General features: G+C 42.3%; 9 protein-coding genes and 1 long non-coding RNA gene across 22 annotated transcripts; 5 read left to right on the forward strand and 5 right to left on the reverse strand.

Moving 5' to 3' along the window:
* The first annotated feature begins 732 nt into the window (after positions 1-732).
* Positions 733-40973, forward strand: LOC310703566 (uncharacterized protein). Of its 3 annotated transcripts, none has more exons than XM_083495935.1 (37): positions 733-1314; positions 3114-3276; positions 4190-4758; positions 6649-6669; positions 8098-8157; positions 8837-8890; positions 9443-9487; positions 10490-10516; positions 10721-10765; positions 11758-11802; positions 12877-12930; positions 14897-14965; positions 15359-15427; positions 17289-17357; positions 20538-20606; positions 21160-21228; positions 21326-21394; positions 22070-22138; positions 22561-22632; positions 23407-23475; positions 23585-23656; positions 25350-25418; positions 25880-25948; positions 26070-26138; positions 26266-26334; positions 26706-26774; positions 27669-27737; positions 28762-28830; positions 29943-30023; positions 30926-30961; positions 32247-32283; positions 33001-33558; positions 34991-35232; positions 36224-36302; positions 36575-36706; positions 37904-38095; positions 39168-40973. In XM_083495935.1, exons 2-36 carry the CDS (start codon positions 3120-3122, stop codon positions 38092-38094), a joined length of 3612 nt encoding a protein of 1203 aa, XP_083352061.1. In that variant the 5' UTR covers positions 733-1314; positions 3114-3119; the 3' UTR covers position 38095; positions 39168-40973. The 3 variants fall into 3 exon arrangements, with proteins under 3 accessions (XP_083352061.1, XP_083352062.1, XP_083352063.1); XM_083495936.1 differs by having other exon boundaries at positions 36578-36706; XM_083495937.1 differs by lacking the exon at positions 36575-36706.
* Positions 40974-42190: 1217 nt separating this feature from the next.
* BBS5 (Bardet-Biedl syndrome 5) lies at positions 42191-58467 on the forward strand. Of its 4 annotated transcripts, none has more exons than XM_083496882.1 (12): positions 42191-42332; positions 46240-46322; positions 47541-47606; positions 50194-50243; positions 51082-51209; positions 51665-51800; positions 53555-53650; positions 54692-54754; positions 55561-55695; positions 55806-55889; positions 57902-57925; positions 58051-58467. In XM_083496882.1, the coding sequence occupies exons 1-12, from the start codon at positions 42271-42273 to the stop codon at positions 58150-58152; spliced, it is 1029 nt and encodes a 342-aa protein (XP_083353008.1). In that variant the 5' UTR covers positions 42191-42270; the 3' UTR covers positions 58153-58467. The 4 variants fall into 4 exon arrangements, with proteins under 4 accessions (XP_083353008.1, XP_083353009.1, XP_083353010.1 ...); XM_083496884.1 differs by lacking the exon at positions 42191-42332 and adding an exon at positions 42455-42849; XM_083496885.1 differs by lacking the exon at positions 42191-42332 and adding an exon at positions 42867-43365.
* Positions 58468-60095: 1628 nt separating this feature from the next.
* Positions 60096-68556, forward strand: KLHL41 (kelch like family member 41). Its single transcript, XM_083496574.1, has 6 exons — positions 60096-61425; positions 64212-64369; positions 64451-64558; positions 65810-65995; positions 66948-67094; positions 68208-68556. Exons 1-6 carry the CDS (start codon positions 60316-60318, stop codon positions 68317-68319), a joined length of 1821 nt encoding a protein of 606 aa, XP_083352700.1. The 5' UTR covers positions 60096-60315; the 3' UTR covers positions 68320-68556.
* A 964-nt stretch (positions 68557-69520) lies between these two features.
* Positions 69521-92220, reverse strand: FASTKD1 (FAST kinase domains 1). 2 transcript variants are annotated; one of them, XM_083496264.1, is made up of 15 exons: positions 91020-92220; positions 89275-89782; positions 88014-88082; positions 85209-85334; positions 84219-84617; positions 82478-82588; positions 80825-80956; positions 79267-79753; positions 78342-78456; positions 77192-77320; positions 74779-74910; positions 74092-74205; positions 72436-72577; positions 71227-71341; positions 69521-70089 (listed from the first exon to the last, which is right to left on the reverse strand). In XM_083496264.1, exons 2-15 carry the CDS (start codon positions 89607-89609, stop codon positions 70000-70002), a joined length of 2496 nt encoding a protein of 831 aa, XP_083352390.1. In that variant the 5' UTR covers positions 89610-89782; positions 91020-92220; the 3' UTR covers positions 69521-69999. The 2 variants fall into 2 exon arrangements, with proteins under 2 accessions (XP_083352390.1, XP_083352391.1); XM_083496265.1 differs by lacking the exon at positions 91020-92220 and adding an exon at positions 90717-90999.
* A 196-nt stretch (positions 92221-92416) lies between these two features.
* Positions 92417-124514, forward strand: PPIG (peptidylprolyl isomerase G). Of its 3 annotated transcripts, none has more exons than XM_083496329.1 (13): positions 92417-92667; positions 105018-105096; positions 105228-105302; positions 106437-106544; positions 107630-107674; positions 108899-108986; positions 111785-111814; positions 111929-112068; positions 113811-114015; positions 115559-115726; positions 116873-116957; positions 117679-117815; positions 118261-124514. In XM_083496329.1, the coding sequence occupies exons 2-13, from the start codon at positions 105036-105038 to the stop codon at positions 119384-119386; spliced, it is 2268 nt and encodes a 755-aa protein (XP_083352455.1). In that variant the 5' UTR covers positions 92417-92667; positions 105018-105035; the 3' UTR covers positions 119387-124514. The 3 variants fall into 3 exon arrangements, with proteins under 3 accessions (XP_083352455.1, XP_083352456.1, XP_083352457.1); XM_083496330.1 differs by lacking the exon at positions 92417-92667 and adding an exon at positions 96389-96578; XM_083496331.1 differs by lacking the exon at positions 92417-92667 and adding an exon at positions 103018-103194.
* On the reverse strand, positions 122289-127682 carry LOC310704268. Of its 3 annotated transcripts, none has more exons than XR_014524687.1 (3): positions 127627-127682; positions 124879-126989; positions 122289-123188 (listed from the first exon to the last, which is right to left on the reverse strand). It is a non-coding gene; the product is annotated as an uncharacterized lncRNA (long non-coding RNA). The 3 variants fall into 3 exon arrangements; XR_014524688.1 differs by lacking the exon at positions 127627-127682 and having other exon boundaries at positions 124879-124959; positions 126907-127388; XR_014524689.1 differs by lacking the exon at positions 127627-127682 and having other exon boundaries at positions 124879-127388.
* Positions 127683-127937: 255 nt separating this feature from the next.
* Positions 127938-140871, forward strand: ZSWIM2 (zinc finger SWIM-type containing 2; the record flags this gene model as incomplete). Of its 2 annotated transcripts, none has more annotated exons than XM_083496857.1 (9): positions 127938-128064; positions 129976-130052; positions 131423-131463; positions 131838-132051; positions 133023-133274; positions 136147-136231; positions 137095-137204; positions 137869-138016; positions 139894-140871. In XM_083496857.1, the coding sequence occupies 9 exons, from the start codon at positions 127987-127989 to the stop codon at positions 140383-140385; spliced, it is 1497 nt and encodes a 498-aa protein (XP_083352983.1). In that variant the 3' UTR covers positions 140386-140871. The 2 variants fall into 2 exon arrangements, with proteins under 2 accessions (XP_083352983.1, XP_083352982.1); XM_083496856.1 differs by having other exon boundaries at positions 127987-128130.
* A 451-nt stretch (positions 140872-141322) lies between these two features.
* On the reverse strand, positions 141323-170832 carry FAM171B (family with sequence similarity 171 member B). 2 transcript variants are annotated; one of them, XM_083496286.1, is made up of 8 exons: positions 170456-170832; positions 154443-154676; positions 153457-153549; positions 152381-152539; positions 148722-148892; positions 147961-148077; positions 146596-146719; positions 141323-146101 (listed from the first exon to the last, which is right to left on the reverse strand). In XM_083496286.1, exons 1-8 carry the CDS (start codon positions 170661-170663, stop codon positions 144775-144777), a joined length of 2433 nt encoding a protein of 810 aa, XP_083352412.1. In that variant the 5' UTR covers positions 170664-170832; the 3' UTR covers positions 141323-144774. The 2 variants fall into 2 exon arrangements, with proteins under 2 accessions (XP_083352412.1, XP_083352413.1); XM_083496287.1 differs by lacking the exon at positions 170456-170832 and adding an exon at positions 170136-170166.
* Positions 170833-174707: 3875 nt separating this feature from the next.
* ITGAV (integrin subunit alpha V) lies at positions 174708-241426 on the reverse strand. The gene is made up of 30 exons (XM_083495997.1): positions 240950-241426; positions 230732-230862; positions 216259-216350; positions 214959-215073; positions 211476-211537; positions 210303-210348; positions 209059-209184; positions 208180-208224; positions 207803-207846; positions 207646-207702; positions 206994-207046; positions 205186-205394; positions 203774-203965; positions 202560-202605; positions 201470-201577; positions 200320-200378; positions 198612-198766; positions 198109-198246; positions 197608-197675; positions 194364-194511; positions 191798-191890; positions 191540-191619; positions 190109-190189; positions 189881-189986; positions 188962-189120; positions 188293-188406; positions 185025-185138; positions 184821-184931; positions 183459-183581; positions 174708-181779 (listed from the first exon to the last, which is right to left on the reverse strand). Exons 1-30 carry the CDS (start codon positions 241099-241101, stop codon positions 181684-181686), a joined length of 3123 nt encoding a protein of 1040 aa, XP_083352123.1. The 5' UTR covers positions 241102-241426; the 3' UTR covers positions 174708-181683.
* Positions 241427-254836: 13410 nt separating this feature from the next.
* On the reverse strand, positions 254837-266189 carry ZC3H15 (zinc finger CCCH-type containing 15). Its single transcript, XM_083496921.1, has 10 exons — positions 265739-266189; positions 263135-263236; positions 262321-262432; positions 262066-262218; positions 260871-260962; positions 258808-258990; positions 257977-258123; positions 257738-257839; positions 257375-257501; positions 254837-255582 (listed from the first exon to the last, which is right to left on the reverse strand). Exons 1-10 carry the CDS (start codon positions 265820-265822, stop codon positions 255389-255391), a joined length of 1296 nt encoding a protein of 431 aa, XP_083353047.1. The 5' UTR covers positions 265823-266189; the 3' UTR covers positions 254837-255388.
* Between the last annotated feature and the right edge of the window lie 22169 nt (positions 266190-288358).

The following is a 288358-nucleotide window of genomic DNA, read 5'->3' on the forward strand; positions in this document are numbered from 1 at the left end:
AAGAAAGCAGGTGGGCAAAATAAAATTTTGTCCCGAAGCAAAACAGAACTGCTTCATCATAAGAACACCATGCAACTAAGAAGTTGCTGCTAAATAAATATGCACACACACACATACAAAGGCATGAGTAACAAATGATAATTTGGGTAGGGGGATTTCTTGCTTCTTACAGATCCGTATCCGAGTTTAACATGTTTCTTTTTGGGGAAAGCGTCGCTGCTTTGTTCTGTCTGGTCCCTCTTCAGCCAGCAACAGAACTTATTTCTCTATCTCTCATTTTTTAAGAAGCGCACTTCTTTTGAAAACTTTAAGGATTCAGTCGTGCCATTTTTCTTTTCTTTTTTGTAAGGCTGTCCTAGGCTTGAACCCAGATCCAGATAGACTACTGAACTGTGATTTCTGCAGTAATTTTGCTATCTGGGGGAAGTGCAAGCAGGAAACTCCTCTCACAACATTTCAAGGGAAATGGGGTGATACACTGGCTAATTATTGGGGGATAATAAACATGGACTAAAGATGTGAATAACATCACATTTATTTTAGCCCTGATACAGGTGCATGTTAAGATTTTTAAAATATTTGCTGTAAAATATTTACCCATCAGGGCCCATAAGTGAGTGTTTGTATGTGTGTGTATTTTAAGCAAGTAAGCTGCTTTGACAAAACAATTAAGGAAAATATGAGTTCTGTAGATGACACATGAGACCACATTAATTGGTGTTGCCCCCGAGACTCAAGTCCAGTTTCCAGATCTCATGAAAATTGACCTATGATGCCTCTCATATTAACCTGAACTATGGAACAAATATTTATCAGAATAATGAGACCTAGGTGCAGGCATGTTTGACAATTCCATTTGTATAAATGAGGTTTCCACTGCACCACACACAGAGAAACAGTTTCTTCTCCGCAGCTGAAAGAAAAAATGAAAATCATTTGCCCCCAATGAGTTAAACATCTTTGTTGAGTCCAGGTGCATGAGTACGTAGGTGGGATATAAATTTCGCCATACTACCACACGTGGATTTACTTAGCCTGGGGATGAGTAAAACAAGTGTGAATAAATGTGTCCTGGGTGGAATTTGAGTCAGTGTGGCTGTAGCTTTCGGTGGAACTAGATGATTGGAGGAGTGGTCCCTTTCCTTTGTCAAACTTTCTTCTCCTCCTGCTCCCCCCTCCTACTCCCTCTGCAATTCACTTCAAGGGTGAAGGCTCTGAGCCGGTAATAGCCTAGGCAGCAACCTCAGGCAGAAGTCTCTTCTCCCAGATACAACACTCGTCACCACAGAACTTGGTGCATCCAACAAGACAGAGGTAAGAATCCTCTCTTGCCTGTCCGCCCCCAGACGACTGCAGTGTTGTGCAAGAGCAAACTGTGCAGGAATTAAGATATCTTTTATAGGCACCAGCCTTTTAGCAGGGAGTTGGATTGCTGTAGGCTTTTTATTGCTCATTCCTCAGACGGTTTGAAACCAATACACAAAAGATATATGAAGCAGATTTATGTGTCGGGAGATCTTTATCGCCGCCAAAAAAAAAATCCATGTGACTGGCACTTTGTCTGTGTTTATGCTGGGACTATGTGTGTAGAATATAGGGCAGTGAAATCTCTGCAAGCAGGGCTGAAACTCCCCAACAAACTCTTATCAAGGCAGTTTTTGCCACCAGCAAGCCATAAAAGTGACAGCAGAGGAAACTGTAAAACTAACTGAAGGACAGAGGCACGGGGCTTGTTTATATCTCTGGTGTGAATATTATTCCTTTTTAAATCCCAATTTCATGTTTGGAAACAGCTCCCAGGGGTGAAATTGAAATTGTTGCAGCATGCGAGTTATTATAGAATCAGGTACTTGACATTGATTTTGGCATCAAACACCAGGCCTTGGGGCAGCTGTTTATATGCAACAGATTCCTCTTGAATGAGACATACTGATCTATATGCAATGCATCCCTCTTAAATAGAAACATACGGGTAAAAATTAATTTGCGGGTGTAGATGCACAATCTGCCACATTCTTTGTTGTCGTTGTTCAAGTTTCAAGCTGTGCCACCACCTCAACCTATGGAAGGCAAGCAAAGATTGCTGTGCAGCTCTGCCTACCTGTCCTTCAGCTCCACTATGGACCTTTTGACTGCTTGCCGTCTTTTGGCAGCAGAGTGGGATAAAACCTATGGAAATAACCCAGTATGGCATAGTGGCTAAAAAATTGTACTCATTGGGGTAGGAATTCAAATCCTTGATCTGCCAGAAAGCATTCCTGGTGGTCTAGTGCAAGTCATTCTCAATCAGCCTGCCTTGAAGAGCTACTGTAAAGTACTTTCTAGATTATTGTTGTTGTTACTTATGACTATTCGGTGCCTCTAACCTAGATGCTGTAGTATTATAGCATTTAAAATGAACAATCTGTCCACATGTTTGCAGTCTACAGACTGTTCGTGTGTGTGGAAAAATGAAATATAACTTAAATACTATAAGTTGCTTGAACTCCTTGGAGGAAGGAGACAATATAAATTTGCCAAATAATATTTTTTTAGACATAGTAAATATGGCAAAACCTGTTGCTGCATGCAGTGGTATCATTGCAAGTGACATTTCCTAGGAAATGCTAAATGAATGGATCATGTGCTTTTATTTGTTTATTTGAGGTATTTATATACAGTGGTACCTCTGGTTACGAACTTAATTCATTCCGGAGGTCCGTTCTTAACCTGAAAGCGTTCTTAACCTGAGGTACCACTTTACCTATGGGGCCTCCTGCTGCCACCATGCAGCCAGCACACGATTTCTGTTCTCATCCTGAGGTAAAGTTCTTAACCCGAGGTACTACTTCCGGGTTAGCGGAGTCTGTAACCCGAAGTGTTTGTAACCCGAGTTATCACTGTACTGTTTAATCATTGACATTTGTAAGCAGTGTACATTAAATTACAGTACATTTTAAAAAGCCATCGAAGAACAATTAAAAATCATCATAAAACCTTTTCACTAAGGTGGTAACAAGGCAATCTCCATTTTGCAAGTAGAAAACTAGCTTTTGTTTGCTTTGCATTTTTGTATTGTGTGCTTTGTTTTGCTTTCGCAATCACAATTTCTTGTGTCTTTTTGGCCAACAAAGCAAACCATGCCCTCTAGGTTATGGTGGCTTTTGTTCCTGCTGGACCACCAAGTCTTTTTGGCACAAAACACCAACGAAGAAAAAAGAAATGGAATCAGAAAACAGAAGCCCAAACCATTCCTCTCAAATGCAGTAGAAAAGTATCCCAGTCCAAGTGACCAAGGTGACTACTTTGAATTTTAACAGATTCTTTGAAATGGTCGGTTCTGATCCCAAAGTTTATCTGGATGGGATTGCTTTGAAATGTATTAAAGTCTGAACACACCTGCGAGGAAGGGCTGTGGTGAAGTGGTAGGCAAGAGTGGCCAGTGTGATGGGGTTGGTGCCACTTCCCAACAGTGGTGTTGCTGCTACTTACTGGGATGGGGCAGGGGTAAAAAACACACAAAATGGCAGCTGCTCCCATTCCCTTTCCCCCAAATTGTATTTCACCTCACCCCTGAAATATTGGCAAAATGTCGATTTCAAGGTGGGTGGGACTGCTGAGAAATTGTTCTTGTCACTTCAGCCCAATTCTAATGGGAGTAACATTCTCTACAGTTATCAAATGATTAACCTAGGCCACGTTCACACCATATATATAAAGAAGAGTTTGGATTTGATATCCCGCTTTATCCCTACATTAAGGAGTCTCAAAGCAGCTAACATTCTCCTTTCCCTTTCTCCCCCACAACAAACACTCTGTGAGGCGAGTGGGGCTGAGGGACTTCAGAGAAGTGTGACTAGCCCAAGGTCACCCAGCAGCTGCATGTGGAGGAGCGGAGACGCGAACCCGGTTCACCAGATTACGAGTCTAACGCTCTTAACCACTACACCAAACTGGCTCTCAGTGCGGTCTACTACAGTACCATTTTAAACAGCCATGCCTCCCCCCACCAAGAATTCTGGGAGCTGTGGTTTGTGAAGGATGCTGACAGAGTTGTTAGGAGGTCCTTCTCCCCCACCCCACCCTCCTGCTGCCCCAGAGCCCCAGTTCTCTATGGAGAGGGTAGATGCTTTGGAGAACTGTAACAAACCATAGCTCCCGTAATGTGGCTGTAATTTAAATTATTTACCTGGTGACGCGTTATTTCTAGATGAAGACTGCATTCTGGAAATGGCTTTCCTTCTGGACAGTTCGGAGAGTGCAAAGAACTTCAATCACGAACAACAGAAGAAGTTTATCTTGGAGATAGTGGACAGAATGAAAGGGCTGCAGCTCAGCTCTGGACGTTCCCTCAGCTGGAGGACGGCCTTGCTGCAGTACAGCAGCACTGTCCTCATTGAGCAAACTTTCAGAGATTGGAAGGGCCCAGATGCCTTTAAATCCCGCATCGCCCCCATCACCTACATCGGCCACGGCACCTACACCACTTACGCCATCACCAACCTCACGCAGCTCTACATGACCGAGGGGACTCACGGTAGCGTGAAAGTAGCTGTGCTCTTGACGGACGGAGTGGACCACCCGAGAAACCCAGATATTTTCTCAGCCACTGCCGATGCTAAACACCAAGGCATCGTGTTCTTCACAGTGGGGATGACCAGAGTGGCCGAGGAGGTGGCCAATGCCGCCAAGCTTCGGCTCCTGGCCAGTGTCCCGGCATCCAGGTTTGTCTTCAATCTGCAAGAGAAAGGAGTTGTGGAGAGAATTCTCAAAGAAATGGTAGGGACAAAGATTTCAGTGGGGCCTATATAAAGCGTATGTTATACTTAACAGAATATAAGTGTACTCTGCACTTCTAGTATTATAATAATGGTGTCGTCTCTATCCCTACTCTTCGCCCCAGGAGTCCTTATTCTCAAAGAGGCCCCTGGTGGGGAACGTACTCAAAGAGTTCTGTTACCCGCCTTTCATCACAGGACTCTGCTGTGTTTTGCTTTATATGCAGTGTTTTCTTGCCTGCCTTCCCTTACATAATTCTTCTCCTGACACCTCCTGTACAGTGTCCACTTCTGCCTGTTATTCTTCCTCTATTCCCTCCTCATTGCCCTCAACGAGACAACATACATTTCTTTTGCAGTTTGTCTCTTTTCCTTCTACCTACTCGTAAATCTCTCTTCTGTGTTTCTCCTCTGTTTCTCCCATACCCCTCCTCCCTGCTGTGACCCCTAGATGCTGCCCTTTTATCTCTTGAAGGATGCCAACCACCACTTCCAGCTCCCATTCCTCAACTGTGTGTGTCACCTCAACTGCAGCATTTCTCAAGCTCAAGCAGGGAGTGACAGCATCTGTCTCAGTCCTTTCACAAATGAGTTGTACCCAAAAACTGACATGAGCAGAAGGCCACACCCTTCACACAACATGGCTTTCCTCTCACCTCCTTCCCATGTGGACGAGAATGACTGAAGAAGGCCATAGCTTCAACATTATCTCAGCTGTGGTAGTTTATTAAACAAACACACACACTACTAGATTTTTTGTTGTTGCTGCACAACTTGGTTTCACTTTTATTCACAAGGCCACATAATCAATTCTGAACTTTTAAGGTTTGTCAATTCAATATTAATGGGTGCTGACTAGGACTGGGCCCTAGACATTTTGCTGCCTGAAGAAAGTGACAAAAGGGAGTATGTACCCCTTTGCATTTCATATGCGGAAGGTGACTGGATTGGACACTGACCATAAGAAAACATCCTCCTGGGGGCAGCAGGCTAGTTTAGGGGGTAGAAGCAATATTTCTATCATGACATTCATTCAGTCATTCATTTTATATATTTAATATCATTGCTTCTAAGTATGGTAAGCCCACAACGTACATAAGGGTAACGTTTCAAGGATCGTGCATGTCACTTTCGATCCTTCATTTGCATACAAACTATCCAATCACTGAACGTCACTTTCGATCCTTCATTTGCATAACTATCTACAGTATCCCCCTGCTGGCCCAGGGTGAGAACTTCAGTACATAACAGTGCCTAAAGCCAATATTGTGTCTAGTCAAAACTTAATGGGTTCAATGGCGGGTGGGATTGCCAAAGCCATTTCCCCCAGATCTCTCTCTCTATCTCTCTATCTATCTATCTATCTATCTATCTATCTATCTATCATCTGCCATGCCTGTAAAACTCAATGTGCACAAGCTAACTGCACATAAGTTACGGGCTTCCTGTAGTTTACAAAGTGCAAAACCAGTTACTCAAACATTTACATGTAAACATTCATAATCAATATTCACAATAAAAGAATTCCATCAAAATTAATTGGTTTGCAGCATAGAATTCTCCAATTTGGATTAAATATCCCCAGTGCTTGAACTCTGGGGACACATTCCTTACATGATGATAGGCTTTTATACAGTGATATTTAACGCTGCATTCCTAATTTGTGGGTTTTAATTGAATCCCTAGGGAGCACATATCTATGCCTTGAACAACCAGAAATACTACTCTGCTTCTTCCTATGATTTGTTGTGTTTGTGTACAAGAAATAGGCATATGCTGGCCCTATGTCAGCACCTTCCCAGCCAGCAAAGTCTCTTTTTTCATTTTTCTCACAGTGTGCCTTGTTACTTATAAAATAATTAATTTTGTTTGTACTTATTTGTCTCCCCAGAAAGAACTGGCAGAAGAAGGGGTAAGTCTTAACTGTGAACTGGGGACGATGGATTACATCTACAGCATTTTAAATTAAGAGTGGTGGTGAAACAACAAACTATCTTTCCAAAACTATGTTCATTATTACCATTTCAGTAAATTAAAACAAATAGAAAAAGAAGAATAAGTCTTGCTAAATGATGAGCACTAAAAAGTGAAATAAGAAAATGTAAATTTGTTTGGTCTTTGATGCATCTTGTAGTTTCCGGTTCCAGCAATAGTTTGAATATATCTATAACGCTAACTCCCAAGGGTATCACATAAGAAAATAAGAAGAGCCTTCCTCCAACATGCCAGAGGCCATTTTAGTTTTTTTGGTCCAGTATTGTCTTCTCAGGACGCGGGTGGCGCTATGGGTTAAACCACAGAGCTTAGGACTTGCCGATCAGAAGGTCTGCGGTTCAAATCCCCGTGATGGGGTGAGCTCCCGTTGCTCGGTCCCTGCTCCTGCCAACCTAGCAGTTTGAAAGCACGTCAAAGTGCAAGTAGATAAATAGGTACCGCTCCAATGGGAAGGTAAATGGCGTTTCCGTGCGCTGCTCTGCTTCACCAGAAGCAGCTTAGTCATGCTGGCCACATGACCTGGAAGCTGTACGCCGGCTCCCTCGGCCAATAAAGCAAGATGAGTGCTGCAACCCCAGAGTCAGCCACGATTGGACCTAATGGTCAGGGGTCCCTTTACCTTTATTTATTACCTTTATTGTCTTCTCACAGTGGATAACAAGATGCCTATGAAAATCACACAAGCTGGACACAATCACAACTATAATGTCCTGATTGTGGTGCTAATAAATTGGTTTTCCAAACCATACTGCCTCTGATCCTGGACATAATACAGTCCTTATGACTAGTAGACATGGATATTCTTGGAAGAAGGGTTTGTCTCATCCCTTTTTTAAAAAGCCATCCAGGTTGGTGGCAGTCACAACATCTTGTGGTAGCAAAGACCAAAGTTTAACTCTGCTGTATATGAAAAAGAACCGAATCACTGTTGTTAGAGTACTTCTACACCACACAGACATTTGAGATTCCGTCCAGCTATAGTTCACCCAGGACTACTAGAAAAATCTGAAATGGAGATATTTGTAAATTTATCACTTCAATAGGGAACACAAAATTCAGCACCAGCCAGAAAGCTGAAACATGAACAAGAAGTATGGGTTCAATAATGAAATGAGAAATGTAAGTTTTGACTGTGTTGTGGGGAAACTGTGAAAATATTGATTAGAAAACTGTACCGTAAAACAGCATCCATTTTCAGTACTGTAAAGCAATAGGATGCTCTTTCAAGATTAGATCTTTCCTACTTATGGTTAAATAAATAAATTATAGGAAAATAAAAGAGCTGTAGAGCTTTCTGCCTAGGTGGGAACTGATGATTAATTTGTATGGTTATTTCTATTTGAAGTGTCCCCAGCCTCCTATATGTAACTGTGAAAAAGGAGAAAGGGGTCTTCCTGGCCCTGCTGTAAGTATCCCCCCCCCCATTTACTTTCTTCTTATTTTATTTATCTTATTAAAAAATTATACACTACTTGATTGTAAACAATCCCAGAGTAGTTTACAAAAACCGCTTATTTTTTCATTGCAAAATTAAAAAATAAATCTTTTTGGTGGCATTATTTTATTAATTACCAGTATTATCTATTTCATTAAATACATATTCAGAGACAACAGCTGAGTGATCCAGAGAGAATAAGATGTTCATTCATAAATGATAGGGTCCTTGATTGTGTGGAGAGCCTTCACATTCAGCTGTACAGATGAGGGCTACCTACATAACAGCTATAATGTAATGCTAAGCCAAATCATGGTTTAGTGTGAATGTGAAAATGTAAGGGTTTTTCATGAAGAGATTATCTACCAATGAGCTGTTTAAAAGCTGAGAATGACCCGGGAAAATGCATTCTGACCAATGTAGCTCTTGCACTGATTGGAGCATGACTTGCTTTTAAGCTTCAGGTGTGAGAGGGAAATCTTTAGAACTTTACTTATTTCCTGCACTCAGAGAATCATTTTCTTAATAGTAAGAATATAAACCAAGGGGTCTCTCCCCTTTCTTTGCATGTTTAAAAATGCAATTAACAGATGAAGTTTAAACACAAGGCTTTTCATTTAACTCCCCTCTGTTGCTTTTCTGCTTCCAGGGTAAAAAGGGTCGTCCTGGTGATGATGGAGCCCCTGGTCCAAAGGGCGTGAAGGTAACGTGACATTTGATTTAATTGAAATGCTCATTGATTAACATTAGTAATTTAAGACAAGAGGATTTTGAAATAAAAGCGTGATCAGTCACCACATGGCAGTTTACAACTGAGGAGGTATAAATCATTCTAAATCAGTGGTTCCCAACATTTTATTTTGGCCCCACCTAAGCATCTCTAAAACCCTGATGCACCCCGCCCCCCGTGACATATAATTCTTATTATTCAAAAAGCGAACTCCTATTCTTGTGGAGGAAGCCTAAAAGGCCATTAACTGTTAATAACTCATTCTCGAATTGCCACCTTTAAAAATCAAATTGCCCCCCGTGGGGGGGGGGGTTGCCCCATGTTGGGAACCACGGTTCTAAAACATTCACATTTCTGAATATGAATTATGTTTTGCATTGAAGATGGAGCTGGTTTGAACAGCAGGGTACATTTTTCCTATCTGTTTTCAGCAATATGTAATGTAATCTTAACTTAAATTGACAACATTTTCACTGACTACAGAACGTTAAGCAAAGTAATAACCCAACACCCTGATGCTTCTAGGGGGAGCCAGGCTTAAATGGAATTCCAGGAAGAGATGGAACAGAGGTAAAAAAAAATGTGTGTGTGTGTGTATTCTATTATGTATTTATTTACTTTGAGGGAAACTCTGTTATTTAAAAACACATCTGCCCCATATATATCACTGCTCTTTTTTGATCTCATTTTTACTTTTTGGGTATGCCTTCTTAAAATGCAAGAGAATATAAAGAAGGGTGTGACGAAAATAACTTGTAAGCAGCAATTTCAAAGGGCAATAAAATGCATTAAAAAGGCTGCTCATTCTACTCATGGTTATGTAAGAGCCACTTTGAACAATAACTTAGCAACATGTGAGCCATTGCTACTCCCAAGTCCTAAGGTCTCACATAAAACCTCTGTCATGTGATTCAGGTTGCTCGTGTGCTTCCAAATCATGTCAGCAATATTTCTGCCGTATTTCCAGAACTGGAATGACACAGGAAATGGCTGGCTTTTGGCACTTGCAATGATACCCAATGGCATTTGCAGAACCAGCTTTTAACATATTTTCATACTCACTCTACACACAAGAGCTCATTGGTCTGTTTTTGGAGTGTTTTTCATCACACAGATCTAGTGATGGAAAGCAGCACCCATTCTGAAATTGGCAGAGCAACTCCTGAAACTTTTCTAGGGTTTGGTTTCTAACGAAACAGAGGGAGAGGGCAGTGCTTCCCCACCCCAAAGGCAAAGAGACCCTAATCACCAAATGCAAGCAAAGCAGGCTGGATGGAACCAGCCAATAAATTTGTCATTTCTGTTACTCATTCTAAAACTCTGGATTAATAAGTAAGATTTATTTTCCTAGTACTTGCCGTAAATTTTGCTGCTGCTGCTGCTGCTGCTGATATATGTATATATACCCCACCTTTTCCCTTGACAGGGATTCAACGCGGCTTACAGATAAAATAGGAGCAGCTAAAAACATAGCCGGGGCGGGGGGAGCAGGAACCAGAATTAGTGATTACTGTTTAGTGTCAGTAGCAATTTAATCAATATGCATTCTGCTCTTCTTCTTTTTCCCATCAGGGAAAGTCTGGATACAAAGGAGAAAAGGTACAGATTTTTCGCCTTCTTGAATCAACTAGGTGCTTCATGCTAAAGACCAATACAGCCATATTGATTTGAGGACAAAGAATTTAGCATCTGAAATAGAATGGGAATGGGTGGGGGATAAAGCACTGGCAAGGAAGGACATTACACATTTTTCAAAAGTTCTGAGATAACATTAATGATTGATTGCGCTTTTCTCAATCTAAGGGTGAAAGAGGCGAATGTGGAACACCAGGAATAAAAGGCGACAGAGTAAGTAACTATCTGATGGTCAACTACATCAGATTGTAATGTAAGGACTTGTATAATCAGAAGCGGTAACGCTCATAGAACTTCTAGGCCCAGTGCTACAATAGTAGTGTGAGCAATGTGTAAAGGGAAAGGGAAAGGGGACCCCTGACCATTAGGTCCAGTCGTGGCCGACTCTGAAGTTGCGGCGCTCATCTCGCTTTACTGGCCAAGGGAGCTGGCGTACAGCTTCCGGGTCATGTGGCCAGCAAGACTAAGCCGCTTCTGGCGAACCAGAGCAGCGCACGGAAACGCCGTTTACCTTCCTGCCAGAGTGGTACCTATTTATCTACTTGCACTTTGACGTGCTTTCAAACTGCTAGGTGGGCAGGAGCAGGGACTGAGCAACGGGAGCTCACCCCATCGCGGGGATTCGAACTGCCAACCTTCTGATTGGCAAGTCCTAGGCTCTGTGGTTTAACCCACAGCACCACCCGCATCCCTTTGTGTAAACAATACCATTATAATAATTATTATTAGCCCTTATAGCCCACCTTTCCTCCATGGAACTCAAGGTAGCGTACTTGGTTATCCCTCTCCTCATTTAATCCCCACAACAACCCTTTGAGGTAGGTTAAGCTGAGAGGCAGGGACTGGCCCAAGGTCACCCAGTGAGCTTCATGTCTTAGTGGGGATTTGAACCCTGGTCTTCCAGGTCCATGTCTGACATTCTAGCCACTATACCACACTGGGTGTCATGGGTAGGAGCAGGGAGAAAGAGAGACTTACTGGAGAGAAAATAGTCCTGAAATGCTAGGTACATATTTGCAGAGAGCGTGATAATACAAACTGGATTTTTAAATATCTAGTTTGACGTTAGCCTTTCTGCCCACGTTTCAATTATCCTTCCCACATTTGAATCATTTTGTTTTTCCCTTGCTGGCGATTCACTGTACGACTTCTAATATTTTGCACTGTATATGGGCTCACATATAATTTCTCCTCTTATCACTCAGGGTCCAGAAGGCCCAGGTGGACCAAGAGGCCTCCGAGGTCTTCAGGTAAATGAACAAAGAGTGGAAGTGCTTTGCTTCAAGACTGTGCTAGCTGCCATCTTTCTGAAGCTAAATTGTCCCTCCTCTGAATTATATGTTGGCTGTCAGTCACTGATGCCAACTCCCCATCCCAATCACTCTTCATGTCCCTGGAACTGTGGGCTATCTATATCCAACTGATCACTGCACTCTGCAGGTGAGGACTTCCTGTAGATACTTCTCATCCAGAAGTCTGTTCTGTACAGTGTAGGAATCAGACCTTTAGTGTGGAGGCACCTCCCCTTTGAAACTTTCTCCTGTTACGTATCAGACCGTTACCATCTCTAGTATTATGTTTTTAAGGTGCCTATTGAAAACCTTCCTTTTCCAACAAGGCTTTTAAGTGGAGATTTTTCTGTCTCTCTGTGTTTGTATTGGGCTTGAAATATGTTTTTATTGTTGGTGTTCTCATAGTTAAATCACTTCAGGATGTTTTATGGGATGTGCTTAATAAATGAAATAAATCAGTAACCCATGGTTAACAGCAGATGAATGACTGACCTTCTTCTGTTTCTTCCTGTATTTAGAGAACTAGTCTCTGTAGTCCTCACATACCTTTAATAAAGGGGGTGGGGAACCCACATGGGGGGGGTGGTCACAGAGAAGGGAAAGCCTTTTCACAGCCATTTTCTTTAACCATTAGCCTAATACGGTTAAGGTAGCAATGCCCAAGTCAGGATTCTACAGCAGGCTGAAAGACCTTTCTTGTGGGTTGCCAGTCTGCTAGTAATGGGTTTTATGAGCTAAAAGCACAACAGACTGAAAGAAACTCACAGATCAGAGCTTCAAATGGAAAAACAAATGCATATGATACAGGTTTTTGAAGGCCATGAAACGAAAGGCAGTGTAATCATCTCCAATGCAAAACAAACCAGGATAAACAGATGGTAAGTGAATGTAATAGGCAAATATCACAATTATTTGAACACTGAATAAACTGTTTTGTGTGGATTGAAGTAAAACAGTCATATTCCTATTTAACGATGCACTCGGCCAAGGTCTTTTAAAAAAATAAATAAAAAATGCCTTCCTGTTTAACAGGGTTCCCAAGGACTGCCTGGAGACCAAGGACCTGAAGGAATGCAAGGATCAAAGGCAAGACTCTTAACATTAATATAATTCTAAACGCTGTGAGAGACTGCTGCTACCTTTGCAATTTTGGGGCCCACTTTTGCTTTCACTCACGTTGGCCCGGTTCATGCGCCATATGAAACTGGAAAACCAAAAACTGTTAAAAAGAAACATGGTGCCCTGCAGATGTTGTTGGACTCCAACTCCTCTCAGCCTCAGCCATCATGACAAATGGTATGGGATGATGGGAACCGTTGGCCAACAACCTATGGAGGTTTCCACACTGGCTGCCCCTGTAAACCATGGCTTGGAAACCCATTGCCTTCCAGGTGTGGTTGGACTCCCAGTTCCCATCAACCTCAGCCACCATGGCCAATGATCAAGGATGATGGGAATTGTAATCTGGTAACATCTGGAAAGGCCCACAGGCTCTTCATCCCTGAGGAAAATGTTGCTACTATTCAGATATTTCCTCTGCTATGAATTCTATCCATCTTAGCTGTGCTGAAACTGACTTTTCCGGCTGTGTCTGCAAAACCACCAAATGGAACATCTAAGAAGCAAGAATCAACTCCGTTGTCATTCAACAGCGAGATGTCATATGACATTCCACATCACAAAAAAATCCCCTTCAAGGCACTTCAGCCCATTCAGAGCTTTGTATGGCTTTAAGCCGCAGGGAACCATTAAAGTACAGCTCGTAAATAACACCTTGTTGAGGCTTTTTATGACACTTGAATTTCTTCTCAAAAGCAAGAGAAAGCTATTTTTTCTCCAGGCCATCTCTCCAACAGTGGGACAGAACATGAGTATTAATTAGTAAGAAATAGATCCACACACAACTGCTTTCTTCCACTTTGAGATTATTTTTTGTTACCATGCTGTTCTGTATTCCGTGAGGAAAACAGTCTTCATAGCAATTCAGCTTGCGTTTGGCTTTCATGCTGGTTACCATGCATGTAGCAACCCAGAAGGTCACATTAGACTCTTTCAAAAGTGCTTTTCTTGAGAAGAGCATGGAGAGGGGGGTTGATTGTAAAATCCGCTTCAAGTTGGGCACATGTGGTTGGGTCAGTTTCCATGTGGGCAATTTCCAATTTTGCATCTATTACTTTCATCCCCAATTAAATGTTAGTGTCATATTTTGACGTGGCCAGGGTTGGCATGAGGGGGGCATCAATCCCCTGCCCCTGAGCTGGATCACCACAAGGGCCCGGATGCCCAGCTGTAACACCTCCCACCACGGAATATTAGCGGTTCTACCCCAAAAAGCACTGCTGTGCATTGATGAAATAGCACACTAAAAATATATATTGGTGCAATCATATGCTCAGTCACATCAAGACTGCTTTTCTTTTTCCTTTTCTGGCAGTGTATCAGCGGGGCCATGACATTGTTCAAGGGGCAAAAGATGCAAAGGAACTGAAAGCTGCAACATAGTGGGCACACTCTGATTCCAGAATTGATTTTAGAAATTATCCTTGTTAAACTGGAATTCACAAGCAGGGCAAGACAGGGCGGTGCAAACCAATGTTCAATGCAGGAGCACAACAAGGAAAACCCACTCATCTTTTCTACTTCTGCTAATTCCTTCTATGTTTGGATGTGTTTCCCAGTCTTGTTTCATTTATTACTCCCACTCCAAGTAATCTGCTAGTTTTATCATGGCAGAAGCATTATGATACATATTGCGAAAGCAATTCCCCCACAACTTACAAGCATTTAACTTGCACACATTCAGCTTTACACGTGTGGCAAAAAATTAAAAGGGGGTTGAGGTTCCAGGAAAAATGGCTTTGGCAATCCCATTTAAGATTGAACCCCAATTGACCATACAGAATTTGGCTTTGGAACTTAACCCCAATATAAATTGTGGGCTTGTTGTACCTTAGTTTAAGGGCAGGAGGGAGGGAGGGAGGAGCAGGTTTTCTTCTCTCTGAAACCTATCAAAAAGTTGAAATCAGTTCTTTTGTTTTGCAATTTTCTAAAGGGTGAAAGAGGCCTGCCTGGCCCTGCTGGACTGACTGGAGAAACGGGAGTAGGGTTGCCTGGCCCCAAGGTAAAAATGTCAATCATATAGCCTACTGTGCAGAAGGACAGGTGCTGAAATAATATATGGCTGGATTAAAAAAAAACCTAAAACAACTTAAAACAAGGATAAATGATGTCTTTGTAATACCTGAAAGGTATTCTGGATGTAGTTCAAATACATTCATACCATTAAAAGGGGGGGGGGACGCACAGAATGGTGTAACTCTCAGTAGTTTATTGGTAATAAAATTTGACATATCTAGAGAGACAGAGGGGCAAATGAAGTTATTATTACTGGTATCAGATTTGTTTTACTTCCCTCTAGTCTTCTTAATATCACTGTATTAAATCAAAGAATGCTGCTTCATTTCAGTGTCCATAATTTTGTTCAAATCCAAACATAACATATTTTTTTCTGAAGGGTGACATTGGTTTAACAGGAAGACCAGGCCCTGTTGGGCCACCTGGAGTTGGAGAACCAGGTTTACCGGTATGTACTGTACGTGGGGAGATCACACAGGGGGAAAATCCCTTAGTAATAAATAATTGAACCTTTATATGCAAAAATCAGTGCACATAAAAAGAAAGAGTGGCTCTGATCCACTCAAGATTTGGTTCCTGGTTCTTTACTTTTTTCAGCCTTTCTTATTCAGCTTCTCTTACAAGTTCTTTCCAAAGTAGTTATCTCTTTAATGGGGATGATCTGCAACTCTGTGTTCCAGATCTTTCACCTCGTTCTCTTTCCGATTGCTTTCTTGTTTCTTCTGTGCTGTGTAATCTCACCCCATTTGTGTATCTGGTTTGTGGACATCCTTCTATTATCCCTCCATGTCTTTCTTTGGCTCAGATGGTACGGGAGTGTGATTGTAGAAGAATAAGAGATACCTCTTGGTCTTTTCATTCTTTTATCTGAGCGACTGCCAATTCTTGTTCTTGATGTCTCTAAGCTGTATTCTTTCCTTCTATTTTCCATTTGTGTTTTTGTCTTCCATCTATGGAAACTATGACCACTGTGTTAATTCTATCATGTCTCTTGACCATGGTGATGCCCTCTATTGTGGCTTCCTGTCTCCCACCTTCTTCTTCTTGACTTGTTTGTTCTCCTTTTCTATAGCATGTTCACTCTCAGTTCCCTTTTTGGGGGGATGGGGTGTCTACAAATGTTTACACTCTACTCATCCAGTTTCAGGAGTAGCCAATATGTGGACCTCCAAATACTGCTGGTCTCCAAGTCCTATCACCCTTGATTATTGGCCACACTGACTGAGGCTGATGGAAGTTGGACTCCCAACAATATCCAGAGGTCACCACATTGGCAACCTCCAAATTTCTTGTTCATATTTATACATCCAATTACCTGCTTCATTCTGAGATAGTTTCTAACTTTTCGTAGTAAATACAAACATAACTTTAGAAGTGAGAATGAAACATACTAATTAGCAAAAGGATCCTGGTAGTTCTTCAGTTATACTGGCAGTGCCAGCCGCCCATTTTGTATACCACTTGTGGGGTGGGGGTTTGTTGTTTACAATCAACACAGTATATACATTTTATGAAATAAATTTTAAACATTCATCTGCAGGGAAATACTGAGTTTGTTTTAGGAAGGGGGTTCGTCTCAACTTATGCAAAGCTATAATATTTCCTACTAGATCTGGCCTACACTCTGTGTGAGTTTCCAGCACCATAGAACATGTGTATGTCATCGGCATCCTCTGCAATGCATCTAGAACAGGGTTTCCCGAACTTGGGTGTCCATCTGTTTTGAGGCTATAACTCCCATCATCCCTAGCTAGCAGGACCAGTGGTCAGGGATGATGGGAATTGTAGTCCCAGGACAGCTGGAGACACAAGTTTGGGAAACCCTGCTCTAGGGGTTCTGTCAAACACACACACACACACAATATCCTCAGCAAACAAGACAATATGGAAATAATTCCTTAGAATGTGTGCAATCGACTGCATCTGTTTTAAAAGACTTGCTTAACTTTAAGCTTGAGTGAGCCCATAAAGAATCTATTATTAAAGTTGATCTTATACTTGACTGCATTTTCAGGCTTTTACAGGGTAAACCTTGCAGGCTCACATGTTTAAGCCTTTTCTTTAATGGTGCCGGGAGCGGAGGGACTCCTACCATAATCCAGTATAACTTGTTATACCTGGAGTTCATAGCTGTCTGCTGTTTGATGTATCATGAAAAAAGCTACTTTTGCTTTTCATAAATATAGCATTACTTTAGCAATTTAGGGCAGGTTGAGACTAGGCTCTAAACCACAAAGATGTATGAAGATCCTACTTTGATTGATTTGCTATTGATTTCCAGAATTTTGCTTTCAAAAACATTTTTACAGGGGCCTCAAGGACCGCAAGGTATTCAGGGAGAAAGGGGATCTCCAGGAGAAGGGCTTCCAGGACCAAAGGTACAAAATAGTTTTGCTTTAAAAATGCCATGGGATATAAACGACCTTTAAAGTGTTTGTGCAAGCCCATTTCCAAACTTGGAATTATCAAAACGTACATAGATATGTGTTGCTTTTCATTGTAACCCAGTCCTCAGAACCTGCACGCTGTAGCTGGAGACCTGTTCAGCATCAGTATCAACTTTAGTACTTAGGCTGTGGACACACTCCCATTTATTCTGCATTCGGTGCTCTCCCACCACAGTTTTGGGAAGCCATGTGCACATGACATAAGCCACAGTAAGAATCTAAGATTGTACAGTGACATAAGCCATAAAAAGATCTGTCCCACTCCATTCAGTCAAGCTGCATCAGCTCTGGGCTTATATTTTTCTTTTCTTTTTTCAACTGTTTTTATTTATTCTCATGGTACAGAAGATAAATTTTGAGAAAACAATTGTTACAACAATCTGGACTTATATTTCTTAACCAAGTGGAGGGAGGAAGCTGGATTAAAAGATAGAGTCAAGCTCCCCACTCCCCAGAACGACCTAGGGCATGCTCCAAGAAGAGGAGGGTAAGAGGTAAACAAAGCTGTTAAGCATTATGGCAAGGCTGGGCAGTCTTCAGACTTGAAGGATCTACTTTGTTTTTTACTACAACCTCAAGGTCCACCAGTCAGACCTGGGTGCAAAGTAGTGGTTTGGAGTGGAGGCTTTGAGGACATAGAGTTAAGGAACAAGTTGCCTCAGAACACATGTTCAACCCTGGAATTTGTTTTCAGAGCTGAGTCTGGGCTCACAATCCTGCCCCACCTAAATCTAGTCCTGGTTTCCCCTTCAAGCTTTCTTCATCTCCACAGCCTAATTTAGGCAGTGGGGGGAAGCTCGCCCCCCCCCCCGTTGCTATTGTTCAGACCATAATTCCTATTGATCTGTTACAAATCACCCTGTGATTGCCCAGTAGATTAGGATCTATCTACCTTTTGCCCACCTGTGGGAAGCTTCCTTTGCATGAGTGCTGTGGTTCCACAGAAATGCTCACATCCCTAATGGTTTTACAGTGGTACCTTGGGTTACAGACGCTTCAGGTTACAGACTCTGCTAACCCAGAAATAGTACCTCGGGTTAAGAACTTTGCTTCAGGATGAGAACAGAAATTGCATGACTACAGCGCGGCAGCAGCAGTGGGAGGCCCCATTAGCTAAAGTGGTACCTCAGGTTAAGAACAGTTTCAGGTTAAGAACGGACCTCCGGAATGAATTAAGTACTTAACCCTAGGTACCACTGTATTATCATATCTTATAGCATCTTTGGTATGTTTTTATTTTTGTCAACTATTTATGACCCATTCTTCACCCCTAAGTTACCAGACAGGGTGCACTTGCACATTAAAACCACAAGTAAAGCATATAAAGCCAGAACCAAGAATTACTATTTCAAATCAATATGATTAGGAATGCAGCCAGTAGCAGGAAAAAAGAAAAATTCAGCTCATCTCTCTTTTTATATATAAAGCTGAACACGCCTGTAGAAATCAAACCATTCCTGGGATGACATGAAGCAATTGCTTCCCTGCGAACACACAGCAACACTTCACAACAGCTTAGTGAAGTGAAGAATGCATTAACAAACTGAAACTACAAAGGAGATTTAAACAGGCAGAACAAATGTAATTAACCAATCTGGCATTTAGCCAGAACTCCACTGTTAATAGAACTTAGTTCTTCAGAAAGGCAAGGATGAAATGTCAACAGATATATGTAAGGCTTCTCATACATCTTTGTACATTCAAGTGTTTTCTTATCTAGGCAAATTATAATGTTACATTTCCCGCTTTTAAACAAAATCAAACCTGTCAAAAGGAAGAACCAAACATTTGGCCTGTTTTCAAGATTGACGGGTACTATTTTAAAACAAGAAGTTTCAAAATATATAAAAGAAGTATTAGAAGCAAAAGATTGTTCCTTGTTGATACTAATCAACAGCCTGATCCAGCTGGGGTAATGTGGTTGAGGAAAAGGGGGGTTTCTCCACCCACATCTCTGGCTACATCAAGAACACAATGTGCAAAGGAATAAGAAGATAGTGGTGGATCTCTGTATCCAGTGGCTTGTGTGGTAGATAAGGCATTGGGTTGAATCCTTAGTCTGTTTCCAGGGGTGGGGTGAGTTGGTGCATCACCCCTGTCCTCGAGCAGGTGCAAAATCTCAGGGTACCCTGGTAAATGGATCTGCATGGAAGTTTATGTCCTGAAGCCATATGGAGAGTGGACGGGCCTTAGAACTTCCAATGGCAGCCTGGGGGCAGGGCAGCTTAGTTGACCTGCATCTTGAAGTGACATGACCCTGTCCAAAACTCCAGCCATCTTGTAGGAGGCTGATACAGAATACACACCCAGCACCTTAAGCCAAAGCCTATCTGCATTTGTAATCTATAAAGTTGTGACTAATGCTCAAGTTTAAGATGTTTTCCCAATTTGTTCCACCTGTTCACCGCCTCAGCCTTCTGTCCGCAGGAGCACATTGCACATGGGTCTGCAACACACAATGCTTAACAGAGAGTTGGTACTTTCAGTTTTAGCAGGACTAATCACCTGTCTGAGACCTTTTAACTCTTTTCCCTTATGGAGGGTGTCGAAGCGGAAGAAAATTCAGGCTTCTCCCCTCCCTAGGCAGGTGATTGTGCTGTTGGCCATCTGCAGTTTTAAATTACTGGAAACCACTCTGGTTTCACAAAAAAATGGTGAGTCTAAGCACCTTAAATAAATAACAATATTTTCCACTATAAGAGAGCATAACATTGCCAAAAAGCATGCAATAGGTGAATCAAGATCTTTATGTAAATGAATCATATACATTAAGAAAGCCATGTTTGTTATATGGCAAGCGCTGAATTCTTCACATCAATATGGAGAATTCAGGACCGGAACATAAACATTTGAAATGGAAAGAAGATAAATCATTTTATTCATCTCTTTGTAATGACTTTCAAATTCAACAGTGATCTCATCAGGTGGGCGGGGAACTCTCTTTGATGCACAAGAGAAAATCAACTCCAAGCACTGCCTTTTGCTTTCTCAGTATTTTTGAATTATATCCTTACATTGCCAGCAATCAGTCCATTTGTACTAAACGGAACTTTAAGGATAAAGCACAGATCACATTTTCTAACCTCTATACAATTTTGTCTTTCCATACAGGGAGATCGTGGCTTTGATGGTCCAAAGGGACCCCGAGGCCAACCAGGCATTGGCATAAAGGGTGAAAAGGTGAGCAGTAAATATGCCAGGGGATTTGCAAAGTCTAAATGACCTGTGACTGATACTAGTCACAAAGAGTGTAATGAAGCAAAATAAAGAATTTGCTTTTTCAATGGCGATTGAACAATACTGTAGTTTCTCAGATAGATTTATGCCCAATAAACTACTCAAAGCCCATTTTAACATCTCTTCATAGTAAAGTGTGAGATGAAATAAGAAGGGTTTCATTCTGTGGGAAAGTTAAGTTCTGGGGTACAAAAAGAAAAGAAGACTGTACATGTTCCTTACTGTGCCGGAGACAGCATCTATAAAAGGCTGGCATTTAATGCGTCCTAAAAAAATATAGCATACATTTGTCAACGTCTCTGTACTGAGACTATGCCAATGGCTTCTAAGGAGCTGGTCCAAATTGTACCCAGTGAATATTTACAGCACAATCCTATATGTGTCTATTATAACTAAGTTTCAATTAGTTCAGTGGGGCTTACTCCTGGGTATGGGATTGCAGCCTAAGTAACTTGCATTTATATTTTGTATTAAGTGACAATGCTTTGTTTATAAGGGTGAAATTGGCCCGCCTGGTTTGCCTGGGCCTATTGGATTACCTGGTGTTGGACTTCAAGGAGAGAAGGTGAGTTTTGGTGCTTGCAGGTATTTAAAAATTGCTTAAGCCTTGCTTAGGGAACTCTTTCTCCAGGATTCATTTTCTGACATCTTCTCTTCTCTAGGGAGTAGAAGGCCCCAAAGGACCACCAGGGCCAAGAGGGCCACCTGGACAGGGATTGCCCGGACCAAAGGTGAGCCAAGTCAGTGTTGGGTTTAATTCTGTGATTGGTCTGCAGGACAGCAGACTCTGATTGGCTGGAGACTTTAGTCAGCTGGGAGCTGGCTGTGATGAGCAAGATAGTTGAAATTTGACAACTGGAGAAGTTGAAGGAAAAAGTAGCTCGGAAGGAGTCTCCCCCTGTGTTTTATTTATCCTTCTATCATGTATTATTGAGTGTTACCAGTTTCTTTTCGCACCAGGTTCCATATGCTTTCTTTCAGTCACTCTGCTGACAACCAGAACTGCAACTGCTTGATTTTTAAATAACTATGTGGGATTTTGGCAGAAATCCCCACCAAGCAAACTTCTTGCATGTGGGCAGTGTAATCAACAACAAATGTGGTTGGGAGTGGAGTTTGGGTATAACAAGAAACCACAGTAACTTGAAAACTGAAGTGAAAGCCTCTGTTTCCCCTCTTTCTCAGCCATGCTGGGCTCATGCACATAAAACTAAACCATAGCTTAGTGTGATATGGAAGGTGTTCAGGATTTTATTTTTACCATTTCAATTTCCCAAGTATATAGTGGTTGAAATGGTGCTGCTCTCTACTGATGTACTCCCATCGTCTCTCTCTGAAGACGGAATAAGCCGAGCAGATGTTTTTTATGTTGCTCAAGCATTTCAAATCATTTTGTTTTGTTTAAGGGTGATCAAGGTTTACCAGGAGAAACTGGAGCTCCAGGAGAAAGAGGTCTTGGAGAACCTGGAGCAAAGGTAAAGTAGCATTCTAAAAGCTGTATATTAAAACTGTATAAAACTGCATGATAATAAGGCATTTAATTATTTTTGCATTGCATAAGTAGCCCCGTGTATTTAAAGTTCAAGGACTTAATTCTATTGTATATTTAGGAGAACTGAGTACCAGGGATTACAGAAACAGGAGAGAGAGGGAAAGGCTTTCAACAGCTACTGGTTCACAGTGGCTATATATTGCCTCAAATATCAAAGGCAATGTAGATCATTTGCTGGGAATCGCAAGTGAGGAGAATGCTGCTGTGCTTGTGTCTTCCTTGTCAGCTTCCAAGAGGCATCTGGTTGGCCACTGAGAAAGCAAAATGCTGGAGTAGATGGGCCTTTGGTCTGATCCAGTTGGGCTCTATTTGGGTCCTTAACTTTCCATTTCTCGTTGACATTAGGGGGAACCAGGTTCTTCAGGACTAGCAGGTCTACCTGGCCTGCCAGGAGAAGATGGAGCACCAGGCCAAAAGGTTTGCTTATTTTATTTGAGCATGTCTGTTTCTAAAATTAAAAGAATTACTGTAAGTGCCATTTGGCAAATCTAGGCTGGTTTCATCTATAGCCAAGGGATTAGTTCTGTGTGATGTGATGCGTTGGACACACATGATAACACCTAGAGAAAAGGGATGGAAGGATCTGCCAATTTCAGTTCTCTCGGTTCCTCATTTTCTTTCAATTTTAAATTCCCTTGTCCAGATTCCTGCAGCAATTTGAAATTATTATTTTCAAAAATCCTCAGCATTTAATGTGAATTTCTCCTAGTAGACACAGTTTTATGCAGTTTTGCAAAACACTCAAATTTTTGCAAGCAATTTTCTTCATATAAATAATTTTGGTATGCTAGTTTCACTAACATATATATTCTCCTAATAATATGCAGAGTTGTTGTTGTTGTTCTGCTTTTGTTGCGCTGTGGTGCAAAAGTGCCCCTCCTGACAGCAAAAATGCGGTAACACTTGGGGAAGCATCGAAGAACAATAGATAAAATGGAATGATATGTGAATGGCCCAGTATAAATTCACTGCTAATTCTCTATTATTGCATGAATGACACATTGCAGAATACACCTGCAAAAACACACACACAAAAAACCCCACCAGTCTGGAGGGGCCTTTAATGAGTCCTTGGTGAAGGGGAGAATTCCAAACAGGGACTTCTTGATTCACAGAGCAATATTTTAGCTGCTGAATTGCACCAATATATACAATGATATGCTACCACATTATCATATTTTTTTTTTGCAGGGAGAACCAGGATTACCTGGCCCCCGTGGTCCAGAAGGTGCTCCTGGAATTGGCATACAGGGTGAAAAGGCAAGAATTTATTTATAACTGGTCATGAAATTATGTGTGCTTTTTATTACCTTCTCTGAGAAAGTTAAAGTAGCTTTTGTATAAAGCAGCTTTTTCAACTTTTTCCTAGGGTGATCAAGGTCAAAGAGGTATACGTGGATTATCAGGACCAACTGGAGTGCCAGGACCTGCAGGGGCTAAAGTATTATTATTATTATTATTATTATTATTATTATTATTATTATTATTATTATTTTATTAAATTAATTTTATTACCACGTCTGGTGTCAGAAGTTGGTGCGGTGGAGCAGTTGCCAAGGGAGGAAAGGCAACAGCCCCTCCAGAAGTCCCTTTTATTATGCATTTGTAATTATTTGTGCTCATGAAATTACCTGGATGGCAATAGACAATGCCACTTTCAGTACTGTTTGCTACTGCAAATGTTTTGTGGTGCTTCCTTTTTTTATCAGTACTTGTTCCATATTTTTCTTTTTTTAAAAAAATAAAAATACTTTTTATAGGGGGTTTCGTGTTACAAAGCAACAGTGGCGTAGCGTGGGGGGTGCAGGGGGGGCCGGCCGCACTGGGCGCAATATCTGGGGGTTAGGGTTAGGGGGCGCAAATCCACGGGTTAGGGGGCGCAAATCTACGGGTTAGGGGGCGCAAATTACTTGCCTTGCCCCGGGTGCTGACAACCCACGCTACGCCACCGCAAAGCAAACAGGTAAACAGGGAATGGTACATCTATTGTCTCAACTTTCAATTCATGGTCTTTCTCACAGTTCATTTACGTTTGGTGAGAGACATTTTTTTCATAGACATCTTGCAGTTAGGGGAGAGGGGAGAAAGATGGGGATATTGGTCTTTCACTCTTTTGCCTATTCTTAGTGTAGCGGGGGGGGGGGTGTCAGCATCACATGGGCAGGTTCTTTGTTTATGTATTCATTTATTTTTATTGATATTGCGAGAGGTTAGGGGTTCCCGAGCTTGGTTGGTTCTGTTTAGTTGATTGCGGTGTGGCTGATTTGTGTGAGGGAGGCGGGCTAGGTTGTTGGCTCAGGTGAGCCATATTGATTTTTATGCTGTTGGAGGGGATGGGTCATTGTTCTGTTGTGCTGTGTATGTAGTAAAGGTGAACCACACTGGGGTGAACGCAAAAATGCCCCACAAGAGAGCAACAGTGGTGTGACTTGGGGAAGCGTTGGTGAACAGCGGATTAAGTGGATGTGTGGTGTGTGGATGGGTCAGTATAAATCCGCCATTAATGCAGGATTATTGTGCCAATAAGAGAAGTTTCAGAATAGACTCACAAAAACAACCCACCTATCTAGAAAGGCCCACAGTGAAAACAGAGCCCTCACTAAACCAAGGGCTCATCCTGAATTCATTTTATGTAGCATTTCAAGGCATAGGTCTGCTCTTTCAAGCTCTGTGCTTGACTGATTCCACCCCCCACCCCCACCAGCCCTGGCGCTTCCCCTGGGAAAACTTGCTCTTTACTGCTGAATTGAACTAATGGCAATCTGCAAAAAACCTGATTTGTTGTTTGTTCTGATTGGCGTTAAAGAGTGGGTTTTTCTGGAGAAAGTAACAGGAGGGAGGTGAGAGCTCTTGGGTACAGAACTTTAAAGCTCAGACCTGCGTCAAGAACATGCAGGGCAAAAGAAGTAAGGGTGGATGAGCCCTTAAGAGCATAGCTGTCAACTTTTCCCTTTTCTTGCGAGGAATCCTATTCGGAATAAGGGAATTCCCCTTTTAAAAAGGGAAAAGTTGACAGCTATGCTTAGGAGTGGGGCTTTGAAAAAAGCTTCACATCTCAATGATCTTTTATTAATTTTGTTTTGTTCCTTTACAAAGTCATTGCTGTTGTTGTTGTTGTTGTTTTATAATGGTAGGGTGAACCCGGTACACCTGGGCGTCTTGGAATGCCAGGTCTCCCTGGACGAGCCATTATGGGACCAAAGGTAATGGCCTCATTTCTGTTGCTTCGTAATGTTCAGTCTGGACATAGTAATGGGCCTAGCGACGGTTGCAATTATGACGGTCCTTGAATCCGAGATATTACTGAGCACCAAGGATGGCAAGATTTCTACCTGAAAAGCACTGTCAGGTCAAAACCATTGCAAAATCTGAATGTGGGTCATCATGCGTGAACATGCACATGTCTGTGTATGCACTGAAAAAAAGCCAATCAGAGCTGGCCAAAAGAAAGACCATCTCCACATCATAGAATTAATGTGTGTTCACAAGCATCACCTGCGCATGAGTTGTAATCCATTTCATATGGGAATTTTGTGACATTTGTAGCAGCCCTTAAATAAAGGCAGATTCATTTTTTAAAAGGATAGTACATAATATTCAAAATTCACTTCTCTAGTTGCATATGTATATTTTTGGTTATATATGTGGGTTTTTTTAATTGAAGGGTGATCTTGGATTACCAGGACCTCCTGGCCCAGTTGGAGAACAGGGAATAGGGATTCCTGGGGCTAAGGTAATAACCAAATCGGTATACTCATTTAAATTCAAAAAACAAATTAAAAAATAGAAAATGAACACCTAGCAACTAATAACTGTTGAAAAATGTGAACATGTTCTTCTTTTTTTGCAAACAGGGCGATCGTGGACATCCAGGACCACCAGGACCATTTGGACCAAAGGGAGATGGGTACCCTGGCCCACCTGTAAGCAAATGCAATTTTGACAAACTTGTGGACATTTTTCAATAATGTGTGCCGCCATATTGGGGAATATGGAACATTTGTCATTGCAAAGCAGTTAATAGTTAACCAATTTACTTTCTGATTTCAGGGTCTTCCGGGTCTTCCAGGAGCTCCAGGAGATCAAGGCCCTGAAGGGATTGGGTTACCTGGACCAAAGGTAAAATCTGGTAATTTTAAGTAAAATTATAAAATTATTGTTTCCCAATTAGGAGTTTGGTTTATTCTATTAAAAATGATTGTAGTGTTTTTATCTAATACTGTTGGGAAATGTATATTACAGTTCTTAGCTAAATATTACTGCCCTGATATATAAACTTCACATTTCCGTATATCTCTATCTCTATCTATCATCTATCTATCTACCTTTCCCTCTGTGGTGCCTCTTAAACCTTGAATTTTTTATTCTGCTTAATTTGTTCTCCTTAATGATTCCTTCCCACATTGATTGCTTAGCATGATAGAAGTAATAATAAGGATGAAAAAGTAAAACTGGACATTGGGAAGATTTATAAAAAATATATTTTTTAGGGTGATCCTGGTATCAGAGGACCAGCTGGTCTCCCAGGCCCAGCAGGAGAAGGCCTACCAGGGCCTAAAGTAAGTTATAATTACTTCTCAAATTGAAATGTATCTTTTCAGGAATAATTATTACTGTCTCCTTTCCCTATCTCTCTGCAGCTGTGATAATCTTTGCATTAATTTAGTAATAAATAATAATAAATAACAGGCATTGACAGAGACAAAAAGTTAATCCAAAGTCCTAATTAAATTAATTTGCTGATTTAAATCATCATCATCATAACCACAGGTCAAAGTCAATAGTTCACAAACCACATCATCCATTGACCATTTAGAGCAACTTGGGATATGTGATGTATGGATTGTTGTTTAAGGCAACGATAAAACATATTTATTTAGAAGTAAGTACCACTAAAATCGGGACGCGGGTGGCGCTGTGGGTAAAACCTCAGTGCCTAGGACTTGCTGATCATATGTTCGGCGGTTCGAATCCCCGCGGTGGGGTGAGCTCCCGTCGTTCGGTCCCAGCTCTTGCCCACCTAGCAGTTCGAAAGCACTCTTAAGTGCAAGTAGATAAATAGGGACCGCTTTATAGCGGGAAGGTAAACGGCGTTTCCGTGTGCTGCGCTGGTGTTGGCTCGCCAGCTGCAGCTTCGTGACGCTGGCCACGTGACCCGGAAGTGTCTTCGGACGGCGCCGGCTCACGGCCTCTAGAGCGAGATGAGCACGCAACCCTAGAGTCGGACACGACTGGCCCGTACGGGCAGGGGTACCTTTACCACTAAAATCAAGTGATGCTTCTTAGCAGATTTATAGTTAGGATTGAGCTGTAACATACATTGGCTGCCAGCCATGGACTCTCAAGAACCCACTTGTATCTCATAAGCATTTTAAGTAGAAGTGACGTGAAATGTGGCAATGATTATCACATTTTGCAGGCATATAAGGATGCTATGCTGTTTCTCTATTCAGGGCAATGTTGGACGACAAGGACCACCTGGAGCCTTGGGACCTCCAGGTGAAGGTATCCAAGGACCAAAGGTATTAACATTTCTTGCATTCAGTTTTACATGCAATTTGGGTTGGGCTCAGTTTTTGGCAATTTAGAGATGTTAAAAACTTTGTTATGGGTTGATATAGATTGGAAAGACAAATAAGACCAAAAGCATTTGCCAAGAAGGTTGTCATTAATCAAGTCTGAAAATCAGAGGTTTGAAGACAATCAGATACCATCATACTGTAGTTCCAACCACAAATGATGGTGGCATCATTCCCATGACCCACTGGGCAGCCTTTGGGTTTCAGGGGGAGTATGATTGCAAAGCTGAAACTAAAAGGAATTTATGGAAGGGGACCACCAGGAGTGGAGCTTGTGGCTTAATTTGACCCAATTTGGTGCAGCTCAGATACAGAAAAGGTTTGACAGATTGATACCTCTTTCTCTGTTCTGTGGGACTGGGGTGCATGGTGGTAGAGCGATTTGTCTGGTTAATTCTGATAATGAATGAGAAGACTCTGTCATGCCAACTAGTTATGCAAACCCCTGAGCAGTCAGCATCCAGAATCTTACACAGACAAGTGACATTCAGCTACCTGAGATTTACGGGTGAGGAACCTGTAGCTTAATGATGAGGAACCTGTGGACCTTCATCATCTCTGATCTTTGGTCATAGAAGATGGAGCTGATGGGTCCTGGGTATCCGACAACATATTGAAGGCCACAAGGTGCTGTAGCACTTTGCCACTACCTACTCCATTGGTTTTCGGCTGGTGGGTTGCTGCTCACTACTGAGTCATGATCCATGGTGGGTCACAACATCTGTACTACAAACATACATCGTGATGAAAATATTAATATGTGGCACCAAGGAGAACATATGCAGAATTCAGTCATGCTAAATTTGCTGGAATGTCTTTCAGTGTAAGCTTATTTATGAACAGGCAACTCAAATAAAAAACCTTTCCCTTAATTTTTTTTTTATTTTACTTTTAATCAAATTTGTGTAAGCAATGAAGGTTGATTTAGGGTAGACAATAAATGTCAACGATTCTGCCTTGCCTTCAGGGTGAGCAAGGAATTCAAGGAATGCCAGGACCCCGTGGGGCTCCTGGAGAAGGGCTTCTTGGACCCAAGGTATGGTATCAAAATCTAAAGACAGGTTTCTACCTGTTACCCAGTTTAGCTGTTTGAAGTTACTCATAATCTATTTAAAACAAAAAAAAAGCAGTGGAATTAATGTTATGGGCATTTTGAAATATATAGTATGGGAAGAATAGACAATTTTAAATTAAGGGGATTAAATATAGTCATTAATGGCTATGGGTCATGATGACTATTTACTATCTCTAAGGCAAAAGGGTAAAGGACCCCTGGATGGGGGTCAAAGGCAACTATGGGGTTGCGGCGCTCCTCTTGCTTCAGGCTGAGGGAGCTGGCGTTTGTCCACAGACAGCTTTCTAGGTCATATGGCCAGCATGACTAAACCGCTTCTGGTGCAACGGAACACCGTGATGGAAGCCAGAGTGCACGGAAACACTGTTTACCTTCCTGCTGCAGTGGTATCTGATTATCTACTTGCACTGGTGTGCTTTCGAACTGCTAGGTTGGCAGAAGCTGGGACAGAGCAACAGGAGCTCACCCCGACCTTCTGATCAACAAGCCCAAGAGGCTCAGTGGTTTAGGCCACAGCGCCACCCGCTCTAATATCAGGGGCAGTATGTCTCTGAACCCCTGTTGCTAGTGATCACAAGCAAAAGAGATCTATGCTCCCTACCATCTGCTGCCTCTTAGCCTGATTGACAGGTTCCACCAATCAATTCACTCAAAAGGAGTTTCTTCATACCTTGAGCACTTAGAATGGTTGTGATTATTCCAGAAAATCACATCAGTTACATGGCTACTGACTACAATATCATGCTCTAAGTGCCAGAGTTCTCTCCCTTCTACACCCCAGTCTGCTGAGGGTGGAGTGGGGAGTTGGTTCGGTGGATTGGCCAGTTTGGGGGCTTTAATTATGTCTTGATGTGCTAAGCGGTCAAGAAATTAGGATGGATCAGGCCTGTCAAGTCATGCATTGTTGTTTTTTTTAATGTATGCAATGGGAATTCATATGGTAGAGTCCATTTCTGCTGCAAAATGTAGGGAACTTCCACATAATACTATCTAGTCTTTCCCACCAGTGCATGTTGTTTCAAACAGAGGTGATTAATGTGATGACTTACGAATGTTGTGTAATTAATTCCAAGGGTGATCGTGGAGCTGCTGGAGAAAGAGGAAGAAAAGGAGAGAAGGGAAACATGGGTGACCCTGGTTCAGCTGGAGAACCTGTATGTAATAATATGCATAAGAAATCATTAATACTTTTTCACTTTAAAAATCATCTAACTACAAATGACACACATTTGAACCCCATGGGAGTGGGAGGAGTGGCACAAAGGGGAACAATTTAGAGCAGAGAAAGCATTAAATACTCCTTTCTCCCAGGAGACTTCTCCTCTCCAAATTCCTTTCCCCACACAAGTATTTGTTGTTGATTGTTTTCTTTTTTTAAACAAACAACTACAACCCTCCTTATGCTGTTTGTTAGTTATAAATTAAAATCATTTAAATACTGCTCTTAATTTAAAAAATCTCAGAATGGTTCATAATCATGCTGTAACTTACTTAACACAGCAAAATAAAATACATAAAACAATTTCAACCTTAAAACAGTAGCAAGGAAATCATCCCACAGATTGTTCTAAGAGACTGGTGACTGGGAGTGGCCGCTGGGACCATATAACACCAGTCCTAAAGGACCTTCACTGGCTCCTAGTACGTTTCCGAGTGCAATTCAAAGTGTTGGTGCTGACCTTTAAAGCCCTAAATAGCCTTGGCCCTGTGTACCTGAAGGAGCGTCTCCACTCCCATCGTCCAGCCTAGGGTTCTCCTCCAAGGGTCTTCTGCTGGTTCCCTCACTGTGAGAAGCAAAGTTACAGGGAACCAGTCAGAGGGCCTTCTTGGTAGTGGCACCCTTCCTGGGGAATGCCCTCCCTTCAGATGTCAAGGAATTACACAACTTTCAGAAGACATCTGAAGGCAGCCCTGTATCGGGAGGTTTTTAACGCTTTATGTTTTATGTTTTTAGATATTATGTCAGCAGCCCAGAGTGGCTGGGGAAAGCTAGCCAGATGAGTGGGGCATAAATAATAAAATGTTATTGTTATTTAATGAATGTTTGTCTTTTTAGGGCAGAACCGGAGCAAAGGGCGAGCAAGGTCTAACAGTAAGCAATTAATATTTTTTTGAAAGAAACTTCATTTATGCAATATTATCTCAATCTCTGTATGTGTCACTGAGCAGCTGTGAAAGATTTTTTTTTAATGCTTTATTTGAAGAAGGCATATATAGAGAAAGCTCACTGAATATCCAAGTATGTTGTTCAGAGTATTTCTTTATAATACTCCTGGCTATTGGGAAAAGAGGGATAAAGGAGGCCAAATGAAATAAAAATGACATTGTAGACATCACACATTATTTTAAAAAATAAGTCAGAAACCATGGTAGCCATACAACACTAGAAGAAGTCACAAAAATAAAGGAGTGCTTTTGTAGGAAACCGACCAACTATTACTGGTAAATGTGTATTTGTCAAAGTGGTGCTGTAGAGGGAACTGACCTGGGCTGAAGGAGGTACAGATCTCTGGAGCTCTGTCCAGATAGTACATAGAGCTTCACTTTCAGATTTAAGATCAGGATACTTCTTGCTTGGGCTGCTCTGTCTTCAACACCCACAGCTGGATGTCTGGTCCTCCTGCTGAAAGACTGCACTGGTGGACTTTAACCTGCGCACCCACCTTGACTCACCTTTGTGCTAAGTCAGTGGAGGTGCTGTGCTTACTGAGATGGGGATGAGGTGAGGTAAAGTGATAGCAAGCGCAGTGGCAACCCCACAAATGCACACACACCTGAAGCTCCCTTGAACTCACCATCTCTGTCCTAGAAAGCAGCAGCACTGCCACCAGGGGTGCTCCACTGCACTCCGCGCACACAAACAGCACAGTGGGACACCAGCACAGTGGGACACCAAAGACATCCTATCTTACATCCTTGGGCAACTCAGGCAAAATGATTTGATGCATACAAAAGCCAATACAGAATTGGCTACGGTAAAATAATCTTTGGTGAAATGCAGGTGGTGGAAAAGTTGCCTTACTAAAATGTCTCCATTAGGAGAAATAAATTCTATATTTTAAGAAAGGTGCTGCAGCATCTGATTGGGATTATAATATTCCCCTGCACACACAAAAGGCAGCCTATGAACTTCCAAGGGTATTCACATCTACTCTTAAAGCTCCTTAAGCCATGATGCATTGCAGCATTTAAGCATTGACTGAATGGTCCAGTAGTTAAGTGCTTAAGCTTCATTGCATGAACAATATTGGCAACAACTCTGATGATGAAAAATGCCTGAAATCTGAGGCATGCTAGCAGAGGCCGTGCTATAAATTGCTGGGAATAAAGCAGACGTCAGATAATGTATATGTGCACTCTTGTCTTTTCTAACCTAGAGAGAAGATATAATTAAATTGATTAAAGAGATATGTGGTAAGTTTTCAACAAGCCTTCTCATTTCAATCTTATGCCTGTTTGTTCTGATCATTTCCTCCTCCCAGAAAATGATTATCGAAACATCTGCAACTCCAAGGGGAAATGAAAAGGTCGCCCAATCATTTGGGATGTCAATTTAATATTGAAAAATTCACATTTAAATAGTTTATCACCCAAAAAAGAGCCGTGAGAATTAGAACACTAACAGATGTCTGCCTTTGGCAGGCACTTTTAAATTTAGCCTACATAGCTAAGTCAAAAGGAGAAAGTGTTCTGTCAGTCCCCAAATATTAGCAGTCCTTGGTCTACAGCCCGATTGTGGCTAATCTTAGATTGTGACCTAATGGGGAGTGGCCAGATTCTGACCTATCGGGGAGTTTGTCACAGTGGGAGGGTTCTTGTGATTCCATCTATCACTGTGAGCAGTGTGAATCTCACATTAGCAATAGATAATTTGAAAGTCTCGGTCATACTAAGGTCTCCATTAAAGCCATCAAGTAATTTAAATTGGTTCTGTTTCATCTGCAATCTTACTTCTATCCTAAGAAGAGTGTAGCTGTTAAGTCGATTCATAGCAGGCTGCAATTGATTGCCCCTTTTAAATTAAAAAATGCACTTATCCTCATATACATCACACATCGGGAATATAGTATATAATTAAAGCAAGCCATATGGTCTATCTGAATGGATTTGGCTTGTTTTTCTTTTTTGCAGGCTGCGGTATCAAATGCAAGGAGATACCTATGGAGCTTGTGTTTGTGATTGACAGCTCCGAAAGTGTGGGCCCAGAGAATTTTGAAATAATCAAAGATTTTGTCACTGCTTTGGTAGACAGAGTAACTGTAGGGAGAAATGCCACCAGAATTGGCCTTGTCCTCTACAGCCTGGAGGTTCGGCTTGAATTTGGACTTAATAGGTACACAACTCAACAGGATGTGAAACAAGCAATCAGGAAGATGTTATATATGGGAGAAGGCACTTACACAGGCACAGCCATCCGTAAAGCAACACAGGAAGGATTCTTTGGGGCTCGAACTGGCGTGAGGAAAGTTGCCATAGTCCTCACAGATGGCCAAGCGGATAAGAGAGAAGCCGTCAAGTTGGATATTGCTGTCCGAGAGGCTCATGCAGCTAACATCGAAATGTACGCCATTGGAATCGTGAACACTTCAGACCCAACACAAGTTGAATTCTTGCGGGAGCTGAATCTCATTGCATCAGACCCTGACAGAGAACATATGTACCTCATTGACGACTTTAATACTCTTCCAGGTAATCATGCCTCTTAAAAGAATTACTGGTCCCCACAGATCTTCTTCAAGCTTTTGGGTGCCTCCAGTCAAAGATTACCCTCTACATCCCTCACTAAAGATCTTGGAACAACATAGTGGATGTAGAGCATGCCATGTAGGAATGTTATGTTCATCCATATATCCCAAAGCTATAGAGATAGCTAACTTTTCTCAGGCCAAGGGCTGCATTGACCCACATTCAATGCTCTGGGGTCTGCATGTCAGAGTGGTCATAGCTGAAGTGTAAAAGCATGCATAGTTGAAGGATAATATATGTTTTTTTAAAAAAACAAAAACAAAAAAACCCCACACTATTAAGGAAACAGGACAGAAAAGACTTAAGAATGAATATAGACAACACTGACATGGACCAGAAATAGAATGGATCACCCAGTCCTTCTCTTGTCCCTTTGTGACCCAGGACACAAGCAAACAGGAATGAGAAGCTGAGGTTCTCAAAGGGAGAACTCTGCTAAGACCTCTGTTGTTCTCCACTCAGGGCAAGGGGGTAGGAATTAAAGCAAGACTTTCTTACGCATTTTCCTAAAATTACACAAATAAGAATTTCATATTGTGGACCTATCTTAATAGTTTGCTGCACCAGTTAATAAATGCTTAGGGCAAAATATACCAACTTTTGTGCAAGCACAAAAACATAAAATATGATGTGCAAATTCTTGCTTTGCAGAGGGGTGGCTGCCATGCTGTGATTATTCGTATGCAGTGGCGAAGCTCCATGCTCCGGCACTGGGGGCAGAGAGCAGGTGGGGGCGTGGCTGGCGCGTGCCCTGGGGGTGTAGCACATCATGTATGTGACATGCGTCCCGGGGGTATAGTGTGCCGCCGCGGCGGTGTGACGTGCATCCTGGAGGGTGTGGCGCCCAGCACAGTGGTGGATTGTGCGGCACATATCGGGGGGGCGGCCGCGATGGTACCACCCCCTCCTCAATGGTGCTGGGGGCAGTGCATTCTCCCCGTCCCCCGGCCCGTTCCTCCCCCAGTGTTTGTATGGTTTTTATGGGGGGTGTTTTGTTTTTTCTGTTTTTAATGGCTATTATTATCTGTAACTGCCTTGAGTCCCATCAGAGGAAAAGGCTTACACTCAGAGAACACTCATTGAAATTTATGGGCTTTATTAACCGAAGTCCCCAAATTTCAAGGGGTTTGCTGAGTAAAACTTAGCTGGACACAACCCATTTACTTTGACATAAACGGCTATGCTTTGGGGCTTGCCATCTGTGAAGAAAAAAATGTTCTAACAGCTATCCCAAGACTTAAGAAACAATTACTTTTTTTAAAAAAAAAGTTTCAACATAGTGAAAATTGCATGAGTAATATTATTTCTTGAACAAAATGTATTTTTTTCAACATTTGGGATTTTTAAATGGGTTTTTATTTTCTTTTGTTTCAAGCTTTGGAGTCCAAACTTGTTAACCAGTTTTGTGAAGATGAACATGGAGCCTTAATATATAATCGGATTGGAGCTGGAGGAAGCATAAATGGACCATCTATCCACTCAGTATCTTCTCGTTCTTCACAATACATATTGCACACAAACAGTAATAATGGACAGTCAGTTTTATCAAATGAATTTGAAACCACAGTGAAAGAGGATTCTATAAATCTTGGCCAGACTTCTCAACCATTAATCCCGGTACTCATTGGCTACTGGATATTTTCTGGATTCTCTCTTTTTACTTGTAGTGATTATTATTACTTATTAAATTTGTATATCACCCTTCATCCAAATCGCAGGACAGTTCACAGCTGAAAAATACAAAATGATAAGGTTTTCTTTAAAAATTAGTCGTAAAGAACTGCCTTTGCAGCTCAGTATTTTGAAACGGTATACTTATTTTCAATAAGTAGCTTAGTTAGCCATTAAGTTATTTCAATGAAGGATCTAATTCCAATGCTTTTAATTTAAAGGTAATTTTATCTAAAGCCTGCTGCAATCACCTGATTGATGCTTCATGCTTCCATAAATCAGGAAAAGACTATTTGAAAGCTGTGGAACCTACATTTTAGTCTTGAACTTGAAGCATATATGACTTTCATGTGCAAAGAACCAACACAAGTGGTTCTTTGTGGACAGAAGTAAAATGAAACAGGTCTCTATTAGGCTTCCCTGTATCACAGAACAAATATTTGTTTGTTTATCTATCTATCTATCTATCTATCTATCTATCATCTATCTAATCTATCTAAGCTGCTGTTCCCTATAAGGTGACATGGTGGGTTACAACAATGTAAAAATAGAATATTAAAATCAGTTAAAACAATTTATGATCAGAAGAATAGGTGGAGTTCTAAAAATATATATCTCAGATATCAAAAGACGAGAGGTGCATCTTCAGTATATGACAAAACTGAACAATGAAAGTGACATGCAGCTTTGTGGGGAGGGAATTCTTCAGCTTAGGGCACAGAGAATGTCCTCTCTGGGGCCACCACACCCTGAATTTTTGAGGGCGGTGAAACTACCAAGAGGTTTCTCTGCTAATCATAAGACCCAAGAGGGTCTGTAGGGAAGGAGTTGGCCTTTCAGATATTTGGGGCCTAAGTTATTGAGGGCAGTAAATGTAAGTTCACTGGTGATAAGTCCCTGCTAAATTTTAAAATTAACAAAACTGAATTTGTTTCAGACCAAAGAATTGCACAGGTCATCTCATGAGAACTACGATGTGGAACCTGATGATCTCTCATCTTTGTCTCCTGTTAAAGGTAATCCTTTTTGCAATCTAGTTCTTAACAGGATATGTCTCATAGGCAAAACAAAAAGAAACAAACAAACCTCACCACCCTTTCCTTAAATTCCTAGAGGGGTAGCCATTTTAGTCTGCTGCAGCAAAAATAACAAACAGTATAGTGACGCTGCAGGTATTATTATGGCATAAACCTTCAGGGATTAAAATCTCCTTCATCAGCTACATGACATGTCATCCCGTCTCTTGAATGGTTTTTTCTCTCTGTGTGTATAACATTATATTCTGCAGCAGTTACTTCAGCACTGCCATCATTGCCATCATCACCATCGTCATCACCGCCGTTGGCATCGCTAACAGCAGAGAAAACGCTCCCACCTTCTCATTCATCAGCTTCCTCCATGCCACCTACACCCAAACCAGGTCATTACATGTATCAAAGTTTTAATGCTCTTCCATTTCACCCTATATATAATAAAAATGTAATGATGTCGCTGTGCAACCCTCATTGGAGGATTTTGCAGTGCCTCCTCGCAATCCGGGATTTGCATGAAGAGGCAGTGGGTATGGAAAATGAAGGCAGATGTTTGAGTAAAGCAAGGGGAGAGGAAACTGCAAGGAAAATTGGGTTATTAAACAATAGCTGAAGTTGGAGTAAAGTATAAAGAAGGTACAGGTGTCTCCCCGCTTATGCGCATTCGACTTATGCGCAACTGTGCATATGCACGATGCCTGAAAGTAAATAAACCTGTTTATACTGCAAAAAGGCGTGAAGGGGGCAAAAAGAGTGGGAAAACAGCAAAAATTGTGTGGAAAGGGGGGAAATGGCCATCCCATGAGCCTTTGTAATTGCAATCCCATGAGTCTTTGCACCGATCTTTGAGGCCTGTGGAGAGTTGGGGTTTGGAGGGAGCAATTGTAGTGGAGTTCAGTGGATTTTTGTGGGTTTCCAGAGGTTTAGAGGGTGATGACAGGACTTTTATATGTGATTTCACATATACACGTGGTACCCAGGAACGCCACTTTCACATAAGTGGGGGCAGTGGCGTAGCGTGGGGGTGCAGGGGGGGCCGGCCGCACCGGGCGCAACATCTGGGGGTCAGGGTTAGGGGGCGCAAATCCACGGGTTAGGGGGCGCAAATCCATGGGTTAGGGGGTGCAAATTACTTGCCTTGCCCCGGGTGCTGACAACCCACGCTACGCCACTGAGTGGGGGAGACGCCTGTCCTGTGGGATATTTGAGGGCTCCACATCTTTTATCTCTCTCACATGAGGCAGCTGAGAAAATGAGCAGGTTTGAATATAGGAAGGGATTGACACAGAAAAGGGGTGGGTGGGTGTGTTTTAATAAGGGTAGAGAAAAATTGAGAGGAAAAGTTTTAAACAATAGTAGAGATGTGAGTAAAGCAAGACTGGAGAAATACTGAAGAGAAGAAGAAACTCTATCCATTTATCCATCCATCATGTTGGAGGGTGGTAGCGCATATCGGCACTACCTTCATAAATTTAACTTCTAACATGGTAAATGTTTGATTAAATTTGAACTTTATTGCCACAATTACTTTTGTAAAGCACTATAATGAGAATAATTATATTTTGTTTTTTGTTTTTGTTTTAAAGAAAATCTCTTGAGCCCTCCACAATGTAAATTAAGATTAGATCAAGGACCATGCCGTGTGTATATTATAAAATGGTATTATGATAAGCAGGCCAATTCTTGTGCTCAGTTTTGGTACGGTGGCTGTGATGGAAATGCTAACCGCTTTGATATCGAGGAAGACTGTAAAAAGACCTGCGTATTTTCCTCTTGAGGTAGGAACCAACAAGGCTTTTCTACAGACTCTTGTACTTCTGGAAAGAGCCTGTGCTGACACTGCCCCAATATTTTCAAAGAATGCTGCTTTCCTTTGCATGCTTATGAGCGAGTAAGCCTCAGTGAACAAACTGGAATTTACTTATGAATAGACTTGTCTAGGATCACACTTTCAAGGGCTTCATGATCGTGGAGAGGTTCATGCTACACTTGTGTGTCCTTTCACTCTCACCCAAGATCAGAGCTTCAGAATAAAATAAGAAAAATCAAGGTTGCGCATGAAAAAGTAATTCTCGACATAATACAGGTTGTGTGACCTGTGCCACACACTGTCAATACCATACTGTTAGTAGTCCCACTGGTTTGTGGGCTTAAACTGCATGGGGGGGGACCCCCCCCAAAAAAAATCAGCAGCAAAATATTTGTAAGAGGGTGGAGGAAGGTTGTGACTTAGACCTAGCCAGAAGACAAGCAGCAGCTGGGGATCACTGTGTCTCAGGGGGGTCTTCTCTTTTTCCCCTCCCTCTATGAGTTCCAATAATCTGCTAGAGGAAGAAGCTATTCTGCCATGTCCTCTTAGAATAGATCAATGCCTTGAGCATCCTGAAGCTGCGTTGTTTACTTCTTCCAATCTTGTCCCACACATCTGCCTGGATAAATAGCTCTTTCACTTTCCTATTTACCAGATTCTCCAAGCAAGGGAGAAATCCTAACTCCTTGCCCTCTAGCAAAGAAGAGAACCACAGTCTGCTGTGTACCCACCATACATTTAAAGCACAGCCCCACCAAAGAATCCTGGGAACAAATCCTGGCTACAGTTCCTAGCACTGTTAACAAACTACAGATCCCAGGATTCTTGGAGAGGATGTGCTTTAGATGTATGATGTGTACACAGAATATTTTCAAATCTAATGTAAATGATGCTCTGATAGGCAACTTGGTTACACTGGGAAAACAGTATAACAGGAAATTGTGAGACAAGTTCTGGACGCAATACTCGGATTTAATTTTGCTTTAATAGAGAAATTCCTATTTATCAGTACAAATTATATAACTTGTCCTATTTTACAGATGGCTGAAGGATATTAACAGAGACGCTCACCGAGCAGAATTCAACAGAAAAGATCGTTAGCCAAGAGAGGGGAGATTTTGTGCAAATGTATTAAGATCTTTTTGTATTTTGTACTTGATTAACAAGAGGAAAGATGACCGGTATCCTCAAACCACTTACTCCACTGTAGTCCTACTGAAGTCAATGGAGCAGTCTATCTTCTATTTCCGAAACAGAGCTTACATGCAGGTGCAATGTTAAGACACATACTGAGGCCACACATACGTTCGGATTGTATCATCACACTGCTCATCTGACAGCAAGGCCTTGTGTCATGGGAATGGGAAGGAAAACAGCCTTTAAATCTGCTTCAAATGGTTGGATTTAGAGCTGATTTAGGTGGTTTGGCCAACAAAGGGAGGGGAGAGATTTCTGAAAGCTGCTTTCTTTTCTGTTCTACTCACAGAAACCATATCACTGGATAACACCCTTCACATCTGAAACAATCGTGCATGCTTTGTAGATTGTAAAACATTAACAAAACAAAAATAAACGTTGTATCTTATACTGTATTGTGAATAGAAACTTCCCCATACTGAGGCTAATTTTACCCTGCCCCCTGCCACGTTCGCTTTTAATTTAGGAGCTCAGCCGGGGCAATAAATAACCAGGAAACAATGGGGAGGAGTGATTTGCCAATTCAAAAGGGTCTCATTTAACTCATGGTAGAAAGATGATGTTAAGAACCCTGTTGTTTCCTGGTAATATGTAGTTTCACCCCTGGGAATCTAGAAAGCTATATGGTACTATGTTTGCCAGGAAATGTTATGAATTCCTGTATGAGGGCTCTTTATAGGACTTTCCCAAGAGCTAGCGGCCTCCAAGAACCTAATAGGGCCAGCAAAACTATAACCCGTAGTTACCCCTTTCCTTATACACACGTCAAATTCTCGCTCCACAATTTTCAGTTTGCCTGTGGACTATATTCCGGAATAAATGAGGATTTCTATCTGTTGGAATCTGCAGGTAAATATTACTCAGGGGTAGAAATTTGATACTTCTTTAAGGCTGCAACCCTATGCACAATTATTTGCAATTAACCCCAAAATGGAAGCGTACTTCTGAGAAAGGAGTATTGCACAGGTTAGGGTTGCACAAGTTAATCCTAAAAACATTATTTTACACTAACATACTCCTTGGTCATTTACATCACTTGATAAACTAGTTGGTTCCAGCTCATGCATATAGCAGCTGCTGCTGAAAGTGAATACTGACAAGCAGGCAGCATGGCAAAATTACCTGTAAAGCTACATTAAATGTATCCAAATAAATTGTATATTAATATGGCTCAGTCCTAAAACTTGCTGAGCCAAAATATAAGAGATTAGAATGTGGGCATCAAACACTATGCCATGCTAGTTTTACAAAACTACTGCTTGCTCAGTAGAATACTGGCATTGCAGGTAGATACATCAGTGCTGTATACATGTTTCAAAGTGGGTTGTTAATTTGTTACATCTGTCAGCATATGCCCATAAATATCTGCATTCCAGATTTTTTGTTTTTGTTTACTAGCATACATTTATCAGCATTAAACATGCAAGAGGTACTTTATGCATAAAATATACTAAAATACTTTTTGCACTAAGTGTATTTCTGTGCCACTAGAAAAATCTGAGAAATCTGCAAAACTAACATCTCATCTCACTGTGTTTATTAAAAGTCACTGTGTCTTTTAATCACTTCATATGAGGAAGATATTTAGAACTGAATGTTTGCTTTTGTGAAAAATGTAACCAAGAATAAATAATAATCTTCTTTCAAAATAGATTTATATACAGGCTGTAGTCTCTGTCCAATTCATAAGTTTATTTGGATCTTTCAAGTGCCTTGTGGATTTAATGTTAATTTTGCAATCTATGCATGCTTACTTAAGAGAAAGTCCTTTTGAAGTCTGTGGGATTTCTGAGCAACCACACACACGTGGTTAACAAAACACTTAACTTTAGACACATTGTACATTATTTAAAAATATTGCAGTTGCTGGCTTCTCAAACTTGTATTTAATATGCATGCACACCTTTCCACCAACTAACAGAATACCTGTTGTCACAATAATAGTATTTAGTGATATTTCATGGCAATAATAATTTCTGAAAGCCTAGACATTTTAATTTTATTTAACACATTTAATACCCTGCCTTTCCTCAAGTAGCCCAAGGGTGCTGAAAACATGTTTAAATAATTATTTTAAAAAACAACTTGACATTTATTTAAAAAAACAAAACAAAACCTCCAAACATTAAAACAAAAAGAAGAAAAATGCAATTACCCTATAAAAACATAAGGAAAACATTTTAAATCATTTCAATAAAGGAATGTTCATTTAGGGACCACCAGAATCCTTCCTATAAGTAAGGTTTTGACCATCTTTCGGCTGGCTGTTGGGAGATAACCCTCCCTCCGAAAGGGGCGTCATCCCTAGTCCCAGCCAGGCAAATTTTCTGAGGAGGTTTTAAAATCCTGTTACAGTGGCGTAGCGTGGGGGGTGCAGGGGGGGCCGGCCGCACCGGGCGCAACATCTGGGGGTTAGGGTTAGGGGGCGCAAATCCACGGGTTAGGGGGCGCAAATCCACGGGTTAGGGGGCGCAAATTACTTGCCTTGCCCCGGGTGCTGACAACCCACGCTACGCCACTGTCCTGTTAGAAAACAACGCGCACAAATCCCACCGACTGGGCTCGATGGAACGTTTATTATTGATACCCCGCCTTTCCTCCAGGGAACTCCAGGCGGCATACCACTATTGCTCTCCCCACTTTTCTCCTTGCAAGAGCCCTGGGAGGTTGGCTCGGCCGCCTGGCATTCTTAGGGGCCCAGGAAACCAGTTTGCTATATGCACCCTGCAGGCGCGCCTTGGCATCCCTAATTTGATCCGCCAAGCGTCGTTAACGAGAGCGCGGATCGCCTGCAGCAGAAAAGCACGCACAGCCCTAGAAGCCCGGAGCATGCGCACAACAGGCTTCTTCGCGCGCCGCTCCGAGGAAGTTTGTCCCCAGCCGGCGCCCGTCCGGGGGTTGCCAAGGAACGGCGCACGGACGCCGAGACGGGGCCTGGCGGTCACCATGGCGGCCACGGCGGACTCGCTGTGGGAGGACAGGGACGTCCGCTTCGACATCACCTCTCAGTGAGTGTTCTCGCGCGAACGGGGGCTCCCTTTCTCGCTGTGTCCCCCGCGCGGGCGGCTCCGTCGCGACAGGGAGTTCGCGACCCGGGCCTCGCTAAGTAGCCGTTGGCAAAGCGGCCGCTTCTTCCGGGCCTCGCGAGCCCGAGAGCGGAGAGCGCCGTTTCCTTCAAGCCTGTCAGCGCCATCTTGCGGGCGCCGAGGGTTCCGCCCTCGCCGTTAAAAATAAAACTCGGGATTCGCACACGCGTCTTTGGTTCCCTACGTTCTCTAGGGCGCGGCTCTTCTCGGGGCTCTTTTATTTCTTAAGCGGGCTTCCTCAGGTCCCTGGACGCCAACGGCCTCTCCGCTCCTGAACACAAAAAAGTCGCGCTTGATATATTATTATGTCAATATCAATATTATTTATTGAATTTATATACTTTCCCTACACCTTTAAAGCCCGTCCGAAGCATATTTGTTCCTCCCTAAAAGAATTATGGCGTCGTACTTTTCAGGAATTGCTGGGAATTGTAACTCGGTGAGTCTTAAAATTTACAGCGCCCAGGATTCTTTTGAAGGGGGGAGATGTGCTTAAAATGCGGTTTGTACGCAGCCTCCGGATTAGATCTGCGGGTTAGCTCTTCTCTCGTTCACACAACCACTGTCTCTCAGGCCCAGCCTAGCTCACAGGGTTATTGTGAGGATGAGTGGGGCTGGGGGAGGGACTCGTTGGAAGAAGAAGGGGATAAAGAAGTGAAATCAAACTGGATAAACGGTCAAGGACAGTTATTAACTCTTTTCTTTGTATGGTCGTAATTTTTCGGAACGTATTTTGTATAGCCAACCATCTAACTATAGATGGTTTTATTTATTCCTTCGCTGTGGCTTGTGGCTGACGCAAATGAAGATTTTTTAAAAAAACTGGATAAAGTGTAGCCTGTCGTTTTTTAAATTGAGAATTGGTCAAATTGACAATCTAAACTGCAGCAATATCTCTTTCCATGGCTGATACTTAAGGAGAAAAAGGTGCCTCAGGCCTGGACAGAACAGACAAGTACGTGATTTTAGACTTGTTTATACAGGTTATACTTTATACAAACTGTTTCACCAGGTCTGTAAATATGTACCATGTGCCTGTTGATGCAAGATGGCGTGAATTCGCTGCCGTGAGATGTAGTGATGACTAAGTGTTGGGACAAATTCATAGAGGATAAAAGAGTGGCTATGCTGGTCATGCTGGCTAGGAACTGACCATTGCTACTTGCCCAATGTGACCAATTGCAACTTCGTAAATAAGTCCAGAAAAAATTGCTAGCTTTCTGGGGGCAAGGAGATTGACTGAGGAAGGATAGAGAGCCCTACCCTCCTCCAGCAGCCCCTCTGTATATCTGTGATGGGCATGAAAGAGGGGTTTTTCCATCCTCTGCCAGCTTGCTTGGTTTCTGGCCTGTGCCTAGAGAAGGGACTGAGCACTTGGGCTGCTCATTCACCTTCATGGTATTCTGTGCACACACCTGTGTGTGATTCCTTGTCACTGGTGGCTACCAATGGATTATTTAAATAACAAGCTGGATTAATAGCACTTTAAAAAAATAAAAAGATAAACTTGTTTCTTTCAGAATGGAAACAAGCTTACCAAGACATCACACATTCCTCCATGCAGGGAACTACAGTGGTGCCTCGCAAGACGAAATTAATTCGTTCCGCAAATCTCTTCGTCTTGCGGTTTTTTCGTCTTGCGATGCACGGTTTCCCATAGGAATGCATTGAAAATCAATTAATGCGTTCCTAGGGAAACCGCCTTCAGACCAGGTCCGGGGACAGTCTGTCCCCAGACCTCTTCTGAAGGCTGGGGGGGGGGTGACAAGGGCTTTTCTTCTCACCCCCAGCATTTTAAAAAACCCTGGGACAGCGGAGGACTTCTCCGCTGTCCGGGCGATCTTAAAATGCTGGCGGGCGGCATTTTAAAATCGCCCCGGACAGCGGAGGACTTCTCCGCTGTCCGGGGCGATTTTAAAATGCCGCCCGCCAGCATTTTAAGATCGCCCGGACAGCGGAGAAGTCCTCCGCTGTCCGGGGCGATTTTAAAGCCCCTGGGAAGGCAGGCAGGGGGGACAAAGACTTTCGCCCCCCGCCCGCCTTCAGAAGGTGTTCCCACCCCCCCGCCCGGCTTCGCAGCAGCGCTACGAAGCCCGGCGGCTGGGGCAGGTGCTCCCGCCCCCCCCCCACCCCGCTTCGGAGCAGCGTTCCGAAGCGGGGTGGCTGGGGCAGGTGTTCCCACCCCCCGCCCGGCTTCGCAGCAGCGCTACGAAGCCCGGCGGCTGGGGCAGGTGCTCCCGCCCCCCCCACCCCGCTTCGGAGCAGCGTTCCGAAGCGGGGTGGCTGGGGCAGGTGTTCCCACCCCCCGCCCGGCTTCGCAGCAGCGCTACGAAGCCCGGCGGCTGGGGCAGGTGCTCCCGCCCCCCCACCCCGCTTCGGAGCAGCGTTCCGAAGCGGGGTGGCTGGGGCAGGTGTTCCCACCCCCCGCCCGGCTTCGCAGCAGCGCTACGAAGCCCGGCGGCTGGGGCAGGTGCTCCCGCCCCCCCCACCCCGCTTCGGAGCAGCGTTCCGAAGCGGGGTGGCTGGGGCAGGTGTTGCCACCCCCCGCCCGGCTTCGCAGCAGCGCTACGAAGCCCGGCGGCTGGGGCAGGTGCTCCCCCCCCCACCCCGCTTCGGAGCAGCGTTCCGAAGCGGGGTGGCTGGGGCAGGTGTTCCCACCCCCCGCCCGGCTTCGCAGCAGCGCTACGAAGCCCGGCGGCTGGGGCAGGTGCTCCCGCCCCCCCCACCCCGCTTTGGAGCAGCGTTACGAAGCGGGGTGGCTGGGGCAGGTGTTCCCACCCCCCGCCCGGCTTCGCAGCAGCGCTACGAAGCCCGGCGGCTGGGGCAGGTGCTCCCGCCCCCCCCACCCCGCTTCGGAGCAGCCTTCCGAAGCGGGGTGGCTGGGGCAGGTGTTCCCACCCCCCCGCCCGGCTTCGGAGCACGGGGAGATCGCTTCTCCCCACCGCCCCTTGCTTCAAAAGAGGTCCGGGGGCAGCGGGAAGCGCTCCCGCTGCCCCCGGACCTCTTTTGAAGCAAGCGGCTGCGGAGAGAAGGGATCTCCCCGCAGCCGCTTGCTTCAAAAGAGGTCGGGGACCTCTTTTGAAGCAAGCGGCTGCGGGGAGATCCCTTCTCTCCGCAGCCGCTTGCTTCAAAAGAGGTCGGGGACCTCTTTTGAAGCAAGCGGCTGCGGGGAGATCCCTTCTCTCCGCAGCCGCTTGCTTCAAAAGAGGTCCGGGACCTCTTTTGAAGCAAGCGGCTGCGGGGAGAAGCGCAGCCGCTTGCTTCAAAAGAGGTCCGGGGGCAGCGGGAGCGCTTCCCGCTGCCCCCGGACCTCTTTTGAAGCAAGGGGCGGTGGGGAGAAGCGATCTCCCCGCAGCCGCTTGCTTCAAAAGAGAAGACCCGCTGTCCCCGGGGCAAGCTTCGTTTTGCGAAGCAAGCCCATAGGGAAATTCGTCTTGCGAGGCAACTCGAAAACGAAAAAACCTTTCGTTTTGCGAGTTTTTCGTCTCGCGAGGCGTTCGTCTTGCGGGGTACCACTGTACTTTGATTGGAATCTACAGTTAAAACATTTGATTAACATTTTCAGTACTCATGAGAAGTAATGCAAAAAGCAGATAGGTGAATGTCATTGCACAACTCTGCCATTTCAATTAGTGTTTCATTTGGAAAGATGACTCTCTTTGGTTAGGGAGAAGACAAGTTTATTCCAAAGTCATTATAGATCTTGGATTTGTGTATGTGCATGGTGAGCATTATGGTCCCAAAATGTTTCATTGGGATATTACTGGTTTACCTAAATAGAAGAAAACCAAGGGCTGAAGCAGCAACTTAACATGCAATATTGTTATAGGCAAATGAAAATGAGACCAGGAGAAGTTCTCATTGACTGTTTGGATCCTATTGAAGACACCAAAGGAAACAATGGAGAGAAAGGTACAACTTCTGGTTTCTATTGACCCTTTCTCCCTCTTTCTCAAGTGCTACCAGCACTCTGTTCCAAGCTAAAAGTTTGCAGGTTCTTGTCAGGCAGTTTTTGGAGGGTTATTTCCCACCTTCCGCCCAGCGTTATTTTATTGTTTCACAAATGTGTGTTCTTCTGCATGCCTGGGGGATTCCCAACATATGTAGAAGCCATGACCTTATTTTTGGATTGCAGCATTTTGCTTCCCAAGTGATTGGCACTGGGCCACCTGAGTTTGCTATTATTAGAGATTACGATGATGTGTCAGTGCAGATGTCCAAGATCGCCATGTGTATTTATTTATTAATTATAAATATTTATAACTTGCCTTTATATCCCTTCCTTGTGATTTATGTAGTATCAGCTCCCTTTTGTCCCCTCCTGCAGATCTTAGATAGTATGTAGGTCCTGAAAGATTTTGACTTGGTTGCGGTAGTTTGCTTGCCCAATCTCTTTTTCTAATATAGTTGCAGTTCACTCATTTCTGCTTATTTTCTTGTACAGCAGATTTTAATGGGTTATTATTCTTGGAATTCTGCATAGGAAAATAGGAATCTGCCTTATACTGACTCAGACCATTAGCCTATTGAGCATTGGCCTATTGCTGTTTACGGTAACTGGCTCTCTAACGTTTCAGTCCGGGTTCTCTCCCAGTGCTACTTGGAGTTGCTGGGAGTTGAACTTGGGACCTTCCAGATGCAAAGGAGATGTTCTACCACTGAGCAATGACCCTACCCCAAATAGTAAACTCATTCTCTGAGTGGGAATCTTTATGTAGTCAAAATATCACCATCCATGCACAAGAGGTATCAGTAGGCTTGTGGAGATTGTTAGATTTGCAGTAGTACAAAAGCGTCACAAACTGAGCAAGCCAAGTGACCACAGAATCAAAAGCTGGCTCCTTGGGAGAAAAAACCAAAAATGTGGTGGGGCTGGAATGGAGTATATTAAAGAAGGTCATGGCTAGCTGAAACCCAGGACAGGAGTGCTCCACGTTTTGTTGCACATCCCACTTGTTTGTTATATATATATGACATTAATAAATGGATGGGGGATACTGGGTGTAGAAGATCCTGACCCGAGTACATAGTATTGAGTAGGGTAGCCTTTGAGTTTTCTGGCTGTCTACTATTAGAATAATTTTGCAATAAATTATCCTGTGATCCCCCCCCCTTTTTTTAAATTTCCAGGCAGACTTTTGGTAACAAACTTGAGAATTATTTGGCACTCCATTGTATTGCCTAGAGTCAACCTCTGTAAGTATCCCTTCCTTTGTTTCTATACCATTTTAAAAAATAACTGGTCAATCAAAAGCTTTTCTCCCTTACCTGGTACTGCTGCTGTTTCAAAGAGAGACATTTACACCCCAGTGTTAAGTGCATATGCTTGAAAGTAAGTCCCAATAGTTTCAGAGCTGTGAAACACCATTAGGATCAGAGTGGAAGGCTCTGGTTTTACTGTAACCTTCACCACTCTATTAACGTTATGTATACTATCTTTGTATTAGTAGTTAGAATTGACATAATTATTCCTGTGTAAACAATGCATTGGTAAATGTTCTCAAAACATTCTGGAAAATACTGAAAATTCTAACTCTCCTTAGGTATACCTGGCATTCTTGAAAATAAGAAAGCCTTGCAGACTTTGCATTGTCCCTTACCAACTCACACTGCAATTGTCTATTTTCTTTGTGGGGAGCACACAGTGTTTCATACTTCCTAAGGTCACTTCATCTAAAAAGCGTTCTGATTCAGCATATGACTCATCACACTACTAACTTTAAATGTTGGACAACTTTCAGACTGATACAATATTAAAAAATTATAAATAAGGATGACGTACTGTGGCCAGCCTCCTTTCAGGTCCAGTGTGCTGGCAACCAGAAACTTGGTTTGCCCTTTACTGGGTTATAAAACTAGGTGGGCAGAAATTTTTCAGGCTGTTCTTATTTGCTCATGCTCTTTATCAAGGGCATGTTAGCTTAGCTCTTAAGCTGTTTTTCTACAGTATATCTAGTCTAGTAAGATACAGTTACCTGCTAACAAATAGTATTCTTCAAAGTGATGTTAATTCTGTTCATATAAATAGAATTTGTGGTAGCTTAGCTTTTTGTAAACATGTAGTTAATTGTGGACAAATGTGGGTTGGGACCTGAGACCATGGATAGACTTAGCTTGGGTGGGGAGGTAGGTCTGCACCATACATCTCTTATATAAGAAAACTCTGACACCAGGATTAACTATCCTCTGGCAGCAGCCACTACATCAAGCTTCAAGAAGTCCACTCTTAACAGTGTGCTCAGATACATTGGCACTTCTTCTTCTTGAACTTTTCCACTGCCGACTGGTCATTGAAAGGACTTGAAACTAAGCTCTTGCACCTGAGATTGCTTATTTTTTCCTCCTTCCCGATCCATTTTCCTTTTGTGTCATGTCTTTTTGGATTGTTACCCTGAGGGAAGGAACTGTCTTTGTATGTGTGTTTGTGTGTGTGTTGTAAGGTTTTTCAATTGAAAAGTAAAATAAAAGTTTTGGAGATAAACAACTATGCACGTGTCTTCTCAAAAGCAAGCAATGCTGTGGGGTTCCTGGAAAATTTCTTATGCCCTACAGCAGGGTGACCCAACTTTTCTTTCCAAGTGGGTCTCAAGAGTACTTTGACATAGAATCTGCAGGCTCCACACTGCCTTGTTGCACCCAGAGGAATAGGAGCGAGGCCAAAATTTTATTTCCCCTGGCTTTGGGAAGGCAGCACAAGGACTGTGGGGGGCCCATCAAATGTTGCTGAGGGCCACCAAAAAGGCATTGAGGGCCACATGTGCCCCTTGGGCCACGTGTTGGACCACCCTGCCCTAGACAGTGATTAGCCTGCTTTTTTTACTTGTATTTAGTAAACAAAAACAAAAATACTGAAGGTGCCAAACTTGGCTAAAACTGTTTTGGCATCTGTTCATTGTTACTATGAAACAGAAAATGTTCCATGGAAAAATAAGCACTGGAAAAATTGCAGCCTCTGGTTATTGGAAGCAAGTCTCATTAGACTGCAGTGGTATAAACAATTACCTGGGAGTAGGTTTAGTTTAATTTAGTTGGGTTTACCTGTGAATCAATTTACTATTATAGTAGCAGCACGTATTCCTGCAACTACAGTTAGTACATAGCTGTCACACAGTGATTTCATTAGGAGGAATTCAATTTAATGGTGGGCTCTTCTGATCATTCCTTCAGAGCAAGCATCTCTGCTTGCCAGATGGAAATACCTCCCTCTCCTTCCCCTTTGGGCTGTTCTGAGATTTATCCTGATCCTCCAGAGCAGATTTGGTGGAGGTGGGGTGGAGAGGGGGGAAGACCTGTTGTGCTAGCGGGAACCCTTGTATTGGAATCAACTAGCACACCGGGTTAAGTTTAATTTGGGCAATTTTCTATTCCAGACAACAATATATAGCAGGCAGATACAGTGGTGCCCCGCAAGACGAATGCCTCGCAAGACGGAAAACCCGCTAGACGAAAGGGTTTTCCGTTTTTGAGCTGCTTCGCAAGACGAATTTCCCTATGGGCTTGCTTCGCAAGATGAAAACGTCTTGCGAGTGTTCCGATTTTTTTCCGCTCCCCCCCTTTTTCTAAGCCGCTAAGCCGCTAATAGCCTTTTAGCTGCTAAGCCTTTAATAGCCGCTAAGCCGCTAATAGCGCTAATCCGCTAATAGGGTTGCTTCGCAAGACGAAAAAACCGCTATACGAAGAGACTCGCGGAACGGATTATTTTCGTCTTGCGAAGCACCACTGTATCTCGAGATATTCAATGACATCTTTAACAATACTGTTTTTGTTTTCCCTGATTCCTTAGCTGTTGGCTACAATTGTTTTGTAAGCACAACAACAAGAACTGCTAACTCGGTGAGTTTACAAAACAAATTTTGAATTAGAGCATATTTTGAAATATATAACGTGCTCTCGTCAAATGACATGATTTCCCACTTCTTCTAAAAAACATTTAATTGTCAGCAAGTCTTATGAATTTCAAAAGCAACAAAAAGCCTTGTGACACCTTAAGGGCTAATGACTTTATTATGGTATAAACCTTTGGACAAAAGTCTACTTCATTAGCTCCTTCATTGCCAGCTAAGTTGGCAGAATGTGTGTAGAGAGAAAAAATGTGTAAGCAGTAAAGTAGGAGAGAAATGAAATGCAGAAAAATACAGCCTACAACATTTAAAGCTTAGGGGTTGTATTCAGCTAAGTCATATTCAGAGTGACCAGTTGATTTCAGTGGGTGTCCTCTGAATTTGACTTAGATAGATACAACTATGTCTACAAAATAAGTATATGCAGAATAAGTAAAGTGAACATTCACGAAGTAGTGTTGAGTGTAACACAGATATCCTGGCACTGGTAAGTTAATTAATACTTGTGGTAAAAGGCAAACAGTTCCAAACAAACCTCAATTAATTACTTAATTAATACTAGTAGTGGTATAAAAACCCTTTTATCTTGATTAGGGTAATAAATTCCTGAATCTAATAAAGTGGGCTCTGCTATGCAAAAGCTTGTAGCAATTGATTAGTTTTTAAAGTGTGAGAAGACACTTTTGCTGCAACAGACTAACATGGCTGCCACCCTGGAAATTGTTACTGGTTTCCGATTATACTGAGAATACATAAATATTAAGATTGTTAATTTCTTTTGGAAACTGCAGTATTAATATACTAAATCTTATAAATCTTTTCTCTTACAGAAATTAAGAGGCCAGACAGAAGCACTTTATATATTAACCAAATGTAACAATACACGTTTTGAATTCATATTTACAAATGTGGTTCCTGGAAGCCCCAGACTTTTTGCCTCTGTTATTGCTGTACACAGGTACTTGAGCTTTTTTTATTTTAAAAAGTGTTAGTCTTGCACAGAAGCAGGAAATGCTTGCTGAAGCACAATCCTAATGAAGTTAGTTGGTTTAGTTGCATATGCCATATAATCAATGAATGTTAGAATGAAAGGTTTGCATATATTTTGTTCAGTGAGGAAGTGGTAATAATTTGGGATTGGCGTGCATATGTATGCAAATACACAGAGCAACCCTTATATTTCAAGATAAGAATATTCTCAGGATGGGCAGATAAATGGCTTTTTAGGATAAAGGATCTTATTGAGGAAGGGCATCCCATTGTGGAGGTTTCCCTTCAAGCTAAACTCAAGAATCTCTGGCATAATTACTTCCATGTTGCTCAAGTTAGAGGAGGCAAATTGGTTAGGTGAGGAGTATAAATATTTCTCCCCCATTTTTATCATTGTTTGAAACCGTGTTTTATTATTCCTAGAGCTTATGAAACTTCAAAAATGTACCGTGAGCTTAAGCTGAGATGTGCATTAATTCAAAACAAGCAGTTGAGATTGTTACCCAAAGAACAAGTATATGACAAAATAAATGGTGTCTGGAATTTATCTAGTGATCAGGTACAGTGTGATATATTCATAAACTGAAATTAAGAATGTGATTTTTTTAAAACCTTTCCTGCAAAATCTGACAAAGATGTTCTGTTACCACCTTGTGAAACTGACTACTTGAAAAATACATGGCACTGAGGTTCAGCGGAATATTCTTAGCTCTTTAATATTTATGTGCAAGTTCTGTCATATTACTTGAATTTCATAAGGCTGTTTCCTGAGAACCGTGAGTGGAAGGAAGCTCACAGTAGGGGACTTCCCTGCCCACTCTAATGTCCTGTCCTCCAATCCCCAAAAGACACTCCTGAGGTTCAGGGGACCCTCCATTGTGGTGTTCATTGTGGTTCAGGGGACCCTCCATTGTGGTGTTGACTGAGTCACAAGGAGCTGCTGGAGGAGAGGGAAATTAACCAAAATTGGTCAGAACCATCTTAGGAAAGTAGAGCTATCCTGGTACAAGTTGATTCTGCCCAGTTTCAATCAGTCCACCCATCTTCCAGAGTTCTCTGTATCTCACCCCACCCCATTTCAGAGGGTCCCTGTTCCTGAGGAGAAACATTTACAAGGCTACTGCATAAGGTGGGAAGTTTACTTCCACAAGTTTCCTTCGTCTTGCATTTCTCAAGATGCAACCCATATTCATTTGGCATGTGAAACAGAGTGTGGGGATGTCAGAGCTGCTTGAAGATCCTAGCTCACAGAGGATCACGCTAGCCAGCGATCATTAAGTAAAAGTCTTTATTGAGTTACAGTTTCCATTCTCAAGCTGCTGCGTGCAACTCTACGTCTAGTAGCTAGATCGGCGAAGCTCCGTCTGAATCTCCGCCCCTTGTACACCAACTTAATATCCTCGCCCTGCTCCACCTTTTCCGCCTGACTGTTCTCCTCTGGGTCCCTCTGCCCCCCGGGGTCTCCTCCCTCCGGGATTCTTCTGACGCTGACCCCCCGGACCCTCCTGTCTCCTTGCGCCGGGCTTTAGGACCTGGCTCCCTTTCCGGGCTGCCTACTGCGCCGCCTTCCTGTGCATTTGAACTTGGCGCGCGCGCCCAACCTTCCACCTTCCGTCTAACCGTCTCTTCGCTCCCCGATGGAGGTGTGGCCACTCCTGACTCGTGCCCTCCCTCCTGTTGTGAGCTGCCGGCGCTTGCCCCCTGGCTCCCTTCCTCTTCCCTGCTCTCTGGCGGTGACGCTGGTCCCGATTTCCAACTGCTCTCCTCTGAGTCCCCTCTGGCTCTATCTTCCTGGGGTGCCCCCCTAGACTCCCCCCTTGCCCTGGCTACTGGTGCTCCTTTCTGTGAATCCTCTGATTCACTGGAAAGACTCGGAGATCTCGGGTCGTCGTCATCACTCATCTTTTCTTCTGCCTCCTCCCCTTCGCTCTCTGTTTCCTCCCTTGCCCTTGCCTCTGCTCCTAAACCCCTGACAGGTGACTATTTTAGTGTGTGAAAATAGACACAAATGCAATATTGCAGAGCAAAAAGTTATTTTTGTATACTGCTATTTTAACTTTGGCATATGTGTCTTGCATACCATTGAACTTGAATGGTATATTATTTTGAGTCCTGTAGATGCAATGGAAAGCTTATTGTACTATGGTTCAACCCTGGTTTGCTGCAGTAAGATTTTCACCAATGGATTTTGTATTTAAATGTGAATTTTAGTAAATAAAAAATGCTATTCTCTTTACATTTTAAATGCAGTGGGACCTAATATAGTGTTATAGAAGACTAGTACCAACTAATTATAATTTCTCTCTTTCCTAGGGAAATCTGGGTACCTTTTTTGTTACAAATGTAAGAGTAGTTTGGCATGCTAATATGAATGACAGCTTTAATGTCAGTATCCCATATCTACAAATTGTAAGTACAATAACAGCACAACATTTTTGCCTAAATATTAATATGGGTTACCTTATTTTAATTGTTGTATATATAATTTCCAAAGAAATACTATGGAATTTTTGGCAAGTGTCAATGGATATTAATATATACTTGACAAAGCTGATAAATCTTAGAAGTACATAGAGTCAGCCTGCAACTTGCATGGGGGGTTACATTTCAGGGATTGTGCCTAAAGCCAAAATTGTGTATGGTCAAAACACATAGGGTTCAATGGCGGGTGGGACTGCCAAAGTCTCTTTTTCCCAGATGCCCACCCCCTTTTTAGTTTTAATTTTTAAATTTGCAAAGCACATAGAGCTGAATGTGCACAAGTTAAATGTGCATAAGTTGTGGGTTTACAGTATGTATTTCCTCTGGTGGTTGAAGTGAATGGTCTTTTAGCTGGATGATGGTGGAAGGGGTACAGTGTCTTTGGTGTTAGAGACTTGTCCTGGATAAGTTTGCCATGACATGCATTATCTAATATTTCCTTATTAGGCAGTGCTTATGCAGAAATACATGGATGGACAAAACTTTGTGTTTGGTCAGCTTTTAGGCTCATAGAGAGAAAATGGAGGATATTCCACCTCCAAAATCTATAGTCAGATTCACATACGTCTTTGCATCAGGCCAATAGCATTTTCTCTGTACTGAGGAATTCAGCTCATAGCTCACACTCTTTACCACTATGGTACACTAGTTTTTTTAAACATTGGTCAGTTTATATTGTTTCCATGGTATTTCGCCAGTGCTGCTAGCGGAGCATTATAGTTGTTTTTTGTCAGAGGCATATGAAAAGAATTCTTATCAAAGTTTCCAGATAAGATATTTTCCAACTTTTCAATGTTCTCAGTGTTCTTCTCCACTAAAAATTCATGTGCGTTTATAATTACAAGTGACTGGAAAGAGAGTAATTCATGGAGTCAGTGTCAGTAATTTCAGTTAATTCTATTAAGGAGTCATATTTCAGTCATTCTTTTTAACAGGCAATTTTTTTGTTTGTTTTTTCTTTTCAACCAGCGTTCAGTAAAGATCAGAGACTCAAAATTTGGCTTGGCACTTGTCATTGAGAGTTCTCAGGCGGTAAGAACTCAGTGTATTGTACTTCCTTCAGTTTTTTTAATCATTCCATACAAAACTCCATTAAGACATTTCTAAAACATCTTCAATCAAGCACCTATACTTGGTGGTATTTATTCCTGAGGAAGTTGCTGCTTTGATTAGGATGTCATGGTAGTATGATCTTTTCAATCTGAAGAGCTTAGTTATGAGTTCACAGAATAATGACTATGATAAATGAGCACCAGGTGACTAATCAAATCTCTGAATGAGACACCAGCATATCAGCTTGGTCACTTGCTATTTTTGAGTTCTGTGCCCCTGTAAAAGTTTAGAGTCTTGAAATGATTTGCTCCTTAGTAGTTCTTGGGAGTAGAACTGTTTGTGAATAAATAGCTTTAGAAACGCAATTTTGAATGTGTCATTGCTGATTACTTTCCACATGGCACAGTTGAGATTAGTACTTAAAAATAGCTGTCAACCTGGAATTGTTCCGTTGTTTTTGTAACACTATATTTACAATTATAGCCATTCATAAAAATATGATGACTAATAATGAACATGTAACACACTGCAAAGCCCCGCTAATTGCTATATTTATTTAATATACATGTTGTATTGCTTCAATGTATCTGAATGGTTTAAATACTTGAGCATGATTCACATTGATAATGCTTTGCCTCATCTTCCTAATAAAACTGTGGCTTATCGTTGATACAGTGTAACATTTTGTGGCACAATTTCAGCCAAAATGGTTTTACTGAATTTGGGTCATCATACTGTGGGATAACAATCGGATATGTTTTCTTTCAACATATACTCTCTTATAGACTGGTGGTTATGTGCTTGGATTTAAGATTGACCCAGTGGAAAAACTAGAGGGAACAGCAAAAGAAATAAAATCATTGCATCAAGTCTTTTCAGTTAATCCTATATTTGGCGTAGATTACGAAATGGAAGAAAAGGTATTCCTATTTTTAAAATACGATTTATAGAAATTAAACTAGCTACTATTTACTTAACAAGATTTAAAGATTAGATTTTAAAGTGTTTTCTTTCATTTATTAATTTTCAGCCTCAGCAGCTAGAAGATCTGACTGTGGAACAAATACAGGATGATGTAGAGATTGAGGCAGATGAGCAGACAGATGCTTTTGTGGTAAGGTTCTACAGAAAAATAATAATCCTCTGTTGATTTACCTTAAATTATCTAGTCCTGTGCATACTTTGACCCCCCCCCCTGAACTCTGTGACGCAATTCACACATCACCGCAAATCACAGTTAATGGCTTACTGTAAATGCTGCCTGATCACTTCCACTTCACTCCTGCTCTAGTGTGTGTGGGATGATCAAGCGGCAAAGCTTGGCTTCTCTCCCTGACAAACCATAATTGACAAGCCAAGAAAAAACCATGATCCCCATTTCAGATATCACGGTAAACCTTGTGGCTTGATCCTCCCACTTGCATTATGGGAGAGAGACGTGGAAGTGATTGGACAGCATTTATGATAAGCCGTGACTTATGGCTTACTGTGACTGGCCCAGCATAGCTTCCTTCTGACCTACAGGGTCAGGGTGCGCATCGCTTAATGTTTCTGATCCTATGGGAAGATTACAAAACTTTGTGGAATGCATCCAAATATGCCTAGTGCAAGCACAGAGGGACTTCTGCTTGTGAAAGGCAGCCCCACCAAATTGGTTCCTGTGCTTCCAAAGCCCCTGTACTCAATCCCACATTGGAGGAAGGGAAAGGAGAATGTTATCCGCTTTGAGACTCCTTCGGGTAGTGATAAAGCAGGATATCAAATCCAAATTCCTCCTCTTCTTCTTTCAGAGGGTCCCTTGACACTTGGGAGCAGGTGGTTTTTTGGTAATGGAGGACTAGAGCGGGGTGGGTGGGTGGGTAATGGCCAGGAAAACCCCACTGCATGGAGTTCCATTCATCTCTGGGTCCAACCCTATATTTCGCAGAGAAATTCTTGGTCGTGAAGAATGGGAGACTACCTGCAGTAGGTTATATCTTGCTCACCTGCATGTTTCATACTCATTTGAGTTTGTGATTAAACCGAGTGGCTCCATTTCAGCTGGCAATCCCTTTGAAACTATACTGTTCTTGTGGTCCAGCTGCATGAAGTGATAAGAATACACATGATTATTTTTTGCCCTGTAAAAGACAAACAAAATAAAACTTCTGAGGTCCATTAAAAGTCACCTTAATTCCAGAGACCCTTGGGAGCAGGAAGGGGAAATCCTGTAGCACAGGCAGAAGTCCCTTGCACAGTATAGTGAGCACCTGTGACAATACATCTATTACAATCACACTGGATTTTTCAAAGATCAAAATGCTATCACATATCTTCTACCTCTTCAGTATGCCTTCAAATATCTGGTGAGTTGCTAAGCACCTTTGGGTTCCTTACTTCATTAAGGAAAGAAATGTGAATAACTTTCTCATATGAATATTTCACTCTTTGTTTGACAGTCACCAAAGATGACACTAGAACACATTTCTTAAGAGTGTTAATGCTGTTGAAATAATCAACAGTCCTGACTTCTGTTTCAGTGTGGTGTATCAAAATGAAAAAAGCTGTTTTAATTACTGCTCACAATTCCTGTAGGTTATGTATGATCAAAGCATTTCCTTTGTGTTTAAACAAGCTGGCAGAAAACTGGCAGTTGAAAACTGGCAGAAAAAAATACTTTGTTTAATACTATATTTTATAAATCTGTCAGAGTGAAGAGATTTTTCTTTTATTTGATAGAGTGTAAGATGGAGTTACTCATACTGAATAAGGGGGAAATGAAACAAAATGGCAGTACATGGTTTTAATAACCACTGCAGATATAACAGATAATTAGGTAATTAGATCCAAAAGTATTTAATTGAACTGAGTTACTTGATGTCTGTGTTTGAATTAACAAATGTTCAATTCTTAGGCTCCAGTACTATCCAGTTACCTGGGAATAAGCCCCATAGAACTCAGTGGGGCTTCTCAGTAGGCATACACAAGGTTGTGCTGTTTATAATTAAAATATTTAAGATGATATATAATGTTAATTGTAGGCCCACTGATTTCAGTGGGTCTGCTTTGAGTATGACTAACATTACATAGCACCCTTAGACAACTACTTTTTAAGGTTTTGAATTTTTTTTTACTTTTCTGTTGTAGGCTTATTTTGCTGATGGAAATAAGGTAAGGTTTCATATATATTTTTGTGAAAACTTAATAGTGTGTTAGTTCCTAATGGCCTAATTGATTATACAGTATTAACCTTCGTTTTCTTTCATTTCCTCTCTTCCTCATTTCCTGAAAAAAAGCAACAGGACCGTGAGCCTGTTTTTTCTGAAGAGTTGGGGCTCGCCATAGAAAAACTAAAAGATGGCTTCACACTGCAAGGACTCTGGGAAGTAATGGGTTGACATTATTTTAAAGCAACATTTAATTAATCTGTTTAGTCTCTAAAAGTCATGTATTGAAAAAGCTACAGCTCCCTGTTTTATAGAGATGATTATATTTACAAGAAAACTATTACAAGAAGGAAGAGGTAATAATGTACAGTATAGTTGTCATGTTATAATAAAATATATTTGATTATATATTCATGGAATGTACAGTTTTGTAAAAGTATACAGTGCTTTCAGTGGTTACATTTAAAATTATTTAAAAATATTTGATTATTTAGAATATGTGTTGGTCTCATATGAGTGTAAATAAAAATATTTTTAAGGAAATAACATGAGATAATATGTGGTATTTCTGAATTTCCAACTATGACCCAGTCATTAAATCTTACTCTTACTTCATTCCACCAATATACTGCACATTCCATTACCCTGGATGTATGCTAAGAAATGAAGTTTACTTTCATGAATTCTACTGGTTGCTGTGACAAATGTTGAATTTGTCTTGTCATTGTACCTTTTTATCTGTTCAATATTTATTTCCATTTTACATACTAGCTATTACCGACTACTGATTTGGTGCACACTGACCACACCATTTGTGATTCTGCCTTGCCAGTAACATCACACCTGGGGATTCCACTGAATTCCACCTGGGAATTCCACTAAATAAAGCTTCACAGTGATAAATTCCACCCATTGTCTTCAAGCGAGTCCCAAACAGAATGACGTGTGTGTGTGTGTGTGTGCGCACATGTAAAATTGCATAATACTATAATTCATCAAAAATTTCATTCCAGCTTTGTTTTTGTCAAATTTGTTTACCTGTAGGAGTATCACAACATAATTTTTCCATGCAGTAAACTAACAGTATGCTGCATGGAAAAATAAATGTCAGTTATTGTTTGAGAGAGGCAGCTGCTAAGTTTTCATGAGACCATACCATGCACACAATTTCTGTAAATGGAAAAATGTCAAATGACTTGTTCATCCAGCTGTTATTTTAGCAGCTGATCTGTTGAGTATACATTGAGAAAAAACCCAGTTAATCTTTCCTAAATAAGTATGTAGGGCTAGCTCCAGATTTAAGAGTGTAATCCTATGTCTACTCAGAAGTAAGTTCTGTCAAATTCTGAGGTTTACTGTCAGGTAGGTGGAGTCAGGAAGGCAGCCTAAGTTATACTTTAGGTCCCATTGGAATCACTGAAATTTCAGTTACTCATGACTAAATTTTTCACTTCCTTTTCAATGGAGCATAAGTGTGACTAACTTAGTCCTACATCCAACCCATTTCTTCTGATGAAAGTTATTATGAAAGTATAAAGGTGAATTTCAGTAAATTGTATAAAATTGCAGGGGTGGTACATTCAAAATTAGAATTTATATGTCAGTAGTAGAAGAATTGTACCTGTTGATTCATTTAATAAGTAGCCACTGTGTTCCCAGAAATCTTACGTTCTTGCTTTGACTCCAGCAGCAGCTCCATTATCATTCTTGAATGATATGAAAAGTACACCCAGTCTGGCTAAGCACACATACTAGATCACTGACATTTTGGGACGCAATCCTGCTTTTATTTTAAATCAGTGGACATTTTCCCATTGCTTAAAGGGTGAATATGTTATTAAATGAAAGTAACTTTATATTTGTATCTAGCAGATATTTCATAGGAATTTGTTTTCATAGGCATGGGCACTGGCCTGATTTTTCTGAAACAATCTTTTAAATGAATGCAATGACTCAGTTATGAATGGCTGTCATAGTTCCACCTGCTGGCTTCCACTTCTTCCCATCTTGCTTGAGTCATATTAGCATTTTAAATACCTACTTCATAGTAACTGCCTTGGTTCTAATTCTGCACCTTTGCTGACTGCAGGTGCTAAGTATATTCTGCAAGTAATCTTGGTGATTCAGTGTGTGTAACCAAGTAAAAGTGGTTCCCTAGTGACTAAAAGCAACAGTTGCTTCTTTCAACCCATGACAGCTGCAAGCTCCACTCTTCTTTCCACACCATCCACCCTAAATTCCAGCTTGTGAAAGTCTGTACCTATATTTAGCTGGCCAGATTAAATTACAGAAGCTTCAGGCCGGGCAGAGCACATTGATCTGCCTTTTTCAGGCAGACCTAGGTACCAGCAAGAGGGCTCTCACTCCTACCTCCTTGCCTAGTCGTTCCACAAAATGGATTCCCGAAGAGAACTTGCGGAAGAGCTTCGGCTTTATCAATCCACTCTTCTTCAAGATGGCCTTAGGGAACTTTTGGAAGAGAAAAAGTTTGTTGATTGTTCCCTAAAAGCCGGGGATAAAAGTCTCCCTTGCCACAGACTGATTCTGTCAGCCTGTAGTCCTTATTTCCGTGAGTACTTCTTATCTGAGCAAAGCGAGGAGAAAAAGAAAGAGGTGGTGCTGGACAATGTCGATCCTGTCATCCTAGATATGATTCTTAAGTACCTTTATTCTGCAAGCATTGACCTCAACGATTCTAACGTGCAAGATATTTTTGCTTTGGCAAGCCGCTTTCAAATCCCTTCCGTTTTCACTGTCTGTGTTTCTTACCTCCAGAAGAGACTTGCTGTTGGCAATTGCCTGGCCATCCTGAGATTAGGTCTCCTCCTCGACTGCCCGAGACTTGCCCTGTCTGCCCGTGATTTTGTATCAGACCACTTTGTGAAGATTTGCAAGGAAGAGGACTTCAGGCAGCTTGCCCCTCACGAATTGATCTCCGTGATTTCGCCAGACAGCTTGAACATCGAAAAGGAGGAAGTGGTTTTTGAGGCTGTGATGAGATGGGTGCAAGCGGATAAAGAGAATCGAGTGAAGAACCTCGGAGAAGTGTTTGACTGCATCCGCTTTCGCCTGATGGACGAGAAATATTTCAAGGAGCATGTTGAGAAGGATGAAATTATCAAAAGCAACCCAGATCTTTCAAAAAAGGTTAAGGTTATTAAAGATGCCTTTGCTGGGAAACTGCCTGAGCCAACCAAAGGTGCAGGGAAATCGGGCAAAGGAGAGGTTAATGGTGACGTGGGGGACGAAGATTTGCTTCCTGGTTACCTAAATGATATTCCGAGGCATGGAATGTTTACTAAAGACCTTATTCTTCTCATAAACGATACAGCTTCTGTGGCTTATGACCCCACAGAGAATGAATGTTACCTGGCAGCGCTGTCGGAACAGATTCCCAGAAATCATTCCAGCATAGTCACTAAACAGAAGCAGGTTTATGTAGTTGGAGGACTGTATGTGGATGAAGAGAACAAGGAGCAGCCTTTCCAGTCATACTTTTTCCAGGTATAAATCTCTGGTTTGTTTGGTAAGGGAAGAAATAATTGAACTCCACATGCTAAAAACATAGCTTTTGTGAGGCTCCTTTGGTGTGCAACTTTTCTGTAGGAGCTGTACATCCTGTATTGTCTTTCTAGTTCACGGTCATAAGAGTTTAGAAATCCAAAGGTGCATAATAATTTTATCCTGTAATTTTACCATTGATCCAATAATTTCACCACTCCTCCCAGATTACCCTTGATCCTCTTTCGCTTTCTAAACTGTCTGATTTTCTCTATAATATTAGAAGATTCTCCTCTAAAAGCTTTTTTTAAAAACATTTGTCAACAGCACCAACTGTATTGGTCTACAAAATGTTATTGACGTGAAACTGAAATTGTACTGTATAACAGAAGCTGTGGCATCATGTGTGCTCTGACTTAAAATCACAGCTCTATCCTGGTGAAATGTCTGAAAGAACCTACTCACATGCAGTTAATACTTGCATAAATGTGAGCAGAGAGCGGGGGCAGAGCCAGCAGGAACAAGTGAAATCCCACTCCCCTTGAATGTCTGTTCAGATGAACATCTGAACACGTGTAAAGTGGGGTTTTAATGTGGGCCTGTCCATATTTATATGTTTTCTAGTTTGCTTTTGTTTCTTCCCTGTTTTACATCATATACATGCCAGAGCCACACCATACATTTAAATTCTATTTAAAGCACATGGCTTCTCCCAAAGAATCCTGGGAACTGTATTTTCTCCCTCACAAAGCTACAATTCCCAGAACCACAGCCCCCAAGATTGTTTGGGGGATCTGTCCATAGTTAAACATTCTAATACAGTGAGTCCTGATGGGCATAACACCTGCTACACACACACACACAGAGAGAGAGAGAGAGAGAGAGAGAGAGAACAATTCCAAGGGTCTCCCCATTCATTTCAGCAGCAGCAGTTCATATTTATGGACATTGCTTTTGCAGGCTGTGTGCATTCTGGGTACAGGTAGACTTCTAGGTCAAAATGTGCTACATTGCTCACTTTGTTGCTGTTCTTTTTTAAGTTCATCACAATGTAAACTTTCCCCTGTCAATAACTGAGCCCAAATATCTTAAGCCATTGATGGAGTGAGCAAGATGGCTCATTTTGTCTGCAGTACTATAGTTTTGCGTTACCTGCACAAGCAGCAGGTAGACCCCCCATCCTTTCCCTTCCCATCTCTTCTGGCACAGCTGCAAGGAAGAGATTAGAGGCATCTGTGTTCACTTTTAAACCAATTGGAGTTCCTTGTTGCATCGGAACAGTTTGATTAGTTTAAGCAATTGTTAACCTGTATTTTCTAACAAGCCAAAATTGTAAACCTGTTGGAACAGGCCATAGTTTAAAATAACCAGTGTTTCCACAAGTTCAGGCATAACAAACAACTGATAAATGGAGGATCCTATTTGCCCTACAACATATTATAAGGTAGTTTCGAGCCACTGTCCTACAGTAATCCACAGGACTTGGTGCCATCAAAAGGGTTTCCTGATGACCCGGGTTGTTGGACAGGCTTCTACACAAGGTGGTGGTCATTTAGGTAACTGCCATGTTTGGTCTTTATTAGTCCAGCTACCTGCTTTTCTTCTATTTCTCTATTTACTCTTTATTCCTTCTACTTTTTATTTTTCAATCCCCCACCCTACCCTCAGTATAGCCTCCAAGTGACTGGGGCATATTGTAGCTGCTCACTCAGCCAAGGCTCTGTCTTGGCCCATCTTTACACAAGCTGTATTTAAATTTAAATATTCATCCACTCACTTCACCTGTCTTGTTCAGATTTCTTTCTCTCCTGCTCTCACCCAACACCCAAATAATTCAATTCTGGCCGCTTTAAAGGGAGTGTACATTTTCATCCTAGTTCATGTTCACTACAAACGATTGACATAATAATGGACCTCCATTTTGCAATTGGCAAAACATTTTGCAAAAAAAAGAGAGCCCCCTGTTCAGCTCAGACCAGGGTCAGGTACTACAATCCAGAGATAAATTCCCCACCTCTGAAAAAACATGTCCAGATAAGTAGAAGAATTGGTGGGTAGACAGGGGAGATAAAATAGCTCTTGGAAAGTTTGAATGTGAAACAGTCATAAAAAAGGAAGAAAAATGTATAGCCAGGAAAACATATCAAGCATTATTAGGGCAGGGCATAGTTTAGTAATTTTCAAAAAGTGCTTTGGGACTCGCAAGTTTGGTACAGAGGTCTGGTGGGGTGGAGGACTGTATAATCAAGATACAAGTTGGGGAAGCTTTTGGGATGGGGCTAAAGAAGACACACAATGCATAAAGGTTTTTAAAACGGGGAGGAGGGGAATGTTGTCATGGAGCAGATCTACTTATTTGTAATCTCTATACAAGCCTACAGATGATATCTCTGCTAGCAGAGTCCCATATGGGAAACATTTAAAGGTAGGCTAGAGTTTTGGTAGGTTAGTCCTCTCCCAAATCATGTGCACACATCCAAAGGGTGTAGCTCTTACCTTCTGAGTTCTCTTTCCAGAAGCACATTCAGTCTTCACTGTGTGGTTAAAAGTCAGGATGGAAGGAATGGATTCTGTACTGTTTCTTTTCCTCCCCTTCTTATTCTACTTTTTATCTTACAATGTTCCCACCCCCTTTTCAGTTTTCCTTCCTTCCTTTTACAGTTTACTATTACCTCTTTGAGCGCCCTTGTTTTACCATCTTTCAGGCCTATGTACTCTTTTGTATGTCTTCTTTTTGTATGTCTTCGCTAATACTTCTTATTTTGAATTTTGGGAAAAAATATATATAGTTGGATACCATCACTTCTGAATGGGTTGGCCTTCCTCCGCTGCCATCAGCCAGGTGCCTGTTTGGACTAGGTGAACTGGAGAACAAAATCTATGTAATTGCTGGCAAAGACCTCCAAACTGAGGAGTCTCTGGATTCTGTACTATGCTATGATCCCACGTAGGTGCCTTCATATTGTTGTGTTTACTGGAGCTTCTCGTTGAATTTTCTGTTGCCTTACTGGGTCCTCTTCCATTCCAGATCCCTCAAATGGAATGAGGTCAAAAAGCTTCCCCTCAAAGTCTATGGCCATGCTACTACTTCACACAATGGAGTTGTATATTGTCTCGGAGGAAAGACTGATGATAAGTGAGTACTTCAAAAGTGTCCCAATGGTGGGGGGGGGGGGCATGGTAAAATGTTTCTACTTGTGCCCTGTTTCAGCCCCTGATTAACCTTGATTAAAGTTGGTGCCCATGTAACCATATCTGAAGTTAAAGGCAGTGGGGAAACTGCTGCACACAGGGAAAGGGCTGGCACCCATGATCGTATGAATTAGTATTGATTGATTGATTGATTGAAAATATATACCACCCTATACCCACAGGTCTCAATTGCATGTCCCATTGCATGTGTCTAGTGTCACCATACTGGAGGGCTGAAACCTCAGCCTATAGTTTTAGAAATATCCAGCATTGGTTTTTGGCTGTGTGTATATTATGCAACATTCTGGGAGAATATGTTGATCTGCTCTTGAACTATACTGTTGCAACAAATTGGCTGAGGATGGCAGAATTAATGGAAAACTTGTAACATACACAGAAGAGACCATGGCAAGTTAATGAAATGAGCCACTGCTGAAAAGAAGAATGGGTATTCCATTAGTTAAATATCATGGGAGCGGAACATCATCCTCTTTGTATGCCGCCTTTCCATACTTAAAACCATGCTCAAGGCAGCTTACAGCATAAAAAGATTTGCATAAATGTAGTCAAAAAGAGTAAATAAAAAGGATTCCAAAATATACATGATCAAACTGAACGATTTTCACATAAATCATAAGTTCTAAATGTAAAGATACAAAAAATTAGTATCAACAACAGCAACGAAAACCCCTAAATAGTACCCAACCCAAGAGACTGTTCAGCAGCCTCAACGTTTGTAGCTGGAGTCAGTCCGGGCCCTGCCCTCCCATGCCAGGTGGGAAAAGGACTGCAAGGCTGGGAGCAGGTCTTCCATCTCAAGATGCTGTGAGATGTTTTCTCTGAGGACTTTTGATCCAGACCACAGAAGCCAAGGCAGCCATTCTAAGAAAGGATAGAGAAAAATATTAGGAAGTTGACATCTGCAATATAAATAACAGAAAGAACTCAGGACACAATGCATTATCTTCCCATTTAAAGTCATGGGATGTTAAGGTGTTTGGCATACTGTATCTATCCAGAAGTTCTTTCTTGGTCCCAACGTGTTATGCTTGGATTGGATTTGAAACTATTTCCCAAATCCGAATGCCTGTTATCCTCGAAGTGGAAATGTCTTGCAAGATGTTCACATCTTTTTGTTGTGATCGCCAAGTTGTGATTTCTGAGAACAATTCGTGTTGTTTCTTTCTCTCCACAGAAAATGCACTAACAGAGTGTTTGCATACAATTCCAAGAGGGGAGACTGGCGTGATCTTCCCCCTATGAAAGTGGCTCGCTCTATGTTTGGCATCGCTGTCCATAAAGGCAAAATTGTGATTGCAGGGGGCGTTACCGAAGAGGGCCTCTCAGCTTCCGTTGAAGCATTTGATCTCACCACTAACAAGTGAGTGTGATATCCAGTCTCATTCTCATTGGCCACACCTAGGCCAGAGGTTTCCCCACTACAGATATGCAGAAACCCACTACCAAATTCACACAATCTGTCTTGGAAAGGAGTGATTGTGTTTAGAATGACAGTACCATATTGCCTCCCTTCTTCCATAAGCAGAGGCAGCCAATGCAGCAGTGATTTGGGGGTAGGCAGTTGAAGGAGTGGTGGTGTCTTAGCGGTGGCATTGCGCTCATTGAGATGGGATGAGGTGACAGGGCAAGGCTGGTGGAGCTCTGGGTTAGCAGCAGTGGTCCTATAGATGTGTGTACACCTGCAAGGTAACCACCACCCAGTGTTAGAAACGGGATAGAAAAGCTAGGAGCCAAATGGCTTCTGGGAACTGGGTTGTGGGTGCCAGAATAGAATGTCTTGTCGCCACCAGGGTGGGTGGGTTGGCAACACTTTTTATTATTTAAATAAAATATTGGTACCGTACTTCAGTTTTCAAAACATTCTACTCTTCATTGTTAAACTCCTCATTGTCTGTTGTTAGCGTATACTTCAAGGCTTCAAAGCACATGCATTTCAGAAATCCTCAAGTGTCAGCCAGGCGTAAAAAAATGGCACCCAGACTTTTTGAGGTGCTCACAAGTGGAGAATCTTTAGGTGCAAAATGCGCCTGGCGCCCTGATAATTTCGAACCCTGCTGCCACCCCAGAACTCCCCCAGTTTTGGCACCATCACCTCACCATATGTTGGAACTTGGCCAGAGGTTTTCCAGCATATCTGAGAAAGTGTGAGTTGTATCCAACATTTTCACTTCATTCCTTGAAGGAGTTCTGCTCACAGAAGGAGTCCTTGTATGAATGAAGTGGAAACAATATATATATATTTTCCCCGCTCTGCTGTTATACCAAAGTTATGTTTTAAAACTGAGCATTATCTAATATTTGTTAAATTACAGATGGGAGGTTATGCCAGAGTTTCCACAAGAGAGAAGCTCCATTTCTTTAGTTGATCTGTCTGGCTCCTTGTATGCTATTGGAGGCTTTGCTATGATTCAGCTTGAAACGAAGGAATTTGCACCTAATGAGGTGAACGACATCTGGAAGTAAGTTGTGTTTGACTATTACTCTTTTTGCTAAACAAAGACCGTAACTGCATACATGTTGGCCGGCACTCCTGCTGAACTTAATGGGATCTGCTTCTGAGTAGACATGTATAGGATACTGTATGAGAGACTAAAATATTTCATATTCACACTGCACGAGGTCATCTCCAGAATCCAGTGAAGAACTGCTGCTTTTGTAAATGTTCTAATGTCAGCTTATTTTTTATTGATAATCTTTTGTCATAGTATATTATCATCTCATCTGAAGCCCGTTAATTCCATCTTTTTTTTGCTACGAAATATTACTCACTTGAGAGGACTAAATAATCTTAACTTCAGGTTAATAAAAAAATTGTCAAAATGCTTTACAGATCTGAGGAGTAACCTCTTTACCCACAAACAGGCCAGGCTCTTTGCTTGAGTACTGTGTAGGTGTTTGCGGAGACAGGTGTGTACCAAGGAGTGGTGGATGGATTTGTCTATGTTTTATGCAAGGGTTTATGCTAGATTGCCTTTCGAAGGCAGTGTTTGGCTACAGTTTTGTGCTGGCCCCACACTGTCCCTGAAACTGCTCTGTGGGGAAAGAACAGATTTAGGGACCGCATGGGCAGAGAAGGGGAGATCATTCCAAAATTATCTGCATAGTGCGGTGTTGAAAGCACCCCTAAGTTTTTTGGTCTTACATGTTCAAAACAGAAATATACGATATAAACTGATGCAGATAACTCAGATAATTCAGTTAAGAGTTGACAGTATTACTTGAGTCGTCAAATTTTAAAGCAGGGATCAGGAACCACCGGCCACCCTGGGTCATTGGATTCCTACTCCCTCCCATCGCCCCCTTTCAGCGTGGCCAATGGTCATGGATAATGGGAGTTGCCCAATAACAGCTGGAGGACCACAAGGAAAAAGAACGTCGGGAAATAACAAACAGTTCCAGAGCTGTGAAATGAGTCACTAAATCAATGATGTACTATGGAGAACAAAGCCTTATCGTCATAGCTAGACTTTTATGTTGGGATCCTAATGCATGGTTGGTATTTGTAAACATAGAAAGGGATTCATTGCTCTGTGGTCTCAGGTGCCTACTTATAGTAACTTTTGTCCATGCAGGTATGACGACGAGAAGAAGGAGTGGTGTGGGATGCTGAAAGAAATTCGCTATGCTTCTGGTGCCTCTTGTCTTTCTGTTGGCCTGAATCTCTTTAAGCTTTCAAAGCTGTAAAGTGAAAGGAAGATTGACGAATGATGATTTTTTATTGGCCCCCTCTGGTTTTGTTGTGCAAGCTTACCCTGTACAGAGATTGAGAATTACCTTGATTCATTAAACTGTTAATGTATCCGTCTTATACGTATTAACTTCTGTAGGTGCCCAATGCCCCACGCCCTCAGTTTTTACTAACAGTTTGAATTTGAAGTAAATTCTGCTGTAACACTGAATAAAATTGAATTTGACTAAAAATGAGTCTGGGAGGTTTCACCTAGAAATGGTTCCTACCCGTGCAATTTTTGCTGTAGCCTCATATACAAAATATGCTTATCGCTCCAATCTTCCAGGCTGTCTTGGATTGTTATACATTTCAAAACTATTTTCACATAAAATGGGCTTGGAGCGTCTGCACCAATCACAGCAGAGGACTTTACCATACCTCGCCTTCCTCCACTGCCTGAGGATTGGAATATCCTCTGGCGCACTACAGCATATGGATCAGGGAGTTGCAATAGGGACAATTTCTAAAAAAAATATATCAGGGAACTCTCCTCTCCTGCATAAGCAGAAATTTCCTCTGCCTGGTATTCATTTAACTGTATAGCCAATTCCTGTGCTTGCATTCTGAGAATCAGGTTATGGAAGCCACCTCCATTTTTTAAAGATCAGCTTGGCTTCCCCTTAAAATATGGGGGTGATACTTGCTGAGTTGTGGAGTTCTGCAGGTTTAAAGCATGGGCCAGCCCTGAAATAGGAGGGGGACACCATGAAATAAATGCCAACTATTTGGAGGAGCGGTTTGCCTCTCTGCAACAGACAAGCAACCTGTGGTTGTCACTCACAATGCCTGGCAGACTCAAGCGCTTGTGCTATTGTTGTATGTCTCCTGTTCTTTCAACGGCTGCGGCAGCAGCAGACCCGAGGGGAGATTCATACTGGGAAGGAAACATTACTGCAATTCACCAGCTCTTAGCAGAGGAAGATAGTTTTTAAATAGCAACATGACACATTTACTAGCTGGAACCAATTCAAAAATCAGAGTGTGGTAGCTTTCTAGTTCACCAGGCTAGAAGTAGCTCTGTAGGAGGAAGAAGCAGGTATAAAGGTCTCATAAACTGAGGGGAACTAGTAAGTGTGGTTTACTTTCACTTACTTTGACCTAAAGCGAAATTTCAAGGTGCAGAGATACATTCCATTCTAATGACTTCCATTAGGCTTTTTGTTCCATCCTCTTTTATTGCCCATTTGTATGCATATGAGAAACACAAATGTGTCTGAGCTAAGATTCTGAGAGGTCAGTGTATGTATGATTGATATTTTCCTATGGGTGGAAGGGGAGCAGCTCTGGAAGTTTTCCAACCCTCCGGGGGGTGGGGTTCAGAAAGGAGGGTTACAGATGGGGAAACGCATTCTCATCTGCATTGGAAGAATTATCCAGCCATTTCAAAGAGATCTAGTGGAGCATCAAAATCCAGGTCCAAATGTAAATCCAGAGGCACATCTGCATAGGCAGCAGGTGTGTGAACCTGCTTCCGCATGTGGGTCACCCTTGTGGAACTAGAGCCTAGTGTGCGTTGTGATGATTTCAGTTTTAAAAAGGGATTTCAGTAAAGCCACATCAGGCTAAAAATATTTAATGTTTCATAGTCCATATAAAATAACTTCATGATTGTGTGTCTTTTTCACGTGATCGTATCAAACCTTTTCATATATTTTATTCTTTAGATACTCCATCCATGCCTCCTTTGATGACAGCTCCATGGAATTCCATTCAAAATGAGGGATCTGAAATAAAATAAAGTTTACGGTAGAAATATAGCAAGGGAAACCTATCAAGATACTTGTTTTTAACAAGAATCTCTGTTGTATTGGCATAGTTACACGGCTGCTTCTAGATCTGGTTGTAAACTGATTTGGAGGGGAACATGATAAGTGAAAACATGTTCAGACATAACAATAGTCAGTTTCCTGTTACAGAGCACTTGGTCCCCTAAGTTTAGGAAACTGGACAGTATTCCATCTGCACTGAGGCTAAAGAACAAGATCATGGGTAGGCAAACTAAGGCAGGGGGCTGGATCCAGTCCAATCACCTTCAAAATTCAGTCCGCGGGAATCGGCGTGTTTTTACATGAGTAGAATGTGTCTTTTTATTTAAAATGCATCTCTGGGTTATTTGTGGGGCATAGGAATTTGTTCATCCCCCCCCCCCAAAAAAAATATAGTCTGGCCCCCCACAAGGTCTGAGGGACAGTGGACCCTGCTGAAAAAGTTTGCTCACCCCTCCCCTAGGCAGCGTAGCCAAAGAGCAAGGATAATATGAATTGTTGTAGAACAACATATGGCAGTCCACAGGTTGTGAAATGAACTTGATAACACATCTTCCAACTGTGTAATTCTTTTCAATGTTTTTTTAAAATTCAATGTACGTTCTCTACCTTCTATTCAATTGTGTAAGTTTAAATAACCTCTCTTACTTTCCTCAAACCAAAGCCCATCTTTTTGCTGAAGCCTCTGGAATGACTGTCAAGCTCTAAGTCCCACTCTAAATCCAAACATGAGCAACTGGGGGGGGGGGGGAATGGCATCTTCTTCCTCTTTTTATTCCTGCCTCTGTTTCCATCTTTTCCGCTTTGCTGTCTCCCCACCCCCGGTCTGTTTTTAGATTGTAAGACCATTTGGGAAGTGGTGGTAATAATAATATTCAGCTGAGAACAACTTGAGAAGAAGAGAAAGCAACCTTTGGAAGAAGGGTGGAGGACTGAATCCAACTAATTTTCAATGGGTCTACCCTGAGTAAAAGTTAGCAGAACACATCCCTGAATATTTATGATAAAAAAAACTTTCAAATAAAGAATATTGACATATTGTCAGATAAACTCTGCAATTATGTGCAATATTGATACAAAATATAGAGAACATACCTGAACAACGTGGTATCCTAGAATCTCCAAATGTCGTTTTTTCATAGCAGCTTCTCCTTTCAGGTGATTCAAGTTCTTACAAAAGGCTTTTGAATCCAGAAAATCCACTGCAATTCTGAATACAATACAATCATATGTGCATGATTATAAATTCAACAATCTGAAAACAGAATCTACTCAGAATCTAAAGTGAGCCATTTAGCTAATAGGGGCAGAAAACTCCTGAAACTGTATGTATGTTTCACCTCAGAAGTGAAAAGAGGCAAGGGAAAGTGCAGAGTTTTATCATATTAAAACATGTATTGCAATGTTAAACTGCAAATGCATCAGTCTCTTCTGAGCAAGGGGCCTCTGAAGGCTGATGCCTCCAGTTTCCCTGCCAAGGAGAACTTTCCCAGTTCCTTTTAGTAGAGGGAGACAACCTATGTTTATTCCTTAGCACACTTATAATACCTCACTCCACTGAAATGGAAAGGTTAACCCTGAACAAGAGAGATCTGTCACATCTCAATGTGCATCAGTCTCTGCAATTATGTGGCACATGTCCAGAACAACAATAAAATCTAACAAGGTTTCTTCAGAGCAAATAAAGTTCAAGGAATACTGAAACAGACGCTCTTTAACAACACAGCCAGCTAGAAATTAACTTTCCATTGAGCAAGCAACTAAAGAAAATATAGGTTGCCCTATCAATAAGGAAGGGAGTTTCTACATTAGGAATGGTGTAGACTTAATGAAGGTGTCTGTCCGGAATAAATTGCAGTAAATTAATGGAGGAAATGAAATATCCATCTGAACGCCCTTTTTTATTTCAACTCAGCTTGCCTTGGTCCAAGAACCCTAAGGGCCTTGTAATAAAGCTTAGTGCATTTCACAATGTAGCATTTTATTCCAAGTCAAAAATATTAACGGCTGAAGAGCATACACAGATGCAAAGATATGCTTCCCAGTTTAAATAGCAGCAGAAGTTGGCACTCAGGTTCAGGCCAAAGTAAGGAGCAACTGACTTTAAATGCTGTTATTTTAAATGTTGTTGTTAGCGACTAAAGTTGTAAGTGCAACTTGCCTCTCACTTACTCTTTAGGAGCAAGTGGAGTCAGATACGTACAATGGGACAGATCAGTCTTTCCTGAATTTGTACTTGGCATGAAACGGTATGAAAGAAGAAGGACTATTGACCATAGAAGCACACAGAAAATATGTAACCACCTCTGAGCTCCTGGCGGCAGCCCTTTCCTTCCCAACAACAGGCCATCTTGCTCCCAGTGCATTCCCTTCAAGTCAGCCATGACAACAATCTGTTCGGTATGCGGAAGAGGCTTCTTGTTTTTATCAAGAATACACTCAAAGTCTGAAATAAAAATTATCATCTCAGGACTTGTCACAATAGGAAGTTACATGTTTACAGTGGGGCATGACTCCTCCACCAGTGCAATATTGCAAACCACAATGTTACTCAAGCACTACTACTGTATATTCAGACACATGTATATACTTAAGAGCTGTATACTTAAGAGCAGACTCTTAAGTAAAGCATGAAACAGCTTACATGGGGCTCCAGTGATCTACAACCTAGGTACTCACCAGGCTCATACTTTGCTTCAACAATACTTTAGCTCCCAGAGCACTCACTCACTATTTAAGGTTAGGATAATAGTTACACAGGCCGCCACTTACAAGAAAAAAAAGAAAACCCGTAAGCAAAACTTCTCTGTTACACACAGGCTGACTATTTACTGCTTATGTCACTCCAGTCGCACTGATTTCAGTAGTACAACTTTTCACACCAAGATCCTGAGCACAATTACTTGGAAGGACGTGCTACTGATTTCAATTAAATATGCTCCTCACTGGGGCTTATTATCCAAAAGATGCAAAGCATCACCAAACCACATTTTTATCCATGGCCCAACAGTTTCCACAAGTTTCATGCAAATGCAGTAGCTATTTTAAAGCGAAAGTTAGGGAGTAGCCTAGTTGTGAGGAATTCTGCTTTTGGGGGGGGGGATCAGGGGAGGAATTTTCACGGCTGCACTCAAAAGGCTGAGGTAAAATACAATTTAAACTTTAAAACAACATGAAATGCTACGGAAGTGGGTGGGGAGCACAGTTGTCAAGACTCTCATACTACCTCATTGCATCCAGCAACTGCAAGAGCCTGGCCACTGTATCCCGTACATTGGTAACCCAGAGGCTGGATTAATGCAATGCGCTTTATATAGCCGTATAGTGTGGTTTTAAGTAGAATTGTGTAAACTGCTGGTTTTTTTTGAATATCAAATAAATAAAAGTATTTAAGTACTACTACTAGTACTACTATTACTACTACTACAGTGGTACCTCTGGTTACGTACTTAATTTATTACAGAGGTCCGTTCTTAACCTGAAACTGTTCTTAACCTGAAGCACCAATTTAGCTAATGGGGCCTCCCGCTGCCGCCACCACGCGATTTCTGTTTTCATTCTGAAGCAAAGTTCTTAACCCAAGGGACTATTTCTGGGTTAGCGGACTCTGTAACCTGAAGCGTATGTGACCTGAGGTACTACTGTAATAATAATTTTATCATTTATACCCCGCTCATCTGGCTGGGCTGCCCCAGCACAAGAACTGGCCCTGATGGTGTTTGAAGCATCCTTCTTTGGTATCCCTCCTTTGGGCCTGTGAATCAGGACAGGCCTTCAATAAGGAAAAATAAACAACACTGCATTCAGATAACTATAAATAGATTGTCTGGAAAGCCTCTGGGATAGCCAGGACTTGCTTTGGATAGCCAGGACTTGCTTCTGTACATTTGAGAAATGTTTTGAGAGAGTTTCCCATGAAACGCTGAACCACAGAGGATTTCCCATGAATTAAACACCCACCGATTCCGTAGTAGTATGGGGTGAGAACAGACACCTTGGCAAAGTGGCTTCCTCCCAAAATTTCTCCCAGCAGTCCGTGAATCTGCTGTTGCAACGCGCTAAGACTACCACTGCCTGTGGGTGAAAACAAAAACAAAGCGTAAAAACCAGATCAGAAGCAAAGGGAAGACAGAACAAAATATCGCGAATCACTTTACAAGAACGACGCATGTTACGTTATCAGAAGGTGGGATCCAGGTGATGCTCCTTGAGTTTTTGCTTCAGTCGAGGCATCTGCTAAAGGAAGAAGGGGGGCGATCTTTGCCAATTTGTCCCCCCGCTCCATGCCATCTCCCAACCCATCCTGGAGATTCCCCAACCCTCCAGAGCAGATTTTCTGAGGGTGCTATGGGCTTTAGTGGGGAGAGGAAATGGGGGGAAATCACCTCCTGCATTCTTCCATTAGCAGATACGTTATGCAAGGGTACCAAATGGATATTACCCTGAGCTTGTCAGCATCTTTTCTGTTATTTTTTTTTTTAAAGAACTTCATATAGCACTTCAAAGCAGGCTGACAAGGACATAACTGAAGTTTAAGCCATTTCTGAAATGTTATGAGTTTTAATAAATATGACTCTGTAAAGGTGTGTTTTTTAATGGACTGAGGCACCCATAATGCAACTGTCATTTAATAGATTAAATATTCACCTTTTCGCTGTAGTTGCTGACAGTAGCGCTCATGAAACCATGGAATTTGGAGCTCTGGGCACTCCAGACAGACCGCTCGGTTCAGTTCCATCAGCCGTAAGCGGACCCTCCGGTTTAAGGAACCCGGTAGCGCTGGTTTTTTTAAAAAAATGGAGGGGGAAAACGAACGCTATTTACACCACTGTACGCCTGACAGCACTTCTGTAAGTACAAAAGCAAGCAGCCCTTCAGACAAAGGACACGACCGCAGAAGCAAATCAGAAGTCTCTTCAGCTGCAATCCAGCCCCCACCACTGTACACTGGGCTGCGGGGGAACTGGATCGAACAGAGGCACCCCTCTGCTTGCTTCTGCTGGCTCAGCCAGCCTCCTGTCAGGATGCTGTCAGCGGCTCCCGGCTGGTTGCCCAGGAGATTATAAAGACAAGGAAAAATTTCTTACAGTTCTTTTTTATTTCAACCTTTACAGAGAGAGGCTATAGGACCCAGCCGCTTGGATAATGGCATTGTCCCAAGTGAATCTCCACCCCCCCCCCCGTCTCTCCCACTTCCTTATTTGTCACTTCTACGGGTGCCACTAAGTGCCCTCTGTCTTTGAGCTCTTTGCTCTCCTACTTTTAAGGCTCACCGAGTTCTGGCAGATAGATAGAGGGTCTGAAATGCTTTCTAATGACAACATGTCAGCCAGCTGCTCTGGCTCTCCCATGATTTCCCAAATCTGCCTCTGAGCTGCTTCCTCCCTCAAACCCCTGTTGTAAATCTATACTGTCTTCCTCTTCCTCCTCCCTGGGTCAGGATGGGGAGGCGGTCTCCACCATTCCTCCTCTGCCCAGTCCCTGACACCTCCACTGGTACAGACCTCCGGCCTTCCACTCACCCTACCCCCGTTGGCAGAGCCCAACAGATAGCCAACAAAACGGGGCCTTCTGAGGGCTAAGATGGCCTGGGATCCACAGACTCCCAAGCTCCCCTCACAGCCAGCTGGCAGCAGGTCTAATACAAAGTTGGTACAGGTATGGGGTCTGATCTGCCTCCCCAACTCCAACGCCTTCCAACACTACAGGCTGTGGAGGTAGCCTTGTAAATCTGCAGAAGCAGCTAGTTCTGAGAACTAGTAGCGCTTTCTAAAAAATGAATACATGCAGAAGGGAAAAGATATTGATCAACACAACCTTACATAGAGCCCTGTTGAATTCAGACTCAATTGGTATAGGGCTTCAGCAAAAAACAACAACCAGAAGTCAAAATTCATTCTGGGTTTCTTTATGAAGCCGATAAACATTGTTACCCCTTTTGGCTTTTAAAATATTCTGGCTGTTTGGAATTTTGAGGGCTCCTATCTACAAGCATTTCAAAGAGACAATAGAGAAGGTGAGGAGAGCTTCATTCCTCTTTTCCCCCCTGGGAGGGAAAAGGAAAATCACTGTTCTGTTTTGGTGCTGCTGATGCAGAGGACAACTTCCTCACAAACATAGCCACAACTCGGGGGGTCCACCATGCCTTCTCCTCCTTCCCCCATTTAGAGAGGGCACAGGGGGGATGAAAGTAAGTAAGTAATAAAGGTATTATTCTATGCACAGTGAACAAAGCTTCACTGAGAAAAGTGGGACTTACATCTGAGTAAAAATGGAAACTGCCAGATGACATGTAGTGGATTGGTTAGTACAGAAATGCCCAAACAAATAAATGAAGTCTCAATCGGATGAAAATTTATAGCTGAACAGACTAAATTAAAATGCTAGTTTTAACTGTACCTTCATTTTAAAAACAAAATGAAAGTAATGTTTTACTCCTGACCTAGCTTAGGGGAGCATTTATGGGAAGAACTAGCTGACTCAAGATTGATGTATGATTCTCTAAACAAGTAACCTCATTTATAATCACAACTGAAAATCCTTATTCCTTCACGCTGGGTGGAAAGAGAAGACATTTAAAACACAGTTTAGCCTGAATCAGATTTTACTTCCTTCCCATGATGGTGTTGGGGAGTAGCATGCAAGAAGAAGAAATACGTAGTAGATTGATATTTCTCCTAGATAAGTAATGTCTGAATTGCATGTTGCCCACTCGCTATGCAAGAAGGCAGAGTATGTATCTGAAGAAAAGAATCATTGTGCTTTGCCCATTTTTACATGTGGAGGATATGGTCACGCCCGCATATCCCATTAAACAATATACTAGGCAAGCCTCAGGCTCAACCATGGTTTGTTGTTTCTCAACTAGCAAACCGTGGTTTGTTGAAAACAACCTAACTCAAACATAGGAATATTATTCCAAGGTAGATTATTGGAAACCAAGAAGACAGTAGTATCAAAAAATGCAGTTGGCTATTCCTGTTCTGAGCAAAAGAAAACACATACACACAATCTCTTACAAAATGCAAGAGTCTTGTTAAAATTTGTAATTATTTCTTACTTTCAAGCTGGGCATCTAGTTTGGCCAGAAATTCGATGTTAAATATAGCCTTTATCACATTCTCTGGAAAATACTCAGCAACAGCCAAAGCAAAACCAAGCAGCACAAGGAGATGTGGTTCAAAACTACCTGTATAAAACAAATATATTAGTGTATCCTTTAACTGACAGTATCTCTGAAGAAGTGGAGAAACAGATGGGAAACTAGAACTCTCCACACCCATACAATCACACAGAGCCCCTTCCTTGCCACAGGAATTTATAATGGGGGGGGGGGGAGAATAAAAGTGCATTCCTGTTCCTTGCTCAACAGCTACACCCGACACACAAGTGACACATGAACAAGGCTAAAATGTTGAGTGTTTTTACATACATTTGCTTATTTATTCTGCTTCTGGAAACTGAGGTTCAGATTTTATAATGGTCCAGAGGAACAGAAGGAGCAGGGATATAGAGGCTGGGAACAGGGCGGGTGGAAAACAGTGGGGAACCATCACAGAAGGAAGAATGTGATGGCAAATGTCACAGTCCTAAAAACAACCCGATTAACTGTACACTGATAGAGCTTATTTTCATGCTGTTGGCCTTGACGTTAATTTGGACACAATAATAGATCCCTCGCCCACATCCTCTCCAGCATGGTTTATGTAAGAAAATCACTGCTAGTACTCCCACACTCGTATTCACCCAGTCCTTGCCTTCCAGCCCCTTCTCCATACATTGCCATGCCTAAGGCTGTGCAACTGGGTCTTCCCACATTGCGAGCGGCACATTTGCAGCAGCAGCTTCATAAGCGCCCTTTACAGGAAATAACCAAATGAATCTTTGTCTTAAAATCTGTGGCGGTATTTTTGTATCAGCAAGCACAAATTGTTTAAAATGTGCTCCTGCTTAGCGCTGTGCTCATTTTGAAAGATGGGGGAAGGAAGAGCTGCCACTTCACTGCTCATCAGTTTAAATTCATGTTTAGAATAGTTAGCACAACGTTGTCGTCCTGCGGCCTCCCGAAAAACAACAACAAATGGTTCTGAATTATATCAGTTTTCTTTGATTCAAAAAGAGATTTATTTGGCCTTGTGCACTCATCACACTGCCAATTGGCACCTTGGGGAAAATGTCACCCAGCTACCATTCCTCTCTGATGAACTTACCCAAGCAAGAGCTCAAGTGCTGAAGGAAAGCCTCAAAAAACTCTTCACTCTGGGGAGGGTCGTAATTTAGAGTAGCAAAGGGACGGAGAAGAGAGTGAATCTCAGAACTGTAAACCTAGAGAAGAAGCAAGGGGGTGGGGGAGAAAAGGACAGTCAGCATTCACCATGTATGGCTGCCAGATTTTAATAATTCCTCCAGTATATCTGAAGGAGCGTCTCTACCTCCATCATTCTGCCCAGACACTGAGGTCCAGCTCCAAGGGCCTTCTGGTGGTTCCCTCACTGCGAGAAGCCAAGTTACAGGGAACCAGGCAGAGGGTCTTCTCGGTAGTGGCACCCTCCCTGTGGAACGCCCTCCCATCATATGTCAAGGAAATATACAACTACCTGACTTTGAGAAGACATCTGAAGGCAGCCCTCTTTAGGGAAGTTTTTAATGTTTGATGTTGCATAATGTTTTTAATATTCTGTTGGGAGCCGCCCAGAGAAACCCAGCCAGATGGGCGGGGTATTATTATTCTTCAAAAAGCAACAAAAGTTAAGAAGGTGGTCTGTAAACATCATCAAGTTCCTTCCCCACACATCAGTGGGGCTTTGTTGAGCCGACAGCCGATTCCCCCATTGTATGCAACTTCACAGATGCACACGGGGATTTGGAATATAAGACCCATGTAAATGGGGATATGCTTTCTATAAAATGGGTCCTCGTCTTCAGTCTCTCCCTAATGTGAGCAAGTTATACATGTTCCTGGGGTAGCAATCAAATCATTCAGCGTAGTGTGCAATGCAGACCCAATACACCGGGGGGGACGGGACAAATCTCTGATAAACTATGTCCAAATAAGAATACACACGAAACGTAACACTGCATGCTGTTTGTACTATCACTTTCAAGGGAAATGAAATGATCATGTGTCGTGAGTACCTTATCTATATGCTGAACGGTAACGGCAGCTATTCTATCAAGTAATGGAACGCAGAGATAGGAAGTTCTGGCAAAAAAAGATGACAACTCTGGCACATTTGTCCATGTAATCTGGTCCGCCAAGCGCTGAAGAGCAACCATGGTTTCCTCAAGGAGCATTTCTTCAAACCAGTCTCCAGAGATGTATTTCAACTCGTCTAACAGAAGATCCAGATCGTTGGCTTTCTGAAGTCTCTCAAGTGCACAATGATTGACTTTTTGCAAAAGTTTTCCGTACTGCACCGTGGGGCTTTGCTGATAGGGCTGATCACGTCGAATCCATTTCATAACAGCTGTGGCGAAGGAACTCAAATCACTCAGGCTGCACTGAGGCATTACAGCCTCCATTCGCGTGACTATGGCTTCATCCATGTAGGAGTTAGGAAGCAAGGAAAGAACACGGATGAGCATGGAAATATCCGTCGGCACGACATTAGTGTGTAAACAGCTGGAATGCAAAACAGAGAGATATACATCTGTCAGTGATGAAGAGTGAAAATCGGCGGGCCACAAATATTTTTTAGTGCATTTTACACCCAGGTCAATTGCATGTTTGCTTGAAAAGAAATCCGACCAATCAGGAGCGAGCAGCGGGTATGGGAGGCAGTGGCATCATTGTGGCTTACCAGAAGGAAGATGTGGAGCAGTGTGGCCAGATCCTGCTGGTGTGGCCAGCACCACCTCATCCCCAACCCTGGTAAGCTACAGTGACACCAGTGCTGGGAGGCGAACAACCCACCCACCCACACCAGCTGCTCTTGCCACAGATATCATTGCAAGCTACTTAAATCCCTAGTTGTATACTCTGAAAATGTCGAAATAGGAACAAATACAGCAAACTGGGTCAGACTGAGCTTATTCCCCAGTGTAATTCACTTATAATTCCTTAGCAAGAAATTGTATCCACTGTATCAAATTTTAAAAGGGTATGGAAATTAGGGAAGAACCCTGATCAAAGACATTTTCAATTGATTAATATATCCATTAAATGGACATTTGCACAAAAATGTTATTTCTAAAGCCAGTAGTGTGCTTCATTTAGAAGCGAGATATTCTTCCCATGTGCAAGAGGAAGAATGCCTTCTTAAGATGATCACTGCAAACCGCAATTTTGATAAGTACAGTGGTACCTCGGGTTACATACGCTTCAGGTTACAGACTCACTAACCCAGAAATAGTACCTCGGGTTAAGAACTTTGCTTCAGGATGAGAACAGAAATCGTGCTCCGGCGGCGCAGCAGCAGCAGCGGGAGGCCCCATTAGCTAATGTGGTGCTTCAGGTTAAGAACAGTTTCAGGTTAAGAACAGACCTCCGGAACAAATTAAGTTCTTAACCCGAGGTACCACCGTACTTCCTGGTCCATGGGGTCACGAAGAGTCGGACACGACTAAACGACTAAACAACAACAACAACACTTCCTTGAATTCTGCTAAGGAAGAAGGGAAGGATTCAAACGTAACAAATTAATAAAGAAAGCAACCATCAGAATATATTTGCTGATAAAATGTGCTTTCTTACCTGGTGAGCAATCTCTGTAATTTGGAATAAATCTCAGGGTTGGAGCAATGAAATAGGAGGAGGGCGTAGGCCAATTTGGCCAATTCTACTGGTTTGTAGAGATCCATATGTTTGTAAAGCAGAGACACAATCCTGAAAACCAAAAGCGGATGAGGCTAAATATCAGGGTGAAATTAAAATCCTTTCAAATAACAGTGAAGGTGTATTTTACAAACTGCCCTGGCCCTGAGATGAACACACATTAAATTACAAGACGGATCACAAATCTATTTTGAATGGAGTATCTGTAACATCGGCACAACAGCAAAAGCAGGCTGCTTGGGATCTGTCAATGCTTTCTGATAATGATGTCCTGCATTTCATGTGCTGTTATGCCAGGAGTCACCACCATAATGTTGGTAGGTGCCATTGTGCCTGTCAATACCTCTTTGCAGTGCCCACAAAAAGACATGGTAAATGTCCCTTCAAAAATCCACAATGCATGTTAGAATGTTTACTCTTCCTGCTCTGCTTCTGTCTGCAGTGGCTCAGCTTCTTTTACAATGAGCTCACGCCCTTAAACACGCCCACATTTCACTAGATCCCAGAATTGTACATTTTGTATTATGCCATATCCTCCATGGCAGCTATTTTGCAGCTGATACCCTGTGGCACTCCCTCAGATTCCAGAAGTGACCATCCCTTTGCCCTGAAAGGCTGGCGATCACTGGGTTATATCCAGAAACTTGAACAAAGTTGGGATACCCATACACTGCTGCAAATAGATATATTGTCTTATTCCAGCGATAAAAATGGTGTAATCCGAAAATCATGTCCATATTGGCCTTGCCTTCACTGGCAGAAATCTGGACTCCTGTCCTTAATTAAAGAACATAGTTAATAAAAGGATGATTGGATCCAATGGTGCCCTTCCATTTGTGGATGTTTCTTTGATATGGTAAAGGTAAAGTAAAGGTACCCCTGCCCGTATGGGCCAGTCGTGTCCAGTCTGGGGTTGCGTGCCCATCTCGCTTAAGAGGCCGGGGGCCAGCGCTGTCCGAAGACACTTCTGGGTCACATGGCCAGCATGACAAGCTGCATCTAGCGAGCCAGCGCAGCACATGGAAACGCCGTTTACCTTCCCACTATAAAGCGGTCCCTATTTATCTACTTGCACCCGGGGGTGCTTTCGAACTGCTAGGTTGGCAGGCGCTGGGACCAAGCAATGGGAGCGCACCCCGCCACAGGGATTCGAACCGCCGACCTGACGATCGGCAAATCCTAGGCGCTGAGGTTTTACCCACAGCACCACCCGCGTCCCACCTTTGATATGGTAGAGGCTAATATTAATATTTCCACAAAAAAAATTAAGTCAAATGAGCTTAATGTCAACCAAACAGTGATGAGTTACACCATAATCCTAGGCACGCTTACCTGGATGCAAGTTCTGCTAAAATGAATGGGACTTGCTTCCAATAGATGTGTTTAGGACTGTGGTGTAAGGTAAGTCAACGGCATATCATATAGTGCAAGCATATTCAGCGTTCTGTATCAGTCATTCTTAAACTAAACAGAAGTTACAGATTTTTCACTTGCTGCATTCTGAACAGTCAGAAAAGGGAAGTTACAGAAATTGAGAACATTTTGAGTTGCCATTTTGTACTGAAGGTTTACTTTTGAATCAGTTGTGGATGTCTGATTTCTGTTTCTTGCATAGTGTCCGCCACTGCCAATGTTTGCTGATGGTCAAATTCATCTGCCACTAGTAGAGCAGTTTCAGTTAACCTAAAAATAAACATACAAAATATTACATATTTCCAGCAGTTTAAGAGGTCACAGAGTTGTGTATATCACTCTTATTTCAAAAAGGGAAAGAAGCGTGCTTGGGGAAATGGAAACAGACTCCACAAAGTGAAGCTTTTAATGTATCTTGAAAGAAAGAAAGATAACCTTAAAACACACACAGCTCCAGTAAACATTTAGGATTAGTGGTTCCCCATCAGAGAGCATTTTAACTTAGGGTCACATTGAATGAGTAATATCTTCAGGAGCAGGAGAATGGTGTGGTTCCTTTACTGATAACTATACAGCTACGATAGTGATGCATGGAAGTGAGAGCTGGACCATAAAGAAGGCCGAAGAATTGATGCTTTTGAATTATGGTGCTGGAGGAGACTCTTGAGAGTCCCATGGGCTGCAAGAAGATCAAACCTCTCCATTCTTAAGGAAATCAGCCCTGAGTGCTCACTGGAAGGACAGATCCTGAAGCTGAGGCTCCAATACTTTGGCCACCTCATGAGAAGAGAAGACTCCCTGGAAAAGACCCTGGTGTTGGGAAAGATGGAAGGCACAAGGAGAAGGGGACGACAGAGGACAAGATGCTTGGATAGTGTTCTCGAAGCTACCAGCATGAGTTTGACTAAACTGCAGGAGGCAGTGGAAGACAGGGGTGCCTGGCGTGCTCTGGTCCATGGGGTCACGAAGAGCGAGACACGACTAAACGACAACAACATACAGCTACAAATACAGCATGTTTCCTAAGCCCCAGATTCAGTAATGTGCTCTTCCACCATCACAAGGGCAGCATATGAGACAATGCAGGAAAAGCATGCGGCTGATCCAAGGCAAATAAATAATAACACTTTTGGTTCTGGATTGGTGAAGGGTGAAATTTGGAACCCTAGCTTCTCTTCTTTCTGTAGGGAAAAGAGTGACCTCAGCCCCCTCATCTCTTGTGCCATTGTGAGCAAAGAAAAAAGGCAACACAAACCACATGATTCTGTACAGAAATACTCTTGGAACAAGCAATTATTGTTGGCTGTTGGTATCAACAAATGCATATTGAGATGAAAGAGCAGTCCAAATATTGAACATGCAACAAGATGCCAAAACTGTTCAAATGGACCAAGAGAATAGAGAGTGCTCTGTTCTAGTTCTATGCTATTGGCGGTACCCATGGAACTTAAAATTTCTGAAGGAATTTTCAGGGTAACAGAAACTCTGTGCACATCTCTTTGGATTTGAGCCTGTGACTAATTCTGCAATCTCCATTACTTCTGAGGAAGGAGTTAAGTGTGCTCAACAAGGCCGTTGTTGTGTTGCCTTTCCTCAGCACAACAAGAACATTTGTCACAGATGGAGTGAAAAAGAAGACAATGGCAAGGTGTGTGTGTGTGTGTGTGTGTGTGCATATATGCAACCTGAAATCTATTTTGGCAATTTGGGTCAGCAATAGTAACAAAGCAAGTCCACAGGAGGATGTTTCACCATTAACAGCGTAAGCCGAGCACAACTCCATTGCATTTGTAGTTTCCCTTTGTTGAACTGCAGCCTATTCTGCCTCAGATAGCAATGGTCTTCAGATAAGGAAAAATGTGTTCACATGCACAACAAGTAAGCCAGAAGGGAAACTTACCGTTCTCTGACCTCTGGTCCTGCCATGGGTGCAAGGGTAACAAACAGTCGAGGGAAGCTTGAAGAATTATTGTAGTCATCCATTGCTTCCATCAGTTTCTGTTTAGCAACTAATTTTAACTCAACGCTGCTGAATTGTAAAGCCTGGTAAAGTCCAAGGATGATAACCACACGGTCAACACCTAGCTGGTTCGCATTCTGAAGAAAAACTTTGTTACACTTGTCCAGCAGTGGTTGATGAGGTAGTTTGACATTCCGGAGAAACTGTACAAATCGTCTGGCATTATTCAAGGGGGCAGATTCCGAGGTTTCCAGAAGAAACTCTGCCTTCTGTATTAACCGATCTCTAAAATGCTGCGAGATAACACCAGATATGCTGACCATCAAAATTGACAAGACCCTAAAAACATTCCAAAAAAAGTATGCAGTGATTGAACGAACCCAACAATATTTAAGGACATTACATTAAAAATGGAAAGGACTAGAGGAGGGGAGGTAAGGTTTTGAGGCAGAATGAGATTGGGTGTCTTTTTTTTGAAACTCTATTTGAAAGAGGCAAAAATTAAAGGAAAAAGCATTTTGCCTTCAAGGCAAAGCTGTTCTTGAGTCTTTTCTTAATGCTATGCAGACTGGAGTGTTTTCAAGCAAAATAACGGAAATATTTCCATATCAGAAGGGCAGATCTTTCTCTGCCAATGAAGAGAGATCTGCAATATCCTAGGGTCCCTGCAATGCCCTCCTAGGGACTGTAGGATTGCAGCGGAAGAGGATTTAAATCCACAGGCACAATAAAACAGTAAAAATGATAACCACAAGGGACCTACCCACATATGGGGTGTCCTATCAGTTGCACCTTCATTAGAATTGTGTTCAGCTAACTTAAACAACAAAAGAGGCCTAAACAGGTATGCTACAGTAGTGCTGTATATGCATGAGAACGATAACAAGAATACTCTCAATTCTTCTGAGACATTTATAAAATTAAGATTACCTTCCATCTTGTATGGAATCCAAGTTCCTATTCACAATATCAGCTATATCACCAGTGAGAGGACTAAGGTACATTTGTTGGTCATGTAGGCACATTGCAAATTTAGATAGTAGAGGCATGCTGAGTCTGTGAGGATATAAAAGGAAAAGCCTGCTTTACAAAAGCTTTAAAACATTTACCTATATACAAAATTTAAGAGATTCTTGAAGAGCAGTTCACTGCTTACTTACATTATTGATTTAAAAATTACAAACAAACCTGCAACTGTCCCTTGGTAACAAATTATAACAGCTTTACATCCTGCAGTTATCGGTCACCCTAGATTACTACTTTCAAGTACCTTGTAAAACAGATTTTAACATTTCTGGACTGGTTTTCTTTTTACTGTTTACTGCTGGTTTTATTAAGTGTGGTTTGTTGTATGTTATTTTACCTTGTAAGCTGCCTTGAGAGGGCTGATGCCCTTTGTGAAGGGAAGGGGGGGTATTTACTTGCTTACTCTATAATAACAAAACCCAACTTCCACTCCAATGGTTCTGCTAAAACCAGGCCACCAGCGCTAGATTTAGAGCAGTTCCCCTGCCAAGCCAAGTATGTGCATCACTATCATCATCTTCCCTATATTTATATAGGTACCTACTGAAAAGATGCATATAAAAGCAATTATACCAAAAGTAATTATTGTGGAAATAAGAATGGGGTGGAGGCAATTCCCCCCCCCCCCTCGTTGAGGACACCATATTACCAAAGTCCACTCATGATACTAGGAGGGAGAGGGGGGCAAGGTTTTAAAGCTATTTTTAAAGGAAATTTGCAATGGGCTGACATACTCCTGGGTTTTCCTGGAGAATTATAAACAATTTTCAAAAATTCAGCCGGGACGCCATTTTCGATGGACGTATGGCAGCTCTACCTTACACTGCAATCAGTTACCCTATTAAAATGCTATATCCAAATTGACCTTTTATATTCTCCACCCCCATTAAGCCTCATCAGTACGTTAGCTGAGGACTCTGCTGGAAGTGTTTGTTTTTCCCAAACCTTCACTGATCTATTGAAGCAAAGGTTTGTCTCACTGTACTACCATAGAAATAATATTTCTGGTACTCCTACCAGTCATCCCAAAACAACTCTCCCCTGCCAAAACTCTGGCCTAAGCCACATGATTCAGCTATCCCCCAGCAAGGCTTTGGACATTCTCAGATCTAACTTCTTCCTTGATCCTGGCATTGTCTTCTGGTGGAACTGGCAACCAACCACAACTCTGACCAAGGGCTTGTTTACAGTTCCACTTGTCCCATTGCTTTCCCCTGGGAAAACCTGAACTGGAACAAATGCCAATTGGTTTCTCTGTGGATTGATGTTTGTTCCTCTTTAGTGGTAAACAGCAGGTTTCCCAGCAGCAGGCCAAGCAAAAAAAAACCCCTCTTGGACCCATGCTTTCTAGACAAGCAGAAGTGTGGATGTGTCCTACCTAACCCAACTAAGTACTGCTGACCAGCACCCAGCAGTATTATATACACTTCTTCTGGCCCCTCCAGTCTAGCCCCAGCCAACCACACCATCTAACTGAAAATTCTGAATCTGCACCCACCAATCAAATTTGGCATACTGAGAATTCTAACTCAAGAGCTGTCCATTAAGGCTCCACACGACAGTTAGACTGACTTTCATTGGACCATACAGAAACATGTAAATAACCAGCCTCAGCCCCCTTTGGCAAGTGGCAAATACCATTTCTAAACTGGTAGCCTTCAACCATTTCAGAATGAGGGTCATCTTTAACCCAACATGCATTTGGGGATCAGCTTCTTATTTTTATTTAGCGTATATTTGAAGTACAGTGGTAGTACTGCTATTGTGACCACCTTAGGTCAGGTACAACTTAGCAGAGGGTCCTTGCCTTGTCCTTCTTTCCCTTTAAAGTTTTGCTTAAATGTGCATCAGAACTGGAGGCGGGGGAGAGGACAGGGAGGGCTCCAGGGCGCAGACCAGACACAAGAGGAAAAAAGCAACATGTATCCCAAAGTGAGCTTGTGGCTGACCTTGGCACTGAACATCAAAGTTTTCCAAATCCCTTGAACTTCCTGCCTATCTACATAAGGCACCCTCACTGTACTACTTTAAATCCCTGCTGAAATCTTCATGTCACCAAGCCCACTGAGTCACATAATTTAACATACAGTATATACCTGCTTTTAAAATTTTGCTGGTTTTGTGATTTATTGTTTTAAAAAAGATAGTTTTATGTATATTGCTCAGATGTTTTCAGTTAGGCAGTTTATTTTTTAAAATAATTTTATACACACACACAGCTTAGATATTAGCCCAGATTCTTGAGTTTATTGTTCTGGTACACTTTAACTTCCTCAGGGAAGGGCGGACTGGAGCAGAGGTTATTTTCTCCCATAAATCTTTATAGATTCTTCTATAAAGTGGTTTAAAACCAAGTCTTCCACTGCTTTCATTTAGGAATCTTAACAGTGCAATCTTATACTGAAATAAATCTCACTGAGGTTAGTTAGCCTTACTGCCAGTTACATAGCTATCAAATTTAAGCCTAAAGTCACCTTTCAAAATCTGTCCAGGAGTGTTACATTCTTAAATCTGTAGCTGCCTTTATTGGTACAATGGTCCTCAGTGCAAATTTATCTTAACCCACAACTACTTCAGCTTTGAAGAGAGAAAGGGGCCTGCCATACTTTTAATAAATTAAGCTTGTCAGTACTAATCTTGTGATAGTTTTTATAAGCATGAGCTCTCAAGCTTTCAATTTATAGGATTTTAATTTTAATGTGTACTTGCCCATTTAATCTTCTCCAGCATTCCATGACGAGCTCTTCAACCAGCGAATCATGGGCCTCAATTCCAAACCTTCACAAGGACCAAAAGACAAGTCAAATGCTCTGCATAGATATTTTAACAGAGATGGGGGGTGGGTGGGAGAACCTGTGCGGTTTTAAATGTATTACAGATAGCTGGTTGCTAGAGTTTTGTACTTACCGAACACTTTCCCTGCGTGTTCTAGAAAGCCTCTTACAACTATGAACAGATCAGTGCTTGGAACTGTGCAGCTAGGATGCCAACTCTCTTTCCCCTTTAAACCCCACATTTTCTTCAAGGCCTTTTACTTAACCACTTAAATCCCTGGGCCAGGTTCAGCTTCCTAGTTCCACTAGTAAGAGCCAGTTCAAGAACTCCCGCTGGTGCAATGGGGTCCCCCCCACACCTCCCATTGCACCCCCAAATCGGCACTGTGGGGATTGGGAGAACTCACAAACAGCATGCAAGTGGTAGAAGAGGAGAGGTTGTTACGCCAGGCAGGCAAAAAGGCTTGCGCCGATGGAATATTTTACCGAGAGGCTGAATTTCCTCCCATCTCCGCTGTAACCAACCGTAAATATGCATAACTGCATTTGCTCACATTCAGTCCTTAACACTTGGCTCTCCTTCTTCTCCATTGCTCTACCTGCTTGGGACAGAAAGTCAGCCACAGCTGGAACTTTGTATTTTGCTTTTCAAACTTTTTGGACTCTAACTCCTATCAGCCCCAGCCTGCATTGGCCAATGACCACGGGTGATGAAAGCTGTGGTCCAACAACAACTGGAAGGCCACAGATTCCCCATCCCTGCAGTAACCAATAGTGAGAACCCTCTGGAAGTTGTTGTCATCTCCGCAATGATTGTCTAGTTTCCCTCTGAACTGCCTAACATCAGGACATTAATGGGAGAAAATACTGGCAGCCAAGCTACCTTTGCTTTGGCTTGATTGTGCCTGTAACTGTCAGTCCCTACACCGCCTTGTACACCTAACATCTGCTACGTGAGAGTAATCTCATACATTTTTATGGAGGTCAGACACAGGGAAGGATGACTCATTAGATCATACACTGTTTAGAGAAATATGAGCAAATTTTAAACAGGCATTGTACGAGTGAGCTGTGCTTTTGCAGCAACCAGGATGCTTCAGTTTAAGCATATATTTTTTTAAAAACACAATTACTTTTTTAAACCCAGGTTAATAAACTTACCCCATTACATTTCAGCATCATACTATATGGCTTACCTGAGTAAATTATACAGAATATCCACTAATGCTTCATTATCCATTTGTTCAATCTTGTTTTCTGCTAAAATGCGAAGTATAAGAAACTGGGAGTGATTTTTTACATAATCAGTAAGCCTCAGAGGCTCAGGCTTCTTCTTTTGAAACTCCCAAAGTATATTAATTGCCCTTCCCACGTGTTTTTCAGAAAGTTTGGTTTTGTTCTTTCCAACAACGTCAAACACTTGATCTTCATTTATGCAGTTATTTAGCTGGCTTAACAAGGGATCACTACTCCAAGTCTGACACTGGCGACATCTCAGTGCAAATAAATAAAAACGTCTTACAGACAGCATATTTGTGATTTTTATGTTTTTTGAAACATGTCCAGAATGAGGCTACTCTTCTTCACTTCCAATCAGATGCAAACCACAAGCTAGTAGCAAGGTGAAGCATTTAGATATATAATATTGCTTCCCCCTTATTCTTTGTAGTTACTGTTGAAGAAGCAGAAATAATTCTGAAGAACCTGCAAAAGCAGCAGTTTAAAATAATTAGTCTTGCAAATAAGTTATTAAACCACAAAATTTGATTGTTCTGACTGCCTGTGCATGCCTGTATTAATATTGTAGCCTATCAATAGTCCAAACTAACAATATTTGGCAATCAAACTTCACTCAAAATCATGGTTTAGTGTTACATGATGAGTTGCAGTGAGCTTCAGGTTCAATATTCCTCCCCTCCTCTGGTGTGGCTGTAGAGGAATTTGGAAGCTCTCACTTCCATTTTCGATTCAGCTTCCATTTTTTATTTTGTTGCTCACCGGGAAAAGTGAACTCAAATAAAGTGTAGATCATCTTAACAATGGTTTGTTGAAACTTGCCAACTTCAAAGCACAGGTTTTATGAAGTTAGCTTGTTTCAACAAACCATACTTGAGAAATCTGTCCATATAGCACTAAGCTGTAATATAGCAATATGTGTGAATCAAGCCACTGCAGTTGCCCCCCCATCAAGTAAATAAATAGAAATACTTAACTAACTGACCAATTACCTCGCAGATAACTTGGTTCTGCCTCCCCCCGGGATAAGTGGATTTCCTGAATCAGCAGAGGGCTGAACTAGATCACATTTAAGGTTCCACCCAACTCTAGGATTATATGAATATGTATTCCCACTGGTGTTCTGAGGTGATAATGATATTGTACTTTCTTCCTGATTTCAAGATGGATCTGACCCAAAACCTTTCCAACAAATCCAAACTCACTAGATTGTCTATTTTTTATTTTTAAAAACACTGTGTCTTGACATCCACTCATTTTCATACAGAATAGTGAAGCTCCTTCTCAATTATTATTTTTTTAAAAACTCAACACAAAACCCCCTCTGTAGAAGCCACGTGAGAGTAAGTCCACCCCTGTACACATAAACCTAGTATAACCGCTAACGTATCGACATTATCACCTTTCTCCAGCTGTGAAGGTAACAGTTTGAACCCCCGTGAACCGCCTGGATCCTTGCGCTGCTTAGGAAGTATAAGTCCATCTGTTTCAACAGAAGCATGTCGCACGCAGGAAAAGGGAGACTTCCTACAGATCACACGACCATGCTGCCTATTGCAAAGCAGGCTCCTCCTAGAATCCACATGGCGGGAGATCACCACCTCTGCTCCAGCAGCAAATATCCCCGCATAGAGAGACAACTGGCTAACAATGAAATAAATGTCTATAACTCCGTCCACACCGGCCGCAAAAAATACACACTTACCAGCCGCTCCGCAGCTTCTGTCCTATATACAACAATCGGGTCTGAGTCTTGGTTGAAGAATCTGCTACTACATTTCCCAGCATGCTCCACCGACAGCCTCCTTGCCTGTCGGGAGTTGTAGTCTTTCCATTGTGCAACATTGCTTGTGGCGAATCTAGGCTACAACTATTTCGTGGGGTGAAGAAGTGTGATGGCAAGCTGCTTTAAAAAGCGCACTCCCAGGACGACTCCTGCCAGCCTTAAGCTGATTTATTAGACTTTGCCTCTCCCTAGGGATCTGCGAATTTATTTTTGGCCAAGGGTTATTGATAATACATGCAAGATCGCAACCAGCCTTTCTCAACCTTGGGTCCCCAGATGTTTTTCGCCTACAACTCCCATCATCCCTGACCACTGGTCCCTTGAGCTAGGGATCATGGGAGTTGTAGGCCAAAAAAACATCTGGGGACCCAAGCTTGAGAAATCCCAACTTTGGGGCCCCCAGATGTTGACTACAACCCCCATCATCCCCAGCCACCATGGTCAGTGAGCTGTAGCCCGACATCTGGAGACCCAGGGTCGGGAAGGGATGCAACCAGACCCCTTTGTTTCATTTTCTAACACAGTACAAATTAAAGTCTGCCTGCGCTATGTTGGAGAAAATTAAGACACTTCCAGGCAATAGCTATTCCTGGGAAAATATATGCCACTAGTGATTTTTTCTCTCTCTGTTTTTGGACAGTAGGAAACCCTAAGAAAGGCTAAACGCAGCAAATTGCACGTTTAACACAAAAGTAGACTCCCTCCTAGAAAGTGTAGCCTTGCAGCCTGAACCCCTCGACAACATTTAGAACCATTTCCCCTCCGTTTGCGGTGTTGGGAAGATGATGCTCCCCTCTCCCGACGTGGGTCGGCCTGACCTTCCTGCAAGTTTACTTTTTATAAAAAAGAACATTTAATAAATAATAATAAATACCAACATGTATGTATGTCAAATACAACGTGCCCCTAACAATGTGTGCGGCGTGCGTTTGTCTACCACCCCTAAGCGCTCCCTGGATCGCAAAGCAGTGCGGCCGAAGTACAATGACGCGGCGCGCCAGCGCTAGAGGCGTCAAGAGGACTGGAAACTTGAATCCTAGGGCGTTTTGAGGAAAGCCTACGGCCGAGAGTGCAAGCAAACCGAAAAACTGAGGGCATCGTTTGGGTTGAGGTGCGGCGGCTGGACACTCCCCCCCCCCCCCCGTTTGGTTGTCTCTTCCCTTCCTTCTCTATATCCCCAGAGAAGAGGGGCAGGCGCTGGAGCTCCGGCCTGGAGGGTGGAAGGGATTTGGGCGTGCGCGCCAAAAGGGGCGGCGAGTCGGACAGATCTGATCTTCCTCCCATCTTCGTGTCCCCCCCCCCCCATTTCTGGAGAGGTCGAGAGAGGGCCCTGGCGCCCGAAGGCTCCCCTCCAGCCCGCTCTCCTCGGCAGACATCCTCGCTCGCTCGCGCCCCGTCCCGCCCTCGCCGCTCCAAGGCTTCCCCGCTTCCCTCCCCTCCTCCACTGACGCAGTCCGTGCTGCACCAGATCCTAACATGGCGGCGGCGAGGTGGTGAAGAGCGCGGCGGCGACGGCGGCGAAAGGAGACTCCGGGCCGAGCGGGCAAGCGCGGCGGCGGGCGGGCGGGTGAGTGGCTTGAGCCAGGCTCTCCTCCGCCTGAGGGGCCGCGGCGTCGCCGCCGGCGAATATTTAAGGGCCTCGTGGTGAGGGGGGAAAGGGGAGCAATGGCGCGGGAGGCGAGAGGGCTCGGTCCTCTATCTCCATTTGAATCTGCCTCGCGAGGGGCGGGCGGGCGGGCTCCCTCACGGCCGACTCCACAGAGGGCTCGGCCGGCCCGAGTGTCGCCCCCTCAACAAGTCCCCGGGTGGGCCGTTGGGGAAGGCGGGGGGGAAGACGAGAGGTAGTTTCTCGGCGGGGAATGACTTGAGGGAGAAGCGCGAGGCCTTGAGTGTGGAGGGTCTTCCCGCGATTCAATCTCCGGGAGACGCGGAACGGGTTCGGGTGGGCAAACTTGGGAGGCCGCGCGGGAGGCGGTTTCGAGAACCGTTGCAAATAGTTATGAATGAAAGCGGGCGCTCACGTCCCTGTAATTAAAGGGGGCGGCGGAAAGGAAGGTGGCCTGGCAGTTGGCTTTAAAAATAATACCTTAGCTAGGGGCAAGAAGTCGCGGGATAAACGTGGACAGGAGCGGGGAGGGATAGGCGAGTAAGCTCATGGCCCAAAGGAAACATTTTGCACACTCCGAAGTGTGATAAAAAGCTACGTGATATTGTTGTACCTGTACTGATTCCTCCCCGCCCCCGCCCCCAAATGCTGTATGCAGGTTGATAGTAGACAGGCTCCAGTAGAAAGCACAAAGTTTTAAAAAACAAAAACAAAACACCACAGGCTATTTGACAATGTAGGGGTCTTTATTCGAGAACTGGATCACTTTGCTTGTCTCTGTTTGGAAGTTATGTGCAGTGTGACATGTATGCAATGGTAAAATAAAGGAGCAGATTAATGTGCTTTGCTTTCTGAAACTGCATTCTGAAATGTAAGGGGAACAGGCCTTTCCAGAAACATCTGTAAGGCTTGCTTTCCCACCAAGTTCCTTTATCAATGGAAGGAAGAAGTGTGTTGGGACTGATGCATTTCAAGTCATTCAAAATGATCACAGCCAAGTTTGCAGGTGACTCCCAAATTATTCAGGATGGTGAAGGCCACAGTAGACTCTCCATATGTGGTGAAGGGGCAGCAAAATGGCAAATGAGTTTCAATGTAAGTGTAAAATCATGCACACCAAGGCGAAAGAAAGAAGAGATAAAAGTTGATGGATGGGATCTTAATTGGTTGTGACTGACTGCTATAAGAGGTTTGCGGTAGTGGTGGACGGCTCACTGTAACAGAGAAAGCAGTGAAAACAGGTAGGCTGTTGGACATTATTAGGAAAGGGACTAAAAAAAAAATTATGTTGCCATAGTGCAGGGGTTGGAAACCTAAGGCCCACGGGGGTCATTTAACCTGCCATGAGCTGTCCCTGAACCGAGCTGCCCACTCGACGAGTCCTGGCATGCTGCACTAAACCAGCGTGGCATGGGGACTTGCTTCCACAGTGCCGAAAATCACATCTGCACAGATGCCGGAAGATGCAGGTGTGCGGGCGATCCGGCCCACGAAGGGATCTCCGCTGGAGTGAACCAGCCCAGGCAAGGTAAACCTTGTCAACCCCTGCCATAGTGCATATTCCAGCCATAACTGGCATACCATATGAAGTTCTGATTGCCCTGTCTCAAAAAGGATGCAATAGCACTGGAACAGATAAAAAAAGAGCCATTAAAACCATCAAGGGTCAGAGCATATTCCAATGAGAAAAGGTGTATTTGGACTTTGTTTTTAAGGAACTAAGGGACTGCGATTATGTGTCAGTGTCATGCCTTAAAATATTTGGAAGTATTTTACGGTAATTGAAATAATTTTCAAGTGAAGCTATGCTTTTGTTTGAATAGAAAATATAAGCCTCACTAAATGCATGTTATTTATCCTCCCAGTAAATATTTCAGTTCAACTATTTTTAGCTATTAGAAAAACCTTTCAGATATTTATATCACATGCAAAGTTATCATGACACACTTTTACAATTTTGTTTAATTGTCAGCTAACCATGTTAAATTAAGTTTCTCTCAATTTATGGCAATGGAAAACTTTTCAGGAAATTTCTAGGAACATTGTCCAATTCAAAATTTTCTAGGAAAACCACATGTCTGCTTGTATAGCTTTGAATATTATGTGCTAAAGATACTCTTCTCCCTTTTTATGCCATGTTTCTTGGCTTTCCAGAGGCATCTAGCTGACCACTGTTAAAATCTAGATGGGCTCTCAGTCTGATCCAACAGAGCACTTCTTAAATATTGAAAAATGATGGCTAGCTGCTGAGATCGCCATAGCTCAACAGTAGAAGACTAAAAAATCTCCAGTTAACCTAATGATAAAAGAACTTACGAAACTTGGCCATAGCGGTGTAAATAACACAAAATTTGAGTCTTTAAAAATGCAGAAAATCGAGAAAAAAATGCAGCATGTTGGGAGTTTATATCCTATACCTCCAACTCGGAGGTACAAAAAGAGATTTGGTTATCATGATATTTTTGTTTTTAAACAATTTTACTGTAACTTGTCAGTGATTTCCTGCTCTTGTGTTTGAGGAGCTATTTGTTTATTGTATTACATTGATTATTTACACACACACACACACACACACACACACACAAACACACAATCACACAATGGTGACTGACCTGTGGGGAATCCATTGCTTACAAACTTACCTATCCAAGCCATGTTTGCTAGGGAAAGAATCCTACTGATTGCACTGAATACACATTTAGCAACCTAACAACCTAACCAGTCCTATGCATATTTACTTGGAAGGAAGTCCTACTGAGTTCAGTAGGATTTACTCCAATGCATATGTGCGTAGGTTTGCTGCCTAAACTCACAGCAAGGATATCTATTTTTCTCTGTTTAATATTGGTGGCTACAGTAAATCTTGATGCTGAAGCATACAGTTCTGATGTGCAGGGAACTTAAAAGTTAACCCTTGGAAAAGAAAACTTCCTCATAGAGTGCAGGCCACACTTCTGTAAACACAGTAGTCTATTTGACTGCTAAACAGATCAGACCCTTCTGTGATGTAGATTTTGAATGAATCCTTTCCTCTCCCCATACTCTTTTCTATAAGCTTATTGGCAGGTGTGGCGCAACTGAAATCCATGCTGTGAGATGGTGCGACTTATAATCCAAACTCCTCTCCCCAGCCCAACAGGATTTATGGAGTGGTGAGGCTACTGCTAAATCAGAGCTATCCATGTTGGTGACACACTTTTTAGACATGCATCATTTTGTGACAGCAATTCAATTTTACTGGCAAACCAGAGGTTAAACAACCCCCTTTCCAGCCCCAGGAGGAGCACAGGGTTCGTTCACGTGACACACTGCAGCCAACACGCTAACATGTTGTGACACACACTTTGGAAAGCTCTGTGCTAAATGTACAGCCCAACAACTACAATGACCAGGGCACAAGGTGGGTTGGACAAGCAGATTAGAGCTGGTGCAGTGATTGGTCTCAGTGTGGGACTTTCCTCTAGTTGCTGTTTCCTGGCTTTCCACCTGCTGTCAGTGGCACTGCACACTTGGTGGACAAAGGGGGAGCTCTATACCTCTGGTGACCAACAGGAGGCTGACAGAGGGGTACCTCTGCCCAGTCCAAACCTCCCCACCACCACCACTCAGCACAGAGGGGCTTGGATTGTTCTACCTACACAGCTCTGCCTTGATACAGTTTTGCATTTCACCTCTAGGGAAAGGTAGGAGTGCCACATGCTGCAACTCCTTGCTGCTGATCACCCTACAGGCCTCTCAGAGATGGAGTGTTAGTTCGAAAGACAAAACAGTTTGTTGAAGGAACATCTGCCTTGTGCTTTCAAATGGTTCTTAGCCTTTCGTCTAAGTTCCTTCCATCTGTCACTCTTTGCAAAGTTGCTAGCAATGCTTAGGTTAGTATTTCTGTATGGGGAACTCATAGTCATGACTGCTTTTCTTTATTGTGAAGAACATTGAGAACATCTGGAATCCCTTACAGAATTTGACTTCTCAGCATGTTGAATCCATTTATTCAAACATGAATATGTAAACATGAATAATAAATTACAGCTATTATGAGATTGGTGCATTTGGTTTCCCACAGTGAACAATCAACTACCAAGGGGCATTAGTTCGTATTTGTTTCCTTATCTATCATGAAACATTGAGACAACAATCCCTAATAGCAAAGTCATAACATCTTCCATATAATAGTCTCATAAAACAATAACTCACTGTATGAAAATCAGTCCATGGCTTTCAGTTTCAAAGGAGCAAACTTCCTAGCACTCCAGGCTAAGGGATAAATTTTGAAAATGTATCTAATCATTTGACTCTAATCAATCCTTTGGTAATCAGAGAGCAAGAAAGATGAGTGTTCTACACACTTCTCTGTCCTCCCCTCATTACCTTATACTGTCCCTTGTCTGCTCAGTACCACAATTTACAAAATAGAAATTTCAATATGGCAGTTGGATTCTGTTGGGTATATCAAGTAAATTGTCTGAAAATTTCAGTTGCAAAATTTATTCTAGACCTTGGATTTCCTTAATACAATATTTATGTATTTCATGGAGAGAGCTCCTAGGTTCAAGGGTTTTAGAGAAATCTAAATTTGAACATGAATCCTTTAAAAAGCAACAACACTTGAGTAGTGTTTTCAGAGAATGCTTGTATCGTAAGGGTTTGCTGTTTATTATCTGCAAGAGATCATGTAGTTAACTGTAATTGTCTAGAAATTATTGTTAAAGAATGGTCACAGTTTTCCCTATGTCTTGGAGGAACTTGAAGGGTACTGTGCTACTAGGGCTTAGTAAGGCAGTGTAAGTGGTGATTTTTCTAATGCTAGTTGTATACACACCAAAGCAGAAAAAGTGGTTTGTAATTCTGAAATAAAGTGGAGAGCCTGCAAAGTTGGCATTGTGTAACTGCCATGTGATCAGGCCTAGGAAGTGAGAGAAAGAGGAACAAGGCATGTAGATGGCATGAACCACTGCACTCTGGCAGTAATATACAGTGGTACCTCGGATTAAGAACTTAATTCGTTCTGGAGGTCTGTTCTTAATCTGAAACTGTTCTTAACCTGAAGCACCATTTTAGCTAATGGGGCCTCCCACCGCTGCTGCACGATTTCTGTACTTAACCTGAAGCAAAGTTCTTAACCCAAAGCACTATTTCTGGGTTAGCAGAGTCTATAACCTGAAGCGTCTGTAACCCGAGGTACCACTGTAATTCTTAAGAGACTGCCACATTCCTTATTTTGGCAACCCTTGTACTATTTGTCCTGTGTATTAAATTTGTATAAGCATAGTTCTCGGCAGTTCACAACATAAAATTACAATATAAGAAACACAAAATACATAATAAAAATAAGAACAGAAACAAAATAATAATCCTCCCTTCGACAACACATTTAAAAGGGCATTGGAGATCAATCAGCCAAAGGCCTGGTTAAAGAGGAATGTTTTTGCCTGGTGCCTATAGGTGTACAGTGGTGCCCCGCAAGACGAAATTAATTCGTTCCGCAATTTTTGTCGTCTAGCGAATTTTTCGTCTTGCGAAGCACGAAATCCCATAGGAATGCATTGAAAATCAATTAATGCGTTCCTATGGTCAAAAAAAGTCCAAACAAAGCCAAATTTGGTACAACAACAGTTTATTAACTGCTCTTTAAAGTCACACATACTGTAAAGAGCAGTTCAAAAATTGAAGGGAAAATAAATAAACTTTATAAACATGACAGAAATACATTTAAAAATCAACAAAGTACAGTATACAGACATTTTCTAAGACTCTGGGGGAGCACTTGAAGAAGGCTCCTCTTCCACTCTTTGCTTCTTGGTCAAGAACCTGTCCATTGTCTGCTGCTTCATCCGCCTTTTCAGCAGCTCCCTGAAATACGACATGACCCTCGTATCATAAAAGTTCCCAGCGTCATGTGCCACGTGCTTCTCATGGTGGTGTAGATCTGCAAAAGTCTGCACCTCCTTCCACCTCTGGCAAATGTCCCTCAGTCTTTCGGAGGACAGCCGTTCCCCAGTTGCTTCCTCCTCTTCCAGTGAGGCCTGCTCCAGCGCAGCCTCTGCCTGCAGTTCGACCAGCTCCTGGGTGGTCAGCTCGTCGTCGTGCCCCTCTACCAGCTCGCAGACGTCCTCCTCCGTGACCTCCAGGCCCATGGTCCTCCCCAAGGCAACAATGTCCTGCACCACTGTTGACTCTGGTGCATCAGAGTCACTTGGTGCCACACAGTCCGGCCACAGGTTGCGCCAAGCGCAATTCAAATTTCTCTGGCTGATCCCTTTCCAGGCCGTGTTGACCATCTTCAAGCAGGTGGCAATGTCGAAGTGGTCCTTCCAGAATTCCCGCAGGGTGATGGTGGTGCAGTCAGTCACCTCGAAGCATCGCCTGAAAAGCTCCTTGGTGTAGAGTTTTTTGAAATTGGCGATGACCTGCTGATCCATCGGCTGGAGCAGTGGCGTGGTGTTAGGCGGCAGGAACATGATGTTGATGAAGCTGAACTCCTCCAACAAGTCCACCTCAAGGCCTTTGGGATGGGCAGGAGCATTGTCCATCAGAAGCAAAGCCTTCAGCGGCAGGTCGTTGTCCAGCAGGTACTGCTTGACAGCAGGGCCAAAAGCAAGATTGACCCAGTCCACAAACAGCACACGTGTGACCCAAGCCTTGCTGTTGGATCGCCACATGACACTCAGCCGCTCCTTGTCGATCTTGTGTCTCTTGAAGGCCCGTGGGTTCTCCGAGTGGTACACCAGCAGGGGCTTGATCTTCAGGTCGCCGCTGGCGTTGGCACAGAAGAGCAGGGTCAGACGGTCCTTCATGGGCTTGTGGCCAGGCAGCCTGGACTCCTCCTGAGTGATGAAAGTCCTTTTGGGCATCCTCTTCCAAAACAGCCCGGTCTCGTCGCAGTTGAAGACCTGCTGCGGAACGTAGCCCTCCGTCTTCACAAGCTCCAGGAACTCCGCTGCAAAGTCTTCAGCCGCAGGAACATCAGAACTGGCAGCCTCTCCATGCCTGACCACGCTGTGGATGCCAGATCTCGTCTTGAACCGGTCAAACCAACCTCTGCTAGCCTTGAAGACTTCTGGCTCGGCTGAGGTTCCTGCCTGATCCCGGATGAGGTCAGCATGCAAGGCCTTGGCCTTCTCACAAATGACGGCCTCAGACACTGTGTCCCCTGCACGCTGCTTCTCTTCTATCCAGATGAGCAGCAACTTCTCGACCTCCTCCAGGACAGCTGGGCGGTTCCTCACGATCCTGGTGACTCCCTTGGCTGCATCAGTCGCCATGATCTTCTCCCTCATCTTCAGGATGGTCCCGATGGTCGATGGGTTCCTGCCGTACTCCCTGGCGATGTCCGTCACACGCATTCCGCCGTCGTGCTTCCGAATGATGTCCTTCTTCATCTCCAGCGTCACCTTCTCCTTCTTCCTCTCGCCGGCCACCGCAGGAGCAGTCTTCTTGGGTCCCATGGCAGCACAGGTCCTACCTTCGTAAACTAAGAAACAGGAAAAAAAATCAGTGATGTGCTTCAAACCCAAAAAATACAAAAGCACCCAGCCACCCACCACACAGAAATTAAAACCCAGAACCAAGGCCTTGAATCCCAAGCACCCCAACCCCAAATCCAAAATCCCAAAAACCCCCAAAAAAGTTTTAAAAGTTGAGCTTACCAAATGGATGAAAGAGAAGTTCTGGAAAAGCTTCAGCAATCAACCACCGAAGTCCTCAGGAACCTCAAATGGCTGTAAAAAAAGTTTAGGAAAAGCTTCAAAAATCACCAATGTCTTCAAAAACCTCAACTGCTCCCACAGACACGCACCAACCCACCCATAACACAGAAATTGCAAACCCCTCCTCAACTGCTCCCCCAGCCCCTCCCCTACTGCTGCAAACCCCTCCTCAACTGCTCCCCCAGCCCCTCCCCTACTGCTGCAAACCCCTCCCCAACTGCTTCCCCACCCAGACAAAAAAAAATTCAAAAAATAACAACAAAATTTCAAAAAAAAACAGCCATGCCTAGTGGTCACAGAAAATCATAAAAATTCCCAAAAAACCCCCACATGGTCCCAGATTTCTGCAGAAACCTCCCCCACTGTTCCCCCAGCCAGCCAGCACTCAGAAATTCAAACTCAGAAAAAAAAATTTCAAAAAAAAACAGCCATGCCTAGTGGTCACAGAAAATCATAAAAATTCCCAAAAAACCCCCACATGGTCCCAGATTTCTGCAGAAACCTCCCCCACTGTTCCCCCAGCCAGCCAGCACTCAGAAATTCAAACTCAGAAAAAAAAATTTCAAAAAAAAACAGCCATGCCTAGTGGTCACAGAAAATCATAAAAATTCCCAAAAAACCCCCACATGGTCCCAGATTTCTGCAGAAACCTCCCCCACTGTTCCCCCAGCCAGCCAGCACTCAGAAATTCAAACTCAGAAAAAAAAATTTCAAAAAAAAACAGCCATGCCTAGTGGTCACAGAAAATCATAAAAATTCCCAAAAAACCCCCACATGGTCCCAGATTTCTGCAGAAACCTCCCCCACTGTTCCCCTAGCCAGCCAGCACTCAGAAATTCAAACTCAGAAAAATTTTCAAAAAAAAACAGCCATGCCCAATGGTCACAGAAAATCATAAAAATTCCCAAAAAACCCCCACATGGTCACAGATTTCTGCAGAAACCTCCCCCACTGTTCCCCCAGCCAGCCAGCACTCAGAAATTCAAACTCAGAAAAAAAAATTTGAAAAAAAACAGCCATGCCCAATGGTCACAGAAAATCATAAAAATTCCCAAAAAACCCCCACATGGTCACAGATTTCTGCAGAAACCTCCCCCACTGTTCCCCCAGCCAGCCAGCACTCAGAAATTCAAACTCAGAAAAAAAAATTTCAAAAAAAAACAGCCATGCCTAGTGGTCACAGAAAATCATAAAAATTCCCAAAAAACCCCCACATGGTCCCAGATTTCTGCAGAAACCTCCCCCACTGTTCCCCTAGCCAGCCAGCACTCAGAAATTCAAACTCAGAAAAATTTTCAAAAAAAAACAGCCATGCCCAATGGTCACAGAAAATCATAAAAATTCCCAAAAAACCCCCACATGGTCACAGATTTCTGCAGAAACCTCCCCCACTGTTCCCCCAGCCAGCCAGCACTCAGAAATTCAAACTCAGAAAAAAAATTTTGAAAAAAAACAGCCATGCCCAATGGTCACAGAAAATCATAAAAATTCCCAAAAAACCCCCACATGGTCACAGATTTCTGCAGAAACCTCCCCCACTGTTCCCCTAGCCAGCCAGCACTCAGAAATTCAAACTCAGAAAAATTTTCAAAAAAAAACAGCCATGCCCAATGGTCACAGAAAATCATAAAAAATCCCAAAAAAACCCCACAAGCCCCCAGATTTCTGCAGAAACCTCCCCCACTGTTCCCCCAGCCAGCCAGCACTCAGAAATTCAAACTCAGAAAAATTTTCAAAAATAAGCAACCTGGCACAATGGTCACAGAAAATCATAAAAATTCCCCAAAAAGGCCCACAAGCCCCCAGATTATCGCAAACCCCTTCCCAACACCAAGTCCTTGAATCCCAAACACCCCAACCCAAAATCCAAAACCCCCCCAAAAAGTTTTAAAAGTTTAACTTACCAAATGGATGAAAGAGAAGTTCTGGAAAAGTTCTGGAAAAGTTTTGGAAAATCTTCAAAAGTGAGCAAAGTCTGATAAAAGGCTACCAAACCACGTGCTAACAGTTGCTCCTCGAAGCCAAGTCGCAACTGCAGCTGCTCAAGCTAAGCACCCTTGGTTTTAACGGTTTTTACACAAAGGAAACAATGTCGCGAGACGTTTTCGTTTTGCGAAGCAAGCCCATAGGGGAATTCGTCTTGCGAGGCAAATCGCGGACAAAAAAACCTTTCGTCTAGCGAGTTTTTTGTCTTGCGAGGCATTCGTCTTGCGGGGCACTACTGTATAATGAAGGTGTCAGCTGAATGTTCCTGGGGAGAGCATTCCAGAAATGGGGAGCCACTGCAGAAAAGGCCCATGCTTGTGTTGCCACCCTCTGGGCCATCTCTGTCGTGCATTTTAGTAGTGGAAAGTGGCTGGTATACTCTTAGATGCTTCTAACAAGGTGTCAAGACCAAATTTTCTCCTAATTTCTGGTTTCCTTGCATTATAACTTTAAAGAGTAAAAATCTCAGGAAGTGTGAATTGATGAACGGACTAATGAAAAAATAAAATGTAAGAAGGGTAAATTTGTGTTTGTGGTCTGTAGCTAGTTTGTATTTCGAATTCCTGTAATCTGCTTTTTAAAACCTAAATTTTCCTGCTTTGCATTTTCCAAAGGACATATAAGCATCAATGTTCAGCCAATATCAAGTTACCTGTCCACGCTGGAAATTCCTTAGCTTCTGTGTTCTGCTGCCCTCAGATATTTTGGCAAATAATACCATGCCAAATAGAGCTTGTCATGCCATATTGTGACATAAAAACAGTTAAAGGAGGGGAATGACACCTATATTGGGCAGGTAATCTTTGGTCTTTTCATATTTAAGTGTCCTGAGAAACTGGGTTTGCAAATCAGGATGTTCTCTCTAACACCAGTTAAATGAGGGAAAAGGAGCACTCAAGCCTGTTGCTTGTTCCTGTTCCAGAAAAACGTATAATTTGTAGGACTAGAACCATTGACATCTGAACCAGCCCATAGTTTTATAGCCCTTAATTTAAGTAAGGTCTTCATGCTTAATACTTTTTAATAAGATGGCTGACATCATCATAATATGTTATATTGTTTTATGTTCCATTATCAGTTTCCCTTTTGCATTATACTTAAGTAGTAAATAGCTTTCTGAACATTACTGTGAGTGCAGTATGAAGCCTATGCTGGACCCACCTCTGCAGGGATGGACCCTTCCAAATAGCATAGGCAAGCTAGGAAGTTTGGTAGGGTCTCAGTCTTTGTGGCTGGATTCTGAATCATAGATCCTAATGCCTTCTTCCTCCTGCACCTCCTTTGCTTTGCATAATTGTATCAACTCTTGAGAGCTATGAATGCAGGCAAGAGAAAGGAGGGAAGACCAAATTAGGGGAGATCACGGGCTATGAGGCTGGCCTGGCCAATGCATTTATTAGCATCTATCACTAGTTTAATAATTATAGTTAAAATTTCGTAGTTGCTCCGGTGCTTTGAAGGTGCAGCTGTTCACATTGGGTGTAGACTTGGGTTGTACTGATAATGATGTGGGGTAGAAGTGTCAGATGTTATATTCATTTAAAAACTATTCCCTATTTATGAAAGTGCATTGTTTCATAACAGTAATTACGGTATTTTTTGCTCTATAAGGCTCACTTTTTCCCTCCTAAAAAGTAAGGGGAAATGTGTGTGCGTCTTATGGAGCGAATGCAGGCTGCGCAGCTATCCCAGAAGCCAGAACAGCAAGAGGGATTGCTGCTTTCACTGTGCAGCGATCCCTCTTGCTGTTCTGGCTTCTGAGATTCAGAATATTTTTTTTCTCCTCCAAAAACTAGGTGCATCTTGTGGTCTGGTGCGTCTTATAGAGCGAAACATACGGTAGTATGATAAAGGACAGCCTTTATTGAAAATTGGGCATTTTCAATATTGCAATTTTTCAGATGTTGATACATATAATAAAGCACTTTAACATGCTTTATTGAATCCCCCCCCAACAAAATATTTCCCATAAAACGGAAAACATTGGGATAGTTATACAGCATGTAAAACTTAAGATGGTTTACTAATATTTTCTGTTTACTAAATAAACATACAAACATAGTAACTCAGATCCCAGTCAGTTCAGGTTATTGAAAAGTTTTAACGGAAAATCAAATTGCTAGAAACGTATGGCTACTCTCTCTCATCTTGTCTCCATCTATTAGAATATCTGCCATGCAATGTTTCTGATCGCATTGGTGCTGGCTGGGTGGTGAGGGATACATTTCTGGAATAAGTAGCTAAGAATGACTTGGAGGAGACAAGGAGGCACCAAGTGTTTATTTGCTGCCCCATCCCTACTCTTTTCCATCATCCTTCTACTTGTAATTTATCCCCAACATGGTATGAACTTTGGAGTTGAGAGCCACTTGGTTTCAGCTTGCCCTATGTTGTCATGTCTTCCATACTCAGTAGCCTACCATTCCAAAGTCCTTGAGAGCAATCACAGTCCATATACTTGTGTTCATCACTGTCATTGTTTGCATAGCTTTATCTCTACATGGAAAGGGGGGGGGGACTACTTTCTTCCCTATTTTTTATTGTTCGTTAGGGTTTCATATTTGAACTTTTCATTTTAAAAGTCTTCAAATTTAATAGAACTCGCTTCTTTGTTAACAGTCTTCAAAATTTGAAGCCATGGGAGTGAAAAGCCAGAGACCTCGTTGCTTTTTTGACATAGCCATCAACAACACACCTGGTAAGAGAGATGCTTCTTGCCTAAACCCTATAACACACAGCTATGTCCAGTTCAAACAAGTGCGTCTTAAGCATGATGACATTACTTTATTGATGACTTATTCATTCATTCATTCATTCTTTTTCTTTTAGCTGGCAGAGTTGTCTTTGAGCTGTTTTCAGATGTTTGCCCAAAGACATGTGAGAACTTTCGCTGCCTTTGTACAGGTTTGTATATTTCCTCACTTGAATAATTAGAATTGTTCCTGGTTCCTCCAAATCAGTGTTCCCCAACCTTGGGTCTCCAGCTGTTTTCGGACTGCAATTCCCATCATCCCTGACCACTGGTCTTGTTAGCAAGGGATGATGGGAGTTGTAGTCCAAAAACAGCTGGAGACCCAAGGTTGGGGAACACTGCTCCAAATGGTATACCAAGAAAATCCTGGTAATAAAATATGAAATGAATGACTTTGATGTTCGTTTCTTTGTGTACTGAAAATGAAGATACATTTTCATACAAGATTTTCTATATTTTGGTATAAATTCATATATGCAGAATTAATTAATCCATCATAGTTCTACAAATTTTGGCTGGCTTTCATAGCCAGCCCAAATTTTTGAGCGCTACTGACTTGGCTCTTCCTTAATCATGCACTGAACTGCTTCTCAAGCTTAGTGCCAGGATAGGGAAAATTGCTGCCTTCGTCCAAGCCTAAAGAAGGGCAGGGGTTATATGTGTCACTCTTCACTTGATGATTTATTGACTCTTGCCATCCATGAACTTGAGTGTAAAGTAACACAGCTTGACACATTGATGAGGATGGTGAAGTCGGAATTGAAGACTGTTTTCTGCCTTTGGGGGTTTGAACTGCTGCATTGGACACACAAGTGGATCATACTCAACGTACCACTGGTACCACCAGATATAGAAATGGACAGGGCTCCTATAGCTTCAGCAATTATGTAGAAGAGGGGATTTTGCCAGGTGTGGTTTATGCAAGGATGCAAAAAAGTACCTACCACAATTCCCCACATTGCACAGTCATTAAAGCTTGTGAAAAGCAGGTGGAAGTCCTGTTGCAAAAGCAGACATCCTTGTGCTGACAGGACCATGACATAGTGCTACTTTGGATGCAACCCACAGTATTTATTTTCAGTGTCCTTATGATTTGAGTTAAATGTAGTAAATAAGGGGGTTCCTTTCTGTTGGTACTGTATTGCAACTTTTTTTTTCTTTTATAGGCTTCAACAAGTAGAATGTCCAAGTCAGATAGATCAAGAGCTGATTTCCAGCTGATTTCTGTTGTACCTGAGGGGTTCTCCATTAAAAGCTAATGGGTTAACTTTCCTCCCCCCCTGCAGGTGAAAAAGGTACAGGAAAATCAACTCAGAAGCCATTACATTACAAGAGTTGTTTGTTTCACAGAGTTGTAAAAGATTTTATGATCCAAGGAGGTGACTTCAGTGAAGGTATCACATTGGCTAAATGATATCAAATAGTATTTGCCGAGTATACAAATGTGTATGAAGTTATTATTTGAATGGTCATGCTCTCTTCCTCCTGAATAAAGCACTTGATATTGCAGCTTCTCTGTCAGGATAGAATGCTCTGGTTTACATGTCACTTAGCTTGTCTTCAGCCATGATTTAATGGTAAATGTGTCCCATCTCCCCTTGCTGGCACATGGCCTCTTACATGCCCCCCCCCAATGTTTCGTCAGGCTGTGGTTTGTGTCTTTTAGACAAACCGCAGTCTGTATTCGGATGACACAGCAATACTTACCATGACTTGTTTGATTTATGTGGATGTCCTACAGAGGTTGGGTGTGGGGAGGAAGAAGCCACAAGAGGGCCACATTCACGAATAAATATGGTTTTAAGATAAGCTGTGGCTCTCAGTGAGATGCACATGAGGCACCGGACAGGACTATTAAATGGAAATGTGTTTCAAGAATGCATTTTCGTAATTTCTTGAAGCCAAGTGCTTTTATAATGGACATGCCAAATAATAATGCCCATTCATTTTCTTAAAAACAACTAGATTTACTAACAGAAATTTAAAGAAAATGTGGAATAGCCTCATTCTGCTTCATGAAAGTCTATCTTAAGATTTGTGTAGCTCCATCAAAATTTAGGTTCCCTTTAGTAAGATTTTTTTCTGTGATAGCTTTAGCCTTGAATTTATATGATACACATTTGTTATTTTTCTGATGGGCTCTGGAGCCAGTCACAGACCTACCCTATACCCTGCGATGAATCTGTTTCAACTGTTCTTAATTCTGAATTTTACATGGTTATAACCCACCCTGGAACCTGGTGGTTCTTGTAGGTCAGGTAGTTGATGTTGTTGTTATTAAATTTAAAGGAAACTCAAGGCACTCTTGAAATGGGAGGAGATAGCATGCATATATGCAATAGAGTTTTCCTGTCTCAGCTAATAGGATATGATGTAACCCTCTTTGACTGGCTCCAATCACTCATCAGTAAAGAATCCCTAATGGTAAGATCCCATTGTCCCATTCTCATTTGTAATAACATTTTTCTTTTAATACAAGGAAATGGGAGAGGAGGAGAATCAATTTATGGTGGCTTTTTTGAAGGTAAGCATAGTCTTTTATCAGGTTAGCCTGCAACTCCCAGTCACAGTCATTGGTTTAAGAATATGTATATTAGGCAAACTGCATTTTTTGGCCCCAAAACTGCTGGCAAATTTATTTATTACAGGTCATAGAGTGCCCTATCCTAGGGATTCAGAGTGCTGTTGTAAAATTTTCAGGAATTATAATTATTATTACAATTCCCTGTCTTACATCTCCTCTTCTACCCAAATGGATCTCCGCTTTTTTCTATTGAGGTGGTAGTTCTCTTATTAAGAAGCTTGATACCTCTGTATCTCATATTCATCTAACTTCTCTTCCCCTTTACCCACCCTTCACCATCTCATTGATGGTGACTAACCAAAACAACCCTCCATTCAATCTTACTTACACTTCATTATCCTAAGAGAGAAAATAGAACTTCATCCCAGTCATCAGACTGATCTTTAAGATGACTGGACAGTCTGGCTGAGAGATTAATGCTAAGTAGCAGTTGGCCCAAGCAGGCTAGTGAATGGGGTCTTACACTTTGCCTTTGCAAGGTAGCTGTTTGTTGATGCTTACTGGCCAACCAGTTCAGTTTATGATTTAGAAAACTTGAATTGTGTGATGACAATTAAAATACTTTTATTTCAAGTTTTCATGACGATCAAGCTATTATGGTTCAGAGCTGTTATAAGCAAGTCTATTGCACAAGACTGCATTTGCACAAATAAACAGAATTTCTGTTACATTTAGTTTTAAATTTCAAAATTGCCCACCTTGTACATAGGTGTTTTTAAGTTTGTTTTTGTCTGTTTATTACAAGCTTTCTTTCCCCACATTATTTCTGTCACTTTTTACACTTTTATAAATTACATGCAGTGAGCTCCTTTGCACAAAAACACACTGGTTTGCTTGTGCTAATTGGAATGAATTTAAAATGCACTGGTCTTACTAAGCAGCTGTACTGAATATCAAGAGACAGTTTCACTTATACATTTATATCTTATATAATGGTCTTGACTTGACATATATTTGAGTCTATATGTAAATAGTATTTACATTTTTGTGCATTAGACTGAGAATTATACTGTATACCTCTGTCTTTATTTTTATCTATTTGAATGCTGTTTGGCACTACAATGATACATTTGTGCAGTTTGACAATCCTAATTTGAAATTCTAAAGAAATGCCAATGCAAGGTCATACTTGGAATTTTGAAGTAATTGGAACGCTTTCTCTAGATGAAAGCTTTGCTGTAAAGCACAACAAAGAATTTCTCCTTTCAATGGCCAACAGAGGGAAAGATACAAATGGTTCACAGTTTTTTATGTAAGTATCATGCAGCTCCACTGTGTTTCTTCAGCATTGGGATGGTAGTCCTTACAGTTTACATTTTAGAGCTTGGAACAGGTGAAACAGCTAACTCCTTTTCCATTTAGAAAGCATGACTACTTTTAAAAGATATCAAACTTAACTTGCTCTTAAATGTTTATTGGAGGTAGCAAATAAAAGATTATATGGGATAAGTTTGACTATTTAGCCCTGCTGTGTTTAGAATCAGGATTAACTTGGGAGTAGTTATCACTATCTCCTAACATATGGAAACACCTGGTTCTTTACCAATATTGAAGCTAAGAGGTATGGGCCTAATCATTGCCTGGATGGTAGACTATTGGCAGTCGGAATGTACTCTCCCGTGTGTTTTCTTGATGAAAAGCTGAACATGAGTTTATAGTCAAGACTTCTGTATGTAGCCAGTGGCCATTGCAGAATATAAGTAGGCTGTAAGTGGTAGTGTTTGTTTAGTATGATATTTTTAAATCTGTCAGAGCAAGCTATGTTTTAGTTACACCAAGCCTTACTGAAGAGTAATAAAGGGCCATTTCAGATGCTACTCTTAACACCAAGGTGCTGTATGTGGTTAAATAAGAAACAGGCTTGTGATTTGTATGTTCTATTCTCAGCCTCTGTGTGTGGATAGTAGGTAGCATATCCCTGGTTTACTCATCAGTGTATGCCCTTAGTGTGGAGGAAGGAAGGGTGCAGACTTGAGCCCTACACTCTCCTCATTTCAGGAGTGAAATAGTTTCTGCACAGAATTGCTCAGACAGCAGAAAGAGACAAGACTTTGCAATGAAAATATTAAATATTTTTTTTCTTCAATAAACTTCAATACAGAGTCAACCTTGGGTTTACCAGATTCAGTTAAATGGAGTTGTAGGTAGGGTAACATATTGGGCACTGTACCTTCAGAAATGTTATCTTTCTCTGCCCTCCTCTGCCTGCCTGCGGTTCCCTGTTTTTCCTTTTTGCCTTGTCAACCCTTTTTCTGTGCCACCTTAGTTGGTCAGTTACTTGATTTTAGAGGAATAGTTATAAACGTTGACTTATTAGTATAGTTCTTATAAACTAAGTTACCTTTTCTGAAATAAATGTATACTCAAAATATTCATTTGCTTGATCATAAATAAAATTTATGTATTAGGGGTATAATTTCAACAACACACCAGGAGGATCATACTTCTGAAGGTTGGCAGCATGTCCTCTCGGGTTTTTTTGTTTTTGTTTTGGTGGGAGGAGGCTAAATTTTCAGCAAGGTGATGAACTTGTGTGTAAACTATCACTTCTGACTACAAGTGAGGGCTCACATCACTGGATGTTTCTTCTTGCAAAATATTCCCTTCAAAAAGAAAACTAGATGATAGACAAAAGGGTTCTAGTTAGATATTTTCCTGACATATTTTTTTTTTTGTGGGGGCACACTTTTATGCAGGAACATCTGGACATATTTTTGTTTTGTTTTTTATTTCACAACATTTATATACTCCTTGTTTGTAATAAAACCTCAGTGTTCCCATCTCTGGTACAGTGGTACCTTGGTTTACAACCTTAATCCATTCTGGAAGTCTGGTCTTAAACCAAAGCGGACTTAAACCAAGGCGTGCTTTCCCATAGAAAGTAATGGAAAATGGATTGATCCGTTCCAGACGATGAAAAGCAACCCCTAAAACAGAAATTTCGCAGGAATTTTACTATCTCTCGAGACTATTGATCCATAAAATGAAATCAATAATCAATGTACTGTACTAGGAAATAAATAAAACAGTATTGTAGATGATAAAAATGAAAATTATTTTTTTTCCTTACCTGCACTGATGATAGTCATTGTTTGGATGGGGGGCTTTCCGTACTCACTCACTCAATCATAAACAAAAAACAATCCACAGACACACAAATGAAAAAGCCACACAAACAAAAACAAAAAATAGCAAAAACAAAAGCACCAAATATCACCTCAGAACACTGCAATCAGAAACGGAAGGCTTTAATTACAGTGGGGGGGGGGCTCAGATGAGCGGCGCAAGGGCAGAAGGGGGTGGGGAAAAGGCTTAATTATGATGGGGGAACTCAGATAAACGGCGAAAGGACAGACGCGGGAAGAAAAAGGACTTAATTACGATTGCGGGGGACTCAGATGAGAGGCGCAAGGACAGAAGCAGGAGGGAAAAGGCTTAAATTACGATCGGGGGGGGGGGGGCTCAGATGAACGGCGAAAGGGAAGATATGGAAGGAAAAAAGGCGGAGGCCCAATCCAGGCAGCGGTGGCGAGGCCTAGCCCCGCAGCGTGGCACCACTTGGGGAGGCCCGATCTCAGCAGTGCTGGTGATGAGGCCTAGCCCCACAGCGTGGTGCCACTTAGGGAGGCAGGAGGCCCGATCCGGGCAGTGCAGGTGGCACATACAAAGGCCTCCTGCAGCCAGGGCCCGTTGTATACCCAAAAAAAACCAACAACGCAACCCGGAGCACTCATTTCCAGGTTGTAATTGGTCGTAATCCAAAATGGTTGTATACTAGGCTGTTTGTAAACCAAGGTACCACTGTAGTGAGAATTGGCTGAAACATGAGGTGAGGGGGATTGAATACTGTAACCAGCATACATTTGTAACAATTCTTCAAATTTAAGATACTATTAAAGTTTGCAACTTCGTAATGCATTGATATTTGAACTACAGTTTAATGCCTCCTGAATCTGCTTATATCTTCTCATTTATGGCTTAATACAACAAGTTTATCTCCGTAATACTAATACTATATTTTGTCATTCTTTCCCTTGATGTAATCAAAAGAACAACCAAACCTACCCCTCATCTTGATGGGTAAGTGCCCTTGTATCTTACTTGCATTTGGAAAAGTTAATTGGATAGCTACTTAAAAATTTCAGTGTGACATAGATACTAGTCAGCTTTTAAAATTAAGCTTTAATCATTTAGGCTTCATGTTGTGTTTGGACAAGTAATCTCGGGTCAAGATGTTGTAAGAGAAATAGAAAACCAGAAAACAGATGCATCTAGTAAACCTTATGCTGAAGTACGAATACTAAGTTGTGGCGAACTAATCCAAAAATCCAAAGGTAAGAGTGAAATGTTTTTAAAGGTTGTCTCTTTTATTAAAATGTTTTTAAAGGTTGTATCTTTTCTAGTTTTGTAAGAGGTGTTTCAGATCTAACTCAGAAGATTGGTAACTGGGAATCTCGGTTCTGTAAATTGTTGTCATTGAAGTAGGAGTAACAAAGAGTATATTAAATAAATAACAAGTGGAGCTTGAAGCAAAATGTTGTAGTTGGCCTCCATGCCCAAAGATGTGTGTTCTTCATCAGAGCTGCATATAACAAGTTATGCCCTCTTTCACAATGCTTAGGTTGTTAAAAACTAAAGGAAGCAAAACACACACACCCTCCGTTTCCAAGCATTTTGAATTCTGCGGCTCCTGGAGATCACTGAACATGTTGGGAGCTTTTTTCTTTGCTTTTTATTTCAATTTGCTAACTATCTATTTCTGAACACCTACAGAGCCCCTTCTGTATGTAGAAGCCACTAACATCTGTGTGCGGCTCTGGTTTGCTTCAAAACTGATAGGCACCTATTTTGCTGTTGGAGGGAGCAAATGGGGCCTTCAACAAAATTTGTCTCCCCATGAAGGAAAAAATGCCTCCCCAGGGGATTATAGCTCTGATTTCCTCTTGAGAGTTAGAGGGTTTTCTTAGGAGATCTTCCTTGTTGTCTTCTTCCTTCCTCCATGCCTCTCACTTGGCTCTCACTTCTCCATCATTGGCTTTTCACCACTTGTTCTCTTGCCCAGCTCCATTACAGATTAGAATTTTGGTTTTCTATGGCCAACTCTCTTCCATCCCTGCCTGCAGAGATTTATGTGTATCAGGAAATATGAGCCTTGAAATCACCTATCCAAACAACGGGATGGTTATTTGTGCCTTCCTTATATATGTGTTCGTCCTCAGTCGTCTCTTGCTCCAGTTCCTCTATCTTCCTCCTTCCCCTACTGTTCTCCTTTCCCACTCTTAGCAAGTCACTTCTGACGCTTTCAGGCTGATAGACGACATTTTGAAGCTTTCAGCCTGTTTCTTTCAATATATCCAGCCACTTCTATTCTCTTTCCCCTGCTTTTCCAACCATGGCTCCTGACAAAATTTCTTCCAGTAGCACCTTAAAGACCAACTAAGTTAGTTCTTGGTATGAGCTTTTGTGTGCATGCACACTTCTTCAGTGTGTATCTGAAGAAGTGTGCATGCACACGAAAGCTCATACCAAGAACTAACTTAGTTGGTCTTTAAGGTGCTACTGGAAGGATTTTTTTTATTTTGACTATGGCAGACCAACACGGCTACCTATCTGTAACATGGCTCCTGAGTATGCTTAGCCCTCATTTGGCTGGTTTGTTTACTCAGCAGAATTAGAGGAGTTCCTCCAAGCATTCAGATACCTCCCTCTTTTTCTGCTGTGATAATTGTTTCATTGTGAGCTGAGTGAGTTCCTGCTCCTAACCCAGCTTCCATGCTTTAGTGGGCCTCTTGCTTGGTGACCCCAGGGAAGACCAAGAACAAAGACCAAAAAACGTTGCCTGAATAAAGTTGGGGAGAGTCTTCTCACTGTGCCACCTGCGAGTGTGGCTCATTCTGTAACAACATGGGATAGTCCCTTCTTTATAATGGTACCCCAGCTGCGGCATTCCCTCCTGCTGGATGTGCGGGTGGCCACAACATAAATGGAATTCTAACCCACAGTGAAAACATACCTGTTCTCCTAAGCTTTTGAAGGTTTTGTTTGGTAACTGCTTGTCTATTGCTTTAATTTAAAGCCAAGAAAGAAGAGAAGAAAAGACGCAAATCATCATCCTCATCCAGCAATTCTGAAAGTTCAAGTGATTCAAAATCTTCTTCTGATTCATCATCTGATTCTGAAAGTGCTTCTGGGGAAAAAACAAAGAAAAAGAAAAAGAAGCACAAAAAAATTTCCAAGAAACATAAGAAAGAGAAGAAGAAGAAAAAGAAGAGCAAGAAGAGGTACATACAGGCAGGCTGCGGGGAGAGATTTATTTTTGAAACTTGAAAAAACAACACCTACCTTCCTGTGCTACAGTTAGATGAAAATGGCTCAGAAGAATCAGTAGTGCATTCTTCCATGTCATTTTCATGTCTTACAAAAATAATATAGTTTTTCGTTAATCTCCAACATGCTCTCCATCAAAATAAAAATTCTTGCATATCTGTACAGGTGGAGTTTAGAATGAAATCTGAAATACTTAGTTTTAATGGGTTTTTGATTTTTTTTTACAGTGGAACAAATCTGCCCAACATTAGCTCACCCCATACTATGTTTGTTGACACAACATTGGATCACAAACAACAGGCAACCAGGATGTTTTATTTTGTTCGTTTACTCATGTGAAGGACTTAACTTTTTATTGTTTATATAGTCCTGTCAGAAATACTTATACTTTTATCCAGCACTTCCTTTAGAAAGCTCAGAGCCTATCTTGCCTACAGTTCATGTGCTCTCTAATCCAGGCACTAATATCCATGTTCCCTTAGTTCTATCATTGCTACAGAATTAAGTATTTCCAGGCAACAATAATCTTTTCCCTCTGTAAGCAGTTTTTTTCCTTTGGTGGTGGGGTATTTTTTCTATCTGGCATGCCAGATTCTTATCTCTACACCACATTTTTAATAATAATAATTTATTATTTATACCCCGCCCATCTGGCTGGGTTTCCCCAGCCACTCTGGGTGGCTTCCAATTAAATATTAAAAATACAATAAAACAAGCCTGTAGTCTGCTTCTTTCAGTATAGATGGTGTTGTGCTATGAAGCCCTGATTCAAAGAGCAGCATGAGGCTGTTTGAAAGCCCTTTTGCAAACAACCCCACACTGCTATTTATACCTCCAATTTTTGGAGATTTAAAGCAGGGCAGGACTGTTTACAAAAGGGCTTGTAGGGAACGACTGGTGAACAGAGAGTACAGTCTTGCTGGCTGCAGGGGTATGCTCTGGGAGCACAGAGAACATGTTTGCAAAGCAGATCCCTGCATGATTGAATCCCACCCATCACCTGACAGAATCTATTCATGTCAGCTGATGGATAGGTGGACATAGTTTGGGGAAGCTAGCTTTATGGGCCAACCTCCTAGGGGGCCAGGCTTGGCCTGCAGGTCAGAGGTTCCCTACCCCTACTGTAGTTACTAGCTTAGGTTCAACCATGCAGGCATGGCTAGATGGGTGAGGTGCTGCCACAGAGTCAGCCTCATGACAGTGACATTTCCTTTTCTTTGTTTTACTACAGGTATTTGGGGAAAGGATTTAGCTTAAAGAAGGGATATATTTTGAATATAAACCCAGTGCAAATAGATTTTTGCCTTTGAAGTCTCAACTTTATTTTATTTTGGCAGAACACATATTAAAATATTAAATACCTTTGTTTCATCTTCAACAATAGTTTCTTTAAAATAGTGCATTTGAAGTTCCTGTTTTGGCATATGCGAATTGCAAAAGAAACATATGTAACATTTAAAACAGATGCATATAACTTTTGTTCTCTTATCAATGAAGCTCAGCCAGTGAAAGTGAAACAGAAAATCCTGAATCACAGCCACTTTCCACAGTCCGTCCTGAAGAGATTCCTCCTGTACCAGAAAACAGATTCCTTATGAGAAAAAGTCCTCCTAAAGTGGATGAAAAGGAAAAAGAGACCAAGAGCAGAGAGAAGGAAAGGGAGAGGTAAAGTTGTACTTGATCATAACTGCAGACTTATGAGTAAGCCCCAAGCTGTGGTCCATGTGAATTATCTTGATGTTGACTTTGGTTATTTACTGTGTGCTGGCACTTTTACACATGCTTAACTGCAATGGGATCTATTAAATGAATTTTGCAAGAAAAAAAGACAGTAATCTTATCAGGCCTACGGCCAATGATTTCAGTGAGATTTCCTTAGGATGGAGGTGTTTTGAAATCAATTTTTGGTAAGGTTGTCCTATATCATGCAAGCAGATTTCCTGTTCCTCTCCCCACCCCCAACCCTCTAAAGAAAATTTGGGTGTTGCACGAAGAGTAATCTGTTACATTGTGTCTCTTCAATTGGTAGATGATCACAGTTGGCTTTTACCCGCTGTCTTTTTAATCCTCACAGTTGTGCTTTTGAATCTTTTGCCATGAAGTGAATATTTAGCAGACTGTTTGTGGAAACGTACAGTTTGATAGAGCTTCAGAAATACATAATAATAGAAGAAATGAGTTGTTTATTTATTATACCCCGCCCATCTGGCTGGGTTTCCCCAGCCACTTTGGGTGGCTTCCAATCGAATATTAAAAACAATACAGCATCAGACATTAAAAACTTCCCTAAACAGGGCTGCCTTTAGTTGTCTTTTAAAAGTAAAATAGTTTTTTATTGCCTTGACATCTGCTGGGAGGGCGTTCCACAGGGCAGGCGCCACTACCGAGAAGGCCCTCTGCCTGGTTCCCTGTAACCTCACTTCTCGCAGTGAGGGAACCGCCAGAAGGCCCTTGGCGCTGGACCTCAGTGTCCGGGCTAGATGATGGGGGTGGAGATGCTCCTTCAGGTATATAGGACCAAGGCCGTTTAGGGCTTTAAAGGTTAACACCAACACTTTGAATTGGGCTCAGAAACATACTGGGAGCCAATGAAGATATTTCAGGACTGGTGTTAAATGGTCTCGGCAGCCACTCCCAGTCACCAGTCTAGCTGCCACATTCTGGATTAATTGCAGTTTCCGAGTCACCTTCAAAGGTAACCTCACGTAGAGCGCATTGCAGTAGTCCAAGCAGGAGATAACTAGAGCATGCACTAGAGTCATCTTTAGAACCATCCCAGAACTACAGTGATGTCTTTTTCCTCCTTTCTAGTAACCCATCAAACTGTCAATCAACATATCAGAGAAGGTTGTTAGTGACTAGATCTGGACGAAAAATTAAAGGAAGAGGACCACGGGTATGTCCTTTCTTGTGATTTATTGTGTGCATTTTGACAGTTTTTACCCTGTAATACAGTGATCTTGTTCCATAACAACATTTAAGAGTAATTGTTCCTTTTTTATGGATACACTGAAGAGGTTTTGGAGAGAAGCATTTTGGGGATGAATGGCAGAGCTGTGTAGTGTATCTATCACTATGTCTCCCACAGACACAAGAGTCCACCAACCCTGAATGCTGCTACTAGTTATTTAATGAAAGAGCGGGTTTTTGCAAGCTTTTGTTTTGAATTCCAGTAAGCTGCCCACCAACTCAACAGCATTTTAAGACGAGCGGGTCTTAGACACATAGAGCACAGTGTCTTTTGTCAGTTTACGGGTTTCTCTGCTTTCTTTTATCTGAAAGAATTACTCTTGCATTCCTTTGCTCCTCTCTATGCAGTATTCATTTTCTGAGGTTATTTGCACCTATGTGGGTAACAGGAGATCTGTTCCACTGAATAGCATAAGCTATTCTTGTAAGCACAGGCCTAAATTTGCTCCTGGCCTGGCTTAAGAACATTTAAAACCTCATAACTCTTGTTGGGATTGAATGATAGGAGCCTGATGTAGCCAAAATTATGCAATTCTCAGAGTGACTGTTTTGCTTTTAAACTTAAACTTTTCTTTTCCTTTTGGTAAAGTAATGTGTTTTTAGCATACTGGTACACATTTTTTATCTAACCTTTTCTGTTTTCAAAGCGCTACCGAACACCTTCAAGATCCAGGTCACGAGATCGTTTTAGGCGCAGTGAGACTCCACCACACTGGAGACAAGAAATGCAAAGAGCTCAAAGAATGAGAATATCAAGTGGAGAAAGATGGATAAAGGGAGATAAGTAAGATGTAGTCATAGAATTTGCATTACTTTTTGACTCTTACATACATCTTTTCCAGTTTCAGTGTGTATACAATAGAGCATATACTAAGTACAAGCAACTCCTTATATATAAAGGGGTTGTGTTCCAAGGCATGTGAGTGGGACATGTATAAGCCCGCCCATTCCGCCCCACCCTCTTTTGTTGCTGAAAATGGTAAGCATGTCAGCAGACGTGCATGACTTGAACATGCACAAATTACAATAAGTTACTTTTTCACCTTGAATTTCCTTCAGTTTGTAGCCAGCAGAGATATGTGAAACAACTATAAAGAATAATTGTGATTGTAATGCAGATTCAGCTTCAGTCACTGATATGGCATTTCCTCTTTTGACCTTTTTAGTTCTCAACTTTCCATAACAAAATGCAGAAATATATATATATATATATGGTATGTTTTCCCCAGGGGTGAAGTTAATGAGAACAAGAAGGATGCTGCAAATCAAAAAAGCCCAGGAAGAGGAAAAGAAAGGAAAGCATCTGACCACAGGCAAATTTCTGAGAGCCCAAATAGGAGGGAAGGAAAAGAAAGGAAATCAAAAGACCACAAATCTAGTAGTAAAGACAGAGAGACAAGGAGGAATTCTGAGAAGGAGGACAAAGACAAGCATAACAAAAGCAAAGCCAAAAAAAGGGCTCGATCCAAAAGTCAGAGCAAAAGCAAAGAGGTGTCAAAAAGTAAGGAGAGGGACTCAAAACTCAGCAAACATGAAGAAAAGAAAGTGAGATCAGGAAGCAAAGAGAGGGACTATGAGAAAGAGAAAGACAAAGAGAAATCCAATGATTTTCGAGGAAGAGAAAGGAGCAGAAGTAAAGAGAAAAATAAAAGAGGAGGGTCTAAAACTAATGGTCAGAATCATACTAAAAGTAAAGATACGGAAAAGCATACAAAGTCAAAGAGCAGAGAACGTGAACCATCTAAAAGCAAACACAGTTCAAATAGTAAGACCAGAGAGCGAAGCAAAAGTGGAGACAGAGGGAAAAGAGCCAGGTCCCGAAGTAAAGAACGAGACCGCAGCAGAAGTAAAGATTATTCAAAACACAAAGATAGAGAAGTAAAAAGAAGGGGAAGATCAAGAAGTAGAGACAGAAAAGGCACACCAGAAAGATCTAAAGGCAAAGAAAACAAAAGGAGGAAGGAGTCACAGAGCTCTGAGAGGGAGAAAAGTCGAAGTAAGGACCGGCATAGGAATCAAGAGCACAGAAGTTCTCACAAAAAAGATGATGCTGAAAAAAGAAGGCGTTCTAAAAGCCGCGACAGTAGTAGCTCAGAGACCAATAAGAGCAAAAAGTCCAGTAGAGATCAGGATAGAAGTCCTGATTCAAAGAAAAGACGAAGCAGCAAGGACAGGGAATCGAAAAGATCATCTTCACGCAGGAGTAAGGAAAAGGAAAAAGACAGGTCCCGGTCCTCAAAAGAAAAAGAGGTCAACCAAAAATCTAAGAATCAGGAGCGAGATCGTGCCCGTGGTAAAGATAAAAAATCTGATCATGAATCGAGTGCTGGGACTGATGAAGACAGACATGGATAATTTGATGAACTTGATGTTTCCATTCTGCCTCCAGGTTCTAGAGACATGTTGGGGAACATTTTTTTTTTTATGTGGACTTCTGTTTGGTCTTTTGATAATCCACAGCCTGGATCATTTGTACTGCTAAAGTTTTAATAAACTTGAAATGGAAAAACAAGTTTTATGTGTAATATGGTGTGCTGTGTTTTAATATTTCAGAGTTTATGTATCCTGCTTCTGTGTTATCAGAAGGAAACATTGTATTGCATTTACATTTTAATTTAGATGACTCACTACAAAGAAACTGGTTGGGCTGAAAATAAATTTAATTTATTTCTGCCTACTCATGTCTCAGAGAATTGCTGTTACGTTCATGTTAATAAATAATAATATGTTAACATTACAGGACTACAATAAGGAGACAGCTAGTGTATAATAGAGATGTGGATGTAGGAACGATATTCTGCAATTTGAAATGAAGATATCAGTTTGCCCAAAATGCTATACTGCTGTTGCCATTAAGGAAAAACAAACAAACCATAAATCCCTTTGGTCTTTGGAACAACCATTTATTATGGATGAAATATTTTCAGCAGAAGCAGTTCTTTCAGAAATGGTAATCTTTATATGCTTCTGGGTAACCTCCATTTTATTTTTGATTCAGGCTTCCCTGTAGCAGTGCATTTTGTATCCTGTGTTACTGTATTATGTCTCTTGTAGAAAATTGATTTCTGCATGCTTTGTCTAAAGGGGAAAAGATTCTTCTAGATAGGAAGTCAGAGTGCAACTGTATTTATAAGTAGGATTCCCAGTTTTCTAACTCTCCAGTAGCCGTTTTGTCCTGTTAATGATAGTTTGTTGGGACCCAGCATTTGTTCTGGACGTTGTGTAGAGTGCATCCTCAGTAGCTTGGATGTGTAAGTTTAAAACGTGCACCGTATGTCTTAACTTTTCTTCTGCCTGAAGAAATGAAAATGACGAAGGGGAAGCTGTCCTTTTTCTATAGCTTGTGCTGCAACTGCTGTTTCTGCTTCCATTTTTCTAGCAGATGTTGAAAAGTGCAGCAAAGAGTAGAAAAGAAGGGGCTGAAGGTAGCAAGGGATTCAGATTCAGTCATCTGTCAGAGAAACCTAGGTCTACAATGATTCGTAAAAGATTTAAGACTGGGTCTCCACTCAGATTTGGGGTAGGAACATCAGCTTGTCATCTACTTGAGAAATGAAGGGCTCATGGGAATACATACACAGCACACATGCATAACACCACCATTAAAAACAAGCAAAGAACAAATGCACATCCAATGTAATGAAGTTGTGAGTGTAAGGGATTAAATTTTGTTTGTCATTTATTCGCAGTACATCTATACTGGGCAATCACTTCAGTTATTTTAAGTTTAAACACCATGCAAGCTATTAGACTATGTAAGTTTCAAAAGTTCCCCCTGGATACATGGGAAAACTTGTCTTTAGGGTAAAATACTTTCAATTGTTGCTTAAGTAAAATGGAAGAGGAATGTATTATAGTTTACTGTGTTCTTCCTTTAAGAAATTAAAAACTTCAGGCTATAAAGCATGGATGCATACAGAATTGCTTTTTGTCTGCTATGTCAACAAACTGCAGTTAATTTTGATGACAGAATTTTTTTTTCACTTGCTAAATTTGTTTCCCCTAATACCAGGATTGATGTGAATCATTTAAACCTGAGCTTGGTGGCATTTTGAAAAGCTTTTGGGATCGGGCATATTTGGTGACCTCAATGGCAGTGTGAAAACCTGACTTTTAGTCACAGAAATAGAAAGCTGACACACATTAAAAGGTAATTAGCATCCAAAGTACATGATGTATGCCAGGAATACTTCTGCCATGTGTCTTGGTCCGTATTATTCCACATTATGATGAAATTATGATAAATCAAAAGCACCTTAAAGATTAACGTATTTGTTAATTGGTTAAGAAATTGCTACTATGTCACAGACCATAGGGTGTGTAAAATTTAATCTTCAATATGTGTGCCAATTAAGGGTTACACTTTTACACATAATGAATTGACTATGGACTGTGGTCCACAAAAACATACACAATAATTAGTGAGTTGTTAAGGTATCACAACACTCTTCATTGTTTCTTACTGCAACAGACCAACGTAGCTGCCCTTCTGAAAATTATGATAACTCAAGTAGTAATACTTCACATTTACCATTTTGCCCATGTTATTAAACCCAATTTCACATCTAGAAAAAAAGTTTTTTGGCGATTCCAAACATTCATACTTACAGAACTGTATGCCTCTTTTCTGTAATTGCCCAAGATTGATCTTGATGCTCATCTGCAGCTCCTATTTTGCTAAGTGTGCGATACGCTGTTGTGGGTTAAAGAACATGGCAGATGGTAACAGCCACATAGTTGTGTCCCACTTAGGAAAGTCCTGACATTCCCTTTAGTCTATTGTAGCCTCATTAACTGTTTTAGTTGTTCCACACTGGGCCTGAAAAAAGTGTGTTGGTGCACTGATAGCAAATGGTTATCTTGAGTTCCTGTCTCCACTGTTGTGAAACCCTAATTCTGTGAACTGCTTCATTAAAGTACAAACCCACAACTTTGATCTTTTAGGGATCTGATACTATGTCATTTTGTAAAGAGCCCTGAACCTGCAATATACCCTTCTTTAGTGTTCTTTAGTTTTTGAAATTAAAGTATGTTTGAATCACTCTTCCTTAAAGTATTTAATACAGGAAGAGAAATAGTATGTGTTACTACAGCTCCATTATAAGTTGTAATGAAAAACTATACCTGTTAATAATACAGTAAAAACTTTAGGATGTACAACAAAACTCTTATACCATACTATTACCTTTCTAGATTGTCCTATGCTTTGTATATTTTTTGAAGAGTATGATGTTTCAAGAGGGAGATTCGTTCTGTGTTTTTGTTTTGCATGCATCAAATTTGATTGATCTGTTTTTCAGGAAACTAAACTAGTAAAAGAAGCAAACTTCTTTTTTTCATAATTCCCAAAGTCATTTTAGATGTGGATATTTAAATGTATTCACTAGTCCTGTGCAAATATTAAATCTGGATCCATGAGGAGGAACTGGGATTACACTGGTGGGACCTAGCCCCTTTGGGATACCTGCCCTATCTCTTCCTGACAATTGCATGTTGAATGTTTTGCATAGCAACTCACATTCCTAGACTCAGTGCATATAAGACAATCCATATGATCTGCACACCTCAAAATAAAGGTGCCAGGGTCACAAAGATCAGCTCTGCACATTGGCCTCTGTGTGCAATGTGCAAAGATCAGGTGGGAGCATGGGTGGGACATTGTAATCCTGATCCTCCTCTTGTATATATGGACTTGATATCTATCCAGGGATACTGTAATATTTTGAGTATGATGTGATAATTTAGTCTTTAATTTGTGAATTGCCATGGCCTCAATCCAAAGAAAGCTGATCAATGTGAAATGTTGGTGATGAAAGCCCACTGATTTCCACTGAACCTAACTGACTAAGGCTGTAATTCTGGGAGTAAATCCCACTAAAGTTCGAGGCTTACATCCATGTAGGATTTTACTATAACCTGTCCTGAACTGAGTCCTATGTGTGCTTGTGTCAGTATTGGAAAGCATACTACCCAGGTAAGTCAGTTTGGTATTCTCTTGTACGTGGGACTACACAGAAACCACAGAGATTGCTTACCTGTACTGTTTTTCTTTGAGTTGTCCTCTGCAGTCTTCTTCCTTGCTGCAGGTGCTCTTGTTGGCCTGCTCTTGCTCTGGTGCTTCCCTATACAGTATAGCCACTTTGGTTATTCTGTGGAACTGAGCAGAAAAGTGGGAACCGTATCCCTTTTTGCATACTGAGGGTTGGGAATAGGCTTCCCAGCAAAACCTAACTCTAAAATGTTCTGAATGTTGCTCTGTGGGAGTTGGCAGAACCCATATGTGTAACTGCACAGATGACCATTCAAAGAACCACAGTTCCAGGCAAGCAACCTGTCTTTCACCCCATCAGAGAATGGGAAGCACATGGTTAATTAACAGGGAATTTTTGGTCACAGCACACATAGAATGGAGGAAAGGGTAGCACGCAGATGGAATGTGTTGGCACAACGCTCATAGGTATCTTGGATTAATAAACTGATACATGTATCCAAACCAATGAGAACCTGATTTGGAGGTGGATTTTTTTTTTGCATATAATTAATTAAGCCAGTGAAGAAAGGTAAGCCTCTCGGCTGTATCTCATAAAATAATTCCTACCTCCAGCTCAAGCAAATAGTGTCAAATTGTATGTTAAGATTATTCCATTGGAAGGCAAGCAGCCTGATGACACGAATCAGGTTGCTCTATCTTCTCCAGTCTGTTTATTTACACTCAAAAAACTGAGAGATGGCCACTAGAACCAGTGGTTGGTGGCAGCATTGGCTCTTCAGATATGCCATGTCTATGTGTGTCTGTATCTCACAGTATAAAATGTTTGTGTTCATCAGCATTCTAAAGATACATAAAACATGCTGTCCTAAACCTTTGCACTAATATATTGCAATAGTTGAGAAAAGAATTGCTCGGTTTAAAATTTTGCAACATTCAGAGCATGTTTGTAGCAGAACTTGGAATGGTTTTCAGTTAGTATATATAGCCCCTTTTGCATATACCTCTGTAAAGTTGTATAGAAAAGGAAATATATGTTCATTTTGGTATGTTCTCGTAAATGTATTTTTTAAAATATGATTAACTTACAGCAGCCTTTACCGGCTCTTGTGTCTTCCACATGTTTTGGACTACAACTCCCATCAGCTCCACCAGTGTGACGGTGCTGCTTGGGGTTGGTGGGAGTTGCAAGTCCAAAATAACTGGAGGGCTCCAGGTTGGCATAGACTAATGAACAGTATCCTGAACTGGAGTACCTGGTCAACATTGTGAGGACTGTTAACCTTCATAGGGTTACATAGTCACTGATGTGTTGAAACAGATGGATTTGGGGGGTACCAAAATAGCTCTGTGTTGCCTGAACTGAGCGTTGGAAACTCATTGTTTTGGAAATTTTTGTAGTTTGTAATTCTCACCTAGGAAGGACACATGGAAATGTGAGTGCTTGGTATGGAACATGCAACTTGTATATTAAAAGTATTTTGAGAAGCTAAATGCTGTTTTCATATTTTATTAAGTGACTGTTTCACTGTTGTCATATTACATTACTTATTGTCTTTAATATTCTTGAAGACAAAGCTAGAATCACGTACTTGGCCAGGCAGTGAGCTTTTATATGTAATGTGGCACATAATATGTGGATCAGGCCTTGCCTTCAAGAATGTTAACCACAATAAGTACAGGACTCGAGAGCATGTACAGTTCAACTGTCCTCTCCAGCTTTGATGTGCATTACTGTCCACCCACTCTATAAAAGAGTTGGCATTTCTGTGCTTCTGATTCCTTGTTCTCAAGTGTGGTTTTCTCAGACAACATCTGATGCCTTGCAAAATGCAGCTGTAATACAATAACCATTTACCTGGGAACAGGTCCAAGTGAACTAATTGGAACTTATTGTAGGCATGCATAAGATTGATATTCTGGGTGCCTCCTGACTGTGCTATATTGGGTTAGTTGGCAGAAACATAAACGCGTTAAGAATCATATAGCTATCAGAGCTCAAAAAATACAAAAAGAGATCGTAGAAGGTTTTACTTCCTTCCTGAGAAGTAGTTATAAACTCTTTAATCAAAGAATCTTTAAGCAGTGCACATAGAACAATTTAAAACAACTATCAAATTCAGGTTGTACAATTAAAGCGGATTTGGAGCTCTTGCACAACACACTTCTCTGAAAGATCACACTTTTGCCATAAGGAAAGTGACAATAAAATGCAGTAGAGCATATGGGATGACACTTGGTGGTTAGTGTGCAAAGTAGCTGCTCTAAGGGAGAGGGAAGGAGGTATAGACATGGGAACACAGGTGGAGAGTGGGGCTGCAGAATAGAAGCAAGAAGTGGCTTCAGAATTGGGTCAGGAAAGTTGCATGAGGTAGTTGCATGAGGTGGCAAGGGGAAGCTCTAGGGGGTAATGTGAGGGAGAATGGCGGGCAGGTTAGCGAGCAGAGGAAGCTGGGGGATACCCCAAGTAAGTCATATACAGTGGTACCTCGGGTTACAAAAACCTTGGGTTACAAACTCCGCTAGTTAAGAACTTTGCCCCAGGATGAGAACAGAAATTGTGTGGTGGCAGCGGGAGGCCCCATTAGCTAAAGTACCTCAGGTTAAGAACGGTTTCAGGTTAAGAAAGGACCTCCGGAATGAATTACGGTAAGTTCATAACCCGAGGTACCACTGTATTAGCAATCAAATGTTACAAGCGCCATTCTTATGAAAATGGCAACACCTGAACACAAGGGGGTGGTATCAGCAGATAGGAACCATGTTTTCAGAAGTACAAAGAACTTTAAAAAAATTATATGGATATAAAGGGAGGAACCTCTGAAACGCCCAAAGAGGACCAAGCATGCTCACTGAGTACAAAATGTCTGACTCTTGGGGAGGGCAAAAGGGGAATGGAATGAAGTACAGTGGTACCTCAGGTTAAGAACTTAATTGTTCTGGAGGTCCGTTCTTAACCTGAAACTGTTCTTAACCCGAGTTACCACTTTAGCTTATTGGGCCTCCTGCTGCTGCCGCACGATTTCTGTTCTCAACTTGAAGCAAAGTTCTTAGCCCGAGGTACTATTTCTGGGTTAGCAGAGTCTGTAACCTGAAGCGTCTGTAACCTGAGGTACCACTGTATCCTGAACAGGAGCACTCCCCTCAGCAACTGTTTTGCTGCAGATCCTGCTTGTCATGCCTAATAGCCATTCATTGATAGACCTATTGTCCATTAATTTGTCTAAACCTATTTTAAAGCTGCCTAATCCAGTGGTCATCGCCAGATCTTTGGGGAGTGATTTGCCTAAATCAGTTATTCTTTGTGTGCTGAAGTACTTTCCTCAATTTACAGCTACTCTATTTTATGAATGATTTCTAGTTGGAATAATATGAGAGTGGCAGAAAATCGTTTTTTTTCTACATCATACACACTTTCAAAAATCTGTCATGTCCCCGTCCCTCCACTTTAGGCTGTAATCTTAGACAGTTACCTGGGAGTTTCATTGAGCTCAATGCTACTCATTTCTGAGCATATCTCAAACATAACCCAAGGAGAACCAAGAATGTAAGGGGTAACAGACAGTAGAGTTCAGAAATTAGTGCTACAACAGCGGGTGTACTTGTGTAAGTCAATGTACTCTTCATTTATAATTCTACACAAAGCTCAATACAGTGTGTTGTTGAGATGGTTATTTGCATCTGTAGCTGAACAAGATTTTAAAAACAAAGGTTTATGTATTGGAAGCCTTTTGAGACGCATGTTTATTTGTGAAGTGACAAATTATTTTGAAATAAAACTAGTGTTACATAGTAACAAGCTTCCAGTTACATTTTGTAAAAGTAATTATTAATTTTAAGGCAAGAACAGCGTGAACGTTTGTGTTGGGTAAAAATGGAAACTCACCCCAAGTCCCTTTAATTAGCGCATGATGATGTCATTAGGAAAACACACCTTCACAGTCTTAGAACATATTTGATACCAGGACACTGATACAAAACTGGTAATATAATTAAATAACAAGACCACATATCTGAAATATGAAACTACATGAGGGATTTGTTTGATTGGGGGTGCTCCGTTTTTAGCTTCGTCAGGCGTAAAAATACTAATACAGTTTTAGCAAACCATTTCCCAAATAACCCTTTGATTTCACTTTAGCCCCCTTGGCTTTATTTGATGCGTTTATATTTCTGAAGTTCTGAATCTCCTTAAACACGAGGATTAGAATGCAATACATGCACTGAACTAAAGGAGCAGCTAGGCTGTTTCTGTTTGCACTGGCCGGGCTTCTGGACAGCAGCATGATGGAAATCTGTAATGTGCTTTCTTAAAGGAAAACCACACATATCCAAAATCTACTATGTATTATATATATGTGTGTGTGTGTGTGTTTATTTGTGTGTGTGTGTGTGTGTGTGTGTGTGTGTGTGTGTATTGTATATGTTGTGTATTATATATTATACACACACACACACACACACACACGTTATATATGTATTATATAAAATACTTCTAGGGAGAAGGGAGTGGGTGAGGAACTACATCGAAAACAAGGGAGGAATAAAACGGTACTATTGGGGTCTGTTACCCTACGGATTCCACCGCCTCGGGCACTCGCCTCACCTTGCCTCGTGGGTGGGCCGGCCCTGGCACAGCAGCATCCCTTGGGAGGACAGGGCGGGGCCGCCAAAGCTTTCTTTCCCAGCCTCCTCCGAGGGAACCATCCGCGTGCCTCCTTGCTCCCAAAGGAGGACTCCTTTTCCTCTCTCGGTTCGCGGGAGCAACGCGGCCGGCCAAAGAAAGGGAGGAGGCGGAGGAACACCTGGTTTCCTATCACTTCACACACCGCCTCGCCAGCAGACGCGTTGACGGCGCAGGCGCGAGGCGCGCGCTGCTCCTTCCCGTCTCCATGGGAACCAGCCTGAGGCGGCCGGCAGTTGACGGTTTCTTTTTAAAGAGAGGCGGTTGGGCTCGACGCCTCTCATGTCGCGGAGGCGTCTCTCGGTCCCCCCGGGGCTGAGCCGGCGGCAGGACCAAGCGCTGAGCGGCACCATGCGCCTGGTGAGGGAGCTGGGGCCCACCGCTTTCGTCCTGCAGGAGGAAGAGCAGCGGGCGGCGGAGCACAGGGTAGGGCGGCTGAGAGGCTGAGGGAGAGGGAAGCCGTTTCTCCCCCATCTAAGGACTCGGGAGTAGCGAGGGAAATGGGAGAGCAGAAGCCTCTCTTGTGAAGATCTCTGGCTAGACCAGGTCGCCTGTGTTACTCCCCGCCCCTTCTCCATCCCATAATCTCGCCCACCCACAGCATCTATGTAAAGCACATTTTTACTGCTCCTAACAGTCCCGACTTATTTCCCCCCCCGCCCCAACTAGAATCATGGGAATTCTAGAGGGGGTGCTATTAGGTTGTTGTTTTTATCTTTATTATGTATTTTGTGGTTTTATATCTTCATTTTATTCTGTGAACCGCCCTGAGACCCCCGGGGTATAGGGCAGTATATAAATTAAATAAGCAAACTGCTTGCCCCTCACGCAGCTATAATGCCAAACAACATAGCTCATATCTTCCAACATTTCTCCAGTGAAAATAAGGGATGCCCTGTTAGTCCATAGTAATAATTTTATTATTTATACCCCACCTGTCTTACTAAGTTGCCCCAGCCACTCTGGGCGGCTTCCAACATAGACAAAAACATGACATTTAAAAAACTTCCCTATACAGGGCTGCCTAGACAGGGCTCCCTTCTAAAGGTTGTAGAGTTACTTATTTCCTTGGCTCAGGGGTCACGTAACTCCATAACCTCCATTATTTTTCTGATGAAAATAGCAACGTCCTAAGGAAAAGCGGGACATTCTAGGATGAAATCAGAAACCAGTACGGCTTCTGTAAATCTGGGACTGTCCCTGGAAAATGGGGGCACTTAGAGGGTCTGATAGCTCAGCTGGTTAGAGCATGGTTTTGATAATGCTAAGGTTGCAATTTTGGTCTCCATATGAGCCAAATGCATATTCCTGTATTACAGGGAGTTGGACTAGATGATCCTCAGTTTCCCTTCCAACTCTGCAATTCTATGATTCTATGAAACTGCTACCATCTACAGCACCCAGGGTTCTGAACATAACTCTTAAAAGATCACGTTATAATCTTGTCTCAAGGCTATTTCTGCTCTGCAAGCCCATTTTCCACTTCAGGAGCTAGACACACTGTTCAGGCACAATATCAGTCTCTCCATACCCACAGTAGGGCAAAGGCACAAATCTTGTATTGTGAATAGTCTTGAATCAGATTTCTCAAGTGCAGACATATGAGTGACTTAAAGAGCTCATAAAATAAAAATAGCATTTGCATTTTCCCAATTAATCATATTCTGGTTTCCTAGCACTTAAGCTCAAGCCCCCCTTTTTGAAGCTTTTCAAGAATTAGATAAAAGCTTAGCTACAAAGCACCAAATAAATCCCATAATTATAGAATTACAAGATGTAATGCTAGCAAGAAATGAGACGTGATTTCACAGCTACCTCTTCAGTGCTGACAAAGCAAAGACCAGCATAAACTTGCCCCAATCTAAAAATGGAAATCTGCACGTGAGAAACCACATACAGAAAACATTTCTGGATATGCTTCACTTGTACAAAAGCAGTATGTGTCCAGCATCAAAAATGTTTTAAGTTGTGCTTTTTAAAGCATCCCCAATATAATTTTAGCATCCATTCCAATGCTTTAATTGCCTAAAGAATCCAATTCCAATTTTCTTACTCCTGTTTCAGCAGGTGATTGGTGCCGACAATACAGACTACATATCCTGAAGGTTCACATTCAGAGAGCCATCAACACAACTAGTTAGTTTGTAAACTAAGGGCTATTTTTAAAGATGTGTAAATAAAGTACAGGAAGAATAGCAAGATTTTAGTATTTTCATTGTATCATTTTTGTATTACAATTTCTAAATGTGTTCTTTGTTGCTTTGCTGTAAGGTTTTTCTGGGGAATCCTCACTCGTGCAGCTGCTCAATATTTGTGAAAGAAAAGGATCTTTGTAAACATATCTGCTGGTAAATTGGTTTATAAAATGAAGTTATACAAATGATGTTATGATATATATTTTTTTACACAATTGCACAAGGACAATTATTTGGTTTTTAAAAAATCAGGTAGCTATTTTGACAGAACGAGACTGGGTGAAAGCAGAAAGGCCTCAAAAAAGGAGGGAAAGAGGGTTATGAAATGTAGCAAGGACCAAAATGTTAATGAAGAGGAAGTAATGCAGAGGGATGAGAAGTTGGAGAGGGAAAGGGAGTGTGAAAAATCATAAGTCTACTATTCCAAGTTCACCTAAATAGATTTATTGCATTGAAATCAGAGAATTAACATTGAGTAAAAGACCTGTTGTATAAGTCTTCAAAATGTTCAGATATTTAGCCAAGATATGCTTATGGGAACCCAAAACATACATATAAATGGCAGTGTTGCTGTTAGGTCAGGTTGTGACCTACCATGGGTTGCAATCCATCAGTCAAAGACCAATGCTGCAGTGACTATAAGATACAGTAGCTAAGTCAAGAGTTTGAATTTTTTCTTTATCATAAACTCATGAAAGCCTTAGGCAAGACACTCACATTCAGCCTCACCTCCACCATCCCTGCATCTGCAATACAGGGATAATTCTCCATTGTCTTACATATTTTTTGAGGTATTAAATGATATATATAAGATCTTATGTATTTCTGTGAGGATTACAAGACAATGTGAAGTACTTTAAATATGTGAAAGCTCTATACCAGGAATGGGGAAGCTTTGGCCCTCTAGATTCCAGCTCCCATCAGTCCCAGCTAGTATGGTCAATGGTCAGGGATGATGGGAGTGAGTAGAACAGTATCTGGATAGCCAAAAGTTCCATGTCCTTGCCTATGTTGATGTAATTATTTAGTAAACATATTAATATTTGAGAATTATTAATTAAGAGGTAGAAAAAGAAGAGTAAATGATAGCAAACCATAATTGTACAGAGGCCTGGTTTGCACATCATGGTAAGCCAAATTATGGCTTACTGGGGACTGCTAACCGTGAGCCTAGGTTCAGATGATACACTCATGCGTTGCAGGAGTAAAGAACTCCCTGGGGCCCTGGGTGTTCAAGGACCCACAAAATTTTCCATGAAGGGACCAGGCACCCACAAATTTAAGTGTCAGAGCCATGCATGCTGCATAGCACCCACGGCCCTGGGCACCCACGGTTGTGGAGCCAAGCTGGCATTCCTGCCTGACTGCGATGTGTAAACCAGGCTACTGTCAGAGTCAAATTTGGTAAAGATGGGCTGCATCTTAAGGATTATACACTTTTAAATTAAAATTTGATTAGGCAGCTTTTGTTACAGTGTCAAGTTACTGAATAGCTGTGTCCTTTTTTGCTTTTTTATTTTTAGGTTATTGTTGAAAAAATTCAAACTTCCCAGAGACCATGAATGTAAGTACTAACTAACCTCATATTTTTATTCCCCTGTTGTAGATCAGCACATAAAGTGCTAATATTTCATTTTTCATTATATTAGTTCACTTTTTGGTGGTCAGTTTATGGCAGAAATCACAGCATGAAGCCTGATCTTCTGATTGACTCACCATATGCATCACAAGCAATATTTCCAAAATAACTTCATTCCTTCATTCAACCCCACACCAATTTTTTCATGTTCTTAGTGTGTCGGAATCTGACTTTTAATGAGAGACCATTCATTTTATATAAAAGAGTGAGTTACTACATCGTTGACTACTTCTGATTCACTTGGAAAACAACCAGAATTATATTTTATCAGACATTTTCATTGTTGAACTTTTCTACAGATGCTCTACAGTTGGGTCTTGTGGAAAGAGAAATTAACCAAGTGCTTCAGGGTCTACAAGTTGCTCCCCAACCAAAGGTATCTGCTAATTCCACCAAGGAGCTGCAAACAGCTGATGATGGGTACATTAAACAAAAACAAATTGATGATGAGGATGTGTGCCCTATTTGCCAGGACAAGCTGCTGAAGAGAATGCTTCCTGTCACTTACTGCAGGTGAGTCACCCCTGCTATTTAAGAAGGCTAAATAATTATGTCACACTATCTCCAAAAATGTTTTGCTTGGACTACATTATCTGAAGGCTATATAGTCTAGAATAATATTTGTTTGGTAGTGTTTTCTTTAATACTTTGGAGTCACATCTTGAGCTTTTTATTATTTATTTATTTATTTATTTATTTATTTATTATTATTTACGTTGGTTTTCATGTAATGCTAATGTATAGTTTAGCATTAGGTGCAAAAGCTAGAAAGAGCCCAAGCAAAGCTTTGGGGTCACGTCATCTCCTTTCTTCTCATCTCCTCCTGTTATGTGACTTCAAGAAAAAATTCACTAGCATTTAGCTTTGCTTTCAAGAATCTTGGCTTATTGCTTCATATACACTAGAGTTTGTGGTTTTAAAGAAGCTCTGTTTAGTTAAACATATCAGCTTCAAAACACAGCCAGGCAGGTGGAGAGGAAGGGAAGGGAAACAAGGGTTGTGACAACCAACAAGATCACCCCCTGCAGGAAGCAGACATAATTATTTAACATTAAAACAAACAGTAGAAGTGACTCATTTTTTTATCAGCAATCTATTTGTAAATTTCCATCTTTGTACTTGGATTTCAAACATTTAGCTCTTTTTTAATTTAGCCGCACTAAGAACATTTTTAATATTGTAAACTCATCTGTCAATAAATGAACCAGATTCTTCTCAATCTTTGTGATTGTCCTATGTCATTTCTTCCCTTCCATGTAAGATAAACTGGGTTTAAAATAAACCACTTTAAAGCTTTTATGATGATCATAGATAAGTTAGAACATGTTACACAATTTTGTCAGAGACAGCAGGGTAACATTTTCTTGTTAATATGCTTATGAATCTAGACTACTGTATATTTGCAACAGCTTTCATAGTTTCATAGAACTTTTTGTATGTGAGTTTTCTTGAGAAAAATACATAATATAGTTAATTTTCTATAGGTTTGGTTGTGGCAACAACATACACATAGTATGTATGAAGATCTGGGCTGATCATCAGATAGAGTTAGAAAAAGATTCTTTGGTGAAGTGTCCCCTGTGTAGGGAAGATTTTGCACCGTTGAAACTTATATTGGAAGAATTCAGAAACAGCAAAAGACTCATCACTGTAGCAGAGAAGCAGCATCTTGACAGACATCTTGGAATCCCGTGCAATAATTGCAGGGTATGTCCCATTGAAGGCAATTGTTACAAGTAAGCATTTTCTAGTACAGTATTCTAGTACAGTCCTACATCCTTATTTGTGAGCTTGTGGTACTTGTAACTTTTCCTCAGTCAGAAATGAAAGAAAATTTATACAAACAGGCACACCTTTTGAGATTAATATTTTGTAGGGATATAGCTGTTATTTTTATGATTACTAACCCTTTGATTTTCTACTAAATTATGTCAGTAGGTGTTTCTGCTCTACTAAATTTATTTGTTATTTACTGAATTTATATACTACCATTTTTGCCAAGGCATCCAAGGCAGTTTACAATGTTAAAATACTAAAATAAATACAGAATATAAAATCTAAATAGAGGCCACTCAGGCCAGCGGGGAGCTGATGGTAAAGCTCCCTGGCTTGGGCTCCCTCGCTTTTTCCTTCCTTCAGATCACATAGAAAATATATTTTGTTAGTAGTCTAAACACACTAAGGTATATATTCCATTGAACAAAGCAGACACATTCATACATAATGCTAAGTCATGGTTTGTTTATCCTAATTGTCGCTTGTTTGAATATTTGAGCCCACCTTGGTGGGGGTGGGGCAACAAACCATGATTTGAAACCATGTTTTGCTTTTGAATCTTGGCTTGTTTTAAGCATGGTGTATTGTTACATATGAACTCAGGATCCTGGTTTATTCTTGTTTGTAATGGTGCCCTACCCACTAAGAAGTGTGAAGCAAAAGCGACTGTAAAAAAGGCCCACGCACTAGGCTAAGCAACTTCTGGCACCTTTCCAGAATAACCCTCTCCTCATTCTGCTGGGCAACATATTCCTTTCCCTGCCCTAGCATCTAGCTATCAATTTCAAGCAAGTAAACCTAGCTTTGCAGAAGATGTAAATTTAAAGAATGCATTGCTACTTTACTAACGGCTATGCAGGACTCTGGAGGGGGGGGGAAACAACTTAAATTTTAGCTGGCTAGAATGATTTTCTACCTACTTAAAGTAGCAAAACAATAATGTCCTTTTCTACTTGACAGTTCAGAATTTTCCATGGCAAAACAAGCCATGGTCTCTTTGCTTGTCTGTAAGACTGATCATGGCTTATTCAACAAACCATGGTTAAAACAAGCCATAGTTTAGTGTTATGTGCATACATGGCAAGTAAGACTTGTTTTCCAGTAAACATGCATAGGATAGTGCTGTTAACAGAGGGAAAAAAGCTGTTTGTATCATAGTTCATAGTTACTTGTATGTATCTTGGGTTATATTTCAATACAATAAAACCTTACTCACATTGGTAACTATTCTTACATGAGAGATTTCTGTTTGATTGCAGCTGCTTTCCCTCCAGTCTCTTATATAGTGGAAACTGACTAGAATACATAATTAAAAACATTTATATACAGTGGTGCCTCGCAAGACGAAATTAATTCGTTCCGCGAGTTTTTTCGTCTAGCGAATTTTTCGTCTTGCGAAGCACGAAATCCCATAGGAATGCATTGAAATTCAATTAATGCGTTCCTATGGTCAAAAAAAGTCCAAACAAAGCCAAATTTGGTACAACAAGAGTTTATTAAGTGCTCTTTAAAGTCACACATACTTTAAAGAGCATTTCAAAAATTGAAGGAACAATAAATTAAGTTTCTAAACATGACAGAAAAACATTTAAAAATCAACAAAGTGTACAGTACATTTTCTAAGACTCTGGGGGACAACTCGAAGAAGGTTCCTCTTCCACTCTTTGCTTCTTGCTGAAGAACCCCCTCCTCAACTGTTCCCCCAGCCACCCACCACACAGAAATTCAAATCCAGAATTTTTTTTAAAAAACAGCAGAGTGGCCCAATGGTCACAGAAAATCATAAAAATGCAGGAAAAAACCCACAAACTTCCAGATTCTTGCAAACCCCTCCTCAACACCAAGTCCTTGAATTCCAAACACCCCAACCCAAAATCCAAACCCCCCCAAAAAAAGTTTTAAAAGTTTAAAAGAAGTTTTGGAAAAGCTTCAAAAATCACCAAAGTCTTCAAAAACCTCAAAAAAGGCTACCACACCGCGTTCTATGAGTTGCTCCTCGAAGTCAAGTCGCAACTGTATTAACGGTGTTAAGAAAAAGGAAACAAACTTGCAAGACATTTTCGTTTTTCGCCTTGCGAAGCAAGCCCATAGGGAAATTCGTCTTGCGAAGCAACTCAAAAACGGAAAACTCTTTCGTCTAGCGAGTTTTTCGTTTTGCGAGGCATTTGTCTTGCAGGGCACCACTGTACAAGTATTAAAATAAAAAAAGATAATAGCCATATTCAAGAAAGGTTTTCTCCAATAAATCAAGAGTAGCAAACATGGCATTTAAAAAATATTATGAGGGAAAAAAGACTGTTGTCCCCCTAGAGTCCATTGAGGAGAATGATACCCTGATTTGCTCTGCGTATGTAAATAAAGACAAGCTTCACTTTCTTCCAAATGTTTCTGTTGCTAAGGTGGCCTAATGTGCTACCTTAGATAGCGCTATATTTTGAAATAGGAGTCTTTTTATAGGTTTTAATTCTGACATTTCCAGGCATTGTGGTACAGTATAGGCCAGTATTTTTTCACCTGACCTGCTCAACTCTTTAGGGATAGACACTAAAATAAAATGCAAGGGTTCTTCAGTTTTCAAAAAGACATGTGTTCTCACATTTTATAGATGATTCAGAACCATCAAAATACTTCCAGCTAGCTTAAATTATTTTACTTTTTCACCTACAAAAGCAAACGTAATACAGGCTTGTCTGTAGCATACAGCTTGGGTGTCAGTAGAGTGTTCCATACAAAAGCGCTGATAAATTCAACATCAGTCGATTTTATTTTAAGATATGCTTATTTGTGAAATAAGGAAGTTGCTGACAATTTTGTTTGCCTCATTGCTTCAAGGTGCACCGAGTGTAGTGAATATCACCTATGCCATGGATGTTTTAGAAGATTTTGTCATCCTTCACATAGCTTTGCTTTTCGTGAGGTACAGTACAACCCCTTTCAAATTTATCTTAATTCAGGAATTGAATCAGCAAACATTTTACAGGGAACTGGGAACTGTATATAAATCATCTCTGTGGAACAAAAATGAGCATTTCTGAACGTGTTTTGACACAAGAATCAAAATAAAGAGTAAGGATACAATCCTAAAACATTTAGTAAGGTTAAGGGAATAAGGATATGTTTACTCTGCACCCAGTGTGCTCCCACTGCTAATTTTTGAAGCCACATTCACATTATGCTCACTACAGTCCATACTGAGCACGTAGTTTCTTGACAAATACTGCTGTTTGAAGCTGGTTTGATAAAAAGGGTTCAGTCTGATTAGAAAACTGGATGTAGAATAAGCAGTAATCCGAACATACCCTAACAAAGGACCTTGCTGCATTTCAAGCCGCTAATGTGTCCATCTACTTCACCTCATTGAGCATAGCAGGATTTACTTGCATGCATATGGAATTGTGCAAGTGTGATTTGACTCTCAGTTGCTTTTCTATCCTATCCAATATTGCTGGGGGAATCTAACCCTTCAACTATTGTTGGACTACAGCGCCGATCATCTCTGATCATTGACCATGCTAGGTGTGAGTTACAGTCCAACAACATCTGGAGGGCCACAGGTTTACCAAGCCTACTATATTTTTCCTTTGAATAAAGTCTTTGACTATGTGCTGCTGTGATGCACAATCTAATTTCAATGAATTTCTTGTAGGATATCTGTTGGAAAAAACTGTGCTTCCATAGTCCTTAAGACTGAAGATGTGTGTGTGACATTTTTCTTCTGTCAGTGACTTTGAAGTAATGAATTACTGCTTAGCTTTCATTAGCTCTTTACCCATTCTCTAGAAAAGGAATCAGAGATGGAGGTCAGTTGAACCAGTAACACAACTATCAACTTCAGAAAATCTGCAGAGTTTTAATCCAGAGAACTCTAAAGAGGAAAAACACAGGGATAAGTAAGATGTAACTCATTTTAATCATTTTAAATTAAAATAAATGAAACTTAAGCAGCTGGCAAGGACCATGGCCAATCTAAGCTGCTACTGCTGAGAAGGTGTCTGTCTGGTGGGAGAGGGCTCAGCCAGTACTGGCAGGATGCAGGAGTGGTGGCAGTGGCGGTAGTTACTCTACAGGCAAAAGACTGTGCCCACCTGCAGTAAAGAACATGAGCTGCCAAAGTAGAAAAGCTTGGTCAGCTTTTTAGGGCCCTGGCTAGACTGGAAAGCGGTGATCCTGGCGAGTCTTGGCTATATGCAGTTTTGTGTATGTGCACTGAGAGCCAGTGTGGTGTAGTGGTTCAGAGCGGTGGACTTGTAATCTGGTGAACCAGGTTCGCTTCCCCGCTCCTCCACATGCAGCTGCTGAGTGATCTTGGGCTAGTCAGACTTCTCTGAAGTCTCTCAGCCCCATTCACCTCACAGAGTGTTTGTTGTGGGGGAGGAAGGGAAAGGAGAATGTGAGCCGCTTTGAGACTCCTTCGGGTAGTGATAAAGCGGGATATCAAATCCAAACTCCTCTTCTTCTTCTTCAAGTTACAACATTGATTTTGTTTTATTTAATTTCTAAGACTTAGTGCAATTAAATATAAATGTTTGGGTGTTTGTTTGTTTTTTGGTACAGCTGCATACCAGAGGGTATAATAAACTCATTACCTACTGTGCTGGTTGGAAAATGCAGCAGTTTACTTGATCCAGGCTTGCAATGTAGACTCTGCTTGAAGATCTTTCACCTTGGCCAAATGACAAGATTCTTGCCGTGTAATCACAAGGTAAATAAAATATACAGCTGCCCAGCTTTCCCCCCCAAACACTTATTGTCATATGCCACCCAATGTTACTTCAGATACAATGCTTTTAAGCAGAGACCAGTCACACATTCAGGCATTCACACACACATACCTGTATTGCAGGTTGACCCTCAGGGTCCCTTCCAACTCTACAATTCTAGGTGTGAGTCAAGAAGCGTTTACTAAGGTTGTGAAACAAACTAAAGACTTGGTGGAGACTTCATGTTTGGGTGCCAAATTCAGCCCCTCTGTCCAGTCCTTGACACATTCCTTAGTCAATGTTCCTCACTATTCCTGCGTTCCACCTCCTGTCCTTGAACTGTGATGTCTCCTGCTTGTTGGAATGGAGTATACAGTGGTACCTTGGGTTAAGTACTTAATTCGTTCTGGAGGTCTATTCTTAACCTGAAATTGTTCTTAACCTGAAGACCACTTTAGCTAATGGGGCCTCCTGCTGCTGCCGTGCCGCCGGAGCACGATTTCTGTTCTCATCCTGAAGCAAAGTTCTTAAACCGAGGTACTATTTCTGGGTTAGTGGAGTCTGTAACCTGAAGCGTATGTAACCTGACGCATATGTAACCCGAGGTACCACTGTATTTGTGTATGTGCAGATACGTCTGACGTTTGCATCACTGGAATATAGCCTGCTGTACAAAGGGAAGAATCATATGACTTGCTACACCCACTTTTTCTGCTGGCCCTGCCCACACTGGCATGTAGTTCCTGGAAAGTTGCTTATGGCTGTGGCTCTCAGACTAAAAAAGCTTTCTTGAATAGAACTAAAGACCAGCAGCTGTCACACCATAGCCATTTCTCCTGTTTTTAGGAACCAAACTTTCCCCATCAGTATATAATTTGCTAACTGGAGTTTTATAACAAGCTACATTATTGTTCTACTACTTGTTGTGTTTTTTAAGATTAGAAATATGATGCAGTAATTAAAACTTGTTTCAGCACATAATATGGTTCTAGTTCTGTCACACACAACTCAGCACTACAGCACATGCATGACATGCAAATATGTTTATGACATGCAAATATGCTATGCTGAGTAAATAAGTCTTCAGACTCAGTATAAGTCAGCTTGAGATGTCCAATTTTTAAACTAGTGTAACTTATTGCTGTCCAATTTTTAACCAAGTCTCTTATTTCTATTATATTTTATACCAATTTATATGACCCTCTTCAATAAACAGTTGCACTGGGCAGCATTCAACTCAACAGTTCTGCTAGTGCAGTGACTTCGCTGCACAGTGTAACTTGCCTACTCTGTCCTCTACCTGTACACCTTCTGAATTTGCTCTAGGGGATCAGAGAAACCACCGTAGCAGATTTAGTAGGGTACATGGGGGTATGTGGGGATAGGAGAGGGTGGGGAAGCTGTATTATGCAGCTGAAAATCATTGTGCATAACTTAGTTCAAAACCTTCCATTGCTATGTTTATAATAAATACGCTCTATACATTTCTTGAAAGAATGGAAAATAGAGTAACTGGAGAGCACTAGCCTGTAATCGAAGAGATGTTAGCAATGGATTTCAGAGAGCATTGGTTCAGTCATGGAATTTGTCTCAGTTAAGAGCACCATGGCTATTTTATTGATTTACAACAGTTTATACCATTTGAGCAAATGCATTTCCCACAGTATATTAGTGTGCTTGGCCTAATGCTCCCAAGATAAGTAGGTTTGGATCAGTATTATTCTAATGAAACCTTTTAAGTTGCTTCCGACTTTCTCTAAAATAGGAGAATCTGACCTCTTTGCAAATAATTTGCTGATGCTAAATACCCTTTTGTCAATGAAGAGTATTTTGGTGGATAATTACTGATATATAATATATTATGTGTTTGTTTTTTTAGTTCCATAGGAAATGCATTGACCATTGGTTGCACAAAGAAAACGCCTGCCCTATTGACGGACACATTGTGTATAATCCATTAACCTGGGAGAATGTACGAAGCAAAGGCGAAGTAACCCCAATTATGTCTCATGCAAAGAATAAGTTTACAAAGCAGGATGAGCAGGAGCTTTTTATACCAGGGACAGGATTGCTTGTCAAGCAAATGAAACCTGGCCATGTTCTTGAGAAGTCCCAAAGTCAAATTCAAGTGCGTTGTAAGAAGAAAAATAATTCAGAATGTGAAGAGAGTCTAACACGGAATGGCTTCAACTGTAATTGTACAAGAAGCTCTGCTTCTAGCCAGCACAGTACTCAGACAATCAGAAATTTGAAGTTTTCTAGATATGCTAAGGGTTTGTCTCTTATTCCAAAGCCTCATGCTGATGTGTTTACACAGGAGGCAATTGGCACTGCCTTGAGAGGTTTATCTGTAACTCGAAATGCCTTTTAAATTTCCATTCTGTGCACATTTACTTGGGAGTAAGCCCCATTGAACTGAGTAGGACTTACTTCTGAGTAAATGTTTATAGGATCAGGGTGCAAGTTTAATATATTTCAAAAGAACTATTTGAATTTATTATATTCTTTTTCGCTCCTATCTCATATTAGGAGGAATCTCTGCGAAATAGCCAGCTTGGCTTAACTCAGTACTTAATCTTACAGCAAATTATGTCTGGCAACATTATGCCTGCACAAGTCATATAGATCCATATTGTTTCCGTTAAACATGAGAAAAAAATCTGTTAATGTATAAAGCATTAAGACATAAATTTGCCATTTAAATTTTGACATTAATAAGAAAAAAATTCATTTGATCCTGCATATCAAAAATTAGAGAGGAAGTCATGTGCACAAATGACTGCTGTGCATGTTTTCCCTCCTGATGTAGCAGCTGGAACTGCAGATATGTGCCATTTTAAAAAGTTTTGAAGCATCATATAGTCTGTTTTTATTAATACAGCTAATTTATTGAGCAATGCTTATTTCAAGTATACACAGACCCTAATGTGCATCCTTAAAATCAGTTGATAAAAACATGAATCTTCTTTGTTCATAGAAGTGGAAAAATGAATTAAAATATTATCTTCCACAGTGAAAGAACACCTAGCTTTATTTTGTAACATCAAGGAAAAAATTATTAACTAACATGTCTCTATGCATCTTTTGGTTTTCATTAAAAAAAAAATACCATAAGGTTCCAGTTCTGTGTACGGCTACTTCAGAGCAAGCGCCACTGACTTCTGCATAAGCATGTTTGGGGACGGGGATAGCTTTACATGAGCAATTAGCTTTTTCATGAGAAGAGTGCATTGCTAGTGAAATAATGATGCATTATCATGCGAGTCCAGGAATTGTTTTTAAAAGGACCAAGAATCACGAAGGCTATATTTGCAAGTTTTTAAAATATTTTTATTATATTGCATGAACTCTTTTAACATCTTATAAATTTTAAGATACACTGTAGCAATAGATCATTAGTAGCATAGCAGTTACACAAACATGATATGCCACCCCTGACAGAATAGAAAAATGGAGATTTTTTTTAAAAAAAAGATTGAGCTACAGAAGGTCATGAAATTGAAACGAGAATTAAATAGAATTCTAACATGTGTCTCAAAGAATTAACAAGTGGCAGTGGTCTGCTTGTTCTCAGTATTTACAGCTTATAAGTGATGACCAGTATTGGCTTGGGAACACTCAGGCTGGAACTAGTCTTCTGAGATGCTGTGTGGCTCAGTGCTGAAAACAGCTCTGCACGTTGAGTGCTTCTTTCCTCCCACATTACATCCACTAAACGGTAGTTCGTGCAGTTGCTGAGAGTGGAGAAAACAATACAGTGCAGTTACTTTTGAAGAGCATCAGCTGGAAAAGGGCACTTGCTCTTACTGGTGAGGCAGAAAAAGCAAGGACAGCTGGGGCTACAGTAGGCAGGATCAGTACTCCTGTATCAAGGACTCCTTTCAGTGGCAGCCACACAACTCTCATGTCTGGTTTCAGACTCTGTTCCCAGTAATTGTAGCTCACAGAACTGGGTTCCTGATTCAATTCATGCTCTTAGGCAACCATCTTATGTACACTTACCCAAGTGTAAGTTTTCTTGAACTAAATAGGACTTACTACTGTGGAACCATGTGTTGGACTGCAGTCTTGGCATACAAAGAACAGAAAAACTTCCCAACAGAACAGCTTATATGTAAAAATACTCATTTTTTACAAAGACACCGCATTTGTTGAAGTACAATAAACTGTTGTGCTTTAAAGTAGAGGAACAGTGTATTAGCAAGTGGAAAATGTACAAATATTTGACAAGTCTTTTATTATCTGCAAAGTTACTTTAAATTTCAGTTGGTAAAATGAATTGATATAAAATTTCAAAAATGCTAAGAATTATCAGAATTGCTTCAGAAATCTTATTATGAAATGCTTTATTTGAAAGGGGTGGGATGGCTTCAGATGCTTACCAGCAATAATGCTTTTAATGTTTTTCAAAAGATAAAAAAGAAAAAGTTAAAATAAGTTTTAAAATATTTTAATATTCCAAATGTTTAGAAAGTTCAGTACAACCAAACCCAACAAGTGTAAATGTCATAGAATTTGAGGAAAAACATTAATATTTTATAAGGCTGTAATCCTAACATTACTTGGATATAAATTCCATTTAAGTTACTTAGAATAATTTTTCTAAGAAAATGTGCTTAGGATAAGGTTGACATTATCTTGCTCTTAATTTTTTTGTGCATACTCCAAAATCAGTGACAGAGTTAATTGATATATAAGTGGTAGCTTTTTCTGAGCAGTGCCAACAGAGTGCAGGTTGTGTGGTGGTCACATGTTTGGGTATTCCATGTGCGTAGAAAACTTAAGAAATGTTCAGCCTATCCTCTCTGACATGCATTTTTTCTATGTACTTCTTTCCTGTATATATTTTCTTAGTTACATTTCATGCAATCATTTCTTTTGGTAACTCCCCCCCCCCCAACTCTACAATAAATTCTACTCCAAGGATGGCTGTTGTCCTATAGGCCAGAGCCACAGCTTACCTTCTTCATATTCAGAAACACCAACAGGTAGTGCTGAAATGTGTTCCTAGTACACAGATTAGGTTAGGATACACTTAGGGTGCATACAGACAAATATACTGTGAATGGTGAGCTAGGAGTGAGCTCAGGAGAATGCTGATCAGTTAGTTCCTGTGGTATCACCCGCTCTGGCTTCCCAGAACCATTTTTTAAAATAACAAAACACAATGATTTTAAAATACACCAAGAGAAGAAACTTTCATGCTATGTTTTAAGAAACACAGCCCATCTGAAATATGGGAGAATAAAGTCATACTAGCTTCTACGTAAGTACACTGGCATATTGTTTGTACTGCAAAAGTGGAAGGAAGCCAGCCTCACTATACAGGGAGAATGCTTGCTTTCACTCCTGATCTCAGATGAGTCTTAAGACCTTTGGGCCTTGAACCTGGACATTTCTACTTGGAAGTACGTTCCGCAGAAATTAACTGGATTTACTAGATAAATGTGTTTAGGGCTGCAGTGTTTGTTATTTTCCACAGAAACAGAGCAGAACCAAACAAGTTCAATATAGGTTCTCTTCTGATCTGTTTTCTGGAATAAGAGAACTCTCAATCATAGGAGGCTGCCTAACAGAGACAGATCATTGGGCCATTGAACTCACTGCAGACTATGCTGGTTGGCCCTGGCCCTCCAGGACTTTAGAAAGGAGTATTACCCAATTTTAAGAACTCACTGCACCATATGGTCCTTTCCCCTTCACTTGGTCATTTTGACAGGCTTGCTTTCAGACTGGAGAATTTGCTTAATACAAAGACTGTTCTGGACTGGCCCTACAAGGCCAGTTTTCCCATGCAAGAAAGACATTGGCTAAATATATGGATAAGTTTATTCAGATAGGAAGTCCAAGAGATTTCAAATGGCTCTTTTCAAGCGGCACAATGGACTTGCAAGACTGGGACCACAGCAAAAAAAAGGAGGCACATCATCAAATTGCTTAAGTACTACTCTGTCTCTATCTCTTTTAAGGCTAATCAGTAGCATGGGGTTGTTTCTGGAAGAAATGTCTTCTACAAAGCCAACATTTTGGCTAAGTTCGAAATAATATTTATCTTGGACGCTGAGGGGCACATTCTGCCCTAATGTACAAACCTAGTTATTCTAAAAATGGAGCACAATTTGGCTCAATACATACTGGAGCAGCACATGAAAAGCAGAAGTCCGCATACTTGAAATACCATATGGATAACAAGTCCCTGAATTATTATTTTTGCCCCAAGTATATACAGAGAACAATGCGGTGGAATGTTATACAAGGTATCAAAAAAGGTTCTGATCTTGCATTTTAGATGAAAAATGGCAGCTTTTATCTCGCTGCCTTGCAGGACATCTACATCAAACATTGTATGGTAAAATATCCATATCAGACACTGAATGTTAAAAATAAAATCTTGTTGTTCACTCACTGTGTGCCTCTTCTCCATGACGATGCAACCCAACAGTGCTTCTTCCTTGTCAAATGTCCGATTCCAGAGCACACAATGAAGGTTGCATTTGGGCTTCTTCTGCAGCATGTGTGAGCACCCCAACAGATGTATCCCAGCACATTTTAAAAACCAGAAGCTTTGTTCACGTAATTGCTGAAAAGCAAGAAGAGCTGGTTTGCACTCTTAGGAAGGTGTAACCTTCTCTACGAATTGAGAAATGGAATGTTACCAGATTCTGGTTGTCTCTTATAAACTGAACATTTAAGTTTACAAATAAGACGCAAAGAGCCAAGGGGACACCAGACAGACCAAAATGCAGACATAACTGTAATTTTAATTTATTGGAATAAGTGGCCTCTCTTCTCTCTTCTTCCAGATATTGGTCTTGCTGTCTCTTTTAGTTAGAGGCGGCCTTCCCCGTTTCTTAGCTGGAGGAGGGCTAGCCTCATGGTCTTCCGTTTCTTTCTTCTTAGGCACCTCTTGTGTGTGCTGCTCTATGACTGGATCAGTCCCCCCATCTGGCATGTGCTTCACAGTCTGATCTTCGGGGGTACAAACTGTGGTTCCACTTTCACTACTACTGAGATCCAAGTCTTCCAGGTAAAGGACCTTAGAATGTTGCATGCTCTTGATGAAGGTTTTCTCCCTCTCCAGTTTCCGACTGGGATTATGCTCATTCATGTCCACCCCAGAGTCCAAGCTAGTATCGTTACTCTCAGTCTTCCTGCCCTTCTTGAGGTCTATGAATGAATGCCTCACCTGAGCTATTGGCTTGCCATCCAATGAAACAAACCATGCCCGTGGATGCGGAGATTGTTTTCCTTTTGAAAGCTCCAGCAAGGTTTGCTCTGAAATGCCTTGAAGTTCGGATGAAAATGGTGTCATGACCACGGCTTCGTTTAGCGTCCCTGGAACAGAAACTGACTCCAGCAAGCTATTGGTGTAGCGCCCCCAATTTGCAGCTTGAGGGGATAAGCCTTGTTGGCTATCTAATGCAGCTGATTCATCTCTGGAGGTTGGTACCTGGAGGTGAGAGTGCATGGGCATCTTGGGTAATGTCTGGGTATAACTTTCCCGACTCATTGGCTCCATCATTGGGCTATAGACTAATTGCCCTTTCCTTGGCAAAGTGGCAGACTTGGCAGCATGCAGCTGCTCTGGAGAATGGAAAAGGTCAGACGTTTGAAGGATGGCAATAGGTTGGCTATAAAGATGCACCAGTTGCTCTGGGAGGGGAGTGAGACCATATATTTCCTCATTCATCGAGAGGTAGTGGTTCTGTTCTTGCAAGTCTCTAGCAGGAGAAATGCTGCCACCAATATGTTTTGCTGGCTGTAAATGCCTCACTCCTATGCTAGGTTCCAAGGACTGGGGTGAGCTACAGTGAGAATTTTTGCTGGAGAACTGGTATGAAATACCTTCTGTGTAGATTTTGAAACTGTCGCAGCCTTTCCTCTCCTCCCCTTCAGCTGAAGCCCCTCTCTGGGGACTATAGGAGGATAATGTGGCTGAATACAACTGAGACTTGTCATCTGGCTTCAGTGATCCCTTGGAAATGCCAAGGTGATTTATGTGAGTTGTTGATGTTGTCTGGTCCTTTTTGGAGATGTCCCGTTTTGTCATATTTCTCCTCCTCTTTTTTGACTGACCACATGTATCCCTAAGAAAAGAAGTGGGGAACCAATAATGTTAAAGCTCTACCTTGCCCACCAGCTGAAATCCTGACTGCAGTTAGGCTGACATCAATGGGATTTAAGCTACCTGTTCAGGAGAGCAGCCTAGATATGTAACACATCCATTTTGTGTCTAATGACACAAGAATTACACACCCTTATAGGTTATCTGCATACCTTTATTCTATTTATAAATGTTGCTTAGAAAACATGGAAGAGTAGTACAGAGTCCTAGAGCTAGAATCTTCTACACATATGACTGCATGAACATAAGAACATAAAAATAGCTGGATCAGGCCAATGTCCTATCTAGTCCAGCAGGCTGTTCTCAGAGTGGCTGAACAGAGGACTGCAGAGGCCATACCTCAAATATCTTTTCAAAACAAGACTGAACCATCATTCCAAGACTCCAATCGACAAAGGATGAAACACATGGATACATTGTGTCATAACTGCACATCACTATAATCTTGTTACTTACCTGCAGTAGCAAAGGAGAACTGCAAAGAACCCAATGATAATGACGATGGTGCCTCCCAATATGGCTGTAAGGAACACTGTGTGGTATGCAGTTATATCCTTAGTGACCGAGGCAATGATGGAGTCTAAATTTATAACCATTAAAAAGGGAGAGAAAAAGAAGGTGATTTCTTGTGCAAAACTGGATCCAACAATATATGGTGTCTTCCCATCATTTGTTTACACTGTTTTTCCTTAACACTGTGTCACTGGATGTGCTGCTGATTTTTCCAGTCCTCGTGAACACAGGGGTGGCTCACATGGGCAGAGATGATGTCCACAGTTTAGATCCATGTTTTGGCATTAAGCAGTGCCTATATATACATATATACACACACATTCAAACAATATTGATGGGAATCCTGCCTCAGTCAAGACACTGGAAATGCTGGGCTGGGATGCCTTTTTTCTTATGAGTATTTTTCATGCCTTAAATAATATAGCCCTGTTTGCATATTGTTTGTGTTGGTTTCTGTGTGTTGCCACTGTGCAGTGCTTGGAGTCACAAGACTCTGTTTTGCATTCCAGAGATTCCAGGCTGTTGGAACTCTCACAGAAGACAGGAGACGGATGTGATGTTACTGCTTCCTGTTCCTTTGTTTTTCAGTTGTCTCTCTGCTCTCACAGAGAGAGCATGTTTATTTCTTTTCTGTCTGCGTAGTTAGAAATAAAACTCTTTGCAATGTAGCTCATATTTCTCAGCTCCTTCCCTGCTGCTGGATACTCTGCGTAATGAGGGAATGTGCCTGGAGCCTCATCAAAGGCTCAGGTCGTTAATCATCGTTGGAGGGAATTCCGAAGGACTCGACCGGAGGAGTAGCTCAGTCATAGCGGAGGCTCTGACAGTTTGTGTGTATGGCTTCAATATGAGGCCTTGTTTTAGCCTTGCCTCTAAATCTATTTCAGTAATCACGTTATACATGGTTGTGTGAGAAGAAAACCCCAGTGGGCAAGCTCATGCTCCCAAGTAGGGGATGCAGTGTGGTTACGGCACTATATTGCATGAGGCCCATTTGCAGGGAGGAGCTTGCATGCTGGCCTTTCTTCTCACACAACCACACAGTTACTGGATGACAAAGGTGCAAGGTTTGAGGGCAGGGCTAAAAAGTCGATCATTACTACATAGAGATGCCCTACAACCAAGTAACCTGTGAATCGTACTTTTATTTCCACTAGACCAGGGAACAAAGCCTATGATTCCTATTAAAGTTGGGAGGGGGGCATTCTTCACTATCCCGTGTTCTGACCGCCAACTTGCACATAATTATTCTCCTGCAAACTACAACAGCTAAGTTCCATTCAATGATTTCACATTTCCATGGGATACCTCTGGTTCCAGGCAGTGGAGCTGCTATCCAGTAACCAAGACTCGGAGCACTGTATGTCCATACAAGATGATCCTGTGCAGCCTTCACCATGCCCAACCCGCGATTCACCCAGGCACCTGGGAGAAAGAAAGGCTTTCTTTTAGAAGGGTAAGATGCCTTTAAATCAAAGCGCAATAAGCCCTGTCCAAAACTCTAGAGGTCAGATGTGCCCGTGATGTTTCCAGCTGCATGAATGGGGAATCTGTGGCCCTCTTGTATTGCCGGACTCCAAGCTCCTATCATTCATGTGGAGCTGACTTCAAACACTAAAACAGCTAAGACCTTTCCTGTTCCAAAGTTCCAAGTACACATCAAAGATCTCCATGTAAACGAACAAGATGTCAGAGAGGAGAAACAGCATGTACTATGAGTTATGCCAATTTGCATTTTTCAGGTACTCTTAAAGACATGCTTAATTAAAAAAACAAAACAAAATACGGTCAGGGTTAATCCAAGCTCTCCCGTGCCTAGTCATTAGGTTCCTGCTATGTTTGAGTGGGACCTGACGTTAGCTAATTGTTAACTCTGCTTCCTACTTTTAAGTATTTGGATCCCTGGAAGGGACACCCACCTGAGGTTGAAGGGGGTGTGATGGCAGCCTACTTGTTAGCTTCTGGCAAGGCCCAATGACCATGTGGTGCTCTTTGTCTTTGACTAAGTGAAAATCCTAAAGCTACACAGCTTCAGCCCTGTGTTAATGCAGAACAGAGAACACACTCACCAGTTTTCATGTCAAAGGTCCATGCTGGGATAGGATCTCCTGCTTTGACAGCACTAGTAGGTAGGAGAGGCAATGTTATCTGAATGGGACCATCTACGTTCAGTTCTTTCCCAGCCGAAAACAGGTTTACACATATTGCAGCAAGGGGAGTTAATTCAATACTTTTGAAACCTAAACATATAAACAAGGAGATGATTTTATTTTATTTTCAGTGTGGGTGGGTGGGTGTTCCAAATTAGTCATCTGGAACCACAAAAGGTATGTAGTCATAGCATTTATGGAATTTCCTATATGCAAACCAAAGGCTTATTCTACATATATGTACAGCTGTTTAAACTGTCTGCTTTTTAATATTAAAATGGAGAAAGATGGATATTAATGCATTTCCAAATTAACATATATTGGTCCTCTAAAAACTACCATTTCACAATAATTTATTGGGAATAATATTTCAGTGAACATTCTAGCCATCTCCAAAATCTCAAAATCTTTTCAAAAGGAGCAAATCAGTATTCCACCCAGCAACCAGACAAGTTTGCAGAAGCAAACATTTCCCTCGTCTCCATTATACTTTTTGATTATCTGACTACTGATACAGAATGGACCTAGACCCATCACCACCACAGTAATAAAAAAATAATTAGGAAAATATGTCTCTACACACACTCAATTTCAATAGCCATTAGTAGTGGAGGCAGTACAGAAATAAACCACTAGATGGTGATAAAAGGCATCAAAATAAGCTGCTATATTTAATCTTAATTATTTAATAGTATGACAGCACTTAAGTAGTATGGAGCAGCACTTATTAAACTTCCAGATTATTGGTTCATCTGCTCAGGCTTCCTCAAACTCGGCCCTCCAGATGTTTGTGGCCTACAACTCCCATGATCCCTAGCTAGCAGGACCAGCGGTCACGGATGATGGGAATTGTAGTCTCAAAACATCTGGAGAGCCGAGTTTGAGGAAGCCTGATCTAGCTCATGTTGCTGAACTACAACTCCCATCAGTCCAGTAAATATAGCCAGTGGCCAGGCATAATAGGAGTTGAAGTTCCGCAACATCTGAGGGCCAAATGTTTCCTACACTTTTGATGGGCAACTGCGCTTCAGGATTGCAAACAAAGATCTAAGACGAAAAATCTATTTTGCAGGTGGCAGAATTGTCACCATCCCTGTACAAAATGCAGTATGGTATCTGTACTATGGTTTTTGTATTTGAGCACATAGAGTAGGGTAAGTGTACAATCGGTAGCAGGTCAAACAAAATTCATAAGTAAATCCACTAAGCCTGATAAGCCTACAAAAGATCAGTTCAAAATGAATTTCGAAGATGTGTGGATAGTAAAGTGCTTTTCCACTTTGGCAAACAACAGCAACCGTGGAATGGATGAATCAATGTAACTCGGTTAGCTCAGAACAAACACACACTAATCTGAGAGGCTGAGCATTAACCAACCCTTTTCCTAATCTAAGCTTTCTGACATTCAGTTTATAAACATGGGATCTACTTATAAATATGCAGGGGAAAACTGAATCAGAACACTATCATGTAAAAGAAAGAAAGAAAAACAGCAATTAATTAATATGCACGTTTCCCTGCAGCATTTGAATACTTAAGACATCTTAAAATATTAACTGTATCAACTAAAATATTCATTAGCTTAATATATATCTCCAAGTCTTCTGCATTTAACCATAAGAATTCTAATTTCTATGCCCAGTCAAAATGTTGTGAAAACCATCCAGATGCCTGGTGTAACATTACACATTGTCACATTTGTCACTCTCCATTTCTACAAACTTAACAGACCTGTGCACAAATGACTCATCTTGGCACAGCTTGCAGAGAGAGAGAGAGAGAGAGAGAGAGAGAGAGAGAGAGAGAGAGAGAGAAAGGCTCAAGAACAGAATTAAGTATCCGAATCCTTCTCAAAATGTGCACACTGTTAGATGTGGGTCGCAAGAAAACTGTCAAATATCATGTATCAATTAACTTCCACCTGCCCCTAGGATAAAAGCTGGGTGTTTTTTTTTTTGCAGGACCCCATAAATAATTTAAAAAGAAACACATCAGAGAGATTTCAGGAGGATCAAGGGGGGGAAATGAAAGCTGCTTTATTTGCTGATTCGTCAGCTGCAAAAGGTGTAGGCATACATTATTAATCCCTGTGTGTCTCGGTGTGTTCAAATACCCTTTGAAAGAGTAGTGATCAGTGGCAGAAATGAAAAAAACCAAGCAGCCATTTATTGTGTGTTTATTTTAAACATCATTGATTGTCATTCATTATACAGCTCAATAACGATATCATATTTTTTTGGGGGGGGGGTACATTGGGCTAGGAGAAGGATTCCCACTAGTGCAAGGGGAATTCCATCCCCCCTGGGGGGGGCATGCCCCCAGAGGTATCTCCATATCTGCTCTGAAGGGTTGGAAGCAACATCCAGAACAGATTTAGGAGAGGCCTTGTAGGTTCTGTTGTGCAAGGAGAGAGCTTGGGCTGACGGAACTTTACTCTTAGCACTGGGCTGGAATACAAGCCACACACTGTGGCACAGAGACTTAATTCAAAACAAAACAGGGGAGAATACACTGAAACTTTGGTGAGAGCGCTCCAGTGTACAAGGAACAAAACTAGGACTCTCATACCTACGGGACCGCCTTTCCTGTTACACCCCACAGAGGACCTTACGGTCTACAAATAATAACACCTTGGAGATCCCAGGCTGGCCTCGGCCAGGGCCTTTTCGGCTTTGGCCCCGGCCTGGTGGAACGCTCTGCCACAAGAGATCAGGGCCCTGTGGGATTTGACATCTTTCCGCAGGGCCTGCATGATGGAGTTCCGCCAGGCCTTTGGTCAGGGCTCAGCCTGACTCTTCTTTTTGGATAAGAACTAATAGGAAAGAGGCCTCCCAACATTCTCACAGGCCCATATAAGATCAGCGTAAACAGTTGGGCCGATGAGCATTTAGTGTTCCCAACCCTAACCCTGCGGAAAGCCATCTAATTAGACTTCAATTTGATTTTGACCTGTTTTTAGGAGGTAATTTAATTATTGTTTGATTTTATACTAATGTTATGTATTTGATGTTAGCCGCCCTGAGCCCAACTTCGGCCGGGGAGGGCGGGATATAAATAAAAGTTTTTTATTGTTGCTGTTGTTGTTATTTAGAATACAGTATTCTACATTGACATTTTCCATTCTGTAAATGATGTGGGGATCTTGAGTTGGTAAGAATTTGTACAATGGCACTGTTGCCAATATAAATGGAGATTTTAAAATTTCTATAGTTATTGGCCAATCAAAGAAGGTGGAGACAAATAACTTCCCTCCTCTCTTGCAACAAGCTGGGGATGACAAATCTCTGCCAGCAACAAATGTAGGGGTGCGGGCTGGCTCTGAGCATACCCCAAATTGCAAGATGAATCAGGGTGATTCAGGGAACGTTCTTGCGAGTTGGATCACACAATTAACAAGGTGCCTTGAGAAAAATCAGAGACTCTTTACACTTCCAAGGTGGATAAATTGTTATTCAGCTACAATATTACATTTCAAGTCCTAACCTGTGGTTCTAAAACCTATGCCGCTAATGTTTTAAAGGGATAGTCTTCAGATCCTTGCTGTATATCTCCAAAAGCTAGTGGAAAATCTGACATACCTGACTTATTTAAAAGAATTCCAGTTGTATAAAGAAAATGGTCCACTTTCAAAAACTGCTGTGGCACTGTAAGGTAGGCTGTAACATTTGTGATATGGTGGTTCATAGGAAGTTTTATTAAATATTTTGGAAACTGAACACTTGGTTGAGATTTGGCATCTGAAAAAGAGGAAGAATTCAAAGACAGCAATTTCACAGTGCTTCTTTCAAACAGTTAACACTTTTGATTGGCAAAACTTTTAACTGGCATTCAAAAACTAATGTTCAAGCATGAACCACTTGCACCTCTTATCAATGTGCATCTTATATGAGCATTCAGGTAATGTGCTACATTTCGGTGTTGAGAGCCATAACAGTATCTTTGTATAGAACCTAGGCTTCTATCTATTCCAGACTCTCAATACATTATGTCTAACAAAATGATTTTTAAACTCCCTAACTATAACCTTGTCATACCACAGATACCCATACCATCCAAACCTTAAATTGTGACATTCTAATTCCAAATTTTTTTTATTTCTCAAGGTCACCCACCTCTTCATCCTAACTAGGCAACTGGCTGCAAAGTACAGTTTCAAGTCAGACAGTCCCAATCCTCCCCTTTCCTTTGCATCTTGCTGTAAGGGTAAAGGTAAAGGGACTCCTGACCGTTAGGTCCAGTCATGGACGACTCTGGGGTTGCGGCGCTCATCTCGCTTTATTGGCCGAGGGAGGCGGCATACAGCTTCCGGGTCATGTGGCCAGCATGACTAGGCCGCTTCTGGCGAACCAGAGCAGCGCATGGAAACGCCGTTTATCTTCCCGCCGGAGCGGTACCTATTTATCTACTTGCACTTTGACGTGCTTTCAAACTGCTAGGTTGGCAGGAGCAGGGACCGAGCAACGGGAGCTCACCCCGTCGCGGGGATTCAAACTGCCAACCTTCTGATTGGCAAGTCCTAGGCTCTGTGGTTTAACCCACAGCGCCACCCGCGTCCCTGCAACTTGCTGTACTTTCAGTTTAACGTGTTTTTTTTTACCTTGCCATAAAAACTTAGATAAATTTTTAGTAAATTTTTAGTACTGCTGTTACTTACCAGATAGTTTCCCAGTAATTAAAATTGTATCATCAAACAACCATATATTTGCCTGGCTTTGGGGGAACAGTGAGAGTGTGACTGATGAATATACTGTGGGAAGACAAAATAATAGGAATACATTACTACAAAGGTTTATGTACTGGAAAAGAAAGCTAGAAAAAAGACTTACACTTCTGCAGAGTGGTAAAATTTAGGACACCACAGTGATGGATACAAAAGAGGACTGGTATTTCACATGGAAACCAGGAAATCAAAAGCCTTTGTTTCCTGCTGTAAATTTGCAAGAGTTTCTTACTATGTGCAAACTGGGTTTATGACCCTTACTTTAAACAAAACTAGAGTTTAAACTAAGCAGAGTTTCTCCACTAAGAATATAATGAGGCAATCTGATTAGTTTAAAGTCATCAGCTTCAAAACTATATGCCTACGCACAAGCTGTTATTTTTATGCATTAGTTTATGTTGGGAGTTTGTTTTAGCCTTTCTGCTTTGGTATTTTTTTTGGGAAATAATATAACAAAACAGAAGAGACATTAAAAAAGGATGCTTTAGTTGAGATTTTTGCATTGCATGGGGTTGGACTAGATGACCCTTAGGGTCCTTTCCAACTCTATAATTCTATGACCTGAAGCACAGCGTAAGAATTGTGCCATTCCCAACTCATCAGGAAAACACATGATTATCGTTTGAGACAATATGCTCCAGTTTCACAAACTGTTCAGCTTCCTTCAAGATAATCTGTATTCAATATTTGGGGCAGACCTGCATTAATTACAATATTTTCATGGAAGCATTTGATATATATTTTATAACTCTTTCAAGACGGCGGCATTTACCTTTGCAGTTGCATTCAGCACAACATACTTTTGTGTGACTTCATTAAGTCACATTAATTTGATGAAAATGAGATGGATTACCAAAAAGAAGGAAGAAAATTCAAGTGCATTCAGTTTAATAATAGGATTTTAAAAGGGGCTTACTCACTTGGCATTCTTCCAGTCTTCCAAGGCAAAGGTGTTAACATATAACCATCTTTATAAGATGCAATAGTTAAACTTAGACCTAGTTGATAGGGAACTTGTATCAATACTGCTCCATTATTTCCAGTCAGCGTCGAATTTGTTTTTGTGTAGTTGACAAACACTTCCACAATCGCTTGGCTTAAATATTGATGGCTGATGATGTCATTGACTTGCACTTTCAGTGTAAACATAGATCCTAAATAAGACAAAAGGAGAAAGACAATCATCAACGTTATATATCCTTTGAAAGCTTGGTAGGGATGGGCTTTCCTAGTTCAAAAGAATATGTTTTTTCACTCCAGAAGAAAATGGTCCAACTAAGATAAAAGAGCTGGAGACTTTAAATCTGAATTCTTGAGGAAATACACTAATGTAGCTCATGCAATGGTAACTTGATTTGGAATAAGTGCACACATCTGCTTAAAACAGGTCAGGAGCAGACCGAGAAGAAAGCACAGTTCATACATTACTGGGTTGTGGACTCTATTGCTACAAATAAACTTGCATTTCACCACATACCTCCAGTAAGTCATGCACTGGTTTTGAACATATCACCATATGCACAGGACCAGCTCATACAACTTTCAAAAAAGGAAGAAAACATACGTTTCAGGTTACGACTCCGCTAACCCAGAAATAGTGCTTCAGGTTAAGAACTTTGCTTCAGGATGAGAACAGAAATCGTGCTCCGGCGGCACGGCAGCAGCAGCAGGAGGCCCCATTAGCTAAAGTGGTGCTTCAGGTTGAGAACAGTTTCAGGTTAAGAACGGACCTCCGGAACTAATTAAGCACTTAACTAAAGCAACTACCATGCTTTAGTAACAAGAGGGCAAAAAAGAGGAGTGTAATATCATTCTGTGGGTTATCCTGTGAGATACAGAATGGCATCTCCTAGATACTAGAATCTGTGATTGTTTGATAGTCTCTGGACTGAATAGTTTTTACTGCTATATAAGGTGGCTTATATTAGGGACGTGGGTGGCGCTGTGGTCTAAACCACTGAGCCTAGCGCTTGCTGATCAGAAGGTCGGCGGTTTGAATCCCCGTGACGGGCTGAGCTCCCGTGCTCGGTCCCAGCTCCTGCCAACCTAACAGTTTGAAAGCACACCAGTGAAAATAGATAAATAGGTACCGCTCTGGCGGGAAGGTAAAAGGCTTTTTTGTGTGCTGCTCTGGTTTCGGTGCATTTTAAACTGTATTCTAACTTATATTTTAATCAACTGTTTTTGTTTTGTTTTTGTTTTTACTGTATTTATATTCAGTGTTAGCAGCCCTGAGCCCGGTCTTTATTTGTTTATTTATTTATTTAAAGCTGTTTCCCTGTCCTGGACCCATTTTTCACTTGTGTCTTTGGAAATTTATGGTTTGTTTGTTCAAGATCTAAAACACTATCTTAGTGAGAAGTGAAAACAGTTATTGTACCAATATATTCCAAGAGGGGATGGTATTAGTGAGTTTTCTTTTTATTCATGACTGGTTGAATAAACCAGTTGTGTAGGGGTGAAAACATTTGTTGTGAGTGTGCCGTCTCTGCTTCCAAGACTGCTTTAAGTGCACGTTTACGAAAGCAGAAAAGGGAAGGGAGTGGGGGGAAGAACAATGGAGTAAAGCAATTTTAAAAGCAGTTTAAAAGTTGTTTTGTTTGCTTGTTTGTTTGTTTACAGCCTGCCAATAATCCTTCGACAGAGTGACTCAATTAGAAACAGTAAAACGGCTCACTCTGTACCTTTTCCTTGGATGTTAACTCATCAAGTAAACCGTATATGCAATACTGTCTAACAAGCATTCATTATAATCACTGCTAGCAAAGTGATGAACACTGAAGCAGCAACACCACCAATGGATGATTTCCCTGTTAATTTTTACTGGATATATTTTGTGCCACGTGATACATTACACATAAGTGCATTTATTAACCCAACAGCTACTTCTTCTACAGAAAAATGGCTTCAGGAAGGGCAATTTGGGGAGGATAAATAGAGGGCAGAGAGGTGAAGAGGGGTGCATCAGTCTTTCCCCATTTGCTGCTTTCCATCTCCTCTCACCCCTTCTCCACTCCAAACCTCAATACCTGAAACTGCTTGTCCCTAGGATGGGTGTAATGTTTGATTTGGCTTTTTATCTTACCTCCCCCTTCTCTGCATGAAAGATTTGACATAAAATCAGTGTGGTGATCTTTTCTTCCTTTTAAAAATCTCCCCTATTTTGAAAATGCCAGGCATACGCTTACGATTTATTTCCCGAAGGCTGCTTCCAACATGCATTTCCATCTCACAAGCGAAGCAGCTGTGAGCCCCCACACTGGGTGATTTGTTTGGTCTTAGCTGACTGAACAACCATCATTTTCCACGTCTCACTCTTGCTTTTGCAGAACATGCTATTTCCTGATCAGCCTTATTAGGGATACGAAAGGTGCACTGACCTATAAAGAAGAAATCAGTTATTCCGAAGATAATCAGGCCCTGTAAACCCAGCATGGATAGTGTTATTGTAAGGCCAACAAGAAGGGAATTTATACTCTATACGGAGCGAACACACAACATGTGTGGGGTTGGTTTTTTTTTGGGGGGTGTGTGCTTCCACTCCAGTGGTTTTCCTGAAACCACATTCCCACCATTTAATATCACTTATATCCTTTCTACCTTTAACTTACCAATAACCCTGGTAAGTAACTGTGGGATAGAGGAGTGGTAGAAGGCCCAGCAGATATAGTTACTATATTTAACAAATATACTGATGTTTATTAATTATGAGATTTTGTAGTGTACAAGCTGATGTGGTTACTTTATGATGTGGATTCTCCTCCCTTGGAGGTTTTTAAGCAGTGGCTAGATGCTTAAATCTGTCATGGATGCTTTAACTGAGATTCCTGCTTTGGAGGAGGTTGAACTAGATGACCCCCCCCCGGGCCCCTTCCAACTCTATGATCCTCTGTCTCTCAATAGAACAAATGAGTTTACTTGACAAGTCACAGGACTAAGGTAAAATTATCTATTAATTGGTAGAAGGGCAACGTGTTAAGGCTGCTTTTGTTTGTCAAATTGCCAATTACATCTAAGTGTGCTTTACTTTGATACACAGCCTTTTTGTATGACATCGTTACAATATACATTTCAGGAGAAGGAAGTTCTGAACTGATCCTACATTCATTTGAATGTCATTTGCAAATCTTGGATTTGAACTTTATAATGCACACAAGCTATTTTAAATCAAGAGAAGGCAGGTTTGTCAAAACTTGTTCCTCCTCATGAAAAATGCAGGTCACAAGCCACCACACATCGGAATAATCTTGATATCTTTCTTCAGTCAAATACACCCTAAAGGCTATATTTAGCATACCCTTGCATCAAATTATTTAATTCAGCATTTAGAGCAGGCATTCTCATATTCTTATTCTACGGGGGGGGGGGGGGAGTCAAGCCTCATCACAATTAGTGAAAACACAAACGATGGGAGACAGCTGGTACATATTCACTTAATTACTGCTACTGTTCAGTGCTTATTGAGCAGAATGTTAGCTAGGTGTTATACAAATGTGTCACAAAGTCCCTACCGAGACGGCTTACCGGTGAAGCTATCACCAGTTTGGTGGCAGTTTGGTCCCACTCGAAAAATGCTTTCGTTATGTCGTTAGAAACGTAAGTTCAAATGTTACATCTGCAGACCAGTACCATATTGTCCAGTGTAGCTATCTCTGTTTGGGTCTGTTTTGCTTCTCCTGCTAATTATGCTAATTAGGACCAGAAGTCTGCCATATGGAATGCTAGGAATCAGCACAGTCCCTGTGTGGCTTGCAGGGCAGAGGTGGCTAACCTGAGGCCCTCCAGATGTTGCTGGACTTACAACTCTCATCATCCCTGACCAGGGCCAAAGCTGGCTGGGGCTGAGGGGAATCCATCCTCATTTGCAGGGCCACAGGTTCCCTCTCTCTCTGAAGTAGTACTGGACACCTGAATCTCCATGCATCAGAGACTCAACCAATCCTTTGTCTGAAGCAGCTGGAGTAAACTTCTATTGCAAAGCAAACAGAAAATGATTTCCCCTCCTCTCCCCAGCAGAAGGCATATGCAAAGTATACAATACTAGCAGTATGGTGTAAATAAAAAAAGAGTAAATGGTGTCCTTTTAAAAGTAATTTCTTTTTTGTCAAAGAGGGTAGAAGAATATATATTTTTAAATGAATGCTTTACATAAACCACGTAAGAGGTTTAGCTGATTGTTATTAAAATTCTGTTTAATAATAATAATAATAATAAAAACCTGTGTGTCTCATAAACTGTTTTAATACTATATACAGGAGAGAATAATTTTCAATTGTCCTTTATCTCCAAAGCAAATGCTTTATTTATTTATGGAAAGATCTTTTATTCAGCCTTTCCATTTTAGCAAAAGCACACAAGGCAGCTAACATTCATTAATTATAGAGGCCAATCAATAACGAATTAAGAATGAATGTTAATTAAAATATTAACAAATGAATGGGGGGGGGGGAGGTAAAAAAACATTTCTGATCAAAAGTTTAAAATAATGCCTGCCAGCATAAACATGTTTTTCAAAGGACATTAAGTGAAGTCACCAAACAAATCATAGAACTGTAGAGCTGGAAGGGACCACGAGGATCATCTAGTCCAACCCCCTGCAATGCAAGAATCTTTCACCTAAAGCAGGGCTTGAATCCACAACCCTGAGATTAAGAGTCTCATGCTCTACTGCAATCGCCCAAGGGGGAACTGTTCTACAACCCAGGAACTGCCATGGAGACTCCTCCCTTTTGACTCATCATGGTCAACTGCATCTCAGGACAAAAAGGCCTTCTGGGTGATCTTATTGGTTGCGGAGGATCGCACAGAAGGAGCTAATCCTTTGAGTACCTTGGTCCCAAACCATTTGGGTTTTTTAAAGATAAGGAATGGCAGTTTGTTATGAATGGTAAAATTTTGTAGCACCACCACTTCCAAATTTGCATGGGAAACCAGTGGCCCTCCACATACTGTTGGATGACAGCTCCAATCATACTCCCATTGGCCATGTTGGCTGGGGTTGATGGGAACTGGAGTCCACCAACATCTGCAAGGCCAGAGGTTCCCTATTCCTGCTTTGCCTAACTATCTGTGCTTTGTCCAACTATATAGCAAGGGTAGAGGGAGAACACAACCAAGGAAGAAACCCAACTCTAGTTGTTAAGTATTGTTTTGCCAGGACTGTGATAAGACAAGGGTTAAACTGACCCACCGGCAATTCTGAAGGGTTTTTGTCTCAACCATTAAAACAGCTAATGAGTTTTCATAATATACGTTGCAGTAATTTATTCAGGAGAAATAAAACAGTTTGGAAGCCTTCCAAAGTTTAAGAATTACCCTGAATATATATGTGTGCGCACCATGAATGCTGCACTAACACAAAAATGGTATTGAATATCTTGATATATACCCAGGACACATTCAACACTCAATCATGGCCACATAAAGGAGCTTTTTATCTCCTGACTTCATTTTAATGACCTAAAAAGCCACTGAGTTTCTCTATTTTCTAAAACAGCATTATCACAAGCTTTAATGGTTAGCACAGAAGAAAAAGCCTACAGTAGAAATAAAACAAACATTCCTTCACAACCCAGAAGCAACAACCCTTAACAATAAGTAAAAGGTGCTACACAAGCACAGGTTTCTGGAACTGTATGGTCCCCTACTGTGTAGTAAGTTACAAAGAAAATGTGCATACTCAAGAACTCATTTGGTAATAGGGAAGGCATAAATAACCTGTGCTAAGTGATCCTGCATTGGCATTCTTGGGTGAGAACAAAAGAATTACTTTGCTGCATCAGCTCACAGTTCAACCTACTCCAGCACCCTTTGCAAAATTCTCAGCAACTAGCAAGTTGGAGATGGTACATTAAAAACTAGACAGCAGTCCCCCAAAGGACCACAGCTGACCTTTTGCAGGGGTGAAGAACCTGCATCAGGCATGCAAGATGAATATCACTGTCATAGCTGAAAAATGCAGCAGTGCTTAATGACTTTATTATCAACAAAATAAAAGGAACCCATCACAAAAACTACCTTTGCATTCCTATTACGTTTTGGGGCAGAAATCAGCCTTGCAAATAAAACCACAAAATCCCATCCCCTGAAAATTAACAACCTGCTGGGGTTTCCATCATTTTTCTAGTCGCCTATTCCATTCCTCTGATGGGGGGTGGGGGCAGGTACTTCCTCTGGCAGCCCACTAGGTTTCTCTGATGTGCACAGAAGGCAGGCAGAGCACGCCATCCCCCCTCCACCATGCACTTGGCTGCATGCAAATACTTATCACCTGTGCCCACCAGGCGAGTGCTTAAATGCAAGGCTGGCCGAACTAAGCATCACATGCATCACAGTGTAAGGAAAGCCCAGTGTCTCAGTCTTCTTGGGAACAGAAAATGCACTGTATGTTGTGCATGTGTGTGCATGTATATGCTTAATGCTTTTCTAGCAGAAGCAGCTGACGGGGCTTTCTTGCACACATCTGTGAGCAATATGGTGGAAGGAATATGCTCTTAGAAGGGGGAAGGCATAGCTCAGTGGCAGAGCACATGCTCTGCAGCGCACAAGAGTCTCAGCTTTAATCCTGGCACTTCCAGTTTAAAGATTTCAGCGACGGAGGCCTGATCTGTGCTGCCAGTCAAAGTTGGAAGTACTGAGTTACAGGGGACCAATGGTCAGACTCAGTTTAAGACACCTTCATATATGAATGTAGGAGGGATGGAGTAGGGAGAGAAACATAATTTTTGTCAATAAAACTTTCCAGTGAAGGCTATGGGCTATTTACAAGCAAGTAAATAGAGGAGACTGCTTCCTCCCACCACCACCAGAAAAAGAAAACCCATCAAGGCTAATGCCTTAAATTCTAGGTTTTGGCTGAAAAATCATTCCAATACTAATCAAAACATACCAGAAAGTAAAGGGCAGCACCCCTTACCACATTTTTCATGGCAAACTGGCTATCTGTCAATGTTGGAGGAGTGCAGTAATACTAAAACCAATGTATGGCCAGGACCTACTAACAGCTGCCATAAGGCAAGAAGCACCATATGGGGCACAGTGTCCACAAGTATCCCTGGAGGTTAACTGAAGCTGAAGCTCTGATCAGCAACAATTAGGTATGAAATATATAATGGAGTACAAGCTCTTCCAGTTTCCCCCCTTCCCTTTCAGTGACAAAGCATGGAAACAAGATGCAGCAGACAAATAAGGGTACAGACCAGCTTCCAGATCCAGCTTACTATCAGAACTGCTTGTGTGATTTTGCCAATGCATTTGGACATTTATTGATTGGGAATATTATGCAGCAAACATCACCTTACATTGTGCTATTCAAATCAGGCGACGGCATGCACAAAGCTGGACATCTCTAAAAAGATATGCTATTTCCCAACATCCCCTTTTCCGTTTCACAAATGTTATGTATGAGACACCCACTGTCAAATTAATTCAGGCTCTGCCCATGGAACTTAAAAGCTACATCCACTATAATAAATAATATATGTCCAATAAAATATTTAAAGGCCAAAGTTGATATTTACATGAAAGCAGGCTGATTTGTGGAAACAGTGTTTTCTCTCAACATTGTTCACTAAATTTTTCATAGGAGAATAATCAATGGAGACAAATATAGAGAGGCGCGAATAAAGAAGAGGGTAGGCAACCAATGAGCTTCTCAAAAGAACTATAATAATGTGTTGGCTCGACTCCTTACATACAATCGTCGTGAAACAGACTCTATAATTCAAGAGGAATTATAAACCCAACATTTCAAGGCTGCTTTAAATGCCAAGAAGGTCTGCATACTGTCGTGACAAAAACAAAGCGATTAAGAAAAACATCTTAACAGAAAATAAAGACTTCAGATAAATAATCAAGAAGCCAAGGGCTCTCCCCCAACAATCATTTATTTTCCACACAATGAAGACATAATGGCTGCTCACTTGTTCTGGCAGATTCAGTCATGGTCCATCAACGTAGCACAGCACCTCAGTTGTGGATGGCTGGAGGAACAGGGGTGTGGGGTGGGGTACAGGGGTGAGGAACCTGTGATCCTCCAGCTGTGATTGAACTCCTACTCCAACCAGCAGCAGCCAGCATGGCCAATGATCAAGGGTGATAGGGCATTCAAGTCCCAACAACATCTGGAGGGCCACAGGTTAACCACCCCTGGTGTAGTAGACAATGTCAGACTTTTGATCAGAGATCTGGGTTGTGCGGCACTGGACCTTCTCTCTCAGGATTAAGAGACTAAAATGGGCATATGTTCTAAACTCCTTGCAAGAACAGCTGCCCACAAATGCAAGATTAATATTATTCACAGATATAGCACTGCCATTGCCCCTGCAGCACTTTTTTCCTGATCCTACGTGCTGCATTGCCACATGGGTTAAAAGAACCCTGAGGACCTTCTTGGCAGGAATTCACAAATGCCATTGCTATTGGCAACCAGGATTCTCTTCCTGGTAACAGCTTTGTGGACAAGCGTAAGACAAGAAGCTCCTGAATTAGTCACATAACACAGAACTCACAAGGGGGGGGGCTCTCACTTTGCAGGAGACAGACTCCCTGCCCCAAGTCCAGGCTGCAAGACACATTTTAAATGCAAAGAGAGATCTGTTGCAAATTCATGTTGCTTCTCCCTGTACATCAATTCAGAATTTTCCCATTCCTCTGCCCTTGGCTAAAGTCTCAGTCCATACTCTAGTAATCTCCTACCTCGACTACTGCAACCTTCTACCTTTGTCTTCCCATCACAGCCTTCTCACATCTATCGAAAACTCCCCTGACAACGTTTTCCTACACTGACTCCACAAGACACCCCTTCCTCAATTTCTGTTGCTTGGCTTCCAGCATGGACTCCATGCCCTTACCTTTAAAGGTTATCATGAACTTACCCACTCTAGTTTTGGTTTTTATTCCTGTTACATACCTATTCAATAATAATAATAATAATAATAATAATAATAATAATAATAATAATAATTGCTTCCACTCCCCCATTTCCATCCTCAGCTGCCTAAAGGTATCTTGCTTGCTAATAGGGCTTCAACCATCCTCCCTCATTGCCTTCTATGCTAAAAGTATCTGCCTGAATATTCATGCAGTGCTACCTTTCACTCTTCACTTCTCAAAACACACCTTGTTTTGAAACCTTGGGTTTCAAATCAGCTGTAACTAAAGTTAGGTATGTATAACACCATTTGCTCACGTTCAGCTCTTCCTGCCTTTGTCTCTCCCTTCCCACCCACCTGTCTTATTTTAGAATGTGAGCTCCTTGCTGGCAGAAATAGGTCTGGTGTTTCGTTTATAAAATCATGCAATGCATAATGCATAACCCAAAATAATAAAATTAGGGTGGAGACACAAGAGTGCGCAATCTTGTTAAATTCTAGGTGGGAATTCTAGGAAAGGGGGAATTATTCCCCAGGTAACCTAATTGGCATAACTACTTTTGATACAATTCTAAAGTGCAACCATTCCATGGGCAGATGAATGATGTTTTGGTTATGACAGAAGATTAATCGTTAGAACAAAGGACAAAAATGAAAGGACAAGACAGGGACATCAATTCAGAAACATAAAGCTCTGCCGTAGGAATGATTTCTTTAGCCCAGAAGAGCATTTTCTGTTACCTTAAATGACTTCACATTTCTGATGCAAGCAATTTATAGTATTTCATTAATACTAGTGGTAACAGAACTGTACTGTGCAAGGTTTGGTATTAGAATATGTAAAATATCTAGAAAGAAAATTTAGCGGAACATGAAATGCACGTTTTAAAGAGATATAGGCAATGCAACTTTATTTTGTCTAATCAGAAGGAAATTCCACTGACTGCAGTGGGACGTAAGTGTGCACAAGATTGCAGCTTTAACTTATTGACTCTCTTATATGCTGGCGGTATAAGTGTATTCCTAGTTAAATAAATGGATGCCAACTTCAATACAGTATTAGTCAAGCTTGGCGATTTCAAAGTTTTAGCACTGTTCACTTAATATGAGTATAAACACGTTAAAGCAGATCACTCTCTAGGCTAGGGCATCTTTTTTTTTTTTTTAAAAAAAAAGCAGACTAAATATTTCACAGTGCAAATTACCCTAGGAAAATTACCCTAATTTGAATCAATTTTTTTTCAAAGGCAAAATTTCCCAGAAAACGCACATTCATGCCTAGAGGAGGGCTGCCTTGCTGCTTCGCGACTAAAGTATCTGAAATATCTTTGAAGACAGTTCCCATGAACACTTTCCAGCACACATAAAATGTCCCAGCCAGGCCAAGCTTATGAAGAAGCATTGTTTGTATATATTGACTTTTTTATTATCATGATTGTGCATGCTGCCGCCATTGTTTGTATCACCACAACCCCATTTCCCCCCCAGTCTGCCACAATCATGCCAATCCCAGGGGTCACAAACACTGTGCAGCACCCACAAGAAGCCTATTGTTTACACAAATGGTGAATCCTGCTTGGCCAATAATGTAGAAGAAGTCCTGTAGATGCCCAAGGTACTTGAATGGGGGTCTCTGGGGAGTGAGGATAATAAATAATAACAATAACAATAACATTATACCCCACCCATCTGGCTGGGTTTCCCCAGTCCTTAGTATAGTGTCAAGGTTTCAACAATGTGAATAGAGGGTGCCAGCTCAGAATCCAAAATAATGTGTCAACAGGTAGACGCAGAACCTTAGGACGAATTAAAGCATTAATAGTAACCAGAATCCCCAGAGAGAAGATGTGTTCAGTTGGGTTATGTGCCGACTCTGTGTGTACCCCAACTTATGAGGCGAACTGGGGTGATTGTGGGAAGGTTCTCATGTCTCAAGGGTAAAATCTTGTTGTTAACAAGGCATCTAGAGACAGACTGCAGACTCTCCAATCTTCTGTATAATGCCCCCAAACAGGGTTCAAAATTACCAGTAGCATTTTCCTTGGAAAACACTTTCCCACATAAAAGCAGATGGGCGGCAGCAACCCCTGTTTGGAAATATGTGGACACAACACTGCACCAGGTAGTTTTCCGGGTCACAGCAGTTCATCTTGGCAGTGATAACACAGCTGATGACACTGCTGCTATATCTGTCAAAGGCAGCTGAACTTGTGAAAATACTGTCATTTAATAATGTCCCGTTGCAATACGTAGAAGGAAAGGGAGGGCTCATGCTCAGCACTCGAAATGTGCGGTATCAGCCGTCCCCAGTCTGGTCCCTCTCCAGATGTTTTGGACTAAGATGCTCATAATCCCCGACTGTGAGCCATGCTGGGTGGGGCTGATGGGAGTTGGAGTCCAAAACATCCAGAGGGCACCTCCTTGCCACACCCTCCCCTCTCAAGGTCTACATGCTTCTGCAATTAATTTGGTTTGTTTTGAAGAAGAAGAAGAAGATCAATTGTATATTTTGGGGGCAGTGTTAGAAACTGGGATGGAAAAGCTAGGAGCCAAATGGCTCCTGGAACCTGGGTTGTGGGCGCCAAAACAGAATGTCTAGTCACCACTGGGGGACACACCACTTTTTATTTATTATTTTCATAAGCATAAACTAATATGCGATTCACATAAGTGACACATTGTTAATATCATATTTTTAACAGAAATTGTTAAAACATGTTTAATATAGTGTTTACAATAAAATATACTTCAGTTTTCAAAACACTCTACTCTTTATTGTTAAACTCCTTAACATATTGTCTATGCTGAACAAGGTTTCAAAGGCTTCAAAGCACAAACATTTCAGTAATCCTTGAGTGTCAGCCAGGCGCAAAAAATGGCATCCAGACCTTACCATCCATTTCTGATACTGTTTAAATTGAGTAGAGAATGTAAATCCTGCTGCCTTCCAGTAGATCAGATCCACCTGACATTATATCCATCCCACAGAACAAAAAGTGGTTCCTGGCCCCTGCTCTATATCATTTATGAATAAATTAAATAATACCAGTACCAATACAGATCCTTAGTGGATCCAACTTCTTATCTTCCTCTGTTTTGCAAACTGCCCATCAACTATTTCCTGTTATTCAACCAGTTACCAATCTGTAAGAGTTGCCCTCTTTTGCAATGCTAAGTATATTCATGAGAAGCTTTAACAGAAGCTTTCTGGTAACTCCAAAAGGCTGCCAGAGCAGAACTTCCCTTTGTTAGAAGCCATGTTCATTCATTCTCTGCAAGGCTTATTCTTCAATGTTTTTAATCACTGTAGCTTCAAACATCTTTCCACCATTTTACTTGGGGCAGATGTGAGGCTACTAGACCTGTAATTTCTTGGATTCACCCAAGATCCCTCATTAAAAGCTGGTAATAATATTGGTGATCTTTCCTCTGATAAGGAAGCTGGTTTCAAGAACAAGTTGTCTAATTTTTTGCTAGAAGAGCCAACAGTTTCACATTTGAATCCTTTCAAAAAGCTCAGGGGTTTGCCATCTACACTTGATATTTTACTAATTTTAATGTACTGATGAACAGAATTTCATCTAGTCATTTCTATTTCACTTTTGTTTTATTGTGCCTTTCTTCAGAAAATTGGGTTGAGAACTATTTAACATCTTCCACAGTGAAGACAGATGCAAATAATTAATTTAGTTTCCTTGCAATTTTCCTAATTCATTCACCCATCTGCTGCATAATGGTCTAACTGCCTGTCTGATTTTCAATACATTGAAATAAATTATCAACCTTAATGTTTTCAGCAATATGTTCCTCATATTGCATATGTCTTAGTGTCGGTTGACTCCCCCTGTCCAGTTTTGTGCTCCTTTCTATTCTCTTCATTTGGCTAACATTCAGTCTTGCATTTAGGCATTCTAGCTGAAATTCCTGCACTGCAGGGGTTGGACTACATGACCCTCAGGGTCTCTTCCAACTTTACAATTCTGTGATTCCATGATATGATTCTGTTACTGTAATTTTAAATAATCTCAAGAGCATCCTTTTGTCCATCCTGAGCCTGGAACCAACATGTTTAAATTGAAAAAAACACAAGTCATAATATACCGTAATTTAGGAGGTGTGTAACCAAAGCACAACTGCTACAAAGACCTTTTAAAAACCACTGGTCATGTATTTGGCATCCAAATGTGACTCTAATGAGTAAACATGTTTGCTCCCCTCCTCTTATTTTAGCCACATTTTCAAGAGGTTTACAACACCACAGCATTAAAAGCAACAATTTTGCTCAAGCTCAATGTAACTTAAACTGCTCTGTTTATTCTCCATAGAATAAAATGGGAAACATTTTGGAGCTGAAGCATCTTAACTGTAATATTTTAGTCATATGATTATATGTTTCACAGGAATACCAGCTTCCTTAAGCACTTAAAAGAAAGTGCCATGGCTTCATTATGTAACAAGCATCTTGTTGAACCTGCAGCTATGGCCCTCCTATTGTCCTTGGACTACAACTCCCACCATCCCTGCCCACTGGAAATGCTGGCTAAGGCTGATGGGAGCTGGAGTCCAACACAATATGGTAGGCCCTCAGTTGGCCATCCCTGCTCTGCGGAGTTATGGCTCTACTTAAGGCTTAAATAACAAGCATCTGAAGGAAGTACAAATCTACAGGCATCTTAGTTACAAACAAGGTTTCTCAAACAAAGCTTTAATCACCAATTGCTATGGTACAGGAGCATTTGCAATGCAAGGCTGATTCGAGAAACAAGCCAGAAACATCACATTTCTGCGTACGCTACTGCCAGGAGGGGAGGGGAATGACACATTTTCTTGCTCAGCAGAGTATTCTGAAAAACAAGTGAGCTCATAGATTTTGCCAGTCATTGAAGACGTTTTAACATACACTAGCCATTTCGCGCCAGCACAAATTGACTGAGCTAAGCTTAACAAACAGTATTACCTTGCAAGCTAAAGACTAAGCTAGCACATCCTTTTGGATCTTGACCTATTTCCCTTAAAAACAACAACAACACTGCTGTATCCAAAGAGTAAAAAACAAGGGAGAGAAAGCCAACAAGGGGAAAGGGAGAAAAGAAGAATTCTGATTAGAAAAAATAAAAAATACCATTATTTGGCATTAGAAAATGCAGACAGAAACATCAGCAGCCAGTGTTTCATTTTTGCAAATTAGATCACCAATGATGTATCACAAATCACCAGATGTGCAACTTCCTTGTTGGATGTGTCATACTCTGCACATATATTTGAACTCATGCCAAGTAAGAGCACAAGATCCATTAAAACAAAAAACAAAAAAATTAAATAAAATGGTGAATTCAAACTCCAACTGATTTTCCTCAATATACAATGTTCAGGTAAGAAAGGTCATTTTGAGCTGCAAGAAATCCCAAGACACTTTCATCTCCCTTCTAGTTAAACAGCATCTCTCCATCTCTCTCTCTTTTTTTTTAAAGGAGTCTTCCATGAGTAATACAAAATATTTCCCTTTCTGCGGATAGAAGGGAATGGTTGAAGGAATATCACATCACAACACACCAATGGAGCTGCTTTCAATATCAGCTTTAAAGTACAGCATAGCAGCAGCTGCTCCAGGTCAGCTATTAAATCCCCATAGAGGGAAAGGAACAGCAACTGGAGGGCTAATTCACATCCCCAAGAGGCAAGGAAGCTGCTTCATTAAACACACAGTGCCAAGACCCCCTTCCTCAGCAACACTATCCATAAATAACAAGCAGCACATGCATGGTCTAGGCTAGGGCCAGTCTTCTGGGAAGAGGAAGGGAGACTGTGGGATTTAAAGGGGAAGCAGAGGCAAAAGGACCAGAGAGAAATAAGGGAGTCCACCCAAGTGAGGAAAGCAGAGGGGAGCTTTGGTGTCAGTGTATAGGTGCAGCTTTAGAGAGGAAAGGGGAGGAGATGATGCAACCCATGGACGGGGCACATACAAACAAGGCAATATGATGAAATTAATGGTGTGAATAAAGAAATAGATTGCATTATGGGGCTGGGGGAGAGAGGCATGAGGCAATATTGGGAGGGGAGAGGGCTTGTGCATTAGATGCATCCCACTCAGTGCAGTAATTGGAGGGGGTGGGAGCCGTGGGTTTTGCCCCAGGTGAAGCCTCCAAAGGGGAGCTATTGACGCTCCCATCCTGGGGGAGGGGTGTGTGCCAAACTGGGTCTTTGACTCGGGGGAAATAAAGCCTAGTTTCATCCCTGATCTCACTGAAACTGCATCCTCCTGTTCCTGGGGAGAACACGATGTCCTGTTCTTTCTATGTAGCCTTTTAAAAAATGAACGTCGCATTTGCAGTTGATGTAAATACATTTTACCATCCTGATCGCACTCATCCATCTGCATGGAAGAAAAGAGACGGGTATAGTGGCAAAAGTGAAAAACGTCGGGTGGGGGGCGGGGAGAGGGAGAGAGATGGCTGGATGGGGATGAGACGAAGCCGGTCTGGGCTTACCATGTAAACTCTGCGAGAAAGCGAGGAGGCCGTCTATAAAATTGGGCAACCTCTCCAAGCAACTCGCCAGCCTCTCCACTGAAACCGCGCTGTTCAGGCAAACCCCATACAAAACAAAACAACCCGATGCGACATTCCCTCCCCAGATCTTAAAACAGGGGTGATGCTGTGGCAAGCTAGCGAGGGCAGATCTACTACCGCAAGCCCTCCACGCTAACGAGGCAAATGCACGTTCCCCAGGCGGGCTACTTACTACGGATGAACGGCATAAGGCGAGAGCAGAGCAGCACGCTGCTAAATATCATCATCATAACAACAATCCAGATCAGAAGGTTAAAAGGAATGAATGGGTCTTTCCGTCCACTCATAAGGGCGAAGAGAAGGGATAGTGTGTGCATGCATTGCAACCCGGGGACGGGGACGAAAAGGTGCAACGCGAGGGAAAGAAATGGGGTGCGACGCAATACGGGAAAAAATGTGGGTGTTACGGGGGGGGAGGTTGTTTTTTTTCAAGCGGGAGCCTCTGGGTGCAAATACTCGCATGTTGCGCGGTCAGAGTGCGGGGAGACGTACCTGGAGCAGCGGCGGAGGAAGATGCCTCCACCAGGGCGGCTCGCTGCGGCTGCTGCTTCGGAGGGCGCCTGGCGAGGTCGGCGGCGCCGGTGGAGGCTGCGGAGCCCGGGCGCCCCTTCAGAAACAGCAGCAGCAGAAGCAGAAACCCCGACGCGGCAGCCAGCCCCCGGAGCGAGAAGCACGGCGAGCTCCCGCGAATGCCCGGCATGGCGACCACCAGCCAGCGGGCAGCGGAGGCATATTGCGGGCCGAGGGAGGGCGGCCAGAAAGGGAAGGAGCGCGGACGCCCGGGCCGGCAGCTGAGCCGCGCGCGGCCACAGGGTCTCCCGCTCTACGCCAGTCCCCCTCACGCGCGCACACTCCCGCCCGCCCCTCACGCCCACGTGACGGCGAGGAGGAGGAAGGCGAGGCGGCCGTCGACGAGGCGCCTCAGCTCGCCTCCCCGCTCGCTCTCCTGGGCTTCACTTTGGAGAGCAGGCGCCCAGTCCGCACAAGCACGGATCCCCTTCTCTCCCTGCCCCACCCCACAGGGGCACCGCCGAGCCCGCCTTCTTCATAACCAGGGGCTTTGCTGCCGTGTTCCTGCCTCCCTCCCAAGCAGCAAGGGGCTTTGGAGCTCTCCCTAGAGCAGGCACCCCCAAACTCGGCCCTCCAGATGTTTTGGGAGTACAATCCCCACCATCCCTGACCACTGGTCCTGTTAGCTAGGGATGATGGGAGTTGTAGTCCCAAAACGTCTGGAGGGCCGAGTTTGGAGGTGCCTGCCCTAGAGGCAGCCCGCTCTCGCTGAGGTGTGGTTTCTCGGTGACTGGACGGAGGTGGAGGGTGTTGGCGTCTTCTTTCCCCTAGCAGCAGGGCTTGCGCCTCAAAGGTGCTCCTGGTGTTTCCCAAACTTGGGTCTCCAGAGTGGTTGTGGTTTTTTTTGGGGGGGGACGACTACAACAACGCCCATTGTCCATGACTGCTGGCTTTGCCAGTTTGGGATGATGGGAGTTGTAGTTCCAAAACAGCAGGAGACCCAAGTTTGGGAAATGCTGTTTGGTGTATCTCTTGAACATCCCCCTTCCTTTCTCACGCACATAACACACACGTCTCATGGCGCCTTCAAGGTGAATGTGTTTGCTGAGGACCTCCATGGGCTACAGGGGTAGGGAACCCTTTCCAAGCCAAGGTGCACATCCTGCTGGACAACATTCGACCGAATGCAGGCAATGGTCAATTAACAAAACTGGGCAGAGCATCAAGCGTAAAGGCTTCTTTACATGCCCCCCTCTGTCCTTCATCCAGGTAAGCCTAAGGCAGCAGAGATCAAAAACATACCCAGGGAAAACTCTCAAGGAAGCTGTGGAATAGGGTCAATGATGGCTGGGGCTGGGGAACCATGTAGGGTCAAAATGCTGGACTTGGAGAGGAGGGCTGCCTTTCAACCCCAGACCTGAGATGTACATTAAGCCTTATCCTTGATTCCTGCATCTGACAAAAGTTGGCTCTTGTTCACAATAACAGTTGTGTGGCAGACGGAAAATTGACAGGTGAAGCCGTTCCTATTATAGAGATGGCATCATTAGTATGGAGTGATAGGGAAAGTTATATTTCCTTGACCATCAAACAAATGCTTACTTGTGAGTGAATGCTCTGGTTTGCTTGTTTGTTGCAGTCAACCCAAAGGTGAAATATCAACCAGAACGCAGGTATTGTTGTAGGTAGTTCAATAAGTGATGATTTAGCAGTTGCATTTTGTGGTCAAATGGCTGGAGATTCACCTGATGAAAATTTCTAGGGCACCTGGTTCCTCTTGACGACTATTGTTTTACAATAGAAAAGTTTCCAGGGGAAATTGAGAAGAGCCATGCAGACGGGCCTGACTATGGGATGTGCTATTCACACACGTACTCCCCACCAGCATTGGGATTACACTGTCAAGGAAACTTGAGAAAGATAATCTTACCCTGTTAAGTAATTCTTAAACTGATCCATGGACTACTGGTGAATGACAGAAGCAATAGAGAGGAATGCTACAGAGACGGAGGCTTCTTTGAAGTGTCAGTTGCAGCCATGAACGGTAGTGAAAGCTGAATTTAAATGGCTTCTTTTGCTCTCAAATATAGCACTGGGGTGAGGGGAAAGGGGATGGCTACACACGGTCCAGTTTACAGATGCTCAAATTCAGGCATGATTCCTGTGTCATGGTCAGTCATCCAGCGGAAGGAGTGAGAAGTGCTCCTCCATATGGCAACATCAACGTGCTGGAGTTATTTACCATGCAAGTTGCCTGAGATAGCTGTGCCTTGACTGAAAAATGCCTTCGGCAATGGGGACACGTGCAAACCTAGCACCGGATTCCTAGCCCCACAGTTCCTTCCCCTTCGCCCTTGTGTTTGTTTTTCCAAGTGGAATACAATATACAGTTTTACTGTAGGGGAGGAGGAGGCGAGTTTTAATTCAGATGTTTTTCAAACAACCTCTGCACATAGCAGCTGTAATAAAATTCACAAATAACAAGCAAATATGGGCCTGCCATACAACAGACTGGAAGCACCGCTGAGGGAGTGCAATTGTCTGCTAAAAAGCATGATCATCCCAAACAATTCTGAGGGAATGTTAGTTCAGTATCACTAGTATTGTAGGGAGCTGTGACAAAGGACAGCAACACACCTAACGCCAATCGAGCAAGACAGTGGTCAATATCAGAGTGTTTAGTAGGTCTGTACCAGAATCTACTTGACAACTATGGACTGATGGCATAAGCACTTAGGTTGTTCAATCCTTTTTGTTTAGCACTTAGAGGTTTAGGATGCTCTGGGCATAAGACTTTAAACCATCTGGCTGTTAACCACTAATGGCCCTATCACCCAGGCATTTGCTGAAGTATTTTGAGTACAGTAATGTGTCCCCACCCAATCTAATTCTCAGAGCTTCTCAAAATGCAGCTTTAAGGAGGCAGCAAAATTCTCCCTCAAAGCAAGCAGTGTTATTTTAAGCCCTGAAGCAGACAGAAAAGGAAGATATAACAAAACAGTTTTAGGACAATAGGATTTGGAGTTGGGAAATGAAAATGTGTGCACACAGCCTAGAGATTCGCACATTGGCGTTATCCTCACAATCCGTGAGCTAAGCTGACCCTATTTCCCAACCTAATAAAGTTCGCTACTGCATTTGTAATAGTAAATATAGCCAGTGCAGGAGAGAAATCCTGTCACCACGATCCCTTCTGCACTGCTCCATAAACTAATCAGAAGATAGGTGAAATTATGTGATGCTCAGTAAGTACTACTGTATTTGGTAGCATTCAGTCTTAAGCAAGGGTGTACACTGTATAGGATTGGAAGATGGCTCAGTCAGCAGAGCATGAGGCTTAATCTCAGGGTCGTGGTTGGGCAAAAGATTCCTGCACTGCAGGGGTTGGACTAGATTACTCTTGTGGTCCCTTCCAACTCTACAATTCTGATTTTAAGTCTTCTTTGGCCAAGGAAGTTTTCACTGAGGAAGAATAGCAGATATTTGGCTAAACAACTGAGTTACCTTCCAGCAGAAAAAGCTGAAGGATTTCATGGTGAAACAACACCTATGAAATTGTGAATATTGTCTCCTTTCCTCTTACTTAAATCAAATGGCTGCTGACTCCTAATGTCGTGAGCAAACTGGGGCAATTGGGCATGTGCAGGAAAAAAAGGGGCACCAGGACAGCCGATAGCCAAGGAACTAGTGTAAAACTGATGCAGATAGGCTTGGTTTACAGTGGGGGGGGGGGACCTGTGCTTTTGAAGGAAGGGACTTACTTGCCTGCAATGCTGCTGAGTTAATAACAAAGCAGATGGAGACTGGCTATAAAGAGGTCAGCCATGATTTTGTACAAGATCTTGGTACCCCTAAAGTGTGGGGCCTGGTTTGCCACTGCCCCCCGCATATGGATCCTACCAACCAAAGTGTTGGTAAGCTTACTTCATCCAATTCCCTGGAACTTCATATTCTTAAATAATGTTCTCTTTGCATGCCTTATTAGAGCTGGTCTGTTGTAATGTTCAGTGTCTATAGGCCTGCATCATAATAGCACAATGAACATTATTTTCCCCAACCACTTAACTAACACCCATGCACCAGTTTGACTAGCTTTTGCTACATTAATGTAATGCATTAGTCCTGGGCAGTCCCACCAGCTAGTTTTATATCAGGAGAAAATGCAAAGCAATTTTGCGAATGTGAAGTCGTACATATCCTGATATTTGTGTTTTGCAAATAAATCCAAAGGACAGAGTGAAATAAGTATTTTATTCATCAACGAACAAAGAAACATTAGTTATCCTACTATTTACATTAAATATTTCTTCAATTGATTTATGCGAACAATTTAAAAATATATCTGACTTTCTTTTCCAAGTGTTTTAACTTCAGTGGATTTGTGGATTAAGGGATGGGCAATGTAGTAAGTCAAGTAATACAGCTAATGTATCTCCTATAGGGTCTCTTTACAGCTGCTGTGAGTGACAACAATGATTTGTTTTATTTGTCTTCAACATTTAAAATACTATTAATTCACAGAACTTTTATAAGGCTTAAAGTTAAGTGCTGGTGGATTTTATTTATTGCTTTTCCAAATGCTTTTTTTAAAATTCCTGAGCATTAACAGTGTGACCATCCTGTTCATGCACAGTCAAACCCAGTTACACATCTGATGTTTCAATGTATTGTTATTTTTTTTAAGGAAACATATACTCTTATTTCTAAGAGAAAGTCTAAAGTGCATTGAAGACTTCCGCCAAATAAATACACAGAAAATATTTTAGGATGCATCTACAACAGCACCTACAATTCCCAGGATTCTTTGGGGGAAGGAATGACAGTGAAATTGGAGTAACAGATGCAGGTTTATGGCATAACATATATTATTTCAGCCTATATCCTATGGAATCACAAATAGTAAATTAAAGTGGGTTGTGAGACATCTGAAAAGAAATGTTTGTGTGAGATGTTTAGATAAACAGACTGATGGGCTGAATAGCACTGCAGCGTCCTGAGACAAGAGGGCACATCGTAACCAGAAATTCATATTAGCAAAGTGCATTTATGATATAATTAAGAAAAGGTCTCAGTTGTGTGGTAGCTACACTGCCAATCATTGGTTTGTTTAGAAAATGACCCACGTGTTTCACAAACAATAAATCACTACATATATATATATAAATTAGGAAATGGTGAAATAAAATACACATTCTAAACATCAAGACCACAAACTTAGGCTGGAATCCAAAGATTTATCTTAGTCTTGTGCTTACCCCATTGGGATGTTTTACTTTTATTTTTGCCTAACAACCCTCCACCCCATGAGAGATCATAAATTGCTTTTGCCTCTCCTTTGTCATATTAGCCAGATGTTACAGACAACTCCCTGTCTCCTACCCCAGTTCACTGTAATGTCTAGGCCAAAGATGGAGAATCCAGGGCCCTCCAGATGTTGTGGGTCTTCAAGCAACATAATGGTCATGGACGATGGGAGTTGTAGTCCAACAACATCTGGAGCACTATAGGTGCCCCACCTGTGGTATAAATAGAAACACAGTACAGTGATGTGACATAATTGCACTGTGTTGTGCCTCACCTAATTCATTGTTGGCCAGCTGGGGCAAAGCAGAGCACAGTACAATAATATAATACCATGTGTGTCTTCAGACATTGCAAGGAAGCTCTGGCAATGCTGTTCTTATAATGTCTAGTTAATCCCCGAGTTTGAAAACTCAGCTGTGCAGCATGAAGGACTGTCTAAAGAAACAAACAAATTAAGCACCCTTAGATGAATGGATATTTGGGTTCAGGCCATAGTCTCTCACTGGTTACTATTAGTGTTAAGTAAAATGTGTGTTACTTATGTGTGGTGGGTTAATTTATGTTGAATTGACATGGAACATTATTGTAAGGTCAGTATATTTAGAGGAATAAATGTTTGACACAATAGTTGCACTGTACTATCAGCTCAGTAACAGTACAGTCATTATTTTACTTGCAAAAGTTATAAAAAACTAAATAAGTTTGCAACTAGCAAACTTTGCTAACGTACGCGGTGTGTCGCCCAATGTGGGCAATCACATTTCTAGAGCAATTATACAGACAAGGAGGCTGCAAACCTAAGTATTCTTACTAGTGAATACGTTCTGCTGAAAGCAATGGAGCTTACTTCTGATTAATCCTGTGGGTGATCATAATACTATCTAGAGCAGTTACATAGTCACTGAGGTTGCACACCTAAGCAGTATTATTAGTGCACAGGTTCTACTAAAAGCAGTGGGGGTTAGCTATGAGTAAACCTACTTAAACCTGCAAGGTCAGTTTAGTATATTTGCTCTCTGCCCTGCTGACCTCTGGGAGACAATATATGCTACATTCATCTCAGGCCAACATGTGTGTGAGGTGCCACATTTTATGCTTGTCCTGGGCTTGGCTGTATTCTGTAGCAACGAGACATAGGGAAAAGACAAATGGAAGAGGCTGACTTTCAGAGAGCCCATAAGATGCACTAAAGTACTTCCTCTCTAGGACCCTGGAATTCTTTATGCAAGTAAAAGAAAAACCCTAAGTGGAATGAGTATATAAATGCATGTTCAACATCAGTGATGACTTGCATAACTATAAGAGATATTGTGTATGAAACGGAAAGTGGAGTTTTCTGCCCAGAAAGTGTTTTGGCTCCCCCCACCCCACCTCTGCAAATATTTTCAACTGAAGCAGTTCATACATACTGGGTTAAGTTCACGCATGCTCGTTGAGTGTATTATATTTGCACATGGATATTCCACTTCAACTTCACACACACAACATTCATAACATAAAATCACTTGATACTGCCTTTGAAATAGCCATCACAGGTCATGCAGGACAGATAGAGGTTTCCGTATGACCTTAAACTCATTTAAAATAAATAAATAAAATTGGATGTCCTGTGACATTATGTAACAAACCTGCGAATGTGAATGAATTTTAAGTGACTGGAGATATGCGCAACAGGGACAGAATGCCCCGACAGAATTACAGCATCTGGTTTTTCCTTAGTGAGGCCTGTATATGTTGATAATTTGGCAAGGAATTAATTAAAACTGGTTATAAAAGATGAATTGCATTTGATTATTATTATTTTTTAAAAAAAGAGCAGCGAACTCAGAAAAAAATCATGCCCCATTCCCAGCCCGTTGATTCAGTTATAATAACATTACATTCCGTTAAATAATTCAATCAACTCAGTACCTCTCAGAATATGCTATGAAAATGAAGCAGTGGTACACCAATATTAAAGCATAAATGCATTATGGACAGATAGATACCAGGTCTATCGGCAATAGAATGACAGTGTCTTATGAAGAATGGGTGGTTGGTTTCTGGAAGGGATTTTTACGAAGAGATCACACAGCTCTGTTGATAAGAGCATGAGACTCATAATCTCTGGGTCAGGGTTCCAGCCCCATGTTGGGCAAAAGATTCCTGCATTGCAGGGGGCTGGACTAGACAGCGCTTGTGGTCCCTTCCAGCTCTACAATTCTATGATTCTATGGTTTGTTCTAATGCTGTGTATAATAACTTTGAAGGAAATATCACACTATATAATTCCACTTTGTATTTTTAAAAAAGCGGTTGCCTATACATAGTTCATTTGATTATTAGGGAGTCCTATATTAGTGATGGGACGCAGGTGGCGTTGTGGTCTAAACCACTGAACCTAGGGCTTGCCGATCGGAAGGCTGGTGGTTCGAATCCCCGCAACAGGGTGAGCTCCCATTGCTCGGTCCCAGCTCCTGCCAACCTAGCAGTTCGAAAGCACGTCAAAGTGCAAGAAGATAAATAGGTACCGCTCTGGCGGGAAGGTAAACGGCATTTCCGTGCGCTGCTCTGGTTTCGCCAGAAGCGGCTTAGTCATGCTGGCCACATGACCCGGAAAAATAGTCTGTGAACAAATGTCAGCTCCCTTGGCCAGTAAAGCGAGATGAGCACCGCAACCCCAGAGACATTCGCAACTGGACTTAACTGTCAGGGGTCCTTTACCTTTACTATATTAGTAAAGGTACCTTTACTATAATTAGTGACAGATATGCTTGGGCAAAAAAGCACTGATGTTGCAACATAATGCCTCTCAAATTACGAAACCTCTATCACACACCCCTAACACTACACAGAACTGAAAAACCCAGTGCTACCTTTACATCTTTAATTAATGCATTTTTGTCAGTTTTCTAAATCTTGTTGTTTTCAGATATTTAAATTTAAAGATGTCAAAACTCCCAACACCACTGGGTTGCAGCTGTTAGCTGTGGGAGCACAGGACTACATCTGCTTGTTCACCGAGTTACGTTAAGCTGCAGATAAAAGAAATTCAAATTTCTAGTTAATAATATAAATTGGCAGATTGCTAAACGATATACCACTCGGAAATTTATGCTTTTGTAATACAGCACACCAGGATGTGTCTATTCAGCAATGAACTTGATTGATAACTCACTCTGGGTTGCAATTCTGTGCACACTTACCTGACAGTAAGCCCCATAGAACAGAACGGGACTTACTTCTGAATAAACATGCATAGGATTGTACTGTTAAGAAGGATACTTTCAGTAACAGCTATGTCTAGATACAGGCCAAAAGAACCACAAGGCCAGGAAAAAACATTTATCTCTTATCATAACCATATTTGCTTCCAATTAAGCTGACTGAAGTGACAGGACATAACCATTTGGTTTTGGTTTGGGGAGGGGTAGTGTTCTTTGTACATTTTGATACATAGGCTTTTGCTGTGTACAAAATATATATTCTTCATGAAAAAATTATTAAGTATAAAATGCTTAATATATTTCATTTTGCCTACTTCTGTGACATTCTTTCCTTTAAAAATATTTACATACAGTACAAATTCATTCATTTGAATGGTCTAGGAGGGGATATCCAAGAAAAAAGAGATTTGGATAAACTAGAGTACTATTTACAAAGTGTTGCAGTGTCATTGGCCCTTATGGAAGAACACACTGTGTATGTGGCAAAGCAAAACTATCCAATAACTCAGGGTGGAAAGTGGAAACTGATACAATCTGTTGTGTTTTGCAGTTGCAGTTCGTGCTTATCAAACAATAGCCTCTTTCAGTATGGCATTTGTATGGAAAGTGCTACTTTGAGCCCCATAGAAGCAATTGTCTTCTCTTTATTTTCTTAAGCTTAGTTCACACCTGCATGCTCATCACTTGATAACTTGCCTGTATGAAAGGGCCATCAGATCTGGCACCATGGCATAGATACAGCTCTATTTTTCCAGTTGCTCCTAAGTTCACAAATTCAGCTAACCGTCATCGAGTACAGTAATCAATATCCCCCCAAAATCAAATGATGTGCATACATGTGGTGCACTAGGCCCGAGATAAACACTAAAACTTAAGTCCCTTTGTATTTTTCCTCTCACAGAAAATAGAGATGATTTTAAACATAAATCAGCAATTCAGAACCACATCGCTTTGATAAATCGACCTCATTTCCCAATTTTGGTAGTTCATCTACGTGGCACACAGTTGCTCTCATAGTCCGCATTTTTTTATTTCTGCAACTAGGCATATCCTTCCCATTAAATGTACTTACAATACCCCATTTTAGAAAAAGGTAGAAGCACCTAAGACCAAACCTTCCAATTCAGCTTCATATTTGCCTTCTTGTGTATTATCGCCTCAGTGGTCACTCTTCTCCAGGAAAGCTCTCCATGAGAGCTCTTTTAATACCTGGCCAACCATCTACACTGAGGTTTCAGCTTCCTTCCATAGATCAAATCCTGGCAATGATCCCAGAAAGAGTGAAGGTACAGTCGACATCCTCTGAAATCCCATTCATTAAAACTGCCCTTTAAGGCTCTTTCCTGCTTAACAACATGCATCCTGCGAGCTGTTCAGAATAAAATGCTTTCCCTCCATTACTCCACTGCTTTCCTCTATGACAATTTTTTTTTAACTTCCTGGCAAATGCAACCGTGAGGGGATCCCACTTGAGACAGCATGACACTGCCACTTAGTATCTTCACTGGGACATGCTCAGCACAGCATGTCTGCTACCACCGTCTGTCAACTTACTTGTACAAACAGGATTCCTTCTTTACATGTCTAAGGGTCTGATCTGTACAGACCCAGAGCAAAGCCAAGATCTAGAGCGGGGTGTGGCCTTCTGAACTCTTCGGTTTTCAACTTTAGGCTGCAGGTAAGAGCTGGAAATTGTGAGACACATCTGATGAAGGCTTCTGGTGGGCTTGTAAGAGGTTACAATTCCAATTCATCTAAGCACCATTTTCTTCACTCCCTCTATTTCCTCTTCTTGCTCATCCTCCAACAGCCTAGTTTTGCTAGAAATAATTCCGTTTTGTTTCAAAACTTGCATTTTGAAAGCAGAAGTAAAATTATGCATAGTAAGGTCAAGCAGATATTCTTAATTATTTTTATAATATATTGTGAATGAAGAATTTCCATTTCCTTGTATAGGCTTTGAATTTTCTGAAGTGCGGAAAAGTTATGAAAGGCTAGAAAAGTTATCAGAAGTCTGGTGCACAAACCAATCATTTCCCAGAGTATGGGTATATTAGTGTCTAGGAAAAGGCTGATGATCTCTCATAAATATTAGGAAACCGAAATAAATCTTTTGCATCTACGAAGTGGACAGTGATTCCTGAAACGGGTACCGTACAGTTGTCTTCTATGGCGAACTCACTGAAAATCATATAACTGGAGCAGAACATTGTACGTTTTGTCGATTTAAATGTTTCTGGTTTGAAAATGTAGTGGCAAGTTAAGTACTTCTAAGGATTGGTGAGTACCGTGGAATGGTCCAGGCCAGACAGTCTTCAATTAGTGTACACACAGTTCATTAAACGGATGTAGTAGTTGCAGGTCTTCAAACTCTTGCTAGCAGTTCAAGTTGTACCAATCAACACATTTTATGCCTTTAGCCTTCCGGAGCCGGATAAGCAAGGCTGTGGCACTAAAAATATGCTCATCAGTGCACATGTATTAGTCACGTATGTGAACAGGATTAAATAGGAGGGAGGCTAACATATTGCTCTCATTTTGCAATTAACCTCTGACTACTGTAAATGCCAGAAGACACCTGCAGTGCAATTCTAGACAGTCTGTCCCTCAAGGCAGAAAAAATACACATTTTTTTTTTTTAAAAAAGGAAGTTGTTGACCATTCTGAACCTTTTGGTAAATGACACAGCTAAAACACTGCTTAGGCCTCTGATGTCCCTTCTCCATTTTCATGCGGCTGCAGCTGTTCCCTTTCTTGTTCTTCCTGAGGTGGCCGCACACGCTTGAAGAAACCCACCTGTGTTGTAGGGAGAAAGGAAGGAAATACAATGCACATTGGGAGCGACATGGGCATTATCTCTGCCCATAAACACCCCTGGGCCTCACTCATGGGGGTATCAAAATAGTTAAGGCATCCCCACAACAGCTAGACAAATGCAGCCCCCAATTTCAAAAACATTTTACCATGCGCACAGACTCCGCATACGTGCATGGGACTTCCACATGCCACGCTACTGTTGTTACACACACAACATCCACATACATAGCCTAGTTGACCCAGCACATCAACAGCACTTTAAAGATCTATTTACTGCTGAACCTCTTGCCACCAGCAGAACTCAGCCAGGCCTTCTGCAATAACAGATCTTTAAACATCTGGATGCAGATCTTAAGCAGCCAAGTCACTGTTACTATTTTAAAACATTTAAGTATTTCCCATGCAAGCTCCTGTTCTGTGAGGTTGGACTGAAAACTGGTATAACTAATACTCTGAGTAAGCAAACCTGTAAAAGGGCTGGGGAAGGTCCATTTTAATCAACTAGAACCAGAGCTCTCACAGCCGACTGCTACAGAAATCTCAAAGGCTGCATAACATGTTTCCTTCTTTTCCTTGTGTTTATCTGAAGCTGCAGCTAAATCGACAAACTCCCTGTTCTTCTACCTGTTTTCTGCTTTCATGTGATTGTGCACGTGTACCTCTACAACCATGTTGAATGCCCCAAAAGATTACTCATCCGATTTCTGTCTTTGGCTACTGGATTTCTGGCTTTGATTTCCAAATATTTATACGGAACACAAAAGGTAAGTCAATTTAGAGGAACAGGGGAACCTTCGGCTATCTTTAGGCTTGGTAGAGGTCCCAGTTAGACAGTTTCCCCAATCCACAGCCTTTTGCCCCGCACCTAACATCAAGTGTAGGGCATATACTGATGTTGCTGGGATGTGCACTACAAAGTGCCCTACTGAGAACTTTCTAATGCAGCCAATCAACAGGCTGGCAGAGAAAATAGGTCCATTTTAACTGAAACCAGACCTGTCTGCAAACAAAAAGGGCACATTCTTTGTGCCCATCAGCTGATCTCCTTTGCGGGTATACTGCCAGTACCCATCAGTGGATTTGTGCTCAGTGATTCCGCTCTGGAGAGGTCATCTTGGGGGATTGACAGGTGGTCAGCCCCACCCATCTTTCAAAGTTTCTTTGTGGCAGAGGTAAGGATCTGGCCCACTGACTGGATCCAGTTCCCAACCCATGATTTAGAGCAGCCAGCCTTTCTCAACCTTGGGTCCCCAGATGTTTTTGGCCTACAACACCCATCATCCCTGACCATTGGTCCTGTGAGCTAGGGATTATGGGAGTTGTAGGCCAAAAACATCTGGGGACCCAAGGTTGAGAACCACTGATTTAGAGGCTTGTTCCCCCTAGGTTGAACCTACTCAGCAATAAGCTCCACCAAGTTCAATGGGAGCTAATCACAGACGAGTATAGGAATATGCACTCTGAAAAGTACCATAGAACAATAAAATGAGCCAGGATAGCTCAGTAGGTTAGAGCATGGTGCTGATAAGGCCAAGGTTGCAGGTTTGATCCCCATATGGGACAAATGCATATTCCTGCATTGCAGGGGGTTGGACTAGATGATCCACAGGGTCCCTTCCAACTCTACAGTTCTATGATTCATTAAAGACACCACTTACCCTGTACATTATAAAGACTAGAAGTGCCAGAAGTAATAATCCTGCTAAGACGGCTAGTATGATTACCCAGACTTGCACAGTCATGGGTGCTGGCTGAATACCCCACAGGATATTCGTGGTAACCTAAAGAGGAGGAGATGACAACATAATTTATAGAGAAACAATGTACAGCATTGGAGGGATATGCTTTGGAAATTCTTCATGATTCACTTGCATGTGGCACACTAGTGGGCAGAAACAAACACTGTTCAACGAAAGGGAAGGAGCAAGGTTTCCCTGGCCTATGTTTGTGTGTATGCTGTGATTTGGCAGGAGCAGAATCTGACACTGCTTGCCGAATTGCTCGTAAGATAAAGGTAGCTTCTGGTCGGAAGATGATCGCATAGCTTCACTGGCTTGGATTTTGAGTTTGCTCCCACTGATGGGAATATGCTTGCGTGGTATTCACTCACAGGATACTTGATGGCAGAAGTGGGAGAGGCAAGCTTAATCAGTACCCTCCTTTGCCCTGCAGCCCCTTGCACCCTCTGAAAATCTGCTGTGGAGGTTTGGAGGAATCTCCGAATCGCCTCCCCGCTACTTGAGCAAAAGCCTTCCATGAACAGAAGTACAGTCATACCTTAGGAGTCAAACAGAATCCGTTCTGGAAGTCCGTTCGACTTCTAAAACATTTGGAAACCAAAGCGCGGCTTCTGATTGGCTGCAGAAAGCTCCTGCAGCCAATCAGAAGCCACAAAGCCCTGTTGGACGTTTGGCTTCCAAAAATAGTTCGCAAACCAGAACAGTCACTTCTGGGATCAAAACAATTGAGAACTAAGCTGTTTGAAACCCAAGGTACGACTGTAGTCCTTCCATTTGGGGAAGCTTGTTAGGGCCAATTAAACACCACCGAAGCCTCCATGCTGTCTAGCTTAATATTGCTGGCTTTGATGGTGATAAATCTGCTGAAGTTCAGGGCTGCAATCTTGTGCACATTTACATGGAAATAAGCCTCAATAGAATACATATGTCCTAGGTAAACATGCACAGGATTGGGTCTGCAATTGTGTGATTAGTCAATTGCAATGCAATGGGCTGGCTCCGAGTTCTGCGCCAATGCTATTCTGTATGCCAGGGCCAGACATGAGCCCATTCTGGAGCAGCAGTGTGAAGGCCACATCTAAAGCTTTTAATTGAAGGCTAAAATTTAATTAAAAGCTTCAGCAGCATGCGATAAAACTGAATGAGCCCAACAATCCACGATTTAATATAGGACAGTAAAAACATTGGAAGCAGATCAGATGCGTGTTTCATTTTGACAACTCTTTTCAGCTTAATTGTGTTGCCCTGGGTCGCGCTAATTTTGAATATCAAATAGCTTACTATTGTAGAATTGTGGACATCTTCGGGAAAGGAAAGATTCTTGTAAGGGAACTCGATAACGCTGAAGGAAGCGGATGATTTGAGAGAATAGGAGTGGTTCTGGTTTTCTTTCTGTGATGGGAATGATAAGAAAGAAAATGTCAAATTAGAACCCATATTATTCAGGGGCAGGCAGATGTCGTAGAAACAGCAATGGATGCTTACGTTCATGAAAGTCTGAGTCCAAAGGCGAGATTTTAAATACAGAATTGCCGTCTTCTCCCTCTCTAGGCGACCCACTTGGCAGAATATCTTTAAACATTCTGCAGTTCCGCAGCCCTAAGGTTAAAACAATAGGAGAGGAAGAGCTGTGCATGAGTTTTCAGATGTTATGTTCAAAGCAAACTGGTACCACAGAGCTATCCATGCTTCCATTTACTTATTGATTTACCGTATTTTTCGCCCTATAGGACGCACTTTTTCACCTCCAAAAATGAAGGGGAAATCTGGGTGCGTCCTATGGGGCGAATGCAGGCTTTCGCTGAAGCTTGGAGAGCGAGAGGGGTCGGTGCGCACCGACCCCTCTCACTCTCCAGGCTTCAGCAAGCTATCAGCAAGCCTGGGGAGCCTGCGGGAGTTCCCGCAGGGCTCCCTAGGCTGTGGATAGTAGCCTGCTGCCCGGAGCACGGGGCGCCCTGAAGCAGAGCGCCTCGCCGCCGGGCAGATATCTGCAGTCGAGGGAGCCCCGCGGGAGGTCCCGCAGGGCTCCCTCAGCTGCGGATAGCAGCCTGCTTCCCGGAGCGCGGGGCGCGCTGAAAGCAGAGCGCCTGGCGCTTTGGGCAGACATCGGGCAGCCCCACAAGCTCGGGGGACAGCAGGGAGGCGCAGCGCCGCCATCCTGCTGTTCCCCGACCTGGTTTGGATTCCCCGACCTGGTTTTGGGGGGGAAATAAAGGGGAAAAAATTTCCTTTATTTCTCCCCAAAGAAACTAGGTGCATCCTATGGGCCAGTGCATCCTATGGGACGAAAAATACGGTATTTCTTATGCTTTGGATCCACCTCCTGAGAGCTGCTTGTAATGCTGTTATTACTACAATGGTGACCTAACATGTTTGGTGGTGTAACAACTACTACACCTTGCTTGGGCACCACTGCAGCGAGACTTTGAATTACGCTGCTGGTGACTTGTGTGATATTCATACCAAATGTTGAAGTTTGGGTAAAGGGAGTAAAGTGTGAATAAAAAGCATATGCTCCTGAACCATTTTTAGCTAGATCTCCCTGGCTAAATTTACCTACATACATTTCCACTACAGCATTCACCAAAATGTCTGGGAACTAACAGCAACTTGTTTTCCCCTGAAGATGTTTATTTCATGTAAGCAGACTGGCATGAAACGACATTTCTGCCTGTTATCTCATTCCCTTTTCTGCTCCAGTTTCTTCAGCTAGAGAACAGACTGTCAAAGCTACCCTGGATGCTTCAAAGAAACAGCAAGAAGAAATCTCATGTGTTCTTGTTCTTATTCTTATTCTATTCAATGAGATTTCTTCCAGCAAAAATATTATTAGCTCAACAATGGAAGCAAGAGGAAATGCCAACAAAAGAAGAATGGCAAACAAAATTGATGGACTATGCTGAAGGAAGTCTTAGGCTGTGATAGCCAAATATTTGTTATGTTGTTTTGGAGTTGTTATGTTGGAAAATTTGTGCAAAATCCAATAAAAATTATATATAAAAAAAGAAAAAGGAAATCTCATGTGTTGCTTGCGCCTCCTCTATCCATGTTTCCAGGTCTTATCTATTGCTGTGGGTGGGGAAAGATGAATGTTCCATGAATGAGGGCACTTAAGATGAGATGTGGACAGATGTGGAAAGAGAGAAGAAACAGAAATAGTTCCATCAGTATAGGATGGAATTATTTTTTGTCGTGACACCATGGAAATTCAGAAAGCAATTTTTTTAAATGGCGATTTTTTTCATGAACACACCTGTGCTCTGTGATTTCATGCGCATACAGTTCCAAGCAAAATTAAGGTGGAGAAGAACAAGGGTGCCTTTTTTGGGTGTGCTTTCCTTTTCATCATACCTACAATAATAAAGCACCTTTTGGACACAGGAGGCAGCACCCTTGAACTGTGAAACCACAAGGTACAAAGGTAAGTCATCAGCACATGATTTTGAGAATCCCATTGTCCTTGACTTTTCCATTCCTGGAAAGGCTTGGAACAATGAGTTATTTGTCAAGCTGGCAAATCAGTTGTAGAGGTTTGCACCTCGTATATCACAGGCATCTGAAGTGCAATAAACATGCAGCATTAATCATCTCTCGCTAGGGCCATTAAAATCCAATATTTGCTACCCTGCAGTGGCTGATGTAATGCTGTAACCTCTTCCTCCTGATCATGGGGAAAACATTGCAGCAGCAGCTGCAGGCATGCATGTTGCATTTCAAATTGCCATTGCTGTCACCCAAATGCAGAGAGGATGGGGGAATATGCCAGTGGCAAAGGATGTAGATGTGCACCATTTGTGTGTCCCCCATGTTAGGATTTTGTGGCTCTGGGTTATCTAAGTCATGTGTTCGATTATTCATACCATGCAAAGTATTTACACACATTTAAATGAGTTACACCCATTTATTCTGAGAACTCCAAATGAGCTTAGCATGCTCAGTCTTAATCAGTTGTTCTAGTGGTTATAAATCATTCCGTATAAGGATTTTTCTCAGAGGCATTGCTAGTGGAACACCCCAGGGAACTAGAATTGCAATACTCAGGCTCTAAGAGGTTTTGAATTTGAGAAACGTAACCTAGCAAGCAATATATGCTAAGGTCACTGTAAAACGGCCCTCAGGAATCTTTCATAGAGTCGGTTCCCTTCCAACCTTACAGTGCTTTGAATCCTAGAGCTGGTACAGTCTTGGCTGACCACTTATTGCAACCCCTGGTGGCAACTTCAGCTGGTGTGCAATTTACAACCAAACCAAAAACAGTGCCTGCAAAAGAAGAGGTGCAAAGTTGCAGAGTGGTGTCTGCAACGATTTGGATTCTGCAACCCTGCTTAATTCACTGGGCTCCTTCAGAAAGGGAATTTAGATAAAAACCCCATGTAATTTGCAGATTTAAATAGTGCTGAGCCAACACACCTGGCACTATACACCTAGAAACATCACTACATTACATAGGTACCATATAGCAGGTCTCTACTCATCAAAAAGCATCCAATCAGTTTCGATCTCCAGTGAGTAAGGCAGTAGAGCCTCGGCACCTTTACCTAAAGACAGAGGCAGGCTGCCAAAGGTTTGGGCAACCATCCCACCAGCTTGCTCACCTCTTTTCTCAGAGTTTCCCTAACCAATCTGTCCATCATGGTCAATCACGGCTATGCATCTATATCAGAATTTGCTTTACAGAGCAATCCCTTGGGACACATGAAGCATACCTAAGATTCTCAAACTTTTCTCAAACAAACCAATAAACAGACATTACCAAAGTTTGTACATCTCCCTCAGCTGCGCTTAGGTCCCTTCGGTTGACATTGTGACTGCGGCTATCTCCTCCATTCGTTGTTTCATTCTTTTCATCTTGGTGAGGCGTTGACATCTACAGCATCAAGAAGGGTTCGATTATCAGTACGGATTGGTGACACATTCCTAAACACTTTGTGGATGGGTGAACAGCATACATTGGAAACTGAGAGCGATAAACGAGATACCAAAAAGCCCATGGCCATTTTGAAATGGTCACTTGCCCTGTCCACATTCAGGGAACTGCTGTTGTCAAGTGAGCCCACAAGGGGATGGGCTGGTTAGGGAGTGAAGTGACTTCAACCAGATCATTAGTGGGGAAGGTCTATGCTGCTGAGAAAATGAGATGAGAGTATGTTTGCATCATCACCCTCCCAAGGTCACTTCATTTCTCACTGTACCTCTCTTCTCTAACGAATTCGCTCAACATTTGCACAGAAGAACCTCTTTGCCCAAGCATTTGGGCAGATACAAGCTAACAACTGCTGGATTCCCCCCTGCCCCTTTTGATGACAATGAAGTTGAATATTCTTTAGCATTATAACCATTAACAATGATTTGTATTGCTTTAAACATTCAAGACAGATGGATTGCTCAGTACACGGAATATCTGAAGATGCTTTCGACTTACTTTAATTTTTAGCGGGTTAATCTCCATATCGGAAGTGCAGTTCATGGGGCCTTCAATTTCATATTCCATAATATACAACAGGGTGTTGTTGTTATACTTGTAAGGCCACTGAAGATTGAGCATCACTTTGCTGACAGCACTCGGGCCATTGTTTCTGAGCTAGTGAGAGGCAGGAGAAACAAATGACCACGAAGAACGATGCTATTTTCACTCTTGCAGTACAATCCTATCCCCTCCTATGGCTATTGTGGCATATGCCCCAACAGCTTGTCTGTGGGCATAGCCAGGCAGTCCTATGCTATTTTAAAGGCCATCCAGATGTTGATGGACTACAACTCCCCTCATTCCTGACCACCGCTCATGTTGGCTGGGGATGATAGAAGCTGCAGTCCAATAGCATCTGAAGGGCCAACATCAGGTGGACCACAGCAAATCCCTCTGCTCTTACCTATCTCAAAGCTGTGTGACATTGGTTCAGAACTGAGCCACTTGCCACTACAGATGTTAGAACGGAAAATCCCGCCCCACTCCTCAGGTCTCCAAAAGCCCTTGTGTAACGCTTTTGTAATACATATTTGTTATGTTAAATACCGCCCAAAGGTTGTAAAGCACCTGGCAGGCTACAGTACAGTGACTCATGGGTTGTGTTTGGCTTGGCAGGTAACACATTTTTCAGGCATGCTCTTACGTCTTTCTGTTCTGTTTCTGGGGGAGAGAGGAGGGTAGAAGGGTGGTCTGGGTACCATAAATGCATGAACACACCATGACATGTGACATCCCTGCATACAGTACTAAGCTGCCTGGTGGACCTCACTCTGCAGCCCACAAGGCCATCTGATTAGTTTGCCATTCTGGCCAGAGGTAAGGCATGATTCTAGCAGGCATGGCCTTCTGGTTACAGCCTTGAGCACAGATTTACCTCATAGATGTGTTGAACCAGAGGACCGATGTCATCCTCTGTTTCTGGATTCTCCTTGGGTTGCCAATTAGGAATTGGGAGAAAAAGATGATCCGGAGAAGAAATCCTAAAATTACACAAGGAGCGCACAATAACCACCAGGCACCGTGAGCATGCAGCAGAAGCCGAGTAATTGTGAAATGAAGGAAATAAGGCACTAGCTAAAATGGCACCAAGGCCATCACTCACCCTCTGATTTCGACAACTGCTAAGATGGCCAGGTCCACCTGATAAGATGTCACAGGGCTTAGGTTGTTGTACATGTTAGAGCTGTGAAACAATGCAATGGCACAGTGAGTCAAGTCATGTGCTGCTGTCGAAGGTAAAAGGAAGGAGGTTCTACCCTACAGGTGGCATGCGCTGAAAGCACATGGTTCAGTTCAGTAGCCCATTTCAAGTGAGTTGCTTTTCCTGCAATGCCTGAAGAGTGGCTGCTTTCTGAGAACTTTCTCCTTTAAATCAGAGGTGGGAAGCTAGTGGCCTTCCAGACATTGTTGGGCTACGACAGGGGCAGCAACCTTTTTCAGCCATGGGCCGGTCCACTGTCCCTCAGACCATGTGGTGGGCCAGACTACATTTTGAAAAAAATAATGAACCAATTCCTATGCCCCACAAATAACTCAGAGATGCATTTTAAATAAAAGGACACATTCTACTCATGTAAAAACATGCTGATTCCCGGACTGTCCGCTGGCCGGATTGAGAAGGCGATTGGGCCGGATCTGGCCCCCAGGCCTTAGTTTGCCTACCCATGGGCTACGACTTTGATCTTCTCCAATCACTGGTGATGCTGTTTGGGGCTGATGGGAGTACAACACTATCAGGAGGGCCAAAGGTTTCCTATTCCTGCATTTAAAGGGCAGCAAACTGTCAATTTAGGGGCCAACCTCTGGAATTCTTTGCCTCAGGTAACAAAATGTGTAAGGCTCTCTCTGGCCAGAAGTTTCATTGGTCTTAAGACAGCCATTTAAAAGAGGAATGCAATCCAATATAAACACACTTTCTCTCTCTCTCTCTCTCTCTCTCTCTCTCTCTCTCTCTCTCCAACTCACTCTGTACATCCCATTTTGGAGATGCGCAAATCAATACATTCCTTTTACAGCGTATGTTGACTAATATGCTGAGTATCTCAGTCTTTGCGGTTAAATGTAATATATTGGCAATGCAGTCCTGACTGATGTTAGATTGCAGGTTTTTAAAACAATAGATTCTGGAAGAGAGGCAGCGGCCTTTTAAATGCAAAAGGCCACAAGTACACGAAGATCCTCAAACAAGATTTCATTTATGACATTAACGGGCAAAATGTTTTAATGATATATTGTTTCTTTTTAGACTGCATGGTGCTTGGAGATTTCTGAAACGTGTGAGATACGCATACATGCTTTTAAATAAATTAAGAATATGGCTAAAAAGGGAAGTCGGTGGTATTAAATAGGAAATGTGTGTGAGAGTGTGTGTGTGTATATGACCATATAATTACATTGTTGCAATTTAATATTCTTACAGACAATAATATTACTATTATTTATAATTTAATTCTGTTTCTGCCTGTGTCCCCCCCCCCCGTTTCAATAGCAGCCCCAGTTATTAGGTGAATACACAGTGCTAAGTGCCCCATACCTACGAATCTGTAGATCAAACTTCACAAAGGTGTCCATCTCAGATTCCTGATGAACACTAAAATGAAGGCCGGCTGAAAGCTTGAACACAAAAGAAGATGTACAGGATTTAACATGTGACAGTTGGAAAGAGGTTGGTTTAACCCGTCGTGTGGCTCATCCAATTAACCAAAAGGCAGTCAGTATGAGGCTGCCTCCCAAACCAGCAAGCCCTGCTGCTGTAGGCATAGGGTTCCCCTTTGTTTTTGTTAATTCTTACTTTTGTTCCTGCTTTCATTGGATTCCCAAGGTCGCAGACAACGAGCCGGGTTTTATTCTCAGTTTTAAATGCGCATGAAAGCCTTGCCAAATCCTGCAGTGAAACAAAGGTGACTGTTTTCAGAGAAGAGCACAATACCTATCATTCTCTAAGCACATTCTCCTTCTGACATATAATGATATTTATTGTCTGCACTGAATTCTTTAGCACTTCCAATGGTTATGAGCGGTCTATCAAACATGACATTTTAGGGTTCAGAACCTGTCTCTCCGCTGGCAAGTGTGGTGCAAAGATCACTAGTTTTTTCAAGTCCAGAGAAAATAATCCATTATCAGGCTGTAATCCCTAAGCACACACTTATCTAGATGTAAGAGAGGGAAAGAGTGATTTGTTCCATTGTGCATATGACTAAAGAGGAAATTGAACTCAGGTCCAAGTTCGGAACTGTATTGACAACACCAAAATGGCTTCCAAATGGGCAATGCTGCTTTGTTTAAGGCAGAGACATTTCATCAGTACTCTAGCAGGCCAGCTCCATTAATTAGGCAATAGTACAGTCGTACCTTGGATCCCGAATAACTTGCAAGTCAAACATTTTGGTTCCTGAACGCCGCAAACCTGGAAGTGAGTGTTCCGGTTTGCGAACGTTCTTTGGAACCCGAACATCCAACGGGGCTTCCACAGCTTCTGATTGGCTGCAGGAGCTTCCTGCAGCCAATGAGAAGCCACACTTTGGTTTTCAAATATTTTAGAAGTCGAACGGACTTCCGGAATGGATTCCGTTTGACTTCCAAGGTATGACTGTATTACCAAAACATTTATTTTTTAAAACTTCACCTAGAACTTGGGCTCCTAAATCTTCTTTAAGATACCAATACAGACAACTCTGAAGTAAATCCTGAATGCATCATGGCGGGGGAATCGTGACATGGCAGAATTTTTCTGGTGCATTTATTGCGTTGTACAGTCTTAATTATTACCATGTTAGGGACAAAATAGCAACAGCTAAGCACTTATCCCAGTCCTTTGGGATCGCCCCGTTCATTTCCCAAGGTGTAAGAGCATGAGCCTGAATTAATTTAATTAACAAATGTGTGGCTCTAAGCGCCTCAACAAAAAGAGCTTTGTCTTAGTAGCCTGGCTTGCTTTGCACAGACTGCTCACTGTTGCTAGACAAGACATCTCTCTCCCAGTTTAGGAGAGGATCATCCAGCTTTATCTTCCAGCTGGCAGGTCCACACTGTTCATCAGCACCATATGATCAACTAAAAGGGATGAAGCAAAATAGCCACAAAAGGTGGCACTTTTAAGTTTTGCCTAACAGTTTCCTTACTTTAAATGCTAAGTAGACATTTTGAAGGAAGGAAAATGATTATATTTATAATGTGAAATTACTGAGGCCTATCATGAAGGAACCCGGATGCAGAGGCAAGAAAGCACCCCCCCCCCACCAAGTGAAAGTTTGGGCTACACTGAACTAGCGCTTGATGAGAGTGTGTGACATGGTAGACAGAACTATGGTTTGGGATGTGGGAGACCCAGGTTCAAATCCATGCTTAGGAGCCTGAAGCTCAATGAATGGCCTTGTCTAAAGCTCACTGTAGTTGCTCAGAGCTGTTTCCCTAGCAGTCTTATTTCATGTCCCATTTGTAATGTACAGATCTTCTGATCACGTGAGTAGCCCACTCATATTGCTGCTTCCCACATCAATTGTTTGAAATGCAACCACATGAGATAAGCATCATGTAGAAAGGATTTTCAGCAGCCAATGCAGCTGATGTTATTTTCTTGCATACCTCTCCCTCCCCAAACAGAAAGCAGCATACACATTTGTGCTAAGAGCACAACTGAACTGAGATCTCATTTGTACTGCCGTTTTTCATTTTGAGATGAGCAATTGATACCAAGAGATAGTGAGCCACACAGTGGGTCTACTATTGAGTAGGGACCTGTGTACGCAGATTATTTCAAAATAATCTGTCTCCTGCACCAGACTTGCCACCACAGGATTGGTAGGTCGGACTGCAGACCATAAGGCAAACCCATAGCAGTAAACTTCCATAGCAAACTCCCCCAAACTGGTACCTTCCAGGTTTTGCTGGGCTCCCATTAGCTCTCTCAATGGTGATGAGACTTGTGGTCCAAAACACACTGAGGGGGATGGCAGGCTGCAGAACGTTGGTTCCACAGCATCCTTTTGTCAGCAACCAGATATGTGATATCAAAAACCCAAGTAGACTCCAACAAACAAAGGAAGACTGTGTATGTGGTTGGACACTTAGCACAGGTCTAATTTTACGCCACTGCATTGCCAGTTTGGTGTAGTGGTTAGAGTGTTGGATTAGGACCTGGGAGACCAGGGTTCAAATCCCCGCTCAGTCTTGAAGCTGTCCGGGTGACCCTGGGCCAGGCTAACCCACCTCACAGGGTTGTTGTGAGAATAACATGAGGAGAGGGAGAATCATGTATGCCACCTGGAGCCAAAGGAAAGGGATATAAAGGCAGCAATAAATAAACACAAACTTGTTGCAATAAACTCTGCCCAAAGCGTACTCACTAGACTTACCTCCTTGTTGCGAACTATGCCAATGAAGTCTGCTTGAGGTGGGACAGTAACAAAGAGTTCAGCTTCATAGGCTCCCTCTCCTAGGTTCTCGGCATTGACGACCAGGGTTAAAGGATTCTCATCCCCAATATAGATCTGCTTCTGATCACTGCACAAGACCAATATGGAACAAAAGTGAGGCCTCTGGATCAGTGTTTCTCAACCTGTGGGTCGTGACCTGCAAGTGGCTTGTGGGCTTTATAATAAACCCCAAATAATGTTTGCTTTTAATCCTTAGCTGACCTGATGAATACCTCTTACAACGTTTTGGCTGAAAGGCTCGACATTTTAACACTTGGGAGCCACTCTCTGCAGGTTGGCAGCAGATCCAGTGACAGCTCACTGTCAGGTGCTTATACAGGGAATAATAATAATAATAATTTATTATTTATACCCCAACCATCTGGCTGGGTTTCCCCAGCCACTCTGGGCGGCTTCCAACTGAATATTAAAAACAATACAGCATCAAACATTAAAAACTTCCCTAAACAGGGCCACCTTCAGTTGTCTTTTGAAAGTAAAATAGTTGCTTATTTCCTTGACATCTGCTGAGAGGACGTTGCACAGGGCAGGCGCCACTACCAAGAAGGCCCTCTGCCTGGCTCCCTGTAACCTAACTTCTTGCCGTGAGAAAACCATCAGAAGGCCTTCAGTGCTGGACCTCAGTGTCTGGGCTGGACGATGGGGGTGGAGACGCTCCTTCAGGTATACAGGACCGAGGCCGTTTAGGGCTTTAAAGGTCAGCACCAGCACTCTCAATTGTGCTCGGAAGCCAATGGGAGCCAATGAAGATCTTTCAGGACCGGTGTTATATGGTCTCGGGAATTGTTTGGTATGACTGTTACAGCTTGCATCTTATGCACAAGCACATTAAAAAAAGTCAAACCCTTCCTGTATGAGCACCTTGTGGTGAACAGTGATTGAATCTGCTGCTAAGGTTTGTTAAAGGGTAAGTTTGCTTAGAAACAGAATTCTAAACATGTGCAAAACCATTTTGCAACTGATGCCATGAAGTTGCCTTTGTTCCAAAATAACAACCCATCAAACTGTTGTGTATGGGGACCCTCAAAGATAATTTTTGGAAATTGAGGTGAGCTAAATTTTGGCTTCATGTTGCTAAGTACCCTGAGCTTGCTGATGAAGCGATCTCCATGCTGTTGCCATTTGATAGTACATATCTTTGCGAGACAGCCTTTTCAAGCAATGACTGCTGTGAAGACGAAATACAGAAGCAAGCTATGTATCAATAATGATCTGAGACTATGTCTGACAACCATCAAACCCCAAATTGATCTACTCTTCAGCAAAATGCAAGCTCAGCCACCCCACTGACACTTGCCAAGATGGACTTCGTTGTGAATAAAACTGTCAAAACTACTCATACTTTTTTTTTTTACATCTGACATGGCTTGTGTATCTGTATGTTTCTGCAATACATTTTTATAGATTATGATTGAATATCCTGCAATCAGATGATTGGTGTCCTTACATTCCCACAAACAAAACTATGAATAACTTTGAACGTACTATAAAAATTTCAACAAATCCCACATAAATGCTATTAAGTAATTTTTTGCTTGGATGTCTCAAGTAATGGTTATATAAAAAACAAACAAAGACTTGCAGTTAAAATGAACAAAACCAACAGCTGCCAAATGTCTAAGGTCCAAAATCCATGTGATAATCAGTGGGTCACCATGCCAAATACATTTAGACTTGTGGGTTGACCTCTCAAAAAGGTTGGGAACCACTGCTCTAGATCAATGTGTTTCCATAGCTGTGTTAAAATCATAGCCTAGCACAGGCCCTCACCACAAAAAACCTTCTTGAGTCTGGGGGCATATCTGGGAAACTGATAAACCTATAGGCACCACAAAATGCCCATTCCGCAGAAGAAAACTGGTGATGTACAAACCCTGCCCCCACAGCAAAACGTCTAAATGGCTCAAAACAAGAACACAGCAAAAGAAAGCAGGCTGACACCTGTGACCAAAGAATTTCAAAAAACAAAACAAAAACCCAACTAATTAAAAAATGGGGGGGGGGGAGTAGAGGGCCTGGGGGGGTGCTAAGTAGTATGTCTGAGAGTGCCACGTTGGAGACTTCAGGCCCAGTGAGGTACTAGCATCACTCTGACATTGCACTCATTAGATCAGCAGAGTGCTTTTCAAAAACAGGGGTTCCCCAAGCACAAAAATCGCCAGCTAAATGGTCCATCCTTCAGAAAATGGTTCTTCCACTCAAGCACATTTCTTCAACACCAGAGTATTACAGAAACTTGCCCACCCACCGCTGTAGCTCCCCACCCACTACAGCACATTAAACGTTTGAAAGAGCCTGTGGCAACACTTCTCCTAGGTGCTCCCAGGAACAACTTCATCTGTAAACTGCCAAGGTCATGCAACACATTAGCAGAATTGTACAAAAACAATTGAACGGCCAGCTATAGCAGAGGGTTTGGTATAGTGCTGTTTCCAGCTAAACAGCAGTCAGAGAATCACAGAATTGTAGATTCTTGAGGACCATCTAGTCTTCTCAGAACTCAAAAGCAGGGCAAAAAGAGGGTATTTTGCTGCGCAGAAGACAGACTGCGGCTACGTGCAGCTTGGCAAAGGTACAAAAATCTATTGTATCTGGCCTGGCTAGATGTAAACTAATTATAAAGAGCTAGGCCTCACGAAACATACAGTATAGAAACAGCACTGCCATCTGCTGGATAAAATGACACAGAACTACCCCATTATTTAGCAGTAACTAATGAAGATGTGAGATAAGGGAAACAAATTTTACACCATCTTTATGTACATGGAAGAGCCCATCCATGTGCACAGCCCCTTTGCTCTGCCCTTCACAGCACAAGAGATCAAACCAAGGAACCTCTAACTAATCAAAGTTTCTCATTTTGCCGAAACCATTAAACAATGGCTACCGACTTTAGAACAAGTCATGATACTGAACCACAGTTTGAAGTTGGTTCAGTGTCTTAGCTTCTTCCTGAAGCTAGCAGCCACAGTTTCTTGATTCAGGTGGAACACGAAACCATGGTTAATCAGAAGATTCCTGAATGCTCGTACCAGAAAAGAAAGAGTAATGGGGCTGCACGTGTGGGAGAAAGGCTTGCACATATCTTAGTGAGATTGTCTGAACTGGGTCAAATGGCTTTACTATACTAATTGCCCATTTTGCAGAAGAGTTAGACTCGTACCTGTCCACGGCCACTTGCAAGTCCGGACGACAGACATTGTCCTCGCCACAGTCCAGAAGAATATGAGCCTAAATATGTAAATGATAATAGTAATAATTAGGTATATGATATTTGAATTGTTCAGACTACCAGAATATGTATGCATTATATACTCCATGCTTTTACCTTTTGTGCGAAAGTTAGCACTATTAATGTGAAACCCTTTCCCTATGTAGTAAGAGGGAATAGCAAAGGGCAAATTTTGCTTTTTGAACAGCGTACACCTGCACTGAAAAGGGCAAATGACAGAGGGGAACTGTTACAGAACACATTCTTCTGTGTTGTGGAGATGGAATTTCAAACTTCAGTGCAATGCCACATCCGAGGAATAAAGCAATGTGTGCTTGTGCTTGTGGTGCGTGTGTGTTTTCAAACATTTAAAAGAACAACCATGAGAATTAACTTGAGGAGAACTTGCCGATTCAAAAGTACATTTTGCCATTAAATCTCTAAGTGCTGTACCTGTCTGCTAACATTTGCAGGGGTGAACTGGTTAAGGATGGGCTGCAAGCCAGTAGAGTCCATAGCCGTTTTGTAATCTAGCTGATATTCCATGAATATGGTGATTGGAGTGAGCTTGTCTCTAAATTCGGAGTCGTCCTAAGGGAGAACAAAAATGGAGTTGCTTTTAGAAAATGAAAACTGCATGATTATACTGGAATGGAACTCAATCAAACATCTACTACAAAGGCTTGTGGCTACCTACCACTTTAATGGAAACAATAGTGGATGGAATTAAAAACAACAACCAAGCAAATAAGAGGCAGCCATTTGCAAATTATTTTGGAGAAAAGAGAAGGGCTGTAGCCATGAGGCACAGCATCTGCTTTGCACGCAGAGGGTTCCAAGTTCGAGTCCTGGCACTCCAGACAGGGCTCTCCCCGATTCCGGACATCAATAACGTTAACCCTATATATAGCAAGAAGGCAGGAGGTGGGTGGGTTGCGGCTTTGTATGACGCTTACCCTTAAAAATGCCTGAAGTTCTTCACAGCTCATTCGACCCCCTTTGGGGACAGTCATGTTCTTGGAGTGGACCGGTTGCCTGTTGTGGAGAAACAGCGCCCTCCTGATGGCACCTTTTTGCTTCAGCTTGTCCAACAGCAGCTCCACATGGAAAGCTGCCGCCAAAGGAAAAGGCATTTTAGTCAAGCAATGCTCACGTCTTGCCTTGCCTTACTTTAGAAGCCGCTGGTAAGGCAGGATGCTGAGCTGGAAGAGATGCTGTGGCTGAGAGAATCAGGACCATACAGGAAAGGGGTTGCTGACTAAGACTGCCAGGACAGGCTGATAACATCAGCCTCTACCCAGTTCTGCCAGCTAGTCAGGAACTATTTGCTGCATGGCACTGACTCTCGTTGCTCTCTGTTTCCACTGCTGCCTCAGGTCTCCTAGATTAACTGTTGCTCAGTGGGGATGTTCCTCCATTCCTGTCTCTTAACTTCCCAGCATGTCTCCTATTAGTGTCACAATTCCTTAGTGGCTGCTGCTAGGCCTTGTTCTCACAGACCAGATACGAGGTGGTACATTCTAGCCTAGCCTTATCCCAAGATGCTAGCTTTTTCTAAATGAAATAGTTTTTCCTCTGCAGAGGAACACACACACACTATATATAATTTTTATTAAATTTTCTGTTTTACAATTTAAAATCCTCATCTTACATCCTTAAGAGATCAATGACTTCCCTTCTTCTCTTTCCATGGTTCATTTTACATATAAACCCCTGCATATTTTACAAAAACTATACTATTCAGTATTCCATTATTGCATCCATCAAAAGTTCCACAGAGAAAGTGGAAGTCTCTGTGAAAACAGGACAGCTCTAGTGGATGCAATCAACTGTCACTTGGCCTTCTTCAACTCTCATCTCATTGTGTGCCACACAATGTTCACAACTTTGCCAGCCACTAACTTACGGCTGTGCTCCCTGATACGTCCATCCTTCTTTAAACCACTCAGGGAACCCCATATTTGAGTCCAGATAGGTCCATTTTCCAGGGTTCTCTGACCGATTCCTCAGAGAAGGAGATCTTTCCAGCTAGCAGACCACCACAAAGTTGCCCCCCATACATTGAGAAGAACAATGGTGTGAAGTCTGAGCCAGAAGATTTAAAAGGGGCATGGGTTTTGCCTGTGTCTGATACCAATGGGGCTTTGAACAGCCGAAGAAGTTTGACAATTTAAATTACTGCCACTGAACATCTGATGACAATATGAGGAGAACCGAAGTGTATGTGTGATGGGATGATGAGCTGCTTGTGCGTAAAATCGTACTCCCTCAGAGTTTGTTCAAGTCCACAAACCTCTGTCTGTGACGGAGCCCCTCAGACATGGCTCCTCTAGTCACTCACAGATTCCGACAGTGGCTGCTTTCGGAATCGCTTCCAACATAAAAGCTCCTTAACGGAAACACGTCTTCTGGACTCACGGCGTGACAGTTTCCGGCGAGGAGTGGGTCTCCCTATGGGAGGTCCAGAAACCTCCCCACTGTTCTCGCTGGACGTGTCCCGGAGCCCTCCCTCTTGCTCGCTTTCCCTCAGAGACCCACCTCTCCCCCTGCTGGTGCCTGCTTCCGCTGCTGGGTCTCTCCCAACCTCCGTGAGCCCTTCCACCACCTGTCCCTCCGATGGCAGTTCCCTGACAGTATGGTAAGTAAATCTACTGAGGAACTTACTGAGGTCCCTGGGAAGACTTCCTTTGCCATCCGCTTTTAAACAGAACTTTACTTTAAAACTGTTGGGGAAAATTAGAGAATATTTAAAAACAAAACACATTTTGTACTTGAAGGTCAAGCTACATCTATTGATCAGCAAAAGTGCAGTAGTGGCTTCCAGACCTACCCTTTCATGACCGTTAATAAGATCTAGTTGCACGTGCAGATTCCTTGGTCGGTGTTGTTGGGTTTAAAGAAACTTTAAAAAGTACCCTCCACTGGTTCCTTCAGCTCCCGGTTATTAAATATACTTTCTTAAGAGCTTGGTTTATCTATTTTGGTAAGATTTTACTGCTATAACTGAGCTCTTATTAGGGCTGGTCCACGACTTTTTGCTGCCTGAGGCAGAAACTCCCCAAATTCCATGTACTTAGGCCAACTGAATTGCCAGTTTAATATTTCAGCACCACATCTGAAGGCACCAGGCTAGCCTGTGTGTGTGTGTGTGTGTGTGTGTGTGTGTGTGTGCAGGGCAGGCTGTGTAGCACACACAGCTATGTTCCTCAACACCTCATTGCTGCTGCCCATTATTGGTATGCTTCCCCCACCTAATGGTAAGGTCGGTCCTCACTCTTATAAAGGCAAAATGGAGTTTCCCATAAAATTGCACTTGGAGGAGTGCAAGAACTATGTTGGCCATTCAAAAGAGTTGGCAAGACACGAAGCACAAGCAACTCACTTCCTTTCCACATCCTTACAGGACTTGTCCATGGAGGCGGGGACGGCTAGAGCACATTCTCCCAGTGGGGTGAACAGATTTCCACCTTTCCATTTAGCTAGTTCTGTTGATAGGCTCTTCCTGCTTCTGGAAAGGGCTTAGAATAGGACACGTTTGCAAAGCTGTTCATGCTTCAGATGGGACCATATAACATTCCCACCGGGAAGAGCCTTTGACCATTTTTTAAACAGCAAGGAAGGATTTGTATATATGCTTGCTTCTTTGGAGCATCCACAGGCTATGGACCTCGCAGAGGAGAAAATTGTGTCCTTTGCTCCCTTGCATAAGGCCAGGAAGTGTGGGGAAACACATTCCCTTTGCTCCTTTGATTGACTGAAGAGGCTCCCAATCCATTTCGAGATTCCATTTCAAAATACAAACGAGTCATCTTACCAAGAAACTTTCTGGCCATTTTCATTCAGTTCACAGGATTTGTCTTCCGGATTTAGAATGGTTGGGGCGACTTCTAGTCCAGCATTTACTGTAATGACTGGCCGTGCCCTTTGAAAAGAACCAAGTGGTAAGCAAAACAGGGTTACTGCATGAAAGAACCACCTTGTCCTCTTCTTTAGGCTCAGTGGGGCCTACCTCTGAGGAGACCTGTCCTAACTGGGGCTGGTGGATTATCTGCTACTTTGCATCAGACTGAGGTCCTAACTGGGCCCTTTTGCAGGGAACAGACTGGCCAGACTGCACTGCCCCACGACTGTAGTAGTGACCTTATAGTAGCTACTCCCAGTTTGAACACCCCTAGCGGTGGTGTTTCCTCTGCTGCTGTGCTTTCCAATGCTGCAGTGGGGCCTTCATGGTGGAAGAGCTCCCCCACTGGTGGAGGTCACTGGAGACCTACAGGCAGAATGTCCACTCAGTCCTATGGATCAGGGATCATGATTGCAAACCACTCATGCTGCTGCTGCTTAACGCCAGATTTGTGATTGCAGCCTAGTTCCTATGACTAAAGCTCAGGATGGTAGCTGCTGCTAAGCTCAGCTGCTGGCCAGAGGTTAACATGCATGGAGGTAGCTGTGTGCAACATGGAGGAAATAACAAAACACCCAGAGAACAGAACATTGTGCTCCTTGCTTGCAGGCCACTGAGCAAGGAGGGAACTGTTATATCAGACGACACAGTGATTCTTCAAACAGCTCTTGTTTATTCAGAGGCCAGAACTGAACTGAAGGGCTGTCAGCCTGCTTATATAGAGCTCCATTACACATAACTGTAACAACTTTCTAAAACTATCCAATCACTGAATGTCATTTTCGATCCCTTATTTGCATAACTATCTACAGTATCCCCCTGCTGGCCCAGGGTGAGAATTTCAGTACATAACAGGAACCATTCCTCACCCTGATATTCCTGTGGTGATATTCCATGATGCTAGAAAAAGGCAACGCCTCTAACAGTGAAGCAAACTGTTGCTCCTCAGTAAAATGCAAATATCATTGGGTTTTTCGGCTCTGACTTAATTTTGAGCACTTACCTATATAAGGCAACTTTGTCAGCACCAAAAGCACCTACAATCAAGTCTGGAAATAGAATAAAATAATATTGTTTTTAGAGCTGAGACTTTTTTGAATGTTACACAAGGTATCTAATTAACAACAGGTCTTCAGTACATGAATTAGGAGCAAGTGCTTTTGCTGAAAGAGCAAGTAGGTAAACATTTAAACATGGATGCAAAAGAGTAAAGATTGGGGATGCTTATGGAACCTAAATCTGCTGAATTCTGTCTTAGATTTTAAGGAGCTGCTTTGCCAGACATGTTTACACAAACTCAAAAGGTTGATATCCATTATTCTTCTAAGATATGTTTTTGCAATTTTGCAAGCTGATTGATCAGAGAATTTTTGCTCTTTTTCCTGCCTATATCCAGTCACAAATATATCAAAAGCAAATAGAAAAATGAAAAGAAACTCTTCCTCTTTCCGCCAAATATTCCTGAAATTATTATTTCTCTTTGTTCAATTGTTAAGTGCTAAGGTTTGTGGGGTGTTTATATATATATATATACACACACACACACACACACACACACACACTGGTACCTCAGGTTACATACGCTTCAGGTTACATACGCTTCAGGTTACATACGCTTCAGGTTACATACACTTCAGGTTACATACGCTTCAGGTTACAGACTCTGCTAACCCAGAAATAGTAGCAGCGCAGCGGCAGCAGGAGGCCCCGTTAGCTAAAGTGGTGCTTCAGGTTAAGAACAGTTTCAGGTTAAGAACGGACCTCCGGAACGAATTAAGTGGTACCCGAGGTACCAGTGTGTGTGTGTGTGTGTGTGTGTGTGTGTATATATATATATATATATACACTATATACACTATATATATATATATATATATATATATATATATATATATATATATAGAGTGATTTTTTTATTTTATTTTTTAATTCCACTATATTTCCACAGGTGGGGGATTTTGTAAATATTCTGAAATAGCAGATATTCTGAAATCTGAAATTCATTCCAGAATACAAATGGTGTAGAATCCAAGAGATATCACAATGTCAGGATGCTAACAGAGTAGAACTGAGAGAATCTATTCATCCCCAGTAAAGATCGAAACCCCATGAAGTCTCTTTTTCTTACGCAGTTCTGAACTGGGCTCCTCCCTGTGAAATAAATGTTGGATTAGTTTACAAGATACAGGAACCGGCATTGCTATTATGAAAGATCACCTGGGTAGCCATTTTTGTCCACGTCGGTAGCTCCTTTCAGTGAGTAGCCAAAGCTTGGTGGCATTGTCTCAGAGGCCCATTGTCCTTCAAGGACCTGAGATGGCATCCCATTCAAACCTGTAGCTCTCCCATTGTAGATGTAAACCAGCCCTTTCTTGTCTTCTCCACCATAAGGGGCAGCAACTGCAATGTCTACAAGAACAACAAGGAATCTTTAGCATATCCAGATAGAAAGGAATCAAAATAAATACTCCTGATGATTCTGCAGTAACACATATGAGACAGTGGGAGTATTGCTGGCTGATGCCCATTGGCAAAAGGCAGGGCCACCAATGATAGGCGGAGCCTGAGCCAACAACACACAGAGCCCACTAATTCCAGTTTCGACCCCATCCCTCTCCCTGTTGAGTTCTACAAAAGCAGCACGGAGACTAAGGACGAGGAAGGTGACTGTTCCACCCCTGAGTTGGTTGTAAGGAGGAAGGCTGGAACGTGGTGAATGGCTGAATGAGGTCAGACTCAGGTTAGTGCAACAGTGCTCCTTTTGTGCTAATGGACTAAAAGGTTCCCTAGGTAAAGGACCCCTGGATGGTTAAGTCCAGCCAAAGGTTGCAGCACTCATCTCGCTTTCAAGCCAAGGGAGCTGGCGTTTGTCCACAGACAGCTTTCTGGGTCATGTGGCCAGCATGACTAAACCGCTTCTGGTGCAACAGGACACCATGACGGAAACCAGAGTGTACGGAAACGCCATTTACCTTCCCCGCCACAACAGTACCTATTTATCTACTTGCACTGGTGTGCTTTCAAACTGCTAGGTTGGCAGGAGCTAGGACAGAGCAACAGGAGCTCACTCCATCATGTGGATTTGAATCGCTGACCTTCCTATCAGCAAGCCCAAGAGGCTCAGTGGTTTAGACCACAGTGCCACCAGTGTCCCTAATGGACTAGCCTCCACTGAGTTGGAGGCTTTGTATTCTGTTCAGATCCATGGACTTTTCCCTGCCTATTCAGTTTCGCACCATGCGGTTGACTGGGATGGACTCAGCAATATGAGGCAAATACCTCTGAGTCAATGAGTGTCTGAACCTCCTCAAAAAGGCTCAGATTGCGCAGGGATCTCTGCCCAGAAACGCAATTATGCTCCAAAATAAATTTTATTTGACGTGTAAAGGCTTTCTGCTGTAGGTCTGAAAATTAAAGGTTAGAGGGCTTGGGGTGGGGAGGAAGTTTCTGTATAGGCTTTCCCACTCCTTCCCCAAATCCATTCTGTAGAGTCAGGAGAACCCACTAGAAAACATATGTAGGGGGGAGGAGAGGGGGGATTGTTCCATCTGACAAGTAGATACACTTGTGCTGACAGAATGATCAAAACAGTGTAATATTGAATTCCTCCCAATGACCCAACGCTTTACCATTGTAGCCGTCCTGATCAAGATCTCCCAAAGGTGCAATTGAACTGCTGAACCTTGCAAAAACCTCGAAGCCATTCAGCTTCATGGCCTGACTCTGAAAGCCTCCAGAGGCTTGTTGGAGATAAACAGAAACTTGTCCCACTTCAAGAAGTTTGCCGTCAGAACCACGATCCATAAAGAGTGGGGCTCCTATGAGTAGATCTGTGTAACTGAAGAAAAAGAGAGAGGGGAAGAGATCAAGTATTTCAGTCACGGCAAAAATCCCTACGTTTAAGGTGCTTCCATATGAGTGCAACCTGGTCAGAGAGATATCACAAATGGGACACTGGCAAAAAGGTTTCTTCAACTTATTATATTTTCTCCCACGAGTGCCATTGTGCTCATGTTCTGCCCATGTTCTGTTCAAGCACCTGGTTGGCCACTGTGAGAACCAGATGTTGGACTAGATGGGCCATTGGCCTGATCCAGAAGACTATTTCTATGTTCTTAAATCCAGATTAAAAGGGAAAGAAATATGGGCTGGCATTTTGATACCAACAATGTAATGTGGATCCTGAAAGATATGTGCCTGCATGAGGAACCCCAGTCCTACAATAAACACCTGTCTAGAAACAGTCTTAGAACTATAGGTTCACATCACCGACAGCTGCAGTCTAGCCAAGTGAAGTACTTTTAAGGTTCAAAGGTTTGGTGGTTTGAAAACGATGAAAATTGCAGGTGCCTAACACTGAGCAGGTCATACCCACTGTATGTTTTTAGTTTTGTTCCTTTGGCTTAAGAATTTATAAAAGTGAAGATTCCAACAGTCCTGTGTGCATGCATAGAATCCATTCACCCACACAGTTAAGGGGTGTGTGGGCTTTGCCAGTGACAGCCTGTAGCGTTTTTCTGGAATGGCGTTCTGGAGGGGTCACTTTTCTGCAGGATGGGGAGGCAGAAAAGCTTCCCCATGTATGCAGTGTAGCCAATGGGTTGTAGCCAACTAAATTCTACTTAGGACTCAGCTATACAGCTGCAAACAAAACATTCTGTGTGTGTTGTAAAGTGCATTATACAAATGTGACACTAGGTGGTGATGGTGAGCTATGTCAAATTCAATATATTTTTCAAAACATTTTTTAAAAAAATAAATCAAAGTGTTTTTTATATGTGTGTAGCTTTCACCTCAGAGTAGACTTGTTTAAATTACTGGGCCTAAGTTAACCATATCCATTAATTTCAGGGGATCTGCTCCGAGTATGAGTAACCATGGATATAACCCAAAAATTTCTGCCCAAAGATACTGAGAGCAATTAGAATGCCCGAAGACATTTAAATGTGTCATCACACAGTATGAATTAAAAGAAAATCAGCTAATCTATCCCACAAAACGAGCGGTGTCATTCATTCTCAAAAGGGCATCTGTCAGATGTACCTAACACAAGGAATGAGAGGGGAGAAAAGGGAAAATAAAGGAAGTGAGATAAAGAATTGAGGCAGTTGCATGGGAGAAAGGAATGATGAGACAAGATCTGTACTTAGGAACCTCTAGAATTACAAGCACACCACTCTCGAGGGATTCATAGCTGTACTATGTATAATGTCTTCACAGGACAATTAAGCCATGCATGAAATGTTTAGAGACATTCTAAACAAGCACTCCAGATAAGATGCATGCAGGGACCCCAGCAGAACAAGCCAGCAGAAGAAACTCTGTGTGCGTCACTGGCTTTCGATTACTCTTTTCAAATCTTCTATTTTTATCCTAAACAATTTTTTTTTTAAGGCAAGCAATTCTTTCCAGGAAGAATGAAAAAAGCATCACTTACTCATCTCCATTGATATCTGTGGCAGCTACAGAATATCCAAAATATGCAGCCATCTGGGAGATAAGATTAAACAGAAAAATGTTGCATTTTATGTAAATACTTCAGTAAAGATATTTCGGAATTAGTGACTGCCCCCTCAATAAAAACTCCCTTGCTTCTCCTGACTTGCATCTGGGATGTGTTTAGCTGTACTGTATATGTTATTTTGGAATATTATTTCTTTCTTATAATAAAGTTTTTTTAAAAAATTGTTTAAAAAAGGTCCCTTGCCATGCATTCTTTAAAGGCTTTGGATTACTCCTCCCACTTTTGCCTCTGGCTCCATCCACAACTGTCATATGGTTCCTTTAAGCTAAAAGATGCCCCCCCCCCATTAATCAAGAAAGATGATTTCTCTAACCACAGAGCAGCTCTTTATTTCAAAATAATCTCGTTGATTTCAGGTACACTTGGTCAACAACCATATATGCTGCCAGTTTGAACTGATGTGATCAGGGGTAGATTGCTTATGGTTATGTTTCCTTGTTCTTAAAACAACTCCCAAATCGACATTCTCTGATTTGCTGTAGGTTACTTTGTGAATTTATAACACCTAGATTCTACTAACCAATGATAGATAATATAAATCAAAACATTGCAGAGAAAACTATACCTGCTCTCCAGTAAAGTTATACATGGACGCCATGGTGTCTCCATTATAAATGGACACCTGCATGAAAAAGATATAACTTAACATCTGCACTGCACAATATTTTAGAAGTTGCTGGGATAATACCAGCTGTTAAAAGTATATTATGTAAGTTCCTTACCATGCCCAAAGTTCTTGCTGCTCTTGGGACCCCAGAGACAAAATCTGAAAATAAGAAAGACGACATGACCTATACGGATAGTAGTCAAAGACCTTCAGAAACATTTTCCATTTAGGCCGCCATTCTGCCAATAGTTGCACATAGGTAAGGACTCTTGACTTTATCCTCTAGCAATGAGCTACAAGACTGTAGCCTTAACTAGGTCCAGTGGTAAGCTAGGAGCTATGCAGAAGCCCCACAGTCCCTAATAAAGAGTGCTTAAAATTTACCAAAGACTCACAAAACAGGGATGAGAGGTGAGATATTGGCAAACAATAATGGAGCCGGGCGGCAAGCCAAATCATATCAAAGAGGGAGCAAAAGTTAATAAGCCATACCTTCTATGCCATCATGGCTGAAATCTCCCACAGCTACTGAATAACCTGTCAAACATGAAAGGGGTAATCATGACTTATCAATGCACATGACCTATTACAACCTTAAATAAATATCAAGAGGCAGTTTTCCCTGCATCTATTCAGGTTTGTCAATCTGGCTGCTTATGTTTTAGCCATCCTAATTAGCTAATCTGATTCTCCTGATGGGGAGGCGGAAGGAGGTGTTGGTGGCTCAGAGACCAGGGACAGAGAGGCTGCCAGCTTTGCAGGCAAGGGGTGACATAATTGAGGGGCGAGCCCTTTGGGGGTGCTGCAGAAAGAATGTAGTTGGTATAGGGAGCCATGGACTCAAAAAGGTTGGAAACAAAGAACAAAGCTTTCCAAACTGTGTGTCACGACACATCAATGTGTTGGCTGCAGTGTGTAGGTGTGTTGTGTGAACACTCCCCGCACACCTTCCGGGGCTGGAAAGGGGTGAGTTTAACTTCTGGTTTGCTAGTAAAACTGTGTTGCGAAATGATGCATGTCTAAAAAGTGTGTCACCAATATGAAAAGTTTGGAAAGCTCTGCCTTAGAAACTCACCAAACCACCAACGTGTGAGGCAAGAGCAGCTAGAAAGCAAAACAAACTTTGGAGAAACAAGCCATGGTTTACCTGATCATCTGTGGCACAGTTCATCGTTAACGCGTGGTTTGCTTGACAAACCGTGGCTTAAACAATTGCTTAGCATTATGGGTCATTCCCAAGGGCGTTTGGGCACCTGCTTGGCACTAGCTTTCACTAATATCACTGGATGGGGAAGGAGGAATGAAGAACCTCAGACTCAAGTCTTACTAGGAACACAATTTTTACCAGTGTTTTACTCTCAAGGAACCTACCCAAGTAGCTGTCATCGAAAGCAGCATTGGCCGACCGCGTTGCTAACTGGCTGTCATACTTGGTAGTGTAGACTTTAGGGTTGTATTTTGACACAATCTCAGCCACTTTATCAGAAATGAGCTGGCCTGTTGGGTACCAAGTAGAAGAGGGGACATAAAAACACAGGCAGAGCTATTAGACGATACTTGCAGTCTCCTAGTTCACATTAGAAAAAGACAAATGGAAGCAAATGGAGCTGGGAGTCAAAATAAGCAACTTGAAACAACTTCTTTATTAAATTGAGAGTTACTGAGGAGAAGGATTCTATAATGATAGGCACGTTAATCTGTTGCGTTAAAAAAATACAAAGAATCTCGTGGCGCTTTGAAGAGGGAGGGTGGAATTCAACATAGCACAAAGGGGAATGAGGTGCACTGACATGACGGGAGTTTGCCTCTTCTGCTCCCCCTAAACCTGTTCTGGGGGTTCCTCCCAATCCCCTGAAGCAGATTCCAGGGTTGTGGGGTAAGGAGGAGGGGAGACCCACTGAGTGAGCAGAACTCATTCCTAACAAGTAACAACTTAGTCCAATCAAAGCCCAATGTATTTATTGCAGCATAAGCTTTCATAGGCAAGCATTTAATTCATCAACTACATAAAGAACCAAGAGCTAACCACACATTACATGCAAAAAATGTATAACTAAACCCCAATGGAATCCACCCTGCTCCATCCCAGAAAAAGCCACTTTAGGATTTGAGCAGAAACACAGCCAGGGGAGATGCCTGGCCCTTTTCCCTTCTATTACTCCAAATGCCCCACAGCTGCTTTTCATCCTCTCAGGATTCCAAATACATGCTTGCAAAGGCAGTGCCGTAGCTATGGGGGGCAAGCTGTTTTTTTTGCCCTAGGTGAAGGCTCCAGAGGGGCATCACTGAGGCTGCTGACATGCGCAAATGCTTGTGTGTGGGGTGCCATATTGGGTCTTTGACCTGGGTAAAATAAAGCCTAGTTTTGCCCCTGGCAAAGGTAAAGTCTTGCGAGGGTCAGGAAACCTGCAATGGGAAACGCAGCTGGGAGGGACAGTTTGAAGCAGAGAAACAGCAGACAGCGAAAGTCACCACTTCTCCACTCAAAATCGCCCCCTCTTCAATTAACCTTGCCAGAAAGGAAACTTGTTGCATATGGTTTATTTTGCTAGTGCCCTTAAGAGGACAGCAGAAGATTAAATAGAATGGCTAGCTTTTTACCAGCTGTGTCTCACCTTGCCAGTAAAAACTTCCAGGTCCTCCAAGAAGTACTCTATCTCCCTAGGGTAAGAGTGGAAGGAAAAAAATATGTAAGTTTCTTTTCTTGTAACGTCTAAGGCAGGGGACAGGGACCTTTTCGGCCTGGTGGAAGATAGACGGCTCAAATTCCCACCAACTGCTATTCTACACTCCCTCACAATTACCTTAACATTCCATACTTCAAGCAATCTTCTCCCCATCCCCCTCTGAATGCAAACCATAAACACGATTTAATACAAAAAAAATTAACCTAACCGCAGTTCCTAGTTTGGACATATTGAGAAACTGTGGCTAGTTTAAACCAGGTAACGGATGCTTCCTTTTGAACCTTAAGGTTCCAGCAGGCTCGTTCCTGTAACACTAAACTATGGTTTAGCGCTATATCTAAACCAGGTAATTGTATTCAGTGCCCTTCAAAACTCTTTAAATCGCTACCCAACCCAATGCCTTCCGGATGTTGAGAACTACAACTTCCCATCATCCCTGACCATTGGGCTGGCTGGGGCTGAGGGCATAAACCATTCCTGTTTGTTTCTTTTCCCCCTCCATTATCTGGTAATCAGATATACTGCTTCTGCGTGTGGAGCTTCTGTTCTTTAAGTCAGAGATGGAGAAGCTGTGGCTTTTCAATTGTCGGTGGACTCCCAACTCCCATCAGCATGGCCAATGGTTGGGAATGATGGGAGTTGTAGTTTAGCAACACCTGAAATACCACAGTTCCCCTATCCCTGCTTTAAGAATCTGCACCTGTTGTTGCACAGTGAAATAATGACAGAGACCAGTATATATATTCTGATTTTCATACTAATTAGTGTTGTTAAAAGACAAAGGCAAATGGAAATTCTTAAATATATTGTTATATTCTGTAGCAGAATTAATCCAGTAGGAGAGATAGCATCTCCTTCTTATTAATTCCTATTCTTCCCTGATTTGCTCACACGCCCTTTGAAATCGTGAGCTGAATAAATGATTTCTGTCTAGCAGGCTACATCCAGATGTATAAATCTAAGCCAACAGGAGCGAAGTGTAAGAAGCCCCTTGAAAAGCTGATCTGACAGATATGCCTTTATAGAATTGATTTCTACAGACTCTTTCTCCTTTGCTGTCAGGTACTGAAAAAGGAAGACATACAGTTATAGCTTCCCTACCTGAGTAAAGTCAATGCTGAATCCACCTTGACAAAAGCCCTGTCCTTCGGCGTCAATGCTTGCTGTGAGAACAAGAGAAATGGGAAACAATAGATGGTGAAGATGTTTAACACAAATCCCTGTGCATAAGAGTGTCAAGAAAGACCCTGATCTGGACCAACACTGCTCTAAGCCAAGCTGCCACATAACTTCCTCTTGTTCTCTTCAAATGGGGGGGGGGGAAGGTACTTAAGATGCTTACCTGGGAGATGCCCTACCTGGTGAACTGGTGCTGGCTCCCCATTGGCCAGAAAGAGTCAGAGGTCATTTCCTCAAAAGAGAGAGCCTTTAAAAAGCTGAGCAGGTGGGCTCCACCAGCACCAGGAAGCTGAACATCCTCATTGCCTACTCATATGTAGACTAGAAGTATTATCTTTAATGGCTAGGCTAGGATTAGTCCAGTTTTTAGAGCCACAGTGCTCTGGCTTATTTTTGGTGGCAGCAAGTAACGTATCTTGAGACCCAGCTGGAAGTACTGCAGGGCTGTTGTGCAGTAGCCGAGCAAGCTAGCAGGTCTGAGAGGTTCTCCTGAGTGTCCTCCCTTTGCCATAAATAGCGAGCGACAATAGAGAGAAGGGGAAGGAGGGACCTCTTCACCCTCCCTTGCCCCTCCTTCCTCCTCAGCCACTGCCCACCGGTCTCACATGGTGTGGGTCTGTTGCCGCTTGGCCCCCTCCACCACCCTGACCTCTCCTCTCCCCCTCCCCACTCATGGGTGAGAGGCTCAAGCTGTGGCTCAAGGCGCCCTGAGAGCTGGCCGTCTACCCCCAATGGCCCTGCCTGTCTATGTGAGTCAAGGGGAAGAATGGAGCCTGGGTGGTGATGGAGTCAGGAGGTGGAATGCAGGGTACCCCCACTCCACAAAGGGGGGGGGGGATTTGGTGTCATGAAAGTGTGTGTGCCCCCCAATCCCCACCCCAATGCGTACTTTATTTTGCCTGACCTGTCCTGTACTTTGCCCAACCCAAAGTGGCAACTCCATCCCAGACCCATAGAATTGTAGAGTTGGAAGGGACCCTGAGGACCACCTAATCCCCTGCAGTGAGCACCAGTATCAGAAGGGGAGCTCTGCCCAGTCACCCCAGATGCAACTGAGCTATGTGTCTTGTGGCCTGCCATTGTGGCTTAGCCATTCCCCACCCCACCCCCTTTTATGACTCAGTCCAGCCAGGCAGCACAAAGAGGTTTAGTGGGCCTCTGGTCTGCTGATATGGTTCATTTGGCTTTGGGTCTCATAATCTGCGCAGGCCTGACCTACGCTGGTCAGAACAGAATACCCCCCTCCCTATTGTTAAGGCCAACACAATCGATCCAAAGGGCTCTGCCTTTTTCTAAACACGTTAAGTACGAAATCTAGCATGGCGAGTATATGCTGCTTTTCTTCTCTATTTACAGATCAGCAACCTACAAACAGCTTTGAGATGTCGCCTGCCTTTAAAACAGGAAAAGAAAGGGAATTCCAGAGCTAATCCCTCGCATGCCACGAGACAGCCCAAGGAGGCTTTCTTATGATGTGGTTAATCCCTCTGAATACAGAGCTTTATAACAGAAATGCTAACAGTCTCTTATCGGTATTGCGGTGTATAACAGAGTGCACATTTCACTCAGGGCATTCCGTGCCCCTTTGATCCTGGGAATGATTCTGGAATGCACTCTCCCTCTCTGGGCTCTTGCTGTTTAAATAGATTGTGCACACAGGGGTGGAGGGTTAATTTTGATCCCCACTGGAGATGCACTAAATGCATCTGTTCTAGTTCGGAAGTAATTTGGACCTACTGGGTTCCCCCTTTGTTTTAACAAAAACGGCTGGATATCCAAGTTTGGTGTTCCAGCTTAGCTGGAATAATAACCTTTTGTGACCTGGAAAGTCACAGGGGCTGTAGTGGATGGTTCTGCCCAAACAGGATGCAGCTTACATCCCAGCTGTTGGAGCCAAGCTACATGATCAGCAGCTCTGCATGATGTATCTGTTACTGGAACATATTGCAGGGTGCTTCCTCGTGTAAAAAACCACAACGCATATTGTACCAGTAACCTAGGCAAGGGGCTTGCTATTATTATTTTGCAAGAAAGCATCTAAACATTTATTCTCCTGATTGTAAAAACTTTCCTACCTTGCCCCAAAAACGTGGTGTTTTTTTTTGGAGGGTGGAGGAGTGGTCCTAGTACCCCTGTGGTTTGTCCTTTTCCGTACACACCAAGGTCATGACTAACCTTCAACAGAGGCTGCCATTTACAGGTTTTTGTTTTAAAAAAGATACAGTGCTGAACCACACATATAATGTCACACGTCATTTGGCCCTTAGCCTTCCCAGTCATTTGGCACAGTCCCATCGCAGTGACTCCGCATTGAAAATGAACGAGAGAATCAAGCCCAACAGATCATTGCTATCATCATATTTCCACTTCTATCTTCAGATCCCTACGAAATTTCTGCGTGCTGTGAAATTTGGAACCAGACTGAGCATTCAATTGATCTGCAGAGGATCCTATCGTCTCACAGGTTTTGTGTTTGTATGACCACGCACCCTAGTTCTAGAACCACTAATGTGACACCTTAGCATTCTCAAATACCCCCTTCCCAAGTGCCTGCCAAGGTTTCCTGCCCGTCTGATTCCCCCCCCCCCGGCTTTATTTTTTTTATAAAAAAAACCTTTTTGGTTGGTTGGTTGTGTACTTGGGGAGGGGGTAACCTGCTTTCTTTGCTTTTGTGTTGTATTTGTTTTGGAATGTGTCAGGGAACTGCCATCAGAGGCACGGGAGAAGGAGAGGGTCTCAGATTCTGCAGGGGAAGGTCCAAGCGCTAGAGGGAGACTCAGCCGGGAAGAAGGGGAAGAGAATGAGTGTAACACCAGGGATCCAGGAGAGCAACGGGACAGGGAGGTGCAGGGGCTCCAGGACTCTTCGTTTGAAGTTAGCGAGGAGAGCCCAAGCACCCTGCTGCCCACGCCCACCCTGCGCAGGAGACTCCCGCGCAGTGAGAGGCGGAGACGATTGGGCGTCAAACAACTCTTATGTTGGCAACGCTTTAAGAAATGCCCACAGACAGATTCTACGAGTGACTAAGGGCAGCCACGCAAATATGGGCTGCGTAGTCCGGAGGGTTTAACCAGGCAATCCGATGCTCAAACGGAGCAGGATTATGCACGAGTAACTCCCAACCCATTATAGAATGTGTCTAGATGTTTTTCCTGTTATTTTGTGGGAGAAGGGTTCTGATCATCGCCAGTTTTTCATTTTGTGGTGACCACAAGCGTTTCTTAGATTTCTATATATTCCCCTTGGGCCCCAAAAGGCTGGGGACTGCTGCCTTAAACCACTGTTGCAAAGATGAGGGTGTGGGTGTGTTTCTTCCACACACCTTAAAGTTGTGCTTGTAATACGACAGCACACAGAAAATAGATTCAGGGCTGTAATTGCAATAGCAAGACATTCTCCACATACTTGACCTGCAGGGAGCGTATTCAAAAGCTTTGGACCCGTCATGAAGATAACATGTTCCCACAGGTTCCCTCTCTGCTTTCTGTTCTGTTCTCCAGTGGTACAATGGGGCACAAGCCTGCAGGGGAAGCAAAATGGCAGCATTTAGAAAGCTCTTTTTAAAAGTCCACCATTATACACGGTGCAGTGAGAGGCTGAGAATCAACGGGGGGAAATGCTTTTGAAAAGGGAACAAATGATGCTTGCCTCAGCCAACCATAGAGAGGGGAACGTCTGCCTTGTCTGCAGCTTAAGCAAAGTCACTCAGTCTGGTGAAGGCAAATGAGGTGCTTCGCAAAGTGATTTGGCTGAAGTTTCGCAAAAAAATAACAAGAAGGGAAGGAAAAGAAACGACGCAAGCAAAAACTTCCTCAAGTCAGCTAACTTTCAGGGTGCCCTAGCCGTTAATTTCCTGGCACCACCCAAGCACCAAGGCTGTGTCAGCATCTGCCTCAGCCTGTAGCTCAGTTAAACAACTGCTGCATGGATGTGCTCAAATGATCCAAGCAAACACCTGAAGAAATGGGTGCTCATTGACTGTGCAGTAAGGTGCTGGACAGCTGGAGGAACTCTGTCTATCTAAAGGCCAAGGAGTGCACAAAGGTCTGTCAAACTATGGTACCCTACATATATTGTTGGACTCCAACTCCCATCAGCCCAAGACACCACCGTCAATGGTTAGGGATACTGGGATCTGGAGTCTAGCAACACCTGGAGAGCACGTCGACTGTCTCTGTACTATAACATAGCCAAAAAATGTTGGGGCCTTTGAATTCCTCCAAACCTGTTGATGTTGCCCTCTTTATGTGCGAATGGTGCTGTTTTGGCTGTGTAAAAACGGGCACTCACAGAGTTCACCGTTAGTATATACAGATGCAGCACAGCAACAAAATGCTGCAGTGTGGAGTGCTTCTGTTGAGGGCTCCAGCTACTCCATGCCATCTCTCTGAGAACACCCTGCTTTCCACCACCACAAACAAATAGCGAGTCTGCCTTTTTTAGGCCCACTGAGCATCCCAAGTCTCTGTTGGGCTGTCTGGGTCCCCTACTCCCCCAGTTCTTTAATTTCTCTATTGATGTCTACGGACATCTTCTCCATTTGAATCAGGAAGTGACCTATCAGACACAATCTTCTCCCACCTACTTAATTAAAAGGTTGCCTCCCCTCAGTCTCTCAACATCCCATGGGACAGTTTGAGTGGATTGACTCATAAATAGATATGATGATAACGGCATGCAATAAACACTGAAAACGAAGGCTTACCAAAATTTTGTCATCTTTCGATCTCACCGATGCGCCAAACCATTGATGGGACTTGAATTCCAGAGGATCGTTTTTTGCAAAATCTCTGTTGCCTAGAAGACAAACAACCCCGTCATGGAGCTATGAAAATGACATTTCAGTGTTGCAACATCTGAACACTTCTCCTGGTATGCCCCACAGAGGACCTTAAGGTACATGAATAACCATAGTTTAGAGGTCCCGGGCCCTAAGGAAGTCATACTATCCTCCACCAAGGCCAGGGCCTTCTCAGTGATGGCTCTGACCTGGTGGAATGCTCTGTCCCATGAGACTAGGGCCCTTCAGGATTTAAGCTCCTTCTGCCAGGCCTATAAGACAGAGCTATTCTGCCTGGCCTTTAATTTGAATTCAGCCTGATCTTTTATTTCCCTTCTCTTCCCTCCCCCTCCCCTTTATGAAGATTACCCACTCTGAGACCCCACAGCTAATTCTCCCCTGGCCTCCTCGCTGGCCCAGGTAGGACTAATTCAGCCAGCTAGCCCTGGTGACTATCTAATGCCTATTGGATGGATTTCCCCCAAATTGATTTTTGAACTATGAATTTTATTGTTATTCATGCTTTTATACTGTATTTTATGCTGCTTCTATGCTGTATTACAAATAAGTGTTTTAAATTTGTTGTTAGCCGCCCTGAGCCTGGTTTTCTGAACCGGGAAGGGTGGGGTATAAAAAAACACCATTATTATTATTTGTTACCGAGTGCTATAATGTCTGAAGCGGGCTTGTCCCTTGCACTGAGTTACACATCATGTATCCATGCATTACTTTTTTTATTGTTTACAAGATTAGTTTTCACACTCCGTTAACAGCCGTCCCAGTAGATCTAAAATCATAATTAACAAAAAGGATCCACAGCAATAACACCCAGCAAAGCCCTGACCCAATAAGTGCATCTTCAGCTGTCACGGAAAGTTCGTTAATGTTGGTGCCGTCCATATCAAAGAGAGCTTTCCCCTTACTTATTACACTGCCCTTGATGTCTTACAATGCACTGAATAGGTTCCACTGAAAAACAGGAGCCCAAGCCATATCCACACCGCACATTTAAAGCACATGGCTTCCCCCAAAGAATCCTGGGAACTGTAGTTTGTCAAAGGTGCTGGGAATTTTAGCATTGCAAGAGCTAAACTACAGTTCCCAAGATTCTCTGGGGGAAGCCACGACTGTTAAAGTGGTACCCATGTTTTTTAAATGTATGGTGCGCATGTGACCCTATGCAAGCATTCTGCTTATGTGTTGATTAAACACATGAGAGGGAACAGCAAGAGTGCTGGGTCTCCACCCCGTCTTCCACAAGTTGCAGAGCAAATCTATGCAGTTCAGAATTTCCTGCACTTACAGAGGCTCTCTGTGTGCTTTAGAATCTAGAGGTCTAAACTGTGCAGTTCACCCTCCAGCTTGTGAAAGGCAATGGGAATGGCTGCCAGGTGTGGTGGAGGTGGCAGAGCTTAGTGTGCTTATTCACATGTGTGAAGAAGGGCTACTCCACCTGAAGCATTTGCAAAACTGTTTGAAGTTCTCCTATCTGTGGTGTTTGAGTTGGCTCATTCGCACACCAAGGAAGCATGCATTCATCAAAAGTGATAATGTTGCCCATTGTTAGCCTACTAGATTACAAAGACCTGAATCACCTATTGAAAAAACACGGTATCTGTTAAAAGACTTGCATCTTCTTAAAGACAGAGTGGCACCTTAGAAGCTGTGCCTAGCTGTCTGGGACCAGTGATAATGGACAAGGTCTCCATGAGATGAGGATATGGCTCCAGTCTAAAGGTCCTCATTATCTTGGTGGAAGTGACCCTCATAACTTGATCATCATGCTGGGAACTTAGGAAGATGCCTTATAATAGATCAGACTATTTGGTCATCTACACCAGTGTTCCCAAACTTGGGTCTCCAGCTGTTTTTGGACTACAACTCCCATAATCCCTAGCAAGCAAGACCAGTGGTCAAGAATGATGGAAATTATAGTCTGAAAACAGCTGGAGGCCCAAGTTTAGGACACACTTATCTACACCAATACTGTTTACTCTCATGCAAATGTCTCTTGAAGGAAGGGATGGGGAACTTTCAGGTGGTACTAGACTCCAGCTTCCACCAGGACGAAACAGCATGGCCAATGGTCAAGGATGATGGGAGTTACAATCCCATCTGGAGGGTACCAGGTTCCCCATCCCTTAGGGAACCCTCTAGGGTCTCTGGCAGAGGTATTTCACATCACATACTACCTCATTCTTTTAACAGGAGATGCCAGGGGTTGAATTTGGCAAACAAAGCATGTGCTGTGCTACCACTGAACCATGGTTTCACCCCCAAAGGGAGTGCGTTCTCATAACAGCCCAACCAGAATCTACCCAGTTCAGGAGACAGATTGTGAAACCTTTCTTCCAACTTTCCCTAGTCGCTGCTGAAGGATGATAAATGGCTCAGGCAGGGGTTAACGATCACCACTTTTCCCAATGAAAAGGAATAAATATAGGACCTTGTTAGGCCTGTTGAACTCTGCATTCACAGTATCTTTTGAATACATCAAGAGGGCCAATAAATATTTCCAGAACCTGCACCCTACCCCCAGGCTTGGCCAACAAGGCAGATGTCTGTGTGACTCACCAGCTACATCAGCTTAAATTTTTGTAATCTATCTCAAAAGATTAGCTTTTGACTAACAACACTGCACTTCCCACCCTGCTCTATGTCACCCACCAGGGTGACCAAGTCAATTTTTGTCCCCAAACCATTCTGAAGCCAAGACTGCCTGGAGTTGAGAAGATCTCACCTGCTCCAAAGCCTTGTTGACAAATTCTGGCACTGTTTCATTAGCTAAGCTGTGTTCACATTTCTCTGGACCCAAACCACATAATATTCTGTGGGATATTCTCAAAGAATAGGGCTGCAGTATTGCATCTGTCCATGAAGATGGCCTTGCCAGAATACAACCCAAAGCAAGGCCATCTTCAAAGGTTATGCAAGCACCGCTTATCATGGTTCTCACGAAAACAAGAGAGCCATGATTAAGAATGATCCTCTCTTCTACGAGTCAGCAGCTCCACAGTAATTCAGCTCAACTGCTGGCGACTAATCTAAACTCCTTTGTATGCTATCCACCTTGTAAGGAAATCTCTGCCTCTTTAGGCATATTATTGCTTCCTGTCCGGGAAATCCTGGAGAGAAAGGTTTCCGTCTTTGCTGGCAAGCCGAAACAAATAACAGCTGGTTTAAAATCTTAGTAGGATTTTATAACCATGCAGCAAAGGGATGGGTGAAGATCTACCACTTTACATTCCACACCGTCATGTGTACAAAATCTCTAGCAGGGAGCTATTGAGGGTCTTTACAGACAAGAAGCAAAGCTCTCCATCTAATCATAAGGTGATTCGTTTTTAATGCAGGAAGTTTAATTATAAGGTTGCAGAACTGGCTGTAGAAGATGCTAGAAGAAGAGTTTGGATTTGATATCCCGCTTTATCACTACCCGAAGGAGTCTCAAAGCGGCTAACATTCTCCTTTCCCTTCTTCCCCCACAACAAACACTCTGTGAGGTGAGTGGGGCTGAGAGACTTCAGAGAAGTGTGACTAGCCCAAGGTCACCCAGCAGCTGCATGTGGAGGAGTGGAGACGCGAACCCGGTTCCCCAGATTACGAGTCTACCACTCTTAACCCCTACACCACAAAGATGTTGTAGTTCTTACAACACAATTCAGAAGTAAGGAAGGAAGTCCCTGGACATAATGCTCAGTGGGGCTAATTTCTAGGATAAGTGTGTACAGGTTTGCAGCCTCAATTTGTTAAACTGGAAGCGCAATTGACTGGTCTGAATAGCCATCGCCAGATTTTCAGTTATTAGTCCCTTCTAGATGCATTGCCTTGATTGCACTTGTTTTAATTTGCCTTGGTATGCAATATTGTGATACACAATACAGCTTTGGCGGCCAGCTATATAAGGTGGGGGGAAATGAAACAGAATAAAATAACTCGAAAGGTGGCATTTCTTCACAAGTGCATTATGGACTTATCATTCTCCTATTCTTGATATAATATTATAGGAGCCTGCTACTTTACAAACTGTACACTAATTGATATGTGTGTGCATGTGTGTGCGCATGCGTGCAAAATTAAGTAAAAATGTGTGATAAACTGGAGCATACTGAGGTATATGCTATGGTCGGTGCACATAATGAGCTCCATGAGGCTTCTGTGCTTTTTCTGGACAGAAGCACTTAAAATAGCCCATACTGTACTTAGTATTTCAAGAACGATTTTTCACTCGCTTCCGAACTTAAGATCTAATGTTTCAGTGCAAGCAAGCAAACAAAACAAGACCAGACAAAACAAAAACAAGTACCTAAGACCAGAAGGTGCAACTGAAATTTGCTAGAATCTTGGCATAAATGTGAGAGTACATTGCAATAGTTTCCAAATTTTCTGCCTGCAGGTGATTTTTTTTTTTTAACACTAGCCTCTTTGCTGAGGAATCTTAAGTCACACAGCGCCTGAGGAAGATTCTTGAACATGTCCTGGGCTGCACATTCAGTTTATGCATAGCTCTGGTTAGGTCAGGGCTTAGGGCTTCCTTTCCCCAGTGTGGACTGATGCTTCAGCTGAGATTCCTGCGTTTGCAGGGGGTTGGACTAAATGACCCTTGGGGTCCCCTCCAACTATACAAGTCTATGATTCTATGCCTTACTCTATACCGTATTGCTTTCTGGCTGGAGATTTCATTGTTACATACTCTTCATACTCCCTTCTGGCTCTATATTGGAGAGAAAGATCAGCCTTAGTTTGGGGAAGTTTGTCTGACTCACTTCCCAGCTGAGAAACTCTGGTTTCCCTGGGAGAGTTTGAAAACCAACACCTCTATTGGAAGCAAGCCTGATGATTGAAGAGCAAGAAAAAAGGTGCTTCTTCAAAAGCATCTCTTCAGCTAATGGAAAGGCAAGACATGACCTGTTCCTCAAGGCAGTATGTTTCATCTGCTTTTTCAGACAGTGGCGGGGAGTGGCCTGCATCACAGCCGCCGCTTTAGCTCCTTGCTTGGGGTGCTTCAAACGCCAATACTTCCAGAGCACATTGTTGTTCTTAATTAGTCACGATTATTTATGGAATTTATAACCCAGTCTCCAAACACAAAGTAGCACCCAAATAGTTTATTGAAATACTCAGCAGTAAAAATCATAAATCCAGTAAGAGTGTTAAACAGCAACCCATCAGCAGAGGAAACCAAATCTTAAAATCTGCCTTAGGCCTGAAGGAAGAAATATTAACCTGATGTCTAGAAACAGGTAACAGGGTGTGTGGCTGTATCTGCAGCGGGAGTTTCACATCCTGGGGGCCAGTACAGCAAAGGCCCTGTTCTATGCTCCCACACAAAAAGTTTCTCTCCCCAAAGTGTCACCTTGGTAACAACCACACACAAGTGAGCCTGTTGGGAGCAGGCAGCAAAAAGGGGCAAGGCTGCTGCAGTTGCCTCACCAAGATCTTCTCTCAGCCCCGGGCCCCTTAAAGCGGTTGGGCAAATGCTAACATGTTGGGCACCTCACTGCTTAGTAACTTTCACAAGGGGAAATAATGGCAGCCAGCCTGGTGCCCTCCAGATGCTGTTGCCCTACAACTCCCAGTGGCTATGCTAGCTGGGGCTGATGGGAGTTGCAGTTCAGCAATAGGGGACCCCTGGAAACAAGGGTCATTCAGCCCCACCTAGTCCAATAATCTTTTCTCACAGTGGCCAACCATAGCTGTAAACTTCCCCCTTTTTTAAAGGAAAATTCCCTTATTCCGAATAGGATCCCTTGCAAGAAAAGGGAAAAGTTGACAGCTATTTCGCCAACTAGCTGCCTAGGGGAAGCCTGCAAGCAGGCCCTGGGAGCAACAGCGCTCTGCAAGATGTGACCCGGCATTTCTCTTCCCTTCAGATACATCAAAAATGCATAAACTGAACCAGAGTCCCTGGTTGGCTAGGAAATCTAAGAAGGAGTGGACTGCATGGGGTGGGAAGCCTAGCCAGAAGTCGCAGATTTATTGCATCTCGAGAGGGATCATTTATTTGCAGAGATGCTTCGTCTGCTTTTGTGCCAAGAAAAGACGTCTTGTGATGTTGCTGCCTCCTTCTCAGTTTGTTTAGAGGCCTTCCAATGTTAATATCTCCAGAGCGCATTGTTTAGCACAGCAGTCGTTGCAACATACACAATATAAATGAAAGCAAATGCTAGTCTTTGGAGGGCAGGGGGTGGAGGGAGGCGGAAGGCCTGTGGGTTGGCTGATCCATGTCTTTAAACACGATTCAGCCTAAATCCGGTGTAAAGTGTGGGATGGTGTGCAATTTAAAGAGCAAAAGAGGTGAGCAGGTAAGGAATGCCAAATCTCTCCACCCACCAACCAAGCTCACCCCTGCAGTTTACCTCCCAAGAACATTTTCTCTCTCTCCTAGAGGGCTCTAATAGTGGAAGCAAATATAACTAAATAAAAAGCAGCTGAGGGAGAGACTTCTGGAGCAGGGGAAGATACAACACCACCATCAAGAGCGCCATAGGAAGCTGCCTTATACAGAGTCGGTCCATTGGACTACATAGCTCAGTGCTGCTTACATTGACGGGCAGGGGATCCCCAGGGTTTCAGATGGGGTATTTCCCTAGCCTTACCTGGAGAGGCCAGGGATTGAATCTGAAACCTTCTGCGTGGAATCAGATGCCCTACCTTTCAACTCAACCCCTCCACTTTGCACTGTCTCTGTCAGATTCACTTTTACACTTTGCACTGTCTCTGTCAGATTCACTTTTACAGAAATAGGCCTGCCACCCTCACATGCACTCAGCCTTCATTTAAATATGCATTCAGATGGCAAAAGCCCTTACATGCTGGCGCACCCTCCAAGTATCTGTATTTTCCGGGGACAGTCCCAGATTTACAGAAGCTTTTCCTGGTTTCTGATTTGATCCCGGAATGTCTCACTTTTCCTTAGGACGTCCCTATTTTCCATCAGAGAAATGTTGGAGGGTATGAAGTTATGCAACAACTGAGCCAAGGAGATAGGTAACTATACGACCTTTAGAAGACACCTGAAGGCAGCCCTGTATAGGGAAGCTTTTTTTTTTTTAATGCTTTATGTTTGATTATGTGTTTATATATGTTGGAAGCCACCTAGAGTGGTTGGGGCAACCCAGTCAGATGGGCGGGGTATTATTATTATTATTATTATTATTATTATTATTATTATTATTATTATTATTATTATTATCATCCCTATTTTCATCAGATAAATATTGGAGGGTGTGTGTGCTGAAAGAGCAGACAGGACCTCCCCCCCTTTTGCCATGCTGATCACATCAGGTTTCTGCCCATTTGTGCAGGATGGAGGAAGGCGAATATGGTGCTCATCCAACGAGGAGGATACCTGCACAATATGCAACATGACATGCATTGTGGAGGGGAGAGAGCATGCTTGCTCCTCAATCTGTGAGGATATATTGTTGCACCAGGATAAATATATGAACCCGGCCTTCAGGATTTCCCGCTGGGCTGCACGGAACATGTCCGAGAACCGACAAGACAGTCACAAGCATTGGTTTGCTGTGTAGGCATGTTCACAATAACACTGGCCATGCAGTCAAGGCTGCCCCAGGCTTTGCCACTGCTGTAGCACCAACCACATTTCAACTGGCCCTCGCTGGAAATGCACAGCTCCTGCTTTGGGCAGCAAAGAACTGCTTCTTCCTCCAGAAATCTTTTAAAACACAAATAAATCATTCTATCTTGGCTAGTACGAGCAAGGCATTTTATCCTCCCATCTAGTTATGACTTGAGTAAACACAGTTTAAAACTATCCGAGCAGGAATCTCCTTAACCGTGAGCACAATGACTCATGCCAGGAATTGCACGCTGTGGTGGAAAAGAGGCAGAGCTTATTTCCTTGCAGCTTTGCATGAGGTGTACTGGATTTAACAAGGGCCCCATAAGAAATTAAGCGCATAGGTATACATTGCAACTTGCTTGAACCAAAATGAAGCCCAGGTGTTTTTCAACCAAATGTTCAACCTGCGCCATGGTGCAAGGCATCAAAACTCTCTTATCTGAAGCCATACTATTGATTCATCTAGCTCAGTATTGGTTTACACTGGCTGGCAGCAGATCTCCAAGGTTTCAGGCTGGGGGCTCTCCCAGCCCAACTTGTCAGTGATCGAATGTGGGGCCTTCTGTATACGAAGCAGATGGCCTACCACTGAGCCCCAGCCCTTCCCATGCCCAACAGTGTTTTCTTTTTACTTGCACCACTATCAGTTTGTGAGATTACACTTTGGGGCTCCAATGTGAATGAGGAAGACGAGGAAATAAGGAAGTTGAAGCAAAAAAGGGCATCTTGACTGGGTCAGGTCAATGACCTGCCTCAGCCCCGCATCCTACTTCTGACAGTGATCTGCTCCAGACACTTCTGAAGGGTGTAAGGAAAGAAAGCACAAAAGTGCTTACTTGGCAACATAATTGTGACACCCAGGAGACATACCATAAAGTTTTTGTTTCTCGAATTCCCGCAACTTAAAAATGTTTTTTTAAAACCAAACAAACAGAAAATTCAGAAGGCATACAGATGTATGCCATCTGTAGTCATTTACATTGTACTACTTTTGTTACATCAACTTCGTTGGACTGGTCATGTGGTTCGGATGCCTGATTATCATCTTCCAAAGCAACTACTCTATTCCCAATTTAAGAATGGAAAGCAAAATACTTGTGGACAGCAAAGGAGGTTTAAAGATGCTCTCAAGGCAAATCTATTTTTAAAAATGCAGTATAAGCACAGATAATTGGGAAACATTGGCCTGCGAGGACTCCAACTGAAGAACAGCCTCTACCAAAGGTGTCACAGGCTTTGAAGAAGCACAAACTCAGGATGAAAGGGAGAAACAAGCTAAGAGGAAGGCACATTTGGCAAATCCTCATCATAATAAAATCCTGCCCAGAAACCTATGTCTCCACTGTGGAAGGATGTGTGGATCCAGAATTGGCCTCCACAGTCACTTACGGACTCACTGTTAAGACTGTGTTCATAGAAGACAATCTTACTCAGCTATGAGTGATCGCCAAAGAATAAAGAAGAAGGCTATCTTCATGAAATTTCCTCTTTATCTTAACACCCACCCGCACACCCAAAGCACATGATCAGAGGTTGGGATTGGTTTGCCCAAGATATTTCTCATGGGTGTGCCACTTTACATATCCAGTGGCGCTGTGGGTTAAACCACAGAGCCTAGGACTTGCCGATCAGAAGGTCGGCGGTTCGAATCCCCGCGACGGGGTGAGCTCCCGTTGCTCGGTCCCTGCTCCTGCCAAACTAGCAGTTCGAAAGCACGTCAAAGTGTAAGTAGATAAATAAGTACCGCTCCAGCGGGAAGGTAAACAGCGTTTCCGTGTGCTGCTCCGGTTCGCCAGAAGCCACATGACCCAGAAGCTGTACGCCACCGGCTCCCTCGGCCAATAAAGTGAGATGAGCGCCGCAATCCCAGAGTCGTCCACGACTGGACCTAATGGTCAGAGGTCCCTTTACCTACCATTTTGTGTCTCAGTTGTCCTAGCTATATTAGATCCTTTCAGAGGTGCCACCTTCTCCAGAGGATTGAGGGGGCCCAACATGACTTCCTGACATCGCACACAGGGCCCTCTGAACACTGAGGAGTCCGAGCCTCCTCAAAATTTTTTTTTTTTTTTAAAAATTGGAAGAGTCCCCACAGTGCATCAGCTGCCAGGAGCAAGCACCCTTGGATCCTTTGTTAATTCTTCTACAAGGTGCTCTGTCTCTTTCACCTGGGTTCAAATCCCTACTCAGCCATGAAGCCTGCTGGACGACTTTCAGCCAGCCACAGTCTCTCAGGCTAACCTACATCCCAGGGTTGTTGTTAAGATAAAATGGAGTGGGTTAGAACCCATATATGCCACTTTGAGCTCCTTGGAGGAAAGTTGGAATATAAATATAATAGTAATAAATACAGGATCTTTGGCTTGCTCCCTCTATACTTTGTCCTTGTGTGTATTGCCTGTAGTTTCATAATAGCTTCAAAAACAGCTTTTTAAACAGCTTCAGTGAAAGGTTTTGTCATATACACACTGAAAATCAACATATATTAAACCATGTATCAGTTGCAACACTTTCAAAATAGGCTGGGAGTTTTGCAAGAAGCACGCTCCTTGCACAAATGTCATATCCTGTTTCACCATGTGTTGAAAAGCTTTGATCTGAACTGTAAAATTAAACCAGAGGAGAGGTCTGGCAGGACCTTCCAAGAAATGAGAAACTGCAATGTTTCTTCTTGCTAAAGGGGCCCCTGTCCATCCTTTGCTTCCTTCTTCAGAACCTTAGTAAAGGATAGCAAACTCAGTCACACAAGGGCCCAAATCCTGAAACACATCCACAAGACCTGTTAAACACAGCAGGACTTAAAGGTAAAGGGACCCCTGACCATTAGGTCCAGTCATGACCAACTCTGGGGTTGCAGAGCTCATCTCGCTTTACTGGCCGAGGGAGCCGGCGTACAGGTCATGTGGCCAGCATGACTAAGCCGCTTCTGGCGAACCAGAGCAGCACATGGAAATGCCGTTTACCTTCCTGCCGGAGCGGTACCTATTTATCTACTTGTACTCTGACGTGCTTTTGAACTGCTAGGTTGGCAGGAGCAGGAACCGAGCAATGGGAGCTCACCCCGTTGCGGGGATTCAAACCACCGACCTTCTGATCAGCAAGTCCTAGGCTCTGTGGTTTAACCCACAGCACCACCCATGTCCTTTTTACTTTTGAGTAAAGTCCTTTACTTTTGAGTAAAGCTACGAGCAGAAGAGGGGTCATCTCGTCTAGCATTCTGCTCTCACAGAGGCCAACCAGCTACCCACATGAAATCTGCAAGCAGGATTTGAGTACAACAGCACTCTCCTCATTTGTAGTGCTCAGCAACTGGTATTCAGGGGCATGCTGCCTCCCAAAATGGAGGCAGAACATAGCCAATGCGGCCAGTAGCCACTGATAGCTTTATCCTCCATGAACTGGTCTAAACCAGTGATGGCCTAACTTGGCCCTCCAGCTGTTTTGGGACTACAATTCCCATCATCCCTGACCACTGGTCCTGTTAGCTAGGGATGATGGGAGCTGTAGTCCCAAAACAGCTTGAGGGCCAAGTTTGGCCATCACTGGTGAAGGCTTCTCAAACTTGGGTTTCCAGCTGTTTTGGGACTACAACTCCCATCATCCCTAGCTAGCAAGACCAGTGGTCAGGGATGATGGGAACTGTAGTCCAAAAACAGCTGGAGGGCCAACAAAAACAAACAAACCTGGAACCTCTTTTAAAGCCATCCAGGTTAGCGGCCATCACAACATCTTGTGAAAGCAAATTCCATAGTTTGACTATGCACCGGGTGAAGATATAATTTCTTTTTGACTGCCCTGAATCTTCCAACTCTAGCTTCATTTAACAAGTTCTTAGTATTATGAAAGACAATCCTTTCCCACCATCCAATCCAGATGTGCAGGATTGTGCTGTTTGGGTCCAGGATGCCTGATCCCATGTCAAACCTCTAAAGCAACTTCTCTTGTTGCTGTCACTGTCTAAGCTGGGTGGCAGTGAAGATGAGTCTCCTTGATTTGAGCTCTTTCCCTTGCTGGCAGCACTTTTCAACCTTCAGTCCCCAGATGCTATTGGACTACAACTCCCATAATCCCTGACTGCTGCCTAAACCAGCAGAGGACAATGGGAACTGTAGTCCAAAAACACCTGGGGACCTAAGGATGAAGAACACTTACCTGGGGAGGCTCCTCTAACTAGCTCATATCACAGGAAGGTGATAAATACTTTCCTGCTCACAAAGAGTTTCAGTCAAATCAGCTGTTCCTAATATTATTTTATCAAAATCAGCTTGATTGGCTTCCTCTTTCCCTCCCGTTTTGTAGTGGACTCGGTGTTCTAAACGTTTTCATTGGGGTTTTATATTTTAATGTGCTCTTTTGCTGCCATAGGAGCCTTTTGTGGGCTTGTTGGCAAGATGTTGTTTTTAGACTAAAGCTATAAATAGGAAAAGGACCTTCCCGTGACCCACCGCCCCCAAACGCAGCCTTTGAACAATGACACGCTGGATGAGTTCAGCTTCGTCTCTGCCAGCTTCCTCTGCCGTGCGCCGAGAGAAGTCGGCACGCAGCTCCCCACCAATTCCCCCCCTTCCCAGACCCCTGGCACACATTTTCCGCATGAGTTCTCGGCACCGGCAGCAGCTCCTGAGCTGGAGAAGGCTGAGAGGACGGCGCTACGCAAGGCCCTTTTAAATATGCCAGATGCTAAATGGGTCACAGCAATGGCCATGCCTGACCGATAGCGTCGTTTGGCTCTCAAACAAGGCTTTCTATTGTTGGCAAAGGGATCACCCACACACAATAACCAGAAGGGAACGTGGCTCTGTTGCCCTGAAAAAGGAATTCTACACTCTTTTTATAAGCCATGCTTCCCCTTCCGCGCACATCAGAAATGAAACCAGAGCTGCAGAGTTTCTCCTGGGGAGCATTTCAACAGTCAAATGAAGGGGAGCGGAATTCACTGGGCTTGCATCACACTACAGCTGACCAGTCTCAACTCATGGGCTGGTTTTTTGGAACTGTCAGGCTACAGCTGGAACCAGACGACATGTTTCTATAAGGTGTTTGTGTGCAGGCTAGTGGGAGAATCTTTGAGATGGATCCAGACTATGGCCATGGACACATTGCCAGCTTAAAACACAGCTAGGTTGTTCTTTTTCTCAATTTAGATCGAAGCTGATTTGGGGGAAAACACAGTACAGTGGTACCTCGGGTTACATATGCTTCAGGTTACATACGCTTCAGGTTACAGACTCAGAAATAGTGCTTCAGGTTAAGAATTTTGCTTCAGGATGAGAACAGAAATCGTGCTCCGGCGGCGTGGCAGCGGGAAGCCCCATTAGCTAAAGTGGTGCTTCAGGTTAAGAACAGTTTCAGGTTAAGTACGGACCTCCAGAACGAATTAAGTACTTAACCTGCAACTAATGTACCCGCAAGCCCAGCACTGCTCCAGAAATGCCTTAAATGACTGCCTGCCCCTATAGAACGCTTACCAGGATTCCACCGAATGTCCACAAGTGGCTGTGGGGCTGCATGTGCAAAGTCATGCTGTGTACATGGCTTCCCCTTTTAAAAATAAATAAATAAATCTAGCCTTAGTGGGAGTGACTGAGGGGCTGAGTAATCTGCAACTCATAAGCACAGGAATTCAAGCTTGCCTTTATGAGCATGTCTCCCACTTCAGGACCTCTTGACTTGGAGCCTCAGGCTAAGTGAACTTAAGAAACTTTCTGAATGGAAAGTTTCCCATCCCCTCTTACCTGCTGTCACAATCTGAGCCCCCCTAGTATTGTTCCCTGGAGGGTTGGGGAGGGGGCTCCTAAACAATGTGGGGCAGGGCATGAGATTGCTGCTAGGAACAGGAACTAGAATTTCGCTTGTGGTTCAAATGTGATTTGGTGCAATTCTCCTCTCTCATAGCAGCCCACCACACCACACCCCATATTTTTCAGGAGGGGTCCTCGACCCTCCAAAGAGGCTTTTATTGGGGGTGCAAGTCACTGCAATGGAGAGGAGGGGACAGGAAACCTCCCCCCTCCCGCCATGAAATTCCAGAATCCAGTCCTCTATGTTATGTCTACATTGTTGTAAACCCTGGACAAGGAATCAACGTACCCTTTGCTGGAATAGCCAGCATGTAAAAAGCACTTTCAAATGGTTTTTGCCACTATAAAGCAGAGAGTTCTTTAATTCCGGCGACAAAGATTCCAGCTCATCAGAAAGCCTATTTTAACACATTGAAACTGCCAAGAACGAACAGTGACAGCTTAGAGATGTCTTCGAATTGGCTTATACCCTACCACTCGTCACAGGCCATCATTCCCTCCCTTACATTTGCAAATCCGGTGCACTTCCGCCAAGAGAAACTTTATCTGCTAGGATTTGCAGTTCCTTGAGGGGCTGCCAGAAACAAGCAGAAGATGGCAGGGAGATGGAGGCTGGTTTCCAAGCAGTACAGATTCCCAAGATCACGTGGGAAAGCTACATCCTTCCATCCTGCTGGTTCTGTCCCCAGGATCAAAACTGTTCACCAACAATGAATGTGTTGGCTGTCTTGTCACAACCATTCCAAATCAATGGCATACTATGCATGTCGGCAGGCCTACCACAACAGCCATCACTACCCGAGCCCTCAAGATGGTTCACAACACTGAGCTAAGAGAACCTCCACCATTTTGAATGATTATGGCATGAAGACAGGCCAACAAAGTGAGCCTTGTGTACAATGACCCTTATTGCTCCAAATCTTTTCCAACAGGTTGCTGATTTGCTTTCCTCTTTGCATTTCATCCAAATCCCATGGGTTGGCAAAAGCCCATATTGCTATATTATTACCTGTGGCATCGAATACAATCGGCTGGCAGTTTCTTCTGTTGGGGTTCCAGTTACACTTGAGCACCTGGCCTCCTTGCACAATCCCAGGTTGAGTTGTGTTTGCCTTTGGAGCACCCACAAGGAGAAACATCCTGCAGGAAACAAATGAAGAAGCAAACAGTTTAGGAATCCTCATTATGCCACTGAAGGAAATGGATTCGAGTGTAGTATGGCAGCCACTGCAATGTTAGGTAGGGCTAGAACCGTAGCTAGGACCATGTAGAAGCCAAAAGATTGAGGTGGGATTGCTGGAGGGACTGTTTGTTCCTTCTATAGTCAGATTTGCTGCATAGAACAACTTGTGGTCCACCAAGCCAAATGCTACCCCACCAGCCATATGTGAGAGTCTAGCCCATCCATACATTGTGGTTTTGCTGCCCAGCTGAGACCAGAAGAATGGTGGCTAGAGTGGGGGGGGTGTCAATCCCCTGGCAGAGCACATGGCTCATGGCCTGTAGTCATCTTGGTGGGTTACCATTAGGGAGGTCTTGTCCCATGAGATTTTCTATTAGCCCAAAAAATTTCAGAGCCAGTGTGACTCTCCCTCAGATTCCTATGGAAAGCCCAGAAGCAGGACTTGAGAACAGCAGCACTCTTCCAACTTGCGAATCACAGCAACTGATATTTACAGGCATGCGAACCAACTCCTAGGGGCCAAGGGGGCTTCAGCCTCCACAACAAAATATTTGAGGGGGCTGGGCCCCCACAAAGTTGATAGGCCTTCCCACTCAAAAGGCGTGTGTGCACTGCATCGTGTGATTGATTATGCAGGATGGGGCTTTCCTGGGTCCCCACAATATTTTATTCAAGTTGGTCCCCCTGTTTACAGGCATACCAGTGAGACCTAAGATTTCAGCATGAGGGCGACATCCCCTTAAGGTAACTTCTCAGGGGCTACATGTCAGTGGTGGGCAGGCCTAGAGGCAAAAAGTGGGAGCAGTGAATGTGAATCTTACCATGCAGTATCAGGGACAGGTAATATGGAACCCGAGTGAGGACAAACTTTGGCGCCCCCCACAACATTTCTTATTTTCACAACAAGTCTTTTTGGTACAGTTACTTTTTAAATGGATCTTCTCAGTAGGTAACCGTAGAAATATACATGTTGCTTTTGCTGTTGTTATTTTGCACACCCTTGGCTCAGAACCCTGTATGAGGGAACTGTGCTCAGTGCCCTAGATCTGGCACTACCTTCTAGCAAAACAAAGCTCAGAGGTTTCTGCTCTCACACACATCTCCATCCCTTATCCAGGCAAGTAAGAGGCATTATCACACTTCAAGGACACATTCCAGTCAGTAAGCCATGTGGCCTTTGAAGCCCAAAGACCAGATTAAAAGGCCTATAGGACTGCATGAAGGCCACCAGGCCTGAGGTTCTCTTTGTCTCTGACCTAGGCTCAAAATGTGCTGGAATGGCAAAAGCTGCAACTTGCTTACCCCACCTCAACCAAAACGATATACAGTCATTCCTTGGCTCCCGAACGCCTTGGGAGTTGAATGTTCCGGCTTCCAAACAACCGAAAACCGGAAGTGAATGTTATGGTTTTCAAACGTTCTTTTGGAAGCCGAACATCTGACAGGGCTTCTGTGGCTTCTAATTGGCTGCAGGAGCTTCCTGCAGTCAAATCAGGAGTCACGCTTTGGTTTTCCAATGTTTTGGAAGTAGAACGGACTTCTGGAACTGATTCTGTTCGACTTCTGAGGTACGACTGTACAGGGCTGGACTGTAAGACATAAGAACGTAAGAAACGCCTGTTGGATCAGATCACTGGCCTATCTAGTCCAGCATCCTGTTTCACAATGGCCAACAAGATGCCTGTGGAAGTCTGCAAGCTACACATGAGCACTCTGCCTGTCTGCATTTTCCAGCACCTGGTATTCAGAGGCATAATGCCTCTGACAGTGCAGATAGACAGACCACAAAGAAGAAGTCCACATGGCAGATGAGCCTTGCATGATGTTTCCACACAACAGATGTTTCCATGTGCTGTGTTTGAGTAACCAGCAGCATATGAGGTTTAGTGATCTTCTAAGTTGAAGGGAATGAGTCTTTAAATTCCATGGCATTCAACATATTCCAAAGCTATTCTGGCCTTCAACTCCTCCCCCAGCAAACACACTTTAAGCACAAACAAATCTACTCCAAAAATAAAACAAACAGCCTCCTGCAGTCATTAGAATATATCATGTACTCCTTGTACTCAAAATAAAAAAATTCCTTCCAGTAGCACCTTAAAGACCAACTAAGTTAGTTCTTGGTATGAGCTTTCGTGTGCATGCACACTTCTTCAGATACTCATTCTTGTACTCAAGGAAAGTCTCTCCCACTCTCCTTCCACTTCAAGCAACATGCCTCTATAAATCATCAAGCATATTCCCCTTAATTCACAACATCTCTGCTCAAATCTACTCTCCAGAACAAATACCCTCAGCTATTCAGTCTCACTTACTTCTGATGTTTTGATTTGGCAAATCTTGGCCATGACAGTATTGAAACAACAGCTTAAAATAGAAAAGAAGCAGTCAAACAAAAAACACACACCATAATATCCCAATTCTGATGTTGACTATGCCAGGAAATAAATGCAAAACATATGGCAAATAAACTGCTCTACCCACTGCAGCGACTTACAGCACAACATTTTGCCAGGGACATCAATGCTGTCCAACACAAATGTTTAGGATTGGAGTGTTGCATGTTGATCCTACAGATATCAGCAGATGCAGTGGTGAGCCAGAGTGTGCTGTGTGCCAACACAAGATTGCCACATTCCACAAGGATTATGGCTCCTCTCTCTTTCAGAGGAAGTCGGAAGTTCCACAGGTACAGTTTGCTTACCACCATGTGAACAGAGATAAGAGAAAGGGCACCTGGAAAATAGTGTCCACCCCCTCTGTTCCTGCCAAATTTCAATTTGTTTCACTTTTATCCCATAATTAGTATTTGCATGCTTTCAGAACATAAGATTCCTCCTCTATTTCTTTCTTAACAACTGCTGAATTTGCAAAACTGAAACCATGGCTTATGTCTTCAGCAATCGGAACTGTGTGTAGACAAATATCCAGCTAAGTTTGTGCCATGTACACACCTTGCTTATTTGGATTGCTAGTCAAATTTATACCTTGGGCATGTTTATATCGTTAAACATGTAGAAATGGTTCTGCGGTTCACTGGATCCCCAGCCATGTAGATGAATCCCAATTATTTGAATAGAGCTTTTTCCCCCAAGTCTTTGTTCCTTGGCATCAGAGTCGGGGGAAATTATATATACAATGAGTCATGCTGTACTAAATATAACAAGGCAAGTCAACTATTCTAAGAGCATGGTAGCCAACTAAGTTGTACTCAGAGTAGACCCATTGAAATCAATAGACTTTAGTTAGTTAAGTTTGTTAATTTCTATGGCTTCACTCTGAGTACAAATAGCATCGGATACCACCATTCATTTAAATGCCTGGGGCACAATTCATCTAAAGAATAACAAAAGGAGGAACAATGTCTACCAAGGAGAAACAGTGAAACAAAATGGTCAGTCATCAAGCCTGTGCAAAGCAGGAACATAAGAAGACTCCTCCTGGATTAGAGCATCCTGCTCTCTCAGTGGCCAGCCCGATGCTCATGGAAACCAGCAAGCAGGACATACAAGCATACATACATAATTTTATTCATATGCCACCTTTCCACAGTTCAAACCATGCTCAAGGTGGCTTCCAACATGAAAAAGCATAAATGACTACAACTAGGGCTTGGTGATGTATCAATACATCACAAAAAATTGGTTTTCCCTATTGTGGAAAACCCTATCGATTTTCCCTATCCCTATCACGATAATGGTTTCATAATATCTGACATAGTGATATATCACAAATCACGATGTGTGTGTGTTTGTGTGCTATATAAAAAACTGTGATGGGGGAAAATCGTGGAGCCGGTCATAACTTCTCTCATGATTTCTGCTGCCCCTGCTGCTTATAAAATAGCAGTTTTAACAGTATGCTAAAGGTAAGTAAAAATGTATAAGTTTTAGACCCCTATGTCAGAGTTTTTCGAACTTTTCATGGTGATGGCACATTTTTCAGACACGCATCATTTCGTGACACAGTAATTCAGTTTTACTAGCAAAACGGAGGTTAAACTAACCCCCTCTCAGCCCCAGGAGGAGTGTTCGCATAACACACCTACACACTGCAGCCGACACACTAATGTGTCGCAACACACAGTTTGGAAAGCTCTGCCCTAAGTAGTAGCAATTACCAGGACATTATCCTGTTTGCCTCTACATAGTTACATCCTTATTTCAGACATCGTGATATATCGGTATATACCACTGTGTTCAGCTGATGATATATCACAATGTTGAAAACCAGATATCACCCAGCCCTATCTACAACGTAACAAAAGCATTCATAAACAATAAATTAAACATTAAAAGTTACAAAACAAAACTGAACAATTTCCACATAAATCACAACAAAATCTAAAATAAAGTTACAAAAAACCAACAGCACCCCCCAAAAAAAACCACAACCTCAGCCCACGAGTCTCTTCAGCAGCCTCAGCTTTTGTAGTTGGAGTCAGTCCGGGCCACACCCTCCCATTCCCATGCCAGGTGGAAAAGAGCCTGTAAGGCAGGGAGCAGGTCTTCCAGGACTCACAGCCAAGATAGTCTTGAACACAACAGCACTCTCCCTTCCTGTGGTTTCCAGCAACTGGTATCAAAAGCATTGCTGTCTGCCTTCGACAGTGGAGGTCGAGCATATCAATCAAGGCTAGTAGCCAACTGATAGCCCTATCTTCCAATAATTTATCTAATCCTTGTGAGGTCTCCCTGCTCCTTCTTTGAATGATTCATACAAGTTGTGCTAGATGGGGATTTGCCCATAATCAAAACAACTGCCACTTATTAAACCATCAGATATTGTAAGTTATCAGACTAAGACTACTGTCAAGATAAAGCAGGTCTATTCAAGCTATAATCCACCAAGCACAAGACAGGCCAACGGACATACGTTGTGGGCTGCAGGCACTTCCCCTCCCCAATCCTGGCCCCCAGTTTTGCAGGCAGGAAGCACAAGGGTGTGATTTATCTCACCACTGGTGGTGCGGCTCATACATGATTGATGGACTAGGTTCAGCTTGAGGGGCCACTACTAAGCACTGCATTGTTATCAAGATGCTTGCAAATTGACTGCTTCATCATCTGCCCTAGGATCTTCCCTGGTACTGATGTCAGAATGACAAGTCTGTTATTTCCTGGATCCTCCCCCACTCTCCCACTTCCCAGCCCTGGGTTTTTTTTTTATACTATTTGGGCAACATTTGCCTATCTCCAGTCCTGCGGCATCTCAAGATGATAGACAGCAAGCTCTTTGTACTACCCAGGCATACCAAGTTCCAGGTTTTGGGGAATTTCCTGAATTCCTCCTGCAATTCATCATGCAAAACTGCTCTCCTGAGTTTCTGCAGAACAAACCACTGTAAGCATAAGCTGCTACTGACCTGTTTTCCTTCATCTTACTTGGTCATAAGCATGGCTTTCCTCCTGCCTACATTATGTGTACAGTGGTACCTCTGGTTAAGTACTTAATTCGTTCCGGAGGTCCGTTCTTAACCTGAAACTGCTCTTAACCTGAAGCACCACTTTAGCTAATGGGGCCTCCCGCTGCCACCGCGCCACCGGAGCACGATTTCTGTTCCCATCCTGAAGCACTATTTCTGGGTTAGCGGAGTCTGTAACCTGAAGCGTATGTAACCCGAGGTACCACTGTATAATGCATCAGCTGGATAACTCAGCTGGTTAGAGCATGTGCTGATAAGGCAAAGGTTGCAGGTTTGATCCCTGTATGGGACAGCTGTATATTCCTGCATTGCAGGGGGATGGACTAGATGATCCTTAGGGTCCCTTAAAACTCTACAATTCTATGGTTCTTTGATGCTACGATCTGCAATTCAATCCATGATATAGCTTTTAGCACACCCCTCCACCAGTTTTAGATATCTATACAATAAGGAACATGGAAATCTATTTATAATGTAGCATATTTATTTACTTGACTTTTAACACCCACTTTCATCCCAGACTACTCTTCTACATGCATCTCTACCTGGAAGTTGCCTCTTCGTTCCCATATATCCACGAGCCAGCTAGACAAAGAATGACTGGGAGCAGGGAATTGGCTTTTCCTGCCCTTAGGCCTTGAGCCAGAACCTGATGTGCTGGCATGAGCAGGTGAAGCTTTTCACAGGGCAGCCATAAATATTGGGTTGCCTCCAGTGCTAGGCGACTGGCATTCTTCTCGCTCATGGGGACCTCTTCTCCTCTCCCTGTGCCTTCACCTCATCCAAAATCTGCTCCAGAGGGTCCCCCAAAGGCTCTGGAGCAGATTTTGAGGGTAGGTGGGGGGGGGGCTGCAAAGGAAAAGAGAGGAGGGGGAAGTTCTGCTGTACAAGTTGAAGCTTGTGCAAGCAAAACAGCCATGTTAGGGTCACCTTCTAAGGTCTGCACTGCAAGCCACCATTAGAGGCACACCTACAATGGCAACTGTAGCCAAAGGTGCTAAGAGCTGCGCTTTCTTCATGGTGATGCCAATATTACGGAAAGCCCCTTTTCAGACAAGTTTTCCTGCTCCCTCCACTGACAGCCTCACATCACTATCTAAGAACTATGGCAGGCATTATCTGCTGGTTTTACAGGATGTGGTTGAAACTGTGCTGTTTTTAGCTATTTATAAATACTTTATTGGGTTTTTTAAAATTATTATCCAAGTCTTACTGATATTGTACTTATCATGGGTAATACAGTGGTACCTCGGGTTACATACGCTTCAGGTTACATTCGCTTCAGATTCCAGACTCCGCTAACCCAGAAATAGTACCTTGGGTTAAGAACTTTGCTTCAGGATGAGAACACAAATCGTGCTCTGGTGGCGCAGTGGCAGTGGAAGGCACTATTAGCTAAAGTGGTGCTTCAGGTTAAGAACAGTTTCAGGTTAAGAACGGACCTCCGGAACGAATTAAGTACTTAACTCGAGGTACCATTGTATTATTTTTGGCTCTTACTCATGTACCTCTTTGGGTCCCATCTGACAGCAGATGCCCACAGCTTACAGGCGTCCAAGTACACACCCATCTCATGGGTGACATCCACACCATTCCTTTAAACCACTCTTATGCCACATTTAAAAGTCACGACATCCCCTAAAGAATCCTGGGAACTGTTGTATCTTTGTCGGAGAGCTACAATTCCCAGCACCCTTAGCAAACTACACTTGCCTGGATTCCTTGGGGGAAACCATGGCTATTAATGAAGCATAAGACTGCTTAAAATGTATGGTGAGAATGTGAGCACACTTACCACATTTTTCCGTCTAAAGATGCCCCCATGTATAAGATGCCTCTATTTTGTGGGACTCCAAATTAAGAAAACATCCCTCAGCACTACCCATGTATAAGACAAGTGCCAATTTTAAACCTAATTTCTGGTTAAAAAACCCCTAGTCTTATATATGGAAAAATATGGTACTTCTTCCCCATTGCAACTGTTGTCCTATTTGGGCATTATCCTTCATGCAGACGCCAGGATCATGCCCACCAGCTCCACTCTGCCCAGCCCACTGACCCTGCCCCACATCCCCTCCTCTGCTAGCTCTGCCCCCCCATTCATGGGACGCAGGGAAGGTCTGTAGAACAAAGCCCACCATAATTTCGAACCCAGATCATACAGGGCTTATAAATCATGGAAGTGAGGAACCTACACACTAAGAGCAGGTGATACTGAACTAGATTGATGAGTACATACTGCTACATACTGGAGTAAAGGGTTAAAACCTATCTACCCATAGGCAGCCCCTCTTCAGACAAGACTTTTTGCCACCTGAGGCAGACAAGATGGTTCTCCTCCCAAGGGCACATACAGAAGCTGCCTGGGGATTGACAGCTGCATTTTACTTCAACACTAGCCATGTGTCAGCTTTCCCCACCAAACCTGAGGGGTTAAGGCTAGCTTAGAGGGCACAGAATAAGCTCTGTCCTTCAGCACCTTGCTGCCACCCCCACTCTCAGCATTCACTGCCTGAGGTGGCCACCTCACTCTGACTAATGGCGGGGACGGCCCTGCCCAAGTCTACCTCAGGGCCAAAACTTATTTGGCCATATCTGGTCAGAGGCCTTTCCATGATAGACCTTTGGTTCGATCCATAAAGACAGTTCATATGTGAAACGGTCTTATAAGACAATCCTACTCATGTTTACCCAAAAGTATATGCCCAAAAGTTCTGTGGGGCTTACATACTGGTAAGGGCCTTCTGGCGGTTCCCTCACTGTGAGAAGTGAAGCTACAGGGAACCAGGCAGAGGGCCTTCTCAGTAGTGGTGCCTGCCCTGTGGAACCCCCTTCCACCAGATGTCAAGGAGATAAGTACAACTTTTAGAAGACTTCTGAAGGCAGCACTGTGTAGGGAAGTTTTTAATGCTTGATGTTTTATCATTGCAGGCCTAGGCTACCACTTATTCCTGGGACCTCCTCTAGGAAAAACACACACATATGACATTAGCATCATATCCCAACCTTTGCACCAACTTGGAGCACCTCAGTTACATTCAAAATGTATATCCTCTGCCACAAACACCTATCTGTAAAGAAAGTCACAGTGAGACTGGGAGAATACGCACCAGAGCATAGCAACCAGCTCCTAGGGGCCGAGGTGACTTCGCCCTCCCCTAATAAAATATTTGATGAGACTACCCCCCCCAAGTTGATGGGCATTGCCTTTCTAACGGTGTGCGTGTGCCGTGTCTTGTGATCGATTATGTGGGGCGAGGGTTACCTACCCCCCCCGCCCGATTTTATTCAAGTTGGCACCCCTGGCTTCAGAGCATTAAGTTTAGCCATCCCATCACAGAAACAAATGGACCCAGGACCAGTTGACCCTCTCATTTGGGGGGACTTAACACAGCAAAGTTTGTGCAATCTGGAAGGTTCTGCCCCCTCATCCCCATAATCAAAATGAAAAGCTGTCAGATCACATTAGAGCCTATTAGACAAAAGTGCTTTCAAATGGATGACAATATCTAAATCACACAGCAACACTGGCTCACGGGCTGCAACTATCCTGACACAGAGTTTGTGTTACTCCTGGTAATGGATCCGAAGTTCAAGACAGCATTGCTTAGGATTCAGTGGATGGGTGGGTTTAAGAGAGGTTCACTTCTTATTGATTCAACTTCCACAGTTTTATACATTTCCACATATAATTATGAAACGTAGCATCTGTCCATAATTACTCCATTTATACAATAGTAATAATATTAATAATAAAAATGTCGGCCGGGGTCCTCTAAAAGGCAGGATTTAAGCAGGACATTGTCCACGGCTTCTAATTAATCTGGGACAAGCAGGTAACAAATTATGAATAAGGAAAAAAATATAGGTTTCCTTCTCTCCTCTCCCCCGCCCCTTTCCTCTGCAATTACAGCATCAAAATGGCTCACACCACATAGCACCACTATCATCTCCTGATACAAAGTGTCCCTCACGGATTTGTATTTCCAGGATAAGAAGAGGCAATCTTGCCTTGTATCAGGGGGAAGGAATGTGAGCTAAGACTTTCAGTACTTGGGTTTTCGCCAAATCTTCCTATATGCACGTAGCTTTCCAATGATTTCAACGGGATTCCTTCCTAAATCCGGGCTCCCAAAAGCCTACGCACCCTTACTTGGGGAGTTAAGTCCAACTCAAAGCACTTTTGAGGAGGCTCGCTCTGTGGTGCATTTCTTGTGGTCCACTGAAATCAGCGGGATTTGGGAGAGGCAGAAGATGGGGAGAACGTATAGCTGAGCGAGGAGGAGGGTATCTAAGCGGGGCGTAGAGGCGCGGAGGGAAGCCTGCTCTATCCCAATTCCAGACACACTTTTGCTCGGAAGTTCCGTTCCATTCATTCCAATGAAGCTCGCTTCCAAAGCCGAGCTGTGCTCAGAATGGAGATCAGAACAGGCGCGTTTCGGTTTCCCTTGCAGGGCTCCATCAAGGGCTTTCCTGGGGCTTGTCCAGCATTTTCTGGCGTCTAATAATTAACAAACAACAAAAAAAGCCTACAAAGATCCCAGGGTCCTCCTGGCGAAGGAGCGCGGCGCCTTTTCCCGCTTCGGGATGGATGCGCCCGAGTGACAGATTATACTTACGAGGAGAGATCCGGGGCGAAGAAATCCACCGCGAAGCCGAAGTAACTCCCTTCGGAACCGGAGTAAACAGTTGGGCTCTCCACGTCCAGGTTGAAGGCGCTGCCCGGCGCCAGTAGGCGGCCCACGAGCAAAAACAACCAGAACCCAGCCATGGCCAGCAGAAGCGATGCCCAGCAGATGCCCTGTAGAGACGGGTCCTTCCAAACTCCCCCCTTGGGATTTGATTTTATTTTTTTGCGGGCACCCCAACTCTCCAGCCAAGGAAGGGTTGCGGCAGATCCGATTCCGACAGGGCGAAGAAGGAGCTGCGAAAATTACTCCACAGCCAGCCGGTGGGACTGACCACTTCCTTTTTTGTTTTGTTCCCTGTTTCTCCAGGACGGGCACAGACTGGGTCGTGGGCGGGGAAACAGGCGCAGCCGCCGCCAACGCCGCCAGCCTTGAGCCGTCGAACCGCCCCCATCGCTCCAAGGGGGCCGGGCGAGGAGAGAGCGAAAGGCGGATCATCGCCGTCATGTGACTGTTTGGAGAGGAGGAGGAGGAGGAGCGGACGTGGGCTTGAGTGCGAGCACTAGGGAAAAGGCGGCCTTGGTCTCTCGCAGGGGTTGCTCTCTCTTCGGTCCGGCCAGAGGCGGGAGAGCCTCGGCTCCTGCTGACCGCGGAGCGAGGGCACGATCAGGCTGGATAGGCACCGAGAGCGCCAAATCATTCCCTGGAAAACGGGCCGACACTACAAGGCGAACCGAGCTGGGCCTCAGCATGCCCACCTGTAAAATGGGGGTTCTAGCAGTCAGGTGCGGTTAACAGGAAATCTTGGCGGGGGGCAACATGGCTGTGGACGGAGGGTCCCTTAGTTAAGCATGAATGGGTGAGTGAATGGGTACCCACAGTAAAAACGGGCACCGTTTTGCTCATCCCTTGGTTGTACTGCTCCTAAACCATGGTTTCACTTCGCATTGTATCTGAACCAAGGCTCTGGTTTGTCTCACTCTGTAATGAAGGTTTGTTCTTAGTTTACTGTTTCTGGCTTCAAACCAGGAACCCATATTTCCTTTCCTTACTCAATTAATGAAAGTTGTAGGAACCCTGTGTTCTTCTTCATCTGGCTACTCTGAATTTGCTGGACCAGGATTGCTACTTCTGAACCGGGACATATTTGGTTCCACAGTCTAAAGGCTGAATCAAAAAGAATTTTCTTCCTGATTTAAATAGTTTCTCCCATCAAGCAGTTGTTCAGCATCCTGCTTATTGAAAAGTGAACTGAGCAGAAAAAACCCTAGACCTGAAGAAAACGTAGTTGGTTAATTATTACTGGGTTTATTATCCCTCTTCCTCATACTCCCACCATTGTTGGATTAAAAAAAAGAATCCTTCCGTAATATTTGTTTCCTCCTTGTGTTTTGATGTGTGTCAGAAGGGCAGCAACTGAGTTCATTAAGGCAGTTGTTTTGCCAAGTCAGCAAACTGCCTCCTACCACGCTGAGTCATCGCAAAGAAAAGGAAGTCACAGAGTCATTTACTGTATGGACTTTAGTCCCTACAGGCCTTGCAAAAAAACCCCAGCAACCCAACCCTCCAGCTGTCTAGACATATTCAGGGTGTAGCTACACATCCTTATATGGAAATGTGCCTCCCCCCCTACAATTAAAAAAAATAAATCCCCAAGGGCACCAGAACTAGGAAAGGTAAGGATGTGAGTGTACCCTAACTAGTTTGTAATATGACTAAAGAGGAATGGTCATAGACCAACAAGATAATGTATTACATTCAGCTGCAAAACAATTCCTGCCTTTTGGAATGAATGACTAAATCTGGTTGATCTACGGCTAACAAAGGATTACAAACACTAATTTTAGGTTGAATAGACGAGAACGACTTGTGGCTAAGTGGAGTTCTGGTGAACAAAACCCTTATCTCGTCTAGAAGTCGAAAACACAGTACTTCTGATTCTGCTTGCTCAGTGTTTGGGTACAGCTGCAAAATGAACAACTCTAGAATCAGATTCCAGATGGTAAACAAAAATGGGCCAGCATGCTCTTGTTTTTTGGCGTTAGGCTCAGATACCCAGCCGAAAGTGGCAATTAAGGGGAGAATTAAGGAGAGGAGGCTTTTATTTGGTATGTTGTAATGTTGTTCTAGCTATTCAAAAAAAGAAGCAAGATCAGTGACTATGTTACACAGCTGTAGCAAAAAAAAGTCTTGTCGTACCTTTAAGACTATAAGGCCCCATCTGCGGTGTACATTGAAAACAGCATACCACTTCAAACTGTCATGGCTTCCCTCAAATAATTCTGGGGGCTATTGTTTGTTAAGGATGCTGAGAGTTTCTAGGAGACTCTTATTCCCCTCCGAGTGCTACAATTCCCAGAGTTCTCTGAGAAGAGAGATTGACTGTTAAACCATTCTGAGAGAGGAATAAAGGTAAAGGTAAAGGGACCCCTGACCATTAGGGTCCAGTCACGGACGACTCTGGGGTTGCAGCGCTCATCTCACTTTACTGGCCGAGGGAGCCGGCGTACAGTTTCCGGGTCATGTGGCTAGCATGACTAAGCCGCTTCTGGTGAACCAGAGCAGTGCACAGAAACGCCGTTTACCTTCCCGCCAGAGAGGTACCTATTTATCTACTTGCACTTTGACGTGCTTTCAAACTGCTAGGTTGGCAAGAGCAGGGACCGAGCAACGGGAGCTCACCCCGTCACGGGGATTCGAACCGCCAACCTTCTGATCGGCAAGTCCTAGGCTCTGTGATTTAACCCACAGCGCCACCTGCGTCCCACGTGAGAGGAATAGGAATCTCTTAATAAACTATAGGTCTCAATATTCTTTGGGGGAACCCGTGACTTGTTCCAAGAGGTATGAAATTGTTTTAAGTGCATAGTGCAGATGGGGCCTAACAGATCTCCCATGCATGCTTTCTCAAAAGTAAATCCCACTGAGTTCAGTATGGGTTACTTCCAGGATTGCAGCCTTATTGCGGCTCAAGTTTTCATAGACTAAAGCCCACTTCATCAGATGCAGCCCTTCATAAAAAAAGAAACCTTATGTAGTCCACTCTTGTCATGTCCCATTATATGAGCACTGCAGCGGAACATTTTGTTTTCTTTTTTAAAGAGGCATGTTGTGATTAGCCAGGGAAATTCGGTGTTTTAAGTTTGCTTATGCTTTAGTCCTTTGGGGCCCAAGTTAACTTCTACTGATGTTCCCTTGTGGAACTTTTATCCTATTAAAGTTTTGTTTTGTGACAGCCGAATGTCTCAGTACAAATTAATCTAATCTAATTTGAGCACAGTGGTTTAAGGTCACCACACTGTACATTAAATAGAATTGGGATTAATATTTAATTATCTTTAAAAACACTGCTTTGCTTTCTTCTTCTTTTTATAAACTATGTAATATTGAATCTCTAGCCAAGAGAAGGCCTTCCTACCTAGCCAGCTTCAATCTTCTCTTTCCACGCTGGTTTGATTTTCTCAACCCCCGAAACCTGAGATGATGCTCCTGAGGAGAGGTGGGCTTTGATTATAGGATACCTCAGCAGTGTTTTAGAGGGGAAAACAAGTTGATGTGGTTATAACCAAGCCTTTGTATTTAAATCTCTGTCTTCCCCTAGCTGGAAGATTCATTACTGGATTTCAGAGAAATATGAATAACCTTTTACACTGGGGTGGGGAAGCCGTGTGCCCCTCCAGGTGTTGTCAGACTTCAGTTCCCATCATCCGATCTAGACTATTTGTCATGCTGGCTGGGGCTGATGGGAGCTGGAGTACAATCATCATCTACAGCAGGGCAGTTCAACCCCTCATACCAAGTGGGCCACAAGAATACTTCGATACAGAACCTGCTTTAAGCAGTGCGCAGCCTGCGATTAATGCTATTTCCCAGTTGCCCACCAAATACATGCTTGTGCAGATGGGATGCTTGCAGTAGCACCATGCTGAATCCCACCTGCGTTTTCCATTGATAAAAACACCCATTTATGAAGCTGTCTCTTTTTCATGGTGGTTTGGATTTAATTATTTATTATGATATGTGTAAACTGCCAACTCGTAAGAATATCATGGCAGCATACATTAAAACGATCAAGACATTCCAAACCCTCGGTCTTAACGGACTGGCAAATGGCTAGCCGTAACCTGGCATGTTATGGCTAGGGGTTTGACATAGCATTGTAGAGTTGGAAGGGACCCTGAGGGTCATCTAGTCCAACCCCCTACAGTGTAGGAATTCTTAGTGGGCTCAAACCAGCAACCTCCTGGCTAACAGCCAGATGCACTGACCCATTGTGCCACATTTTTCTGGGCCCTGAGCACTGTTTTTCATGGGTCCTGCTGCGCTCTGATTCTGCACCTGGATTCGGGCAATATCATTTGAAGTGAGGGCATGGCTTTGTAAGATGGTTTACATTTTTTTATATATTCTTTACACAGGAACTGTGTTGCTGTTTTTTAATTGTAAAATTGCCTTGGGAGCTGTTACGGCTGAAAGGCAGTCTATAAAGGCAGTCAGTAAATAAATAGCTACATCCTGCCGAAGCTGCGGTTCCTTCTGCCTTGGGGCTATAGCCTAAATGCTAATCTCTTCAAACAGGTGGGAGAAGAAAACCTGTCCTGACTGAAACAAAAAAAGGCTTGTGCATCTTAAAGACGATTAACCGAGTGCTGGTTCTGAGTGCCATACCTAATCCAGTAATGTATTCCCATAGTAGCCAATCAGATATGTCTGGGATACCTGCAAGCAGGAAGTGAGAGCAATAGCACATCACTACTCAGGATCCCCCAGCAAATGTTGTGATGTTGCTTCTGCAGGTCCACCCCCCTGGATCCTGATTGGGTAACCTGTTTAACTATTTCACCTCCAGCACTCTCATGTTAATATCACACTAACCTACAGCACAAAGGTAACATTTGCATCCTCTTCCCTCAGCTCCCCTTTGCCCCTGACCTCACCCACCTCTGGCATGTGGCCATTGGAAGGTTGATAAAGGTTTCACGCCTGTGAGGAAGGGCTTGAAAAGTCTGTCTGAAACCCTGGACACCTGCCTCCAAGTCAGTGTAGAATATGGTGGATCAGTGCTCTCTGTCTCTGGCAACTTCCTAATATTATGGCGGTCATATACAGCTGTCAGGACTAATAGACATTGATAGATGCATCCTAAAGAGATGGTGGGAAGGTAGTTTTATATGTTTGTTTTAAAGGTGCTTTTGTGCAGCATGTTCTCAAAAAGCAGCTTGCAATAAATTCATTAAATAAGGGAAAACCTATTAGAAAACCAGAGGTGGTTTTGCAGTGCTAAAAGACAGTTCAGGCTCCAGATACTTGAACACTGGCTGGTGGTGGGTTCAGTCAGCTTCTCTGAGCAAATCCACCGAAAGCATTTCTCCCCTTCAGATTGCTAAAGGAAAGGAAAAGACCCTGAGTGGTAGGTGGTTGAGTGGGCAGGCCCGGAACTCAGCAAAAGCGAGGCTTCAGCATTAATCTGATTAAGCAGCCTCTATGGGAGGGTGATTAAAATGAAAACCAAAGCCCTGGCAGTGTTTACTCTGGAGACGGCATGGTTTCTGGTAACTCAGGGTTTCTTTGAGGCCAGCCGTCTGATTCATAGATGGCACAGGCATGAAGGCACAATTGAGCTCATGGATTAAAAGCAGAGACCAAAGGGTTTAGGGGGTTTCCTAATTGATGCCCAAACTGATGCAGCTCATTCTTCGTAGTTATTCATTTATGACAGTTGTAACGAGTGAAGCCACAAGCCCTTATAAAACCAGGGGCCCCCTTTTGAATACTTGCAAGCAGCAAGGAAGCAAACAGGGACCTACTCACACCTTGATCCTGGACGTGCTGCCACCCTGTTCTCCAGACCTAGAGAGGGCAAGGAAAGGATGTGGGCCTTAGCAGTGGTGGCAGGTGCCTCTGGGGGCCATGGCAAAGCATATTCTCTCATTGGTGGTGGGAATGGAGTGTCTCGTTCCAGAATCCCCCAGCACTGAAATGATTCTGATGGCTTGTGTGGGAATATGCTCTACTGAGATTCTGGGAAGGCCTGCCACCTCTACCAACCTGGGGAGACAGTGAATGGTAGTGGGAGAGATGGGCACTCAGCAAAGCTGACTGGAAGAGCAGCTTAGACTATAAGCTCAAGGGTCTCCTACAGATTTCAACACATGTTGATTTTTTGACAGCCCTCCCTCCCCAAATGTTTATATAATTGCCACACATGGAAGGTAAATAGAACTGCCTGGCTGCCAAAGTGTTAATGGTCTATGCCAGCCCTGATGTCTTGGACTACAGCTCCCATCAGCATAACCAATGGTGGGTGATTACAGGAGCTGTAGTCTAAAAACTGTAGGACATCAGGTTGGTCTATGGAAAAGCAATATATAGTTCAAGAAGCAGACCTAAAGGGTTAGTTGCTTGAGCTGAAAGCTCGTTTCAGTTTCTGCTCAATCTCTATATTGATAAGAATCAATGGTGTCTCACCCTTCCTCCTTCCTCTTTGTTCTAATGAATAAATGACTCACCAGAACTTTGCCACCAACTAGGGCCAGGCACAGTCAGACTCACATGGAAACCCACCATCTTCTAAAATGGAACAATGATGCTCAGAAGACCTGCCCCTTAACAAACATTTCCCCCCTGAGGAACTATTCTACAGATGTCTAAAAATGCATTAAGAAACATTTAGGCATTTTCCTATATGTGTATAAAAATAGCAACGGAATGATACATGAACAGCCAGCATCCATTCCAAGAGTAAAAATATTTGCGGATGTCCAAGTTCTTTTTGCTGTACAAAGTTCTCGGTCGCCGACAGAAAACAGCCTGCTTCTAGTAACCTTGTATATTTCACAAGTTATTTATTAGAACGTGGGATATATTCTTTCCTGCTTCTGGATTATCTTGGAATGTGATGAATGTGACAAGCAGAGAGGAGATCCAAATCAAAACGCATAATTTTAATGAGTGAGAAATGTTTTGCGGCCTGTTTCTTGGTTAGTGAATTGAAGTTAGTGAATACATGGCAACTGAGAGCCATGTTAACTGTTCCCACATTTATCCCTTTTTCCAATCAATATTTTGATCCTATGTTGTGGGCCCCATAGGCTCGTGTCTATATCAGGTAATCCGACATTGCCACTGAGCTACAGCCCCTTTCTTAAACTTTTCCTATTACAGTGGTACCTTGGGTTAAGTAATTCTAGCAAGCCAGAATTAAGAACACCCCCCAAATGCATAGCACAGCCTATTACATTCATGCACACACCATTGATTACATCTTAAGACAGCAAAAACACATATATTTCTTTCCGCCCTTTTATTTAAAGTGCGAGGGAATATAGTGGGAGAGGATTCACAGTGGCATATTGGAGGAACTTTCTCATATCAAGTTAGACCACTGGTCCAGTATTGTTAACGTTGACTGGGTTTCAGACAGGATATTCCCAGTCCTAAAAGGTAGCAGGTGCCCTACCACTGTACAGTGCCAGATTAAACGCTGTGGAGGCTCCTAATCTCCTAATATGTTCTTGTAATTTTCTTTCAAGATCAAATCAATATTTTGATCCTATGTTGTGGGCCCCGTAGGCTCGTGTCTACTCTGCCCATCAGGTAATCCGACATTGCCACTGAGCTACAGCCCCTTTCTTAAACTTTTCCTATTACAGTGGTACCTTGGGTTAAGTACTTAATTTGTTCCAGAAGTCCGTTCTTAACCTGAAACTGTTCTTAACCTGAAGCACCACTCAACCTGAAGCTAATGGGGCTTCCCGCTGCTGCTGCGCCGCTGGAGCACGATTTCCGTTCTCATCCTGAAGCAAAGTTCTTAACCCGAGGTACTATTTCTGGGTTAGCGGCGTCTGTAACCTGAAGCGTATGTAACCTGAGGTACCACTGTATCACCATATAATACTTATCCCATGCTTATAAACAACCACTTACCTGGCATCTGTGGTAAACAATACAAAAAGGCAAACATGGAAGCTTTAACATTTTCTTTCTCTTTATGCTCAAGTGGTGAAAATGTATGTGAACTTAATCGCAAGGGCTGGTGTATCCCGTTTCACAGTCATTTTCCCTTTCCCTCTTGAGCTTTCAGGTTGGACAGGATGTAGATATGGGATACAGTAAAAATACTGGTTAGTTTGCAAGACACGGCACTTGCTTATTCAATCATCATTGATCTGTCATGGGCCACAAATGGACAAAGCTAAGACTTTGTATCAGTTCATACATTACACTCTACAGTTCAAGGATGAGACTAGGACCAAGGTCTCTGCCTAGAAGAGGGGTGGTGAACTGGACCTGGTCTGGATTTCCCCACCTTTGATGGGCTCTTTTTACAGGTGGGCCAATCACCTGACACCCTTATGACATCAAATGACCCATTTGTAGCATGGTAAGCTGCACTAGAACGGAAAATCCATGCCCAAGCAAGTGGAGCTTGAAGTTCCCACCTATCAGTACCCATGGAAATGGCATGTATACTTACCTTCTTTCCAGCTTGCACACTCTGGAACGTACATAGTTATGTACATGCATTGATTTCTTTGCTGTCCAGATGTACGTAATTTCATGCAGACATAGGGTTCACACAAAACAACATTCGGCTGCTTTAGACTAGAACTACATATAAGGGCAGCACTCTTTAGTTGCTATAGCAGATAGATTTCCAAATTCATCCACAATACTTTCCCCTCCAGTGATCAATGGGATAGCCCCACATGCATTTACTTGGCTGTATTTTTAGCAGAGAATCCATGCGCCAATCAGCCTTTAAAATACAATTGATGCTGGAGGAAATTGTCTAGCATCTTTATTTTTTAAGAGGATACGAATTGCATTATAGCAGCGGGCCTTTGGCAATTAGTTTTGCCTATTTAAAAAATAAAGGTCAGGGTTATCAAAGTTGAAATGTACATGAGATGCTTTAAAACACACATTGATTTGTTAAAGGCAGGGCATGCTTCCTTTAACATGGGAGAAGAGACATAACTGGTGGCTGAACCAGTCTGGTATGCAGATGGCAAAGCTTTTTGTTTTCCATTTCTGGATTACATCTGCCTTTACTCATTTGACTCTAACCAGTAATTCTGTTTTCTAAAATTTTGTCACCAGTCAATGCTGCTGTTTTCTTGCAGTTTAGCATCGTAATTTTGAACAGATTAAAGGATAGAAACAGCATCTTAAATGGGATTAGCTTTGTTTCCACATTTGCAGTTCCAGAACCGTAATGCCATACCAAGATATACATGCCTACCTCAAGGAGTACTTGTTCACTCACCGCAAGACTAAACCCATGTTATCTCCAGCCAGTTACAGCACTTTTGTGATAACAACAACAGGGCAAGTTGTCATTGGCTTTGAGCTTTTCTTTCTTTTTTAACTCAAATGTTTCTACTGAGTTTGGTTGGTTGCTCTGCAATGGTCACTAGATAAGAAAAGCCATGCATGACCCATGATTTCTGTGCTTGTTTCTACACCCACACCTTTCTATCCAGCCAAGCAAGAGCAGAGCCGGCTCAGTGATGAGGCAGGGTGAAGCCCCACTGCTTCTGCCACCGGGGGCGGTATGTTCCCCTCTTGCCAAAGTCAGTGAGAGGGGGTTGTTCTGGCGCAAGGCGTTTCCGCTTGTCTTCCCTGCCTCTGGGACAGAGATGAGCGTCAAGGGGCTTTGCAGAACGCCCCCTCACTCTTGCCAAGTTTGGCAAGGAGGAGTGCTCCGGTGAACAATGGAAGTGGTGGTGGTGTGGTGGCCCATTCCATTTTTGCCTCCGGTGGTGAAACAAGACAGGCCACCTCTGAGCAAGAGGCATGATCAGACAACAATGACACATTCCAGACAGACAAAAACACTAAAGGAAGTTATGAAGGAGGGCTGGGGAGAGTGTAGACTGAGACCTCCAAAGGCCAGACAAGAGGAGCATTCAGTTTCTGGTCCTGAGGTATGCCATCCCTGCACTATGGGATGAACCCACAAAAGTGGTCCCTTCTCAAAGGGGCTGGTAGCCATGTGCATGTGTGTCACTTCAAGAAAGCATACAACCTACAATTCAAAGGCGCATTGGATTATGCTCAGATGAAAGTTATTTATTTATAAGACTGCTTACTCACTCTTCATCATAGGAGTCCTGGGGCAGGTTACAATTTAATAGTTGATAATATGGTAGAGCCTGAAAAGGATGGTGCAACAATAAAACTGCTAGCACATTTGACTGCATGGGGTAAAACAAATGCATAAAGATCTAGACTTAAATCTCCTCATGTGTACATAAAGCTTCAAACTCCTCTTTGGTAAAACTATACAGCTATAGTTTTACCTATACCTCCGGTTACGTACTTAATTCGTTCCAGAGGTCCGTTCTTAACCTGAAGCACCACTTTAGCTAATGGGGCCTCCCGCTGCTGCCGTGCCACCGGAGCACAATTTCTGTTCTCATCTTGAAGCAAAGTTCTTAACCTGAGGTATTTTTTCTGGGTTAGTGGAGTCTGTAACCTGAAGCGTATGTAACCTGAGGTACCAGTGTATAGGCTCACAGGGTTAGTTTCCCTTTAAGGGGCAGGGATGGGAAAGAAGCATCTGATTGGTGCTGTGGGTACTTTCCACTCTGATATTAACATAACATGACTGAGAGCAGGGGAGGAAATCTACAAGTCTATGAGCATTCAACATCACTCTCTCCTGCATTTCATTAATGGTTCACAGCATTAACAGCAGAAGCAACAAACACAGGAAACAGCTCATTTCTTGGATGCCAGCACAATGACCAGCAGGCAATTAAACTAAAGAAAGCATTTATAACAGAACAGGGTATGCAAACCTGGTGAGGTGGTTATTAAAGTGAGACCAACAACAGAATTGTAGCTTTGATGCATCTCTAACTGGGAACTGTGTGTGCTGCTTATAGGGTGAAGGTGTTCCTGCACATATCTTGGCTCTGCATATGCAGTATATACCGTATTGGCCTGAATATAAGCCTCACTTTTTTTTTACCAAATTCTGACCCTGAAAAGTTAAAGTGCAGCTTAAATTCGCGGCCTTACAAAAATTGGCTTTTACGATATCGCTGCTGAAACAGACATACAGTAAAACGGAATGGGTGTGAGTGCCTGCAGAATTTTAAGGAAGCAGCTTATATTCAGGTATTGTCTTTTTTGAATTTTAAAGGTGTGGCTTATATTTGGCTGCAGCTTATATTTGGGCCAATACGGTACATGGGGTGGGTAACTTGTTTCCCAAATATCTTTGGCCTAATTTATTGTAGGTTGCAAAATATACCAAGAAAGCCTAGTTCGGCCAGAATTGAGTATATACTTCCAGAGTTAATGTTAAATACATTACTTCTGGTAAATGAGCCACCATAGCCACTAGAGGGCTGTGAAAATTTGAGAAGATGGTGAAATGGCAGTTTTGTAGGCTCACTGATTTCCATGTCAACTAATTTAATATACATCACCACCTGCCAGCAATGCCCATCAGTTAACTGGAAAAAACACCTTATGGGAACACTTAAACAGGGTTTTAAATAAAGGTAACAGCTGGTTCTCTCGTCACAAAAGGCATCCATTTGCTGATGTACTAGATCTGCACAGTAGCTAGGCAATACTTATTCTAGGACACCAAGTGTTTTAAGTTGTGCTCTGTATTTGAGTAGTACCCTCACTAGTGAATAATCTTCTTGCATCTCACTTATTACGAGTATGTGAGTGTGCAAGACCATACAGGAAATCTCATACACTGCATTGACCTTGCCGTAACTCCATTGACAGAGGACTACAAAATCACAATTTCCAATTTTTAAACCCATGTAAGCATGTTTACCTCCCAGGCAAAAGTATGCACTGATTTCAGTGCTGAAGGATAGGAATTGTTTTAGTAGCTGCCTCCCCCATCGTGATCACTGATGGACCGCCCCACCCAATATACATACACACATTCAAGAGAAAATATGCTAGGCAGGATGTAAATGATGATTCCTACATCACACACTATGTACAAAAATAGAGGATATTTCACTCACCTTTTCTAGTGAAAAATGTAGGCAAAGTGCTGTTCCTTTACAGATCTTATACAGATGACCAACATCTGTAAGGTTCTCTCACCCCTTTGTAACAAAGTAAGGCAGAATTTTCAAACTTTTCCAGCTCAGCTCCCTTTCCAAGTTTACACCTTCTGCCCCCCACTCCCCAAGTGTCAATCATCTCCTCCATGAGTATCTAAGGGTGAGGAACCTGTGATTCCCCCAGATTCCAACTCCCAGCAGCCTCAGGCTGATTTACAAGAATTCCCATGTTATATGATCTAGATGTGTTTTCTCCATGTGGTTCACTGCACACTGCAATTAAACAGAGGATTCAATCTCAACATGATCTTGTCTTTTCCTTCACTATAACTGAACTTGAATACAAAGTTATTCAATGTCTTTTGGAAAATAATAGCACAAGTATAAACACAATCATCCACTACAATTCAAAAGGCTAACCCACTTCCAGGATAGAGGAATCAAAGAATGTGTCTTATTAACGTTTGTTTGGCATAGTAATGCTACTTCAAAAATAAGCAGGTCACATTAGCCACAACTGAAAATGGCTGGGTCTGCTGTTTAATCTTCAGTCTACATTTTAGAGAGGAAAGTTTTCCAAACTTTTGAAAAAGAGAATAATAACATCAAGATGCTCAACAACATTTACTCTTCATTTTCCTTGAAAACAAGCATACTGCAGTGCTTAAAAAAAAAAAAAAAAATTCAAGTGCTTTTTAAAAAATAAAAAGCAGGATGTATGACAAACGGAAGCCCACAACTCTACTTGGTTCTGGAAAAATTAAGGCAGATAAGCAAGACATTGTGATTCAAGTGAATCTCAACTCAATAAGAGGTCTGCATGAAAAAAAGGGAGCAATGAAGGAGACGGTGAAAAATAAAGTACACATAAAATATATAAGCAACCCTGCAGATCCCACTTAGGTATAGGCTGATCCAAGTTTTTCTATTTTAATCCAGCCACAGGCTGGGAAGCTTCTATGAACTTTGATAGCTAGGCCATTAGCATTCAGTTCTACAAATCAATCTTCAGCATTATCTTATTTAGCATTATGTTTTAACTCCCTCCCCCCCTCAGTACTGGATGAAGCATTACCTCTCACCAGCTGGATAGATTAGTCAAGGCATTTTCAGTTTCCAGTGTTCACAATATCCCTTCCAAGTAATTTTCCATTTTTTAAAAAAATCTATCTAGAATTTCTAGATTTTAGTACTTGGGTCATATAGCAACATATCCCATTCGTACTAAAATATGGGACTAAAAACACTTTTGAAATGAACGAGGCTATATTCACATTCTAAGCCAAAGGTCTGTGCCACATGAAATGTAACATTTGTCTGAAAGCTCTCTCCACATCACTGGTTTGCAAGCTACTCTGCCAGAAAAACTTCTAAACTTTGCTACAAAAAATACAAAGCGAGTTGCTGTATTTAATGTTGAACTACCTGGGCTAACACGTTTTTTAAAAATACCACTGTGATATGGTATTTGTCTTTTCAACATTACAGCTAAATTTAAATCCATTTGGCTCTGTAGTCCAAAGAATGCAGGAATCTCCTGCTTTGATTGCTGAAAGCAGAATTCCAGTACTACTAATTCCCAAATCTCACAAAATTTACACTACATACAAATGGATATGCCTGAAAACCAGAAAGAATGATGAAGTCATGGCAAGTACATTTTGCATATACTGGGATTTTTCAGCAGGCAGAAGAAGCAGCCTTTTCACACACGAGGCAATCTATAAATTACACTTTAAACTGCAATTAATCATACTTGCAGAAGTGCTTTTGTTTAGGTCTACTGCATATTTGCAAAACATGCATATACACTAATGTAGAACCAACATGGTTTGTTTTTTTAACCAGATAGTCTTTATTTACACCTTGGTGGATTAACTTTAAAATTTAGAAGCAGGGACCATACTTGTGTGATTTTATGAATCTCTACCTTAGGTATCTGTTTGGTCAAATAATCAAAAGCAATTCCAGCACTTTTAAGAACACAGCCATTTCAACCTGTTATCACTTTGACTTACAGTATTGTAGCACAAACTTAATCACTCAAAATACTTATTTCAAATGTAGTTCTACTGAAGGAATTCTTGACCTCTTCCTGGACTTGGTAGCAACACACCCCTTCACACATCCTGGAAAAGTTGTGATCGACTTCCTACTTTGGTGGGGACTTCATTACGTCATTGTACATTAAGAGAGTTCTTTCTTAGTGTACTATCTGGGAAGTTTATTAAGCTGGTTAAGACTGAATCAGGAAAAAATTGGGGGGAAAGATATTTCTGTTTAATGTTTTTTTTCCCAGAATCATGTGAGGAACCAAGAGTACTCCACATAAAAATGGAGAAAGTATTAACGTCAAGTAGATTTAAATTCATGTGCTGCTTGTTCATTCCTCTAAATCAAGTGTGTTTAGTTCTTCTTCTAGTTCTTCCAAATCCTCGCCAGTAAAAAGATTTTCATCGACTGGGACTGCATCAATTACTCCATTTTCCTGGGTGCCCTCCATGTCGCTGTCAGCTTCCAAATCACTTTGTTCTCCATTCTCCAGTCCACCTCCAGAAGCTTCACTCAACTTGTTATCTGAAAGTGAAAAGAATTTGTACTATGTACCATTTAAACACAGCAACCTATTTTTCCTGCTGATGTTAAGCAGGCTAAGAAAATTGGCTACACAACTCTAGAAAGTGAGGCTGATGTATCTGAAAAATATATATTGGATTCCAATGAAGGAATTCTATTAGCGCTAGGAATTCCATTTGTGCAATCAAACATTTGTGCCCTCCCTAAATGTGCTCAAGGAGTGGGGGAAACCCCAAAACAGATTTAGGGAGTCTGTGGGGAAGGGAGAGGAAGGAGAAGTTCCATTGCATGGCTGGAAGTTTGTGTGCTAATCGAACTACTTTGTTAGATACTTCTCAGAGTGAGCAAACCACCCTTATATTTGTTCTGTGATTTTTTTTGTGTTTTGCTTTTTCCTAATGGCGGCAGAGGGCAAAGGAATATCAGGCCTCTCTCCATAGACCCGGTTTAAAGATCAGTTGGTAATTTAGCTTCTCCTCTTTCTGAACAGTTTCCATTCAAGCTTGTCATTTTAAGAACTATGTGACCAGCCAGAGGGCCTTCCACCCTGTGGAACACCCTCCCATCAGATGTCAAGGAAATAAACAACTATCTGACTTTCAGAAGACATCTGAAGGCAGCCCGGTTTAGGGAAGTTTTTAATGTTTGATGTTTTATTGTGTTTTTAATTCTGTTCGGAGCCGCCCAGAGTGGCTGGGGAAACCCAGCCAGATGGGTGGGGTATAAATAATAATGATAAATAATAATAATAATAGTTGATGCCTGCTTGTTTTCCACTCCCTATCATCCCCACCCCTTTTCTCATGTCTTTTAGATTCCAAACTTGTAGGCCAGTAATGTTCTCTTTTTAATATGTGTATAGTGACTATACAATTTTAGCAGCTTCAGAAATAATGTGTTCCAAAGAAAACCACAGCAAGAGCTAGAAAATGGATATTAAATATGCCAATGCATTTTCCCATAGTCTCTATCCTGAAGATTTCAGAAAGAATGAGAAAAGGACAGGAGGGGAATGGGGAAATGAGTGACATTATCGTTACAAAGATGAAATTTAATTTTCATGCTGGTAATGGATAACAGCCAGATGGGAAGGGTATAGATTTTTAAAAAAAATATCATCATCATCATCACCATTATTGTTGTTATTATTATTACACAATCCATATTCCAGTATATAGAGAGCTGGATGGGTCATAATGGATACAATGTTATATATCATTATACATGTCCGTGTACAGGAAAGATACATAAGTAACTTTTTAAAAGAGATAACCACCTACCCAAGTTAATGTTTTGCAATCTATTCCATATACAAACTGCAAGGATAAATTAAAAACATAGGAGGAGTCACACACTGTGGCACGAAACATTAAAGCATGGGCATAGCCAGGATTTATGCTGGAGGGGGCAAAACCTCAGTTAAATAAGTATTTGTTATTGATTTTCTCGATTGGGGGGGGGCAGCTGTCTCCCCTGCCTACACCCATGCATTAAAGGTTGAATCCAATAATGGAATTACATTTGTGCCAAGGACTTCCACTTTAACAATGGAATTTCCTCTGCCCCCAAATCTGCTCTGGTGAGTTGGGGGAACCCCTAGAAGGGATCAAAGGGAGTGTGTGGGAGGAATGGAAAGGCAGTTCCGATGCGCAAGGGCAAGTTCTTGCATAAATAGGACAGCTTCATTGACTACAATCCTGAATATATCAATTAAAATCCTGAATATATCCATAACCTATCAAAATTTAAATACTACTGCAGATCTTCAGAACACAGAACACACAAATCTTACCATCTTTTTCAGCCGAAGTGTATGTGCTAAATCGTTCCAGACTTGCTACTGTAATTCCAGTCTCATCTACGGCTTTTGGAACATACAGGTTCAAGTCCACATCATTTACATCCACCTGCTCATCAACCTGAAAGGGGGGGAAAGTTATTTTAATTTTACTTATAGCAGAATCAGTGTAGGCTTTAAGTCCCACTGCATTCAGTGCAGCTGACCCACAGCAGATCATGCTGTGATCAAAAGACACCTGGTACATAGTGGTCCCTAATAATGCTACAGTTCATTATGTAAGTTCCTCAACCATGGAAATAAGGTTATTCTTTGGTTGTCTTGAGACTGCATACAATACTCTTGGATCTCCTTTACCTCATCTTCACCTGTTCCTTGAATATAACGGGTGTCATCTGCTTCTTCATCATCTGCATCGACCAGCTCTGGCCGGAACTCAAACACTTCACGCCCACTGATCTAGTCAGAGAGAAAGAGCACACTATGAAACAGTAATACACATTCGAGAGTTCGGAACATTTCGCTTCACTGAAAAATGTTTGCCTGTGTGTCATTACATGACTTTAATGTTATAGATCAGGCTACACAGAACTTACCACCAGTGCTTTGCCAGCCTTAAAGTCTGCTTTCCTTCTTTCCATATCCTGCTCAGCCTTATTAATTTTTTCTTGTCTTTTCCTTTTCTTCCATGCCAGAAAAGACTCTAAAGTAATTTTAGTAACATTTGCTCCTAAGGCTGCACGCTGTAAGAGAAAACATTATTAACTGAGCACGCTTTTAGAAGATTCATTTTTTCTCTCCAGTACATTAAGAAAAAGCCTTAAAGCAATTAAATACAGTCCTTCTGCAGAAGCTTTTGTTCTATGAATCTCAGCAAATCTCCATTATTGTTCTCATAGTTTCCTCTGAGCCTACAAGGAACTAGTAAACATGAAATACAGCCAGAATAAAGAATTACCTAATGTCAAAAAGACTAGATGATGCACTAATACCCATAAATGTTCTTCTCTGAGTAAACATTTTCCAAGTACATAGCAAGGCACATTCATTAGTAATCAGATATTTAACATTAAGTGCTACACTGTATTCAGTTTGAATATATGAACACATTTTTTAAAAAGTAAACATAGCTGTCCCTTGGAGACAGGAAATCAGTACTGATTCCTGATGTTGCAGAAATTGATTTTTTTTAAACCTAACTAGAGTATTACAAAAAAATCTGCTGTAATCCAATAAATCTACTCCAATTATAGATAGAAATTGCTAAATTTTACTGAAATAAGCCTTAAAAAAACTTAAAGTGTCCATATTAAGGCTCAGGTATACAAAAATCCAGTTAACTAAAGACTCCTCATTGCTAAAATAACCTCACAACATCAAAGTGACAAACTACTGTATTTTTATAAAGAAAATGACTACAACGTTACCTCTTTTTCTATTAGATCTTCTAAAGAAATTTCTTCTTCCTTTTCTTCTTTCTTCTTGTCCTTCTTGAGTACGAAGCCAGGAGGGAGCGCATGGCGGTACATACAGTTGTCTCCTCCACCAGGACAGACCCAAAACCATCCATATTTATTGTTTTCAATAGCATCGAGGAAATACTTGCAGACCTGCGTGGAACATTTATTATCACACATGGTCTTCATTTTATAGACACAATAGGCAGAATGAATCTTAGGCTCTGGTCACCAAACCACGTGTCTATGCCAAACCACTGGTCCTGCTAGCTTGGGATGATGGGAGCTGTAGACCAGAAATGGCTGGAGACCCAAGTTTGGGAAACGCTGCACTACACAGTGGATGAACTTATCATAGTATGACAATTAAATCTATATTCACTCAGCAATTGTACCTATTTTTAAAGTTATCAGATGCAGTGAGCGAGATTCAATCAATGAGTCCTATAAGTGGAAATTTTGTATAACAACTTCAGCTTTTGCAGTGGGGCACAAACATTCCTCCTCCCTACTGCATCCCCCCAAATTGGGACTGAGATAACCCCTGCAACAGCATGTAAGGGAAGAAGAGGGGGATCATTCTGTCTGGCAAATTGAAATGCTTGCCCTGATGGAACTATTACCTTAGCGTGACACTGAATTTCTTCCAGAACCCCTAAATGTATGACATGTATAAATCAATCATGACTGAATGCAGTGGTTACATAGCAGAATCTGGCACAATATGGAGAAATGTTAAGTTCTCTTGACTTTGGCAGCAAATGCAGGAAACCCCCCACTAAGGAGTCTATACATTCAGCTGGGCTTAGAATGTCTAGAGCAGCATTCCTTACCACTCTGGCTTTAAGGCAAACATTTCCAAAAACTCAAGGAGTTAAAAAGAATTGGTGAAAATGACATAGGAAGACCATTATCTCAACAAAGGGTAAAATCCTCAATGAGTGTATGCAACAACTTGTGTACATCTGAGCTAGCTCTCTGGTTTAATGGTTACCTTTAGTCAAAAAAGTATACATTTATATTGATTTGGAAGAATAAGACCTCCATGGAACCATTTTTACCTAGGAAAGTAGTATCATGTTTCAATCATTGTTCTTTGATTTGCAGGTTACGGTGAATATCTACTTTTAAATAAAATCAAGTTTGAGATTACAGTCTATGAAATAATTTTGTGACACCACAGAATTGCCATCTATATGTCATTGTACTATACAGTGAACAGCAATTACACCTTATAACTCAATTTTTTAAATTGGAATTTTATTTACAACATAACACAAGCCCCCCAGCCCCCAATACTCAAATTTAATAGTAATGGGTTATAAAACTAGACTTCCAGACTCCATTTGCTGAATCAACTACAGTGGTGCCTTGCAAGACGAAATTAATCCATTCCGTAAGTCTCTTCGTCTTGCGGTTTTTTCGTCTTGCAAAGCATGGCTATTAGCGGCTTAGCGGCTGTTAGCGGCTATTAACGGCTTAGCGGCTTTAAGAAAAAGGAAACAAACTCGCAAGACGTTTCGTCTTGTGAAGCAAGCCCATAGGGAAATTCGTCTTGCGGAACGACTCAAAAAACGGAAAACTCTTTCGTCTAGCGAGTTTTTCGTCTTGCGAGGCACCACTGTAATTATCACACATAAGGTTTTGATCATCACTAGTAAATAGTATAGTTTCAAAACAAGAGTACTTGTAATTATTATGGACTGGATTTTAGCTATATTGTACTAATAACTACATAAAGTAAGTACATCTCTGAGCTACTTCTCATTCTATTTAGTATTGTTTATCGTACCTTGGCATTATCATATAATGTCACCAGGTGGTCCCTGAGCTATTTTGTCCTTAAAAGTTCAAGCTGTTGACATAGTATTTTTTTTAACAATTCAGCTTATTTCCATCACAGCTTATTTTCAGTCACAAGTCACACAATAAGAATATCCTGTCATTTTATAAACTTTTTTTCTGCTAAAAATGAGGTATGTAACACATAAGATTTAAACTAGGTATTCCAATACAAAACAAGACAGACATACTATTTGGGTTTTGGGTTTCTTCTTTTCAGCTTCACCATGCTTCTTGTTCACTACCTCCTCCAGTTTCTTTTCATCCCAGTTATCCATTGTGTCTACATATAGCAGCAAAACATTTCATTATACAAGGGAAGGACTAAGCTTGTTCAACACCACCAGCAAAGCTCTCCTATATAAATATTTGAATTCTACCTTTGTGTTTATACTGCAAGTGGCATATTGAAAAGATGTAAGCCAGAAGGAATTAAAAGTGCAAAGGGAGGCAGGGCTAAGATGAAGACAAATAGTGAAATATTTGGATGAAGCAACAAGAGGAATTAATGAATTCAAGGAAAGATCAAAATAATTACCTTAGAAAACCAGGTTCAGGTATCAAAACCAACTAACTAGTAAGTCCAAACTCTTGTGAAGTGGGGAAAAAAAGAAAAGCTTCCAAACTGCTCCTCTTAGCCACGCCAGAGGAAGGGGTTGGGTGTATGAGTCCAAAGTTTGCACAGGTTTGTTCATGTAACACCAATCCATAATTTAGCATTGCATCTGAATTATGCTGAAGCATGTTCACAGGAGTCTTTTCCTAAGTGCTATGTTTGTAAATATAGCCACTGATCAATCTGCGGCTCTCTTATTTTACATTCATTCTCCCAGAGTAAAAGCACAAGACAGTGCCAAGAAAGACCATTATCTAGGACAGGGGCAGGGAACATTTTCTGGCCACTGGGCCAGATCACTCTCCTCACATCCTGGTGGGCCAAATGTGACAGATGAATGCAGCTGCTATGACATCACTATGCCAGCTGATGCTGCACTTTGAACTCCCAACTGTTGAGACTTCCAAAACCAGTATAGTATTGTTTTAAAGCCTATTTGCTGTTTGCAAAGGGAAAAATATATATCCCAAGATGGACCCCCTGGCACGACAAGATTGGCTCATGGGCTGGAGAGTCACCATCCCAGATCAAAGAGCTCCATTTCTTCATTTTAACCAATTTTAACCCTGGTTTAAATGCTTATAAAAATTGAAAGCACAGACCACAGTGTGCAGGTAATTTGTCCTTTACATAAGTATGTATGAAAATCCAATGAAGAGAAGAACCACCTATTTAGACTTGCATTTATATCTACTTCTTCAAAGACATGATTTGTTCTAAAAACTACAACAGAAAAACAATTTGTCAGCAATTTTCAAGAAGTAGCATACCCTTTTCAAGATCTTCATCTCTGGCATCAATGTAAACACTCCTCTTTTCACACTTTCTCTCCAAGGTCAAGTCATGAGAAAATTTGCACTTGTCCCCTTTTGTGCATTGCCCTTGCTTGAAGAAAGCACAGACTACTGATTTTGGATCGGCACCTGCAACATATGCTGATTATTTAGTACCTTTCCAGATCAAGTAATACATAAATCTGAGATGCACTGAGGCAGGAAAATGGAAGTCATCCAAAGAAAGCTTGCCTTTACTGATTTTCTGTGCGGCAACCACAGGTTTGAAAAGCTCATTCAGCTCCTGTAATTCTTTCTTCTTATCATCTTTTTTTAGTTTCTTGTCACCTTCTGCTTGACCAGCCTAAAACAACACACAGAACAGGTATTTACAAGACCAGCGGGAGTGTGTAAGTGCATACCACAACTCTTAAGACAAAGTGCATGATACAATATCCATAAAACATAATTCATAATGGCCTTTTTCCAGACATTATAAGCAGAACGAGCCTGTGCATAACCTGGGCTTGTGTGTTTCCCTCTCCTCTCTGGTGCAGCTGTGAGGAGTTTGAAAGCATTTTCTTTCATTTTTAACTAACCATATTTTGTCATTTTATTGTTGTTATTATCTATTTTCGTACAGATATTATATATTAATTGTACAAGTATTTAATTACTTTTCAATTATTCTTTCTTTGTTTTTCATTTTTTCTATTTCATCTGTAAACCACATTGAGTCCCAGTCTGGGAAAAAGACGAGATATAAATAAACATAATAATTTTTTTTAAAAGACACATTAATATATTTTGAACTGTTCCATGTAGCCCAAGGGCTATCTATAGCCCATCACCTCTTTTTCTGCTGTGAGTATGGCCTAATCTCACAATATATCCATAAGCATAATGGCTGCCCCTTAACACAAATTTATCCAACAAAGAAGGATCTAACTTAATTGTCTCATCTTCTGACAGCTCCACACTCCTATGATGCAACATAATAGAAAAAGCAATCACATTATAACAAGTGCAAAGAGAGAACAGTGAAGCCAAGTAAACATTTACTTACCTGCCGTGGGTTTTGCTGACCGAACTTAACTTGATGGGTCACAGCCTTGATAAACTTTTGTTGTTTCGCTCCTTTCTTATTCTTCAAGCCAAAGGTTTTGTCCTAATTTGAAAGGTTTGTAGGAATGTTATTAGCTAGCATGATTTTTCAATGTGTAGAAAATGTAGTTTAACACTCATTCACTTTTAGTGCACATCTGTTTAGTCAAACACTTAAAACTCTAAATAAAACCTTTTTGCTTTTAACTCTGTTAGAAAATAAATACATTTTAACTGCTATCTAGTGACAAAAACCACCAATTCTAGTATAAATCTCCCATGAAGGCTCTTTACAGGTCAGTTTAAATCATATGCATCTGTCTTGCAATGTGTATCTAATATTCTCTTCAGTGATAAAATCTGATGATTCAATAGAGCTATGCAAATAAAGGAGGGTGAGCCTACCCAGTTATCAAGAAATTTTTAGTAACTACGGGACTGTGATAATTCTTTTTAAAAGAACTTAAAGGTTTCTGAGTTCATGGATTAGAACAAACTACAATTTAGAATTACAATAACCATGTTTAGATGACCAATTAAAATGGAAGCAAAATATTCTGCATGCAGAAGACATTACTGACAACAATATACAACTGATTTGGGCACAATATTGTGTAACATGGTCCCAATTGCTACTGTAATAGCAGTACATTTATAATTGCAAATTTTCTACATTAATTTTGCCCCATATAACATATATGGCATTTTCTCTTTGAATTCATCTCTGTTCACTAATACAGAACTAATAAACAGGAATACATATTCATTTTTTAAAAAAAGTTTTTTTGCAACTGAAATTGCTCCAGTGTTAAAAGAACCAACACTTTTCATCTAAAAGTTTTAAAATATGTACATCATGTGGATCATATTTAGGCAAAGTAACATATCAATTCACCTTTCACTTCTCAAACTGTCATAACTTAATATGGTGTGTCACGTGTACTGGTTAAATTATTTGAATGTTGGGCTTAAAGTCTAAAGAACAGCATCTTATTTTATATTATTATATTAATAATATCAAGGAGCATATGATATTTTTGTTTTGGTTCAAAATCCATCTAGCAGTCTCACTCCAATATTATCTGGTTTAGAATCCTACCAAGGGGAACACCATTTGGTTATTAGCATTACAATTCCATACCAATGCATGTTCACTCAGAAGTAGAAACCCAACAGGGTGTTCAATGACTCAGATTAGTTTAAACATGATCACTCAGTAATAAACCAGACTAAGTTGTGTGGGTTTTACTCCGAAATGCACACAGCTCTCTTAATCCCACCATTACAAATTGTTTTGTATCTTTCAGTACTTTACTTTTTTGAAGAGATGCTGGAGGGCTTATCCACCTGAAAACATGACCCTTTGATCAGGAATTTGGAAGCCTTTCCCATAATAATGATGTGTAGGAATTTTACCACCATAGTTCAGTGTACAGAGTACATGTTTTGTATGACTTGCATGAGAAAGGGTCCAAGTTCAATCCCTGGCAAATATGTAGGGCTAGGAAAGGCCTCATTAAAAGTGCAGCTGCCAACCAATGTAAACAATACCAGACTAGATGAATAAATGACCTGACTATAGAAGGAAGTGCATGGACACTTTCCGTGCGCTGCTATGGTTCACCAGAAGCGGCTTAGTCATGCTGGCTCCCTCGGCCAATAAAGCGAGATGAGCGCTGCAACCCCAGAGTCAGCCATGACTGGACCTAATGGTCAGGGTACCTTTACCTATGGAAGGAAGTTAAGTTCAGGCATTGGAAACAAATGCCTGGGCTCAGCCTTTTTATTTATTACCATGCCACTTTCAAAATAATACTGAAATATACCCCCTAAAAATAGTACTGATAGAAAAATATGAGGCATATAGTCCTGTGCATTACTCCAAAGTTGGAGAGATATCCAGTACCTATAGCTTCTTTAAAACAGGTGGCTAAGCTGTGGGCCTTCCTGATTCTGTTGGGACTCCCAATTCCCATCAGCCCAAGCCAATCTGGCCAAAGGTTAGGGATGACAGGAGTGAGAATACATCAACATCTGGAAGGCCACATGTTCCCCAGCCCTGCTTTAAAGCCTTGTAATAATTAAACAGGAGCGGAGAGCACATAAACAGGAATGGCAATACTAATTTATGACGCCACCTGAGGATCTTGGACTCGGCTCAGGACCAGAATCAGTGTAGCCTTCAAAACCTGTACTGGGTGCCAAGTCCAGCCAAGGAAAGCGAAGCAGGTAATTACAGAGAGGTGTCATCTTCACTACCCTGCTAAAAGTTGCCTACCTCTTTGTCTGGATCGCACAAAATCAGAACACAAATTGGGGGGGGGGGAACCTCCTGGTTTATTGGTTCTCTAGACGAAAACACCCACCACCCCAGAACATGTCTGGGAGAAATGACATGAGCTGAAACTTCCCCCCTTCCTAAAATGTTAGCTTTCTACATGCAGGGTACACATTGGGTAGGTTTGGAGGCCACGCTGTTAAAAAGCTTTCCCTGCAGTCCTTAGTGGTACAGCCCCAAAACAGAGCTTGACCCCCCCCCACGATAATTGGGCCTAAATTGTCTCACCTCGATGATCTTCTCCTTCTTTTTCTGATCTGCCTTTTTGTTACCCGCCCCCGATGCTGCCGGTGCCTGTTTTTTGGGGGGCATTTCGGAAAGGGGGGGGAGGAGGAAGAGGAGGGAAGAGAACGGGTGGGGGGGAAGGGAAGAAGACGCCGCCGAGGCCCAGGAGCAAAAGCGACCCCCACGCCTTTGCTTAACCGCCAAGCGGAGGGGAGGGGGGGCTCGGCTGGGGGTGGTGGTGGCGGCGGGCAAGCTGTGAGGGGAGACTGATGGAATCCACCACCGGCAGAACGAGGGCTTCGCGTTTGCGACAAGCCGTCAGTGACGGAAGCGGCAGAGCATTATGGGAACGGGAAGAGACGAGGAAAAGCCGAACGTGACGAGGAATTGCGCGCACGCGCGCAAGAGCCTTTCCCTCCCCGGCCCGCCGCCGCTCTCGACGCTCATCGCCTCGCTCCCACAGTGCATTGCAAAACCCTGACAGGACAAGGCAAAGGGCGGAGCTTAGTTAAGCCCCACCCTCCAGAGAACCCTCCCGCGGCGTGTGATTGCGTCACGAGGGCGGGGCTTAGGTTTCCGTTGAGGGTTCGGTTTCGCCGGGTAGAGGGGAGGGGGAAAGGTTCGGAGTGCTTCTCCTCAGAGGCTGTTAGTCAACTGCTTGTAACGTTCGTCGCGCCTCTGCCCCTCGCTTGTGTTAAGGACAGCAAAATATCTGGAAGTCTTCTTTATTAAAAGTATGACTTCGGCCCTCCTAAAGCGTTCTGAAAACGTCCTGAGGCAAGATGAGGCGGCTGCTTCAGGCGGCAGGGCTCGCAGGGGCAGCTGATCCAGCCTCACAAGGGATGCGTCGCCTGCTGCTGCAGCTGCTGCTATCCTATCTTTGACAAGGTTAATGGAATCCAATAGCCACCAAAGTTTTGAAGGATGGTGTGACAGAGAGAAGCAGAAAATTAATATTTTGGTGAAATACGCACACGGCGCAACCCCTCCCCCCTTCGTTCTACGTTCGAGGTGGCAGTCATCCCAGTCATGGGTGTGGCAGGGAGGCAAGTGTCGCCCCCCCCACTAAATCAAGTAAATAAGTAAAAAAAATATACTTAACTAAAAGTATACATTGTAGAAAGATTTTGACAGGTTTTTCTGAGCACGGGGTCAAAAGAAAGTAATTTAAAACAACAGTTGTTGAGAAATTTAATTTAGAATCTGCTAGACAGAGCCAGACAGGATGATGACAGATAGGTGCATAGCTTAAATCCTGGCTATGCCCACGATCCCTGTTTAGTGGTGCTTACTACATGTATGCATAGAATTGTGCTGCGTGTGTTTGCCTTTTTCTGGCTATAGGTTAATGCAGATTTCCCCTTTTAAAGTTACAAACAGCTGACACCTTGTGGCCATTTGTATAAATGACAAGGACCTTTCTTTGGAGCAACACATTGCTCCCTTCAAAAAGCGTAGCTACATGGTTCAGGCTACACGTTCTCGTTTGTCTGGCGCCTCTGGTGTTGTGGGTCTGAATCCAGTGCAGGAGCGTGCATCTTAGAATAGGACCTTTGACGGTATGGAAACTGAGTGGGCTGGCAAAGAAAAGCACTCTGTCTCTAAATCATTAGAGTAAAGCATTCCCACGTCACCAGTTTGTTGTGCTTCCCTTTTCTAAACTCTGCTTCTTTGCTTCACGCTCAAAAAAAGGGAGCCCCGGTGTTATGTACTGGGTTGAATAGGATCCAAACTGAAGCAGTCTGATTGGTCCTAGAACAATACAGCAGTATGATTGGTTGGCAGGAACCACCCAATCATGCTCCAGATATAAGTGAATCCACAACCTGATTGGCTTACAGTAGAATTCCAGAATTAGCCAATCATGTGCAGCACATTGTGTAAATAATGTATATAAAGCAGATACTTTGAGGGGACTTTCATTCATTCCTCCTCACCACCATGAGCTGAATAAAGAGCATGAAATCACTTTGCGACTCTGAGTATATATCACCCTGTCTCAGTACAGTACATGGGAAAAAAATGGAGCAAGCAAGTGATACAGCACATAATGATGAAGTCAAGCTGAGAGAGGTGTGCAGTATGGTAATGGGTGAGAACATGTGTAATGCATGTGTGATTGAGATATGGATGGATGGATGTTGTTTGTTGTTGTTGTTTAGTCGTTTAGTCATGTCCGACTCTTTGTGACCCCATGGATCAGAGCACGCCAGGCACTCCTGTCTTCCACTGCCTCCCGCAGTTTGGTCAAACTCATGCTGGTAGCTTCGAGAACACTATCCAACCATCTCGTCCTCTGTCATCCCCTTCTCCTTGTGCCCTCCATCTTTCCCAACATCAGGGTCTTTTCCAGGGAGTCTTCTCTTCTCAATGGATGGATGTGGGCACATGCAAATGTGCAGTTTGTCTGTGTTGAGAAAGAGAATATAGTATGTAGTTCTGTGTGTGCATTTGTATGTTTTGGTCATGTCTGTTTTGGGCAACTATTGTGGCTACTTAACTGTGAAACTAGTATTTTACCCTTTCCTCCTTCTGTTCAGCTTTTTTTTTTTAGTGTTTTTGTGTGCTGGTGTTTTTAATAATTGGAACAATATGCAAATACATCATACTCAGAGTACATCCATTGAAATAAATGGATTTAAGTTATTAACCCTATTGATTCAATAGGTCTCATCTGATTGCAAATAATGCTGGCTATAACCCTTGGGTTTTATTATGAGGTGGGGAACGTCCAGTCTGTAAGTCAAGAGCAGACCACTGGACTCTCTCTAGGTCATTCCCCTCACCAGCTGTACACCCTCAAAATGTTTCTGCCTGGTTGGAATATTTTCCTGAACTTCGATCATGCTTCTTATTTAAGCGGATTGAAGGATTGGGGGGGAGCCTCTGGCTTTTACATAGCTGGAATGAAGCCTACTGTACATAGATGTGTGTGTGTGTGTGTGTGTGTGTGTAGCGGTGGTCCCTAGAGGGAAATGTGACCCTTGTGCTGAAAAAGGACTCCTACAATCATTTTATGGTATATCCTTCCCTGGTATCAGTACACATGAAGGTTGGTTTCTATAAATATTTTTAACAATAAACAAGCATACAAATAAATCACTGCTGAGGTGTACCCACAATTGTGAGGCCTGCAGAGATTATAATAATACATCTCCAGCTGTTGCCACTGGCTACAGACTACCTGTGACATCACAAAAGTACATGGCAGCTGAGTGGATATGAAGATGGGCCTTTTCCTCTTCCCCAACAATACACAGCAAGCAACAGCTGTGATGTTCAGTCTTCTTCCACCTGGAGGAGGTGAATAGACAGATGGATGGAGATGATCATCTGGCTGTAGGATGCTACGGAGCAATAATAAGGTAAGTTCATTTGCAGTGTGGAATTGTGGCTTGAAGGCAGCTGATATCCATGGGGTGTGATATGTGATGTCTAGTGGTGGACCTAGCAGAAGCTGGCAGATGTTGGTGGGTGGAAGCCAATGGAGTTCTCATTTGGATGTTGCAAGGCTGAAACATAGTGATATTTGTGGTTGTAAACTGGTTGAATGTCACCTTTGGGAGCTGATTGACAAAAGCCAGTGGTTATTTGTGGATTGAAGTTGGGCAATGAATATGAATAAATGGTGAGTGGAAGATGAGTGGTTGTGTCCATTGGTGTTCTGGTGCATGCTTGTGTGCATGACTAAGATTTTGAAAGGGGTTGGGGCTAGTGGTGTGCATATGTGCATGAATGTGATGTGTGAAAAGAAACTGGTGTATATTCATGAATAGGTGAAACCCATGGAAGTTGGCAGGCTGAAGTTAGCAGATGAAATTGGCAGGCAGAAGCTGGTGGAGGTGCCTGGGTGATGTGGAATAGCATCCGTCTCCCTCATTTCTGTGGTTTTTTATTTTAATTGGGATGCATGAAGCTAGCGAGGCTTTCTCAAGAAAACCCCCTGCATCCCCTGTGAAAGCAATGAAGAGAACTGCAGGGCAATAAGTGCAAGTCACCTTATACCTCTAAATGTTTTTCTAACTACGTATATCTAACTGTAGTGTCCATGCTATCTTTTTTCTTGAATGACAGACAATGGAAGACAGACAGACAGCCTGCATTTGTGGTGTGACCCTACCCCCCAAATTTGTTCTGTGCTGGTGTCTCCACTCTCTCCAGATTGCTTTCCCTTCTTTCTCCCAGACTGATTTATTTTCCAGAAAGGCCTGCACCGACTCTCCCGTCATATGGTTCTTTATCTTTTCACTAGCCTATCAAATAAAGGACTGGTCTTTGACATCCCTCACCACCTTACTTGTGCCCCAATACTTTTAACGCTACCTCTGCAATGGAAAATGTCAGATTGTGATGGCTGGCCCACCTCCAGTATAGAAGTAGCAAAATGAGGTTGGACTCCGCCCTTCAGACTCTATGTGGAGAGGTTCTATTGTTGAGTGCTGCCCCATATAAACATCTCATAGAAAATCTTTCTAGATGTGCTAGTTTACAAGAAGTGTGTGTGTTTGTGTGGGAGCACTCAACAACACAACTCTTCTATTTGGAGTCTAAAGCACAGTCAATAATTATACAGCTATATTGTACAACTGGATTCTGCACAGCATGTAGAATCATCACTTTCAGCCCTTGAAAACATTGCATTAGGTCTAGCAGAAGATGGGGCAATTTTCCAGGATCCCAGAAGATGGCAGTCCAAACCTGCTGTAAGTACTGTACCAGCATTCTGTTAGAACATGGATAATTGTATCCTAAAGTGTTAAATTTTAATTTGCTTTATTTCAATAACCCAAGAATTCAGCAATGTCCACATAGCTAAATTGCACCCTTAAATATGCAGAATGGAAGGAACTTACTTCAAAATTTATTGTGTTTTCTTCTTTGCACTGTTTGTTTGTGAGGGTTGGCTTCAGGGTAATTACGAAGAATGAAAGCAACTGTAGTAGGAAATTTTTAACACTTTCATTTTTAAAAAATGTTTCAGATTGCAGCTATGATGTGTGTGTTTTTTAAACACTTTGTCGTAAGTGTAATATTTTATACACTAAAAGGCTTGTGTGCATTTTGCTTCAACACATGCATTGGCAGTTATATGTAACACCTGTGATGAGAGTAGGCAAAAAACCCCTCCACTTTGCTGAAGCTGAGTCACCCACCCTGTTGGTCCCAAGTCTGACAGGCTTCACACATTGCATACATATACTGAAGTTGTTCACATATACATGAAGGACACAAATGGGAACTGGAGTCCAGCAACATCTGGAGGGCTGCAGGTTCCCCATCATCCCTGACCACTTGTCCTGTGCATGCTGGCTGGGACTGATGGAAACTAAAGTCCAACAACAACTGGTGGATCACAGGTTCCTCACCTTTGGTGTAGGCCAGCCTTTCTCAGCCTTGGGTTCCCAGATGTTGTTGGACTACAACTCCCATTATTCCTCACCACTTGTCCTGTTAGCTAGGTATGATGGGAGTTGTAGTCCAACAACATCTGGGGAACAAAGGTTGAAAAAGGCTGGAGTATGCTGTCTGTTTGACAGGACTTCACAGCAAACTTTGGCTTGTGAACTCTTTCTCATATTGTGTGTTGGAGCTTTAGCATGAATCAGGAGGACCCTTGTACATGTTTTATGCATGTGATCCACCATCCACAAAACAGAAGGATCATATGAGCAGAGCCTACTAATGCATTCTCTCCCAACCTTGACATATGTACAGCCTGAGCGTTGGACTAGTGTAATGCTATCTTCGTGATCTTCGTGGAGTTGTTTTATAGTGCCTTGTAAAACTTTACATAAAAATGCAGTTTATAAAAATTTAAATAAAAGAATGTCTGGACCTTCAGTTGCTTCAAAACAGAACCAGATTGATAGCAGAGACTCGCAGAATGATTCACATTATACCTTTCATATGTCACTAGCTCTTAGGTTGTTTCCAGATTTAGTTCAAGGTGCATGGATGGCATGATCCTTTAACAGCCCAAATGATCTGGGACCAGAGTGCCTCAAGAATCACTTGAGAACTTCACTCAGCTACTGAGGTGCTTTCTGTTGTTTCCAAGCTTAATATAAGTTTGCTTAGTGAGGGTGGGAGAAAGGGCCTGTTCCATTTCCAATTTCCATGTTGTTTTTGCTTAATTGACCAGAATTTTCCATGGAAACGGTAAACCTGGATTAAATGGGGAAATGTAGGCAAGTGGTAAATAAGCAAATTCAGGCACAAATTATTGAAGTATTGTCTGATCTGGGCAGGTGGACCCCCCTGCCTTTATGTGTCTACGCATATACAGGCAAGGAGGCCTTGGTCTCCCGGCTAATGGCAGATGTCAGAGTATCCTTTCAATCAGATCTGCAGTCGCAGGTTTACAAAATCCTTAATCGTTGTTGTTGTTGTTGTTGTTGTTGTTGGAGATACTGCTTGATATATAGCTGCTTGATACATTGTGGTGATTTGGGATGATATCAGCCCTCTGCATGAGGCAGACTTGTGCATTGTGTTTGATTAACTCTGCAGTAAATGTATAACAACATGATGAAGAGGGATAGAGCACCAATCTTGTTTCATGGCTACTGACCAAGGACAGAATGAAGGTTCCCCTTGGGCAGCCATTTAAGGTCAGTTTGTTATCACTAAAGTACCTCTAAACTGAGCTCTGCCCTCTTCCTCCTAAAACATTCTGATTGGGATCCATGCAAAAAGATGTCTGGCTGCTTCACACTAGAGCTGATGCATTGCTTTCCCACAACGGTCTGGAAGAGGAATTGTAACTGAGATTAAGAAGAGCTTGCTAGATTATTGCTATCTGTCCTGGGAGCTGTTGCCCTCTGCTGGTAGCTTCCAATTACAATTGTTCTCTCTGTGTCCTCTCAGCTGGTGGCATCCAATTAGAACTGCCCTCTCTCTTCTAACTGGACGGCACCAGCAGAGAGAACAGTTTTCTTTCCTCTTTTCCAAATCAGCTAGCCAATTAAACTAGAAGGTGGGCAGGAGAGTGAAGACCATACTGGATTTGTGGCTGGTGTCCAGGTGAGGATTAAAGAGCTTGACAGGTGCTCTGTGGTAGCATTGGTACCCATGGATGCTGGGTTGTGGACCCCTCCTGGTCTAGATCTGCTTACACTATTTGAGAAAAGTAATTTCTATTTAGTTCTTTCTCTTTCTTTCTTTCTTTCTTTCTTTCTTTCTTTCTTTCTTTCTTTTTCTTTCGTTCTTTTTCAAAAACTTCCTTGTAGGTTTGGCCTGTATTACTGCTTCCTGTTGAGTGCAGGTGGGAAATTTCCGATTAAAAGAGCTTCTTGAATAGCCTTTCTTAATTACCCCGATGTCAGTTTCAGTTCTTGAGGGGAGAAATTATGAGCTTCCCCTCAGTTTTATTCCTGCTCAGTTTTATTCCTGCTCCAACTTTGTGATACAGTGGACCCTCCGGATACGAACTTAATTCGTTCCGGGGGTCCATTCGCACCCCAAAAATTACGTAAATAGAGGTGCGCTTTTGTGCATGCGTGCAGCGTGATTGAGTGCTTCTGTGCATGCATGTGGCACAATTGAGTGCTTCTGCACATGCGCGCACGGCGAAACCTGGAAGTATACATTTCCGGGTTTGCTGTGGCTGTAACCCGAAGATTCTGTATCCAGAGGGATACATAAGTAGAGATACAACGGTAGTGTAAAAGCACTATTTCACTATAGAAATGAGAGGAATAATGAGAGGAAACCAATAACAAACATCCCTAGTACACAGGAACAGAAACTGGCACCGAAGCAATTAAGGGAAGCTATTCAAGGGGAAATTAAGAAGTTGCTCATCACTAAGAAGCACCCCACTTGCATTCATTGGCAGTAAAATGGACTGAACCTGCAAATAAAGGAAACTGACCCTTAAAAGTTTTGCTTGTCCCTACTAGATTGAATGGTGCCACAGCTGCATTTTATTACCAAAAAATCACTGGCTGTGGAGTCTGAGAAAAAAATAGAGGACAACACAAAAATGACTGGAATAAGTATCAGTAGGCTCATAACAGTGTCATTTGGATGTTCTATTTTTGTTTTTAAAAAGGATGACTATTTCAAAGGGAAAAGCCCTGTATAGAAGGAACTTTGGTTACATCATGAAGGTGTATGTTCACACTGACCTGAAATTTCAGTTGCTTGGGATCACAAATGGGGAGAGGGCTGTTACCCTCAGCTCCTGTTTATGGACTTTTGGAGCAAGCTTGTTTTCTCCTGCTTTGAGGGGTAGGACCTGAACCAAGTTACAAGAAAGGTGATTCTGACTAAACATTGGGAAGAACTTTTTGACAGTAGGAGCTGTTGGACAATGGAATGGACTGTCTCAGAAGGCAGGTTGGACTCTCCTTCCTTTGAGGTTTTTAAGCAGAGGATGGATGGCCATCTGTCATAGATGCTTTAGTTGAGAGTCCTGTATTGCAGGGGGTTGGATTAGATGACCCTTGGATCCCTTCCAACTCTACAATTCCATGATTCTATGAAAAGGCTAGACTATATGAACTGGGCTGATCCAGGAGGGCTTCTCTTATGTTCCTTCCACACATGTTAGAATCCTGGAAGGTTCAGATTCTAAACTGTGTGGTGGGGAACCTGCTTGCATAGAAAAGTTCCCCCTTTCAGGAGTTTCCCCTCCAGCACATGATGGGTGCCAGGGAGGGGAGGCAGAGCTAATGTGCTTGTTTTGTGAGATATTAGAACAGCTAAACAGGGCTTCTGTGCATTAAAGAATCATAAAAGAAGCTTAGGGCAATCGTGGGTCAAGTGCTCCCATAATAAAAGGGTAACATTACAATATAGTAACCTTGGCAATTGCTTGGGGAATTATCAGGGTATGACATTATGACTGCTGGGAGCATGCAATTGCCATGGCTTTTGCAGTGGGTGTGCTATTATTGCTTTGTTTGGAGTTCTTTTAATCTTATAACAGAGCTGGTTTGATGGTGGTGCTAGCTAGGTATAGGCTACTGATCAGCCTGTATTGGTGGAAGCACAATGGTAACTTAGCTGGACAATAAGCTTATGCCATTATATCCGGTTCTAGTCTTCAGAATAGCAGATGCCAGAATCATTTGTGGGAAGGAAGCAACTTTATCCATTAGCTGTCCTCCTTTAAGGACATACAGAATTTTGCACATCGTTTTCCACAACTTGATTCAAATTGGGAGAAATGAAGTGCCTCATTCCTGCAGACTTGATGAGTGAGTTGTGTTGATCTTCAGGAAACGGCTTGGGATATATCTTGTAATGGTTCGGCCAGCAAAGCCCAGCTGGCTGAGATTCTTTGCCCACTCCTCTCTTTTGAAACTTCACTTTCATTTTGCAGCCGCTTTCGTCGTTTCCAAACGACTAAAGTAAAATGTGCGCATGGTAATTACATTTAATCGACATAACTTTTGCTGTGTGTCATCTTCCTGCAACTTGACTGTCTATTTGTATATCTCTGAAGAGCGATTGCACACACCGAGCCCTATAGATCAAAGCAGAGGCAGAACTGCAATTCAGCAGAAATGTCATTTTGCACAAAGCGCCAGCGCTTCATATCTGAATCCAAAAAAGTATTCACATAAATTATCCATGCTTAGCAATAGGGAATGATCAACAGCAGAACCTCTTAGGGTGAAATTTAATCAGTTCAGTTAAGATTGTCCAGTCCCACCTGCAACTTCCTTATATATCTGCTGCCTCCCAATGACCAGCACCTGTTCTTTCGGGCAGTAAGAGGGATGGACAAATCTGTCAAGTTTTGGCTTCTTTCTGTCCCTCATTTTTCCAATCTTAAATTCACTTCTCCACATTTCTGTAGCAATTTGTGCATTTTTAATCAAAAAAATTATTAAAAATTCACCAGCATTTCTTCTAATAAACCCATTTTCCTGTGTAGTTTTGGATAATTACACCTCCACATCATACAATGTATTTTTGTATGCTGTTTTCATCAATATGTGGGTGCTTATGCAACTCTTCCCCCAATAAGTGTATTTCTGTGCATGTTGTTTGGTTGGAGAAGCACACCACAAAATTTATGGCAGCCATACATCTCCCATTATGCCCAATTTCTGAGCTTAGAAGTGTTACTATTACTATTTTAAAAAGAATACACCAACCTCAGAAGTACAACCCCTTGAGAAACTTTTATCTTGGGCTATTTACACTTGCTTAGTTGATCGTCTCAAGATTTATAAGGAAATAATTTTATTTCTAAATTAACCAGCAGGCATAATGTGTAATGTAATTTAAAATTGATTTCATTTTTCAGCCTAACTGAAAAGTATTAAGGGTGTCAGATTGATGCATGGCATCTAATCAAAGGGAGAATATCCTATTGCAGATTGGTATCATTAACATTTGAATGTTTTCGTCTGACAATAAATCCTCAGTGCTTGCGAAATTCTTTGATATTCCAATGGTAGCAATAATACTCTAGCGGCTTCATTGTGATCTTTTTAATGTGTTTTCCTTCTCAATGCTTGTTTGAAAAGCAAATGATTACCATTATGAACACTGCTAGAATAAAAGGAGGAAAGTTTTTAAGACATTCCCCTATCTGGATATTTATAAACTACTTTGTGTATAAGAGATTAATCTAAAAGCTGGGGATTTGTTTAGTGAAATAACCTTTAGGTCCCTTATATCATACGGTTTTATTTGGGAGTGTTCCCCCCCCCCTTGGTTTGGATTCACTCTTCTGTAGTTTAAAGAATTTTCTCAGAAGCTTTTTAGTAATAAGATTATACTATTTAACATTTGCATAGCAATTTACAATGTTCAAAATGCTCTTCATGCATCATTTCAGTTGATTATTACAACAATCTTATAAGGTAGGTCAGTAGTATTAATCTGATATTGCAGGATTGCGTTTGAAGGCTCAGGGCAGTTGCTCAGCTAAAGCCAATTACTTAGTTCATGCTGCAGGTAAGAGTTTAAGAAAAGACTTACTTAGTCATGGTCTGGAGTCTGCCAGTATTTTGCAGTCACCTTTTTACTTTTAAATATGCAGAAGGTGAAACAGCTGTGCTGAATGCTCTGGAACAGAATAGTTTTGATGTTGAGTAGTGACCACCCGCCTGTCACAGCTTAACCTCTGGGAATAACCAAGATCTTCAAGTTCTGGCAGATCCAGGAGACTTTTAAATGAGCTGTCAATATTTTTCTCTGCAGTGCAACCCTGTGCAAGGCTACTTGGAGGTACATCCCTATTGTCTTAGTGTGATTTATTTATAGATAATTGTGTATAGGATTGCAGCATATGTTTTCATGTCTGCCTTCTATTTTTAAGCTCACTGTTATGTTTGGTTGTTGAAATGATTTTGTTGACATGCAATTTTCTTTCAGTCTAACTTGCTTGGAGAACAATTTTTCAAAAGCAGGCTATGAATTTGCCTGATAAATAAAGTAAGCCTGAGTGATCAGTTCTCCAGGGAGGGGTCCAATGCTACAACATTTTCTGCAAAGACCAACACCTTCATCATTGGTCAGGTTCCGTAATAAAGTTGGCACCTTGTAGCGGAACTACACCATTGTTGAGTACAGCACAAATCCTCAGTCCTAGCTGGAGAATATACAATATACTATACATTCACTCTCAAAATGTGGATCCTTATGAAGAGAGATAGGAGTCAGGGGGAAAATAACTTTAAGGGAAAATAAAATTTTAAGAGGAAGAAGGAAAAACAACCAACCATGCTGTCCAGTTCGAATTGATCATGCCCAGTGGCCACAGAATACTGATGTCTATCATGGGCAGGAATGGAAAACCAGGAGGGACTGGGAAATTTATCCTGAAAGAAGGCTGGCTGGCTGGCTAGCTAGCTAGCTGGAACCCTCAACTGGAGTATTCCACGCTGGGACTTTTTGCTGCAAGTCCCACATATTGTATACAAAATGCAAAAGGGAGCTATAAGTTTAAAAATGTAGATAGGATTTCTTTATTTCATACAACTTCAAATATGTGCAGTTTTGGGGGGGACCATGCTGTTTAAAACGGAGTGGGGATCAGGTAAAAACCTCTTTGGGGGCTGATAACCAGCTCTTATACCACCAGAGGGCCAGTCATTCCTACTCTAAGGCAGCCTTCCCCAACCTGATGGCCTTTTGAAGTTGTTGGTCTGCAACTCCCATTAGCCCCAGGCTCCCGACCATCATAGCCAATGCTCAAGCGTGATGGGTTTTGTAGTCCAAAACATCTGAAGGCTGCCAGAATGGGAAAGTGTGCTCTAAGATATGGATTATTAAAGACTAGAACGTAGAATGTTAGTGATCCTTCGAAATAAACATTGGTAGCTTTCCCAGTCTGAAATCACATTCTTATTAAAGAATATAAGGTTTGGATTAATGAGATCCTAAACATAATGGATGTAAGTTTTTAAAACCTAAATATGTTCTCCTTGAATGTTCTTTTATCCTGCCTTTTCCACAAGGCATGCAGGCTGGCATATATAGGTAGCATTCCCCTTTTATCTTCACAGCTACCCTGTGAGGTAGGTTAGACTTTGTCAAGGTCATCCTACAAGCTAGAAAGCTTTAGGGTGACCTTGACAAAGTCTAACCTACCTCACAGGGTAGTTTCTAGCTTGTAGGCACATTAACTGGTGCGTCCCCACCAGTCTTGAGTCCAAAATACTAACTTGCTACAGCGATACCTGCACTCTGGCTTTTTGGATTTGTGGTTTTGGTATACTTTATAGACAAGCCTGAAAAAGTGAGTCTAGGTTCCGTTTTGGAGGCAGCTATGGAATAATTTATGCCCTTTGGAGCCAAACTTGGACCAGTTACATAATGATAACTAATGAGCTACTCGATCAAAATGTTAGTAATGGCTCCTCTGAGCTATCCCTTCTCAGTCTCTTAATTAAGGTTATTTAGAACTTTTGAAACTGTGGGTTAATTTTCAAAGTAGGTTGTCATGAAATGTGTATAATGAATGCACACATCTTGTTTGATCATGAAATGAAATAGATTTTCATGTTGTAGAAGTAGACTTATTGAAACAAAAAATCGGTGGTCTCTTTTTAATCTCTTTTTAAAATAGTTTACTAATTTATTACCATAATGTTGTCTCTTTGCAAATAGCAACATGCAGTACTTTGTTTCTGTGCCCAATACAAATACACTTTGTGATTCAAACAAGGTAAGATTAGTGTGACCATGAGCAATACATCCTGTTTTTATACCACCTTGCTCAGCTAACACATCCAGCTTTTAAATCCATGACTCCCACCTCTTTCTGTTCATTTCACATTAGTGCCCAAAGTTGTAATTTCTGTTCCTGGGGCAGTCTCCCAGTTCTATGCCACATCTCTCCCTCCAGTGACTCCACACCCTCCATTTGTTTTTAAAGACCTGTGATGCTATGGGCCCTTCAACACTAAGGGCATGTGTACAAGGCAGTTCAAAGTGAATACAATGCATCCTGTGTTTGTATGGTTGTGTGGTTTTTTTTGCTCTGATGTTCACATTGTGTTTTCTTCATCTAAGTAGAATTCTCTGATCTGTGAATAATCTGAAAAGGGAAAACACGCAACATAAAACCACATGTTACCCAAGTGTGGATGCACTGAAGCTTTTAATAATTGAGTGAATGGTGTGTGTCAGATTGCAGGGTGTGTGTGTCTGTAGTCTCTTCATAGCCAAAGTATAATGACCCCCTGTATACAGCAGTGATCTGGACACGGAGGCATCAGATGGGGAGCCAGGTTTTGGTCAAGACCAGGAACTGACTGTGGAAATTAGGGAATTGATTGCTCCTGAGACAGTTGGACAAGAACTCCCAGAGGAGCCTCTCAGACCACCAGGGCCTATAAGGCCAGAGCGTGGACCCTTGCAAACATCTCCTGAGCCTGAAGAACCAAATGACCCCCACCACGCATGACCAGTCCAGCAGCTCCAGGAGTGCATCAGGAGGGAGCAGAGGCGTAGCTAGGGGTTGTGGGGGGCACTGGCGACACACCATGGGGGCGGCACTTGCTGCAGGGCCTGTAGCGCACCCGAGCCATGTGTCTCTCCTGGGAGTGACATAGTGGCTTGGACGCCTTCAGGCTCTGCACTGCCCAAACGGCAGCATGTGGCTTGTGTCTGCCCGCCGCCTCCCGCCTCTCTTTCAGGCTTCTGCCCTACAGCTGAGGGGGAGGTGGCGGGTGGACTGCCTGCAAGCTCTGTGCTGTCTGAGCGGCTAGCAACACCACTGGGAGGGAGGCTATGGAACAAAGGAGGGGAGCCCATCTTCAGGCTAGATAGTTGGCTCTTTAAGGCTCTGAAATTTCTCAAGTGGGTGGAGCCTGAAGGAGGTAGTCTGGAGACAGAGACAAAGTCTCAGTCAGCTTTCAAGTTGCTCACTTGGAGCTGTCCGTGGTCTGCCAGCTGTCCTATTTTCCTTGCGGGTTTCAGCACTAAACTAGGGCACAACACACACTTGGTACCTGCAAGCTCTTTTGCACCAAAGGAGGCAAGGTAGGGGCAGCAGGCACAGCAGCTGTGGAGATTGGCCTCTCCATGATGTGTAGTGAAACTTTTATTTCCCTGACCTAGTGCTGACTACCTTGCTACGAAAATCCCCTATCTGAAGTTGCTGTTTGTATTTCAAGGAAAGCTACCAATGGTGACTTCGCTTGAAATGTAAGCAGTAACTTCGGAAAGGCCATTTTTGTCAGGACTGTGGCAGGGAAATAAAGACTTAATCTCTCTCCCCCTTGCCCACCATATAATCCCAAGGCTGCTCAGGCTTCCACATGACTGCTTTTTTTATTTACATCATAAAAACTCTGCACATCAATTGGATTCACACATTTAATATCATGGCCAGTAAACTGGCTCTAAGTGGTTACCTTCACTCCAGAACTTGTGGTCATAGGGCTCCTGGGTTGGTTGTTGAACAAGCCAAGGTATTTGACAAGGCTATGGATTTCACTGTTCATTTAACACAGAAATGAATTTGAATCCTGATTATGCATACAAGTTAATTGCCAAATTCCAAAAGAGGTTTGCTGGCCCTTAAACTGCTTCCTAATGTAAAAGCTGTTTGTCTTTTGATTTTAAAAAATGTCTTCCATTACTCTGTCATAGGCAAAGTAATTTCTCCTCTATGGAGTACCTAGATTTTTATCTCTCCCTCCCTCTGACCTAAGTTCATAGGGAACAGAGTCCCAAGGACTCAAAGTAAACACAGGGCCTTAACGATTTCTGCCTCTTGTAATATGAGAAACTGAGGTAGACTAAGGCTTGTCATAGGATAGGAAAATTCACAGGTGAGCACTTTTAGGCTGTCAAACTGATGAGGGAATTCTACTGGCAAGAAACTTACTAAATATTTCAAAGGAGAAAATGCGTTTACTGTTAATTGCTTGCTTGGTGTGTCAGGCCAGTGGTTAATCTACAACTGCCGGAGAAGCCTGGGGACTGCCATAAGCTCTGTGCAATAAATTTGCATGTAGACTCTGCATATTATGCTGCCTTTTATATTAATCACAAACCTGTCTGTTTCCTTAGGAATTAAAATGTGCAAATTTACATTGATTACTTTCTTAGGGCATACGCTTAGCAAAGTTTTCTTTAAAAGAAAACTCAGTTTATCCCTCTTTAAACACTTTAAGCCATTGTAATGCTCTGCTGCAATTCACCTCATCTTAAACTGTCCTGCTTACCATGAGGTGGCAGTCCTGATCCATTACCATCAATGAGGAGAGCGGGCTTGTATCCCATTAGCTCTAAATATTTGTAGCATTACAGGAAACCGTTAAGACTGTTAGATCACTAATCTGTTGTACAACAGTGATGTCAAATGTGAACATGCACCAGTTCCTTAGCTATGCCACCTCAACCAAACTTCCTCTAGTTACAAAGTAACCCATTTAGTCATGATTTCTTTTTTAAAAAAAGAATTGGCTTGTTCTATCAGGCCAAGGTCCACCTAGTTAAGCACTTGTCTCCATGTGTCATACCTCTCCAGTATAAAAAAGAAATACACATGCATGTGTGTGACCTTCAAAAAAATGGTGCAGCATGGAGTGACTATGTTCAATAAGCCAGCCTGTCTTTCAGCTTACTCCATTCCAGCTCCCCACCCAGCTTTCTGTTACTGCCCCTTCAACAGATATATATCTGCCATGGACTGGTTGGATGCAGAGGAACCAGCTGGGGAACCAGCAAGGGAAGAAGGGTCAGCACCTGGGGTGGTGGGACAACGATGAGTGATCACAGGGAGAAGAGGGAGAAAACTGGGAAGAGGAAGTGTCGGAAGCTGAAGAGGTAACAGGGCTTAGTGAGCTGGGACACTCTGGGAGAGAAATGTCCAGAAGCAGAAGCTTGAAGCAGGAGGGTGGGAGGAGAGGGGCTAAGAGGCAGAGAGGAGTCAGGCTGGTGAAGAGTCACATGTGTCTCCCTCTTCTGCTGTAATAAGCTCCCCTCCCCCTTGGCCTCCCAGAACCAGAAGATGTATGAAGTGGAAGGAGCAAAACAAGCATGCAAGAGCTATCTCTGATTGCTTGGCAAAACCCTGGAGAGAAGAAGACATAGACAGCTGTGTACTCTTAGCAACTAAAGGCCTACCAGGCACGAGTTCTTGTGCTCAGTAGGCCGGGCACTCTGCCAAGACTGTGCAGATCCTGTTCTTGCTAGTAAAGAGTTAACTCCAACATGCACAGTATGATTTACTGCTGGTTTGCTTCTGTCATTATCATTCTGTGACCACTGAGTATGTTCAATGGTCATTGGATTTTTGGGTGTTGTTGTTTCCCCATTAAGTTCCCGTCCCCACAAAGCCTCCTTGTAGTTTCTCAGTAGCTTTCATAACTCAGCATTTGAGTTTGTAGTGTGTCTCCATATGTATTATTATTCCAGAAAAAAAGATTATATTGGAAAAAGTGTTATACAATATTTAATATATCTCAGCAAACAACTGCCTATGGTTTAATTTTGTTTCAGTTTATCAAGAAGGGTCTCAAACTATCTGTGAGTATAGCTTATTTCCCCAGAATCTTTCATATTTTTAAAAAATATCATAACCAAGGTTTGCCAAGCCAGTGGAAATGTTTGATTTCTTCCAGTATTTTGCAACTCAAGGAAGCAGGAATGCTGTTGAGAGTTGTGGCTGATTGAGCTGCAGGAGCAATGTTTGATAGCAGATATTTATTTTTTAATACAAAAATAATACTGCCTAATGTAATAACGGTATCTAAGCAATTTTATATAAGAGTAAAATAAAATAAAATAAAATAAAATAAAATAAAATAAAATACAGTGTTCAATAAAATTTCCAAAGAATGATATAAGACCACAACACAACTGTGTTTGTGTATCAGAATGTGGGCACAGAGAGATAAAGGGAGGTACGTATGAAGAGATTGTGATTTGGAAGCCAGTACAGGGATTTAAGGAGGGGTGTCACATGGTCAGTGACGATTTCAGTAGCAGTTTTGGTTAGAGATGAGGGGAGTGAAATGAGAAGGTCATGCTAATCAAGGAGACTGATGGCCAGGATGCAAATGAAAGTTTTTGCTGAAGGGGCAGAGGAAGGGGTGTCTTCACTTGGCAACAGTCTGAATATGGGGAGCAAATGAAAGAGAGGAGACAAATACAGTCTTTGTGACTCTTCAGCAGGCTGAATTGTGACATTGTCTTGGATGTATAAGGATGATGAAGCACCCAAACAGAAATATCAGGTAGGTAGAGCGTAGAGTGGTACAGTTGGGTGTCATCAGCATATATGTAGTTCTGAAAGCCATATTTTGATTAGGTTGCATAGAGACATAGGAGAAGCTCAAGTTCCCAAAGGTGGCAGAGGAGACAGAAAGAGGGGGTGGGATTTGTGAATTTATTCCACCATGAATTTATTTAACCCAGCCTTTTTCAAGCTGGTGCCCTCCATTTATTGTTGGACTCTTCATCCATGGCTATTGACCAATGGTGGTTGGGGCTGATGGGAGTTTTACTTCAAAAGCATATGGAGGGCACTAGGTTGGAGAAGCTTGCTCCAATCCTTCTGTAACTCCTCTAAATTAATTGCTGCCAGCTCATTCCCTTCTTATCCCTTGCCTGGGAACATTTTGTTCAGATGCAACACCTACTTGTCAGATTTCTCAGAAATATCCTGCGCTACATCCTTGCTTCCCTGGGCAAAAAGCGTAATGGTGACTGATCAGCAAAGCAACAAGAAGAATGACTGTTGTAAAAATCGAGAAGCAGCAGGTGTAATAAGGAAATACAGGCCCAATAGGCACAACTTTCTGCTGCCATAAGCCTCTTTCTCAGGAAGGTGTCTTTGGTCTTCCTAAAGTTAGAGGGTGGCCACTGCTATTCCTAACCTAATCCAATTTATTGGAGCTTTGCAAATCTGTTATAGTATATGTTCGTCAGCTAGCATATATTTTCTTCTCTTTCTCCCTAAGGCTATGATGATTAGATTCTCTGTTTACTGTAATCTGGACTGTGATAAGTTACAAATATTGCCTGTTAATGTTATGCTCATCCATAAATATGACACAAATCTAGTTTGCCCATTTCATTTGGTCTGTTTTCTTAAAGTACTGCCACTAGTGGTTTTGGATCTCCAGAAAATGTGTTTCATTTCCTAGGAAGAATGAGAGGCCTTGATTTAATGAAATGCTGATCAATACTATTAATTATATCATGCATGTGTCCTGGCTCACATTGAGTTGCATCCTGTATTTAGAGATAATAAATGAGAATGGCTAAGTAGAGATGAAACTGGCAGAAGAAGGCAAAATTTGCACGATGTACTGCATCTCTCTGTTCTGTGTTCATTAATCACAAAGGAGGCACAAATGTAGCTGGGAGATAAAATTATGGCAAAAAGGGGCACAGGGCTTCAAATTAATCACTGCAAGACATTAACTATTGTTAATGGATTTGTATCGGATACCTTCAATCATCTTAGCACAAATTCAGACTGCCAGGTCTTCACCCGGAGATGGTGCATGTCTCTTTAAAAGTTCTGGAGCATGAAGAAAGAATATGAAGCTACTATGCTCCCTAGATTTTCTTACCCTTTCTCCTTTTTCTGCCTGCTGTAGCAGGCAAAACTTTAGGTATGTCCCATCATAGATGGAGGAGAAGCACTGACCAAAGGAAAGCAAGGCACAGCAGCTGTGGAGCTGAGAAAATAAAGAGCTGCTGTGCCTACTTCCCAGGTTTTTATAGCCTAGGGGTCACATTCTGTCATGCATAACTGCTTTGGGGGGGGCACATGACAATGGTGGGTATGACCAGAGGCAAAAGTGAGCAAGGCTAGAGGCAATAGTGTGTGGTCCAGTGGATGTGGCTCCTGCATGTGATAGGCTGCGCTCTAGATACGCAAAATCAGGTGTCTACTGTGGTCCATAGAAATGGTCAACCTGGCATGTAAATTATGGAACTCCAACCTTGGCTAAGCACACCTAAACCAAAACAAGAACTTCAGTCTAGTGTTATATTGAAATATCATGTGGGAAAGAACAGATCACTTGCACTGGTGCAAGTCTGCCCACCTACTGAGATCATCCTAAGATGTTCTCCTCTGTGTTCCAACATCTCTTAAGATGGTTAGAACCGAAGAGTCATTTCTGTGGCTGCATCTAGACTTTGGGTTTCCATCTCGACTAGGAGGCATGCCTCAGCCCCTCTTAGATGTCCTTGCAGAAGCTGGCAAAAAAACACACCTTCCCCTTTTAAGAAGGATTTTGGCTTGCAGAAAACTTTTAAAATTAGCTTTAATCTACTGATTTGATAGGCTTTTTTAAACTATTGTTTTAATGTTTAATGTAACTGATATTTTAAATGATTAAATCATTTCTTGACTTTGTTGCTAGCCACCTTACTATTTTATGAAAGTTGGGGTGCAAAAATTGTAAATAAATAATTTTCTGAGTCAAGAATGGCCAGATTCCCTGTGAAATGTTCTCACGTTGCTTTTGTTGGGGGAGGGAAAGGAAAGAGAACAGCTGAGAGCTGATTAAGACAATTAGCTAGTCCTTGGCAAACAAAACAAAACTGAGTTCAGTTCAAAACAGAAACTATAGAATAAGTGTTAATTGTTTCACAATGTGCATTGCTGGAACAAAAGTCAATTTAATTTGGAAAGCTTCACTTTTTTTTTTACTCCGGTGCAGGTTTGTTTTGCCAAGAAGGCTATTTTGCAGTCAAGGAGGCTCTAACATTTTATATACAATATAAACCCATTACATCTTTATGTCACAATGCCATACTTGGCCTCTTAGCATTCTCATCTCAGGCTCCAGTGAATACTAACTCATGCAAGTACCGTATTTTCAGGCCTACACAATTTTGTTGGTAGATGTAACAATTTCTTCTGCGGGGCCTTGCTTGCAAATGAATAAAAATGCGCAGTCACTTAGCATCAAGGGCAAGAGCTGCCTCTGACAAAGTAACCTTGATTGGCTATCAGAAGTTTAAAAGCATGTCACAGACTGGTTCTTTTGGGGGCGGGGGTGGAAGGAGCCTTCTAAGTCACCAATTTAAATGCTTTAGGAATCTGACAAGGCACAGACTCTAGAGGGAGAAAAATCATTACCTGTCTGACATCTTTTCCTTGGGACATCTTGCAAGGGAAGAGAAAGGAATAATGCAGTAGTAGACTGTTGTATGCAGGAATGGCATTTTCTCATTTGCAAACTGCTCCTTCCTAAAGAAAGAAAATAAAAGAGTAGGTGACATTTGTTTGTTATGCAAGAACCCTCTGCTTTAACGTAACCAGGTAAAAAGCAGGGACAGTATTATAATGATTCACTTGAAAAGTCATAGTTCTGAAGAATGATTTTGGATCGAAGCAGATATTTGGAGTCCTTGTATCTGTTCTTACTCTTGGGCATTTAAATCAATTCTTTCTTCATTACGCATTGCTGGCTGGAGATTCTTTTTCCCTAGCTGAGGTGTCCGGTCTGAGTTATTATTTGCAGTGGACATTGCCCATCACTGAAATATGGCTAATGGGGACAGCCCTTACTGTAGCACCCTGCTTGTGGTTAACACTTAGCTGGAATCAAATATTCAACGCAGCAATAGAGAAATTAATAATTTATTTGTCAGACAAATAAATGAGAGACACAGTGGTATATGGATACCAAAGCTCTGCCCACTCCAGCCCTGATGGCCAGCACTTATATTTCCTCAGCCCAGCCCCCTTGCTCCTCCTTTGGCTGCCTCTGTCCAATCAGCCTGGTTGAAATTCCTATTGGCTGTTTGCTAGAACCAATCATAAAAGATACACCCATTTCCTATTACCTTTTATGGGAGACAAAGAGCTATATTTCCTTCTATCTATAAATGGCAAACAAGTAGCCATATATCTTACATTTGCCTCGACCACCTTAATTACCAGATAACCTTTGGCCCCTGCTGCCCTATTACCCTATTCACTCCAAAACAGATGGCTAAAACAGATGGTGCATGGTTTTTAATTTTTATCTTAAACAGAGATCTTGGGTTCACCTTCTCACACACCATCAATGAAATAAGAATCTAACATAAGAATCTAACATTTCTTACTTTCTAAATCCTTTGCATAATTACATTTAAGCCAATATATTTCATACATAACATAGATAGATTTTTAGAAGGAAAGGCCTTTTCAAAGAGAAGCCTCTTCAGTTTTCCCAGCCAGCTGCTGTTCCCATTAGCTCTTGCCCTTTTTAACCTTATGAAAATATGGCTTGAGTCTTCTGTTAAACAATAAAACTTACTATTTACCAACTCTTAATTTGGGTTTTTGCAGCTTGATTGTATTCTGTAATTTGTATGGTCAGTGTGACCTTTTGCTCCCAGCCTGTAATTTCCTTTTACAACCCTGAGGCGCTCGTCTCCTGCTTATAGATCAGTGGGGCCCTGTTTAGGAAGATAAACATCTGCCAAAGCACCCAGCTGGTTTCTGCCTGGCATGAGAGATACAAAACATTTACAAATATATTTTTTAAGCTCATTTTAAAATGCAGGTCTTCATCAGATGCCTCATTACCTGGAGTTAATCTAGGTCTTAAAAGCAAGTTTGAATATTTAAATGTCATAAAAATAATGTGAATGAGAGGGAGAAAATTAATATTCTAATTTTGGGGACATTCTTAGAGGGAATAGAAAGTTAACTGACCTGCTTAACCAACAGATTGTGAATGCTATGTTATTTTCCAGTTAATCAGATCAACTACCTATGTTTTGTGGTTAATGACATACCTCTCAACTGTCCTGATTTAAGCAGAACACCCTGTTTTGGGGGCCTGTGGTCTCGTGCAAGTCACCTGGCTCCTGTGAGATTGCTACCTCGAAAGACACACATTTTTGGCACTGTGCTCTCATGTGAGTGATGGATGTGCGTGTGGATGTGCGCTTAGAAGTGAAGGCACAAGTCTGGCAGCTTTCTTTATTAAATCCAATTACATGTTGAATAATATAAAATAGGTGACATCCCAAGCTATCAATTCATAGTTAGCTATGTTTGGCCCAAGCATATTATTCTTATTCCAACTGGAATACTATACAGTTTTCAAGACTATATATTTCAGTAAAGTTTAATTTCTCATAATTTTTTTAAATAACTATTTAGGCGGGGCTATTCATGAAATACCCAACCAGCTTTCTCTTATAACATGCTAGTGAAATAATACTGAATGTTGAGAAACT

The sequence above is a fragment of the Podarcis liolepis genome (genome assembly GCF_965112155.1).
Source record: "Podarcis liolepis genome assembly, chromosome: 1".
In the NCBI taxonomy this organism is placed as follows: Eukaryota; Metazoa; Chordata; class Lepidosauria; order Squamata; family Lacertidae; genus Podarcis; species Podarcis liolepis.

What these genes read in the sequence shown, in the direction of transcription:
- LOC310703566 (XM_083495935.1), top strand. Translation starts at nt 3,120, where the DNA reads ATGCCCTCTAGGTTATGGTGGCTTTTGTTCCTGCTGGACCACCAAGTC. An exon ending in TAGGGTTGCCTGGCCCCAAG is followed by an intron (nt 14,966 to 15,358) that starts GTAAAAATGTCA and finishes TTTTTTCTGAAG; the next exon opens with GGTGACATTGGTTTAACAGG. An exon ending in ATTGATTAAAGAGATATGTG is followed by an intron (nt 32,284 to 33,000) that starts GTAAGTTTTCAA and finishes TCTTTTTTGCAG; the next exon opens with GCTGCGGTATCAAATGCAAG.
- KLHL41 (XM_083496574.1), top strand. Translation starts at nt 60,316, where the DNA reads ATGGATTCCCGAAGAGAACTTGCGGAAGAGCTTCGGCTTTATCAATCC. An exon ending in TCCAGTCATACTTTTTCCAG is followed by an intron (nt 61,426 to 64,211) that starts GTATAAATCTCT and finishes AAATATATATAG; the next exon opens with TTGGATACCATCACTTCTGA. An exon ending in GGAGGAAAGACTGATGATAA is followed by an intron (nt 64,559 to 65,809) that starts GTGAGTACTTCA and finishes TTCTCTCCACAG; the next exon opens with AAAATGCACTAACAGAGTGT.
- FASTKD1 (XM_083496264.1), bottom strand. Translation starts at nt 89,609, where the DNA reads ATGCTGTCTGTAAGACGTTTTTATTTATTTGCACTGAGATGTCGCCAG. An exon ending in TGCTGGAGAAGATTAAATGG is followed by an intron (nt 85,335 to 88,013) that starts GCAAGTACACAT and finishes ATATCCTCACAG; the next exon opens with ACTCAGCATGCCTCTACTAT. An exon ending in TCAGCAACTACAGCGAAAAG is followed by an intron (nt 74,206 to 74,778) that starts GTGAATATTTAA and finishes TTTCACCCACAG; the next exon opens with GCAGTGGTAGTCTTAGCGCG.
- ZC3H15 (XM_083496921.1), bottom strand. Translation starts at nt 265,822, where the DNA reads ATGCCCCCCAAAAAACAGGCACCGGCAGCATCGGGGGCGGGTAACAAA. An exon ending in AAGGAACAGGTGAAGATGAG is followed by an intron (nt 257,502 to 257,737) that starts GTAAAGGAGATC and finishes CCCCCCTTTCAG; the next exon opens with GTTGATGAGCAGGTGGATGT. An exon ending in CACTTCGGCTGAAAAAGATG is followed by an intron (nt 255,583 to 257,374) that starts GTAAGATTTGTG and finishes TTTCACTTTCAG; the next exon opens with ATAACAAGTTGAGTGAAGCT.
- BBS5 (XM_083496884.1), top strand. Translation starts at nt 42,716, where the DNA reads ATGTCAATATCAATATTATTTATTGAATTTATATACTTTCCCTACACC. An exon ending in AGGAAACAATGGAGAGAAAG is followed by an intron (nt 46,323 to 47,540) that starts GTACAACTTCTG and finishes TTAAATTTCCAG; the next exon opens with GCAGACTTTTGGTAACAAAC. An exon ending in GTATCCCATATCTACAAATT is followed by an intron (nt 53,651 to 54,691) that starts GTAAGTACAATA and finishes CTTTTCAACCAG; the next exon opens with CGTTCAGTAAAGATCAGAGA.
- PPIG (XM_083496329.1), top strand. Translation starts at nt 105,036, where the DNA reads ATGGGAGTGAAAAGCCAGAGACCTCGTTGCTTTTTTGACATAGCCATC. An exon ending in AGCCATCAACAACACACCTG is followed by an intron (nt 105,097 to 105,227) that starts GTAAGAGAGATG and finishes TTTTTCTTTTAG; the next exon opens with CTGGCAGAGTTGTCTTTGAG. An exon ending in AATGGTTCACAGTTTTTTAT is followed by an intron (nt 108,987 to 111,784) that starts GTAAGTATCATG and finishes TGTAATCAAAAG; the next exon opens with AACAACCAAACCTACCCCTC.
- FAM171B (XM_083496286.1), bottom strand. Translation starts at nt 170,663, where the DNA reads ATGCCGGGCATTCGCGGGAGCTCGCCGTGCTTCTCGCTCCGGGGGCTG. An exon ending in GAAGACTGGAAGAATGCCAA is followed by an intron (nt 153,550 to 154,442) that starts GTGAGTAAGCCC and finishes GTCTTCCCACAG; the next exon opens with TATATTCATCAGTCACACTC. An exon ending in TCCACTGCCTGGAACCAGAG is followed by an intron (nt 146,720 to 147,960) that starts GTATCCCATGGA and finishes TTATAAATTTAG; the next exon opens with ACTCCATCATTGCCTCGGTC.
- ITGAV (XM_083495997.1), bottom strand. Translation starts at nt 241,101, where the DNA reads ATGGCTGGGTTCTGGTTGTTTTTGCTCGTGGGCCGCCTACTGGCGCCG. An exon ending in CAGCAAGAACTTTGGGCATG is followed by an intron (nt 207,703 to 207,802) that starts GTAAGGAACTTA and finishes TTTTTCATGCAG; the next exon opens with GTGTCCATTTATAATGGAGA. An exon ending in GCATAGTTCGCAACAAGGAG is followed by an intron (nt 191,891 to 194,363) that starts GTAAGTCTAGTG and finishes GTTTCACTGCAG; the next exon opens with GATTTGGCAAGGCTTTCATG.